At 40.4% G+C, this 288,358-nt stretch overlaps 7 protein-coding genes and 3 long non-coding RNA genes across 16 annotated transcripts; 5 read left to right on the forward strand and 5 right to left on the reverse strand.

The window, feature by feature from the left end:
* Positions 1-587: 587 nt before the first annotated feature.
* LOC311274812 (ubiquitin-conjugating enzyme E2 G1-like) lies at positions 588-5,300 on the forward strand. Its single transcript, XM_084382805.1, has 6 exons — positions 588-973; positions 2,134-2,236; positions 2,327-2,424; positions 2,520-2,698; positions 2,932-3,040; positions 3,726-5,300. Exons 1-5 carry the CDS (start codon positions 931-933, stop codon positions 3,016-3,018), a joined length of 510 nt encoding a protein of 169 aa, XP_084238931.1. The 5' UTR covers positions 588-930; the 3' UTR covers positions 3,019-3,040; positions 3,726-5,300.
* Positions 5,301-6,243: 943 nt separating this feature from the next.
* arpc3 (actin related protein 2/3 complex, subunit 3) lies at positions 6,244-9,797 on the reverse strand. Its single transcript, XM_084383155.1, has 7 exons — positions 9,682-9,797; positions 9,194-9,293; positions 8,631-8,707; positions 8,171-8,239; positions 7,756-7,882; positions 7,127-7,221; positions 6,244-6,512 (listed from the first exon to the last, which is right to left on the reverse strand). The coding sequence occupies exons 1-7, from the start codon at positions 9,685-9,687 to the stop codon at positions 6,450-6,452; spliced, it is 537 nt and encodes a 178-aa protein (XP_084239281.1). The 5' UTR covers positions 9,688-9,797; the 3' UTR covers positions 6,244-6,449.
* A 67-nt stretch (positions 9,798-9,864) lies between these two features.
* Positions 9,865-13,431, reverse strand: gpn3 (GPN-loop GTPase 3). The gene is made up of 8 exons (XM_084382398.1): positions 13,254-13,431; positions 12,977-13,085; positions 11,884-12,051; positions 11,486-11,610; positions 11,226-11,341; positions 10,610-10,706; positions 10,393-10,521; positions 9,865-10,271 (listed from the first exon to the last, which is right to left on the reverse strand). Exons 1-8 carry the CDS (start codon positions 13,299-13,301, stop codon positions 10,206-10,208), a joined length of 858 nt encoding a protein of 285 aa, XP_084238524.1. The 5' UTR covers positions 13,302-13,431; the 3' UTR covers positions 9,865-10,205.
* A 982-nt stretch (positions 13,432-14,413) lies between these two features.
* rnf170 (ring finger protein 170) lies at positions 14,414-19,954 on the forward strand. Of its 2 annotated transcripts, none has more exons than XM_084382547.1 (7): positions 14,414-14,651; positions 16,081-16,244; positions 16,758-16,833; positions 17,584-17,698; positions 17,902-17,975; positions 18,226-18,357; positions 18,596-19,954. In XM_084382547.1, the coding sequence occupies exons 2-7, from the start codon at positions 16,105-16,107 to the stop codon at positions 18,863-18,865; spliced, it is 807 nt and encodes a 268-aa protein (XP_084238673.1). In that variant the 5' UTR covers positions 14,414-14,651; positions 16,081-16,104; the 3' UTR covers positions 18,866-19,954. The 2 variants fall into 2 exon arrangements, with proteins under 2 accessions (XP_084238673.1, XP_084238672.1); XM_084382546.1 differs by having other exon boundaries at positions 14,414-14,647.
* Positions 19,955-22,583: 2,629 nt separating this feature from the next.
* On the forward strand, positions 22,584-49,248 carry hook3 (hook microtubule-tethering protein 3; the record flags this gene model as incomplete). 4 transcript variants are annotated; one of them, XM_084382753.1, is made up of 25 exons in its annotated part: positions 22,584-22,752; positions 29,820-29,905; positions 30,072-30,144; positions 30,406-30,456; positions 30,648-30,780; positions 30,876-30,943; positions 31,166-31,228; positions 31,856-31,939; positions 33,194-33,256; positions 35,486-35,649; positions 35,754-35,894; positions 36,186-36,273; positions 36,424-36,537; positions 36,988-37,098; positions 37,364-37,448; positions 37,564-37,633; positions 39,362-39,502; positions 39,884-39,971; positions 41,332-41,366; positions 41,520-41,602; positions 41,724-41,824; positions 41,950-42,054; positions 42,182-42,253; positions 43,288-43,424; positions 43,602-49,248. In XM_084382753.1, the coding sequence occupies exons 1-25, from the start codon at positions 22,696-22,698 to the stop codon at positions 43,612-43,614; spliced, it is 2,226 nt and encodes a 741-aa protein (XP_084238879.1). In that variant the 5' UTR covers positions 22,584-22,695. The 4 variants fall into 4 exon arrangements, with proteins under 4 accessions (XP_084238879.1, XP_084238878.1, XP_084238880.1 ...); XM_084382752.1 differs by having other exon boundaries at positions 45,353-49,248; XM_084382754.1 differs by lacking the exon at positions 33,194-33,256 and having other exon boundaries at positions 22,585-22,752; positions 45,353-49,248.
* A 15,869-nt stretch (positions 49,249-65,117) lies between these two features.
* On the forward strand, positions 65,118-128,879 carry trabd2a (TraB domain containing 2A). Its single transcript, XM_084383772.1, has 7 exons — positions 65,118-65,712; positions 67,472-68,032; positions 96,267-96,413; positions 96,981-97,155; positions 120,267-120,357; positions 124,359-124,631; positions 127,394-128,879. Exons 1-7 carry the CDS (start codon positions 65,608-65,610, stop codon positions 127,590-127,592), a joined length of 1,551 nt encoding a protein of 516 aa, XP_084239898.1. The 5' UTR covers positions 65,118-65,607; the 3' UTR covers positions 127,593-128,879.
* A 22,348-nt stretch (positions 128,880-151,227) lies between these two features.
* LOC311274855 (putative nuclease HARBI1) lies at positions 151,228-152,162 on the forward strand (the record flags this gene model as incomplete). The annotated part of the gene is made up of 4 exons (XM_084382854.1): positions 151,228-151,305; positions 151,397-151,509; positions 151,599-151,710; positions 151,789-152,162. The coding sequence occupies exons 1-4, from the start codon at positions 151,242-151,244 to the stop codon at positions 152,160-152,162; spliced, it is 663 nt and encodes a 220-aa protein (XP_084238980.1). The 5' UTR covers positions 151,228-151,241.
* Positions 152,163-152,426: 264 nt separating this feature from the next.
* LOC311274751 lies at positions 152,427-153,591 on the reverse strand. The gene is made up of 5 exons (XR_014624783.1): positions 153,521-153,591; positions 153,024-153,200; positions 152,858-152,919; positions 152,700-152,780; positions 152,427-152,552 (listed from the first exon to the last, which is right to left on the reverse strand). It is a non-coding gene; the product is annotated as an uncharacterized lncRNA (long non-coding RNA).
* Positions 153,592-223,610: 70,019 nt separating this feature from the next.
* LOC311275076 lies at positions 223,611-224,775 on the reverse strand. Its single transcript, XR_014624815.1, has 2 exons — positions 224,583-224,775; positions 223,611-224,185 (listed from the first exon to the last, which is right to left on the reverse strand). It is a non-coding gene; the product is annotated as an uncharacterized lncRNA (long non-coding RNA).
* Positions 224,776-230,201: 5,426 nt separating this feature from the next.
* On the reverse strand, positions 230,202-255,329 carry LOC311275184. Of its 3 annotated transcripts, XR_014624830.1 has the most exons (6): positions 255,056-255,329; positions 245,541-246,060; positions 243,598-243,830; positions 240,292-240,418; positions 237,906-238,032; positions 230,202-230,281 (listed from the first exon to the last, which is right to left on the reverse strand). It is a non-coding gene; the product is annotated as an uncharacterized lncRNA (long non-coding RNA). The 3 variants fall into 3 exon arrangements; XR_014624829.1 differs by lacking the exon at positions 245,541-246,060; XR_014624828.1 differs by lacking the exons at positions 243,598-243,830; positions 245,541-246,060.
* Between the last annotated feature and the right edge of the window lie 33,029 nt (positions 255,330-288,358).

Below are 288,358 nucleotides of genomic sequence, written 5' to 3' on the forward strand. Positions count from 1 at the left end.
CACTGAGAGATGTTATTGTAATTCTCAATTAATTTGGCTTTAAAATAGTCAAATTCAAATGTATCGTCTAAAAAGAGTCTAAAAATACTGGAATTAGCCTGTAAAATACTCACCATGGAAATTATTATTCTTTTTATTATGGAATGGAAACTCCTTCACAGTTGCTAAACCCCTGAAATTCCCATTAAAAACACTGAGGACCAGAGAACATAATCTCAGTTAGTCCTGTGTGCAGCCCAGTCAAGTTCTTCCACACCAAACTGGAGCCACCATTTCTTTGTGGACTCTGCTTTGTTACATTAAGATTTCCCTACAGGCCAAACAATGAATATAAGCCCAGACCCCAAAGTGGTGTCCACATACTTCTGGCCTTATGGTGCTGTATTTTCTTCACTTCACAGGTCTACAGGGAATACAAATATAGAAGGTGTAGTATTAATAACAAACTGTTGGCTGCAGTAATGCGCCAGTGGGGGGCGCATCCTGCTGCACAGCTACACGAAGAAGAAAAGTTGATGTCAGCAATAATTACGCCCTGGGTTGGGCCTTGCAGGCAGCACTTCCTTGGTTGTGTTAGCAATAAATTCCTTCTCTTTTGCTTACATTTACAGACCCGTTTCTCATCCACAGCCCTAGCTCTGACTTTAACCTTCATTCAAGTGTTGGTCCCTACACAACCTGGAAGAAAAGTTTGCCTGAGAAGTTTTGCGGAAGGAAAAAAAAAATCACACTAAATTTTTTTCCTTTTTTTGACTCGTGTTATTGGTGTTGTCAGACAGACGGGCAGAAGAGAAAACGTGGACGGTGTGCTTCACTTTCTCTACCTGATGTTTAACTTACCGTGCTGACAGCTTGAAAGTCGCCTCGCGTTAGTTAACATAAACAACACCAACAATTAAAAAGGTATACCGGTATAGCAGTGGCTGTAAAATGACGGAACGGTCCTCGTTGTTACTACGTAAACAATTAGCAGGTAAGTTGGCTAACTGTTGCTGCTACAGCTTATTTTACTGTGTGTTGAATCGCCACATGAGAGCAGCAGCTACGTTTCATTTGGCCGCTGTTCAGTGTGGTTAGCTCGCTGTTTTTGACCTACAGACAGAGCCCGGCACAACAAAGTTGAAATACACGTGTACGGGCAGTGTAACTTGTTCCCAGACAGCTGGTCACTGCGGAGAGGATGTGTGACTGAGGCTAGCTGTCGTTGCTCAATAACCACAGGACGTTTCAAAATCACCACACACGCACTAACAAACAACAGCTAATGTGATGCATTCACTCGACACGTTGTTATACTCCATGTTTGACAAATGAACGCTTACAAACAGGTTTTAAAGGAGCACTATGTCGTTCTGGAGGTGAAATCCAAACTCAGAATTTTAATATTTACAACATTATTAAGGTAACAACACAAACTTATTTCTTATTAACAAATTTATTTTTTTCATAACTGAATAAACAAGCTGTTCTCAGAGGAAAATAAGGTCCCCAGAACACTGTTTGAAGCTATAACGGTGGCAGGGTCCGCCACATATAAACATAGTAAATCAGTGTGAAATTGTGTTGTCCTTTAAGGTTTGTTTATTCAGTCATGAAAACAAACAGTTTGTTTATTTGGTTTGTTGAATGATCTTTTTCTTCTGATTAAAATTGCTTCACCAAAACTACACAGTGCACCTTTAAGGTTTGTTAAATATTATATTTTACAGTTACAACCATATATCAGTACTGCTACTGCAAATCATGTATATAACATTAGACTTGTGTACTTGTTCATATGTATATTTATATCCATTTAACATTTATTTCTTGGCAGTGTTTGTTAGAGCCCGACTAAACTGATATTATTGTCCAGTGTTAGCCTATCCAAGACATATCGGTATTCGAGTATGTTGTCCAATATGTGCTAATATTTTTAGAGATTATAATGCAGAAACAACTCTTGGGGTGATAAAAAGTTATTAAATTCCCAGTGAAGTAATTTTAGACAAAGTTTATTGTTAGTCTTTAAAATATCTTTGTCACACGAGTTTAATAACCACATTTGAGGGATTATTGTAAAAAAAACATTGGCAGATGGCTGCTTGTGTCTGTACATACTTGTGTACAAGCTGATTCTGACTTAAATTTCAGAGCTCACCAAGAACCCGGTGGATGGCTTTTCTGCGGGCCTTGTAGATGATGATGACATCTATCAGTGGGAAGTGGTCGTCATCGGGCCTCAAGACACATTATTGTGAGTGAAATTATTTACCAGTGAATTTACATTCACTCTTAATCCCTAGTGTACAGTACATGTGAACGCCATCTTCTCTGTCGTTTGTAGTGAAGGAGGTTTCTTCAAAGCGACCTTAAGCTTCCCCCGTGACTATCCTCTGAGGCCTCCCAAGATGAAGTTCATCACGGAAATCTGGCATCCAAATGGTAAGACTTCGCGAACTTCCCAGGCCGAGTAGTATCTAATCTAGCATCTGATTCTGCATTTTACAAACATATCTCTGTGTCTTGTTTTCTGCCAGTGGCAAAAAATGGCGATGTCTGCATCTCCATTCTGCACGAGCCTGGTGAGGACAAGTACGGCTACGAGAAGCCTGAGGAGCGCTGGCTGCCAATCCATACAGTAGAGACCATCATGCTCAGTGTTATCTCCATGTTGGCAGACCCCAATGGAGACTCTCCTGCCAATGTGGATGCAGCTGTAAGTGCCCACTGTCTCACATAATAACACTCATGCTGGGGTTAGTTTGCCACCCAGTGATGTATGTTGGACACTTAATTCGCAAGCCATGAGAGAAAATATTCCTAATCTCTGTATATCTACAGTATGTATACATTTGGATAAGGGGGGATGTGTCTACATGTATTAAAAGTCAGCACAGTTCAGTCTTGCTTTTCTAGTCTAATGGTTTTCTTGTGTGTAATACCCTGCAGAAAGAGTGGCGGGAGGATCCTAAAGGAGTTTTTAAGAAAAAGGTGGCACGCTGTGTGCGGAAGAGTCAAGAGATGGCTTATGACTAAGTTCACTCCAGTCGTCAATAAAGTAGGTACAACCTTACTACACCATGCTTTAATTCTACACAATCAGATGCACAAACCCTATTCCATTAAAGTGGGGATGCTGTGTAAAATGTAAATAAAAACAGAATGCAATTATTTCCCAACAAACTGTGTTTACCAGGCCGATGTAATAATATCCTTTTAAACAATCAGTTTTTCACAAAGTGGTGAACCTTGCCCCATCTTTGCGAAGATTATCCATCCACCTGACAGGTCTGGCTTATCAAGATGCTGATTAACACCATGATTAATGCACAGGTGTGCTCTGGATTGGTCACATAAAAGGCCACTCTAAATACACACACAACACAATGCCGCTGATGTCACAGATGTTTTGAGGGCTTCAGGAATGTCCATAGAGCTGTTGGTCAGACACCGAACACAGGTGCAGTTTGAATGCACAGAGGTACCTCGACGAGATCCTGAGGCCCGGTGTCGTGCCAATTTTATTTATATACAAGTCAAAGTCAAATAATTCTTTTGAGTGCATGAAAAAGTTTGTTTTACTCAGCATACCAACTTTTTCAGAATCAGGGTTGTGTTTTCGACCAACAAAGTTACAGTTGCTGCTCAGATAGATGATGTTTTTCCGTGTAAACACACATAAACACATATACTCAACAGTAACCAAAGATAATAACTAGACTGAGATGTTCATTTTGTTTCAGGTTGGAACTGCACAGGGGATTCGACAACTGGTTACTCTTAAGCGGCTAGACGACCACGGGGCACAACTTTATCAATATCTACTAGCCACCTAAAGAAGAAAAAACCCATATTTCTCTACTGATTTGTGTGTTGCAGTTAAAGAGTGGTTGTTATTTATGAATATTGCTGAATAGCAGTGGCATTCATCTTGCCAAAAGTTACAATTTACTTTCTGATTCTCCACCATCAGTTGCACAAGATTTGCACCTGATGGACTATGGGCAGACTATTCTGGTCAAGTGTCAGCTTTCCACCCACAGGAGGATGAATCAATACTTTCTCTGTCATGTACATTTTAGGAGAAATGATCTCCGCTGATAAATGCCCCATTTTCTGTTTACTTTATATTTACCTATTTATTTAGAGTGACATTATTTTAAGATGCATACCGTCTGTTATGGGGGGTTATAATTTTTATTTTCAACCTGCCACACTGAGCCAACAACTCTACAGCTATTTCATCAACTTATGCAATTTTGGAGTGTTTGCAGTCTTGAAAGAGATGGAAGTACAGACACTGGCTTTCCTTTCTCTGCACACCTTAAGTGTTCTGCAGAGGAACTGTTCCTTCTCTCCCTGAGGGGGAAACTTGCCACCCAGCGCTGCCTTAACTCTTGACTGCCAGTGAAGGAAACCTATCTTCAATAAAGACTGTGTCTGAAGGCTTGTTTTGAATCCAGAAGAACTGCTGTGCACAAACCAAAGACGACACACTGATAAATATATTTTTAATGAACATGCTACATTTTTTACCTATGTAAATATAAATTATATGTCCTTGCTTGGAAGAACTGTCAGACATTTTTACATGCTGAGCCTCAAAAGAGAAAATGCATGCAGCTCGCCTATCGGAGAGGCAGTGCGTCGATACTGTGCGGTAGAACTTTTTCACAGAAGACATTTTGACACGTCACAGGAGGAAATGCACAGCTGTACATAATAAAATGATGGCTGAGTTCCATTTAGCTGCCTCCGGCCGTCGTTAATGTTATCAGTAACACTTGTGCTTTTCCTGCTATGATCTGGGTTCCTACACCGTTCACATAGTCAAATTCAAGCACTTCAAGCTTTTCCAGCACCTGAAATCTGTGGCACATTACATATTTAAACACATATCTTTGCTTAAAATCATTATTTCACTCAATCACTTTGACTCAGATGTTACTGTGCCATAATGAACCAAAATTGTTACAGAACGGTGACATAAATGTAAAACTTTAGAAGGTTTCATGTTTTTCAAAGAAACCTGTGAAGCACTTTTCAAACCTTGAAAACACATTCGAAAAATTCAAGCAATTTCAAGAACCTGTAACGAACCCTGTGTAAGTTCAAAATGTCTGCCGTGATAAAAGCCTATACTACCCACAAAATGATCCTTTGATCAAGTGACTATGGAGCTAAACCACAATAATAGCATTTTTATGCTTAGTGAGGACATAATTTGTTAAATAATACGTAGGTATACAGTGGCGCACACACATCAATAAATGTTACACCGTGAAAACAGTTTAATAAACCTCATTGTGGACATTGTCGACTGACTGTTGAAATGTTTCTATTCACCCACAACACAACTTATTCCTTATCTTAAAGGACATTTCACCCCAAAATGAAGATTCAGTCATTTTACTCACCCTCCAGCTGATGGAAAGTTGGGGGAAGTTTTGTATTCCACAAAACATTTCTGGAGCTTTGCACCACTCTGTTAAATAACTGAGGTATTTGGGGACTTGTTTAAAAACAACAATGGTATGGGGGTGAATAATGACTGAATTTTCATTTTTTGGTGAACTTATCCTTTAAAAGATGCACTATGTAGTTCTGGGGTAGAAATTTGAATCACAAAAGAAAGATTTTCATTGGCAAAAACAAACTGATCTTAAAGGACTACACAATTTCATACTGTTTTACTCCGTTTATATGTGGCGGACCCTGCCACATTTCTAGCTTCAAACAGTGTTCTGGGGACCTTATTCTCTGAGAACAGCTTGTTTATTCGGTTAAGGAACAAATAAATATTTCTGAGTTGGTTTTATCACCTTGTAGATGTTGTTAATATAAAAATTATGAGTTTGAATTCCATCTCCAAAACTACATAGTGCACCTTTACATTAACACATTTCTATAGCACACTGTAATCTAACTTCATTCACAGGGTTCCTGAAGACCCTTGCAATTATGTAGATTTACGAGGAAAAATCAAGGTTTTGATATTTTTTTAATTTTCTTTATTTGCAAGAATAGAAATTTAAGTTTTGTTTATTTTTTACATAAAAATGTGTAATGTTGTACCAGTAATTTACCTTGATCTGTATCTTAAACTATGCCGCTTTGGGTCCCTAACTTTAAGGAAATTTGACCTAGAAAGCTCTTGACTTTGATGTTAAAGCGATTGTGGGAACCCTGTATTCACAGCTACTGTTAAGGCTATGTGCCTTTTTTTCTGTGTATAGTACCAAAAAACACACCGAGTACACATCATTTTCCAATCTCCATGACCGCTTTATTGAATTAAGCACCAGCTCAATATGGTCAACATCCAGACAAGAGAAGACATATCCTTAAACTGAAAGAGTATAAAATCATCTGAGCAACACAAAAGCACACCCCACCCACCCAAAGAAAAATTCCATTCATCCATCCATCTTGCAGGTGTAGAATAGAAACTGTGGGTCCTGAGATGTTCACTGTCCAGGAGCAGACAGACTTTTGTTCATGAACTGCTTCTTGACAAAGCACACCCACCACTGAAAGAAACAAACCTCTGTTAGGGAAAGTGTCTGAAGCTTTCAGACTACACACTACCTATGGCAAGATGAAAAAAAACAACTGGGCACCACAGAATCAATTTGTCACCAGACAACAGGGTACAGGTTGTTGTAGTGCGGAAGTCTGGATAGAAACTTTGTTTCACAGTACAATTTAAACTACCTTGGGGGCTGACTCAGCGATTATACGACTAAATTTGGGTAAAAACTGGTATGACAATGGCAAAGTGCTCGTCATGTGTCGAAATAAGTTCATAAGTGTCTTGTGTCAATTACCTGGTAGTGCTATGTGCATATTAGGGCATGTTTCAGACCAATTTTTCATCTTCAAATAGCTTTTTATGTCCAACCAACAGTCCAAAACCCAAAGACTCTTCATTTAATATCACACATGCTAAAGAATAGCAGCAAATCCTTATATTTAAGAAGCTGGAATCAGCAAATGTTTGACATTTTTCTTTTCCTTTTAAATGACTTAATTGTTTGTTCGATAATCAAAATAGTTGGCAATTAATTTACTTTTCATCAACTAATCGTTACAGCACTACTGCATTAAAGCTGTAGTGTTGTTATTTAGGAGCAGTCGGACTCACCTTGCTGGGTTTGTCTGTCTGGGAGTCAAACACACGGTCGCATAGCCTCAAGCCGGTCTCCTGGCGGATCTGCTGGAGGTACGCCCTCATAGTCTCTGGAAAAGGGCATGACAACCATCAACTTACTGTTTAACACTATAAGAAAAGTCAGACCACAGCATAAAATTTCATTTATTCTTACTACACCAAAACTGGTAGGCATCGCTTTAATCGTTGACCTACGACCTTTAAAATGTTCTTAACTTTGCAGAAAAAAAGAAGCCAGTTATTTCCTTAAGATTAGCATCTCAGACAATACTGTGGCATACTTCCAGTGGTTTTCATCAACAACAGTGTTGATACTGTAAAAGAACAAGGTTGAGGGACACCATGCAAGCATGAAACAGCACTTCAAGCTTCAGATCCTTCAAGCTGATGGGGCTCGGGTCAGCATTGCTATTTTTGGCTTGATATAACTTCACGGTGGGAATTTGATGAAACATAAGAAGGGGACAAGGAAACTGGCACTTATTCAGAGTGCAGTTTTAACAGGCCTCAATGCGTCACTGCCAGTGTTATGATGAAGTGTCCAACTGAGAAAGACTTTATTCTTTGTAACCCTCCTGAGGCAACTAAGCTCTGGTTCTCACCTTCCTCCTGCTTGTTGGCAGGTTTAATGTACATGGCGTTGAGCGGGAAGCCAGGCTCTCCAGGAATGGGGAAGTTAGTGATGCCCAGAGTGTACATCTCCTTCTCCCCCTGGCTCCTGGAGCTGCACTGTGAAGAGCACACACACATGCACCAATACAAAGTGTTAGTTAGCGCACCTGTTTTACTAGTGCCCACCTGGACTAAGCATTCAAGTAGCTAATTCCTTCTCACTGTGTGTGAAGCAAAACAATTGACATTCTAAAAACCATCTGGTAAGCCCCTGTGGCTCTTCAGCCATACTTTAACACACAACTTTTTAATTACTGCCACATGTATTAAGATTTGCATGAAGTCAGTGTAAAGTGCAGATGTCCACGACTGTAAATGCTGTACATTAACAAATGTGCAACTTACCTTCTGTAGCCTCTTTAGGCATTCAGAAATGTAGAGCGTGACATAGATCAGCGTCCTGTCTGCCTCGTTCTGCAAGAAACACAACACACACATTAGCGGCTGAAAGGCCTGCAATTCAACTGAAACAATGCACATTTTGTCTAGAGCACGAATATTACTGTAATTAGTACAGTTCCATTCTGGTATAAACAGTAAAAGGTTGCATCGTTGAAATCCTGAGCAACTATGCATAGCTGAGGGGAACGGGAGGAAGCAAGCTGGGGCATGTGGAGGAGCAAAATGAGCAGCTGCTTCAAGACAGAGCGAGAGAGATGGAGAAGGGAAAACACTAAGAGGAACAAGCACAGCAGTGAGGTTCATTTTTGTCCCTCACCCAAACAATAAAAATAGAAACTGCACGTCTTCATTTCTTGTTTTTGTTAAATATACAATACAAGTGACAATTCTGTACATTTCTTACCTTGATTTCGTAGTTCTTAAAGAAAACATTGGCCTTGAAGTAGTAGATAGCCTCATCAATGATGTCTGAATCAACACCTGAAATGGGAAAAGTACATCAATAAACACATCAATACAGTGCATGGTGAATTACAGTCCTCCCTCCAGTAAAGAGTCATTTCCTGCTTTGGTCATGCACGTCTTTTTTTATTCTGTAAGGTCCCATTTTTAAATTTGTTTCACCGGCTGCTGAAAAACTGCTCTGAGTGGCCAGACCCCATTGCTACTGTCGATTATATTATACAAATATAACCTCTAGCTTTTTAATAACTTAAAAAGAAGCATATTCTTGCATCTTTAAATGAGGGACACTCACTATCAAGCTTTTGCAATCACTGAAAAGTGTCCAGGCAAAGTAATGAAGAAGTTCAAGTGAAGGATGCAGTCTCAAGGCCATATATGGAAGTTAAGCTAATTCATGAATCAGGAACTGAGCAGTGTCAAAACAAGGTATGATGCCTGCAAAAATCTGACACAGGCTGGTGACTCCACTTTTTGTTCATTAAAACAACCGTCCAGCCTTACCGTCTCCTCTGGCTGGTCCCTTGAACTGGGTTTTGAGGGGAAGCAGAGCCATGTTCCCCACCAGCCTGGTTTCGGGGATCATCAGGCTTGAGTGATACGCCTTGGAAAAGACAGAAAAAGTTGCTGTCACATAGATTTTTCTCAGCTAGCTTAATTTCCTGTCAGATAGCATCAGTTAAATCTCCACTACTGTCACCTCTGCAGTGAGGACTACACCATCACCATACCAAACAATATACTTTATGAATACAAAGAAGAATTTGCAGAATGGTGCTGAAATCACGGCGAGTTTATGATTACACCGTCCAATATCACCAAATCGCGAGCAAATGCTAACATAGCTAGCCAACTATGCTAACGTCATCACAGCTAGCCGTTAAATCGGAGGCCCTTGTGTCAACAAGCGGCGTTTAATTGCAGGTTTATTTTGTTTCCAAAGCGCACATTAAAAGCCTCTGCTGGTCGATAATCACGTAGGATTCACTCACCGGCATGTTGAGTGATAAATATCAATCCAACTGCTCAGCGAAAAAAAATGTAGTAGCACCTCCGGACTCCTCTTCCGCCTGTTCCACCCTTCAGCTTTACAGGAAGTGGCAACATGCTATGCAGCGTAGCTGCCACATGGGGGCGCTGAAGCACCAGTTTCCTTCACAAAAGCACTCAAGATGTGTACTTTCTGTAATATTTTATTTAAAAAATATAGCAGTAATAAATGTATTTATTAACAACTCTTTAAATTCAACACTGCCCTGAAATAATAAAACATACATGAGTTGAAATGACAAATTTCCTAATTAATCCAAACAGCATAGAAAAACATAAACTCCTAAACACACACAACATGAGATCATTTATGCGTCAGTCTTTTCTCCCCCATGCTCCTTTCTCAGTGTCCTCGCAATCGCATGCCATTCTCCACCTGGGCTTGATAAAGTGAACCCTTTATCCACTTCAAAAAATACTTTCTAACTCTGACAAGTCTCTTTTTTTCCTGGAGTCGCATCACTCCTCAGCTGTCGCCTTTGTCTTGAAAAAGTTCATCATAATTTAGGTTCGCAGGCTCTTCTTCAACCTCCTGTAGAAAAGGAAACAATGGGAGTAACAACAAATTAGTACAATTACAATAATAGCCACATGCACTGAAAATACTTCTCAGCATATTTTACTGTGTTTTTTCTTTTTGTTTTTTTCTTCACCTTTGGCTCCTTGACCTCCAGGTCCTCTCCATACTGTATAGAGAAGTCAATGTGTTGCAGTACTATGTTAATACCTTCCTCATCTGTGCAGTCAAAAGGCAGGAATCTCACCATACTGTAGTCATCAATCTGGACACACAGACAGAGAGGCAGTCTCATTAACATTATTCTAAGTTCTGATCCAAAATGAAAGCATCAACTTCAGGGCTTTGCTTACCAGACCACAGATGGCCTGAGTCAGCTTCTTGAACTTTGTGCTTCTGATGGTATCCGAGTTGTCTTCCATCATCGAGTACATGTCTGGGTCCAGGTACCTGGTGACAAGAAAAGGCAAAACGTAATGATGAATCCTGCTGCTGGATGAATAAACAGTTTAATTTGACAGGTTTTTTTTTCCTATATTTTAAAACAAGTCCCCATCTACTTCGGGTGTTAAGGAGAATTAAGCAATGCTGTTTTGCTGTGATGCTCCAGTAATGTTTTGTGGACTACCAAATTTCACCAAACTTTCCAATCAGCATGGGAGCGAGTAGATAATGGCTGTATTTTTATTTTTGGGTGAATTTATCTTTCAAAGTACAAGCAGAGCTGACCACAAACCCATTGAACTTGTTTTTCTTAACATTCAAATGAATGTTAAATCTATTTTTCTCCACATTTTTAAAAGCTAAATCAACTTCATTTACCGATTAAGGCATTATAAATATGTGAAATCAAACATAAGTGTAGCCGCTTGTCTTAAAAAAATGGTGTTTCCACCTCTAACAGAAAAACCTCTGCAGGGCTTTTCCTTAACATGCTAAATACAGCTGCAAGTCATTAATGAAGCTTACTTTTCAATTTCCTTCTTGGCTTTGGGACTCAGCAGGTCCATTTTTGTCATGATGTTCACTTGGGGGATCTCTAACGACACCATGGCACTCAGAGCAGCCATGACTCCTGAGATGAACTGCAGTCAGAGAAGAGGGAAGATGTCTCACACGTCACTTCATTCTGGCTTTCATTTCTTTATTGTGACTTAAGAAATGAGGTGTGCTCGGACTCAAAGGGGAATCAAACAAATGGATAAAGAACTGGAGGGATCGACTGTTACCTTAAAAGACTCCACCATGAACTGGGAGTCTACCAGAAAGACCCCACACACCCGAAACTCCCACTGCTGGAGCTGCTCCACCAGCTGCCTCATTACAGGGAGGTGTGTGTAAAGTTCAATCTGACCTGTAGAAACAAGCCACTTGTCAAAAAGCTGGGATTTCACACACAGCTATAAAACTGGGACAGAGCTCATGTAAACACAACTAATCTTATCTAAGTATCTCCGGTTCACTGTTTTTCTTTCTTCAATGAATTCTTGTTCTTCAAAGGTTATAATGCCTGTTACTCAAGTAGCTTTAAAAGTTTTCATTTGTATTACCTTTCCCAGACTAACGACAGTGAATGTTGGCAGAACCCTGCACAGTAAATCAGTCATCCATCTGCCACGATGCTTACCTGGGCAGTCAAACAGTATGTAGTCATCCTCCACATGACCCAGGCATTCCTCCAGCCAGTCAAAGTTGTTGGCGAAGTACTCCATGCAGAAGACAAGGCCTCCGTTAGGGCCGAATCTGAGAGAATGGTCCTCCATCACGTCATCCACCTGGATGAGCTCACGGATGTCTGAGGACGCAGAAACAATGAGGTTGTCTCGCAGCAGAAAGTGACACTTAATTTAAGTGCAGCATGTGACTCGAACATTTATATGACTTCCTTTTTTATCCGTCTACCTTCTAACCACTGAAACGTGTAGAATTAAATATTTTTTTAATTGTCTTCATTAACACACCACAGTGAATACAGTTAAATAAGGACCAAGGTGTCTACAAGTGTCAGACAATTATATTTAATGCAATGTAACACGTTTGAAGATAGAAACCTTAAATGTGGTTAAAACTATTTTACAAGTGGTCCTGCACAGAGGAAAGTTTTATGTAAGAATCTGGTTATTAGAATGAGTTAATATAACCAACATTTTGACAGAATTAAGTAAAAAGACAGCAATCAGCTCAGTAGTGGGTATAAAGATTTCGTAACATCAGAAACGTGGATTTTAGTGCAGAGCTTGTCTCATTTTGACAAAAAAATAAATAACTAAAAGGTAAATAAAATACATTTAATACGTTTGTTGCAATTACGACATCACTCATTCAAATGCAAGACTATTTACAATTGAATGTAAGACTTTGTAAGGACTTGCAGAGGCCCTGATGTACACTGCCGACTCTCAACATTATGATTTTATTTCATGGTGTATTGTTTAGTAGGGTTTTTTTTTTTTGTATTGTTAAGATTAGTGTGAGCGTGTGCGGTCAGACTAAACTGTGTGTTCATCATTGTGAGCAATCCACACCTCAGAGCTGCAGTGTTTTAAAGTTAGACCTAAAAACAACATCTCAACCCAATATAAGCATGTAATAACATACATTTTCTTTAAATGTCTTCTCTTGCTCTGTCTTTTTGACGCCCTTTTGTCCTGGGTTAACATTAAATCTTTGTAATACGATCTAATCAATGTTTACATGAACTAATAAGATGCTGTACTCACCTGCCATGACAGGATAGTTGAAGTGCTCAGCTGCTGGGTCCAGGTTGACCACCTGGACTGACCGGTTTATGGACTCTGAGTGCTGGACCATGGTGGAGCAGTAGGTACTCTGAAAAAGAAAAGAAAAGCCCAACCGTAAACAAACAAGTCAGCTTAAAGGCAGCTGTAACTTCAACTTGGTCTATATGGCAGACAACCTCATGTGTTAGCTTAGCGCGTTAGCCGACTAGCATAACAAGGCATTTCAGCACGTATAACTGAAGGAGCGGTGACTTACCTTCCCGCTGCCCGCCGGGCCCATCACCAGCTGCGCATAACGAGGCATTTCGCCTCAATGAAAGGGTGTTGTGGTAAAGTTAGGCTCGCTGATACAGATACTGGTGTATATTTAATGCATAGATCTGGAGCTGATGCTCTACTACTTCTTCTTGTTTCCAGGGACACTCACACGCGTTGTCAGGCTCACTACTGCCACCTACCGATCACATGTAGAAATAACAGTGTCGTATAACAGTAGCAAAAACTCAAACTTGAGTAAAAGTAAAGATATCATGTTAAATATTACTTTGGTAAAAATGAAAGACACCCATACAAACAGTATTTATTGCCAGCACAACATATTAATTTAAAACACACTACTTTGGCTCTGCTGCAGCATGCAATCTACAAAGCAACGTGTAAATGTAGAGAGTAAAAAGTACAATATTTACGTCCTAAATGTTACGGAGTATACAGTTGCAGAAAATGGAAATTCTAATAATAAATACTATAATAAGTCAAGTGCAAGTACCTCAAGATTGTACACTAAATGTACAGTGAGAAATGCTTTGTTGCAAGAAAAAGCCATGTGTTTAAGTTTTTTCTTACATTAGCAACAATATACTGAAAGTACCCAAAGTAAAAAAATGAAACTCATTATGCAGACTGGCATATTTCAAAATCATTAATACCATTCATATTATATTTTTGATAATAAATATTAATGCATTAATGTGTGCATCACTTTAAGATAAACCTGCCAAAGGTGGTTTATTTTATACTTTAGGCTATATGGTTTATCTGCTGGGCAGTTTCTAAATTTACCCTCGGTGATCAATAAATATCTTAATACATAATAATACATTTCAATGTATTTGTTGATTGTATTTTGTGTTATTAGACTAAATCTGCAAAAATAAATAGTAAAAGTTGTCCAGTAAATGTGGTGGAGTAAAAAGGGAAATATTGATTATTGTGGAGAAGGAGTATAAACTAGCAGAAAATGGAAATACTCAAGTCAAGTTACACTACCTCAAAATGATACTTAAGTGTAATAACTGAGTAAATGTAGTAGCTACTGTACAACAGACTGTTTCAGAAATCATCTGATCAGATTTTAGTAGTAAAACCTAGTGACCTGTAGAGGGCGGTAGTGCGCCTGGAAGCGTTTGAATCGTCGACCCCAGATAAAAGAGAAGATGAAGAGAAGGAAGGAGCAATGCAACAAACTGAAAGCGCAAGACTAGCATTCAAAACTAATGCAAAAACATGTCGTGGTTAAGCAACGATGCTGCTGCTCGCCCCTGACGTGGTGACCAGACCGAGCCTCTAAAACCTCCCGCTGCTGGAAAGTAAAATGGAGTGAATGGAGTTGACAAGTGAAGCCTTAAGAGAGAGGTGGACTTCTTATTGGTAGGTGAGGTCATGCCCTGTCTTTCTGCGATGTATTGAAATGTAGTTGTCTGGCAGACTTCACCGAGTGGTCGTGCTCTTTTTCTCATATCGTGACTTTTCGGTCGCTGAGCAGCCAGACCTAAGACGTTACCAGGCTAAAGGGTAGCTATGAATTAGCTCAGATAATAGCCCCAGTTGAGCCCGGATTTAGAAGACCAACTGTTCGTCTTACATCGACGTTTCCTGTCAGGAGGCGGAGGACTTTCCCCAGCGCAGTGTTGGCTGTCAACGTCAGACATGTCCAGAAATGTAGCGCATTACTGGCAACGCCAACGCTAACTTAGCTAGCAGTGGTAGCAGGTTAACTGTAAGCTTAAGACAGTGCTAGCTCGTAATGTCAAGAAAAGTAACCATAAACAACATGTCCCTGGATTTATTTGTGAAGTATTATGCTAATGTTTTTACATTTCTTCATCATTCAAATCACTCATTGTGTGACGACATGTAACTGAGAGGACTGCGGGCGAGTCCAAGTTATGAACTTCCTGTTTGGCACCATTGTTTTGGGACATCCTGGGGCTTTTCCATGTTCAGATCAGGTCGCAGCAAGCCTCTGATTGTGGCTAACTTCAGTGAAAAATCAAAATGGTTAACTATAAAGTGTTTTTTGATATATTCTATTCAATAGTGGTAGCAGGAGCATGGTGATTTAGGTTATTATTTTATTAAAAACATGCTATTTAAGGCTATCAATCTGGGGTCTGTTACCTTGAAGCATGTGCCAATATCAAGATAATTTATAGTCTTTGTATAGCAGTTGATCCATAGATCCACAGAATAAGAAATTATAATAAACTACGACTAATAATAAACATGGTAATAATTCAGAATCATACTCCTGGACAAAGTTTTCCTTTTCTTGAACTTTCTCTATAGAGGAGTTAAAGATATAATATGTAACATTTGTAATATTTACTTCAGACCCTGACCGATATATTATCGGCTACTATTTGCCGATCACAGATATATTGGTATCAGCATATATGTCATCAATATCAGCTGATATCCCAATTGTTTCAATCAGTGTTCAAACTCAGAGAAATCCGTTATTTTTACTCAAGGCGTTTCATTTGGACGCATGTTGCTTTAACTTCCAGGGAAAAATGTGGTGATGTGTCAGAGAGTGAGGAAGGACGGAAGTGACCGTGACTACACATGACATAAAAATTGAAAACATTACCTAGTCTGTGAACCTGGCTTCTGATAGATTTAATGAGAAATATTGGTTGTTTAACAATGAAGACAACAACTCCCATGATCCCACGCTACATCACACGTCATCAAACTACATCTCTTGTTTTCATTGTTGTGATTAAGACACCCCAAGCAGCAGAAATGACAGAACAGTGCCCAGTTAGATGCTAACCACCTTGTTGCCTCTTGTTTTCCAGTGCTGTAGGCTATGAGTGTGGGTGATGGAGGACAATCAATGTGGGGACTTGGACTACCTGATCCAAGATGAGGACACCCTCATTGAGGGTGTCAGCAACCAGGTCTTATTTGTTGTGGTGCTCAGTATCGCCTTCCTCGCAGGCCTCCTCACTCTGCTCTGCAGGTAAGCTGTAAATTCAGGATGATATTTATGTATAGTGGTGTCACAAACTCTGGTTTATCGAGACAGAATTGGTAAAGCTCTTTCCTAAAAGAAGTCGTTTTTTCAGTGAAAGGTGATCAGTACAACTCTGGTTACCTAATCTGGTACAGTTTGTGCTATACATTTATCAAGCACCAATGCTTTGCTGCTAGCTCATTTTCACATAGGAGAACTTGTCTCCACAGTTAGTTTGCCTGTAGGCACTGCTCAGAAATCATTCAAATGATAGAAGCCTGTTCTGCAAGCTTAGCTTTGCATTTCTTCTGTTTGTTGCTATCAGGAATTGTATTTCAATCATTGCTTTTTGTTATAATTTGTATCTTCCAAAGTGGCCCAATAATGATACTGTTATCAAAACTGTTTGGTGATTTCCATTTGCTTTCCAAATCACTTGCCAAATGAAGTTCTTGGACATAAAAATCATCTCACCTGTTGAATATTATGACGCCAAATATCTGTCTTACGACCTTGCAGACAAGAGGAGCAGAACATTCATCCTGAGAATCAGGAGCACGTTCGAGCCGTCCGACAGCAGCTCCAAACAGAGCAGGTACACAGGCAAATAGAGCTTGATATGTTTGACAAAGATAACATACACACAAATAGCATGCATAAAACCTTTTTATTATGAATTTGCAATTAGACATTGGTCAGAATTGCAACTTGAGCACCTTTGTGTTTTATGTAACGGGTACCTTGCACCTGACATAAATATACATAGACAATGGACATGACGATACATGGCATAGGTCAAACTATTGTACACAATTGTTTTCAAATGCCCACAAAAGTATTAAAACAGTTCAGTGAAAAAGTGAAGTTACAGAATCAAATTTTAACTTGGAGGCTGTAATTTCATTCATACTTTAGCTAAGCCAAAAGCGATATTAAGCTAGTAATTTGTCTTTATCTTATAACAAGGAAAAAAGTTGTTAAATGATACATATTTTGTGTGACTGTATAAATTGTATCAAGTTTTGGAACAACTTTTATTTTTTACTCAAGTATTTTGGTCTAGAAAGTAGTAAAAAAAAAAAACCTGGGAAGTACAAGTCAAATAAACACAAGAAGTTGCAAATGGGCTATGTTTCTTAAAATGAACCATGAACATGTTCTGTAGATTTGAAAAACAAGTTTGGTGTTTTTTGTTTTTTTTATTAATCACTTAAGATATTTTGTGGATTGGAAATAACTCAGATGGGGCAGAATGGATGCTCTTTCATACTGTATTCATAAGTCAGTGTCATATTTGTATTCGTGTGTGGTTTTGATTTGTATGTGTTTCATTTCTTTCTGTCAGGATGAAAATTCTCAGGCGGAGGCCAGGCAGCAGTATTACACAGACATGTCTTGTCCTGTGTGTTTACAGCAGGCTGTTCTGCCTGTGGAAACCAACTGTGGACACCTTTTCTGTGGTAAGACTGGTGAATAGATTCTCGTAACATGACCTATGCACAACTGTTGAGTAACTGAGAGAAAACTAATTGTAACTTCTCAAGCATGTTTTCCTCGATCAAATCCAGTCATAATTGAGGAGCTGTTCCACTGAAGCTATTTGGTTGTACTGTTTATTTGTGCCGTGTTCATGTTTTAAAGTGCTGTTTTTTCTCCTCCATAGGCTCCTGCATTATAGCCTACTGGAGGTATGGCACCTGGCTGGGTGCTATTAACTGCCCCATTTGCAGACAAATGGTGAGACTTCTAATAAATATTTGAGGTAGAACACTTCAACTGAGCTTCTATTAAAACTTTGTTTTCAATGCCAGATTTACTGGTAGCCATTAGTAATACTTACTTAATTACCGTATCTACCGATTTATTGATTATCAAAATTGTTGGGGATGGAATTAATAGTTGACAACTTATAGATCAATCAATTCATCATTGCAGCTCTAGTCTTGTCTAGTTGTGTGTTGTGTTAATTTTTTTCCCCCTTGAACAGGTAACGTTGCTCTTCCCACTGTTTCACGAGCACGCCGCTCCTCAGAGGGTCCAGGATGGCGAGGCAGAACCTCTGCTGATATTAAGAGACATTAACGATTACAACCGCAGGTTCTCAGGCCAGCCACGCTCTGTGAGTATACTACAGCCAAATAAATAGACTGCAGGAGTTGCACATTAGACCAGTATCGGTTATTAAAACATGCATTATATTTTCTTTTTAATGTTTCTCCAAACTGTGTAGAATCCTGAGCACTGCTGGTAAAAGATAAAAGCACGCAAATATGATACTGACTTACGAAGTGCATCATAAGCACGTCCATATTCAGAACAGACTTTCGCCTAATATTTTCCCTCGTCTGTCCTCCCAGCTTATGGACCGGCTGCGAGATGTGCCCACCCTGCTGCGTCACGCCTTTAGGGAGATGTTTTCCGTGGGTGGCCTCTTCTGGATGTTCAGGATCCGAATTCTCCTCTGCCTCGTCGGCGCACTCACCTACCTAGCCTCGCCGCTCGACATCATCCCAGAGGCACTCTTCGGTCTCCTGGGATTCATGGACGATTTCTTCGTCATCCTGCTCCTCTTTGTGTACATCTCTATCATGTACAGAGAGGTGGTCACACAGAGACTGAACGGCTAAGTGCTCGATTGTAGAGGAGGCCTTAGTTTGCTCATATCAGGCTCGGGAAGAGGTGAACGGAACATCTGAGGTGGACCTGCAGAAGCTGAATGCATGCCCGAAGGACGCCCGATCAATATATCTGGTTCTCATGGAAGGGTTTACTCTGAAGCCCGGGATGTTACTTCTTTACAGGAGCAGGGTTAACAGGAGATTGAGCTCTGAATGTTGACTCTGTATATTAAATACATCATTAATGACTCACAGGTCAAAGCAACAGTACAGCATAAAGATGGCAGTGAAGGAATGTGATGTTGTAAATATCTACTTTGAACCAGATAGGGCGATCCTTTGAGTCCATTCAGGCACTTGAGGGACGTCCCTGACTGAATGACAAACATTACTACCAGCCACAAATTCTATCTGTGACAACAAAGCCAAAACAGTCGTTTGGTTAACGTGCATATCATCATAATGGAGACAATTGTGTAATATAACGTGAACTCGAATGTACCGTATTGATAGCAGTGTCTTGATAATGTGCATTTAAAGTTGGCCACCTGCATCCGGATCGTCGATTGTCAGACAAATTTGTGTTACTATTTTACTGTGGCTATCACAGTCTGCTTGTAAGTAACCCGTGACTATGCATATTCATAATGACTTGAAAAAACACGGCTTTCAATGCTCATGTCAAAACCACTGAATCGTTTTACCTCTGACAGTTAAAATCTGACGGAGTCTGAACCTTTCTGCATGTATCCAAGGGAACCGACGGTGCACAGGACAACTCAGCCGTTGCAATGTTAATATTCTTTTCAATTGGTGGATTTTAATTCATGAAGTAAAACAGGCAATCCCTTGATCATAAAAGGAAGCCAAACGGAAGGCGTTAAATACTTTCTGAAGATATAAATGTGAACATATCGCTCTAAAGTTTACCTTGCCCCTCGAAGGGTAATTGTTTGTCTCCTGTGCAGTTCCAGTCAGGCTCAGAGTCAGTGGGTTCAAATTCTACAATTCATTTTTGAAACAGTATCCTACTTTTTCTGTGAGTACATTTTTAAAAATGAATCAATATTAAAATGGATGGAAACTTGTTGCACAGTATTTGATTCAGGTCGTTTTTTGTAGATACTTTTGCAAAGGCTATAAACTCATTTGGAGAAGTTGTGTTTTCATACAGACAAGATGGATGCAAAATGAATAAGTGGGATCTCAGACTTCTTACTGGATCAGTTGTAGAGCTCTGCTGTGAACGTGTGCACAGTGAAGATGCAGTTATCACTCAAAACCTGTTTGACTTGCGGCCCCTTAAATGAACCAACCTGTGTTGACCAGTCGAGCCACAGAGAGACGCTCCATTTTCTGGTTACTTTAAGACTTTACCTTTTTACTTTTTTCCGTTCATTGTAAGTATTGTTTTCCCAAGTAATTTCATATAAGGGTATATATTTTATGACTAAATCTTGTAAGGCTTCATGGTCAACTTAAAGCAGATGTGCTACTGTCCATTAGAAAGAATTCTCATTGGAATCCAGGAACTGGAAAACAAAACTACCCACCTTAGTGGGTCTTTAAGTGGTATAATACAGTACACGTATAAATAAGTAAGACTTAATAACAGTCTGATGCATTGATGAAAAGTCTGTATTCTATGATCTGACATTTTCTGTTAAATCAGTTGCTACAGTTGTCAAGATGCCCTCTGAGCATGCTGGCGTGGCACTCCTGATCTCTGATAAAAACCTAAGTAATAAAAGGGAACCTTTTGCTTTCTCTTGATAACAGGTTAATTATCTTGTTAGCTCAAGAGAACAGCTTGTTTTCTCAATAATGACACAATTAACTTGAGATATTGTGATCTTGAGATAACGGCATTAGAAAAAGAAAAGAAAAAAGTTGCAAGCATGACTGTTGTCAGCTACCGTATATTTGTTTATCAGACAACAGGCCAAAAATATTTTAAAAAATAGATTAATAGACAATCATCACGATCATGTATCCTAAATGAGTCGTATCAGAACTTTTTTTTCTGTTCCTGTTAATCTCTTCTCCGCACCCTAAAGTGGGTGCGAGTCCACACGGGGTCTTGACCCTCAGGCTGAAAATGGCCACTTCAGGGTGGTAACTGAAACTGTATCCAGGCCATTTGCTTTCTTGGTGCTCTATTTATTGAGCCAGCGTTGGCCTTCGTGTTCTTGAAGAGTAGACGGAGGGGGTTGAGACTCGTGGCAGATCAGCAGTCGACTGTAAAATTCATGCATTTTGTTTGACAGCTTCAGGTCGCTGTCAGCTCCCACTTGGAATGTCTCATTTTAAGGTGTGACACATGCCGGGCTGCGTCATACCTTTTTCGCTGTCTTTACTGATTAGTGTCTCCTCCAGTTTGTCTCTGGGGTGTTTGAGCAACCTCCACCCTTTTTTTTTTGATAGTCAAACAGCTTTGTAAATGCCTTTGCTGTTCTGCAGCCGAGAACTGGTTGGGTGAGAGTCTTACCCCGGTGGGGACAGTGCTGTAGCTGCTCCGGGCTTTGGTGCGATCCACATCAGAATTTCCAAAATGTCATGTCAACCCAGATACACATCAAAAATACCAATTTGTAAATGTGTAATATGATGCCAGGATTATACTTCTCTCTGCTCATACAAGCCCGCACACAACATTTACATTGTATTCCCTACGTCACAGACGCTCTCCACCTTTTTTTCCAAAACAAGGGTTGTCCACTGAAACATGCCCTGAAGTGACTGTCAGCCAGTTAGTCTCTGCTCCTGTGATGGTCCAGACAAATCTGTCCAAGCATGACACAGACTTCCCTCCGAGCACTCCCTCGCCCCCGTCATTTAGTAAAAATTAGTCAGCTGTGTACTTTTCCAAATTTGGTTTGAAACTCTGTTCAATGCAGGAGGGTGGAGGAGACACCCTTTCATAATAGTCTGCTTCCATTTTGGCTGCAAGTCAACGAGAGTGTTAATTTTTTGAACATGACCAGAAATCAATTAATTAGATACTATTCAAGAGGCCTGAAGAGGTATAATTATCCAGCAATTAACAGTAGGTTTTCTGCCTTCCTGTGCTGGTAATCATCTCATGAAACCTCTGATATAACTTACCTCCCCCCGACTGGGAACCACTTTCCTTAATTACTACGTCGGGAATATGTAACGAATGACTATTTATGCTCTTTGCGCCCATGTTGCTCATGATAATTGCCCTTTCTTCCTCTGCTCTCATGACATGCAAACAAGGCTCGATTACCCACAAGGCAGTGAGATCAGCTGGACCCTGAAAGTCTCGAGTTGTCTGCCTCGCAGTTGTTTTGTTGTTATTTGATAAAGTACAAATTGTTTGTCTGTGTGCACCAGTCAAGCACAATGAAACTAAAATGGAAATGGTAACTGAAATGGCCTCAGAGATAACAGCTAAGGATGGCTGTCGTGTAATGGGTCAAGAGGGGACCAGCAGCCCAGCATTTTTGCTTTAGGCCCCCTGAGCAGGTCAGTCCACAGTTGTCCTTGAATGTCCCTGAATGCACCACTTAAAAGGGCAGCTTCCTATTTACCTCACCTAGCCTCAAAATGTACTCAAAACATTTGATGTGAGATTCAAGTCCCACAGGATGTTTCTTTTTCTGTATTCGTGGGAGTTTTCCTTCAATATGCACTGCAGACTCCGCCCACCTAGCTCTCATATGGCAGACGCCGGAGTGGCTAGGCAGCGAACCCGGCTATTGGCCGACGGTTTGTGAGAGAGACACCCAGAGAGCGAGAGACCTCGGGAGTACATGAAGCCGACTGTTAACTTCAGGCTCTGTTCACCACACAAAGTCGGTCTACGTTAGGTAACGATGAGTACATCAGAGTCCTTGGATCGAATGGAACTCTGTGAAAGCCTCTTGACATGGGTAGGTGATCAAATATTAAGTTTTGGGGTTTTTTTCCCCCACTGACAGCCAGTTCTCCGGCGCCGGCGATGCTAGCTGGCATACGAGGCTAATGCTAGCTGGATGAGCTAGCTCGCTAGCTGAGGTAACGTTAGCAGGCTAGAGAAAAATGACACGGGCTCACGCGGGTTACGTATGCAGGCCAGCTGTTTTAGCTGCTGATGTGTTGCTTGCTAGCCGCCAGCAAACACTACACCCAGTCTAGACTATAATTTTGATTCTAGCTCCATGCTATCGTGTATTTTAGCTAGCTCAACTTTCCTAATGCTCTGCCGTATGTTGTAAGGGGATCAAAAGGCAGACGCTGGCCTTGTTATGGTTCAACGAAGGCTTTTTTCCTCTGGATTGAGGATATACCGTTACAGCTATGTGTCTGCTTTGAGTCTGAATTCCTGTCATTGTTGTCCGGTGTATCACTATGTCCGCTTTTCCTTCCCCATCCCTCCTCCTGATCATACATGCCACATAGACGGCAGCTAAGCTAGCTTCCCGATCTTATATTTATAACGTCGGTGACACCCTAAATCATTCCAGTGAGCGCCTGAAACAGATATTTAAGCTACCAAACGGCATAAGGATTGTAGGATCGCATGTTACCGATCGGTCCATGTTTACATTGTTGAAATCGCTGCAGCTATGTGGCAGGGGCTGGGATGATATCCAGTATTTTTAGCTTAGCTACTACATGTAGCTTCATTTAAAGCAGAGACATTTGATGTCTGAGGGAGAAAATGCTGATGTGGTTATGAAAACCGAGCTGTAACCAAGCGGTGTCACGCTTCTGTTATGAATCTCTGAATTGTAATGTAAACATTCAGAGGGGGCAAAGGCAATAATTAAAGTGACTGAATACACGTTTATGTTCTTCAGCTTGCATCACAAAACCTTAATCAGAACTGGCTGAGGTGACATGTGATGAAAACTGCATAGGTGCTTATGTTCTCATGAGAAACTCCTGTCATAAATGTCAGTAGTGTGTAGTGAAAACATGGAAGTGGTGCTGGTGACAGGAGAGCTGAGCACAAGAAGGCATGTGGTCATGTGCTTCCTTACATGCCATGTAATCCTGTTTCAAATCAATTTGTGGATTCCCGTTTGTGAAATGCTGAAGTCGGCCTTCCTGAGCTTGTGTGTTACATGTGAAAATGTGAAAACAAAAACGTCCAGTTCTTGTATAGTGAAGTGAAAGCCTTTAAAGGAAAAGATTATTTGGTACAACATGGAATTCACACACAGTTGTTGTGGCCAATCTGCATTCTGTATCTGTCGCCTCCGCCTTTTGTTGTCATAGCTTTGCTTATGCAAGACAACCTAGGACTGCCTTTTGTCTTGTTCCTAGTAATGATGTGTCTGGCAAACATTCCTCACACACCTGTTAACTGTGAAGTCATCACACCGAGTTTGACTGATTGTCTCCAAAACACGTGAGACTGTGTAGACGACCGTTTCTGCTTGAGGCCAGTGCAATGGGAAGGCCACGTGGCTTTGATGTAAGAATACTGAGAAACCTGAAGCTCCTAATTAGTAGTTGGTTATTTAATAGATGTTATATTATATTGACTAATAAGTAAATTAATAAGAGACTTACATGAAGCCTTACTAAGTGAATATGAAGTCTGTTGGGTTACTAACGGCCGCTTATGACGAACACTGTTCCTGCGTCCACATACACGATGTGGTACTCCCCCAAATAATAGGCTTTACTGTTCAAATGATACAATGGCAAACTCTCACTTTTGAATGCAGTGTTCATTATCTTCCCTTTCACAATGAAGACAGTATGTAAAGTATGAAGTACTCCATGGTACTAGTGCGGAAAATCTAACCAACTGGCAACTCATTTTTGATGTGCCTTCGATTGTATCTGCATTTATCTGGTGATTGTCGCTTGTTGTGCAAAACCAGTTTGTCTAACAAGATAATGAGATGCAAACGATCAAATGAAATCTCATCGCATTGTAGTCAGTCACTGCACAATACTTAGTCTTTCCGATTTTTAACCCACATAAATAGGTTTGTGCCTATATTATTAGATTTGGTGTAGAAGAAGGTTATTGATTTCAGCTGAGCACAGTTATTGCTGTGGCCTAAGCTGCATGAGCTGTGTTGTTATATAAGTTATCAATACACGTGTATTAATATCTGTTATTTAGGTTGTTTTTTTCTTTTACAAATGTGCTCTGCAGCTCAGTCATATAAAGTATGCCTAGAAATGATTGGATATATATAAGGAGCAGAACCACTAAAGAGAATAATGTGTGACATGGATGGCTCCCACATGTTACATGGAAACGCTGCACTGGGCTTAACATTGCAAAGACAACTAGGTGCATTGCCTGCATTGTGCCGTGGTTATTTTTGAAGCACTTGTTTTTGCGGCTGAAACCACCTCACCAGGCACAACATGCACATTCAGTGTTACTGTCAAAGTTGTACAAGGTCGGTATGTGTTGTGTATTCTTCCTTTTGGGGAAACAGTTACAATCAAACCAAAGAGCTGATGATGTACATGTTGACATTTGGATGCCCATGATGGTGATAGTTTACAGGGGAAACTATCCTCTTTTGACTGATCACTATAAGTTGAATAAGTTGTGATTACTTTTGCAGCCCATTTCTGCAGACCTAGTCATGTGACGCAAGCTTTTTCCACAGCTCCACTGCCTCCTTTAGCAACTGTTTCCGCAAACCCGTAGGTGTGGATTTCCTTTTTTGACCTCAGTGCACCCTGGGAAACTTTGTATGTCCATGCTCATTTGGTTTTAAATGAACCTAAACTGACTTCTGATAGATTAGAGATTCTGCAGTTTACATCACAGATTTCTTGTGTTTATTTTCCATTTTGGTGCCCTTTGCGTGCTGCAGGAAAATGTTGTCATTACATCAGATTTTGTGCCTGTGACTCACATGGCTGAGGGTATCAGGAAATCCATTTTGGCAAAGCATTTCTTGCATCTATTGTACATTCTTTAAGGTCTTAATACAGTGTTTGACATTCTCATTTTTCAATGCAGGTGCAAGTTATACAGTAGTGGACAATTACCATTGTAAACCAGACAGTCTCCATTGAACTCTCTTATCTGCCCTTTTAGCAGATTTCTATGGTTGATGTGATCAAAGCAGACTGACTGTAATCTGGCAAGACAGTGGAGCATTAGTAAATCTTGTTTAGATTCTTCAGTTCACATGATGTTTGTTGTCAGATTAATTGATCATCACATAGCAGGTCACACACACGGATAGACTAACAGGACCTAAGATACTGTGCAGAGATATACTGGTAGTACAAGGTCTGGCTCTGTGGTGGACATCCAGTGCTCTGAGAAAGCATGTATAAGCTACTTATCCAGCATTGTGCGGTTTCAGTGGAAGTTAAACACGTACTCAGCTGAAAAACAATATGAAACTAAAGCAAAAATAGGCTGATTTACGAAAGCTGAAATATAAGAAAGGTAGAATGAAGACATAAAACTTAATATTCCAAGCACCAAAATGTAAACGTATGGGTTCAGGTGGATATTGCTGTTGAATTTTAGAGGATTTTTTATGTTGAGTAGCTGTTTAAGCAGTTTTGTGCACTAATGAGAGAGAATACAGAAACTATTATCTCAACAGATGCAGAAGTATTAGTTGACCTCTGTATACTCTGCAGTCAGTGCTTCCAGGTTTAATGATTATGAATATAATCATAACAAGCTAATTTGGACCTGATGTCACAGGGGCGATGGCTTACCACAGAGCTATCATTAAAGAGATCTGATGCTACAAGCAAAATCAATACCGTTTGGAAAGCTTATTAATCCTTCAACTCTGTGGGCGAAAAGCCATTGACATTTAGCCCAGGAACAACAGCTTAGTTTAGAACAAGGCCTGAACTCTCTCCACGGAGAGAAATTGATTTCAGTCTTGATGTATTTACCAAATCATTGTAATGGGCAGCTTGATTCAGCCAGCAAATTGTAAATAGACAAGCAGACGATAGACTGTCACGGGCCATTTAATAATATTAAAATACGGTAAGTTTCTTTATATATCTGACACCTGATCAGCACCCAAGGTATCGCAAGTAATTTACCTCGAACGCACAATTTATGTGCCGTCAGTTATTCAAAGCAAATCTGGCAAAATCTGGCTTCACTGGCTGACGGCTCGTACCTGCACAAATACCCACACAGCATAAAGCAACTCAACGGCTCTGCTCAGTGGCTTTTCAAAAGACATCACATGAGCATACGTTCTGTGTAAAGGCTTTGTAATCCAGTCGTATGTACACTGAAGTTTTTGCAGACCTCACATGCATGTGGAGCGCGTGTGGCCATGACAACCTATTGCTGCTTGGGAAGAATAATGTAGGATGTTCACATGGCTACATAGTGTCAAGAAGGGGATAAATACTATTAGATTACAAATTGCAACAGCATACTGTAGTTGCTCAAGTATCTGGTAGAGTGACGGCGACAGATCTAATACTTTATCTCAGCTCTGACCAAAATAGGTGTCAGTTTTCTAACCTGACTTCAACCACCAGGCATGTTACATGCCAAGGGCTCTGTCTGATAAGCCAATTCAACGCACCATGTTTCACAACAACCTTTTTCATTACTACTCAATCCATTCTAACATGTACTGAAAAAAAGTGCCATCTTGGTATAGACCATTATTGAAAAATGTGCTTCGTTTGCTCTGATGCAACATGTTTTCTGTATCTGTCACCACGAAACTGAAGTACCTTAAACTTGTACTCAAAGTGGTTGAATAAGTTGTACAAAGTTGCATTCCGTCACTGATTATTCTAAATTTTGACGCTTGGATTTTTATTTTTAACTCCAAATTCATCTGTATCGGTAGATAAAACACATCTGTCGATACTTTTTCTATGTTGTTGTTGTAATAGTATCTAAACACAGGAAGTGAGCATGTAACCCACTCTGCCATCACAGGAAAGGGTGTCATCTCGCTTGTGCTGTAGTATAAATTTGGTGGTACTGTTCAGCTGAACTGGTGGATAATGATGTGAACTCTGTGTGGGTAATTGAAGCGGGTAAACTTTTCTTTCCACTGCGAGTTGGTGTTATGCAATCAGGGGCATTGTTTTGGCTTTGTGTTGGCTCCAGGCCAGTGGTTGGCTTCAATTACTCGCTGCCCGACTGATACACAGTCTTGTGGGTGCTTGGCCCTGGAGGCAAGTTAGTAGAAATCGGAGTGATAATAAAGACATTTTGAGATCAGGTGTGGGCGAGTGTCATCTGTCATACATACATACAGTCATTCAGCAAGTGTAAAGGAAGCTTTGAGTGGGAGTCAGTGGTTAGTAGGTTAGGAGTTAAATTTAGCTCAACATTTGGATAGTTTTAACTGCCTTCCAAATGTTGAATGGGTATTAAACAAGATATAAAGGTGAGGTTAAGGAAAGTTTTGGAAATATTTCGGAACAGACTGTAACTGGTGTTGCGAAGGTCATTTTACAAAGCAAAAGGTTTGAGGCTCAAATTAAAGCAGAGGTGTTGCACTTCACCCCAGACTGTGAATATAAAGTAAAACAACAGTTTAAAAGCCTTTAGAAACATTTAAAAAACATTTAGGTCATCTGAATTTCTTATCAGGTGATGGTGTGGATGCTTTTTTGAGTGTCATGTTGCCCTCGTGTCATGTAGGAGTTTGTCCTTTGCTGTGTACAGTGTCGAATGTCTTCCTGTCCACTGATCTCGGACTCTGCTGATAAATAATAACACAGGGCTCCTAGATATTGTCATGCAGCTTATTGAAATGCTGCTCCATGTCATAGGTCAAAGGAATTGCTTCTGACTAATCAAAAAAGAAATGATTCAAGCACAGCTCAAATAAATTCAGCCTTTTTTTTTAAACAATTTAAACTGGCTGAAAACAGATTTTGGCAACTCAGTACTGGGAGATGGTGTGGGTCTTGCATCATGTTTATTTTAGGAAAATGCAGCCAGTAGTTTCATAGCAGTGGATTAAGACAGCACTAAGTGAAATGGTATTTATGCCAACCCGGCACTTGTAGCTTCTTTTCACAGTAAAATTGTTCTGATTATATGTTGGAAACTATGAACATACAGTTTATGTAAATATATGAAAGTCCAGCTACTGTCTGACTTGAAGCTCTCCACTCAGTTCATTTTAACCCCCGTTACTTCATGTGGATCCAGGGTAAATGCTTCATCTGGTATTCAACCCTTGTCCCTTGTTGATTGGCGATCTTTCAAAGTTTTCGTCCAATCTATTGAATGTCATACTTGTTGCCTTCTGCTCTTGGCAAATCTGTGAAAGAAGGCTTGAGAGCTGCCTCGAAAAGAAAATTGAGAGCGACGGAAACTGTGCAGGCTAAATTTCAACCTCGTCATTTTCTTCCTGTCAGAATTCCAACATTCCGGCTCTCAATTTCCCCTCTCCCTTTGGCACGTGGACTGTTGGCATGTAGACTGAAAACTATTCACTTCTGTCTGGGCAGCAGACTTCCACTTTGGGGGAAAAAGCAGTAGAGAAGGATATGAAGGATAGAAATAGAATAAAGACATGCCCAGAGAGGTCGGAAGAGAAAAAGATCTGACGAATGTGATAGCGGTGATGTAAGAGGAACTGAGCCTTGACGACGAGCAAAGTTGAGACAAAGTGAGTGCGACTGTGTTTGCGCTGATATTCAGAGAGCTACTGTAGAAAGATACCATCAAAATTACAGTCTACAGAGGCTTTTGAATCCTTGTATCTAAACAGAGTAATTTAATGATAAGCTTGAAATACAAAAAGCATAAACTGATGCTGAAAAACAAGAATGCATTACATTAGTATAACAAAGTAAAGAGACTAATCCAATTACCGGTTTTGATGTTGTTTACCCTCTCTGACTTCTGATTCACCCAGGACCTGTTAAAACCTTGTGGAAGGGGGTGTAGGAGCTTGTTATGTAATATGTTTGTTAAATGTTGAAAATGCTGATGCAATAAATAAACTGGCAACTTTTATCCTACACCGAGTGCTCAACGTCTGTGTCTTTGTTTGTCGTTTAGATCCAGACGTTTGGCGTGGAGGCTCCATGCAAGACAGTAGAAGACCTGACGAGTGGTATTGTCATGGCCCAAGCTCTGCAGAAAATGTACGTTTTCATTCTTAAGGTCGTTGGGTTAGAAAATGCATTATTTGTTTTATTGTTTATTAGAAAAAATAAACAAAACTTGTCCAAATTGTTTGTGCCTCGTGTATCCACAAAAACACATTTCAGACACTTTTTAATCCCCATTCTCTTCCGTCTGAATTTTCAGAGATATAGTGTATTTCAATGACGCTTGGATTAGTAGAATCAAGCCAGAGGTTGGGGACAACTGGAGGTTAAAGGTAAGAATCAGATTTTTTTTTTTTACATTCCCCCCCAATTGCTGCATGCTATAGCAAACCTTTCCAAATGTAAATGAACACCGTTTTTATTGAGAAATGATAATTATGTGTTGGCACTGCATGTTACTTATGACTCAGGTGATCCAGCTCTGTTACAGTTTAAAATATAGATGTATTTGATGTTGGCTTATCATCTCAACTTATCTTAACCCTTTTGTAACCTGTAGCACTTTCTTTACCTTATTTATTTTTTTGTTTCAGATCAGCAATCTAAAGAAAATTCTTAAAGGCATCCTGGACTATAACCAGGAGGTAAGAAGAATCAACTGTATTCATTTAGCAATGAGGCCTGATCAGTACACAGCATCCACATTACATAAGTAGTTGTTGTGTTGCTGGTACAGAGAACTTGTGACTTAATTCCTTCCCACAGACCACGATAATCCAATTTTCATAGAATTAAATAATTGGATTAATTTTGGAGACCTTTTGTCCCCGTCTAGATCCTCGGTCAGCACATCAATGACTTCACATTACCAGACGTTAACCTCATCGGAGAGCACTCTGACGCGGCAGAACTTGGGAGGATGCTGCAGCTTATACTGGGCTGTGCTGTCAACTGTGAACAGAAACAAGGTGCATATCCCATACTGTGTGTGTGTTTATCAATGTGTGTGTGTGACGCTTGATTTTAGCCCATAATGTTGCCTTTCTCCATGTGCGCTCTCTAGAATACATCCAGACCATAATGATGATGGAGGAGTCGGTGCAGCATGTTGTCATGACAGCCATCCAAGAGGTGAACTATCATGCTATTTAGACCTCTCAAATTAACTGCAGGTAATAATTGATTGATAAGCAGAATACGGTGAGATTGGTCAGGTAGAGATTTTTAACAGTATCGGGGTTGTGGGGAGGATCACCTGTAATCCTGTGGGAGTCCAGAGGTGCAGGAGTGACATAAACCAAGGTGCAACTTAACTTCTTCCAACCACTAACCTTTTTATGTCTGTTTCTCCAGCTGATGAGTAAAGAGACGCCAGTGACGGGAGGAAATGACTCATACGTGGATCTAGACAGACAGGTACGGAGGCTTTATAGGCGCTCACTGTGGAGCCCTTTAATGCATTTCTCTTGTCTGACAGTGCTGTCAACCGAATCGAATTCAAGAAGGAACATGCTCTGTGGATTTTACTGATAGCTAACTTGTACATTGTTACTGTGTGAAACTAAAGCCTTTCCATGTTTTTCATACTATCAGGAAGTATTTAAGTTTAAATGTAGCTTGAATTTTTAGGTACGATGTTGAACATTCCCATGGCAAACTCACCCTCCAGTATCCGTACTTTCTTTTCCAAATCTCAACACCAATGTCATTTCACTCGAAGCAGTCACCATAAAACATGCCACAGATCTCCCCCTCATCTGTCACCCTCCTTCTTCCTGGCCACAGACTGTAAAACAGCTGGATCTGTGGAACAGCTAGAATCAGCTGAACCGCTATGAAACTGTGCCATAAATACTTTGTACAAACTGCCTTAAAAACATCTTACACTATTTTTTGGATAATTGTATTTGTATATGCCTTGATCCAACATATTCTTGAGCTGTAAATGAGTGTTTCTTTAGTATCATCCAAGTACACAGGAAGTCATGTGAAACTGAAATGAAATCTGCAGGGTTTTTATTTGTTGTTTGCTTGTGTTCTCAGCTTAAGAAGACAGCAGAGGAGCTGAATGATGCTTTGGCCACAAAGGAAGAGATCTCCCAGAGGTGTCGTGAGCTTGACATGCAGGTTGGTTTAAGGCAGTTGTAATCCTTCATGTTCAGGCTACTTAACTGCTGGATTTGTACATCATACAGTGGTGTGCTATTCTTATTTTGTGTCTCAAGAACCTAACCGGAAAGACGTAACACTACCATTGGGTCTGGTGAGGTTGTAGAGGTCAGTTAGTTGAAGACTCAGGATTTATCTTTATTGTCATTAGACCCAGCTACAGCGAAACTTTGTTTGGCATTGTCTCTGTAGTAAAATAAAAGACATGTAACTGGAAACAGAATGTAGAAAAAAGACAAATAAATAAAAGCTAAAAATTGAACAGTCAAACAATAGTGGGGAGGTACAGACTGTGTCTTGAGGCTAATTATGACAGTGACTCATTTTGTAGTGGGTGGGTATGAGAATAATTGACATTTAGTTGGAAAATATTATTATTTGTGGCCGATTAATTATTCATGGACCAGTTGATCTGTGTACTGAAAGTGCTGAAATTGAAATTGTAGAAGTTCCAAAGCGTCAGAAATATTAATAAAATATCAGTGTTGTTAGGTTAGAGCTGCTCTGTTGAGTGTCAGGCATTATAAGTCAGTCGTGAGCAGAGATAATTGTGTTAAGATAAAGCAATTAGAAAGTGAGAAAACTAACCAGAAATATCTGAATAGAATTTAGTGGTTCCATATCTAAAAGCCTGAGCATATTGTAGATAAATAAATACTTTTTTACAGTAACTGTATAGTTTGCATTAATGTAGTTATAGTTAATAAGGTTGAATATATTCAGAGTATAAAGAAGAATCACATGGTATGAACGCGCAGTATTCCCACGATCCACCCGATTACAAGCTGTATTCTTACTTTTTCTTCCACATTCTGTAACTCCTTTACTACCTAACTGATTTTTGTCACTCTTCATACTTTTACAGCTATTTTTTGGTTACACTTTTTAAAACGGCTCCCTTTTTGTTGCATAATTACATTGTATCAAACCAGATACTACTCATAGACCTTTACTGCACTTATTTATTTGCTTTCATATTGTTGAATTCAGTTTCACTTCACAGTAATAAACCGTTGCAAAAAGGAGAACAATACACTCGCTATATCCATCTTTATAGAAGTTGTTAATAATGCACATTCATTTTACATTAACATAAATGCTAATTTCAGTTATTGCACAAAAACTGAGCTGCAATTTACAGTGTGACCTGCTCTTCTCTTCTGTGTCCTCTTATTTCCTGACTTTTTCAACACTGTGTGCCTTGCTTTAAAGGCCCTCCATGTCCAAGAGGAGCGTGATAGACTGAGGTTAGAGTTTAATGAGCTAGAAGAGAGGGTAAATCCAAACTTTCTTTTCTTTCTGTCTTTTTTTCCATCCATGGTTTGTGGTGTGTCTGAAAGTCCTGGATTTTTTCTCAGTCTGCTTGCTCCAGCATCCCCCTTGGAATCCAGATTCCCCCTATCCTGACTATGTGTGCATGTGTGTGTACACGTTTGTGCACAAGTGTTTGTGCACACGTATACACGTGGTCCTCTTGGGGCACAACTGCAGTTTTGTGTGGGCGTCAGTTGTCACCCCTTCACTAATAACCCTCTGCCTTTAGAGTTGGTGTGTTTCGTGCTTCCTCACAGCAACAGTAGACGGAGGGGTTAACAACTTGGCTTTTGGACCCAGGATTGAAGTGTTGAAGATATATTTACACATGCTGTTTATTATTCACATATGATTTTACTAGTTTTGAGAAGTTTTGAGGAGCAATCAGCAGCACCACTGCATCTATTAAGTATGTTTTTAGGAAACAGTCTTCTGATTTTGAAAGCGAAACAGCTGAGTTTCACTAATTTTGGCATTCCTGATCCGGTCTTTTATGCAACACAGGCTTGTTGCAGTGAGAGAATTTTCACACTGGTGCAAGATCTCCCAGAACGCTCTAACATAACAGTGTTACTGACATTTAAATTGCATACTGTTCATTTTACACATAAGAGTGTTAGAATATTAGTACCGACATTGCATTATGCAGCGCTGTAGTGGCTTACAAACAACACACAATAAATGATGCAAAGAACTTTCTAAAGGTGTTACAATAGTTCATTGTATTGAGTCTAGATCCCTCAGGCTTACCAAATTAAAACACAAGTGATTCAAAAACATGAACTTCCTTTGACATTGAACTCAACACAAGTCTGTACAGAGAAGCAGACAGAATATTAAACCCAAAATCAGCATGTTGTTTATTTATATTACTGTGTATAGTTGTCGGTTGAAAATATAAGCTCTCAGCATACCGTACTATGACCTCCAGACTGTACTCAGCTGAAGTACTTCAGTACATTTATTGACTGTAAACCTGTCGTGTTGTCACATTAAACTGCGATTCACTGTATTACATTTCATGTTCCTCTGAACAGAACCCTGCTGTGTGTTTATCTCTGTCAGCTTGTTAAGCCAAACACACTGCAGAAACACTGGCCGCTAACAGCTAACTAGCTAACTAGCTCTTCTACTGTCGAATTCAACACAGTTGTTGTTCACGATGTAGTGAGAGGTGGAAAAAATGATCTGCGCCCCGCTTTGACAAGGAGTTGACAGCATCCTTTCAGATTTGAATTTGTTATATAGTTGATGCTTAGTATGGTTTGTCATTTGCTAATTGATAGTTATACATAAATTCATAATGGATACATGCAAGAATTCCTTTTCGTCCTGGAGGGAATAAATCTCTTTTCTTCCCAAACACATTTTCTATCGTCCCTGGCACAACGGGATGCTGTTAGTCTCAAGCCCTGCCTTCGTAATTACTATTTTTATTTAGTTTATATGGATGTCCCGTTTGCCAGTGTCAGCTCATGTTAAGATAGTTTTCTGAAAAACTCAGAAAAGGCTCGAGGCTTTTTCTTTTAAATCAAGAAGTAAGAAGAGTTTTTGACTTGATCCTGGCAAACTCATAAACAACCAGCGTTGAGAAATTGTGGTCTGTCGTTATGCCTGGCAAATGGTAAGGGCTTAATTATCGTAGTAAGTAGTAATTATTATGGCAGCCCAATAAAAAAGCAGCTTATGCTTTGCTTCGTGTGGAGTTTGAAACCCTGTCTATCACATTAAGAAGGCGACATCAAACCATATGTAGCCCTCTTTGGTCTGTTGGAGTTTGTTGGTTTGCCTTGTTGAAGTGTGTTTGATGTGTGCCTGCTTTCTACCAAAATTGATGCTGCAGTGATTGTGAATAACTAAACGGATTTAATGCATTTTTGTAGCTTGAGAGATAAAATTTGAAGGTTTTCAGTGTAATTTCTTCTAACTTGTTTCCCTTCTCTGTCTCTCTTCTTTCTATCTTGACATCCTTTACATCCCTCTCCACACCTGCTCTCTTTTATCCTTCTGTCCTCCATGTCATCCCCATTTTTCCCTTTGTTTATCACATTGTTTTGTCATCCAAATCCCTATCTTCTCCCTCCTCACCCAATTCCACGTATCTCACTGCTCGACCATTTCTTTCTGCTCCTTTTTCTTTTTGCATTTCCGTTCTTTGCCCCCCCCTTTTCGTCATCTTCCCTCCCACAGGTGGCAGCGCTGCAAGAGGAGAAGAGCAGTTTGCTAGCAGAAAACCAAGTCCTGATGGAGCGACTCAACCAGTCTGACTCCATAGAGGATATAAACAGCCCCGCAGGACGAAGACACCTCCAGCTGCAGACACAACTGGAGCAACTACAGGAGGAAACCTTCAGGTACGGACCTGCTAAAGGGAGAGCGATATTGTCATGTAAAAAGCTAGAGTTGAATTGACTGATGCTGATGTCAAAGATGATTAATGTTGCCAATTCTTCCTTAGGTTGGAGGCAGCAAAAGATGACTACCGGATCCGTTGTGAAGAGCTTGAAAAAGAGCTCTTGGATGTGAAGTCACAGAATGAAGAGCTCACGTCACTTGCTGATGAAGCCCAGTCTCTCAAAGATGAGATGGATGTCCTCAGGTAAGATGGGGACACAAAATCCTGGCTCTCGACATTATGTGATTAGCTGAGTCAAGCAAATTTAAATTAAACGGTAAACAAGAAAAGAGATTCAAATCATTTTTTGTAAAAAATCTCATCAAGCCTCAGAGAATCACAAGTTTTAATGTTAGACATGTTAAAGATGACAAAAGACAAATACATGTATTATTGAACCACTATCCTGTGATAACCAGAGCACAGTAAAGCTTCCCCTCTTTGTTTCCTTCCTGGTTGCAACATCACAAAACAAAACTGTTGTTTCCGTCCCAGGCATTCTTCAGACAAAGTGTCAAAGCTGGAGGGCACAGTGGAACACTACAAGAAGAAACTGGAGGACATGGGACTCCTCAGGAGACAGGTACACAGTCGCACACAGACAACAGCAACAACTTACAGTACACAGTATCCAGTGGTTTGTAAGAAACAACACATACTTTCCGATTAATCACTCCTGTTTTAGGAGTTAGAGGGCACAAATGAAGCTTACATGTCTGCCACTATATCCCAGAATAAGCTCATGGAGGAGAAGAACACAGTGTTGGTGCAGACCAACGTCGGCTTGGAAGAAGAGCTACGAAAGGCGAATGCTGCCAAGGCCCAACTGGAGACATACAAGAGACAGGTACCCAACCAACAGCTTTGTTGAGGTTCACATAGAGCTGCAACAAATTATCAAGTATTTGATTAGTTGTCAACTGATCTAATTGATTAAATCGATTGACTTTTTCGATAACCAGTCGGTTTTAGTACCTTTTTTTTAAGAAAAAGAATTCAACATTCTAAGAAGATTTTCTGGTCTATTTGCTCCTCTATGACAGTAAACCGACTATCTTTGGGTTGTAGACAAAGCCAGATATTCATGGAAGTCATATTTGGCTTTAGGAAACACCGATCAACATTTGTCACTGTTTTCTGACATTTTATAGATCTAACAACCGTTCAGTTAATTGAGAAAATAGTCCGGAGAATAATTGAAAATTAAAATAATCATTGGTTGCAGCCATGCACATGCAATAATATGTGAATGTACAGTGTATTTATATTTTTCATTAACTTCTCTTTGTCTGTACAGGTGGTTGAACTTCAGAACAGACTGTCAGAGGAGTCTAAAAAGGCCGACAAGATGGAGTTTGAGTACAAGCGTGTCAAAGAGAAAGTGGACTCCCTACAAAAAGAAAAAGATGTATGTACAGTTTACTTTTATTAATATAAGTACTGGTACACTGTAGTAGTTTCCTCTTTAACTGTACAAAAAGATAAATATCCCCACATACAGTACATGTTCTCAGTTCTATTTTAGCTGAAATCAGATGCATCAAAACCAGAGCAGTAACTTTAATTTAGCATTTTGTACAACAAGTAAGAAGAAAGTAAGACCAAAGGCTGTAAATAACTCCTAGAGCCATATTATTCAAAGTCAATCACACATGTTTTCTCTTCCTCTGTAGCGTATGCGGACAGAGAGAGACTCTCTGAAGGAGACTATTGAGGAGCTACATTGCGTCCAAGCCCAGGAGGGACAGCTTACATCAGGTAAAACTGTCAAAATATGAGCAGCTCAACTTGGCTTTTCTTTTTAGCCACAGTGTTATTCAGTCAAGCCTAGATTGTGGGTTTACCCTGTGGATACGGTACTGTCTTGTTTCAGGTTTGTTCCCGTTGACCAGCAACGATGGCTCTGATTCACTGGCTGCTGAGATCACCACCCCGGAGATTAGGTATGACTTTCGAACTGCGCGTTTTGTTTCACTTTGATGATCTTTAGAAAAAGAAAGAGAAGGTAGACCTGAAATAGACCTGATGGAGTCAGGTCTGCTGTTCGCTTGTCAGAAGCGCAGTATTTCATTTTTATGCATTTCAAACACGTCAGTCAAGAAGAAGACTAGAATTGGACAAATGCTTTACAATGACAGGGGCAGACAGTTTGATCCTTTGCTCAGTTTGTGTGTCTGCGTTGGCTGCTGTGCACTTTGTAGCCAGATGGTGTTTCTAGCTGCTTCCTCTTGCTCAGTCTGCTGTTTAAAGGTAGATGAGTTTGGCCTAAATAGAGCCGTCTCTGTAGCGAGTTATGTAATAGTTGTGCGTGAGTTACATCAGCCAGACCGCTGCTTTCCAAGAGGGCTGGGTTTTCTGCTGCCAGCGTAGCGTGCCTTGTGGACCAAGAAAAATGTGGATTTACCTTAAAATCCTAATCCTCTAAAAGCTTCTAATTGGAAAAAAACCACATGGTTTAACCCACTCCAGACTATCCTTTACCCTCTAGAGGTAGAGTAATGAGAAAGCTGTTGTGCCCTGAGGTGATGTCATATCCTGCAAGCTTTGAAAATGGAAGTAAGATGTTGCAATAGTGACTTTTCCTGTGAGACCTCTATAAAAAAGAGCTGTGTGTGAAATACAGAATGCTAACTGGGTGTCTTGGGGATTCATTCTCATCGATTTATGTCTGTTGGCCGTCAGTTTATCTTTCAACAGTGAGTGTGGAAACCTGAAATTCTTTTTGCTAAATTCAACCTGTTGCCTTAGAAGCTGCATCTGGGATTCATTTGTGCCCGTCACTTTTCTCTAAACTATAAAACAGCCAGAACAACAGCTGTAAATGTAGTTTTTCTCTCTCAGCCTGCAGCAGAGTAGGAATCAGAACTCCATTAGAAGAAATCTGGTCATGTTGGTGTCATATTTTATCCAGTAAGCTGTATTGGAACCGCTTCTCAGGTCTTCCTTTGCCTTCTCTGGCCTAACGTCTGCCGGCGAGCAGCTGAGAGTTTGTCTGGGAACATTTAGTGAGTTCCTCAGTTGGAGAGGAGTCAGCAGCCACACCCTGAAAAAACAAACAGACAGACTGTGCTCAACGCTATCATACAGCAGATCCAAGCTTATCTGTTTTAGAGTTGAAGTATCAGATACATCCTGCCCTGTCCCACTGTACCGCTCTGCCTTTTTTACCTTTTCTCCTCTGTACTGTGCATAGTGCTCTATTTTTCTTATTTTATGATGCAGAGAAAATGTGTAAATGGGAAACTGAAAGTGGGTGGTAATTCAGTTCGAGTAGAGAAGTAGAGAAGAGAACCACACTGTTCAGTGAAAGCTATATGTCCTCAAACTTGCTTGTACTGTGTGTATTTAACCTGCAACCACTACAAATATAAACCTATAAAGCTTTCACAACACAAGAGAAAACATAGGTACTGAAATAATGTAATCATGCAGTCCTTACAGAGCATGTAGAGCGGGTCCTGAGACAGATATACTGTTTTACACTGGTGGTTTATTTCATTTTTATCCATGACGATATGATGAATAAATCTCATAATTAGGTGAATAATGTATGGGGCCGGCGAGTACAGGTGAATAACAATCAATAGTGGGGTTTTTTTTCAGATGCATGCGATTCAGTTATTAGTTATTATAAATTAACACTTGCTTGTGTCCTATGTGTGTTTTTACAGAGAACATTTGATCCGTCTTCAGCATGAGAACAAGATGTTGAAGCTGGCCCAGGAGGGATCGGACAACGAGAAGATCGCGCTGTTGCAGAGTCTACTGGAGGATGCCAACAGAAGAAAGAATGAACTGGAGACGGAGAACAGGTCAGCAAAGAGCACAGAAACGTTTAGCTTAGCAGCAAATAACATTTGGAAAGACGCTTCTCCATTTTTCTAACTTGTGTTCAATATCTCATTAAAGTTTAATGAGAATGGAGCAAAGAGAATACTTTACTTCCTAGAATCTTTTGGTCTATTCATGCAGTTTTAAAAGTTCAATGTGGGCAGATTGTGTTTCCCTTTGTTGGAACATTGGTCAGTCTCCCTTTCATTTCCCCACGAAGAATTTCTTGATTTATCCTGAAATTTCAGTCAATGACCTTTATGCCAGAAGCTTTCCTCTCTGATGTTTTATCCACCTGTGTGGTTTGCAGTTTGCTCATTGCTCTGATCTCGTCAAACTGGTCTTCTGTGCTTTTGATCTAGGCTAATCAACCAGCGCCTGATGGAGGAACAGAGTCAGGTGGAGGAGCTTCAGAAGTCTCTTGAAGAACAGGACTCCAAGGCAGATGATGTAAGTAATGAATGTAATTAAGAAGGTTTATGTGTGCGAGAGAGCTTGCATGCATATTTAGCGCCATATTTCATGAGCTTATATGTGTCTTTATCAAATAATTAATCATGATTTAAAATGCTACTCTGGTTCTGTTCATGACAGCCTGTGTAGATTTTGCATCCCATCACCAACATTATACGTCTTACTTTAATGATCTGTCTTTTTCACTCAAAATAAATTGAACGTAATCTTATTTACAGTGTTTTATAGACACAGTAGCAGTTTACAAAAACAAGTACACAATGCTTAAATGAATGGCAACACTGTAACAATTATTGAGGAACTGCTTAGGAAGACATTTAATCCCGGTAGAATTATCAGTGCAATTTGAGTCATGTGGTCATAGAGCTGGTGTGTCAAACATCAGGTTCAAAGCTGGGAAAGACACCTTGACAGATCAAAACCATCCACACGTGGCAGGTCTGTGTTTCTTGCCAATCAGTAAAATACTTGTGCATTTTCTTTTCAAATAACGCTCCCACTGTCAGACTATAGTAAGTATAACTTTGTGATTCTTGACTTTAGAGGTGTTTGCTTAGTTTCTTGACTTCCTGAATCAAATGTGTGGCAACTCAGAATGTAATGGATTTAAAAATGGTGCATGAACACCATGCACACAAAAACATAAAATAAGACTTTCAAAAAACTAAACAGTTTCTTTGCAAATTAAATTTACTTCTTGGCCAGAATCACCTCAGTAATCACTGGATTTTAACCTGGTATTGAGCCTTTGAAACACTGAGTTGTTACACACAAGTAAGAGGTAGTTTTTCCTTTTGGGATTCTGAATTTTCCTGCTAGAAGTAGAGAGGCTTTAATTAGCCCTTAGCCATCCTCTACATGGAGATTTGTTCCTACCTGATGAAACCCAACCGTTCTGGCTCTTTGATGCCATCTGATTTGTAGTCGAGAAATGCTCTTTAGATGATTTTGCTGCACACCAACTTAGACACCACATGGACTGGTACTGCCTATGCATACAGGCTCAAAAAACACTTACTTTAAATTAAAGAAGTGTTGTGTAAATAATTCTTTGTGACTATCCAACCTGGAAAATCCTGATAGCACTCTAATAATAACCTTTTCCAAACTGCCTGCATCTGTTCTACACCTCCCTCTGTTGGATGAGAAGGGAAATACAAAGTGGCAGCTGGTATAGAAATGAAGAAGACAAGTCCTGCATTTATCCAACAGATTGTCTCTTTAATGTTTCTAGTTTGTTTGACGATTTTGAAGTTGCATCTGTGGTATATGTTGTAATTATAATGTTGTAATGTTATGTTATAAAACATATTCTTTCCATATGCTCTTTTTTCAGTCTTCGATTCTGAAGAAGAAGTATGAGGAGCACATGTAAGTTATCGTCTTAGAAACCCAGAAATATGTTTTTCTGGGTCAGGATAACATAAAACTTCTGTTTTGTTTTCTTATGTCAGGTGAAATATTAGGAAAAACTAGGCCTAAAAAAACCCATTTGTGATGATGGTGCTTTGTACTCTTCATCAGGGAGAAACTACGAGAGTTGAACAACGAGTTACTGAAGAAAAACTCCTTCATCGACGAAATGGAGCCTAAATACAACGCCAGCTGTGAGTTTGAACCCATTCTTAATGTGTGAAGTGCAGCTGAAGCCTGTTGACCTCCATCCTCTCCAGCCATCTGTTCTTATCATTTTTAACAAAAACAAACTTTTATGTTGCTCCCTCTCAGCTCAACGAGTGGACGAGCTGGAAGAGGCATTGAAGAAGAAAGATGAAGACATGAAGCAGATGGAGGAGAGATACAAGAAATATCTGGAAAAGGCCAAGAGCGTGAGTATAGTTATATTAGCAACAACAGGTGACCTACCGTTTGCAGAGTGTACTCTAACTATGATGCTTGCTGTAGGTTTGAGTCAGCAAGATGTACATAACGTAATTGAATGTATCCTCTCCAGGTGATCCGGACCCTGGACCCCAAGCAGAACCAGGGCTCAGGTCCGGAGGTCCAGGCCCTGAAGAACCAGCTGCAGGAGAAAGAGAGGATGTTACACTCACTGGAGGTAATCAAGTGTTCAAATGTATTAGCAAGGAAATGCAGTGGACTCGCAGCTTGTAGCTCAATAGGATTAGCTTAAAAAGTACTTGAATTGCTTAATTTATTTTTACTTTGTGTTTCCCTATAAACAGAAAGAGATGGACAAGACAAAAGGCCAGAGAGATTACGAGGAGAAACTGATCGTGTCAGCCTGGTACAATATGGTAAGAAGGACCTGCACAGCCTTGTCACCACTTTGACTGGTGTGCCATGTTGATTGTGGCACATGCTAATGTGCAGCTGAGATTTTAGATGAAGGAGAGTAAAATTACACTTGTCTTAGATAGTAGTATAAGTATAAGAGACAACATGACTAATTGGTAACTATTTTGGAAGCAGTTAATCATTTAAAAATACGATGCAAAAATGTGATTGTTCCAGCCCTGAAAGGTCAGATATTCCCACTTTTCATGGTCTAACATTATAGTGAACTGAATATTTTCTGCTTTTGGACTGCTGGTCAAACAAAAAAAGACATTTTTTGTTCAGAAAAGGCAAGGGTAGGTGCACTTCCTGGACTCAAATTGAATTTGTTAGAGGTGTTCTTTGGATAGGGATACATGTAGACATAAGATATTCAAGAAAACTCCAAGGCACTCCTGTTTAAACTATTCAAATGAATTTATTGTCATGGTTTGGTCATGTCAGACCTTAAAAACAAATTCACGCATAATGTCTTCATCAGGGAGTTTGACTCCCTGACAAAGGCTAATGTAAATAACCATGAGTTAGAGTCTTAAGAGGTCAGAAACATTTTGTTTTTTTAAGGGAATTCTTTGCTTTTGTGTGTAAACTTTAAAACTTTTGATGTTTTTGTAATACCCCTTTCTTGCACAGACACAATATTGTGAGTCCTGATCACTCACGAATCATGCATAAAGGTGTTTTAACCACTAGAGGGCAGCATATGCTTTTCTATAAGCTTAAACAGTGTTTGCTCTATTAAACATTTGATCAATAGCTGGTATTAATAATGTTCATGAGTTGTTAAATCGGCACTAATATTGTGTTTGACTGAATTTGCTTTCTCATGCATCAAGTTTAGTGGAGTGTTGGCAGCTAATTCTCTTCTTGCTCTTCTTGCAGCTTAGTGCGCCTGTATAAGCTCATGTTGCTCTGAGTCGCCATCTTACTTAGTTGTTATACTGATAGTGACCATTAAGAACAATAATAAGACTTCCTCTGTATCTTTTCCCAGGGTATGTCTCTGCAGAAGAAGGCGGCTGAAGACAGACTTGCCAACACCGGCTCTGGTCAGTCGTTCCTGGCCCGGCAGAGACAAGCCACCAGCACACGCCGCTCCTTCCCAGGCCACGTCCAGCCAGCTACCGCAAGGTAGATGGAAGCAGGGCAGAAACATATTGCGACAAACTACCTTACAAACCCCCCTGAACTTGCATACAGTAGATGTGCCTTTTTGAGGCGCTCTATTTCCATTCATTTCTAATGGACGTTCTTGTTTCCCTGCATTCTGCCTATTGATTTTCTTTGTTTTTTTTCCTTCTTGATCAGATCCATGAGGTAGAGATGCCAGACAAGGCTGCCCAAATCTTGCACCACTTTTTTTGTCCCGACTAAGCATATTTTCCCCTGACTTCCTGTGATGCCAGACTTCTACCCCTTTTTCACACCCCAGCATATTTGATAGGGCCTGTCTAATCACTCCAAACACCCTCTCTTCCTCCCTCTCAACCACTGACTTCCTCAACCTGCACTCTGTGGCAGACATTTGGCAGGCAGGTAACCCCGAGGCAGAGAAGAATGGGATCCTCCGTATAAGTTACTGTCATTTTGTTTAGAAGAACTACTCTTCCTGTTCATGCAGTATTTATGCACATCTCTACCTGTGATAGCGTTTGCGGTTCATCTTGTTTTTTGACTGGAGTTGTCAGATTTTCTTATGATGTAGCTTTCAGCAGGCGACCGCAGGTTTCACTTTAACGTGTCAATGTTTAACATGGTGATAAGTTGCTCTTCTGCCATGTCATTATGTTTAAATCGGTGAATTTACATCAACAATGAGCAACAAAACACTGAGACATAGGAAGATGTATAGTCACCACATGTAAATGTTCCATTTGCTTGCTAATTTGTCTAAATGATCCTCTCATAGGGCGATTTGGGAATAAACAGCAATAACTATGAGTGAAAAATAAGTTCCCCTGAGAATAGAAGGCTTCAGCTGCTGAAGCTGTTTCAGAAGTTGCGGTTTCAAACTAGATAGATTGTGGCGAAGATCAATGTGCTCAACAAACGTATAGACTGCTTTTAGTTATCTGTCTTAAAGAGCCATTGTCGAACAAACTGGGAAAGACTTCAGTTCACATGGTTTTAGCATTCACCAGCATTCACCAGGTTGTCTAAGACAACAGCGTATGTGCCATAGTATTAAATTAAAATGTTTTTACCACAGTATTTGGTCAATATTATCGTTGCAATACTGCAGGCTTCCCTCCTCACACTACACAGAAAGAAATGCGATTAGGGAAAATCTGGTCATGAGATAGTTGTTGAGTAATGTAGCTGGGTCTGGGATTAGGTTTGTTGATCCACTTTTATTCAGTGTAGCTCATTGAAGTGGATTTACTTCCCCTATCATTTTCTTGCAGTAAAAATGTTTTTCAGTGTGTTTAAACGGGCATTATGTAGTTTTGGAGCAGAAATTCAAAACTTTGAATATGTTCAATATTAATGAGGAAATTATACAAACTCAGAAATATTTCTTTTTTTCCATAACTGAATAAACAAGCTGTTCTCAGAGGAAAATAAGGTCCCCAGACTGTTGTGAGCTAGAAAGGTGGCAGGGTCCGCCAAATATGTCCAAACAAAGTAAAACAGAATTGAACTGTTTGTCTATTCAGCATGAAAACGAAGAGAATTTGTGTATTTAGTTTGTTTGGGCATATAACAAATCAGTCTATGAAGATCTTACTCTTCTGATTAAAATTTCTCTCCCAAAAACTACATAGTGCACCTTTAAAGGTGTTTTAAAAAACCACTACACAGGAGTGCCCGTGTCACTTTAAATAGAAATCTTGAATGCTTGTTGCAGGTGTTCCTATCCTCTCTTTAACCCATTTTCCTCCATTCTGTTTACGTCGTCCTTGTTTTTATGGCACATCATGACCGATCTCCTAATAACATGACGGACTGTTATAATCCTGCAGATTAACCCTGTTCACTTGCTGTCTATGTGTTCAGAACTCCAGGCAAACAGGCCCCGCCGTCTCACCATTATCTCTCTCTCTCTCCTCCCCCAACAGCAATGTCACTGCATGACTGGCACACCAATGAACCAATGAAACAATGGCCTGTCTTTGGCCAGGCTGAGGCACACGATGCATGAACTACCTGCCTGTCTACTGTTTTGCATGACTTTGCATTGACTCGAGCCTGCGAATAACCAGCACAGCAGCAGCAGCAGCAGCGGCAGCATGAGCACTAACAACCCTCTGCGATGTCATGCATTGTTACCTCCAGACAAGCCGGAGGAGGGATGGGGTCAGAAACAAAGCAAACCCTCACCCTCCTGCTCCCAATTAATCTCCTCTCCACCCTTCCAGCTCCTTACTACTCATGTTCTCCTGCTCTTTGTTATCCTCGCCCTTTCCCTGTTCTCCTCTCCTCCATCTCCCCTCCTCACTCTTCATGGACATGCCTGCTTGTGCTTCCACACTCAGTCTGTTACAATTCAATCTGTGCTACAAACACCTCGGACAGGGACACAATATCGCAGTTGATCTATTAACAAGCCTTTTCTGTAGTACTTCTGTGTGACTTGGCGTGGGCTGGCTGCTACAGGATACCTCAATGACATATTTTTTCACATATCTGTTTGTATTTACATAGTAGGAGGAGAGCTGGCATCAGTGTGAGAGAATAATTTGAGAGGTGTAGTCTGCATAATGAGGAGTCAGCTCCCCTTTAAACTTGAAAGTGTGTGTGTCTCCTGCAGTGGTTCTTTCCAGCCTCTCCTCAACATGTTGCTAGATGGCATCAGTAGAAGTGGTTTTACCTCAAGTATTAGCGAGTACAACAAGTTTAGGACTAAAGGAGAGCTTACGGGGCATTACTGTGTTGGCCTGTAGGCTTTTGGAGAGTTTGCATTTGGAGCATAGGATGGCAAAATAACTTTTTTTAATGAATAGCATTGTTACGGATATGATTTATACAGGATAAAAGCCCCCTTTAAGCCTACTTGCAATTTTTCTTTAGATGGAATTTAATGACAGCGTATATATATTCCTCCATAAAATGCTCATTTGATACTAATCTATATTCTGTCTCTAGTGTCGGCTGTAGTGTTATTTGTCTAAGTAGCAAATAACGTGATTTTAATTGAGCCGCAATAAATTTGATTAAATCATTGCCCAAAAAGGTATTAAAAAATTAAAGGTGAAATATGTAACATTGAAAAATGTACCTAACTATCAACAGAATGTGAAGAAACAACAGATTTGATGTAAAAGTATTTATTGTGTTGCAGAAATGTTTACTGATCTTAACATGCTAACCAGCTAGCCCCAGCCTGTCCTGTCTCATATTAACACCCCCGGATTGCTCTGCATCACTAGCTGCGTGGCTAACTGAGCATTTAGCAGCTGCTCTGCTGATACGCTGCTCACTATTTGTTTGGAGTGACCTTCGACAGGTGGCCAATTCTTACATATAGCAACTTTTAAAGATATGAAACTGTACATTAGCTCACGTAGGCTAACGTACTGTACATTCATATGAATTGAAAAGGCTAATCGTTTAAAAATGAAGAAAGGGAAACAGTGCAACAATCTCAAAAGGTCCTGCTGATCCCAGATCAAACCCTCATTCAATACATTTTAAAAGTGTTCACACCCGCCTCCATAATAATCCTGTATTTGTTTTACAGTATTTTATTAGTTTGTGAAAACAATCTTTTGGCCCTCATGGAGGAAGTTGACTGCTTAAACATGCAGCGTTAACCGCAGTACATGAGTCATACAAGACGGGGAGACTTGCCCTGGTGTTGCTTTGAGTCATTCTGTACATTATGTGTAGCTTTTTAAATAAATGTCTTATTTAAGTTTTATTTCCAGAGCTTATTGAAGATATCTGGACAGAAAAGAGCGCGAGAAAGACTAAAAAGAAACAACCTGGACCTAATGATATATGCATATTACAGGCATAAGTGCATACATTTGTTCAAATGAGAGAGATGGTTGAATCCTCTAATTTAGTGCCTTTGTTAAGACATATTAACAAAAAAGAAGACTGGCAGCAGTGCATGCCGCCTTTTAAGACCAGTTTTTTTATTGTGTTATTTAAAAAGAGAGAAAAAATGATAGATTTCTCGACAAAACCCTTGTGTTGTTTAAAGTAGGCTTAATGAGGGCTTTTCTTCTGTTTTTAACCTATTTTACTCATAAATGTTATATTGTGTAACCTTGGTATAATTCATGCCGTGCATTTTTATCTTAATGGCTTATTTATTCTTTTGCCGCTTGTACAGCAGTGTTGTTACATTTTTTTTTTTATATTAGTAGTATTATTATATCACCACTTATACTGTTACAATGGATGTGAAGTTTCCATACGACGTCAAAATACTGTTAAATACTTGTCTTATGCAACAAAAGGAGACGATGGGTTGAAATAGTGTTGTGTCTTTTCTCTGTCTGATGAAAATGACACGAAGGTTATTAGCCTGTATAAACAGTGTCAAGTCAGATCAGTGTAACATGGAGAAAACACAGCAAGGTTACGTTTACCTCCAGTCCTTTCAGAAGAGTTTTAGAGTTCCTTAGAGAATGACTAGTGCTAAGGAACATGTCATATTTTCTCATGAACAAAAAAAAAGCACATTTTACACTTTAATTCACTGACTTGTCGGTGAATTTACTGTGACCCTACAGATCATCATATTTTTTAGTTTTGTAGTCACAGCAGCAAAGACTCGGCTCATGTTTGTGGGAAAAGGCTCATTAGCTATTGTGTGATGACATTGGAATGTTGTTAGCTCTGGTGATTTTATCTCGATTTAAATAAGGACAACTGTACATTCAACATCAAATAAATGTGTTTTCCAGAAATGAGTGACGAGAAAACATTATAGAAATGGTATAAATTCAGTCGCAAAGTTAAGAGATGACACATTTTGTCCAGTTCTGTGCTTGTTCTGTCCAAATCTGTTTTTTTTGTAAACCACTTGCCATTAACATCCACAGTTTGAGCTGTAAGTTATATTACACACAACTCTCTTAACCGTCCATCCCCATTAGTCATCAGTTTAGTAAGAAATCTGTATATAATGGAAAACATCCATGTTGAGGTTGACCTGTTAAAATTTATATCAGGGATGTGGGGGAAACGTTTTCAGTTATTTAATATCTCCCTAAGAGAAATAAAGAGAATTATGTTTTCCCCTTATGTCCCCCATTAAGTCAGCCACTGTATTTTGTTGCTTATGTAGGTCTGTGTGTTTACTCTATATTATGGGCAAATAATTAGATATTGGAGGAAAGATGATCACCGTCATCTAACCAGAGAAGCCAGATAGTATGGGCCATTTTCAGACCCCTTTAGAGCTAATTACTAGTTAGAAAAGAAGGAGAGTTGACACCTTGATGTTGTTGAAGGTATAACTCAAAATCTTTCCTTAGTTTTAATGTCCGAGAACAATTTACTGAATGAGTATTACGGTAATCTTCACAGAACTCTGTCATATCGTGGTGTATTACTTACACGCCTAAGATAAAAATGAATACCCAGTGTTCCCTAAAGTGTTACTTGACTGCTAATTGCACTGTGGGCCGGTCATAAAAGTGTATTCAAGAGATGAAACAAACAACATGCGGCTGTTAACAGGTCACGATCTCTCACTATGCGTGCAGTGTTTGCTGTATTTTTTTAATCATTGGCAAACTTTTCTTTACGTATCGAAGTAGCAAATAACCTTCCATTTGCCAAGTTTTATAATGCTTGTATACAAACACACTATGTACATACTGTATGTGACAGTGGTAGAGGAGGTGTCTGGCCATTTGAGAATGAGAAAAGAAAACTCATGTCTAGTTAGATGGATTTCATAGAGCATCTGTCCGACGAGGACCTATCGATGAAAATGTGCTTCCTACACTGCGAAACTTGGAAATGACATTGTAAATAAAGCTTGTATAAAACAGGGCGCCTGTCTGTTTTCTCATTTTGACATTTCATGATGACCAACGTACACAGATTTGATTTTACTGTCAGAGTTGTTGCATGTGTGTGGTATCACTATTTAAAGACCCTTTTCAGTCCAAAAATGTATTTTCCTTCTGGTTCATACAGCTGAATGTTTGAGCGTCGCTGTGTAGAATGATGTACGTGCAGTTTCACACCACATTCTTTGGGTTAACAACAAAAAATTCCCCCTTTAAACAAATGATGAGAAGGGCACAGAGACCTTAAATAATATAGCCTACATCACAGTTTAGCAGGAGAGGACAAAAACCCTGGGCAGTTAAAGGTAATCCCCAAAGGTATGCAATACACACAATCATTTTCTAGCAATTCACAACAAAAAAAACAACTCTCACGTTTAGGCCTGTAGCGAATTTGAACCGTTGCGCAGCTGCTTTATTAAACGCCTTCCAGCAGTGCTTCTTTTCTTTCATTAGATTGTGAGACAGAAGGCAGATGATGGGAGAGCTGATTCATTGCCTTTATCTCCTGAAAATACCCGACAAACCAAGATTCTTCACACTTTATTTATGGTCGTCTTATCCACAATGCAGAATGAGGCTCTGCCTTTAAGGTACATTATATGGTAAATTGTGTTTAACCACAGGTAATCCAACCCACCATCCTATCTTTGGTCTTAGTGTCAGAATTACCATTGTTAATCCAGTACTACTCTGTTATAGTTCTCCTGGTGGATTCAGATTTTCAGTATCTGCTTCTCTTATGAGCTGAATCTGTGCACACACCAACGCAGCCCTGCCTGGGAAATGCAGCCTGGATGCCCCTCGAGGCTGCGGACACAGGAACTTCCCTGTATCAGTGTCCCATCCTTCATTCCTGAAAGCTTCTTTTTTCTCTCTCTATCCTCAGCCTCTGGGTGCTTCCTCCTGACATTTCACGGCAGAGGTCCAGAGTCAATAAGAATACACTTCTCTGGTTTCTCACTCACTGCCATCATGACGGGCTGACTGAGGAGGGGAGATGATGGTTACAGTCCAGTGTCTTGATATCACTTTCTATACCAGTCAAGGAAGTCATATATTCAGATGGTTCATTTTATCATATATGTCCCAAAGAACAAATTACTTAAAGTGTAGTAACAGTAACTTAAATGAATATTGTACACTGTTTACAATGGCTGTTGGTTGCACGTTTCAACCTCAGCTCAATATATTATAAAGGATCTCAGAATCAGTCACTATGCAGACATTGGATTGACAAAAGATGATTTGCAGTTGGCTAGAGTGTTCAATATGTCATTATTGGCAAATCATCCACAGTGTCCATATACTGTAGCCTCAAACTTTGACTGACAGTTACTTTACGCCCTGGTTCCAGTTTGCTCCATTTTGTCACTAACTACATCCCACTATAAAGAACCAGTGGAGAAAAAATGGGTCAGGGAAAGTCAATGAGTAAGATAAAATAACACCGCAGGCAGACAGTGATTCATGAAGGATATGAATAGGGTTGACAACCAGCAGCACCGACACGATACCGCCCGCGTGGTTCTAGACAAAAGCCACTAATTCTTCTGCTGTTGTTTGAAACATGACCACACGGCGTCTCATTTATTGTCGTACCATTATAGTTAGGCACTCTCGTGAATATAACAGAGAGATTAATTCGTTTTTAACAACCTCTGTATAAATAAAACTAATGAACAGACATTTAACTTAACTTAAAGAGTTGTAGAGCAGTACAATTTATAAGAATTTAACTTGATGGATGTAGAGCAGCTTTGGGGGCTGTGTCAGCTAAACGGCAATACGTTAGGTTCAAAGATTGAACAGTTCACCCATTTCACAGAACATCGTCGCTCCTACCAAAACATGCCGCCAGAGTAAGAACATTGTTTTTTCATATCCAAAGAAAATGTTGTCATTGATCCCAGATGTGTTTCTTTCTTCCTTTTTTCAGCTCTCTGTTTCCCAATATTGAAGTAATTACGGGACCATTCCACCGGGAGGAAAATCAGAGCAAACGAGAGCTGTCACTTCCCTAATGAAAGAGCCTGCTATTATTTCTTCATAACTTAGCGTTTGGCTGACAATATGGGCTTTATGACACTTTCAATTTACATTTCAATCACACTGGCGTGGGGGGTGGTGGCAGTGGCCTGATAACACAAGGCCCTCATTGATACACGCGCTCCAACACACACAATCACACACGCACAGATCAGGTGGTGTTTTTTAGCGCTTTGGACCGGAGCCTGCTGGATACCTGACCTGAGATTTTGACACGCACATGCAAAAAGCATGGACACACGCGCCTTCTGACTCATACAACAAGAGGACTTTCACCGTCGGCCAACGCTCGAGCGACCTCTCCACTTTTACATGATCATTTTTGGCACGACTTCAATGGGACGCAGGTGAGAAGTGCACCAGGGAAACTAAAACCTCATGCTCAGGCTGTTGACACAGCCAGAGAGCAGAAGGAAGGCAGAGTGGCTCTTCAGATTGGATTGACCCCTGTGAGCCAGCAGATCGGAGCAGAGTTCGAGGGGAGCTGCTTGACTGACGGCCGCTGTAAAAAAAGGCCGGCGTGCATGCCGTGCAGGGACGTGATGTTTTGAGACACAAATCTCTTTCATTTGACAGGGCGATTTATTGATTCTTGCCAGCCTCCTCGCAGGCTCGTTACGCTGTTAAGACTCCTCTCGCTGAGCGCTAGGTTACCGAGGTCGCCACAAAGAACGGATCTGATTTTCTTTCCGACGTGATGCCTGACATTTTTAGACAGATTCTCAGGCTTGCCGCCACGTTAAATCCCCTCTGATATACTGTTACGTACGCCATGGGAATCGTTGACCTGAAAATGATAACATAAATCAAGAAAGGGATTTATTTTTTCTACAAATTATGGGTTCGTGATTTAGCTGTTCAGCCTCACGTCCAACCTTTTCAAAGCAGGTTTTCTTATTCCCGTCAGACTTGGGAAAAGAAGATCCAGCACACTGCTCTTGTTTAGCATCGCCAAACTGATTAATGCTACTTAATGCTACTTAATTATAACATAAGACTTGTTCACTTTTTGACTTTGATTAGGACTTTTAAAGCAACACTATGCAACTTTCATGCAGCATCATCAGAATTACTTTAAACGTTACATAGTGTCGCTTTAACTTGATGTCATTTCAATGGGCGGTATGAAACTCTTAACATAGTAGCCGCAAGCCAACATAGACGGTACGTTTTTGTCAAATTCGGGTTGAAGGATATTGCTCGTCATCGTGCGTGGAGGAAAATGCGTTCAGTAACTGCATGGAGGGTTTTCAAAGCTTAAATCCAATTTTGACTGTTTTCACCATCAAGACAGTTTTTCCATGACTTGGGGCAGCTGCACAACGGCATCACAAATGCCCATATTGTGCTGATCCACCATGTGGTGTTGAGACAATAGACTAACATGCACTGAAACTGCATAAACATATTCCTTTTTCAGACATAGGGATGGAAATATGAGCTTGATGATGTGAAACATTCTGACAATGGGGTTCGGGAAAAACCTACTCGGGTGGTTCAAACTCCACACGAAGACGCAGCTGTGTATAGATACAGTACAAAACAGTAACAACGCAATCATATTGTCAAAATAACAAGCAGAATCGTCAAAACATATGTACTGCTGGCTCAGGAGCGGACTCAACTATGAAATATAGCCGTGAGATTTATGCACGCACTTTGATCAAACTGTCCTAACAGCATGTGCTCACCATCATATTGAAGCCAGAACAACTACCGACTGCAGTGACCTCTCAAATAAATCAAGATAACTTCACTTTTTGAGTGATCCATCAGCGTTTTTGATGTGTGCCCTCTGATGGAGCATTGAGTTGGAGGCTAACAGACGACAACATGCAGGAGGTCTGGTGTTTACATTGGCTTGAAAGTGAAAAATGCAAACCGTGGTTGAAATGAGGACCAAATCCTTGTGCTTTTGAGCCCTGTAAAAGGTAAGCCATAGTAGGACATTTTCAATTAATATTACATTATAAAGTTTTTTTAAGCTCACTGGCTCCCAACTAGAAAGGTTGAGAACCACTGGGCTGAATGATGATTTTCAGGAGGAATTCAGGGTGATAGTATCAGGTAGTACTAGTACTGTATGTCAATTATGGCACATCCAGAAACTGAAAATATAGCAAATGTAGACCAACAGTGAGCAAACCAATCTGTGGCTAACTGAGCTGGCAAAGCTGTAAACTGCGGTTACATGTCGATGCTGTAGAAATCACAATGGCTGCTGCTGTTAATTGGAGTGATGCGTCAAAGCGACCGCCATATTGGTCAACAAACCATTTTTAATTGTAGATCTATGTCTATGAGGCACCAAGTCTGTCCACAAATAAAATCATCATAACTTGCTGGATTTTCAAGTGTTTTGAATTATTACAAATACCAGACATGTATTTACGATACAGGATACTTTGTTAAAAGCTTGAAATTGCACCTTAGTAATGTTTCAAAGTGCTTGAATTTGACTATGGAGTAGGTGTAGGACCCCGCACCAGCGGGTAGCCTCAACATGGATGTAAGCAGTTTCAGAACTTTCAGTTTTCATAAGGAACAAAATGCATTCAACATGTTTGTCAAGCCTCAAAGATACACACAGTGCATTTTTATGAGAAATACAGACTGTTAATAAACTCCAATAAAATCCAAGGGGCACCTTCAATCCACAGCTTTAACTCGGTATGGTGCCTTGATTTCTATTGTTTTCTAATTGCCTGAAAAAACAGGCACAGTACATGATTTTCCCCACTGAAGCCTGCATTTTTTACAGTTAGTAACACATTCCAGTCAGTCTGTCTCAGGATCACGGGTATCTCTGCATGTGGGTGACATGGTGAGCTGGAGGCCACGGCAAAAACAGAGAAGTTAGGAAACCAACATGTCCCTCCATAGTCACAATTTTATCCTTCTGTCTCTCTGGGCATTCAGATATCCTATCAGAGAAATGTGCAGTATATGAAATATAAACTTGTAGATACCAATTAACACCACATGTTTTCTTGTTAACGTCTGCCATTTCATACATTTCCAGATGGCTCGTCTGTATTTTAACAAGTTTCAGAAATAGAGTGCATGTGCACATTTAACTTACCGCATGTACATGTCACCAAGTTCAGGTGCAGCTGACACTGTACAAATTTCACACACACACACACACACACACAGGCCGGAGAGCAGAAAACCACCGGACCAGAGGGATGAACGTCTGAGTGATCTCCACGCTGTTTGAGCCAGAGTGAGTCACACTGGGCGCCGTGACCACTAAATCAAAGAGCTGTTTGAACAGCTGCATTCCTTCACACCCCTTCATCCTCTCTCCCTCTCTCTCTTGCTGTGCAGTAATACTAATTCTGGTTTTGCTGCTCGCCCCCCCCGGCTCCCCCTCCCCTGTAATGTTCTGGTGTGATGGAGATTAAGCTTAATGGAAAAAGAGTGCAGAAGTGAGGTAAGTCATCCTTTTGACTGCCGACAGGTGTCTGTTAGAAGTTGGGTGCAGAGATGAGACAGAGAAAGTCTGTGAGGCTTCACAGCTGATTTATGGAGCCGTGACAGCCTGAGTGAGTCATTATGTAGCCGTCACTTCTTTTCACACATACAGTTGTTCCTCTCAAGGGTCATATATTGTCGGGCCATACGTTTTTAAGTGACAGGCACAATAATTGCAATTGTGTGGACGAACCCAGCACCGATACATTTCATTTGATTTAATCCTAACATGTCCAAAGTTTTGTTGGTTCTCTGGATTTGAACTGACAGTCGGCTGACAGTAGGAAGTGAGGCCGCCGACTGAACTGATAGCAATAGACTTATATAATAGACTTAATAGATTATATATTGCTTTGTATTTAAAATACTGTGTATCTTAGCATAGTGATGTTACAGTCAAGCATCCTAAAGGAATGCTCAGACATTATGGGAATATACTTATGTGCAAAGGATATTTCATTGGATTTCTGTGCATGCAGTGCAGCGCTAGCTCCGGGAAGCAGCTAGCCTAGCTTAGCACCAACACTGGAAGCAGGTAACATGGTTAAAGCCCCATAGGTCATGCTTCTCATTTGTTATCTCTGTTTTGAAGGTATTTCCAGAATTCTCAAAACAGCACTAAGTCTGCTGCATTATAAAAGGAATCTTAGCCCGTTTCCTACAGACGTGACTCAGTTTCCTGGTCCAAACAAATATGGCAGCCAGAAATCATGTGCAGTGGGGTCCAACAGTCTGAGACAACTAGTCAGTAAACTTCTTCTTTGCATTTGTGTTGAATCTAAGACAATTTTCTTTAAAAACATGCAATAATATGTTAGAATGTGGTATGTCCTTCTTTGGGTTAATGACAGCATGCGCTCGAGCTGGCACGGCCTCCACAAGTTTGTGTAAAACCTCAAAAGCCAGAGGCAATCCAGGCGCTCCAAACACAAGAAAATGTATCAAACAAGGAAGTAAATATTATGAATGCTTTATTATTGTGGCTGAATCATTAAAAAGCCAACATGTTTCAGCTGTACAAGGAGATACTGCATCTACATCATAAAATATGAAGCCAAACTAGCTAAAGCTAAAAATAATGAAAAATAACAACAACTGCTAATAAAACGTATTTTTGTTCGACATAGTTTCATCTAACAGCTCCAAAGTGATTCTTTACAGTAGTATATTTTGGCTGGATATATTTCTGCAGTGTTTTTACCTGTTACCTGTAATAGGGGCCTACAAGGCACCAAAAAGACCTTTTCTATAATCTTCTCCAAGCTTTCTTCCATCATTCAACACTGCTGACTTTTTGTTTGTTTGTTTGTTTGTTGGTTGGTTTGTCAGCAGAATTACACAAAAACTACTGAAAGGATTTCTATGAGACTTGAATGGAGGAGTCTCAGCCCAGAATAAACCCCTTTCATGAATATCTCAGGGAATAATGCATGGATTGTTATGAAAAAAAACAAAAAACAAAAATACAGGCGTATTTAGGTGGCCGGTGTCTATTGAGGGCAATTTGATGTGAGTCCAAATAAAAATCCAGATCTAGTTGACTATTTATTTGATATTGGATTTGGCTTGATTGAATCAAAGGAGAACTGTTTGGCCTTGTGTAGTTATTTGCATTCTTTATGGGAGTGTAATCATTTTACTGTCTTTTTGTGAAGCACTTTTTAAGAGAAGTGCTAAAACCCTGAATTGACGTGATAAAGGATTTATGCACGGAGGCTGGAATTCAAATGCCTTCACATTTCTGTCTGATAATGCAGCCAAAGATCAGACTTCACATTAAATCCAAAACTTCTATATTTCCTTTGGCACATTTGGCCATTATGATTATATCCTTTAAAGAAATGAAGCATGATAGTGTCCCAATTAAAAAGTCATCTTTTAAGTCATCCTTTATTGTGAGACTAACAACTACAGCAACTGTGGCCTCCAACAGACTGATGTTGACAAAGTGGCTGATGAGTTCCATTTCCCTTTCAAAGACAGATTTACATGCTTTATTGGATGAAGATGTTTCCATGGCTGGAATTACAGAGAAGGTGTACAGAGCCAAGAAAACCTCTATGGATATATCTGTATCCCACAATTCTGACTGGATCATTAAAGAAAATCTGCTGCAGAGAAATTATTTGGAAAATTCAAAAGTAGCTCTGTATCTGGTAATAGTCATATTGTGCATATTGTTATTTTCTTTCATTATTTTTGTTCTATATTTATATACATTATGTTGTTGTCCATTTTCTATTCATGCTTCTTGCTTTGCAGTACTTACTTTTACCTTCATTCAATATTTTCTTGTAAGGTCAGAGTCAAGATCAATATCAGAACAGTCCACTTTGACTTTTGTTGGTTTCAAACACTTTGAACTTGAAAACTAATGATCTGAATACATCCAGTATGAACAGTGCTCATCAGACAGACAGCGAGCGAGAGAGAGAATTTCCTCGGAATGGGCTGGAAGTGGAGGGTGGAGTCGGAATGATAATAGTAGGAAAGATAATTATTATTTTTCTTTACCTAACACTGGCTGTGAGCAATAAACAACTCACAATCAACTTTTGACCTTAACTGTAGACAGTGTTTGGAAAAGCAACAGGCCAGGTTTCACATTTTAAAGTGGATTTTGAACGAAACTGAACATGTTTCATTGTAATTGTTTTGGTCTGTTTGTGATTTGAGTCCTAACATACAGATAAACAGAGAAATCCAACCCACTGGAACGGATTGTCAAGCTGCGCAGGTAACTTGGCTCAGATGAATGTCAAGTCATGGCACGTGAAGTCTTTAACTCATTACTGTTTCATGTGATGAAAGGTTACTGAGAAGACACAAGTGTATTAGTGTTTACAGCTTCCTGTAACCTTTTGACTTTTGGTATTTTCACCTTTTGTACGACAAAATAAGTCTATGGATGAAAAAAACACATCACAGTGAAACTCTTTTCAAAAACCTTACTTTTTCTCTTTGTCGAGGACATCAGGGCATTCTTCATCAGAAAAACAAACATGCAGGTCCACTGTTAAAGTACCTCACAATGACCCATATTTAGATTTGTTGTTAGGCGGCGACCTCTAGTGGATGTAGCAATTAATACAGCATCCAAGGAGGAAGTCAGGCGAAGTAGCCGAGTATAAAGAGCAACAAACCTGCAGAGGGAGGAGGTCAGGGATAAATGGTTAGGTCAAAGACAGGATTTTCATCCAGTTTCACTTTCGTGTCCAGTGTGAAAGCGAAAGCGAGTAAATGTTATATTATTAACTTACTAACATAGTTAAGTCACCTTCATCACGTAACTGAAGTCACGTATGTAGCCTTGGTATGTAGACAAGTTAAACCACAATGTTTTCCTGAACCTAAAGAAGTAGTTTTCTTGCCTAAACCTGACAATTTTGGAATTTATGAAACAACAACAGCAAAAAAACAAGCAAACAAAATGTAAATGGCATTCTCATTAATTGGATAATTCAAACTTAAATTACTTCAGCTGGGTGTTGAATATTGTTAGCTTAGCATTTAGCTTTCAGTCCTGTAATGTTCATTCAATCATAAAGATTGATCCATAAAGTCCTTTCAGAATGGTCTAAATGTTGAGTCTTTTAATGTAGAAGATGAGAAATAATTTTATTCTCCTTTCATTCCTTGAAATGAAAGTAGTTGGAATACGTCAGCCTGGAGAAATCGACCTTTCTCTGCCATTCGACATGTAAGAAAATTTACCATAACAACTAATATGGGCAAGATAAATGTGAGTTTGTGATCATTTAACTCAATAATTGAGGAGGAGATATGACGTATATAAGTTGTATTAGTACCAATAATTTAATTGGGATTTAAACAAAACTAAAAACTAAATTAATGAATGAGTTTAAATCAGCTCGGTCATGTATGTGATGTTTGAAAGGAGAACAGCATTTTCCTCTCATTTATCATCCTTAATCTTTTTTGTCATTTTATTTTTGACTTTGACAAAATTACTTTTAAAAAGTGTTATATGATCTCTTCTTTGCGGGCAACCAAATGGATTACAACACGAGTCCTTGACAAAACAAAATTACACCTAGTATAAAAATATATTTTTATTATTATCTGGAATGTCCTTGGGTACGAATCAATGAAATCTGGAAAGCATGCTTTCTAATAGAGACAGCAGAAACAGGAGATTGGTGGTTGGGGGCTGGTAATTAAGGACATTTTAGACCTTTGGATCTCGTATACGTGGTATGTGTGTCTGCCCACAGGGCCGCCAGGACACCCCGGCTTCCAGTAAATGCTTTTTACCATGAACACCATTTCTGCTTTGATGCTGTGACTAACAGCTCAGTCACACAACCACTTCCATCACAACTAACCGTGAAGTCATGCCTCTGCTGGTCTGCTTGTCGCTTGCTGTTAATGTCATGTTTGTTTTTGAAATCCGAAACTGTCCATGTTTATAAAAAACAGATAATTGAATGTGTTGCGGATATCAAAAACAGCAATCATGTGGTTTTGTATCGCTAAAACCAGACGGTCAGTGTCTAACGCTCACTGAGGTTGAGTTATCTGGAGGGTTTGTTTGTTTGTGTTGGGAAGTGACAGATTAGAATAGATAGGATTACTGTAAACGACATAAAAACATAATGTAGATCATTAGTGCAGTCAGGTCAGATTATGTTTTTACACGAAGAAAATCTTTGTGGTTTACTTTTTTTAAAAATCTAAAACCAGAAAGACATCATTACAAAGGTTGCTTTCAACAAAGCATTTGTTTTTTTTCCCTTCCCGAACAAACACAGGAAACAGTTTTTGTCAGTAAATGTCTCAAGTAGTTGTTAAAATTAAATCTGGATATGCAGGTCAGCATTTTATAACCACCATGATGTCTCCGACTCCTCAGCACACTCTGAAACTACAAGTTCCATTACCTTAGAATGAGGCTTTTATATTAATGGAGGGAGCGAATCCTCCTCCACAGAGTCGGCCATGTTACACCACCACGTTTCTTTTTTAGAGGCCACCACAGGAGAATTATGTGGTGAGGGGTACTCAGTTGGTTGTAATCTACAACCTCACTGCTGGATGCCACTAAATCCTACATACTGGTCCTTTAAGGAAGTCACTGTTTTTTTGCAATAATGGACATTACAAGTGAGCTCGCTTCAATTTTGCGGCCTGCCGAGGGAAAGTCAGACAGACAGTCGTGGAAACTGAAATGAAATGATCAGCAGAATTTAAGCAGAAACTAGTTCCCTGGAAATGAAATAAAGAATTTACCTATTTATTAACTGTTCATGTGAAAGTAGCAGAATACTATTATCAAATAATATTGGAGTCGTTTTCAATGATTCAGTATTTTTTAATAATTACCACCTACTTACCATGAAATTTGCAGACCTGTAAAACAAAGTGTTATCCAACTTTCAACTGCATTTCACAATAGCGGTTCTCTTGGCTTGACTTGTGAAGGAGACATCTCACCTCTCAACATTCTACACAGACATCATCACCACTGCTGCATGCAGTGAGACATACAGCACATACTGCTGCCAGGTCTTTTCAATCAGAGTTAAATGTGCTGTGAAAGAAGTGGACCATGGTCAATATGACTGACCATCGTTAAATGGACTGAGTCATGTGAACTGAAACTGTTACTGGAAGGCTGACACTTCTTCTCTTCTCTTCTCTTCTCTTCTCTTCTCTTCCTTGACCATCAATGGATACATCTGTCCTTCTGTGGTCTGTTTTCTGGATTATAAAAACACCAGGAATGTAGAAACCGTGTGTGCACGCAGACATATAAATACTGTAAACTATAGATAGCAGTCTGGAAGCACTTACAAGCTTGGATACATACACATAGGCTCTTTTTTGTTTATTGCTATTCCCCAGCTTTCCTTTAGGTTTAATCAATCACAAATCAGCCTTGTGTTAAGACTTAAATCTGGACGTTTAACTGTTTAACCCAGAAGCGTTTGTCGCTATTTTCTCGTTTTACTGTTCCAAAGAGACGGCGTTGAATGGGTCACCTGACAGGATCAAATACATCCACCTCCCAGTCTTTATAAAATGAAACATATGGGGTCATTTCCATATTGTGAATTCCTTTTTGAAGATTCCTCTAAAGAGGCAGAATCGGATATTTGCTCGGGAACCCTCAGAAGACCCCAGTCCTGTTTGATCTTCACAAACAGAGCCACTTTAAAGTGGAAATGTACAGATGTGCGGGAGTATCAGTATTGACAGGGGTCACTGAAACACCGTAACTGGCTTCAAACAGATTTGTGAAATGAAAGAAGGGTATTAAAACATGTCTCAGGGAAATGGGTTATGGATCAGCCTCAAATTTTAAATGTCTTGTTTTTTGAATGAGGATTTGAATGACTTTCACAGGTATGTGTAAGAAATCAATAAAAATAAAACACAGTCGAATAAGAAAATAAACAATAAAACATCAAAGGAAGGAAGTTGAATATTTATGGGAGCCTGGTTTATCTATTTGAAAAGAATCCTCCATCATTTGCACACTATGCTGTAAAACCCCGGACCTTAAAGGTGCACTATGTAGGGGAAGACATTTAATCAGAAGAGAAAGCTCTTCATTGACCGGTTTATTTTATGCCCAAACAAACTGAATAAACTAACTCTTTGTTTTCACGACTGAATAAACTGAATAAACAAACTGACCTTTAAGGACAACACAATTTCATACTGTTTTACTTTGTTTATATGTGGCGGACCCTGCCACCTTTCTAGCTTCAGACAGTTTTCTGGGACCTTATTTTCCTCTGAGAACAGCTTGTTTATTCAGTTATGGAAAATATAAATATCTCTGAGTTTGTATTATTACCTCATTGGTACTGTAGGGTTTGAATTTCTTCTCCAAAGCTATATAGTGCCCCTTTAATTGTAACTTGAATTAAATAAGTATCAATCGAAAAAACCTTGACAAAAGCTTCAACGTAAAAGACAGACCTGTCAAAATGTGAAAGTTGTGACTTAATAACAAAAAACACCTTTCAACTTATATTAAAGGACCATTTGTTTTACTTATCATCCCCTCATGCTGGTGTGTCATATGGTTTTCAGCTATGGAAACGTTTTGCTCTGCTGTGTGACGGGGTGATGTGCTGGTTAGTGGATTCCTGACTATCCGAGGAGTCATGACCCCCCCCCCCCAGTCTTGATCCCTCATTTAGTTTGAGTGAAGAGCAGAAATATGTGATCTCAGTTTTCTGCCGTGAATCACAGTAAATGATGAAAAACGAGCAGCAGTTAACACAGTCACCTCTGACATGTGTGATGCTACACAGCGCTACAGAGGATGATGTATGTTGGGTGAGTATTTATATAAAGCAGCCTCTGTGGGCTAAGTGTGGAGATAATGGAAATAAAGAACAGGTGTGTGTGTGTGTGTTTGTGTGTGTGTGTGCCTCTCGACAAATCGCACGCCTCTCAACCTTTTCAGACATTAAAGAGGAAGCAGCTGCAGGTGTTCTTTCTACCTTTATACAGATGCACAAACAAAGATTAGCATCCAAACACACACATCCTCCTTCATCCTTTTCTAACAAAGCAATCACACTTCCTCTGCCTCTTTCAATGGGATCTGGCAGCAGCTTGGATGGATTAGCTTGCACCAGAAATCATTTCAACAAGGTTGTTTGCAGATGATTGACAGTTTCTTCATTAAATCCCTCTGTTTCCACGCAGTGTCCTTTCTGTCAGTCAACAGACACAATGTTTTATTGTTACATAGAGTGTGAAAGACGTCAGGGGCCTTTTGAGGCTGGTGTCTCACACCGTAATGAGAAATAGACTGGAACTGTTTTTGTCTTTGCCACAGGGTACAAGAGGAAAGATGCAGAAAAGCAGCACTTTATTCATTTCGTTTAGTAGGACAAGCTAAACTAGCAGTTTATAAAAGTAGCGGAAATCAAATTAAAAATGTTTCAAGGGTGGATTTACTTTCTTTATGAGTTCATTTCACAGGTGGTGTCTCACCACAGCGCGATGATGGCAGGGGAATTGTTTTTTAATTCTGTATTTGCATAACTTCTAGAGCCTCTGATTTCTCCTTTGGTTATTTGTGTTTGATTAATGTGTCCTGTTTTATTTGTAATAAAGGTCTTTTTAAAAATCAAATCGACATTATGCAGACAATAATATGGTTGTACAATTTCACTTTTTCCAGGGCTGCCAAAAGTCTTTGTTTCAGATTTTCACACATTTCTTTTTAAACTATCCATCAAAATAAGTGGAATCTAAACCAGTTAACACAGGTGATGCATTTACACCATCGTCATCCATATTATGGAGGACTGAAACAGTCAGAATCAAAAATAGATAAAGACATGCACTCTGATGTCAATCAACCAATAGCAAAAAAGTTGTCCCTGTGACACACTTTGAATGACAGCCCACTCGTTTGCATAATGAAGTAGAAATGCATAAAGTAAAAAAGAAAACACAGAAATAAATACGTTTTTGAAAAAAATGGACTGAAAAAGCAAATAAATAATACAAAAATAGACACAAACATAAACATATAAATTAATAAATGCATAAAAAAGTGAATTAAATGGGAAAGTAAATAAAAAGGTAAATCAATACAAAGGTAACTACAGAGCCAAATTAAAACAGAACTATACATTTATAGTGAAAAAATAATACATGAAAAAAAACAAACACATTTTTTGGTCCATTTAATTTTTAGTTTATTCAAATTTAAATACATTAAATACATTTGTTTGGCCATTTCATTATGTAATTTTGATTTTGGCTGTTTTAGTCCTCCGTATCATTTGATATGTACAAGCCAAACTTTGACAATTTTTTACATTTAAGAGCTGAAAGAGAAGAAACGCCTTAACTCTCATTGATCAGTACGATACATATTCCGACTTGTGGTGAGATCTACTGAGAACAGCAGTGACAGCAGAGCCTGGTACTACACTGTATGTTTCTGTATTTTAGGTTGTTTTCCCTCCAGGTATCTCACTGTAACAGTGGCTTAAAAACCCCCACACATGATCACATTTCAGATGTTGTCCCCAGGTGTTCTTGACCCTTTTGGAGAACAGCACATGTGGCAAAACATATTGTCTCCACTAGGGGGAGCTCTAACAGGCCTTGGGCAAAGTTAGCTTATCATAATCATGGGTCCATCCTTATTAGACAGCATCACTTGAGAATGTATCTCTAAAGTAGGACAGCCAGTATACATATATTCTAACACAACTGTGAGTCACACAAATATAGGCTACCTTCATTTATTCAACCTTTCTTATATTTAATTCAATTCTAAACTGGGCAAATACAATGATTTTCCCAGCCTGTTCTCTGACTGTTAACTACAACCCATAAGAATGACGCCCCGAAGTTGTTTTTCGCGTCAACAACCCGGTTTGTATTTACTCAGACAACATCAACATGTGTTCTCCCACTGCCCCACTGGGAACCACAGCATAGAGCTGCAGCGCATAGATCTGCCTCCAGCTACAACGATTCCAGCGGAAGAGTGCGCGTTTAATCCAAAATGTGAAATAAAAAATTAGATTATTTTTTTATCTTTCATTGCACGGCTTCACACTCTAAACCTGCTTCTTTTGCCCACTTTTTATAGACTACAGACACATTTTTCCACGTTAGCCACGAGTTATGTTTGCTGTTCTCATTGCTCCGCAAACTAATGAGGTGTGCTTACCAATGAGGGTAAAATCACTCCATGAGTTCAGTTTGCTTAACATTATGCTGACTGCATGGAGTCTGCCTCGCCCCATAATAAAGGTGCGGCTCTATGTTCCCCACGTCTGTGCCCAGAGGTGGCGCAGACTGAGCGCTGTTATTGCGGGTTTTCTCATGTTAATGCGCCCAGTTTGTAAGGCATTAATTAGCAGGGCACGATAATCTGTCCACGGGATCTACTCCTGAGGGCCGGGGGGGGGGGGGGGGGGGGGGGGGACGACAACCAGAGACGTCATCCACCTTAATCTGAAAATATGAATGATCCTGTGAGCTCGAGTCAGTCGTTCAATCAGGCGTTCAGTCAAAACATTGGCATCAGTCACGGTTTTTAAATCTTTAATGGATGATGTTAATGGAGGGGCGGGGTGATGTTTAATCAGATTACAGCTGTGCGTGCGTGTGTGTGCGTGCGTGTGTGTGTGAGAGGGGTGCGATGGAGGGAGGGAGGGGTATGTAGGCAATTTAGGGGGTAGGTAGAGTGGAGGAGTCGCCCGACAGAGATGCTCACACACACACACACGCAGCGACAGAGAGAGAGAGAGAGAGAGAGAGAGAGAGAGACGCGCGTGTGTGTGTGTGTGTGTGTGCAGAGAAGTTTGGGTTTACTTAAAAAAAGTGCAACTCGTCGCTCATTCGCACCAGCTTCCCAACTCGGAGACTTTCGCTGCCCCTTGGCTCCAGGTGCGTTGACGCGCCGCGGACCTGTTGGCTCGTCCCGACTCCAAACTTTTAGGAGAAACTTTCGCAGAGAGGCGATGCAGAGAAGGAGGTGAAGGAGAAGAGAGGATGATGATGTGACCCTGCGTAAAAACAAAACAAAACAAAAGAACCCCAATGACCACCTCTCTGTCTCCCAAGCACACGTGAAACGGCAGCAGCGGCGCAGCGGCGCGTCCATGTCCAGGCTCCAGCCAGCATGACTCTGTCCGGCGGCTTGTCGGATACTTGTCAGCTCGTTTTACGCGGCCACATGGAGCCGGAGCCGTGGAAATAGGACTTCATCCATGCGCTGTTCAGGGGAATAGTTGGTGCAACACGTTGTGAGGCGAACACGAGCACACTTCGGAGAGGGAGAGAGAGGAGAGAGAGCTACGATGCGGGGCACTTTGGGCGCATTCATTCAGTCCTGTTTGATTCTCCTGGTCCGGGCAGACCAGTGGAGGCTGAAGGACTCCGCCAACTGCGAGCTCCACAGGAAAGTAAGTGATTTAAGAAGCGGAATGAATGAGTTATGACGCTGCTCAAGTGTTGCAGCAGTTGCTATGATGTTCATGTCCACTATAATGTCTTTAAACCGCTACATTACCTTTGATTTTGTTGTATAAAGAGTCAGTAAAGTGCCATTTCACCCTCTTTCTGCTGTTAGACACACCTTTAGTTCACCTTTTCTTCTCAGTGTTAAGTTGCAGCTCTTTGCAGGCTGCTTCTTTTAACCTTTGAACCCTTTAACTAATGACTAATCTGTTTATTTTTCACTTAGTCCATTAACTCTTTAGCCCATAAACTGTGTAATCCGGTTTAAAGGGGCACTATGTCGTTCTGGAGAAGAAATTCAAACTCAAAATGTTAATATTTACATTATTAATAAGATACTAATACACACTCAGGAATATTTATTTTTTCCATAACTGAGTAAACAAGCTGCCTTCAGAGGAAAATAAGGTTCCCAGAACACTGTTTGAAGCTAGAAAGGTGGCAGGGTCCGCCACATATAAACAAAGTAAAACAGTATGAAATTGTCATTAAAAAGAAGAGTTTGTTTATTTATTTAGTTTCTTTAAGCATAAAACACAAGTCAATAAAGAGCTTTCTCTTCTGATTAAAATGACTCCCCCAAATCTACATACTGCTCCTTTAAAGTCCCCCAGCCCAGGAAAGTTTCTGTTCTTCTCATACGTGCAGGTCTTTACACACTGTCCATACAGGTGTGTGTGTGTGTGTGTGTGTGTGTGTGAAAATACCATCAATTCAAGTCTTATTCCGTCTTTGTGTAAATGATTTCCTACTGATTGTTTTCAACTTGTCAGTCGAGTTCTTTTGAACTCACACGGACCATTTCAGGTCCGATCCGGCAGAGACAGGAAGGCAAAACATCCAGCTCACAGTCTGACAATCACATGACATGTGTATTGTTTGTTTGGCACTTGCATCCTAAGTGGCCTGTTAATAAGTCATTATCAGTCTGTTAGCAGTCTGTGTAATGAACAGCCTCTCGCAGACGAAGTGCCGGTGTTGCTGTTTGGTGTCAGACAGTAAAAAGCAACTTTTAAGTGAAAACATGTCGTCTCGTTTTTGCGAATTCACCCCTCTTCTCTCTGTCCGTTTCTTGATTTCCCTTTTACGCCTGCCATTTGAGAAATAAGCAACCGCAGTTTAGTTAAACAAGCGGCATTAACATTCCCAGTTAATGCCGCTCAAATGTGAGGATATTCTGCTTTTCATTGTTTTATATTACTGTAAATCAAAGGACTTTGGGTCGAGAATCTTTCGTCTCGAAAAATGCTTTCTGTGAAGCCATCAGAAAATAATAATCAAAATACTTATGGATTCACTATACTGGGAAATGACTATTTATCAGCTATAATTACGAAGCCAAATTGCTTTAATTGACTTAACAACGGCATCCACACACTCTGATAAACTATGTGGAGCACCTTTGGTTTAAAGTTTTGAAAGGTAGTTAGCAATCTGCCGATAAACAGAGATTCTGTGTTTAATGGCAGGCCAACTAGGGAAAGCCCAAGTAAACTGTATGTGTGGGAAACACTGGAGCAGAAATAGATGTAGAAGAAAAAAGAGAAAAAGAAGAAGAAGGTTAAGAACATCCTTTAAGATACAAAAATGTGAAATTATCAGTTTTGAGAACCAGATAATTATCAGTGTCTGCTGATAAAAATCCATATCGTGCATCCCCAGAAAATATTCTCATCTTAACCTTCATATCTTCTTTCCTTCCAGCAAACTGACCTAAACTCCTTCCTGTGGACGATCAAACGGGACCCTCCCTCGTATTTCTATGGTACGATCCACGTTCCCTACACGCGTGTTTGGGACTTCATCCCTGAAAACTCCAAGCAGGCCTTCCAGGAGAGCAACATCGTCTACTTTGAGCTGGACCTGACGGACCCTTACACCATCTCAGCCCTGACCAGCTGCCAGCTGCTTCCTCAGGGCGAGAACCTGCAGGACGTCCTGCCCAGGGACATCTATCGGAGACTTAAGAGACACCTCGAGTATGTAAAGCTCATGATGCCCTCGTGGATGACCCCGGATCAGAGGGGGAAGGGACTCTACGCGGACTACCTCTTCAACGCCATCGCCGGGAACTGGGAGAGGAAGAGGCCCGTTTGGGTGATGCTGATGGTGAATTCGTTAACGGAGGCAGATATTAAGACGCGAGGGGTGCCGGTGCTGGACTTGTACCTGGCCCAGGAGGCGGAGAGGATGAGGAAGAGGACGGGGGCTGTTGAGAAGGTGGAGGAGCAGTGCCATCCGCTCAACGGGCTCAACTTCTCCCAGGTGAGTTAATCTGCTCTGATTGGTGGAGTGCTTGGAATCATCTCCGTGTTTCTGTGTGACCTTCAACAACAATTCACAAGTCTGTCTGATACTCGGCTCTCTTAAAACTTGTCGTGAATACGGTGCACATATTCTCATTCGCTGGTTCGAATCATATCGTTCAGTTCACTTCAAGAACTTATAGTTGTCAGCTTTCAAATGGCCTTCAAAATGTAAGTCAGTCAGTGAAAGCGGTCAGTAGTGCGCTCAGTCTGCAAACCACTGCACGTAAAGTGAAGTGCTCGACTAGCATTTCAGCATTGCCATTGTGATGTGTGCATGCGCAATAGTCATATCGCAGTATGTGCACTGTCAAGTAAGGCCAATTAACTCAAACACAATCCTTTTTTGCTGCTTGATACAAAAGGAAAGCTCACACGGTTGTTATTTTCCGTGAGTAATTACATGATGACTGACACTATATAACATATATTACGTTGGTTGATGGATTCAGGGGGTTGTTGCTAGTGACACGCAGGCTCTGATGCACAGCCGGTGTGTGTTTGACGGAGAGAGATGAGCCAGGTTTACCCTTTGCATCAGATCGGGTTGTAAAAATCCACGTCAGTGTAGCCAGCTCCTTGCGAAACTTAAGTTTTGTCTGTGGAGTCTGTGTCAGGAGTCAAGTTTGAGGTTCTCCAGGAGTTGCAGGTGAATCCTGTGGGGTTGCATATTTTTGGGGTTGTAGTTTTGGGTTGTGGGGAAAACAATGGACCCTTTACAGTGGAATGAATTCTGTTCTTTCGCACAATCGGGCCTACACCAATATTGCGTTGCTTGCTTCATTTAATACATCAACTGAAAACTGTCAGCAGAGCTGAGTTTTCATCTGTTTGTCTTCGCAGAGCTGCTTTTTGTTGATGTCGATAGTTACTTGTCAGACATGACCTCACGACTGTCACTCCGCTTCATTTAGAAGTGTCAAACCTGCTACCAGAAAAAATCAGAATGATTAATTACTTTCAGATAGACGTCACCTGGTGAACATTTTCATAACGCAATACATATTGAAGGCCTTTCCCTGTCTTTAATTAGGCTTTTAACAATCTTCTTTTGTTTTGAAAAGACATTCACAGTTACTTAAGATTAGCTAATATTTACTTTGCATAGTTTTTATTACTTTTACTAGATTCAGACTCTTTCTTTGCACTCTTGACTGAAGATTGTTTTATTTTATAATGTGTTATAATAAAGCTTGATGAGAAGAATAGCTCAGAGAGTTAAACACTTTCAGGGGATATGTTTTGGTTTGGTTTGAGAAAATTAAGTGGTTTGGTTTGAGACGAGCATTTTCACCAGCATTTTCTTAACCCTAGGCTATAATTAAAATCTACTCAAGCCTAAAACGGATTTTGGCATATGAACATCTCCATAGTTAAGAATGTAGGCATATGTCTAGCTGCAGCTTTACGTTAGGTTACTCATACCCTCATCAGTTCCACGCTGAGGGATGAGCAGATTTCATCTTTTCGTAAAAAGGGCACTGGTATCAGATTTGTACTCTGTATTGTCTGAGTTTGATAAACAGAATCGGTATCGGGGGAGAAAAAGATGGGCTGGTGCATCCATAATTTGTTCCAGAGTTTGGCACATGTTGCTTCTGAACAGTACATTGATTCGTGCTACGTGACACAGCTGGTGGCTTTAGCCTCCAGACTTTTTAACTATGTTTCAATAAACTCAATGTCAAATCTGCTCCTCTGAAAACAAACCATTTCAAGAGGCTACGATGTGTAATTCAAATGACAAAAGCCAGATGTGTAGATTAGGATACATTTTTTCTTACAACAGACGCCTGTAGTTTTATCTTTTCCTCTGTTTCCCATAGCTTAGTCGAGCGGAGAAAGGTGTGCTGTTAATAATCAGCTGTACAAACATTCAGCCGTGCTCCACCACGCTCTTTGTTATTAAAGAAAAATGGATCCTAATGACTCGAGTCTGAAATCGCCAGAAAAAAAGGAACCTTGTTCCTCAAACCGGCACACTTAAGTCTCCCTGTCTGCCTGTCTGTCTGTCTGTCTGAGGCCCCCACTGACCCTTTCACTACTACAAACATCTCTCAAAGGCTGCAGTTACTATGAAATCATGTTGCGTATTATTGAGGAATTTCTGCTAATGCTGGTCAGGAGCTAAGGGGATTACACTTGACCATTTACCCTAACACCCAGAAGCTTAAAGTGTTGTTATTTTAAAGCAGAGCTTGTTGGCCCCTCAGACTACACGTCTGAGCCCGAACCAACTAGCAGCTCTTTATAAGCCATCTCTCGAGTCGGGAAGGAGGAATCGGGGACAGCAATTATCATACAACTTATATAATTGATAAAACTTATGGTGATTTCTGTCTTTAAATGGAGATTTATTTCCCATACTAATGTTTATGTCTTGATAAACACACAGAGTATGAGTAAGAGTAAGCAGTAGCTTTTCTTTTACGACTTCTCGTGTTATTGTAAATCTGTATGTGAGTTTTAGATGAGACTGTCGCCACCAGAAATACTACAGCTTCAGCGAGCTGGTTGAACCTCCCTAACACTGTATTCCTATTTTAGCTTCTGTCTATTTGACCCCCCCGCCCACCGAATACCCAGCCTGCTCTGATTGGTCAGCTCACACACGCCTGAGCCGCCACTGCTCACGGTGTCTCCGGTCGGCTCTGTCGTGTTTTCATCCTCCAGTTAGCTTCACGTCTACCGTATGTGTGATATGGTGACAAAGTGTGATGTCACAAAGTCACAGAATTAAAGGCGGGACTACCGACGAGGCGTTTCAGGAGCAGTGTTTTCTGTGGGATAGAGGCGCTCCCGTTGGCGTGACCTTTTAACTTTCAAGACTTGTACATATACATGAAACTACATAACTGACTGAACGAAAGAAAAACATAATAGGTCTCCTTTAATATGCTTTATTATGCACTGATTGGCATTTTTATTTAAGCTGTAAAATGTATTTAAAGTCACATTTTAGATGTGCTGTAGTTTATTAATATATAGGAGGTGCCAGATCATCATGAATCATGTTTCTAATGGTCGTATCAGGCTTCGACAAACAATTTATTAAGTCATCTAGACATGGGGATATCAGAGAAAGACAGTGGGTGGCTGAAATGGGGTTTGTCGACAGGGCTATAAAGGAAAAACCTCCCATCATCACAGCTTTCACTGGTCCACAAAGCCTCCAGAAGGCTCAACAATGAACTCTAGTGTCCCAGAAACAACCCCTACCCTGACACCGCACCAACACAACCCACAGCTTGGCACTCCATAATTTCCACACTCAGTTTCAATCTAATCAACAGCAGCTTGACGGACGCCTCGATGCTGCTGGCTTGAAGCAACTCGCTTAATATTTCAGTAAACATTTTTTCTCAGTTTTGCAGGGTAGTTGAAAAGGGCAACTCCATTTAAAGCCTTTGAGCTCAACTCAACTGTAAGATGTCAGGATAGAGCGCGATGAGTGAGACACACTCTTTGTGAGACGATTCTGCCGCCTCAGCAGCCATTCTTGACTGAAAGTACTAATCAAGCCACGACTGGAGAACCATATTTACGGTCTTTAATAGTCTCTGTAATGTTTTCACTGGCCATTCACACCTGGCATGAAAGAGACGTCAAAGGAAAGGGAGGGCCAAATGGAAAGTGAAATATTTCATGTATTGAAGGAGTGAACATTTTCTCTCCTGCACTCTAAGATTGATTTTCAGTGGATATCTCACTGGAGGTGATGCAGACATTCTCTTCTCTAAACAAACTTCAGCTCCATTCAGACCTCTACGAAGACCCAACTTCAAAGAGATGCACCGATCGATCGGCCAGGGACCGGAATCAAGAGACAGGGATTTTACTCGAGCCGACGGCAGGATGTGTTCTGATCTGTTGCACCTGTTTTCTTTTGGGAAAGTCAAACGTTGTACCTGATGATTATGAATCACTTTGAGTGTAGTCTTTGTTACCTGAGCCAGAGCAGCAAACATTTTATCCCACTCACATATCAATTACCTTTCACGACAAGAGTCACGGATATAATAGTATACACTGAGTAAATGCTCATAAGACAGAACTAAAAGTCACTTTGACATTTCAGTAACACCTCATTCAAACAGCTAACAGAGTTATTTTTATTAGTTATTTCATTGTTATTGTTTTGTTCTTAACATACAATTGAATTTTCCATTAAACAAGGTTAACAAATGTTTGTGTATGCTGTTAATTATAGCTATAGCTAAAAGAGATTAGATTTGTTCCCCACATGAGCACATAATATACATAATCACAACACTGTGACATGCCGGTCTGATTGATTACTGTAAAGCAAACACACGATGTGATTGATGAGTTACTGCTGAGCTGAATCAGACAGATCACATCTTTTCAAGATGGCTGTTTGACAGATGCAGTGATCGCTCGCTCATTTAATATGTAGCCCTTGCTCTGTAATGTAGCCCCTATTTCCTCTGAAGCCTAATAAGCCCTTTTTTGTTAAATAAATATGGAACAATTTAGTCCTACTCATTCCTGCCAAGTCCCTCTTAATGGGAAAATTCCTTAAAATTAAAAAAAATCATTTAAGATGTTGATTAGCTTCATCTTAAAAGTGATTCTTCAGATGCAGATAAAGAAAGACGAGCAGAACTGATTCCTTCTGAAGATCTGCCTTCGTGCAGCTGTGTTTAAGTGCTTAACATCTGTTAGACTCGTGCTGTTAGATAACTTTATGCATTTATAAAGTAGAGAGATGTTTTTTATGTCATCTTTCAAGTGATGTGTCCATTTTTAAGTTTGCCTGCCACAATTAATAAAGCCCATTGAGCCCAGTATTTCCAAACCACAATGAATTGTACTTTCTTCACTCAGATCTCTAATCTGGCTAAGCATGACTGCTCTTATTCTTGCGCGGTGCCCCTCGTCTTTTGAAGAGCGGGCTCAGCCTTGCCCATTACACTAAGTGAGCTTGTTGAGGACAACAATGGCCGTATGAAGGCCGGCTTTCTCTGTCACTGTTGTTGGAAACCCGCGGGACATTCCACACCTCAGTGGAGCAGACCTGCTAATGAAAGTGTTGTTTCTTTCCTCCCATCACTGGGAGTAATGGTGCATGGAGAGGTGATGAATGCAGGTCTCAGTGTACGTCTATGAGAACAGGGAAGGAATGTTTGAAGCCCATTTGGTTCATTCATGACGAGGAGAGACTGGAACAAGCGGAGTTGAGATGCAGACTCAGATCAGTAGAGGGGCCATTAAGGAAGGAAGGCGTGACTTCGTCTCCATTAAAGGTATCCTGACGTTACCTCTGCTTGACAAGCTTGTAGCTTCAGTCGTGGTGTTTTCTCTTCACTTGAACTGACGGGCGAAAGGTTCTCTGGATCTGCTGTGTTTCATGAGGCAGGTCTCAAAACCAAACAAAACCCACTGTAAACCTGAGAGAAATGCCTGGTCGTCAGCCTGAAAATATAGAGTTCAGGATACTTTTTCAATTCTCATCCTGTTTCTTCGCCCGAGGAGAATCTGAGATACACAGAAGGTATTTCCCAAACCAAAACCAAACATACCTTCTGCTCGATTTAAGGCTCACAGGAGGCTCAATAGCACTGGTAATTTTGACCCGATTATCATATTTTCCTTCCTGTCTGTAATTTAGACATTTCCATACACAATTTATGACAAAAGCTGCTCCTAAAATGTGGCTATAACAAACATACCAGGCCTGTACCAAACCTTCCTTTTCCTTGTGTAACACATTTCAAGATTTGGGATTAAAAGGTTTAGTCACAGTTTCTTAAACAGATCACCTTGACCCCTTGGTCAAGAAATATTATCTGCACACAGGGAGTGAAGTCTGTTCTGAATTACTGTGAAAAAGCCAAAGCTCACTTGGTTAGAGGATTATATCTTTAACATTAAATAAATCAAAGTACAGTTTGTTCTTGAATCAGCACGTGTGGGAAAATGTCGAGTGCCATAGTTCAGATCTGTGATCACACGGCACGACTCTCCAAAACCCATTAGATGAGACAGATGCCGTCACAAAGTGTGAACATCTCAAAACTCCCACAACATTTTGATGACTGCTAAGTGTGTCTGTAAGTGAAGCTCAACATCCTGGACAGTACAGCGGCTGTCCTTGTTTTCCAGCCTGCATGGGCGATGCTTTGGGCAAGCTGCTACTGATTTCCAGAGTTTGCCCACAGAGGAAAATCCATCTGAATCCCAGCGGTAATGGGATTAGATGGCAAAATGAGAGTGATGATGATAATGATGATGAGGAGGAATCTTTGGGATTCCTACGATTTGAATTGATTGTGCCTATGGAGTTGTTTTCTTCTTTGGCCGAGGGTTTTGAAAAGAGTTTGTTGCTTCACTCCACTCACTTTAGATATTCTCTGGTTTTTAAAGGAACAGTTCAACATTTTGGGATTGTCTGTTTGTATGGGAAACACTGCGTGGAGCTTCTGCATGGGGGCTTCTGTATAGCTCACTAACTGATGCATTATCACATTTGTTTAATCTGGCTCAATAACTTTGCATCGGAAAACAATTATATGAAATCCGTTTTAAGAAAAGATTACATCTCTGAGCATAACTCAGGGTTTTCCTGTATGCCTCGAGAGACCCAATCACCAGCACTTATTGGCTCACTGATGCCTATGAGAATTGACTCCTTTGGTAATGAAATTTGGTATCGAATGACAAGACATTTTTCGATAATCGACAGTACAGAGGCAATTTGGTCGATGCCACAAAAGCATTGAAGAACAATACCCAGCCCTGCCTGTCGCGACAGGTGCAGTTGCTTCAAAAACGCAGTGCAAAAGCATGTTGGGCAACGCGGCGTGGTGAGCCTGTAGAGCCGGGCTGCCTGTGCAACTGGGTGATCAAATGTAATCAGTGAAAAAAAGCAGTGCGGCTCCATGCCTGGCACAAGAAAGAAGCACACTCCAGGTATTTTATTATATTTTCATGTCGAATTACTTCTACTTTTATCTACATTTTGCACCACGCAGCCTAGTGAGATGCTTTGCTGTTTTGCTGTTTCTGCACAATGGCAATAAAGACGTGAATCTTTCTCTGAGAGATGGATTTCTACTGACAAGATGTGGGTTTGGCCGCTAAGAGTGGTATCTCTTTTCTTATTCTTGGCCATAAATCAAATATGCACATTTCCCAAAAATCACTATTCCTTCAAAAAAACACCCTCTGATTGGTGAAATAGTTTTGGTTGCTGCACATGTTGGGTGTGTAATGAGTATGTACAGTATGTGTGTGTTTGTGTGTGTAAGGCAGAGAGAGAGAACATATGCTGGCACGATGACAGCAAATCTGATTAAATCTCATTTGTCCCGCTGGAAAAGAACCACAACTATCCGGTCAGTTGATTCAGTGATCATCAGAGGAGAATGGCCCGCAGTGATGAAAAGTATACGTGAACTCACATGGCTAGACAGAGCCAAAAAAAAATGACAAGAACAGCAATAAATCTTAACCTGTACTCGAATTTACTAAGCTCATTACGGTTCTTCAAGTTGGACTTTAATGCTCCGCCAGATGATTGTCTCGGCTTAAAGAATATTCATTTGTTATTTAGACAGATGAGGAATCATGTGGGCACATTTTAAACAACTGATGAAAGAGTTATTCCAAAGAAAATGTCATCATGTGAGATATTAACAGGAAACATGCAGTGTAATTTCTTAAAAAGCAGAAAAAGTAGATGTCGGAAAGTGAAATATGATAAACAGTTTTCCTATATGATGGATACACCTGCTGAGCTGCTTGCATTTTGCAGTAAAGCTGCAAATGTATTCTCAATCTTACTCCGGGAAGTTATTTGTATTATTCTTGCACAATTACAGCGTATAATGTTCCTTAACTTAAAAGCTATGTTTGTTTTTTGGTCCTCAGATGGTTTATAATTTATCTTCAGTAAACTTTCCATGTTTGGTTGCAGGTTTTGTGTATTTTTCCATATAATTGCGTGTATCTGTTTATTATTGTTCGTGTCTGTGTGAGCAGGAATGTTTGTGTGCACATGTGCATTTCTGTACATGTTGGCAAGAGTTCACGTGGATGTATATGTGGATGCGTATGTGTGTATACAGTTCTATGCTTGAATTTCAATCATGTCCTCACGGCTTCCTTTGAGTCCCTGGTTTCATGTGGCACCGCGGTGCTTGATTTCCTCCCCACTGTTGACCAAACAGTTCCATATTAGATGTCTGACATTCCCTCAGACATTATCTGTCCATCTGTCTGGTTACGCGACACCGGAGATGCGGAGCTCCTCTCGCTTCCAAAACCCCTTTCCTTTCAAAAGCTTGTAAAGTCTGTCAACAAGTCATCGCGAGGAAGAGCTACTGAACAAAGAAGCCCAGAGGGTCATCAATGTGATTTGTTTGCCGTATAACAAGATTAATGTAATGCAAGTGAGTTTGTGTTGATTATAAGATGAGAGGAAGCAGCCTTTATTTGATTTTTAGAGCAACATGAGAAGGTTTATTCATGTCCAAACCAAACAATGTGACAGGATGGAGAGATTTAGCTTTTAAAGCAACGGATGAGGAGGTCAACGTGGGCTTCCAGACAGACAAAACCACGTCTAAGATTCAAACCCATTACCCCTAAGGGTTTGACGCAACACTTTAAACCACTGAGCTTCCTGAAAATTCACAGTCGCCACTTTGATTATCAAGTTAACAGTGGGGGAATGATCAAATCAGGCTCTGCTGCACTGATATCTTTCTAAACATATTGGCTTGTAGTGTTTTTGAGCTTGTTGCTCCTGCATATCTGTATTTTTTGCATATTTGTTTCACTCGATGATCAGAAGCCCGTCTTTGCTGCCGCCATATCAGGGTAGAATAATTTTACAAAAGTCCACCCATTTGCGACCTTTTGTTTTCCAAGCACAGTCGATGGAAAGCGGATCTGATGCAGCTGGATGGTGCCAACCGTGTGCCAAGAAAAAGAGCTTAGATCCTTGAAAGTATATCCAGTAATACACTCCAGCGGAGGAGAGTCTGACTTCTGCAGACTGCTGCAGGCTTTTCCTGGTTGTGTAACTCAGGCTTCTGCAGCTCAAGTACGGATTTAATAGCTTGTCTCTATCATTTAAGGCCAGGTCATGAAAACCTGTGCAGACTGAGGAGCCTCGAGCACAATCATTGCTCTGCTCCCCTGCTAATGTTTGATACCCTCAAATAATCTGTAGTGCCTGTTACTTAATGGTTATTACCACAAGTGCCCTTTAGAAAGGGCATAAAAACCTGCAAGTTGAGGCCTTTGGCATCTTCACAGTTCGTTAAGGCATCCATACGATTTAGTCGTAATCCTGTTTCACTCATGTTTATCATTACTTTAAAGGGTCAGTTCACCACAAAACAAAATTACATATATTTCTTCTCTCAACTTACATTTTGGTGTGAGCTGTTTGGTTTCTGAGATATCAGCCATAGAGATGTCAGCCTTCTCTCAAACATAATGGAACTAGATGGCACTTGGCTTGTGGTGCTCATAGTGGCAAAAAATACATTTGAAAAACTCAACAGCAATGTCTCTTTTCATTAATCATGACCCGGTTACTCAGGATAATCCACAGATTTTGTTCGGCATAAAGAAAAGAGCTCCTCCCTGAAACTGCTCTGAGACATTGCTGTTGAGTTTTTCATGTTTTTTGTGGCATTTTGAGCATCACAAGCTGAGTGCCATGTAGTTCCATTATGTCCGAGATAATGCAGACACCCCTACGGCTGATATCTCTTAAACTTGGCAACTCACAGTGAAACATTTTAGATGGATAAATAGCACTACAGGTCAGAGAAAAACGAGGATCCCACACAGCAAATAACTTTATCTACATTTTTGCTTCAAGACCAGTGCTGACTCCCCTTAAAAACACCTCGGCCATGGCACGTCCGGCCGTTGTTGTTATAAAAAATAATATTACTGTGAATGCACAGTGTGCTAAAATAGATCGACTCTGATTACACAAAACACAACTCACGGTCATGCTTAAGTTGGCCAGATGGGTCCAAGTTAAACAAGGTTCAATACAATTAATTAATCAATGGCTTGATCCGCTCTAAAGATTAATGTCTAATAACTGAAATGAAACAAGTAAAAATAACTCTGAATGTAATTATAGATGAAATAACAGATATTTCTGCCACTGCTGTGTTTTAGAGGGCAGTTTTCCATCCACTGTTCCAGCATGTGATTGTGAAACCCTACAGAGGGCAAACAGCCCGTGGAGAAACACATTTGTGATTGTGCTATCACGCAGTGTGCCTCCACCTTCATTTGAGTAAGAAAGGCACAGCAGCTACAAATGTACTTAACACTCACTAACAGCGGCCTTCCCATGCTAAAAGCTAATGTAAGTTATACGTAAGAGCCATTAGATTAATTGCAATGCAAATTTAAATTTGTTTGGTGCCCATCATTCCCTCCTATTGTCGTGTAAGTTAAGATTTTTGCAGCCGAGACCCCAGGGTCATTGTTATTACTAAGTGTTGACCAATCAGCACTCAATTAGCATGTGACTGCTAAAAAATAAGTAATGCCTGACATGCTCTTGACTTGACTCAACTTGAACTTACAGAAATAATAATGGTTTGCGAGACAAAAACAATAGTTGGGAGAAGCAGGAGTAGTTCAGTTCAACCCACGGCTCCTGCTTCAGGTTAGCAGATGTCTCCTGTTACATCAAAACACTGCGGATTTCATTTAAAACCTCCACAAACACCTTGTGTGAGGTCTCCATTGTTTTAACATGTCTTAACCCAGAGGGCACAGCTTGCAATGACTGATCTGATGTGAGATTCAGACTGTGATAAATGTCATCCTATAATTATTTTTCCCCATAAATGATACAGAATCTATACATTTTTCATCTCTTGTTAATTAAACTAGTTAAGTAGCTGTATTTACTTGTATAATAGCTGTAAGTTGTTTCACACACGCAGCTTTTACTGTTGGCACTTATGGCTTTTATTTTACTTTTGGCATTTATCTGACTCTTCAACACGTACTGGCATTACCAGTAAATGTCCATGCTGCCATATTATGTGAATCTGACACCTTTATTTCCCTGTAACAATGTATTTGGCTGTTATGTTGATGCTTTGGGATAGGTTGCATTAACACAATGTTGCCCATGTGTGAAAAAAGACACTCGTTGGCTGTTTGCTAACAGAAAAGTGTGGTTGAGGACATGATTGCTAAGATAAAATCAGATGGGTGTAATGATCTTCCTCACAAGCGGATACACGTCAGTAGTGAAAAGCTTAATGCCTCTGTTGACAGTCTAATGTTAAACGAATCAGACGACTGTGATCTTATCATCTCGGCAGAGGTGAAATGGCCTCTGGAGCAGGAATGCAATAGACCACCTACACTTACCTGCAAATAGTCAACTTTTAATTCCAAAAGTAGGAAATTACACACATGAAGCTAACAGCTGGTTCTAGGTTAACATTCATATTCTGATTAGAATCAAACTGAAGTTAGACTTAAAAACAAAAACCTGTTTGTTTTGATGTTAATTGAAATGAAAAGAAATGAATGACAAAAAATGCATTTTAAAGCAACATTATGTAGAAATTGGCATTTTGTGCAGTTTGGCGCCCCCCACAGTTTGTGAGTGCAACACCACTGTGGTAAATACAAATCCAAGGTCTGTAACAATTTGTCATACATAATGTAGGCGCTAACTACACATCATGACAATGTAATGTGTTGAAAACATGTATGTAACGCTGTGATCCTACCCTCTCACTGAAGTTACATAGTGCAGAAACAAGTGATGGGGGGGCGGAGTGGCTCAGACAGAGACACCATTCACTCTATTACAAGACACGGTCCCATCAACATGATTCTGAGGCTGTTATTTTAAGGTAAAGAAGTTACATAATGCTGCTTTTAGTAGGGGTTTTGTGTTTGAATGAGCATTAACCTGTCACAGTGTGACTCAAGTATTATAAATTGCCAGTGGTTTGCTTATTCTCTGTACTGGTCAGGTTTGTGGTCAGTCTGGATTAAATCAAGTTTCTCCACTGCTGGTAGTATGAGCCAAACCTAGCTGGACTTCGGCCGAGCAATATGACGCCAAAGCTGTCCACAAGCTCTTACACAGGATTAATAGTTAAGGCTTCCTCACAGATTGTCACCTGGAACTTGTGATTTGTGATTTAATTGGCTTCTTATTTTTGAGTGCAAAAGGCAACATTACATGTTGATTTAAGGTGGCTATTGCTATTTTTTCAATCAATATAAAAAATCTCATATTTCTATAAAAGTAGCATCCGCATTAAGAATTAGTTTGGTTTCACATGAACATACAGATGCTTATAAAGCTTGTTTAAGGCTTTAAAGAGTTGAACTGGAGTGTGAAGGACCACATAGTTGTTGAGTTGACCTGACCATAAATCCACTTGTGTCTCTCTGGCTCCAGTCCACATATTTGGTGGCTTTAGTGGAATTTCACAGGTGAGCACCACACAGGAGCCGTTTGTGAGACTTTGCTGTTCTCCACAGATGTTTTGACCAGACTTAGACCCAGACAAGCAAATATCTCGACGCTGTTGCATGCGTTCACACGTACCGGGAGTAAAATGAAGAGCTGCCTTAAAAACCAACAGGAATTTATTTTAGCGGGTTGAAATTTTTCCACCAATACTGCAAAGTTGCTCTCTGACATGGAAAAAAAGCTGTATTTCTTCCTTTTTTGATAACTTTTTATTGGATTCGATGGTGTGCAATGGTTAACAAAATGCCAGGGGCAGAACACTAGAGCATCTCCTCGTGCTACTGTGACTGAGAAGTGCAAGCCATGGACCTATTAAGGGGAAATCTGGATACAGTGTTCGGGGTGCCAAAACCCTGACTTTAACATTCAGAATCACCTCTCATTATAAGACCAGCAACCAGCAAGTACTACGGTGCTGAAGCTAGTGGGCTGTGCTATGCCTTCAGTCTGTAAGCCTATGTATTTGAAAAAGGCTATGAAGAAATAAATGCAAATAATGCAATGATCTTATGGAAAAATTCTGCAGGATTGTCTAAATGGGCCTAAAGTCACATTTCTTTTTCACATTCATTCATGTAAATATTACAACAAAAAAATATATTTTTATATATAATAATAATAATAATAATAATAATAATAATACATTGTGGTTCTACATTAAATGTTGTATGTTGTAGGTCTATTTTGTGTACTTCAGTAGCCCATATCATGCTATCATTAATTAATTTGTATCCTGTGAACTGTTTTTTCTTTAAAAAAACAAACAAAAAAACAAACAACTTTGCTCTTTGACGGAGATAGTTCACATTTTTGGCACTTTAACTGTCAATTAGTATATTTTTATTTTATTTAAAGAACCACTGGAATAAAACATACTTACTGAAAGGACACATTTTGCCATCTTTTTGAGTTGTTATTAACCTAACTGAGCCTAAAGAATCTGAAATTGTGGTTGATTGCTACAAATAAAAAATGACCAATCAAAAAACATTAATCGCTGCCTTGGCCCGCCCAAGTAAGGTGACAGTCTGGTGCCAGGAAAAACCCTGATCTACCAAGTAGCTATGTGTGGCCTATGGCATGTTTGCTATAGAGTTCAGCAGCTGAGCAGCTAACCTCAAGTTTAGCCCTCTGCTAACTTAAAAGTGGATAGAAATTATTTAATTGTTAATCACTTTCTAGAGTTTCCACATGTTATTGGAGCGATTGCATAACATTTTGATAGTTATTATAAGTATTTTTTGGGGGGTTGTGATGCTCAAAAAATGAATTCACCATTTTACATTTTTACATTTTTACATTTCACTTCCTCCGAATGTAAGCTTATGGAAAAATGTCGAAATGGCTTCTGGTTTCCGTCCAGCATGTGAAAAACAGTGCTGCCAGCTCCAACAGCCTGTAGTTTCTAGATAAGATCTTTTCAGTGGAAGACATTTTGATTAATAGCTGTGGCTTCTTGGATGACGGACAGATATTGGTCTGAGCACAACTTGAAATGTGATGGTCCGCTGCTTGGACTGGTTTTGCATTTGTAAAGGAGAGAGAGAGAGAGAGAGATGTTGTATAAACCTGCGGGTTGTGGCTGTGTTTTGGTGTGTGCTGCATTTCTGTGCATCTTTTCTGGTAATATATGTGTTTTATCAGTGAAGTTTCTTATGAGGCAAGTAGCAAATAATGTTTCTGACTTCTGATTAGAGACACTTCCGTATCTCTTCTTTATTGTCTTTCTCCCCCCCCTCCACTCAAACTATGTCGTTTTAATTATTACATACATTAGGTTTAAAAAGTGGTTAAAAAACCCAAAGAAAGGGAAGGTGAACCGGTATCAAAAGGGATGCTCATATCTGTTCAGATATCAGATTCAAGCTGAGATAGACATGCGTGCACACACAAAATCACAGGTACACAATCACGAGCACACAGATGTGTATGTAAGCCATTACATGCACACATGCTTTCAAGCATTCAGGCAATCGTCCACACACGTCAGACCAACACATACATAAACATGTGTATCAGATTCCTCCCCTCCACCACCCAGAGTCAGTGTCATGCTATGGATGAAGGTTTTTCAGGGTTGTTTCTACCAGAACACTGTTTGTGTTTTGGGGGTTTTGTCTGCCTGCGGTAGCTGAGATCATAAAACCTGCGTGAGCTCAACAGCAACGCCACTGTTTGGCCTCTCAGCTCATTTCAGCACTCTGCTTCACTGTGTGTGTGTGTGTGTGTGTGTGTGTGTCTGTCTTCTCTGTGTTTTGGTCCCTTTACAGAAGTTTTTACAACCTTGGTGTTATTTTCACAGCTTTGGACACCATCCTGGATATGATAACTTTTAAGCCCATCCAGCCGCATGGCTCAAGGGATGTCGGACTGCCGGCCGTTTGGTCCAACACTTTGGTCCAGACTCAAATAGCTTAAAAACTTTTCAGTGGATCGCCATGAAATTTGGCACAGCCATGTATGGTCCTCAGAGGATCAACCCTAATGGTTTTGGTGATCCTCTGACTTTTTATGCAGTGCTACCAGCATGTCAAAGTTTACACTCATATCTCAGTTTTGGCATGATGGATTGGCACATAATTCATGTTCCTCAGAGGATGCACCCTAATGACTTTGTTGACTTTTCCTGTAGTGCCATTACAATGTTCAGAGTGTTTCAGAGAGAAAAGTCTTCACAACTATACAATGTATTGCCATCACATTTTCTTCAGGCATTCACGTTCCCCTCAGGATCAATCAGAATACATTTGATAATTCTTTAACGTCCAATACTTTAGTTTTTGACTAAATACTGCCAAATTATTGACATTCCCATCAGTCAGGTGATGACCATTGTAAGCATTATACCTACTTAGCATCCATGTGTTAGCATGGTCATCGTGACTAAGTTAGCATGCTGACATTAGCATTTAGCTCAAAGCACTGCTGTACCTACAATGTAAGTACACAGTAGTGTTTCTGTTGACTCTTGATCTTGCTTTTCAGCTGAGTCAAGGTCACACTTTAATTCACTCAGTTTTACCATGGACTGCGTAGGACATTGTAAACATAAGTGATCTTACATGTTTTTATAAAGTCCAGTGTCACTTTTGATGCGCTACAACTTAGGTTTTCCTAAAAATATCATTACATTTACCACCATAAAAAATTAATTATATCTTGTGCAATGCTCTTAAAAGAGATCAAGACAATCAGCACTTTAATGTGTGAGTCTCCAATGCAACTTGAGACAACTAACAAAGCTCTGAAAAATAATCTGAGGGTGTAAACTGCAGCTGCACTGGTAAAAGCTGCTCTTAAAAGAAGGTCCAATGTGTAGGATTTAGTGTGATCTACTGACAGAGATTGAATATAGTTTTCATAACTCTCACTCCAGAGACATTACAGATGGGAGATATGAAACCAGATTTGATTCCGAAGAATACTTTGCAGCTGAATCCCCAGAGTCGTAATCTAAAATCAGATGCAAACCACTATCTCTGTATCCGTCTCGTGTGTGTCTTTCACTTCCTGCCTCTCTTCCCACAGCTCTTCTTCCCCTCATCCAAATTTAGGCAAAGTCTTTTTTTAGTGAATCGTTTGTGTACTCCCGACAGTTGTTATTTCGGTCGTTGCCTCACATGACAGGAGCGTGTTTACATGTGTGCCATCCTCAGTGAATCTAAAGGGACAACTGTATGAAAACTGAACTGCCAACACATTTAGGATGTTTGGGTGTTTTTCATATTTTGTTGGCTGTTTATAAGTCTGTGGTTGTGAGGCTGTGGGTCGAGGCAGACGACTGCACAACAATAACAACCATCTCTGTTTTCGGTCTCTCTGTCTTCGCATCTCTCCAACTCTTTATCACTTCCTCCCTTTTGGCTTGTCTGTCTCTGTTCTCCCACCGTCTGTCTCTCAGTATTGTTTATCGCCTCCTGTTTATCTCTCTCGATCCCTTTTGTCTCCTTTATTGATCATTCTTTCACCACAACAAGCAGAAGCGTCTCTCAGATGGTTTGGACCGAAGTCCTATTTTCCATGACATAGACTCATTGTGTATATCTGCGTGTGAGGTTCAGGGTTTGTCCTGGACGACGTTAAAGGTCGAGGTCGAGCACACTGTGCTTTGAGCCGGTGTTTTTGTTTAGAGCAGGGGAATTGATGCAAGCTGGCGGAAAATGTTGACATCCATATTAATGTGAACATGCCCTGTGTGTGTGTGCTGGTGTGTGTGCGTGGTCTGTACAGTTTGGTTCGCCAGCGGTGCTTTGGTTCTGAGTCTGGGCCAGTGGTTTAGGGGAATTGCAGATACTCGTAAATAGCGCTGTGTGGGTTTTTTTTATTCCTGCTGTCTCTCTCTATCTGACTTCTGCAGAGTCAAAAGTTGGAAATGTATTTCTGGCGCTGCTGTCTGCTGGTTTTGTCGTCCAGTCCTGATAACATGTCGTCTGAACAAAAATGTACCCATCATCATGTGCAGTAGGAGATTTGGTGTGTCTAAGGTCACAGGCAGCGTTTTGTTTAGGAGCTGTATCAGTTCAAAAAGGTTCAGATTGCTTCTTTTGTCCAACCAGCCATCAAAAACCCCAAAGACTCTTCATTTACTATCATAGATGACAGAGAAAAGCAGCAAATCCTTACATTTAAGAATTTGGAACAAGCAAATGTTTCAGATTTTTGCTTAGAAAATGACTGAAACGGTAAAACGATTTTCAAAACAGCTCTGGATTTCTTTTAATCAAATAACTAATCGTCGCAGCCTTCTGAACAGCAGCTATACAATTTAAACAAACTTAATTTTGTTAATCTAACAATATTATGTAATAATAAGCCACCAATGTAAGTGCATTCAATTGGGATTTGATGGAATATGATTTTTCTAAACTTCCAAACTGTCCATGTCCTGTTGAAATCACGTCTCTTGCAAGCTTCAGCTCGTTATGAGCTCGGTGAAACAGGCCTGTTTTCAGCTTTTGGCATCGCATTATCAGCTAATCCAATGGGATTGAACTAGTTTAGGAAGTAAAATCATTTTTTTAACCTACAAAGGACCACTTTATCCTTCAGTTTATCTGAAAACATCAAAATCACCACTGGACAGCAAGAAAATATCTTTTTCTGTTCATCATCATCTTTCTTTTCTGTTTATCTGATCATCAGAATTCAGGAATTCTGAAAACCTTTGAAAAAATGAATGTTTGAAGTTGCTGCAAGTTTGTTTTCTGTCTTGAACTCATCACTGTCCAGCTACCTGTCAACCCTAGACAATATAATTACACGCCTAACGGTCGCATTGATTGCTGGAGCAGTTCCAAAGTTCGACAATATGCTGTAATACTGACAGAACATCTACAGTTTGCAGACTCTTAATTTTACGAGACAGTCCTTATATCCTATGTGTTGTATGTCCAAACTGAACTGCAAAAGCAAATATTTTTCTCCAAATAAATAAAATGAAAGTTCATAACAGGACATGTTTTAAACGTACACATGAAATCCAGTCAGCCTTACCTAATACTCTGTCATAGATACTAATAACTAAATACAGTAAAAAAAATGTGTAAAATAATTAAGTTGTTCTTACCACAGTGAGTTAATGTTGCTAGTTCCTATTGAGCACAACAGATCACAACATGTTTCTGCCCAAGAAAGAATAACTGAAGTATGAATGTAGTATTTTCTTCCATTATGAGTGATCTCAGTAATGTTATTTACGTGACCTCAGTAATGGAGCGGTCAGTGTAGGAAGTCCATTAGTGACCTTCAGAGGCTTGAGGAGGTGGAGAGGTCAAACTGTCCGACCTCACCAGAAGCGATGTGTCTATATGTGTGTGTGTATTTGTGCTGTCCTGAATTATGAAGCACGCCAGAAGCGTTTGAGTAATGAATACCTGATTTAGTTTTATTGCCTCAGATTGACAGCTGGGGGATTGAAACAGAAACTCAAACTGTGTGTTTTTGTGTGACTTCGGAAGAAACAAATAGAAACCGACTTGTTGACTTGTTGAAACAATAGTTTAACATACAGTTAGATAATACTGGTGCAGATGTTTATGCGCTTGTACTGCTTCTTTTTGACCGCACGCATGCAGAAAACCTTGATCTTATTTGGTCTTCGTCCCCTGTTTGCACGGTAACACATAATGTGAAAACTTTGACTGCGAATCCATACTAAGCGCTCGCAGCTGTATTGTTTCGAATCCCAGCGTGAAGCGGCTCGGCCGTGTTGTTCTTGACTCGCGCTGTCCTGAAGATTAACAGCGTTCCTTCAGTCAGCAGACAAGACGCAGAGATTGATGGCTGTTTTCCTTGTGGCTCGCTGTGTTTTCAAGACCCTCGTGTTGTTTCTTAGTAGACTCATGGACTGAGCGGCTGGACGGCTGCTCTGTGGGCTTTTGTGTGTGTATGTGTGTGTGTGTGTGTGTGTGTGTGTGTGTGTGTGTGTGTGTTCAAGAGAGAGAGAATGGAAGAGTGACAGACAGAAAGAGAGAGGTAGGGAAGGTCTGTGAACAGTGGATGTATGTTCAGTGTTTGGCAAGTTGCTCAGGAAGTGTAATGAGTTACTCTTTACTTATTATTCTGTTAAAAAGTAATAACATTACTTTACTTATTACTTGGTATCAAAAGCAATTAGTTACTCGTTATATGACTATATTACTTTAACATAGGTAACATCTCCTCCATAATATAACTTTATCAGCATCAAGCTTTTTTTAGATCTTGTCCACTTAACATCTCTCCACATTGTAATCCTTTTACACTACTCCTTACCGGGAAAAGTAATAATATTACAATAATATATCACTGGGTAATGTGTTACTGCCCAACAATGACCATAGTCTATCATTCTATGAAGAGCTGGGGCTACAAACAATGTTTTTTTCATCTGTCATTAATGTCTCTCTGATCAATCACGTGGTCTACAAAATGTCAGGAGACCGAAGTGACCCCTTAAATCTTCCTGTTTTGTCCAAGACATTCAATTGACAATCTTTTAAAGCAGCCAATCGTCACTTTTGAAAAGCTGGAACCACCAAGTATTTGGCAATTTTGCGTGACGATTTATTGCTTATCAGAATTGTCGGCGATTCATTTTCTGTCAGTGGATTTCTTGGCTAATCGCTGACCGTGACTGACCCTTTATTATTTATCTGAATTCACGTTCGCTTGTCTTCCAGTGTTGTATCATGACAGATGTGTAGTGTTGTCATGTGTGTGTTGGTTGGGGACTCATGTACAGCTTGTTCAGGGTGTGGTGAAGCAGGACAGAAGTGGGGGGGCGGCTGACATTTCAATCACCACAATCCCCAATACACACACACACACACACACACACACACACACACACACAAGCCATTTGGTTTGAGGCTGATTCTTTGTGACAGCCTAAATATTTGGCTGCGTCCGGGCACCAAGGTAAATGCACCCCACAAGAATGTTTTTACAGGGCGAGAGAGAGCGAGAGAGAGAGACAGAGGACACACAGAAAGAGAGAGAGAGAGAGAGAGTAGAGAGGGAGAACTTTCTCCACAGCTCCTGGCCATCAGTGTGATCTCTGTAGATCAAATGTTCATTGTAAGAGACACGACACACTACAGTATCTGGAAGCACATATAAACATTTATTAATGTATTTTGGCAATATTCATGCTGCTGTATATACAGATACTGACCGTGTAGAAATTAATAAAGTAATTATTGCAGTTGTGATTATATTAAAATGTGTTTTTGTAGGAGACGTTTTTGACAGATACTGTTCAAGAAAAAACACTTAAAATGTCCTAACATGTGCTTGCAATCACATTAAATCTTATCATATGTAATACATGATCATTTTTTATTAAATGTTATAAATGACTCTTAAATGCTAAATAGGGGAGACTGACACAAAATTGATCAGAAACACATCTGATAATCTATTACCATTTTAACCTAAACTTACTTACTGTAAACTTTATCTTTGGGAAATTTGTGCTGCAGAAATTAGAGCCAATACTCGATTTTTTTGGGCCGATGCCAATACTGATTTAAGGGAGTAAATAGTTCAGATATCAATATGTTGGCGGATATATACACATTTCTTCCAGTGATTCTTCAAATGTGGTTATTATCATTTCTTACAAAGATATAGAATGGAGGCAGGATGTCTGAATCTAAAATGACACCAGTGCGCTGACACAGACTAAACCTCACTGGAAATGTAATGATTAAAAATAAGCCCAAGCATTTTTTGTCTGTATTATAATCTTGCAAAAAAGCTGTTTATATATCGGCACATATCAGACAACATACACGCAGATATATCTGTAATAGGCCAATATCAGCGTGTATCTTATCTTAAACACTGTTTTCTGGAAGGTTAATTGAAGTTAGGGGGAAATAATGGACTAAGAAATCAATGAAAACAATCATTAATTGCAGCTAGGGTTGCAATAGTATTTATAGTTGCAAAGGTATTTTAAGATTGTCACACAGTTTACAATAGTTTCACAGTTTCACAGTTTCACGGTAGACAGCGGGCCTGTTCAACACCTTTTTTTCCTGAAAGAAAACAAATCAAATTGTTTTTCTGGGTTGAACAAATTGTTTATTATAATTTCACAAAATATTCTGTCCTTGCTTGATTTTTTTGTAAAATAACACAAATACGGTACAATACTGTAGATAGCGAATGTACATGATATGATAACCGCCAATTTTCATACTCCGGTATACTGTGAAGCCGATATACCGCTGCTCACCCTAATTGCAGCTCTGTGTCAGTGCCATTGTAGAACTGAATATATGTTGTCCATTGAAGACTGAACCCTGTTTAAATATACCCTGTCCAGTGAAATCCCCTTTTCTTCATGCACATTTTGAAGAGAAAGAAACTGTCTGTGTTCACACAGACCTCGGCTGCCTGACTCTGAGCGAGTTGTTCATGTCAACATGCATTGATCAAACTGTTCCAGATCAAAAGGAATAGGATATATCAATTATACCAGAGGATGGATTTTCCTTTCAAAAAGATGGGGGAAAACAGTTTTTGGTCATCGTTATTGTCAAACATGCAGGCGTGGGGATTTTTCTCTGAGTGGTTTGGCAAAGAAACCCTCGTCTTCCTTTCCTTGTTTTTTTTAACTCTCTCCTTTCCTCTCCTCTCCTTCTGAAACATGTCCCCACGTTTCCTGTCCTTTGTCCCGGTCTGGAAAATTAATAAAGCTGTCTTCAAAGGTCTGCTTTGAGGCTGCAGTAATCCATGATGATGAAGCATTTATACACACATGCTCATGTATTCATGTTCACACAAACACACAGAGGAAAACCTAATCTTGTACAGGTGTATACACACTTACATGCGTGGAAACACACACACACACACACACGCACGCACACACACATGCAACGAGGAGGTCACGAGTGACCCAAGGAATGCAGGGGTCAAATCTTTAAAGACCTGGCTGATAGAGGGGATGTATAGGATCAAAGGGGAGAGAGGGAGAGAGGGAGAAAGAAAGGGAGGGAGAGATGGATGGAAGGAGGAGAGGGAAGAAGGGAGGGAGGGAATGTACAGGATCAAAGTGATGGGAGGATGAATGGAGGAGCGAGAGTAGAGGTGTAGGCCGGGAGGGGGAGAGGAGGAAGAGAAAATGTGCTCAGGGGGAGTTGGAAGGAGAGAAAAGGGGGAGACGGGGGAGGAAAAAGAGGAGGTAGAGGTAGGGAGGAGGGACAAAAACAATATAGATAACTCAAACTGACAGGTGTGTGTGTGTCTGTGTTTAAATGGTGGGGTTTCTGTCAGAAAGTGAAAGCTCACTTGTGCAGTGGTGAAAGATTTATGTATGTGTACATGTGTGTGTGTGTGTGTGTGTGTGTGTGTGTGTGTGTGTGTGAGTGAGAATGGGGAGTGTCAGTGAATACCTGCTGAATGAAGCTGCAGTAGCCTTAAATGTGGATAAATTTAATCCATTTTTAAGCTTTTTTCAGCACCAAACATACATTTTTAAAAAATATGCGGATATGTTACATTGTAGCATGGGAAATGATGACACGTGATTGTTGATTTAAAGAAAAATCAACAAAAAAACTAATTTTATGAAGCGTAACCACTTATGATAGGATCTCACTTCCACACTCTTTTTCTACACAAAGAGAGAAAGAACTGTAATGTATAACATTTGCCGAATTCACAAGAATCCCCAAATAACTACAACTTTTTAATGGACAACTTTTTAAACAAAAAGTTTATAAAGTGTCTCTCAACTCAACATCTTAGAAAATTGTGCAGTTTTTCAAGGGAGCCTGGGGCAACAAGGAAGTAGCCGTGTATTGGTGATGGTTGACTGTTTTGTAAAACTCGATAATGTGCACCGGCAATAAAATGTTATCTTCTTTCATAAATTTTGTGAAATCAGTGGAAAACACTGTGTTCAAACAGTTGCTAAATGTTGGCTGGTAAGACACACTTTAGTCCTGGAAGCAGACAGCCTGCCTCAGCTAATTGACACGTTTACAAGGAAAGAAACAAATTAATGTATTGCATTTCATGCCAAATTTTCAGGAAGGCAGGACTGATTTCGAATGTGCTGCAGCCGTTTCTTGAAGTCTTTTAAGTTTTTTTCCTCATGCATTGACTTTCAAAATCACACAATTTGTAAGGGAGTCTGGTGACATTGTGGCAAATTAGTTAAAAGTTATGCAGAAAACACTAGTGCAGGATGATGTCATCTTCGGCTAAAAACACTTCCTGTTGTAAATCAAAGCTGACCACAGCTGCTGTCCACCGATCTTCAGTGGAATAGACATTTAAGAAATAGTTAAACAGCAATTACATTGAAGGACCCAATGCAGCCTCGTCATAGCAGGTATTATTTAAGAAGAAGAAAACATGTCCGCAGCACAGAGTAATGAAAACTGTCAAGTTGTCAAAGTTGCAATGAATGGCAGATTGGTCATCTTAGTCTTTGATCAGATTGATGATGATGATTAAATCAGAATTTTGACGATTTCAGACAACAGATAACTTCTATCTATCTTAGACCTTTTACATTTAATATGTACAGTTGACCTCAGACCTCATCATCTGCGCGTTCCCATGTAGTTTGTCACAATCAGCCCTAAAAAAATCAGCCCATATGAAAACCTGCCTGGAAGATGACTAAAGGACAGGTCACTTCCCGCAGTTCAAAGTAAACAATGTATCAAATACCCAGGTTGGTGTTAAAATGCTGCTGCTCTGCCGGTGCTGCCGTGCTCCTGATCCATCTTGTTTTAGGGCTGACTACTCTGGCTAACATTTCACTGATAACATCACTCAGAAGTAACTCAGAATCCCTATCTCTGTCTATTCCTGTCTGCCTTCATCTCCGTCTGAGCTCTCCTCCTCTGAGATTTCACTGATAACATCAGCAGAGAGGCAGTTTCTCTCTCTTTCTTATTGGTTTGGCTGTTGTGTTTCTTTCTCCGCTGATTTCTAAAATGATAGACTGCTCCCTCCTCTCTCTCTCTCAAATCTCTGTGTGTGTGTGTGCGACGGAAAGAGTGAGAGGGAGAGAGTTGTGTTACTCTGATAACATCAGGGAGTCAGGAGGAAACAGAGGAGCTGTCTTCATTTGTAGTTGGGAGATGGCCAAGGCTCATTGAATTGGCTGCAAGCGTTTGTGTGTGCGTGTCTATCACCGTTTGTCAACAGTGTGGACAGGCTACACTTGCTTATTTCAGCCGAGAAGCACACACCGAGAGTAGCAGGGCCACACATGCTCCTCTTAAGCTTCTTATCAAAATTCAGTTGGAAAAAATGAAGTTACTGAAACACTCCCCAACTCCGCTGCCAGCGCTTACAATCAGAATAACATCAATTAACCAGAGGCTTTTCCATACAAGGAGCTGATCCCAGTGTTTACAAGCTGCTCGCAACGCAGCGGATTCATACTATGACAGGACCTCACATGCAGTTTACATACGCCATACATTTATATACAGACAAATGTGTTGCTGACACATTGTTGCTGAGATTAAATACCGCAAGTTTTCTTTTCTTGTTATGTTATGGTGAATAAGACGGCAGCGTTAAGCTCAGAATATACTTGAGACAAAACTGACACGTAGCGTGATTTTGACCTGCGTTTGAAAAGTTGCAGACTGTCGTGCCGTCATCCCGTATATGTATTGGCCAATACAAACACAACCTCCTACCGAGATAGGGATTTTGGGATATGGGTGTGTATATTTTACTCAACAGTACATTTTTTTGCTGCAAAGGTTTTACTCGTGGAGAGTCACGTGTACCTGAGTTTTGAAATAATGGTATTATTTGTTTGTGGAACCGCTTCAGCTCAGTTATGGGTCGATAAAAACTATATCCCTAACTAATTTTGAGTAGTGTATATCACCACTCACAAAACAACATGACCGTTTCATCGCAACAGCAGTGCGTGCGTCGGATCTTTGTCCTATGGCCACAGTTTGGTTAGATTTAGGTGGAGGTTTGACGGGTTCAGACAAGAAAAGTTTGGGCACTAAAAATACTTGGTTAGGTTTAGGAAAAGATTGTGGTTTGGGTTAAAATCACCACGTTACCTCTGTAACTTCTGCTACAAACGTACCAACATTCCCTAAGTATATTACACCACCTTATGTACTTGACGTTGGTTCAAAACGTCCCCTGAATGCCTCTTTAACGAGTCTACCCATCCCCGACCTCCTCCATATACAGACTTTTCACACTTTATACTACTTCTCTTCACTTCCTCCTTTGCATCTGCGTTAGTTAATCGATCGTTACAAAATTGATCATTCACTTTTCTTCCACGACCAAGTGGAACTGGCTGCATCCCTGCTGTGCTTGCGCTCAGTGCAAAGTTGCATTTGTGAAACTGTGTGAAACATGTTCAAGTGTCTCACTCTGTAATGATGCGAACAGGTTTTCTACTCAATTTCAAACAAAATTGCAGCCATCTTTTTTTTCTTTTTTTTTTTTAAACAGTTCTCAACCTCAGCCGAAGTGATCCACCATTTCATAAATGCAATTAATGTAACCTCTCCTCAAAGATACTCCGCTAAGCATGCTTGCCACTCTCTTTCTTGCAAATCCTAAGCTGAGCCAACACACTTCAGAGCGAGAGCAGCGAGGGTTTTTTCAGCCGAGCGGCCCAAAACACTCCAGATCTCCACATGTGGGAATCTGACTGTGATGATGTTTGCTCTGGATGCACACACCCGCCCCACTCCATCTCAACAAGAGGGGACATTTCCATGACAAAGGACAATTATTGACTTTCATTGGCTCCGCTTGCTTTGATATCAGCAAGGGGTGTGTCTGTGTGTCTGTGTGTGTGCGTGCTGGAGGGGGGCGGGATGGAGTGGAGGGGGAGGCAGCAGTGAAGGAGAAGAAGAAACAGGGGGACCTGATGAAAGGAGCCGAGTGGGAAAATGCACCCACTGACCCACAGTGCACTAACAGAAGAGGAGGATCACAGCGGAAAGAAAGAAATCATTCATTAAGGTTTTCCTTTCTTTCTCTCCTCCTCTCTGCTCCTGCTTTCTGTATCCTTCCTCACTCTCTCGCCTGCGTTTTCTTCCTGTCTATCTCTTCCCTTCCCCAAACCTTTTTACTCCCTTTCTTTTTATCTGGCTATGACCGATCCTCCCCCTCTCTCCCCCTCCTCCTCCTCCCTCTCCTCCTCCTCCCTTCACAGCAATAATTTAAGGGGCTGAAAGGCACGGCGAGCGGAGAAAGAGGAGAAGAGGGAGCTGAGAAAAAGGGGAGACCCTGCAGATGAGGGCCTTCCTTCACGGACGTGGCACAGATGTGAGGGTGTTTTTGTGAAATGAGTCGGGGAGGGGCGGCGATAGGCTAATTTGCGTGGCATAAAGACGGGGCCCTTTTCATATGCAGAGCGCCACTTTGATGCGCGGCCGATGAAAGCTGGAGGGAGCGCCGAGGAGAGGAGAAGAGAGGGTGACGGAGGGGTTCTTTGTCCCCTGACAAGAAGGCATCTGCTCCACGCTGCCCTCCTCTCCTCCTCTCCTCTGCTATACCGAGGCTCCCACAATGGGCCGGCCGAGAGAGAAAAGTGTCATCAGAGCACCTTAGAGAACAGAACGTGGAAAAAAAAAGAAGGGAGAAACAGCCGCTTGGGTCGGCCTGGTTGCCGTACGGGTATGCATACCAAAACAGACAGTACACGTGCACATGCACACACACAGACACACATTGTAAAACCACGTGGACTTACTGCAGACACATTTACATAGTTCCACAGCTGACAAAACACATCTTCACTTTGACTGATTGTTCCCATTGAGAAACAAATAAACCATACAAACTCTCCTCCTTTATGGGAATCAACATCAATGGCTTGCAGGGTGAAAGGTGTGCGTGCGTGTGTGTGTGTGTGTGTGTGTGTGTGTGTGTGTTCCTATGTGTGTGTCTGTGAGAGATCAGAGGAACATGTGCTGAGGTGAGTGGCGGTGGTTTCTGTGTGTGTCTCACTCAGTCTTGCTGGTCCTGTAGGACCTTCAGTGTGTGTGTGTGTGTGTGTGTGTGCATGTGTGTGTTTATGTGTATTTGTGTGCATGTATGCATATGTGTGTCCTCGCGGCACTGATCATAGGCGGCAGGCTCACCAGGGCCCTCTCACCAAACACTGGCTGATTTCACACTCTCACAATGGCTGAATCTCTGTGGCAGAGCGGAGAGTGTGTGAGCTGGAGAATCTCAAACGGTCTCCTTTGCTGTAATAGTTCAGTAAATCTACATCTTTTACTTGGTTAATTACCTCACCAGTCTTATTCTAATATATCCATTTGTGTGATGTCGCAATAACATGACTGTTTTTCTTGCATTAAGTGTGATATGTGTGAATTGTAGCCATGCTAGCAGCGTGCTTCTAGGTCTGTTTTTTGGTTGTTGGTTGGGCCACCACTTTTGTCCAGGGCCAAATATCTCAGAAAATCCCTCTGACTTTGGCGAGCATCAGAAGTTTCCTCCTGTGCTGCCAGCAGGTCAAACTTATCACTTGCCTTGTGAAATATCTCAACATCTACAATACAGATTGGCACGAAATTACATACAGACATTCATTGTCCCCAGACGATGTATCCTAATGACTTTGGTGATCCCTGGAATTTTCCTCTAGCACTACCACGTTCAAATTTGTGGTTTAAAGTGAAAAGTCTCAACAAATATTGAATGAATTTTCATGTAATTTCATACACACATTCATGTTCCCCGCTGGATGTATCCACTGACTTTCTAGTCAGATTCAGTTGTATGGTAGCTTATGAGAACACGGCGTGACCTCGGCTTCTTAGTCAGATACAGGAATTCCAGCTCCACCCTCTTGTCCAAATATGGTCACTTCTGGCTCCAAAAAACCAAGATGGTGACAGCCACAATGCCAAAACTGACTAACCAATAGGTGATGTAACAGTGGGTTTGTCCAATACTATCTATAATTCCCCTGTAAGTGCTGGAAACATGAGCAATGCTACTTCCTAGAGTAATTTGTGAACACATTTTTGTGTTTTATGGTTCTAAGAGGTAACACATGTCGATCGAACATGTAACATGAGCAAAGTCTGTGCATTACAAACTTACTGTAACATTTTTGCATCAGTTGTATAAAGTCAGATTCTTCTACATCTACCTGAGGTTTTCAATGAGGGTAGAAAGTAAACCGATCAATAATAAGTTTGTCATTGTCTCATTCTAGGTGATCTTTGCCCTGAACCAGACGTTATTACAGCAGGAGTCTTTAAGGGCAGGAAGCCTACAGGTCCCCTACACCACTGAAGACCTCATCAGGCACTACAACTGTGGAGATCTCAACTCCATCATCTTCAATCATGACACCTCACAGGTCAGTCTTATCTTATCTTATCTTATCTTATCTTATCTTATCTTATCTTATCTTATTTTATCTTATCTTATCTTATCTTATGTAGCTGTGGACTTAAACTACTTTCACTCTAGTTAATAAGCTAAGAGTCATTTTGACCCCTTGACCTTTTGGACTGTCCCGGTGACACAACCCTTGACCTTTTACCTTCACCCATAACCCTCTGACTGACCTTTGATCTCCCACACCTACTCCTACACCCACCCTTCAACCAGCTTCTTTATACTATTGCCAATATAGTTAGTATTGTTACAATATAGTTCTTTGCTCTGTCCTTCTCTCCATCATCCTTCCATGTGCACAGAGGTCAGTCCAAATACTTGCCTTAAATTTATTCTTTTGACGTTTTTTGCCGTCTTTATTGTCAGTATTTCGCAAAAAAGTGGAGCCAATTTTGATAAATGTGTTTTTCTTGTGTGAAATCTGAATGAAAGCTCCCGAAAAGACAAAACAAAAGAAATCTTCCTCACCCTCCTCTCCTTTTCACCTCCATGGCTCGACTGAACTATCACCCCTTCAACCCCCCAGGTGCCTAACTTCAATAACGTGACGCTGCCACCCAGCGAGCAGGTGACCGCCCAGGAAATAGACAGCTACTTTCGACAGGAGCTCATCTACAAGCGGAATGAGAGGATGGGGAAGAGGGTCAAGGCGCTGCTGGAGGAGCACCCTGACAAGAGCTTCTTCTTCGCCTTTGGAGCAGGTTGGTGTTAAACACTATTTCTGTGATATTAAAGCATCGGTTCCACAGGCCGAAATGTCAGACAGAAAGGCTTTAGGTCTTTATCAGTCTCATGTGTCCACTCAACAAAGCACTCAATAAGATTACTTTTATCCTGCCAACAAAATGATTTAAATTCCTCCTTTTGTTACAAAGGCAAGACAGAAAGCGTCTTAGTCTGAGCAGCTTAACAAACTTGCGTAGAGAGAGAACACTAAGACAGCATAAGAAAGTGCGGACAGAAATCCCAGCTGATCGTAGAGGTGGAACTTGCTAATCTCGAAGGAGATACAGCTCCTTTTAGGCACAGAAATGTAACATATAGTATAGATATACATATAAAACGATAGATTTCAGGACTCATTTGGTTGTTCACTCTGTTGGGGTGACTGGTGTTGATAAGCAGCCATGCAGCTGATCAGTGACTTAGCTGACTAAACTAAACCAGACTAGGCCAAAGCACTGGTCTACACTTTTATCAGCTCAGGGACCAAATAAAAAACAGAGTCATGTTGGATCTTTCTCTGAAGCAGAGGCTCAATAAAACAGCCTTTTATCAGTTTGGGACTGACCAGAAACAGACATGTGGAGCCCTTCCACATAGTTTTAGACATGTCAGTTCAATACTTGAAATTCCTCTATGACCATGCAGCAACCTCATAAGCAGCAGCAGCAGCCGCCTGATAAGAGACTTGACTTAAAACGGGGAGGATAAAGAGACCAGATAACAGCGGAGGAGATTCCACAAAGTTGTTAAGGATGCCCCGACGTGTGTGTGTGTGTGTGTGTGTGTGTGTGTCTGTTTATTCATGTTTCTTGGCTGGACGATGTGTATCTAAGGCAGACAGTCTCTGTCCCGTGGGCGTTGTATTTGTTTGTTTGGCTTCTGATTGTTTAATCAAAGCATTGTTCACCTCTAATAAGGAGACAGGGCTGTTTTGTAATCACTGACTCAGGTGGGTTTTCAGTCTAGATTAGGTTAGTTAGTAGTTTTAATGTTATGCCATAGCATTTAACCCTTCACACACAAGGCAGTGCTATTTTTGAACACACATACAAAACCACAATCCTACATCCACATACTTTAAAGAAACATTCATCAAGGAGCACCATTTCAAATAAATTATGTTTAGAAAATGAATAAGTGTAAATGACATTTGCAGGCTTATTACCACTTTTAGTTACTATGGCTCGAAGTCTCCAAACTTTACTTAATTTTGTTTCTAGAAGGGTTCCTGAAATAGGCTTAGGAATTAGGAATTATAGTTTATTTTTCACGTAAGAACATGGTCAGGAAACATTTTAGGGCTGCAACTACCATTTTCATTACTGATTAACCTTACAGTGATTTTCACGATTCATTATTCTGTCAATAAAATGTCAGAAAATTGTGAAAGATACCTGTGATTATGTCCCACAGCTGAAGCTGATGTATCCAATATACAGCACTTGTTTTATTCAACACACAAAATGGAAAAATTCCCCTAAATATTTGGTTTTAGGTCAAATATAACACAGAAAAACATCAAATACTCACAACTGAGTAGCTGTTTTTGCTTGCTAAAAATAGTTGTTAATGAATTTATTGTCTTTGTTTTCTAATTTAATTTTTTCAAATTTATCGATTTATTTGTATAAATTCTTGTTTTTTAAACAATTTAATCAAATGACTTCCTCTCAAGATAATTACCACAAATTAAGTGTTTATAAATCAATTTAAAACCAACTTTATTTGTCACTTTTGATGTCAAATTTAAGTACTAATTTCTTCACTTTATACAAATAAATAAAGAAAGGGACAAGACTCAAGGGGCAAGGAAACCAAAAATTCAACAGGTCTGGGGCAAATGTCACCATGAGTCATAAATCTATCATCAGAAGTTAAACATAATGGTGCCAACAGTATTTTTTAATAGAAATGTACTACAGTTAAATGGTTGAATTAAAATGTTATTTTGAATGTCATGAAATGGCAGTTCATTAAACCCTTAACTGGCACAATATGGACTTTTAAGTTAACTATGTTGATTTATCTTCACTGAAACCATGAAAGTCATACCAAAGTTTATGATATTTTTACAGTGAAGGCCACATACACTTTGGAAAGAGTCTGCTCCCCCATAATTTGATTTAGTTCATTATGGGATATGCACGGAGGGAAGAGGATCAAATTTTTGTGCCATCAATTTCACAGTCATATTTTCCTCGTGATGACATCCTCAGAAATGTTCTCCTCCTCCTCCAAAGATTTTTTTGGTCATTTGGAAACAGAAAAGCTGCAAACTTTGAGCAAAAAAATGAGAGAGGCCTTCACAGTCTGTTGGTCTCCGAGCTGGCAGGAAACAGCTGAGGAAAAGCAGACACACACACGCACAAACACACACACACACACACACACACACACTTGAGCCCTAACAAGGAGTACATTTCACAGCGCGTCCCAAAGGAGGTGCCTTTACAAGGGCTTGGTCTAAAAAGGTGTGTGCTTCTGTGTGTGTATATGTGTGTGTGTGTGTGTGTGTGTGTGTGTGAGAGAGAGCTGGTGAGTGAAAGTGATACGGGCAATCAGCCCAGAAGCACTAGTCTCGGACATACGGAGGGCAGGTTGGGTCGGCGCGTACAAGAAGCGGGATGGGGAGCATTAGGGTGCATGCCCAAACACACACACTCAAAAATGTATGCACTCACATACACACACACACTCCCCAGCCCCCACGCCAAGACAGACCTGGGTAAATGTGTCCTTAATTATCCCTGGAGGGGTCAGAGGACACAGACACACACACGCATACACACTACAATGGAGCCCATTATGTCGGCGTACTCATTTTCCTGTGACAATCACATGTGAGTACGGTCTTATCAGTGACCATCTCATGTCTCGCTGATTCGTACAAAACGACGTCTCGACACACTCAGGACGGGATTTTTGTCTTTTCATCATTTTGTCAGTGCGACGTGTTGCAGCGACCAGCAACTTGAAAAGAACCGAGCCCTCAAATTGTAACGCTGCAAGCTTCAGATACATTATGATCGCTTGACTTCAAATCCTATTCCGAGGAATCAGCTTTGCTCTTTTTTGAAAGAGCATCCACATATTTATCATTTTTCTCTTCCCAAGTAATGATCCCATTAGCCTGCAGGAGTTGGCCTGCAGATTCCTGACTGACCCATGTGGAAAATTGTTGAGGGTTTTCATTTTTCCCTGGTATAAGCTTTATTGCCACAACAAGTTAACAAAACACTTTATACGTAATTTATTCCCTGTAAAATTGCCTGGTTGGATGCAGATTGTGCTTTGCCAAAGGAAACTTCACATATCACAGAAAAGTGTTTGTTTACCCCGGTGATTTAGTGTTGACGAAGCCGCGTTAATGTTTGTTTGTCAGGATTGATGACTGCGAGCGGCTCAAGTACCTCCTTGCAAAACCATCATATAAACATGATGATGATCTTGCATCATTAACATATTTTTAGATAAAATATATGTTTCTATTTGTCGCTCATTACAACAAAATTCTCCCAGAAGATCATCAATTTTGATCCGGTTCTGTGTTTTGTTTTGTTTTTATTGTAAAGCAGGTGTATATTATGACTCAGTTTATGGATAAATGCACACAGCCCGTATTCACAAACCGTGCCTTTAAAGGAGCCGTCAGAAGTTCTGTATAGTTGTAATGTCAATTCAATTCAATTCAAATAACTTTATTTGTTCCCGGGGGGCAATTAAAGAGCTCTATACGGCTCTATCACAACTATACAGTCACCACCCTCGGCCACTTCCCCAGCATCAATGTATTTGTGAAAACACAGACAGAGCTGATGCAGAGGCACGGGTGGTTGTGCTGGCTCAGGCCTGTGAGATCTGACCAATCAGAGCAGACCCGGAGGTTGGCCTTAAAGAAACAGGCAATAACACAGAGCGTTCAGACAGAGGGTGAATAGAGGTGGACAGTACGAGAAATATAATGTGTTTTTTGAACGTTAAAGCGTGTAAACATCTTCTTGTAGACACCAAAAACAAAAATGTGATCCAGAAAATGAGCATTTAATGGGACCTTTAATGTCGCATGGAGCATAAATGTTATAAATGAAACAATAAGGTCACATAGTAATAAAAGTGAAACAGTAGTAAAGAAAAATGAAAGAAATGTGCTGCTTTTCATTGTTATCTGTGTTTATGGGGAAGAAACATCCCGTGATTCTTTTGGGGTTTTGGAAATTGTTTATGGAGAGAGCATTAAAGGTCGACCGTCACACGCTGCCAAACCAGACCGTTTTCTAACCCTAAACGATTTCTCATGTGCTTACAGCAACACACACACACACACACACACACACACACACACATACAAGGCCATGCAGTCATTCTCTCTATGTGTGTCTGCACCAATTTTTCAGCCACCAACTTAAAAACAACCATAAGAATCTACGTTTTTACATCTATCCAGTTTTATGACTCCGCACCAGCAATAGCCGTGGCCGGAGATCTTATGTCGACCCATCGTTTCACATTCTTGTGAACGCGACATCTCAGGAATGCCTTGAGGAAATTTCCTCATATTTGGCACAAACATCCAGTTCAACTCGAGGATGAATTTGGTGGTCAAAGGTCAATGTGACCTCAAGCACATATTTTTGGCCATATTACAAGAATTTATACAATAATTTCACACAAGTGTCTAACAGGATAAAATGATGAAGTGATGACATCTTATATCCAGAAGGTCAAAGGTCAAATTCCCTGTAACACCAGTGTTTTGCAGGAAAACATATCTGGCCATTATTCAGCGCCATAACTCAGAAACAGAAGGGGAGATTGTGACCAGCATGTCTCCCACTGGAAGTTATTCACTGGAGTCCCACATCAGTATAGTGATGACCTCCATTTCACCAAGTACTACATGTAATAGCTTTAATTAGATTCAAATGGATGTAAACTGCAACCTGACTGGTGCTCAGAGGTGTCTAACTAGGCCTGTTTGAAACCGTGTGCCATTTACACATCGATGCCAAGTCAGTAAACACACTGGTGGAGGAATAACACATTACAAGATGCAGTTTGCTTCTGCTGAAGCATTTAATAGGGTTTCCAATGAAATCAAGTATTCGGTTAGTTGACAAAATCTACAAGTCAAGAGTTGCACATCTCCTATAGAAAACTACCATTTTAAAAAACTCTTAGAAACTGATTCTTCGGGGGAGTCCAGACTCGCCAGACTGAGGCCTGCTTCTGCATGTTAGCCCTCACTGTTGGTTTTCCAGCGGTCTGGTCGGAGTAGTGGTCAAGAAGGCAACAGTCAAACAAACAGAAGTGGTCACTGGTCAACCCAGAGGAACACACACATCTTCATGTGTCTCTCATCTGCACACCACACACTCTGTTTAATTCTTTGGTGCGTCTGTCTAAGATCTGTCTTCGTCTCACCCAGTTGTCCTGTCCAGAGACCTCTGCAGGTTTAGTTTCATCACACAAAAGTGGAGAGGATCCAAACATTAGCAAAGAGAAACTGAGAGACGATAAGCGCTGCTTACAACAACGTCTCATTTATGTGGCGAGCAGCCACGACGACCACCCAGTAGCTTGTTTGATGTAACGGCGGGTGTTGTGAGGTGATTTATGGAATAAGAAAAAACACAAAGTTGCCTATTATGTCAGTTGTTTCATGATTTTTTTCTGAACAGCTTCTAGCTTATATCTGCTAAATTGAACAAAAAAGGGATCAGCTCCGAAAAGTTTCAAATTAAAAGGCTCTCAGCTTTTGTTTTTTTTTTATTTGGGCATGGTTTGAGTGACCTGCTAATTGTTGTTAAGCTTGCTTGCTTACTGGATTTGGCGGATAAAACTTTCCCTTTCTTACACTCTGTCAGGAAGTGTTTGACTCTCTCCTGCAGTGAGCAACTTAGATAGTGAAGAAAGTTTTTCAACACATCACTGCGCTGACTCACCCTGAGTTTTGGGTATTGTCATGCCTCGCTATACGTTACTGCCCTGTAAGTAAATACCTCCTGGAAATTTGTCTTTTCCCCCCATCTGTTTGTCTGAAATACCACGGCCATCACTCAACGTAAATGATGATGTTGAAAAAGAGCCATATGTTCAGACAGGCATATGGAAGCGGTTATTGCTGCGCTCTATAGGTACAGTAACCCAATCCATGTATACAATCTGAACCCGTGTTCCCTTTATAATCTCCGCCATAGCCTGGCACTCTCGACTTTAATAAAATGATGTGTTTACGTATCGTTGAAGACTGAGGGCTCCGTTTCGGCCGGCTCTGACTAATTCTTGTCTTTTTTTTTTTCCACGCTGAGCTTGAATGCAACCATGTTTCAGTGTCGGCCTCCAAGCTGCTTAGCACATCATGATTCCCCTCAAACTCCGCTCCAAAGCCACAAATTTAAATATTTGCGGTGGTGTAATTGCCAGTGTGGTTGACAGGCTCTAACGGTTACTGTACTTTGAAATGTTTGACTCTTTTCACAGACAATTAAGGTTTGACTTTTGGATCTTTTGCTATTTAGGTTGGTATGGCCACGTTGAAGTGAATACCCCTCGGTCAGTGAGCAGTTTAGTGCAGCGGGCAGGCTGTAATAAATGGATGGCTTGGCCCATGAGCTGTGGCTCATGACAGAGGTTGACATGAACTCATAACTCATACAGAGCACCTTGACTTGTCAGTATGTGGTATAGCTCTCGGTACTGGAGCGGGGAAATGGTCATTTGATACACTGTAGTTGAGTGAGCCCAGCACCGTGTGCTGACAAAACACATTTAATAGAAATGAAAGACTTATCAAGTGTTAAAGGTTGTGTAATTTATCTTTAGCATTTGATCCTGTGTGTTAGCTGCACATATGAATGTATAAATGGAACAAAACGTGAAGCACTGCCTCATATAAGCTACAGTAAAATTCTACTGGAGTTCTCAAATTTTCTAAACTTTGTTGGGAAGTCAGACATTTTACAAATGTGTCTAAAAATACAGCTAGAACACTTCCATTGGATTATATGCTGCTGCCATTAAAAAACATGACATATTTCCCTCAGATCAAACATCATATAGCTTCAATAAAGCGATAGTCCTGCAAAGCCAGACCTACTGTATCTCCACAGTGCTGTGCAAGCCAGGAAAGGTCTGACTCCACTCATTATCATTCTGGTATAGCGGAAAAAACCCTCTGGTTTTTTCACAATTGTCACGGTGGGGCCAAGGATGCAGCAATGGTGGTTGTAGTGGAGCATTTGTGCGTAGGCAGGAGAGCCATGCAGATTTTGAAAAGACTTGCAGACAGCAAAAAGGGAGTCGCATTGCGACTGCAATAGTCAGTCATTGGCAGCCAGTGAGTCAGACTAAGGGAAAACATTGGGAGGTGAATATTCTCCTTCCGTTCACTTCCTTTCTATGCAAGCGAAGCAGATTTGCAACTTTCAACGTTGGTGAACTCTGACCGGCGATGTCGCAGCCACAACCAATAACTGAGATGTGTGTTACTGACCCCTCAAACGGACTACAAACCAGCAAACTGAGTTGCGTTTGTCTCAAATCCTGTACTTCCCACATATAGGCAATGGTAGGCCACGGTCATTCGCCTGCATTCGCATATGACACTGTCAGACAATGTGTAAGATCATTTTAACCTTAACTAGCAAGAAGTCTTCAGAGAATTCCTGAAAAATGTAAAGTATAATAACTGTCCTTCTTCTTACTTTTGTATCTAAACTGTGCCTTAACTACTGTACCTCTGTGTGTGTGTAATATTTTATACTGAGTTGTAGCTGAGTGACTGGACATTCCTATTGAAATTCGGTTCTAAATCCCCAGGCCATCCTTACACATACCTGGCCCAAATCCCTGCAGGGTGTTTTCACACTGAGCACTACATCACTGCGGTCGCTGCCCTCCTTTGACTGTTTTTTTTTTTTTTCGCCAGACGGTGTGAAAGTCAAAAAACGTGGTGCTTTTTCACAGCACCTCGCCCTCATAAACAGCCAGTTTACAACTGTTTGGGGCAGTCGCTGACATGAGTACACACATGTCACGCAGCACCATTAAAACCCAGACCAGACCTACCACACACTTGGTAGGGAAGCGGGCAGGCAGGGGCGAAACGTCTGCCAAACCTGGATTAAGTCCCGGATTTAAGTTTGAATGACACCTTTATGCTGCAACTTTTTTTTGAGGTATTCAGTTTTACAAGTTACATATTGTAGGATTAGTTTCTACTGGAACGGAGAATAGAGATGGAAGCAGCACAGCATTGCTGCAAAATCCTCACTGAGCTCCTACTTTGTGTGAAATACAACAGATGTTTACAGTGCAGCCAAACAAACCTGTGCTGTTTATTTAATCGATCAAATGCATTAATACAAACTCAAATGGATGAATCAATCGGGTCTCCTGTGACTGCTTCACAATAAAAGCCATGATTTTCACCAGTTGAATGCTTTTAGTGTGAATGAGCAGAAGCAGAGAACGTTTGGTTTGCATTAGCAGTAACTAAACTTGATACAGATTTTCGAGCGTTAAAGTAAGTAGTGATATCAGAAGCCATGTTTCCATTAATGTATTTTTATGTGTTTAAGCATCACATTGGAAAAGTTAAATAGAAACGAAGAAGGAGAAGAAGAAGAAGTAGTTGTGTCCACTCTCTCTGTCTTACCCAGTGTTCCCTAAGACTCCCATTCAAAGATTAATTTACACATCCCCTCTGAGATTGAAAAACCGACTGTTTTGTTTCTTCTTCTTCCTTTTACGAGGCCCGATGGCAGTTGGCAAACTGGTTTTGTTTCTGGTTTGCGACTTCTACTTTCTCTACTCTGCAGCCAGGCATAACGTAGCCTACTGCCAACTTCTGAGAAACTATGCTTTGCGTAGCCTCGTTTATTTGCATTACTTTTACTTCATACTACTTTTCGCTTGAAACTCTCTCGACAATTAGACGGAAACGCTGCTAGTTAGATTCAATTACAATAGTCGTTGGATTAAATGCATGCTGTTTGCTTTGATTCCCCTCGTGCATGTAAAAGTCATTAGAAAATCCAGGAAGGGAATGGCGGACCCCGCCACTTAAAATCAAAATAATTGTTTTCAGAAAGATTGTGATTTAAAAACGTAAACAATGAGGTTTCACATGGTATAATGTGTCCAAAAGAGTTGAATTTAACACAAGCCTGGTCATTAGGGACTTTGCCACATCATGATAAATGAATATTGATATCCAACAAATATTCCCATCAATACCTCGTATTCAATTAATTCACATTTCCTAGTTAATTAAACTGAATTGCTGTCTTATCAGAGACATCACAACTCTCATTTTTTACTTACTTGCCTTAAAATTACATCCATTCATAACAAATGGAAAGTCGTGAAGACACTGTTGATCTCCTCTTTTATGGGATGTGACACGCTGACTTACTGACCCCCTGTCACTATGTCTAGCTTGGAGCTTCCTCTTGAAGTGTAATGTTAGCTTACATATTTACAGTCCTAAATACAAGCCAGATAAACATGAAAAACCTTTAACCGGCGGGATGTTGACATGTCAGGAGCGTCTGTAATGCATCATCTGCTACGTCTCTGTGTCTTCTTAAATGGGAGGATAAACCTGTCAGCCCCTCCGAATAACTAACGTGCTTTTAAGCTGCCGAGTGAATAGCAGCTAAACATATACATTTTGTTGCACTCATCGGGTCAAAGGCCTCAGTCTCTGCACTTGAAAGACATATTTCATGTAGCCCACACTTCTCTCTCAGACATAGCGGTGAACGCTTGTCACAACAGCTTGCTGTGATTTATTGAAAGAGTTGAACTCCTCACCCCTGACCCCATTCAAACCCAGCAGTGTTTCCTTGTGCACCTGGAACGGGCTGTTAACGTGCCTGCCCGGGGGCTTAACTTTCATTTGGGCCAGAAATACCTCACTTCTATATGAAAGGGAAAGGGAAAGGAAAATTATATATGTAGCTAGCGAGCAGCCGTGCATCTATTGATGATTTTGGGTGGGAATTGTTACGAAGGAGCTGTCCCTTTTCATTTCGGGGTGAATACATAAAGGAGGGCAACACTGGGCCCGGAGGGGATGAGGATATGAAGAGACAGAGGAAAACATGACTTGTGTGATTTGTGGCTTCCACTCTCTCCTTCTCTCTCTCACTGTGGAATTATTGAATACTTTCTTGTTGAACTGGAGCGGAGACTTTTCTGGTTCACTGTATGAATGAGCCTGTGTTGCTGGCCATGCAAAGCGCATGTACATCGTCAAACGCTGTGTGGGTACACGCAGGATTCTGGGACGCCATAGAGCACGGCGGTAGGTTTATTATATTTAAGTATACAAACCTTACTTTTGGTGAAAGTGCAAGAATGATTCCTTAAGATTTAGGGTTTGTGCGTCGATGGATATTTTTGAAAATGCAACTTTTCAACCAACTAATTGACGTATGTGTGATGTATCTGTACTCTGAATGGGCGGGGCTTAAACCAGAAGGGAGCTGGACTAACTGGAAGTTGTTTATTTAATTTAAGTTAAGAGTTTAATATTGGCTGATCAGTAGTTGCAATGTTTTCTATTTAGTAAGAATGTAATGATTCTCCAAACCTGGACCTGGGAGTGTTAGAGTTGATGTTTGAACAATTACAACTGAATGTTTTACACAATTCATTCCTTTAAGGTCACAATTCAATTTTATTTTTATTTTTATTTTTATTTATTTTTTTAGCAAAGACTGCTTTACAACTGTTAGACTTGCATCTGGACTTCTGGAGAGATAATTGGTTTCATGGTTGTCAAATTCTTCTTTAAAAAGACAGGTGAAAATGAATAAAACCTGCTGGGATCCAACAATAAATAACAAAAGAAATTCAGTTTGTTCCAATGTTCTGGTTCTCATATCTCTCCAGAGTTGACCATCTTCCAAAACAAATCAATAAAGCATCTCTGGCAGTGTTATTGTTCTGCTCAATCTTCTTCTTCCCGTCAGTAAACCCTCTTCTCAGAGAAATCAAATGCTGATACTGACTTTGAATTTGATTATTGAATTTAAAACCCTTTTTAGTGTCAAAATCTTGACTTCTTCATTGATCTTCAGATCAATGTTTTTGGCAAGAGTCAAGAGTCAGAAGAGTAAGAGAATTATTTACAGAACAAAGTTTTTTATTAACTTGAATGAATGAACAAACCCAACGAGGATTTTCCTGCTTGCATTGACACATTTTACTGGAATGACACAGATTTATTGAAATATTTTTTATCCATAAATCTCTGCCTTTATCCTCATACCGCACAGTATGGTTATTTTATTTCATTAAGCAAGCAAATGAAAGAAAAATAAAAGCTTGGTGAAATGTTCTTACCCCTGCTGCAACAATAACAGAATAATCCCAAGGATTCAACACAAACTCTTGTTGGAATGACTGTAGTAGGTTTTGTAACTTCTGTTTTACGTCACTGCAGGTCTGGAGCAAATGAGAGATTGCAATCATAAAAACACCATATTCTGTTTTTGTTGAGGCTGTTTCAGATGCTTTAGTAGGTGCAGATGTAAAAATTGGCCATGTTTCGTCGTGACGCTGAAGTATTTGCAGGGAGTCAGGAGACCTTGTGAGACTCAGCCCACGGCTCTCTCAACATGCTCTGGTTAACTAGTCGGTGAGGGATCTCGGCAAGAACTATTAGGGATGAAATGGGATGATGTTTGACAATTGACAGAGAGAAACAAACATGGTGTTACAGGAAAATAAATGGCAAGATAAAAAGAAAAAAAAAGACTGACAGTGATTTAAGGAGAGAGAGAGTGAGATAAGACAGCCAAAAACAGAGCCTGTGTGAGTTTACGGGCCTCCATCCTGTGGATCTGCTCTTAGTTATAACCTAGACCTAAATCACAGATGATATGCAGGCCTCATTTGACATCTACAAGATCTCTTGCAGATTACTCAAACTAAATAGGCACAAAATTGCACTCTCAGGCCACATGTTTTAGATGGAAGCTCTGTGAGAAAACATCTGAGAAAAACTACGACGTGGAATGCTTTTTTCCAAAAAAGCGAGCGGGCATCCGACTCCCCTCCGAATCCTTTTTTCTGGACCGAGACAGTTGAAAGGCTGAGCAGAGACTCGCAGCAGGATGCGAGGCTGGCAGGGGTACGCATGTTTTTTAGAGGAAGCAGCCTCGAGGCCGCAGTATGCAAACTGCAGGAATACATTATTGCAGGTTTGGACGAGCGAAAGCACACGTTTGTAGAAAGAAAAAAAAAAAGAAAACCCACAAGAAGAAACACTGTCGTAGCTTCAGAACTCCTGCTGGTTGAATGAGCGGAATGATTGTGATCAAACCGCCGCTGCGAGAGTCTGCAATTCATCTTAAGTATAAAATGGATGGTTCTGTTGTACAAAACAATCTCATTTTCCTACTTCACTTCACTTTCGATGAATTTGATTTTAAACAATTTAAAGCTTTTTGGTGCTGGTTTAAAAATAATGGCTGAACATGACTGCTGTTCTAATTCTTGCCTCTACCCACTTTTTCCACATTACTGACGATTATCAAAAATCTCACTGATTGTGTTATTGTTTTGCAAAAGTGCCAATAGTCATCCCCACAATTGGGTTATGGTAGGAGTCTCGTTTCCCAGCAGACACCATTATCTCAGGAGATCCTGAGATGGCAGCCATTTGATTGACAGCTCAGTTGTTCAGATAGGAGCTTCTAAGTCCGCCCTAGAGCTTACAACAGCCAATGAGTTATTGTGTAGACACGTGACCCACTCTCTTTTGTTTCTCCTCTCCCCTGAGCTACTTACACACCATCCTCCAGGTAATTGATGATTGATAATGTTAGTGTAATTAAGGAAACAAATAACTATAATGAGCTTGCCCCCGCTACTCTCAAGCAGGGGCATTTTGAGGTCACAACATGGCATCGCTTAAATATTTCCTTAGAAAATCATGTGTTTAGTGTTGATTTTCATGTCAGAAGCACTTACAGAGCTGAACAAATCAACAACATCTGAGTGAGTCAACAAAACCAGCAGGCAAAACGCAGCACTTCTGAAAAGCCTGGTGGGCCATGAAGAACAAAACCTGAACAAAACCTGAACAAAACTATGTTGCAGACCTGACGTCGTAGAGTTGTGCCCATTGGAATCCAGGCATTGATGCTACCAATGCTTATGTGTGTTATCATTACATCACATAACTCACAACAATACAACTCATAATCTAATCATAGATTTTAATGCGGTAACAGCAGATTGCAGGAGGAAAAGTACTGTATTTAAGGTACTTCCACTTTTTACTCATTTATTTGACAGCTGCAGTCACGACGCACATTAAGTCTTTACAAACCAACGGTGTGCTGTTTTTATGTGGTTCTTTTGGCCAGCACGGACAACTCTTCTCAGTCAGCCTGAGGTCAGGTGGGCAGGTACCCCCCCGCTCCTCCCAACCCTCTTAAACTGGCTTATAAAATCTCTTTTCACTTGCCTCCACAGTAAGAATATTCTCTGAGACAGTACTTGGAGGTCAAACGAGACACTCGATGGCGGGGACATTCGGAGCTGGCAGCGCTCCGGTTTACTTTGTCAGAACTGCTCACTTTTACAGAATTTTGTATTTTTATTTCTTTTACGAAAAACTTTGATCACGCTCTCGCACGACCACAGCGAATGAGCCGGTGTGTGTGTTCGAGCGCCATCATTTCTTGGCAGAGGGGGCAAAGAACCTGAGGAGCGCACTGAGAGCGAGTGTAGAGACTGTTGCAGCCTGACAGATGTAATCCCTAACACGGCTCCAAAGTGCTTTGTGCCACCGCAAATTTTGAGTGAGGGTTTATTTAAAAAACAACCTCACACCACAGGCCTCTTATGTGCTCTGTTTCTCATTTATTCTCAGCATAAATTCAAAGCTGAAGTTGCTCTGCACGATCTCCAGGAAACTTGTGCGGACAATTTCGCCGTTTATGCTCCTAATGACAAACACGGCGAAACATCGCTCATGTGAGAAGAAAGGGGCCGAGAGCAAGACAAAGCAGTTAAATGTGGGATCCATCTTTTTGATTCCCACAGTCGAACATAACGCCGAAGAAAATGACACATTTTGCATGCGTCAAGCTTTCTCTGTAAGCTAAACAAACCGCCGCTCCTATCATTCCTGTCACATTCCCCCAAATACTACCCACAATAAATTTCTCTTAGATGCTTTCTAACAGATCGTTCGTCTTAAACGTTGTCTGGGGCAGTGGCATTAGTCCCAGAAACCTTGAGATGTGTCTACTGTTGGATAATAAATTAGCTCAGATAAGCGGCAGGTTGTCCTGATATGTGAAAGTTACAGATGAGGTGGAAGTGAAGAAAGCCACGACTCGCATTTCCTACTGTATGTTTAACGTTTTCTGACACAGGATTTTTAGTTGCTCGCAACTTTTTGCTGACATCTCTCACCCAGTTGCCTCTGTTTAACTTTGGATAAAGAGATTCAGGAATACCACCTCGAGCAGCCCCGGCTCCACTCCCGTTTTGTACGGCAGACTTTACATGGGCACCATGTCAAGCTAGTCGACATAGTTTTAGACCTAAACTGAAGGCCTTGCAGGATGCTCTTATCCTCAGCTATCATCGTCTGGCATCTGACGACTCAACATTCCTCTGTTGTTTTGCCTGCCTTTTCCCTTTGTCTCTATTCCTGTTTTTCTTTCCGTGTTAAATTCGGCAAATCGAAATCAGCGCTCCCTCTGCCCCCTCGTCTCTGCTCCTGTCTGTCATGAATTGTCTTGTTTTTCGTCTGCGTCTGTTGTTTTTGCGTCTCACCTTCCCTCAACGGCCCGATTGTGAAACCCGCGATCGATATCAATTCTTCAATAAAGGAGCGATCTGCTGAATTCAGCCTTTTTCTGACCCGTGCGCCTTCACTACGGCTGAGGGAAATAGAAAGAGAAATGTTTTGGTGGTGGCTGAGATGTTAGCATTCTTTGGCTCGACTTAAGAAAGGCTTATTCTGCGGAACAGAGGTGGATCTGTGTCTTTCAAATTCACACAGCCGTATCACAGCTGTCTTTTATCACAGCTTTCTCACGTCACTGGCATCATACGTTCAAAAGCATATCCTGGAGGACTTTGAATGGAAACGCTGTCTGATTCTGGGGGTGATTTGCCAAGAATATCGAACTTTTTCAGGAGGTGCCATTGACTATAATGTTGGTTTTAACACTTTGTGGCCTTGGGGAAGTCATAACAGGAAGTGAAATGCATTTTAATGCTTTCAGATCAGATCAAACACGACTATTCATCACCAGTCACATTGATTTCTAAGGCAATAGTCATATCTCTAAATATAAGCTTCACTATAGAAGGATGTTTTTACTTGTAGGAACTTTATTTAAAAATCAAGCAGGGGTGTCACTGTATTGCTATATTCACAATAATCATATAAAAAAAATGAAATATCAGAGATGTTAGGCCTTGTGCATCTTTTATATATGAGTTCATCCAGTTGCTTTTTAACAAGTAATTGAATTGAATTGTTCTTTTTACAGTTATGGTTACAGACTCTCTCCATCTCCCTACACTCTATTTTGAGGGTTATTTATTTGCAAGACACACAGTAAACAACAGTAAAGACAGATTTGATTGCGATCATTTTTCTCTTCTGGGATTGTAAAGTCGGCCTCAGTTAATCACCTCGGTTCATTATGAAATATCTCAACAATTGCTACGAAGGACTGTGCAGGCGTTCGTGGTTGAGTCCTGCTCCCGCAGCTTACAGATACTGTAAGTGCTTTTCATTCGGGATCAAGCGTGAAAGCAGGTTTAAAGTTCTCGTTAATTTCGACGTCGTTTTGAGGGAAATTATGACATCATCTTAAGAAACGAGGCCCATACAGTAGGTCATTAATGACTGAGCTGCAGAAGCACTAAAACAACATGTGGAGGTTTGGTTTGGCTCAGTCCCTGGTTTTACCCTGAAACTGGACTTCTCTGCTGCTTTGTCAGTCTGTGTTTTTATATCCTTGTACACATAGGTGGGCTAAATCATATGTAGTTTGGGTTTTAAAGTGGGACGTTTACTTTAGTACAGAGGAGAGGGAATTGAGAGATGCAACAGTTTGGAGCTAAGATGAAATATGTTATAGATTTTGGACTGGTTTGAACGTATGACAGTACAAGATTGTTTTTTTTTTCTTGTGACTCAAGTCGAATTTGTGGACACAGACACATTTAACCAAACATGTCTTGGTTTTGGCTACTGGCTTTCTCTCCTATGCTATTAAAACAACAGTATACTTATCCTGCAGGGAGTCTGGATCACAGTGACAACATATAGCTGCATGTAACATCACACTAAATTGATTCCAGGCGAAAACAGTCATTTCGAAATTATGTTTCCATGGCCCATGCAGTGGTAAAGAATCTCGGTGCCTGCTCGGATGAAGATTATATTAACATTAAGAGGCTCTTCTCAACACCACAAGCTGGCTACGGTTCATAAATTATGAACGCTTCACTTAAGAAAACAACATTAAGTGCTGCTGTCTAGTAATTGAATTGTGGTTAAGATCTCTTCACATAAAACACTTCTCAGTGCTTCTCAGCTGCATTCCTGTCCTGTCGCCTCCTAACCATTTGTGCCCCTCAGGATGTTAGTGTCGATATCTCAACAAATACTTGATGGATTGCCTTGAAATGTAGCACCGTCGTTCATTAACCTGAGAGGATGAATCCTATTGACTTTGGCAAACTTATCAATAGAGATTGCCGTGAGGTTAACATCTTTGTTTTTAAACAGCTCCACAGCGACTGGATGAGCTGCAACCAAATGTAGACCCCAGAGGATGAATCCTAATAATTGTAGTGATACCGTGACTTGTTGTTTAGCGCCACCGCTTAGCTAAAATTCATTCTTGCGATTGCATCCGGTCCCCTGATGATGTTTGATACTTTGGTGATTCCGCTGAACATGTCATCGAGCACCATCATCAGGTCAAATTTGTCCGGTTCTTTGGTTTATGACCAAATGCCTGAAAAAACTTAAGACATTCCCATCAGCTTTAGCTCTACTCGACTGTACTGTTTGGTAAATTCCTCCGCTGAACTAAGATGATGAGTGTGAAACATTTCACCGTCTGCTGCTATACAGCATCGTTATGTTAGCATGCTGATGTTAGCATTCTGCTCACGCCACCTCTGGACATTAAGATGGCTCCACAGAGCTGCCAATGTGGCTGCAGACTCTTAATCACGTTTTGTTTCCATCAGAGAAAAGCTGCTGGTCACCTGCTTAAAATGAATTAAAAACCTCAAACTACAATAGCAGTGCTCAGCTGCATGCAATGGAAATTTTTATCTCACCAGAATTTTTTTTTTTAAAAATGACAAAGTAAAGACTGATGCTACCACATGTAATTATTCTCAGCTAGCTTGACGGTCTTTAATCATATTTGTCTCTGTTTTGAGGCTTTTGCCAACAGTGTCCTGTTCTTTTCAAACAAATTGCACTTGACAGAAGGCTGGTTCTAAATTTAATACCAGGAACTGACTGTCCATCAAAGACATAAAAAAAGTACAATTTAACCAAGGATAATAAGAAGTGCCATGTAAGCAGAGTCTGTATTTCCAGACACTTGATATGTGTGTTAATATGGAGCTGGCATTGTTAGCAAACCACCAGGACGACTGTGTGATCTTTCTGCCAGTGGATAACCAATAATTTTCCTGTTATTTGTCTCTGACACGACTGTCACTTTTATGGATGGCTGCTTCTCCTTGACTAATGAAGAAACTGAGGTGGTTTTGTCTGTTCGCAGCTCGCAGAGCCAAAACAGTGTTTTTCCAGTAGAATCTTTGGCTGGTTAGTACTTCCGATGTCCCAGAAATGTCAAGTCCTAAAATTCAGCCTATTATTTTGTTTTGACAATAGCTTTTAATAGCTCTCCTTCTCTCTGTGTGCACGCTGAAATTTATGCACAATTGAACCACTTGCGTGTCAAATATCCACACAAGAATAGAAAGCCTAAAAAAACTGGCCGGTTGCGAGGTGTATTCAAGCCAAGAGCCTGTGGCTTTATGTCACTGGCAATAAAAGTTACTTCCAGGAAGTAACACACTAAAACACAGCACAGGACAACCTAAAGAAAGTACCAGACACCTCACTGTCATCTTCTCCAATAAAAGGCTTCATTCAGTTCTTAGTGTAGTGATTATGGGCTGCTGAGCCCAGCTGACTAGCATGGGTCCATAAACAGCTAGCACAGGCTATGTGGGACAGAATGGCCTCAGCGCTGCCTGTGGCGTTTGTTTATCCAACATGCTGTAATGTTATGAGAACTGCTGCTCGGGCCCTGGTTACAAGTCGTAATGTAAATATTAATGTGTATGGAAAAGGGACGCTATTTAAGGCTTACCATATGTTCTAATAATTTGAGCCGCTGATTGCGGAGGCTGGATGTCTTTTTAAGGACGGGCGCCGCCGTGGTTCTCATCTGGTGTTCCTCTGAGTGCAGGTGTGCAGAAAGGTGTCAATCAAATCTGTTTTCGGAAAGATAGATGTATTTAAAGAGAAATACAATAGGGATGAGTGGCAGCTAGGTAAGGAAATGATCTCACTATAATAAAAGACATTTTTATGAACAAACAATATCGATTGCATGCTGGGATATAGAAATATTTGAGATTTTTAAAGCCGCCTCATTTGAGCCGTGTGTTCTAGGTCCTGTTTTTGTCTCGATACACTCCAAATATAAAAACTGAAAAAGCTTCTATCTTATGTTAATGGGGCCGTTTTCGTGCTTTTGCTTCTTCTGCTGAACCTGTCCCCATGTTTATTGTTAACAACATTAAAATAAGTTCTACATGGTATGAGTTCTCTTGTGTGCCCTCTAGTGGTAGGCCTATCTTCCAGTTACGTGCTTAGTACTAGTAAGTGAACAATATTGTTCGCAACGCAGGCGGTTGTCTACATGATCGTGTGTTTAAAAAGTAAGAATATCTCCGGCTTAAGAAGGGCTCGCTTCCTGGATCAACTGTGTATCCTCCAAAATGCCTTTGAACAGGCCAATTAGCAGTTAACAAAACTATTTTATATGAGACAGAAGTCAACTTGGAGCTACAAGAAGACTGACTTTTTTTTTTTAACACTGTTCCCATTCAAACTTCTTACTCGTTTAGCATGGGCAACAAAACTATGCCACCTGATCGTCAGACACTCTTACAGACTCTTAGAAAAGCTGCCGCTTCACAGAAATGTCCAGTACAACATGTAAAAACTCTATAACCATGACACGAGCGAATCTGTGACCCTCCAACTCAGCCGTGCCATGTATGAATGTCGCTGCATGTAGGCAGTTAGCTGTGAATGAGCGCTTTCAGGTCTGTCCCTGGTCTTTATCTCTACCATCTCCCCTCTCTCAGTGCTGCTGGAACAACATACAGTCAACTTATTGTGCATTGATGTACATGTTTTTGGCCCATTTCATAGATTTAAAATGTATGAAATTGGCCTAAATAAATAATGTGTGGAAATATATGTCAGATGTCACAGATGTCACTCCAGAAGTGTGCGTCCTAAACTGTGGCTCAGCCCTAACGTGTGCTGCAGGTTTCTCGAAGGAGCCTAAATGAATAATTCCTCATGTGGAGGAGCAGAAGCGATACTGAAGAGTCACATTTTGTGCCTTAAGGTACATTAGCTGTAACGTCAAATTATCAAAGAACAAAAATTACAGCTATTTTAAACTGGTGTATGAAGAGATGTTTTCATTTTGATTTGCCGTGAGACAACCAATGAGCAGAAAAACCGATGGTGAGTCAACACGCGATGAAAACATCTGTGTAACCAGTGTGGCAAAACCAAACTTAATACTTCACAGATGAACGCTATAATATTATGTGTGTCAGCTCCACGGCATCAGCATTTTTACAATTATCCCGTGCTTTGTTTTGAGGGCAAATAATGTAGTATTGAAGTAGAAAAGTAAATGTGGAAGCAGTTTTGCCGTGTGCAGTGAGTCACTGTGTGAGCTCCAAAGCTTTAAAAATGTCCTCTCTGACCCAGATGTTGATGCTCATAGGGTTGAGTATTGGTATTCAATACAATCGATGAGTAACTAACTTTAAGAATGAACTATTTCTCTCGTTCTTTCTGATAGAAACCAAAGAAAAATGTATAGCGTGGTACCAGTTATTAGCAGTACGAGAGTGAAAGAGAAAGAGGCAGTTGTCACAAATCACCTGGCATATTTAGGCCTCAAAGTACATGTCAGTTGCCAAAGGCTACATCATACATGTGGAAAATGGAGGCCTTTCTAAAACATAATTTTCTTTTCCTACGTCCTGCCTCTTTCTGGTGCATCAATCATTTTTAATCAAAGATGTCTGAATTTAAGTTTTGTTTGTCATTCCATGACTTTGGTGCACCAGCAGCCTGCAGGCTATTTTGTTTGAAAAAAAAGTATGAAACACCTTTCTGTTTCAGGTGGACTGGTTATTCATAAAAAATGGTCTTTATGCGAAAATGCCCGCAGCTAGAAATTCATCCTTCATCATTTTTCAATCATTAAATTTCAATTAAAAAAAATGTGTGACTAGTGTAAAGAGTAGTTCGCCGAAAAACTAAAGTTCAGTCATTTTCCACTGGCCCCATGTCGATGTGAAGGCGGATGAAGTTTCGTAGTCCGCAAAACATTTCTGGAGCTTCACAGCAAAACAGCGTTGCAGCATTTTCCTAAACAACTGAAGTAGATAGGGACTTGTTTTAAAATGTATAAAAACAGCCAGAAAAAAATCCTTTTGCAAAATAGCTCCGTACAGCCTGTCTGGCATAATCAAAGTCTCCGCAAACTGATTTGAAAGCTGTTACTTAAACTTTTTTAAGCAGTTTTTTTTTTTGCTTTTGCTTGCATAGCTGCTTAGATAAAAGTGTAAGCATGCAGCCAAACCACATCGAGGGTGTAAATAATGTCTTTTCACATGAATTTGGGATCTTGGGGCTTCCGGAGTGTTACGTCAGATTAACTTCCCCATCTACTTCAGTTGTTTAGGAGAATGCTGCAACACTGTTTTGCTGTGAAGCTACAAAACTTCCCCCAGCTTTAATCGGCATTTGATGAGTAGACGACTGAATTTTCATTTTCAGGTGAACTTATCCTTTAAGGACACGCTGGCTGCTCAAAAATGGAAAAGCCTATCTGGACAAAATTCATCATGAAGAAGAATTTGTGTGTTTATTGTGTGTGCTCTCACCGAAGAAGCTTCCGCTCAGAAGCAGAAATGTCACTGTTTAAAAGTTTTTGGTTTTTTGCACCCCAGGCTCTTCTTTGAATGTCTTCTTTATGCTCAAACATTAAACAGCGCTTTATTTTTTATTTTTTCAACTCTTCAAACACACACTTGGTCGCCCAAAAAACACATTGAAGCCTTTGGGGACAAGTCAGAATTGATGGTTTACCTCCTATTAGAATTTGCGTCTTTGTGTGTGTCTGTGTGTGTGTGTGTGCGTGCGTGCGTGCGCGTCCCTTTTGAAGTTTTCAGGTCCGCCCACCCTTCTGTGGCTCTACATTGTGCCGAACAGCTCCATTTGTCCCACCTTAATCCCCTGACGTAAACTCACATAAATCACACTGAGTTGTTTCTAAACGTGGGCAGGCTGGAAAACTCGCTCTCTGTCTCGCTCCGGTTTCCAACTCCCATGGAGAGTTTAAGAGCTGCTGGGAATTCATTTAACTGACCACCTGTACTGATGATGATTTCAGTATAAAGTAAAAATAAACGAACGTCTCTTTTGCACGGTAACATGGGAGGTACATAAGTTTATATTTTTCACCAGAAACAGATCAAAACCAAAGGTAAGAGCTTGCACAGAGTGGCGAAGCAGATACAACTCCATCGTATTTACCAAGAAGATTTAAAAAAAAAGAAAAAAGAGGCTGACCAAAACAAAAATTGACAAGGCGCTTTCCAGTATTACCCCACCATGGCTACTACATCCCTCTAGAGATGGTGCATGCAGGCCAACCTCTCTCTATCGGTGGCTCTGGGCCAGATTAAAGTGCCGGGGCTCATTGTTTACACAGCTCTGTGGTGCCACGACTGAGCGGGCCCAAACAATGGGCCCCTGCTCCCCCCTTGTCAGAGCGAGGGGAAGAATAGAGACCTCTTGACATGGCAACCTGAAGCCTCAATGCCCCCACTTCACTCAGCTGAGAGGGTCAGAGTGAGAAAGGGAGGAAGAGGGAGAAGTTAGAGATAAGGAAGATGGAGAAGGGAGAAAGAAAATGGAACCAGAAGAAAGAGCAGGATATGACTGAGGATGGAGGAATAGAGGTAAAGAGGGGAAGAGAGATGGTGCAAACAGTAGTACATGAAGAGACAAGAGAAAAGAAATGAGGAGAGTTAATGGTGGGGGAAACATTTGGTGTAAAGGAAATGGGGTGCAGAGAAAAGTCTTAAGTAAAGCGTTTACGAGGCGGCAGAAGTATGAAAGCGTGTGAAAAGAAGAGCAAGAGGGCGTGAATGAGAATTGTGCTTGTTGCTGTTGATTGTTTTTTCATTTTCACCTCCCTGGTAATAGGAAGCCTTTTAGAAGAGGTGTCACAAATTATTTGTAATTATTATTACTTTATTGACAGAAGATCGATGCCACTCTCACATGTGTGTGTTAACCATGGAGCAGATGCCTTGAGGCCATTAGCGTAGCTTAGCATAAAGACTGAACCATCCCAAACCAGATCCCAAATTGATATAATTTCGATCAGCATGGGGACGAGCTGATAATCACTTAAATTTTTTGTGTAGGTGAATTTATCCTTTAATGTATACACACCAATACATACCATTGAGAGTGGTATCAATCTTCTCGTCTACAGCAAGTAAGCACATTTCCCAAAATCTAAAACTACACATTGAACATTGGAAAATGACGCCGACCGCTCCTCTTTCTGTCATGCCTAGGACTTCATTGTACCTTCCCTATGATCTTCTTAAACAGTGCAGTTAGAATGATGCTAAATGTCTGTTTCAATCTGCGTGCAGTATCTCAGCATTAGTAGCATTCAGAGGTGGAGGTCATCACTTTTCCTTTTTTTGTTTTTGGTCGCAGGTCACTTCCTCGGCAACAATACAGTCATTGATGTGCTGCGTCGCCAGGGATATGAGGTGGAGCACACCCCTGCTGGGCAGCCCGTAAACAGGTAAATTTACAGCTGAAACGCCTTAAAACACACACATACATCAACTGGTGACACATTTAGCCTGGCTGGTTTTTGGGATTTATCTTGGCGATACACCGTGCAAATTTAATAAATCCCCAAATATTATATGAGCTTTTAATTTGACAAAATTACTGCAATTTTTCTTCTGAAATAAAAATGTTTTCCTATAATTTTACTTTCGTGTAACACTGAACTTTTTCTCTGTCGATGAGTTTAACTGCCAAAGATCCTTCACATGCCTCAGAGTAAAGGAGTCGCTTTAGTTAAATCTGCCTCAATCTACCAATGACAGGAAATGGTAAATTGCTGGTGAGACTGATTTAAGTATGATTTGTTTTCCTTGAAATGATTTATAATGAAAGACATATTGGGTTAGGTAAAGTTATTGATGGAGAAAAAGATAAAGGAGAAAAATTCTCAGGAACGCTGTGTAAGACACTGGCTTTTTATTTTTAAGGAATTAATTTTCCATAAAAAGCAGGAGAATAGTTTGACAGACGTGAGTCGAGACTGACAAAGAAAATAGCAGAAAAAGTGAGAAGCACCGAGATGACGGATAGAGACCGGAGCAGAAAATATTATGTTTCGCCATAGATTTTGCACGTTATGATTTCTTCCGAAAACACAAGCCTGTGAAACTCGTAGGCCCATATTTTATCACTTAAACGGGTGTAAGGTTTCATGTCCCGGCCGCATGATACCGGGCAACCGCTGCCTCATGGCCCTGACAGGAATATATATTTCTCTCAACTTTTTCACTGACTGGATTTCAAATGGGAAATCATTTTCCAAGTAAGCACAGCTCCATAGTTGGTCTGTGTTCATTCACAGACCCAAAACAGATGTTCAAGTTCTGCTACAGCCCTTGCGAGAAATGTGTTGTCTGCAAATAATCAAAAACTGCACTCCCTAGTTTTATGTTGAGTGATTCTCGCTCTTTGGGTACACACTTGCTCCAAATGTCCCTGAACATGACTGTTTGTTTGATCGCCTCATTTTGAAGTTTGTCATAGTTTTATTCATTTACTTGCACTGTTGACACTGCAGAGCTATGTTTATTCACTGATTATGAAACACTGTAGGAAGTTGTTAATCACAGAAAAGGAAAATAAATAGCCACATTCAGCACCCTCTTGTTATTACAGCGGATAAAAGGACCTTCATTGGCGTTAAATTTTCAGCTCTAGAATTATAAAATGAACTTTAAACTGTCTCATGGAGTCACTTAGTTTGAAAGCGTGAAGCTGTTAACTTTATCCGTTAGCAATGAGCTTTAAAGTTATAATCCTTTAGATTTTCATGTGATCGAACCCTGTTTTTGACACTGTTCATCAGCAACATTTGATCAACAATAACCAACCAGTGTATTTACATGCCTATATATTAGCTTTCATTTTTAGTGGCGGGGTCCGCCATTCTTGCCCTCGATTTAGATTGCCCTCACATGCACAAGGGATCCACAAGAAACAATGCACTACGTAATCCATAACTGTATCTCATTGATGTCAACCTTACTCTTCCACTGCTCACTGTCCTAACCCTGTTATCAGAGCTGTCTTCAAGAATACATGTTGTGTGCATTTTCAGGTTCATAATTTTATTTTGGGTTACCACTGGAATACGTTTACATGCTTTAGTGCTCAAAGGAACTTCTTCAGTACCACTAACATTGACATAGCAGCTGTGCTTAATCAAATCTTAGGTGCCAAATTAGGATGCAGGCATAAAAGATGCAAACGTGTGACATGGTGATGTAGTGTGATGTCAGAAAGTCACGGAATTAAAGGCGGGACTACTTACGAGGCGGTTCAGGAGCAGTGTTTACTGTGGAAGAGAGGAGCTTCTGTTGGTGTGGACTTTGGCCTTTTTAACTTTTAAGATTATTTTACATGCACAAGAGCCTATAACACACTGAAGGAAAGGACAAAAACATGAAAAAGCACAATAGGTCTCCTTTAAGTTATTGTTAATGCAGAACAGGCGTGTCATAGTGCTGCCTCTTCACATTAAAAGCATTTGAGTGGCTTTTAATGTGAAGCAGTCACGGGAAACACAATTTCGTGGCTGCAGCAATTAGCGCTGACTGCAGTCATTCATCAAAACTGTGTCTGACAAGATGCACACCTACAACATCTCTGGAAAGCAACCACCTGTACTGTCCTCTGCTGCTGTAGTGTAAACACTGTAAACAGCCGGTTGCTTTTCTGTTGTATTTCCGACAAAGTAGCAGCTCAACAAGTGTTTACAGTATTCAACCATACTAAAATGTTGTAATAACAATGAACATTTTCAAATCTTTTCAGCGCTAACAGATATTGTCAAAACATTTAGGAATAGGATTCGTGACTATGAGGCAGCAGAACTCAAACATGTATCGTGAACCAAGTGACTGTGGTGTGGTGGAAGGATAGCTTTAGGGATCTCACGTTTAAAGGGCTTTTGGTTTTAGGAAAAAAATACGCTCACTGATGTCTCTCATTCACGGGGGGCTTGATTTTCTTCCGCTGTTTCCTCTATGTAGATTGCACAACAGATAAATCTGACAAAATCCCCAGCAGCCACCAGTGAAGTGTTGTTGAAAAGGCCGACCCCAGCAGAGCTCATACCTCCTGCTGTGAAGCATGTAGTGCAGCCTACCGTGGCACGCTGTGCGGGTGGCTATCGCACTGCAGATCTGTGTTTTTGTGTGAGTGAGTGAATGAAGGAGAGAATCTACTTTCACACGCACAACACTCTGCGATTGATGCAGGATTATGAGCCTGTCATGAACCTGCATTTGACCCAACTTGAATGTGTGTGTGTGTGTGTGTGTGTGTGTGACACGCATGGTGACTGTTAAGAGTTGACCAGCAACTCTCTCGGAACAAGAGTGTCTTTAATCAAAAAGATGAGTTTCGGTTTTGCTCCTCATACTTCCCATTCCGATACTTTAATTTGTTTTTTCCACAAAGTCCTGCAAAGATATGTTCTCTATTAGACTGCAGATTGGTTCTAGGAAGGTCCACAGCATCCTGTTCGTACATAGCGGGAATACCTCCTTTCCTTTCCTTTCCTTTCCTTTCCTTTCCTTCGGCAGTGTTTTCACCTGTCCTCTCCAGGCTCAATGTGACACACATGGCATTTTCAATGGCGCACCCATTTTCACCAGTTACATAAAAGAAATACAGCAAAGAAAATCTTTTACACTTATGGTAGTTTACTCATTATTATTAGACTTTCAAGATACTGTAGTTTTGGAAGCTCTTTCATAGAGAAGTTAGGGGATCCAAGGGAGGGTAACAGCAAGAAAGAGGGAGAAAATGTGCCACAATGTATCCCAGCGTCCATAGAAACCACTCCTGCAGCATAATCAATTTCTCCGCCATTAATCAATTTGTTCAGGGTCTAACACTCACAGGCCGCTGACATCTAAAAGATAGATTTTGCTTGAGGATCCCTTTCTTACAGTCTCCCTACAGTCCTAAAACCTGCAACTCTCTCTTTCCAAACAAAACTTCATTTTGTATCTGCATACATTTTGCCAACCTTCCCTCTCCATACAGCCCACTGACAGGGACACTCAGTACAAAAACTAGGATGATTATATTCATTGCCTGTTAATCTGTTGATTATATATTCAATGAATCAATTTGTTGTTTGGTATACAACATGTCAGAAAATGGTGAAAAATATCAATCAGTGTTTCCCTGTCTTGTCTTGTTTTGTCCACAATCCAAAGATATTCAGTTTACTGTCACAGAGGAGTAAAGAAACCAGAAAATATTCACATTAAAGGAACTAGAATCAGACCATTTTTACCTTTTTTCTTTATAAAATGTATCAAACCAAGTCATCAATTTTCAAAATAGTTGGCAATTAATGCAATAATTGGTAACTTATTGCTGCTCTAGTGCATTCAATGTGACATTTAAAGGCACATGCTTTGACAAAATTCTGTTTCTAAAAGTATCTTATGTTCCTGTGATGTTCACCCTCTACAGGAGGTCATCATCCAGGCCCGCCTCACCAGAGTCAGAGGGTCACCATGATGAGTCTCCCATCCTGGAGCCTTTCCTCCACGAGCTCCCCCACAAAGAGGAAGACCAGGGGCGTCCCCTGGAGGATGATCTGTTACCCCACATGCTCCTGCCGCCGGACAGCCTGGAGCTGCTGGAGAAGGCAGAGAGGAAAATGCTGAAGAAAAAGAGGAGGAACAAGCAGAAGAAACAGCGGCACCGGCATTTCAACGACCTCTGGGTTCGAATCGAGGAGAGGTAAGAGTGAAGAGAAAACACGAGGGTACACGGGGTCTGTTCCTGCGAAAAGGGGATGAGTGGGTGATACGTAAGGTCACAGGTGGGAGGAAAGAGAAGAGCATGAGAGAGGAAAGGCAGAGAGGATGTGAGAGGGGAAATTGGAAATGTGTAATGCAGTCTCTCTCACTTGTGTATAGAATCAAACTGACACTTCCCGGTGTGGTGCCGCAGGCTCAAACAGCCACCATATCACATCACCATACTCTTCATGCAGTCTGCACACACCTCAGCGCATATATACACACCCTGCAGTGAGGTATGAGTCCAGACTAGTTCGCAGCTGGTATAAGTGTCTTGGATGTGAAAATAGCAGCCTGGGAATTCCTACTTAGTATCCGGTTTTGGTCTCACAGTAGCTCCAGGCAGGGACTAACCGGACAACAAAACAAGCTCACCTTTCAGCCAAAAAGGAGACCTCTGCACCAGGTGTGGTCTGCCGTGTTCAAGCTTCAGCTCAGTTTGTCACGAGGGCAACATTTTTTTGTTTTCATAAACGATGACATTTGATTTTGCACGTGGGCAGGAAACAAAAGGGTTAATTTGACCCTTCATCCTTTTTCTACACCCAGTTATCGTGTTCACAGGAGCAACATCACGCATCGGCGATAGGATTCAGACTATAACAAGGCCAACACAGTCATTCACACCTTACATGCAGTTTTAGAGTTCCTGGTTCAACTGACTTGCACTTCCAAATCGGAGCACCTGACGGAAACACACGCATACACGAACATGCAGACGTTACACAAAAATACCTCAGGACCTTCTTCCTGTGAGGAGACAGGGCAAGACAACCTCTCAAATTTAAATTTTACAGCTTTGTGTTAAAACAACCTCAGCCCCGGATTTTCACCTGGCTAGTCCACAATTTAGTTCAATCTGTGCTTTTGCATTTAGAAACAACTGTGGCTAACTGGCGGATGAGAGTGTGCGAAGCTGGACCCGTGCAGGACTCTGCCCTTAAGCCTGTCGAGCTTTGAACATGCATTTTCCGATGTACAGTAAGCACGGTTCCAAATTAGCGACAGGAAGAAAAGTCTGACCATGTAGCATCTGTTCTTCACGGGAACAGACGGGGGTCTGTGAATGTTTGTGTACATTATGTCTGCAGAAATGTTTTCTCTCTTTCTGAGGGACCCAGTGTTTTGGACGGAAAGGAAACAGACTGTTTGTGTACGCATGTTACAAAGTGTACATGGTGCGCGCCTTTGTATATTTTAACGTCTTAAAAGGTGGCCGAGGGAGAAAGGGAGAGGGAGTCGGAGAAACAGAGGCGACTACAGCGCCACAGTTCTCTGTTGTGTCTGACGCAGGGTCACAGAGCAACGTGTCACACCTGGTTTCCTAACACCTCTCCCGGCCCTCAAACCTAAATAAACCTCACTCATAACAACTTCATTCTCCGAACATTTAAATATCCGTTTCAGTCATTTCCAGAAACTTTGAAGAAATAAGTCTTGCTAAAAAGGTAGCAGTTAAATTATCTTCTCCCTGCTCGGTCTGAAATTACGTCAAAATTGCTGTTCCAGCCCTCTGGTATGAGGAGATCTAGACTTCAAGAACTTGTGTATTTGTTTTGCCTGGCCTCGTCCCAGTCCAAACCACACGAGCACTGCAGTCCATGCATCAAACAGGAGGGCAGAAATGATTTAATTACCGGGCTTGTTTAGAAAAGGACAGATAAGCAGAGAAATAGAGACAGCCAACAAGGCAGACAGAATCTAAAATATTGGGAGAGGAAGAGAGGGGGAAAAAAAGAGTAGAGGTGGGCTCTGCTGATTGGTTAGTGCTGTAGCGATGGATTCCTTTGTCGAGGAATTTTCCTGTGTAGGCTTCAACATCATTAATATTTCCATTGTTGTCCAGCAGTCTGCATATTTTCTCTGGCAGTCGTGGAGGATATGGGGATGTAGACAGCGACTCCTGTTCTCCTGCAGATTAAACCCTGATTTTTCCTTTCAGTTCCAAAGTATAGAGGCTAAGCAGGGACGACAGAACAGAATCCCGCATGTTTAAAAATAAAAAATATGGAAACTGGTCTGGAAATAATTAGGTCTTTTTACCTAAACTCCTGTAACTCCGACAGCTTGTTTCAGCCCATGTTTTGAACCATATTCATGCAAAATGAACATCAAAAATCACAATCAATCAATTATAAACTTCACAACTTCAAACTTCAAATTAAAGCCTCTTAAAACTTGATTACATAAGTATTTTTCTATAGGATTACATATTTGTGTAAGTTGTCAAAAGTCAAACTAAAGCTAGTGGGGGAAAAAAGCATCCGTGTGTATTATTAATGAAGAGTTTAAAAGTGCACTGTGTATGAATTTTAGTTAAAAACAAAAATTAACCACAGAATATCAGCCATTTCTAATCCTTCTTCGAATGTACAGTACACACCATCACTCCCCTGGTGCTCTCATCTCACAGTCTGGACCGCTAGTTGCACTGCTAACTGAGCTAAATAGCTAATAGCAGTCACAGTCAGCAGCGGAGTTACAACTCTGGTGATATGCTGCCCTCTATTTGTTTGAATATGAATTGGACAGGTGGCCAACAGAGCTGCAGTAATTAGTCAACTGGTTGATCAAAAAGAAAATCAGTCAGCAGATGTTTTTGTTTCTGTCGATTGTTGATTTGTCATTTTAGGCTTTATAAATAAAATTGAGGTAGATTTTTTTAAGCTCATCTCTCTACTCTCTTATTCCTCTCCGCAGCACTATGGTCCAGTCTCCTCCTCCACCACTCGTGCGCATCATCAATGGTTACATCACAGTGCAACCACCCGACAGAGTCCACAGCCAATACAACTACCATCACGTATCTTCAGCATCAACGACATCATCGCCTTCGCCATCTTTACTCGTCTTCCTCTGCACTTTGCTTGCAGTGCAAACGTGGACTGCGCTCCTCTAGTCGGGACTCTTTAAAAAACAACCAGCCTCTTTGAGTATAAACTCTCACATATGGTGGTTTCATGCATCAGCGCATATAAAGTGAGGTCTGATCATGCACCATAATACCTAGAGGATGGTGACTGTAAGAGAAAAAAAGAGCATGGAGAAAGGACGTGAAATCAGCCCGAGCTGTCAGGTAATGGTACACTCCACGGATGTTAGGTCAGATAAAGTTTGTGTCGTTGGGACTAAATGTTAAATCATGTCAATAGAGCATGTCTCTTTCAAAATGAGGCCTTTATGAGCATGTAAGTTCATATAACGTCAGGTTTCCTGGATCATTTCATAAGGTTCCCATAACAGCAGGAGGGAGTACACAGAGTGCAGCAGGGAAGAAAACAGAAAGTATTATGGGATGTCTCAATGGCATTACACAACATGTCTGTTCCCTCATGGATTACAGTGTTACTCATCATTCAACAGTCAAACCTCTGGAGAGGGACATGTTACCAAATGAGGAGAACATCATCAAAACTAATGCTGAATATTAGAGTCAACTGGAACTATATGTTCGTGTGTGTGTGTGTGTGTGTGTGTGTGTGTGTGTGTGTGTGAGAGAGAGACAAACAAAGTCTATCAGCTCTTAAACCCCCCCGGCCGTGCAAACAGAGGTGTTCTTCTTCATACCTTAATTTATTCTTCCATTTTAGAAGAATTTGTTTAATGTTGCATAAAAGCCGACTGTGAGGGGGGGAATTGTACATATTGTTTCTAAATATTATAGATGTATTTTAGAATTATAAAAAAATGAAAATTATCAAAAGGTTTTGTTGTTGTTTATATAAATATATAAATAGATATGCAGTATATTTTTGGAAAGAAAATCAGGAACTAACCACCATAGCCCGTGTCATGTGTCTCACTGAAAGGACTTTTTTTTGGGAGGGACATGTGATTGTATTGTACTATATGTATCAGTGTTATCACTTGCTTTGCTGTATGTGTCTGCTGAAAGGACTCATGTTATGTGTGTGTTTATTTCACATAGAAATCATGTGTTTAATTTATTTAACTGCTATAGTTTTGCTGTAGGCCGTATGAAACATTCCCAGTGTTTGTTTTTGTATTTTTTACAGTCGCTATGACGTCCAACTGTGTTATTTTCAAAATGTTTTCAAGTATAATTTTAAAATGCATATGATGGTAATAATAAGTCAGTCTTACTTACGGGAAGCTGTCTACACAGATAGACCACGTACAGCATAGTGCTTTAGGTCTTTCACATTTCACTTATGGCATGAGATGATTGTAATAGTATTACCATGACAACAATAAAATATTTATCTAGATTAAAATGGGATTGTATTGCTCATTGTTGACTGCAAAGAAGATCACTGGGAAGTCAAAAAGCCTGCCCTATACACATGCTCAAGTACACGTTCACCTCATACAGTGGGAGATCAAATGCACACATCCCAAATAAATGTATTATGTGTCAAGGCACTTTAAATTAGATTACTAACTACTGATACAAGCCATTACTCTGGTATCACAACAGCGCTACACTGATCGTGTGTTCTGGCTGTCCTGAACATACACATACGGGCTGCTCTCCCGGCCTGACCCAGGGTTCACAGCATGTTTATGTGAGGTTAATGTGCTGTGATAAGGCCGCTATTAGAGGCTGTTTGATGTGTACATGTGGTCTGCCACAAACAAGGCAGCTGCTCGGCCAGCCCAGGTCCGCTCCTGCAGGAAACAAACAGGAAACCAGAGCCAAGGGGTTCTCTAGATGTACAGGAAATGAGAGTTAATTGATTTGTTCCATCAACAGGAAAAGAAAGCTAATTGACTTGTTAGTTTGCGCTTTGATTTAGGAGTGTGTGCTACAGGAGGTCACAGAGGTCTGCGTATGACTGATGTGCACGAGCGATGTTGAGACAGGAAACGCAAGATATATTGGTACAAATGAGGTGTGAGGTTTAAGAGGTAAGTGGTTCAATCCACTGAGTACTTATTCTCTGTCTGCTTTGATTTCTTGCATAACAACACTGGTGATGCACCTTGAAATCCTTTTTCAAAACTCTAACATATGATGCATTATTATTCATTGAAACGGTTCAGAGTTGCATTAGAATTAAAGCTCCATCTGGAACAGACATTTGCCTGGGGTCCACACTTCAATAACCTGACGTGAACATTACCAACAACATCAAAGGAAGTTACAAAGCAGCCAAAGCGGCCGTCCAGTCATAAAGATTCTGTTTTTACGACTACAAAGTACATCAAAATATGCTTTAAAAACATATGAAGCGAGAAATGCAGTAACACAATCTTCATACACATTCGATCATATTTGCCTAATTTAACAGTGTGATCTGTTTGGTGAGCAGCTTGTGTTCAAGTGCTGCTTTCCTTGCAGTAGTGGCAATGAATGAATGTAATATATAATATCTATTAAGTTTAAAATATTCAGAAATGTAACTAAAATATCCAATAGAATGTATAGAAATATACATTTTGACATGTCAAAGGTGGAGGCTGCGGAGCCTGGCTACGTTACTGGCGGTGTAACACCAACAATCCCTTATTGTTCCAAGCTCCCGGGCTGTGGAGACTCGAGTCAGCTAGCTAACAGCAGCTAGTAGCCTAAAGCCATAGATAGCGATAGTGAGCAGCAGTTAACGGTTCCTCTGGTGATGTGCTGCTCCCTTATTTGGAGTGACCTCGTACAGGTGGTCAATTCTTATTGCACCTTTAACCTTTAATAAACATCTGTAACCTTGCTGCAGTGAAGCGCATTCAATTAGGGTGATAATAATTTAATTAGCAGAGGATGAACTCAAATTCATCTCCCTCAGCAGCAAACCTGCCAAGAGTGAAGCAGATGGACCAAACGATTCTTGAGATATGCAAATAACATAGAGACAGACAGGTAGACAGAGATTCCTCGCTTTACAGTTAAATTAATTAATACATCTGCCACTAAGTGAGCAGCACTGTAAAACAAATGGATGCATGCGTAGTCCTGGCACATCCTTTAGTGTAAGGAATTGTGAGAAATGAAGTACGATAACTATTTTCAAACTGAGTTTGATGAAAGTTGATGCGAAAAAAATGCAAATTACTTCACTTGATCTCTTAATAACATCTGGAATGCAAAGGTCATCACACACTGATGTGTATTTAACACAAACAGCATTTGGATTTTTTCTATGCAAATTATTAAGGCTAATACTTAATCAGGTAGCATTTGTAATCTGTCTCTATAAAAAATGTACACCTGTGACTTTTTTGTCACTGAGCCTATGTGTAAATGCGCAGCTGAGCATGTGGCACATCTGTAACCTGGACTCTGTGATTGTGTTAGGAAGAAAATGTGCAGACTTCATAACTAAAGTCATAACTGTAGCCAACGCAAACTGCACAGAAACATTAAACCCACGCAGGCGACTCTAAACGAGATCTTTCCTCTGCGCCGTGTAACGCGAAACGTTAAAACAACAGACCGTGTAAGTCACTCAGTCATTCCATAAGAGAATAAACAAACAAAAGTGCAGGTCGCTCCTCTAATTGCCTCCCGTTGAGTGCTTTTACTGACAGACGTTACAGCTCATTTACTATCAGAAACACTGCTTTAGGAATGGTGTGAATTCCATAAGTCAGGACCCAGGACCGGGACACGAGGTTAAACCCTGATCAGTCGACAATTACCGTGACTCCAGTTTGAGTGATGTTTTTCTGTTGCTTGTATACGTTTCTGCTCCCTTACTGTGTTCGACATGTAATATAAACTTGTAAAGCCTTTACGTTGATAACAGGTGATTCTAATTCCAGGCTCCAACCCAGGAGGTCAGTGAACATGATAGACATGAATGAGCTGGAGGGCAGTGTTTCAACCAGAATCACTTGGATCACCTTTGCATTGCATGCACATGACAACATGCTCACACACAAAATTGTAATTAAAGTATTATCTATGTATAAACAGGTGACTCATTAACAATTTGACGTTGAAATCTTTCCATCACTTCACGCACAACTTGTTTTAGGATCTGTTGCTACACTACCTTATTGGATATTTGCCCTCGTTATCCCCTCATTCATCGTAATATGGAATAAATGTGCTCTTGACAGACATCTACTCCTTAAAACACAATCAAATAAGAAAATGGGTCTTATAAAAACACACCGCACTGCAATGGAGGTGGGGTTGCCAGATTGGACAAAGTAAACCTGCAGGAATTGAAAGCAGATGTCCATGCAGACGTCTGTTTCCTGTGCAGCACGAAGCTAGGTAAAAATGGTATTACATACTTACAATATGTAGTTTATGTCCTCTTCTTAAAACTGGAAAAATGGGACTCCGCTGTTATTTATTGGCACTTGCTGACTTAGCTTAAATCCTCATTAAATATATAAGGTCATTTGTGAAAAATCAGAAAATCACACCTTATGATGGTTAACTGGATCTCATGAAAGACAGAAGTGGTGGACTGTAGAGTGACTGATTTTATTTTACTTGATCATTTTTCGACATCAACAGAATAGCATGCTAGCCAGCTAGCCCTGTTCCGTCCCGTTCCAAAGCTCCTGTGCTAGCATTGTAAACACCAGCACTTCCCCGGTGGCCCAAGCTCTCAGTCTTGACCGCTAACTGCATGGCTAAGAGAGCTAACAAGCTAATGGCAGCTACAGTTAGTGGCAGTAGCAGATACTCCAGTGATATTCTGCACCCTATTTGTTTTGTGTATGACTTAGACCGCCGGCCAATTCTTATATATTGCACCTTTAAGTATTTCAAGGAGAGAAACACCTTCTATCGATCTGTTGACGACATAATTCTGACTTCTTGGATTCAATCTGGATTGAACAGTAATTCTACCTAAATTCCACCAGTTACCAATCCATTGAAACTTTAATCCACACACGTATGCTTTCGTCCTGTATGTAGGCAGTCCCTCTCTAAATTTTCAGCCACAAGGTCAAATCACTTTCCCATTGTTAAAACAAGCTCAGCATGTTATTGTTTATCTGATGGAGCACTGGTCAGTCCCTCACAGTCTTGCACAAATAAGCCCGTGTGTAAAGTAGAGCTCACTGTGGCTATTATTACTGCATCAGTCTCGGAGTCACAGCAGTGTGTTAACTGAGACCCATGGTAATAAGTGCTCTGTTGACGGAGTCCTCTGTATATTTGTAGAGTAAATCTCCCTGGGGTTATATATAATATGTTATCACTGCAGGTTAAAGCCTTGACCAATGGGAACTCAAAGTGTAAACAGGATTTTGCTATTAGAGAACTCTCTTCTTAGATTGTCTATCAACATGTGAACACAGGGGACAGCAAACGGAGGAATTATGTATGTTTTAACACCGCTCCCTCTTTCTGTTTTTCTTCCCTTCTCCATCGAGGCCATCTTTTATTCTGCCTGCCTCCCCAACTCTGCCTCATCTTTCTCCCTACTTACACTTCCTTCAGTCCATTCTCTGTGAAGTATGTCTCAACAGACAACTTGTTTTGTAGTGAATGATTATTTTCCTAACATATCTTAGCAATTCATCTTTTGTGTTCAAGTTCAACGATGTCGGATGTTAAGTCCAACACACTGGAAAGTCGTCATTTTCACTATTTTTTGTCAGCCCTAAGCTGCCTAAAAATAGCTGTTGCTCTACAACGTATGTAACTTTTGAACTGCTTATCTTATCCACACATGAACACATGAAAAGTAGGGTTCCTCAGCTTTTCAGTGGTATCACATACATCTGGTTTGGGTATTCAGGTGGTCTGCGGTGAACGCAATCTGCCATCACGCTCTGCAGCATTGATTCGCCAAGGAAACACATGTAGTTTCTTCTTCTGGGCCGATGGGGCAATGGTGGTAGCCCAGCTACTTTTTGATCATGTTTAATGGATAATATATTTCTCTGAGAAAGTCACGTTTGCTTCAATGTCCTCTGTTATGATTTAATAACCTTTTTGTTTGCTGTATGATTTTTGGACACATCTACATTGTCACTGGCTGAAATATAGGATTACACCTGTTTTTCACAGAAAAATGTTAAAGATAATATAATAATAAATGGCTTTAATTGTTGCTGGCTACATGTTGATATTATTTAAGTATAATTAAGTTGATATGATATAAGTAATCTGGCATTAGCTGCAGAGCAGAGAGAGTTGCGACAAGTTCAGAATGCAGATTGTCACGTGATTCACAGAAACTTCAGATAGTTCCAGGATGTTCTAAGCAGGCAGATTAAATGCATGAATACAGAGGCACAAGTATGTTTGCCAGTTCGTAGTTAATACATGATTTACTGATTGGTTGATTCATAGTACTGCGCTGCTAGTATTTGCAGCGACTCTGTACTCAATTCAGTACAGAACAAGATAATCTACATGTCATATGAGAAAAAGCTCAGGCGCAGATAATGAAATTAGTGATGGGTGAACACCATTTGGCGGCTTCAGTTTCGAGTTATTGTTCTGCTTGCTGCCACACTGTCCCACAGTAATGGCTTATTTGGAACCTTGAATAGAACAAAGCCAACGTTAACGGTGTTGACAACACCTGTGCTTTTCTTACAAAGACAAGACAAAATATCTGCTGTGAAAAACGGTCTATATCTACAAAGAAGTGAGGTTCCAAGGACCCTTCATTACGTTTTTTACTGATAAAAGTGCTGGGTGAGCAGATAAAGTCTAGTAAAGTCTGTACCATGTAAAAGTCAAGCTTCTGTGATGACAAGCAACCTCAAAAAATACATACCAAGTACTGTATATTGAGCCTTCAGGTATGAACAGTGTTCATCATGCTGTGGTTAGTTGTGTTTTGACTCTGTTCATAGTCGAAAGGCGTAATGTTGGTGCAATGAGAGCAGGCATTGTTTCTTCAAAGAGTAGCTACAACCCGACTTCAAACTGTCTGAGCTATTTATGTTTTGGGGTTCAGTTCCTTTTTCCCTTTTTGATGCCACCACAGAAGAGACTGTGTTGGTATCCCCACTAATCAGGATAATTCTGTAGGTATATGATGAGACTATAAGGGCTGAACAGAAATCGGTCTCTTCTTAAAGCTCAAAGGAAGGATCAAAGCTGCTGTGTAATCCATGTACGCTTCAATTCACAATTTCAGTTTCAGAAGGAGTTTCAGAGCAAAACATTATTTACGTCTCTCTGTGGTTCTCAGGGTTGATCTGCCTGTGATTGTTAGCTTATAAACAAATGAACCATTTGTGTGCTGGTGCGACACCACAGGGTGTCACTCAGTTACAGCCCGGGTCAATGGATCCCATTCACGGGAATGATTTTTTGGGGGCGTTTTTATTGACAGAAGGAAGCCCACACTAGGAGCTTGAACTTGGAGTCACACACGCACACACACACACACACACACACACACACACACACACACACACACACACACACACACACACAGACACACAGCATATCACCCTTTTACATGTGTAATGGGGTCACACACTCCATAGTCTCTTCCTGTCAGTCCATTTCAAATCCAAACGTTGAGGAGGCTGCATATTTCTCTATCTCCTACTGAGCTCATCCTCTGTTACCAGAACCTTTAACAAGGTCTACATCAAGCAGATAAAGCACCTTTCATGATCCATATGTGATCCTGCTTTGTAAAACCACAGGGGGTTGACCTGCTGCAAGTTAGTAACACGAAGAGTTACGAACTACTGACCCTTAGTGGTGATAGCAGGTCAGTGCACCAACTACATGCAGCTTTGATTATGGCCTCCACCTTCTTCTCAGAGAGGGGAGCAACCTGTGAATTGAGAAATTATTATTGGCTTGAATAATACATATGAACTGAACAGCCTAGATTCATTTATGTCACATTTTTTTCTAAACAGAATTACGTATCACTCAAAAACAAAGAATTAAAGGCTAAGGCTGGTGTCATCCTATGTTTTTCTTATTACCAGCAAATCTCAATAAAAGACCAAAACTACCAATGTGTCAGTCCATCTCTCAACACTCTCACCTCCTTGTCCTGTGGCACAGAATAAGTCCATTGGCTTCTACAAATCATTTTGTGAAGCGTTTGTCATTATCAATGCTGATTTGTTACGAGAGGAAATGGTGTGTTTGTTGAGGACTATTTTCAGTGGCGGATTAATGTGTTTTTGTATCAGCTCTATGGCACAGACAATAATAATACACACACAAAACTTGTTACATGTTGTTATGGTATTTTAATGGGTTGTGTTCACAATGGATAACTGGTATCGACAATAACCATGATATTTAAAAAATGAATTACTGACATTGTGTTAATAATTGACATAATAATATTGTCATTGTTAGTAATCCAGTGCCTCATCAATCATGAGCCATGTAAACCTTTGCCATTGCCTATTTTCCTAATATATTTCAGACAGTTGTTTTCTGCTGCTGCAGAACCACTACATTTCCATTTTTTCTTTTAAAAAGGGCATTGAAGACACTTTACATTAGGTAACATAAATTCTAGTTTGCAGCGTCGGTCTAACTGCGGCCCTTTAGAGGGTGAAGACTTGGTACAAATTTCGAGGTAATGAGTGTAACCTTGGGGGAGTAGAATTATTCTAATACATGGAGGCCTTCTGCAGATAGCCCTAATTTTTGTTCCAATGAGGAATCATTAGACCTCATAAGACCAAAGGGAGGATGTTTATATTAAAACCAAACCATACTGACTGTATGTGCTGGTATATAGTACCCACTCCCCATTCTTGACATTCTGCACAGTGCTTTCTTTAAGGCCATGAATGGAATCAATATGGAAAAGTAAGCACAACTGCATGCGTAAAGACTTCCATATTGTATTGTTGAACATGCATCATTCATCAATAATTGAAATACATTGAAGTTTATTAGTGATAATTTAAATTTAGTTTGCACAAACTCAAGGCGGTGAATTATTCCGTTTGTTTTCCCCACTGTGATTGAGCATTTGTATTCTTCCACCTACCCCGCATTCATTTGCCTGATACACGATTCAAATATACCGTTATTGATGTAAACACAGCAAAATGTAATTTATTCATTCATGATTACATTCATTTCAATCACTTGAAGAACTCAAGATGCAGACAGCCACCACATACAAATACAAAAACACACAACTAAAGACTGGGATTGGTGCCTGACATGTACCAACATCCTGATTTACCTCCTGGGAGTGACACATCAATGTACCTGTCTCCTGTGTCCTCTCTCTTTCTGTCATTTCCCTCCTTGCCCCTCCCTCCATTAGCTACTTGGCTGGCGCACACACTCATGCCCGACTCCCTCTCCTATCCCCCGCACCTGATGCCGTCCCTTGCACCGATGCTGCAGCGCCGTTTTTTAAATGAGTATCTATTAAAATGCCATTATAAGAAATGGGGAGTGATGTTGTCCCTGGCAGGAGTTTATTGGAGGGTAAATGTTAAGCTCCTACACATGGAACACCTCATTAACCTGGTGGATATTTACAGCCCTGCAGTAGGGACGCACGCGCAAGGATCAAGGCCTTGCTCATCTTAATAATGTCTCAGCTGATAGGACTGACTCTTCTTCTTTACATACCTCACTTTTACTCAGCCAGTAATGACCTTTATTGATCCCTGCAGGGTGGCTTCCTTTTGCTCAAAAAACTCAAAATTGGAACATTAATATAGAGAAGCTGCTGGAGCTGTTATGGGTTGACTGCCTTGCTCAAGGGCACATCAGACTCTGGCTTCTAGTCAAAAGAGAATAGACTATTACCCAGAGAATCTCAGTTTTTCCCTGGCTTTTAATTAGACATGAGAAAATTACTACCTGGGGCCTCGTTACAGAAACATTTCTCAACTTCTGGTCCTATCGTAACTTTAGGTTCAAAGATAGGAAAAATCCTATCTTCCTCTCACAGAAGCAATTTCTAAACGCGTGGTTGTGTCCAATCCTATCTCAGACCTTGTATCTTGACTTAAGATATCCTAACGATAACTCTAAACTCAATTCTTTGATCGAGACCTGACTGTCATGTAGGCATCCGTGTTAAGAATGTATACACGACAACGGCCGCCTCTCTTGACTTGTCATTGGCTAGCTAGCTTGATATCATTAAGGTTGTTAAAAGCAAGTCACGCCACTCAGCAGCCATCTTGTCAACACACCTGCACAGTTATTTCAGGCTGAGAAGCTAAGAAGCTCCTATCTAAATAAATGGGGAGAGAGCCATGACTTACCCTTTAATGATCAATGGAACATAAACTGTATGGATAGAATCACCAGTCAAAGTAAAAAGTTCTCCGACTTTGCCTCCAAATAATGTTTGAAAACTTTTTTTCTTACAGATTATACTACTACTGTACATGCACACAATTTCACAACACCAGCTTCTTTTACGGGTCAATACAGACTCATTAAATGTCAGACCTTTCCATGCTAAATTCATATCCTTGGATAACATCAGACTTTTAAATAAATGCATTTAAGATATATGTGTCTGTAAGACCAGAAATCCTAAATGTCATCCTAAATTGAGATTTAGGGAGTCTGTGTAATGAGCCCCCCTGGTCTTTTCACCTGCAATACTATGAAAGGGTTTCACAACATCAAGGAAGGATGTGTGTTGGTTTACCTGGTGGTGTGGTTGATCTTTAGGAAAGTGAGTCGAACAAAACTGCCTTCCTTGCATCAAATGAAACAGGAAAATCAGCACAAGTAATGCAGAAGTGCAGCTAAATAATAAGGTAAACCTGAACAAGCGAAACAAAAATGGTGCCACAAATTCAATTTGCTCACACTGAAATCAACATAACGATTGAGCTACAACAATACAAAGAGTACCTTCACTCTTGAGTCACAGCTCCCTTCACTATAGGTAATTTTCTTGACCGACTGCACAGAGACACAGGACTAATATTAGAACAGGTGAAATACAGTATGTAATCCCCCCCAGCCGATCATTGTATCCACTTTGAAATATGTGGGCACTGAAAGAGTTGATAAAGTGCCTCGAGCGGGAGAAGCTCTCGCAGCGGGAGACTTATTGGATTTACTCCCTCAGCACCTTCTCCCCTCATGGTTTAAATGAGGGCTTTAATATTGAGCTCTTCTTGTAGACACATTCTTTTATTATAGCCTATATTTGTTTCTAGTGCCTGACTGATATAATCCTCGCCTGGGTATACTTTTGTCCTTTATTGTTTTTTCTGACCCCCCTCTAGGATATTTATGTAGCCCCCTCAAGGCATGAAAATACTGCATAAAAAACAAATACTTGTGATATTACCCGCCTATTTATATAAACAGTTTTTTATAGTTTTTTTTTTCTTTTTTTACATTATTCATACATTATTTATGCTTTATTTATGGCAATATATCACCAGAGTAACCACTAACTGTAGCTGCCTTAGCTAGTTAGCTCAGTTAGCCGTGTAGCTAGTGGTTCGGACTGGGAGCTCAGGGACCAATGTTGGTGTTAACACACGTAGCACAGGAGCTTTAGACTGGGGCGAGCCAGCGATAGCTGTTTAGCATGCTAACTTCTGCAGACAGCTCTGCACCATAATACTATGTGTTCACTTTTTTTGGTGCTAATTTAAGTTAATTCTTTTATGTTATCTAACTAAACTAAAATTCTTACATATTGCCCCTTTAAATTATAACAACGTCACTGGTCAATCTGCTTTATCCCTCTTTTCCTTCCTTTGGGAACATCTGCTTGTACATTTAGAGGGAGTTGTTATTTCAATGTGCAAATACTTCTTGTATTAAAGTTTCATTGACTGTTTTGTGTCCATCACATATCCCACTGACGTTTTGTGGAATTGCACAGGACAACTCAAGCTTATAGAGTTCGTCTACAGTAAACATCATTCTGCAGCAGCCTTCTTTTGGAGTAAATGTTGTGTGACAGGCAAAGAAAAACAATTCTGTGATCCCCAAGTTGCTAAGCAGACAGGCAGTCTTACTTTTTTAAAGATCCTCTGTCTATCTAATACAGATACAGATCTAATATGTGATGGTAGAACAGCAGCTCGACACTTTATTTGTGTATAACTGAAGACTTGAAGAAAAGACCCAAACTTTCTGATGACGGTTATGTGGTAATTTTTGCAAATAAATAAAAATGTATTAACTGGGAAATCTTTTTTTCTGATTAACAATTCGCAGAGATGAGTTCTGGTCAAAACCCGCCAGCTCTCGACGCTAGAATCAAAGAGAAATGTATCCAATACCATACGAATAATCATTTGGATATGGTGCATTCATTTGAACTCCAATCACACTTTTGGACACGTCGGACAAATAATCATTAACCATGCTACATTTCACCAAATATTAAGATTCGATGAGATACATTAAACAAAGCGCCTTGCCTAAGTTAATGTCTCTGAGATTACCCTCTGCAGTCCTTCATCTGAACACAACACTGCTCATTAAAGCGTCCATCACTCCAGCTAACTGCAGATTGTGTATTCGGAAGCACAAAATGTCACACAAAGATCGCATATTAAAACCTTTGCCTTCCTTCAGACATTTCAGCTCTTCCCTTTAGGCTGAATCCATCACCTTTATGATAGACGGATGGCGGTGCAACCAGCCCCTCTTAAATTCTGAACCATTCTTTCCACCTCTCAAATGTTAGCGTGAAGTCTCTCCGAGTTCCCACCGTCTCTTCTCCTCGGGTTCCTTCTGAGCAACTGGAGATAACGTTATTGAATATAAAGCACTTAAGACCGACTCACCGCCCTGTCAACATCGATGTCAAGTCAGAGGCTGTGAAATAGTAAAGTGAAAATGGAAAATGAGACCGTAAAATAACCCTCTTTCCTAAAAACGCCTACAAATGTAGAAGTTCCTCCTGAAAAGTCTTACAGCATAGGATTCATTTGCATCTAATGGAGGTGAAGGCATGCATCTGTAAATGAGTTTTCTTCACTGCAAGGTGCAGGTCAGATCATCACCTACCTCTACCTTCCTGAGTCAATCAAACTGATGATGTATCAACAATGATACCTCTGCAAAATGCTGTGTTGACCCAAGCTTCCTAAACAGTGGACGAAGGCAAATTAATAGTCTCGATGTTTAGCTGCCTATCAGACATCGGCCTGTTGAGACGGCATTAAAATAAGGCCTGCTATTGACTCTTTTCCTTTAAATCCTGCCTCAATCTTGTCATTTTAATGTGGCATCACTGAGATAGACGGACAGGAAAATAAAAAGCTACTGCTTTTGTCTTTTAGCACTAACATAACACCATATGACCATAACAAAGAATGAAAGAATGCCAAAGTGTTCCTGCTGTTATTTGTGATTTGTGATGGGTTACGCTCATCTTAATAATAAGTACATCCGGCAGTGTTATGTCATGCATCAACTCCCCATAAAAAAAAAGACATTTTCTCCTGCGATGTCGACTTTGTTTCAGCAGGACAGGAACGCCTTCCAAGTGCGGTTCTTTTGTCCGTCCGGGCTCACCGTGAACAGATGCCATCATGTTTTCATGGAAATCCAAATATCACGTCGAGAGGAATTTCATTTAACGGTCCGGACGGACAGAAAGCTGCCAAAACAGACCCAGAGGAGGAGCGCAAGTAGTGAAACGGAGAGATGTGACCTGTCCTGGTTTGCATGAAAAACTATGAAAACTATTATTTACAAGAAGATGTGGCACAAATACAGCCAAATTATACTGACTCCAAATATTTACTTTTCTGGCAACTGCAGGCGAATTATGCTTTTTTTCTACTTGACCAGACTCACAAGGTTATTGCTCAATATGAGAAACTAACCCCATAAGCAGTAGATAATTAAAAAAGTTGAATTGTCATGTATTAAGCCTCATCTCCATTCACTTGACAATGGATGGAGAATTGAGCCCTCACCTTGACACTCTGTCTCTGTCTGGAGACCCAAACATGCTTGACGATAATTTTCCGAGGATGGGGAATAAAACCTCTGAGGTTGTCCTGACCTGAAAATCTAATTAAAACAGCAACTCTTTATTAACTATGAAATATTCAGCTCATGCTGGACAGCTTATAGCCTCAAAGAACAAAAAAAAGGGAGCCAAGGATAATCCAATCAATCAAACAGAATCATTTTTAATAGCTTAATCATTTGCTGCATATCCACGTAGGCTTAACCTTGCACGCATTAGAGCTGCTTTCCTTTTTCAGGGCGAGGCAAATGATTGAGACCTGTGTCTGCTCCAGCTCAAGGCTCCTCAGGTATTCAAGAGTGAAGCTCGATAACTGACACCGACAAGGCAAAAGCTGGAGCAGATGAACCTCATCGACACCTGGAAGCATCACTGAACACAGCCGTGACAGCGCCGGAGAGAAGCAGGACAGGAGATATGGAGGGTGCACGTCAGAGATGATACATAAAGCGCCCCGGAAACAGGTATGTGTTACCTCTGTCCAGGACCGACATGACCTTAGAGGCCCACAGTGATCCATGACAGAGTCGACGGTACAAGAAAAAAATGAGGCTCTCGACAAAGCTGCCTTGGAGACTTTCTTCCAGTTGATGTGTCCGAACACTAGATGGCACTTTGACACAGAGAAGTGTTTTCTGCAACCAGAGGCTGATATTCATTTAGTAACAATAGCTGTAATTGCTGTTGTTTGGCGATGCTGATTGAAGCCGTGTTTACCTCCCTCTAGATTCTTATCAGGTTTCATCCTGAGCCTCAGTTGATTTCCAGACCTCTGTTTGGAATATTAAACTCAGTCCACTTAGTGTGTGTGTGTGTGTGTGTGTTTATTTGTAAGGAGGAATCTGGGCAACAAGAGAGTCTGTGTTTTAAAATTCAAAAGTTGTGAGAGGGTTTTAGGTCAGAAATGCTCTCCAACAGCTCTCCTCTGTTCCTTTATTGCTTTTCTTGGAGATTGGAGAAAATATTTTAAGATTATTTTTTTCATTTTCACAGCTCTCACAATCTCGCTGTCGGGAACATGTCAGTCCACTTACGGTGTAGCTCACTATTCACTTCATATATTACCTTTAAGAGTGACTTATGCTGCGTTGCAGGCAAATAGAACTCAAAGATTTCAGACCTTTTCAGAAGTCACATCGAATCAAAGCAGAAGAGTTATTCCACCTCTGTTTTTGTCATATGTGCGAGGAGGCTGCACTGCTTCGTCTCTGCTGAGTGTCAGTTGCGTGTGCCCTTGCCCAAAAAAGCGCCAGTTTGCTACTCTCAGCCATGCTTTTTGTTTAAGTTAGTCGTTGTGCACCTGGAATGCTTCGAAGTCAGACGGGTCGCCAGGTCTGTGTGACAAAACCAGCCCAAAACCAGCACAACGGCCAATGAATCGAGGCCAAAAACCAATCCAATAGCATATACTGCTTTACTTCAACAGTACTGCTATTGAACTAGTTTCCCCGAGGCCATTCTTTCACGTTGGTCCTAAAACGGCCTTGTGTAAGGAGATAGAGTTTATTATCATAGATCAAATACAGCTTTGTGAACATATAGACATTATACTGATGCATTAACTAACCTTGTGTGTTTCTTTTCCCCTTTCTCTTCAATTGTCCCTCTTCTTCCCTGCCTGGAAACATGAATGTAATATTATCACCATGTTACTGCAGTTATTGCCGTACCTTATTTCAACTGAAACAACTTATAATGTTGCGTCATCACTACATTTTAAACATATCCTTAAGGTGAATACATGTGTAAATATGCTATGTATTTATAGTTAGTTTTATTTTTATATTCAACCGCCTTACAGACTATTTCTCCCTGGAAATTATGGCAACCAAATGCAACACACCATTACCTGCAGTAAAACTTCGATAATGGAAGTAATGATCTCAGCAATATATAATAAAAGACTAGGTCGAATAAAGGTTGTTTTTAGACATTTTAATGAGGAAATGTTACATATTGTGTTTTTAAGTCCATCTGTTCTTGGCATATAAGAATAGAGAGACCATGCATATCTCTGTCACAGGCCTTTTTTTGTGTGAAGCACATGTCAGGAGAGAGAAGTGAAGTAAAAATAAATAGAAGTCATTAATGCCGGTTGAAGCGTTCAGTTTTACTTGGAAACAATGGTTAGGAGCAGGCAGAGGTGTCAGAGAACAACAGCTAATAAATAACAGGTGTGCAAGCTGGTTCCTCATCAGGCTGATAACATCATCACTCATTGACATCATCAGAATAATTGACAGGTTGCTCACTCAGCTGGCAGACCTGGTATTTATTAACTGTTAATTACAAACACTGCACCAGTTTAGGAATACGTTGGTTTTTATCTGATGCCTCGTTTCAGTCTCATATATGACTGTGGTCAGCAGGCTGGGTTAACTGGCTAAAGAGTGGAAAAAGCACACTTCTGGGATGCTACTGACCCACCAACCTCCTGCCCTCTGTGCTTGAGGTATGTTTATATCATGTTGCATCCAAGTTTTTCTTGAAGGACACCTATTATGCTTGTTACAAAAACTCCTCTCTCCCAACAGAAAACACTGAAAATGCCTCGTCAGTAGTCCTGTTGTTAATTCCGTGACTTTGTGACATCACACCATGTCACCATGTCACACATTTGCCTAATTTACTAGTTTGGCACACAGCTGCTCTGTTGTTAGTGGTGCTGAGTCAGGCGTGTGTGAGCTGACCAATCAGAACAGACTGGGTATTCAGGAGTGGGGGGCCTTAAAGAGACAGGAGCTAAAACGGAGCGTTTCAGACAGAGAGGGAGTACAGAGCTGCAGCTAGGGACAAAATGAGAAAACTGATGTGTTTTTTGTGCATTAAAGCATATAAACCATTATATAATATGTCTCCTTTAAAACATGACTTCACAAAAATGAGCACAATAAGTCTCCTTTAAATTCAGTGCACACAGCAGACTAAAAGTAACGGCTTCATTATATTGTTGTTGGAACTCAGGAAACAAATGAGCGCCCTCATGCCAGAATGCTACCTGGCCTTTTCTCAGACCGTTTATTTAACAGTATTGATTCAGGAAAATGAAGATCCTAAAACTAGATTTGGACCCGCAGGACCACCAGACGAGATAGAATTGTCAAAAAGACAGTGGATAATCTACTTTAGTGGAACAAATTTCTGAGCAAAACTGCAATTAGTCAAATAACAACAACCCGAATGACTCGGTGAACCTGAAGCGCCTCGGTGCAGCTCAGTAACCCAGCCTTGGCAGAGACATTATTAGGACACAATGTGTCGCAAACACATTTGGTACAAAAGGGGAAGAAACCTGCGATTTGTTTTTTAACCTGCGGACATAATGAGAATCTGTCACAGTAGTCATCACATGCACCTGCACATGCAATCCACTCTGAAGCACTGGTGCAATTATCAAACAGACCCTTTAGAATAATGGTAACAAGCTACAGTAAGAGGTCTCTGGGCTAAGCCAAAACCTGAAAATTAAAAACACTTTGAGAGCTGCATAACTTTTAATATACTCTCATTGTAAACTCTGAGAGCTTTGATAATGGAAACTGTAATGGCACATTGGGAAGAGAACCCTGGAGGGACAGTGGCGCCGAAGAATATAACAAAGAATTGATTTGCCTTTTTTCTATTAGCACTCATGTGGATGTATTTCATTAAAAGGGAAATTGCTAACAATTCAAAATATTATGAGTTTTAGGCCTTGGCAGAAATGACAGCACTCACAGAAAATTTTTTCTTGTTCCAGTCAACAAGTCCAGATATGAGTTTTCATTCGAGCCTATTCAAAAATCAGCATGAGCGCAAATGAAAAGGTAAATGGTTTGTTTACGAAAATAGATTATTGTGAAGAGATACAATTATTATGCAGACTTGAACCCTCCAACATGACAGAATATTATGGTCTCATTTTTACTGGAGAATGCTTTAAACATTGTTCCGGGCCCGATGCAGACTGAGTTTAGGTTCCTTAACTCATCATCTCGTGCATATAGCATCTGAATCCTTTTCATTTTTCCCCATTGTTGTTTTGTTAACAGATTCTTCCCTGTCCTCCTCTTGTCCTTTGCATTTCTTCTCAGTCTCGCAGATATTTAGATGTAATTTCTTTACAAACAGATGCTGCGTAGGTGTAACTCTTTTCAATACCTTCTCGTCCTTAATTCTACTCCAGCAGCTTTTTTGCTTTTATAAAAGTCGAAGGCAACCACTTTGTTTTTCAAAGAAAAAATAAATTCCGACGCTCAATGACACTTGAAGGCTGAGAGATGATGTGTTGCCTGGGTCATGTGTATACCTACCATGCAGTTTCCTCTCCCTTAGGTCTCCGAGTGATCATAGCCTACTGATAATGTTCATTTTGTGTGATTCCTGCCACCCTTATCATCCCTTTTGTCTCTTTGTCTCTTATTTTCATCTCTGCTTTCTGATCTTGTATTCCTTTTGCTCTCAGCTGTTTCCTGCTGCCACGCTGATTGTACACAGCAAGACCAAAACATCCTGATTTTTGCCTTTTCCCCCTTTGTATAGAAAAAAGAGACCATCAGTGAGAAAACACAACAAAAAGGAGAAAAAGCACTTCATATGTGAGCTTAAAACAGATCCCTAGCAGGAATGGAGGATCGATTTGGTGGATACAGAAGGCAGGAAATGTTTCTGCTTTTGTAAGACCTGTTGGTGGCAGTGTTGATGCTTACAAGTCTGTGAGGAGTTGTACTTTCGTGATCCACACTTGTGTCCCCTCAGTTAAATGGTAAGGACAACAGAGCAGCCTGGAGGCTTTATGCCGAATTTGATTTGGAGGTTTGGAAACCTTTTTGTTTTCATGGTGGCGTATTCACAATTCACAAAGCTGATTTGTCACAATGAAATATACAGTGAGTAATGTAATGTTCTGTTTTAGGGGAATAAAAACATCTAATGCAGGATTTGCAGATCAAATCAAAACTGAAAGCTGAAATCCACGGTACATTTCACCTGCAGTTAAAGTCATCATTACTGTCTTCAAATATTCAAAACAAAATCTAAACGCTCGTTCCAGTCACTTCCCATGCACACACTCTCCATACAATCCTACAATATCCGCTCCTCCATATTTCACACTGTGTGGTGAACTGACCATCTGGACTGACGGCAGTTTTCCCGGTGGGCCAGTCACCCCGTGGGTCTGCAGCGAGTCTAGCAACACTGATAAGAACAGATTAAATGAAAAAAAAAAAAGTCTGTCTGTGGACTGTCTGGTCGGCTCCAGAAGAGCTCTACGAACATCACATCTAATGAGTCTGGCTCGCTCTCTGCCAGCTTCACTCCAGTCAGACGTACAAATTAACTTTATGCTGCCTTTCTGTAAGTCTCTGAAAATACCTGATTTACCAAATGCACGAGGAAAACAAGTCAGTCTGTTGCAGTTATCCACTTCATGTCCATCAAATGCATAGGAACGTTTTGTTTTTTTAAATTAAACACACAAATGGTGCTCTTATGTCTTCCTTTAATCTCTCTCTGTTGTTATTGTCCAATGATGTCCCAATTCAAAGATTTACTTCAGCCCTTGTTCACCGACCCTTTTCATTATCACAATATGTAAAACATATTACACTGATATGAAGAGTTGACACAGGCTTATGTTTGAAATTAGTGTCATCTTCATAAGTATTTACAAATATATTTGATAAAGTGCCTGTAATATATTATTGAATATGTCAAATGGTGTATTCTCTATAAACTGGTAAATATGCCAATTATTGCCATTTTTCAAATGGTGTGTTAGCATATAGTATCCCGAAATTTATCTCGTAATACAGTATATGCAAAATATATTTTAGGTAATATATTTTTAAATACATATCAGTACATATTAATAATGTCTTATCAAAATGTACATTCATTTAATTTTGTCATATATTCTGGAGCTTCTGTGGCACAGGAATCAGGGGATCAGAGCCATTAACATAGAAAGTTTCATTGCAGCAGTTGTCAGGACATTTCAGCCTGGACCAGAGTGCTGGACACACCAACACCTTCGTTGTTGTTGTTGGTCTTACAGGTATGTGGTTTCACTTGTTGACCATCAGATTATAATAATGCGTGCGAGTCATAATTGGTCATAAGCCACCCCACCCCAAGGACAACCCCTAAAGGAAGAAAACCGGCACAAAGCCTAAAACATATTCAGAAGACAAGTAAAGCTAAAGCAAATATTAAATGAGTCAAACCTAACCAGGAGTCTATTGGCAAGAATGTTTAGTCTATGAATATATTTTATACCCATTCAATTTTATTCTGCATTCACAAAAATATCAAACATTTCACAGGACTCCAAATTTGTGAGAACATTCAGAGAGAAAATATGACACGCCCGAGGAGCTCGTCTTTGGTATTCACAGAGGAGATCACAGGGTTTTTACTTCGGTGATTGACAGGGTGTATATTAAAAGTCATTAGAAGAAGCAACAGTTGAGGGCAACATAAAACAAACCACCATTACCGTCTCGCTTAGTGGCCTGGAGCTGTTTACTGAATGAAGAGCGAAATGTAATTAATAAAGCATCTTGTACGTTGTCCAAGATTAAACTGGTAAGTAAACACAATTTGAATGCAAATTCCTTGGCTGGTGACCGCCTACTAATCAACAATAATTCCTCCATCCTATTAACTTTGGTACACAGATGAAAAAAAAGGCTCGACTTTGCATTTATCGGTGCTCCCATTCATTATGCAACTTTTGTTTTTTCCTTCCTTTTTTCCCCAGCTTAGCTCTTGTGCTGTATGTATTGAACAGGTGCCTAAAGGCGAGGTTTAAACATCAGTACGACAGGAAATCAGACTTCAAAGCGAGCCGGCTCTTCCCTTTCAATACCGTGTCTGGATGCGAGTGCTCAACTCAGACATTTAAATGAGCTGGCATGAAAGGAAGCCCATATGCAAACACACACACTATTGTGCCTCCTGTATTTATATTATCAGTGCGCACACACATACACACAGAAACACACATATACACTCAAACAAACAGCCACACACATCTTGTTTATTATATCTTCTGTGGTGAGTGTCATTAGTGACCAAAGCAAGAGCTGATTCACAATAGCAAACGGATGCTCATACAGTAGTCGAGCCAATTAGCTGTCTGTCTTGATTAGATTCTTCTAATGAAAACTCAGAATGATGTTGTCAAGCTCTGTCTGGCCGAGCTGTTTATGTAACTATTATGCTAGCTTTAATGAGATATGAATAGACTCCACGCGTTGGTCTTTATTTCACTAGAGAGTCTCTCAGGCTGAATGGCGTGAAATTCATTCATTATGAAACCAAAGTCTGCAGAGGATTGTCTGGAAGAGAGACTCAAAACAATGCTCCACGAACCACATACGTATACGCAGAGCATCTGACTGTGGCGGGAAAACGACAAAATAAATCACACCACGGAGTCGGCTGGGGGATTCAACTCATCATCGGGAGAGTGTTGCCAATGCAATGTTATGCAGTTGTAAGGGTTTGACAAGTTTAATTGATCCGCTGATAGACACCGTTCCACCTGTCGCGCCCACAGAGGCTTTCAGGCTTAATGACACGAAACATTATTACAGGAGGGGTGTGTGCAGACGACTGCATCACAGAGAGCGGAGAACCACGAGGCAGGCAGGTGAGTCAGATGCCTTCAAGAACTCCTTGTAAGATACGATGAGCAACACCGTGTTGAAGGAAGGTAAAATGAACCCTGCAGAGGAGGTTTTCAGGCATTAAATGAGAAGTTCACCCAAACTGGAAAATTCAAAGCCAAAAAAAAACACTTTTCAAAGCTCTTCAAAGTCTTCACTGTAGTTTCTGTTACATTTTGGTAAAATAAAGTTGTTAGGACCCAATTACAGAAACACTCTCAGGAGGTAGGTAACACTGGAACAGGCTTAGGTGAAGCACACTGGATATATATATATATATTGTATATATAACTCGTGACAGCCCCTATATACTGTTTTGAGCGACAATTACCATGGCAACGATTGATGTGTACATGTCTATATACAGTATGTACTGCTTGCAGGATTTTTAAGTGGATACGTACTTGTTACAGTACAGCGTGTATTTTACTGTGAATAATGTGCAGATGAGTGGGTGATTGGCCTCTCTTGGGAAGGTTAAACACATTCAGGACATGTTCACTTAGTTTTGTTCTTTCAGTGTGTAAGTGCTGTCCGTTGTAGGATTCTTTAAGGGTCTATTTCTGTTATTTATTATTATTTTTGTTTTGTTTGCATTACTGTTCCTGTCACCATGTTGATGGGATGGGTAAGAGAGCTAGGCCTTGCTCAGTCTCATGTTTCCCCTATGGTATGTGTTGTTGTCTCTTCTCTTCTCTTCTCTTCTCTTCTCCTCAGTGTCTTCACGTCTACATGCATTCCTCGATGAGGTTTGGGATGTGTGGCTCCAACTTGCATTTTTAGACAATCTCCACTTCAAAATCAGTAGCCCAGTTCCAAACCCTTAGAAAACTGCTCTTGCAACAAACAGGGCCTTTACACCCAATTGCATATATTCATTTTTTTAGTAGCAAATCAGCAAGACAGGGTCTGTTTCTATGAGAGACGCCTCGTGGTGACAGACAAGAAAATAACAAGTTTTCTTGTCAAAGAAACAAGAAACACAACTTCAGGACAACACTCCTCACAAATGGCAAAGTAATTTTTTCTTGTTTTCTTGTCTCTACTTTTCTTGGTGTTGATTGCTGTGATATTATACTACTGATTATATGTACTTTTGGGTCTAAGCTTTCAAATGAAGCTATACTACCTGAGAGTTATTTAAGGACAGTGATGTGGAGGAAGTGAAACAGCCCCACTCGTCTTTTTAAAAGCCCTACATCTCTTTAAATTTTTTATTATCCAATTTACAGCACAGTACTGTTGGGTCCATTGAGGTTAGAGTTGAAATGGTGGAGCACAGATAAATTGCAAAGAAATCCTGGCAGGAAATTATTTGCAGCCCTGAAAAGTAAAATAGGGGAAACTTTCTTTGTCTGTGGGGAGGTAAAATAAATATAGAGAGCCGTGTGATATAAATTTACTAAACTACAGCTTTTTAGTGTGTGCATTACATCATTACTGCATAACAGTGGTGGTCAGAGATTTCATCATGCAAACAGGAGGTTTGAAGCAGACCTGGGGGGTGTTCCTGAAAGCGGGTTATGTGAAAACTCAGAGTTAGTTAACCCTGAGATGAGGGAAACTCTGGGTTTTCCGTTCCAGAAAGAGAGGTAACTGAAACTCTGGGTCAGTCACCATGGTCACATACTCTGTGAACATAACCTGCTCGCTGGCAGGTTTACTTAAGAAACCCTGAGTTTCTACCCGTCTCCTCCCACACAAAGAATTTTGTTTGACATGGATTGTCCGTTCATTCCGAATCCAATTGACATCGAAGCTCAAATAATTCGTAACGCTTTACGTCGCGAGAGAATCTTCCGACCCAGATTGGATGTCCTGTCATTTCCAGAGGAATATTTCTTTGAACGTTACCGCTTTTCATCACAAAGTATCATCTATCTTGAGAACGTTCTCCGGCCACACATATCCAACCTCACACACCGCGAACGTGCACTCACATCGCTGCAAATTGTATGCATAGCGCTACGTTTTTTTGCAAACGGTAGTTTTCTGTACAATATCGGGGATGCAGAGCACATCGGAAAGGCAACAGTATGCAGAGCGGTGAGGAAAGTTACCCTCGCACTGAAACGCCTGTTACCAGTCATGGTGGTGTTCCCCGGACACAAACCTGTCAGAAACATCAAAGAGGAATTTCACAGGATTGCAGGTGACTGATATTTTTTAAAATGATGATATAGCCTACATCCTGCTGCGACCTTAGAGTGGGGTCAGTAGCTTAATCAGCTGTCATTTTGCAGGGCTTCCAAATGTGATAGGATGCATAGATGGGACGCAAATTCCTATTGCTGCGCCAAAAGAGAATGAAGGGGACTATGTGAATAGAAAATCCTTTCACAGCATCAATGTCCAGGTATATGACCTACCATCTTAAAAAAATATTTACTTGAAAATGTATACAGTACAATACAACTAACTCATGTCATCCTCTGCACTGTGAAGATCATATGTGATGCAGCCTACATAATAACAAATGTAGATGCCAAGTGGCCCGGCTCTGTGCATGATTCCCGGATCTACCGGGAGTGTAGCCTGAGCAACAGATTTGCACGTGGTAAGGAAGCTAAAGCTTTGTACAAATGTTCTTTGTCTCCCCTTTTAATGCACTCAAATGTGTCCTCTATAATTTCAGGAGAGTTTGATGGCTACCTATTGGGGGATCGAGGCTATCCATGCCAGCCCTCTCTGTTGACTCCTTACCCTGACCCTGAGCCGGGGCCCCAACAACGTTTTAATGTGGCCCACTGCAGGACTAGAGCCCGGGTTGAGATGACCATTGGCATACTCAAATCCCGGTTCCAGTGCCTGTGTAAGCTCAGGGTCACCCCAGAGAGGGCATGCAACATCATTGTGGCCTGTGTTGTTCTCCATAATATTGCAACTATTAGAGGAGAGCAACACCCTGCCCTACAAATAAATGACCTTGAGGATGACCACCCCATCCACCCTGCAGATGTCCGGGATGGAAGGGCTGTAAGAGACCTAATATGCAGGAATTTTCAATAAAACAGTCAAATGAAGACAAATTTACATGTGACTTGGTTCCTCTTTATTCCCTATAAGTACAAAAGCAACAGTTAGGATTTGTAATATAGTTCCAACATATTCACCTATTTCACCAATGCACCCACCTCAACTGGCGTTCCAGTAATAGAATTTCAAGGTCTGTTTTTCTTATCTTTCGATCCAGATAGACCATTTCCTTTTCAGTTTTCTGAATAGTCCTCAAGAGGTGCACTTTATACAACTGCTTCACTGGTAACTGGGAAACATATGGACAACATTTAATTGCTCGAGTTCTACATACAGATTTAACATGGTATTGACCGAAAATCTCACTGTATCAAGCTGTGCTGTGGAAGTTGATGGACCCTCCTCGTGATGCCCAGCCATGTTCTGTTGAAGGACAAGAATGTGCTAGTTGTTCGTCCATTATCTATGCTCATCACTGCAGTGTAGGCTACATGTCAAACTACTCGACAATGTAAAGGAATGTGAATGGGTAGACCACTGCCAGTAGCTATACATAATATTAAGACACACTTCAGTAGGCCTCTCTGGATCTCTCCCTGTGGCAGCAGACAGTGTTTCGTCATCATCGTCACCACCATCATCCTCCTCCTCCTGTGATGCAGGAAAAGAAACTGTTTCAGATTACTTTTAACTACCATCTCAGCAAGATCTGAGTATGGAATACTTACAGCTGCATGGTGTTCAACTGTTTCAGTCGGAGGCTGAACAAGGCAGATGACACCGTCCACAACTGTTGGGTAGGGGGAGTATATATATATATATATATATATATATATAACAAATATATAACATAAAAATACAAATAAAATATGAATGAGTAATATAAATACTTGCATTTGATGTAAGCACTTGTGTCCTGGTGGGTAACAGGCTCAGATGAGCTTCCCCCGGGGATGCCTTCAGCCACCGGTCGGCCATAGTTTTGGCTGAGGGCCATCTCCTCAGCCTCCGTCAGAGGTGGTGGAGGTGGCCCTCCACCCGTTTTTCGGGCCTCTGCCTTCTTTCTGTTGGCTGAGCAGAACTCAAATGCTGATTTATTTATTTTAAGTTAGTTTTTTATTGAGTGTTCCTGTACACATCGTCACATTTTAAATGTAGCCTACTTATAAAATAAAAATGTGTAAACATTGTATCACGTTTTAATCTACTAAGTGGTGTATTAAGTGGGAGGACGTGTTAAAACATAATTTGGTTAGGGGTTTACATTGCTAGGCTATTTGAAGTGGTCATTGAATTAATATTTACTTTAACAGCCTTAGTCAATTAAAAAATAGTAATAATAATAATTAAAATCAAAGTGAGGTGCAATCGCCAAGCAAAACATGCCTTACCTTTTTGAATAATGTTTTTATATTTTAGTTTTAGCTGCTTCCAAGTTCTTTTTTCCCCCGTTGGATTGCACCTAAATGGAAATCAGATTTTATTCCTATTTACATTCATCACTAGGCCTATATGCTACGATCTTACAGTTAAATGTTAAGTCAATGGAATAATTCTAACTTACGCGTTGACTCGGGCAGCAATTTCCTCCCATGCCCTTTCTCTCTCCTTCGCCGCTGCAGCTGTATTTGATTTCCGCCGAAATATGTGCTCATATTCTCCGTATGCCTGCATTAGGACCTCAAGCTCCATGGGTGTAAAATAACTAGATCTCTTTTTGTATGATGTCATGGTGACGATCGTGGTATCAGGGCTCCATTGACGATGGCTTTTTATAGTGGTTGTGCACGCGCGTAACTCGAGGTGAACATACTCAGAGTTGATTGAACTAATTCAGATCAGCCGTTCTGGAACCGGATACTCAGAGTTTCCCATCTCAGAGTAAGTCAACTCAGAGTTCAGGGATAGACTCAGAGTTTGTTGAACCTCCTTTCTGGAACACCCCCCTGATGAAGTTTTTCCGATCAAGCCCTCCTCTGTGGCCGCTGATATTGACTGACACAAATTCCTGATCACACTGCATGTACAGCCAAGGTGGTCTGAAATTCATTTACATATTTGACACACAGATAGCAAGTTAAAGACGCTTTGTAATGTCTTTGATATTCTTGGTTGGGTCTCCGCTGGGTGCTGAATGCCCACATTCATCAGCTCTGCATGAAACTCTCGGCTTGAAGTAGTGACAACAGTGATCCAATCAAAGCGTCTGAACTCTGAGGTTGTTCACATTTGGTTTTACGATCACAAGTGTACAGCTTCAAGCCTGTCAATTCAAACCTTGCATTATATGCATCTTGACATGCGTCCTGAGTGACCTCTTGTGATGGGATCTCACTTCCCCCCTCTATATGCAAATACACACCTACATCACTGGAACAAAAGTATACAACATTTTTTTACACAAAGAAAGAAATATCTTCATGTATAGTATTTGCCAAATTACAAGTATAGGCCAAAATAGTGTAAGTGACAGCATTTCATAAAGATAATAAAGTTTCTTCTAATGCAACAAGTCTCAAAATTGAGTGTTTTTTTAAGGGGGTCTGGTAACTTTCTCCACAGGCAACAAAGAAGTAGCCTATATTGGTTACTGTTTACTGTATTTGTAAAATTTGACATGTGAACAGTACCTTCAATATGTTATAATATTTAATAAATATGGTGTAAATGTTGAAGTCAATTTGAACTGTGTGTTCAAACAGCTTAAACAGGAAGTTCTTCAGTCTTCAGACGCAAACAACAGACAAGCTTTTACAGCGATGCTGCATCGTTTTAAAATGAACGAAACATCTTAATGTGTTGTATTTAATGCCAAATTTACAGGAAGGTTCAAATTATAATTTGCTGTAGCTGTTTCACATAGTTTAAGTTTGTCCTTGCGCAACTCCTAAAATCACTCGATTTCTAAGGGAGTCTGGGATGTTGCCACTACGTTTCATACTAAGCGTTTCATCCAATTTGATTGTTGTTTTGGCTTCTTCTTGTTGCTTCTCGGAGGACGTCAGTTGAATAGGTGTTCCTTCAATGTGACCCATGACACGTCACACATGTCCACCTACGAATGTTGTCTGAGTGCTTGGACCTCAAATGAGTTCTCAGTGTGCCTTGGGGGAGTTCAGACCTGTACTTGTGATGGGATCACTCAGGATGCATGTTGATGCATGTCATTGAAGATGCTTTCTCACTGACTTTTCCATTCTGTCTGCCTTTCTCCCTATTAAACACACATACATACATGATAGCTGCCGCGTTTCACTGCGTCCATCCAGTAATCATAATGGATTGTCCATCCATGTGCAGAATGCTCACTGAGTCCGAAAAACTATCTCCTTCTGTACAGCATAACGAGGGTGTGTACGAGTCAGGGAGCATTTCAAGTTTACCAGGGCAGGCGGTCTGCTACAATATAAAGAGTGCCAGGCCGTATTAAGATACAATTTAGTTTCAGCGCTGCTTCAAAGAGCCATTAAGCATTTTCTAAAGGGAGAGACAAGAATAGATCTATTTAAAAAATGAATATTTGATTATTAATAGTCTTACATAATTTATATCCACAGTAGACCACTTTTTTTTAAATACTGTATGTTAAGGGTTTTTATCCCACACAGCCAGTAAAAAGCAAGTGTGCTTAAGACACAAATAACAGACAAAAGAAAATAATAAAAAAGGAACAACTGAGATCATTTTTGACATAAACAAGGGTAAGTGCCAGTGTAGCTTTTTTCCTAAACAAGGCCAGATTAAATGGATAGATTACATTAGGCAGACTATACTTTTCAGGGTGTCCCCTGGACACATCTTTGATATTTTGGTAGACAAACAAAATTACCATGCTCATGTATTTATTTGGGTCTATTTTAGCTTCCGCATTTATATTTGGACAATGGAGGGGCCATTGTAGTTGTATTAAGAGCAAAAGTAGAGGGCTGGGTTGGTTGGATGGGTCAGTGCAGGGCTTTCACCCAGGAAACCCAAGTTTGTGTTCCTTTTCCAACCAAAAATCAAAGTTGACTTTTTTTTTTTAACTGAAGTTATTTAATGTAAATTATGTATGTAACATAACTGAACTTGTGTTCTTGTTTCAATCCAGACAATGCTGTTTTCCTGAACCTAAACTGGCAGTTTAGTTGCCTGAACCTAACAAAACAGCAACCATATTACAAGGTTAATATTCACAAACATGTGAAATGTATGTTTGCAAGCTTTATTTTGAAAGTCTAGCCCGACGTTGCATATTAATATTGCTAACTTGACTGCGGAAAAAGTGAATGTCGAGGTGTACCTACGGCCTCGTAGTTTAAAGCTTAGATCTATAGACCAAAGTTGCCGTAGTTCATGAGTTGGTAGCGAGCACAAGCACATTTTCTTCTTTTTTTTTCTTTTTTTCATGACTTTTTTTCATGTACATCTGAAGAGTGACAGTAAACACGACAAGAGAGACGGGCATGACACGCAGCAAAGGGCCACAGGCTGGATCCGAACCCTGGGCTACAGCAGCAAGAACACAGTCTCCACACACGGGGCCAACACCATACCGAATTTATTTATTTATTTTTTTAAATACACCACTCCTGCACCCACTGCTGAAAACATGTTTCCAGGCTATAATGGTTTGACCACCCAGCACCTTTTGGAGCAAACAGATGAGCTCTTCAGAACAAGTGGAGGATGTAGAGAAGTTCTTCAGAACCTACTCCAACTCTGCCTGTGCCAGGTGTCAGTCGGGTTATATTTATGTTTTTGGAGAGAACGCTTTCAGGAAAATCACTTAGAACTCCTTGAAATACACTCCAGCCCATCCACTAAGCTCGGCTTCCGCCAATCGGCTTGCTACTCCCTCACTATGATCAATTTTGATTCCTTTTTTTTTTTTTAGCTATACTAGCGGCTTGGCTCTATGAAGGTTGGTAGGGCCCCTAGTTTGATGCAGAATTGGTAGTGACATTCATGGTTCCCAGATGATGAATCCTAATGACTTTGTCGACCTTCCTCCTCTCCTAGCAACACCTTGATGTTGACATTTGTGGTTTAAAGTGAAATGTCCCAGAAAATAGTGAATGTATTGCCACGAGATTTACTACTCACATTCATGTTCCTCTCAGGATGAATTGCAATAACCTTGGTGACCCCATTATTAGATCAAAATTTCAGTTTGTCCAGTAATTTAGTACTTGATTAAATACTTTTAAACCTAATAGCAAAACCAGCCTCAAGTGTACTTTTCTGTGTTTAGTGCTCATTAGCATATATCAGCATGCTAACATGCTAATGTCATAAAAATGGCAGATATTATCATAATAATAATATCAGCATATTACCATTGAAAGCATGTTAACATGTTGATGTCAGCAGTGTAGCTTCACAGAGCCAAGTGCCTGTAGACTGTTAGTCTTGTTAATTAAAATTCCTGAATTACCAAGTTTAGCATTGCATACTAATTATTCAAAATAGATAATTAATGCAATAATCTTTCATGGGTTCCCCGGTGGAACAGTTGGTGAAACATGCAGCCCGTGTGCAGAGGCTGTGTCCTCGCCACACCGGCCCGTGATTCAAAACTGACCCCGTGGCCCTTTGCTGCATGTCATCCACTCTCTCCCCCTCTCTCTCTCTCTCCCCCCTTTCTTCTTCCTGTCACTAGCCTGTCAAATAAAGGCACTAAAAAGGCCCGAAAAATTTATTTTTTTAAAAGACTGTTCCTCACTGACATCTCATTATGCCCCAAACTAGCAGCAACCACCCACTGCTGAGAATGTAAAATCCAAAATGTGAAAATGCATAGCGTCTGCACGCTGCAGCAAATCAAATTAGTGTTTTGAGTGATGATGGGTGTGAGAAATCCAAACGAGCTTATCTCTCCACTGATGTCCTTTCCAAAGGAACAGATGCTGGATGACTGTGCACTTTCCTCTCCACTTTGAAAAACACAAATGACTGAGCAGAGGAGCAACGAGTAGGGAGCAGAGTCCAGGCAGACTGCATCGCTCCTCGCAGATGGTCGTCTGATTCTGCTACATTGATGGAAGACAGGCTGTCATTTTGTGTTTGGTGTTTATCATCATTAGGTGAATTGACAAGGCCCAAGCATTGTTTGTGTTTCCCCCCGCTCTGTCCCGAACGCAAACAGAATTTGCTGGATTTTGGCAGACATGCCTCGCTGCTGTCCCCTCAATTTGCTTGTCATGTGGGTAGATTCAGAGGAGATTCATGAGTAGCTGCACCGCTTAAATGTCACCGGATTCACACGGGGCAGTAGCCTTGTGGGTAAAAAATAAATAAATCAAGGGCTTCTCACTGTGAAAATTTGACAGAGGAAAATGCAAAAGGAGAACTTTGACACAAATTTTAAGTTAAACTCAGCAGCCTCCACTTCCTACACCCCTCCTGAGGATTCTTTATCTCTGCCATGAAGAGGAGGAACTCTTTACCATTACCATTTTATCACAGACTCTCATAGCTCTCTTTTACTTACCCGTGGCTCAAAACTCTGCTGCCACTGTCACGATTTGCACTTTTAACGGATTCCACAATGTTTTCAGGTATTTTTCGAATTGTATTTACAAGTCTTATGTCCATGTTCACCCTGAGGGGGATAATGGGGACTTTCACACAATACTGTACAGCAGAATGTCTGAATGTCAGGTACAAAAATGATGAGAAAAAGTTTAACCACATTAAACTATTTGAAAAGCTTTTTAAATCTATTTTTTCTTTAACTGACCCTTACAGTATAGGTGATGTTTTTAACATTATAGTGAAAAGTGGTTTTCAATGCCTTTATTCTTTGTGAATTTCCAATACACTTCCACACAATGCCTTTCAGACTATGTATCAGAATTCACTATAAAATGTCTTAGTATTTACTGTAAACTCATTTTGAATGTGAAAACCATCAGTATGTTACCAATGAAAAGGTAACTATAGGTTAATTATTGTGAAACTCTAAGTAGTTATATTGAAACTACTAGATCATAATAGCTGTAGCATCATTCTTCTGTTGGACAGCTTGATTTCATATGAAGCCAGACAAGTTATTACCTCACACGGACATGTACAAAATAACCGTCAGCAACCATGTTGCGTCGCCTATATAAATCTTACCCCTTTACTCACTAGTGAAACCGTTCTGCTTTCATTTTACTCTAATTCTGACTTATTGCACAGAAAATGCTGACTAATTGCCCTTCTATCTTTTCCTATTGCATCTATATGACTTGGTTACTCTTTTGTGACGATCCCTCCACCCAGACACTAGGGGTCCCTGTTTCTTTTTGGTTGTGTTTTGCAGGTGCTGAATGGAGGGTCGTCAGCTGCATGAGCAACACCTGGGCCAGTGTGCTCTGCCTATAAAGACTGTCCTCATTCTGCGAGCGCTCTCTCTGGGGGACTGATCCCTGCTCACTGGCAGGCCTGATGGCAGCACGTTTTCTTGTTTCTTTTGATCTGCACATACACTGTCACACACCCATACATGCTTTCATTACTGATACTGATCCTTACACATTTTCTTTGGTTGATTTATACTTGTGGGACCAATAAATACTGCTTGCTAGTAGCCAACTCGTGTTTGTCTCCCTACTTTGGCACAGCCTTTGAGCCAGGTTGTGACAAATGGGGGCTCGTCCAATTGTTGATTGACCCGGTTGTGAAGCACAGTTGTTCAGCTGGTTGAAAATGGGCGGAGACTGTGATTTCTTGGTGTAATGCTGGCGTGATGTCGGGGGTCAGGTGTAGTAAGTTGTGCATCTTGTTTTTGTGAATGGGTGGCAGCTAATCATTTGGGAGACGAGTGACGAGTGGTGAGTAGTCTGTTGTGCTGTTTTTGGTGAAATGTAAGCAATTGTGGCCTACTGGGTAACATGTTTTGTTTTGAGGGATGTGTTGTCGTTAAGCTAACAACTTTATTGGTGAGGTTGTGGCACTGAGTTCTGGTGGTTCTGTGCAAGCCATAGTTTTGCTGCTGTTCTGTCCCTGGTTAGGCTTAAGAGTGAATTCCCTTTGGGGTTCGTCTGGGGGGAGCTTTGATAGTGTGGTGACGAAAGTGGCTAAAGCAGTTGTCTTGGGAGCACGTCCGGGGCTGCAGGTGGAGTCGCCATATTATGGTTGCTTCACCGGGTTTGCGGGTTACAGTGCATAAATACCCACCACAAGTAGCGCCTGAAGACTAGGGGGGAGAGTTAAGTAGTTTCTGGTTGGGCAGTTAGAGGGACGGGGCTGTGGCTGTTTTTTTGGGCTGTGTATGGGCCAGTTGAGCTCTGTTGCTTGTGTGTTATCAGTTTTTATGTGTTCGGACAGGTAAAGTTGGTCCTTTTGATCCCTCAGTTATGACTACTCTGGAGGAGTTTTTGAGAGCTCCGTCGGAGGAGTTATTGGAGCGTTGTTCGCGGGAGCAATTAGTAAAAATCGCCGAACATTTTAGGATGGATGTTGGTGATAGGCGGTTAAAGGAGAATGTGAAGAACATTCTAAAGGAGAATTTGTTGGAAGCGGGTGTTCTCCAGCCTAAATTGTATGCTGGTGGTTCTGGATTAGACACAGCTGATGTGTCTGTCCCTGAAGTTGGGGTGAGTACTGGGTTGACTTTTGAGCAGCGCAAAGAATTGCTATTGTTGCAAATGGAAATTAAAAAACTTGAACTTGAAGAGCGCAGATTAAGTTTGGTCAATGTTGGTAACGTAGGGCAGGTCTCTGTTTCTTCTGGGCCCTCACATGCTTTTGATGTTGCCAGTAACCTGCGTTTGGTTCCTCAATTTTGTGAGCGAGATCCAGACACATTTTTCTTACTTTTTGAGCGAGTGGCCGAGAGTAGAGATTGGTCTGATGTTGAGCGCACGTTACTGTTACAGTGCGTTTTGACAGGCAAGGCGCAGGAGGCCTATTCTGCGCTTAGTGCAGTTGAAAGCAAGGTTTATGTGTCCGTCAAAGCTGCTGTGTTAAAGGCTTATTAGTTGGTGCCTGAGGCATATCGCCAGAGATTTAGGTCTTGGGAGAAGTCAGGTAAGCAGACACATATGGAGTTTTCCAGGGAGTTAATCACTCAGTTTAATCGTTGGTGTACTTCACTGGGGGTTCATACTTATGAGGCTTTGTGTGACTTGATCATTCTGGAGCAATTTAAGAACTCTGTTCCCAGTCACATTGCTACTTATATAAATGAACGGAAAGTGAAGACGGCTATCGAGGCCGCTACTCTGGCTGATGAGTATGTGTTGACGCATCGTGGTGACCGCGAGTGCAGGACTCGGGATGATGCTCGGTACAGGGGGGATGGTAGCAACTTTCGCCCAGCAAGTAAACGGTGGGAGGGAGGAGCTAGCCCCAGCCTGGGTAGGTCAGAACGGGGTCGGATGCAGTTTGACCCGGCTGAATTATGTCACTACCGCAAGGGCAGGGGACATTGGAAAGCTGAATGCCCGGTTAAGTCCAGTGCTAAAGGTGGGTTTGGTAGTGCGCATGTCAAGCCTGTCGCACTTGCTTCTTCGGTTGGAAAGATCAGTTCTCCCGGTGTCATTTCCCCATATGAAAAGATGGAGCCTGGAGCGGATTGCAGCCTGGAGCAATCGGATTTCTCAGCTTTTGTGTCGGACGGCCATGTGTCGCTGGTAGGGAGTGGTATCAAGGTACCGGTGAAAATTTTGAGAGATACTGGGGCCTTTGATTCATTCATTGTGAGTTCTGCACTGTCTTTTTCTCAGGGAACTGATACTGGGGATTACATTCTGATGCGGGGAATGGGTTTAACTGTGTTACCTGTTCCATTGCATAAATTGGAGCTGGACTGTGGGTTGGTTCAGGGTGAGGTGGTTATGGGTGTGCGTCCCGCTCTACCAATCCGAGGCATTCATGTCATCCTAGGGAATGATCTGGCTGGTAGCCGTGTATGGGCTGACGTTCCACCAGCTCCGATAGTGACCTCTTCTCCCTTTGTTACGGTACCTGATGAGAGTGCGCGGTGTTTTCCTAGTGTTTTCACAGCTTGCGCAGTTACACGGGCTATGTGCCGTGGGGAGGCAGAACCTGAAGTTGAGCAGAGTAGCATAGAGGACAGGGGGGCTTTCTTTTTGTCTATACCTGACTCTCTCCTGTCTATTTCCCGCAGCGACCTGTCGGCAGAGCAACGGGCTGATTCTACGCTTAGTGGGCTGTTTGACAGGGTGCTTTCGAATGTTGATGGGCAGAGTGCTGCAAAAGGTTATCTGCTGCAAGACAAGTTGCTGGTCAGAAAATGGGTGCCACAAGGGGAAACTTTTGTGGGTAATCCTGTTTTTCAGGTTGTTGTCCCGTCCAAATTCCGGGAAGAGGTTCTGAGAGCGTCGCACAACCAGTCAGGCCATTTGGGGGTCCGTAAGACGTACGACTATATCCTCAGGTATTTTTTTTGGCCACGTGTGAAGAGGGATGTGTCTCAGTATATTAAAACATGTCATACTTGTCAGATGACAGGAAAACCTAACCAGAACATTAAGCCGGCTCCTCTGTCTCCCATTCCAGCGATTGCGCAACCATTTGAGCATCTGATCATTGATTGTGTTGGTCCCTTGCCACGTTCAAAATCTGGAAGTAATTATTTGCTTACAGTGATGTGTCAAAGCACCAGATATCCGGCTGTTTATCCGTTGCGTACCATTACTGCTAAATCTGTGGTGAAAGCACTGACAGTTTATTTCTATCTTTGGAATTCCAAAAGTGGTTCAAAGTGATCAGGGTTCCAACTTTTCCTCTCACTTGTTTGCCCAAGTTTTGAAGCAGCTCCGAGTAAAACATAATCAAGCTTCTGCATATCACGCTCAGAGCCAAGGCGCATTGGAAAGGTTTCATCAAACCTTGAAGTCTCTGTTGCGGGGATATTGTGTTGAGTTAAATCAGGATTGGGAGGAGGGGCTACCATGGTTGTTGCTAGCTGCCAGAGAAGTTGTGCAGGAGAGCACTGGGTTTAGCCCAAATGAGCTTGTGTTTGGGCATACAGTGCGTGGGCCATTAGCTCTGCTGCATGATCCGGTCACACAACCCGAACCACCTCAGAATCTGATTGATTATGTTAATGGTTTCCGGCATTGTACATGGCTGGGGAAAGGGCTAAAGAAAGTTTAGCCTCAGCGCAGACAAAAATGAAGCATCTTTACGACCGTAAAGCTGAAATTCACCAGTTCAGCCCAGGTGACCAGGTTCTGGCTTTGTTACCACTTGTCAGTTCTCCATTTCAGGCTAAATTTCACGGTCCGTTCACAGTTTTGCGTCAGGTTTCTGAGCAGAACTATCTGTTATCAACACCAAAGCGTAGAAGAGACACTCAGCTTTGCCATGTTAACTTGTTAAAACCCTACTACACCCGAGCGTCGCAGTCTTGTGCAACGGGGGGGAGTGGGCAACAGCAGAAAGTGAAACCAGTGTTAATGGCAGAAACTGTGGACAGGCATTCAGCTGTTAACTTGTCAGTATATGAAGATGATGGGGTGGTTTCACCTGACGAGAGCTTGTTGCGGGGCCGGTTAAAGAACTCAGAAACGCTGTGTAATTTGGAGTCATTGCTTGGACATTTGTCCAAGGAGCGGCGCGTCCAACTGTCAGCTCTGATTAACAGCTATCTGTGCTTGTTTGATGATGTTCCAACTTGTACACGCTTGATAGAGCATGACATTGATGTGGGTGATGCCCAGCCAATTTGCCAGCGTTTTTACAGGGTGTCCCAGCAGAAACGCCAGGTAATGGAGAAAGAAATCAAGTATATGCTTGACAATCATATTGCTGAACCTTCATCTTCCAGCTGGGCGTCTCCCTGTTTGCTTGTGGAAAAGGCTGATAAAAGTTTTAGGTTTTGTACGGATTATCGTAAGGTAAACGGGGTAACTAAACCTGACGCTTTTCCACTTCCACGCATAGAGGATTGCGTGGATCAGGTGGGCTCAGCTCAATTTGTCAGCAAGTTTGATTTACTCAAAGGTTATTGGCAGGTTCCACTATCTCAAAGAGCTAGAGAGATTTCCGCTTTTATAACTCCTTTTGGTCTCTTCTCCTACTCTGTGATGAGCTTTGGGTTGCGGAATGCACCAGCGACCTTTCAGCGTCTCATGAATATGGTTGTGTCTGGGCTGGATGGCTGTGCGGTGTATCTTGATGATGTCGTGATCTACAGCGATACTTGGGAAGATCATGTTGACTGCGTTAGGAGGCTGTTCAGCCGACTGCGTGATGCACACCTGACAGTCAATTTGGCTAAGTGTGAGTTCGCCAAGGCTACAGTTACCTACCTCGGGAAGGTAGTGGGGCAAGGGCAGGTGCGGCCAGTGCAAGCAAAGGTGACTGCAATTGAGCAATATCCAGTGCCCACCACCAAGAAGGAGCTCATGCGTTTTTTGGGCTTGGTGGGTTACTATCGTAGTTTTTGCAGGAACTTTTCAACTGTGGTAGCTCCTTTGACTGATTTGTTGAAAGCTAAAGCAAAATACATTTGGTCAGTTTCATGTCAACAGGCTTTTGAAAATGTTAAAACTGTCTTGTGTTCACCTCCTGTCCTTGTGGCACCCTGTATGGACCGTTTGTTCGAGCTGCAGGTGGATGCAAGTGATGTAGGTGCTGGTGCGGTGTTGCTTCAGTCTGACAGAAATGGTGTTGAACGTCCTGTGTGTTTTTTCTCTCGGAAATTTAACTCGTACCAGTTAAATTATTCTGTCATAGAGAAAGAGACTCTGGCCCTCGTGTGGGCGTTGCAACATTTTGAAGTTTATGTCGAGTCCAGCGCTCCTCTGGTGGTCTATACAGATCATAACCCGATAACTTTTCTTCATTCTTTGTGCTGTCCGAACCGCAGATTGATGCGATGGTTTTTGTTTTTGCAAGCATACTGTTTGGATATCCGCCACATTAAGGGCTCAGAAAATATTGTGGCTGATGCTCTGTCAAGAGCACCTTGTTCTTGAGCTATTTACTGTTTGTGATATTCCTGGTCTCCCCTTCCTTTTTCCACGGCTACTCTTAAGATTGCTTCGCCAGGCGCTCCAGGGGTACCGGGTTGCAGGGTGGAGATTGGCTGGCTGATACAGGGGAGGGTCATTGCAGAAGTCGTGAGTATGGGTTGCAGTATATAAAAGGGTTATGAGACCAAAAGAAGAAATTGAGTAAAAAGTAAATTGTATGTTTGAACAGAGCAATTTCTGAATGATAAAGTATAATCTTGAATCATTGGTAAAGATTGATTGGTCAATTGTAATATTGTCACGGTGTCTGTCTGGGCTTCCAGATGTGAACCCCAGTTTTTTTTCAAGAGGGGGGGTGTGACGATCCCTCCACCCAGACACTAGGGGTCCCTGTTTCTTTTTGGTTGTGTTTTGCAGGTGCTGAATGGAGGGTCGTCAGCTGCATGAGCAACACCTGGGCCAGTGTGCTCTGCCTATAAAGACTGTCCTCATTCTGCGAGCGCTCTCTCTGGGGGACTGATCCCTGCTCACTGGCAGGCCTGATGGCAGCACGTTTTCTTGTTTCTTTTGATCTGCACATACACTGTCACACACCCATACATGCTTTCATTACTGATACTGATCCTTACACATTTTCTTTGGTTGATTTATACTTGTGGGACCAATAAATACTGCTTGCTAGTAGCCAACTCGTGTTTGTCTCCCTACTTTGGCACAGCCTTTGAGCCAGGTTGTGACACTTTAAATATGTCTTGTAATGACTATGAAATAGTCAGCCTGGAAATTAGAAAGGTTACTGCTGTCAGATACATTTATTAAAAACCGAGCACACTACTTTTGCAGTAGCTGGAGCATAAAACTGTCTTTCTGCATTTAATCAAAGCACAACTTTGCAAACTTTACAACAAGGTTACAAAAAAAAAATGGAGTGCTGTTACCAAGGAACAGGTTGGAAAAAAATGACGATCAATTCACAGCAACAAATCACACTGTGAAGCTCACACTGTCTGTACAGAAAGTTGCTCGACTGTATTATACTTTATCATTTCTTTTTACCCAAACTTATGACACATCAGACTGACATTGAAGAACTAGCTGCGAGGAAGAATGGCTTTTGTGTTGCTTCACCTTACCTATGTCTGCATCAAAAAGTTGACAAGACTACAGCACTTACGTTTTGCACCTGCACGATAGGAAATAACTCTCCTTACCAGCAGGGGGCAGTGTTCTGTGTTCATCGGTCAAAAAAGGAAACCAGAGAAGAAGATATACAGAACACACTGTTATTATGATAATGCTGCATACCTACTGCCTGGACAGTTTTGTAATATAGCTTCTTCTGATCGAGAATACATCTGACAAAAAGTGGCCTTCTGTGTGCCCTCATGACCTATGTTGTTTGCTTGCTTTCCTCTCTTCCATTTTTCTTTCCGTGCACTGATTTGCTAAGCTGAACAGCCAATCAGAGTGATTTCTCTCCCCGACTGCCTCTGCCACAAATTCAACATGTTGTAACACATTTAAAATATTCACAGCTACAAGTGTGCCTTAAATGCACATTTATTGTTCATAATTAATGTGCCGACCAAGGGACAGAACACATTTTGCATTGTTAAAGTAGGGTTGGGTGAGTAACAGAGACAGTAAGAAGAAAATAAATAAAGAAACGTCTGTGCTGTTCTGTAATCTCTCCTCAGAGAGACAGCTGAGTTATTCTGCTATACTTAGTCTGTTTCATTTTATCTCTCCCTCTGCTTTGCTGCCTCACTTGGATATTTCCTGTACTTATTGTTCAACCCTCTCGCCTTTTTATTTTTGCACATATTTGGCTGTATTTCATAAACAGTATTGGCTCTACTCTTTACTTACATTCTTTTTGGTTACACTCGGTTTTAAGCCTCCTCTTCACTTCTTCATTTGCCTCTAGTCTGACAGATGAAAAAGTTATTAGTTGTTGTTTTGCTTATTTCCTACACAGACTTTTACCAGACTGAGAATTGTGTTAATTACCATGCTGCATTTGACGCTAATGACTCTAAGCAATAAAATACATTTTCTTGTACACACACAAATACAAAAATGAAATGCCACTACAGCAGCAACAAATATAAATACATTTTAAAGGAGACCTTTTGTGCTTTTTCATGTTTTTCTTTTTAACTTCAGTGTTTTATAAAGGTTCATGTGCATGTAAAAGATCCTGAAAGTTAAAAAAGGTCACAAAAAGTTCCTCTCTCCCACAGAAAACACTGCTCCTGAAACGCCTCGTCAGTAGTCCTGCCTTTAATTCCGTGACTTTGTGACATCACACTATGTCACACATTTATATAATTAACGCCTCGTGGCTAGTTTGGAACGTAATAATTGATTTGGCACAGCTGCTCTGTTGTTGTTTGCAGCGCTGGGTCAGGCATGTGTGAGGTGACCAATCAGAGCAGACTGGGTATTCGGGAGGAGGGGGCTTAAAGAGACAGGAGCTAAAACAGAGCGTTTCAGACAGAGGGGGAATAAAGTCCCGCACCACTGGACAAAATGGGAAAACTAATGTGTTTTAAAACACATCAGAAAACAGAATAAGTATAGGTTTAGCGAACCGAAAATAGAAATACTGAGAGTGGATAGGTGACCTGGCAGAAGTTGGAGTATTTGCTGAAAGTTGTGTTTACTGCTGGCTGTGTGTGTGTCTCATGGGGTCACTAATGCAACTGTTGGTGCTGCTCTGCACTTTCCATTTCACACCAGGCAATTGTTTACCCAGTGTTTACAACAACCCTGTCTCACCTCTATCTGCTCACTCCTTCTCTCATCCCCCATCTCTCTCTTTCCTCTTCATTTTTTCTTTCTTCCCTCTGTCACTCTGTCAGCCGTCTCACCAGTAATGGAGTGGTTGTCATCCGCGGTTCACTGTGCGCGACAGGTGTGTGTGTGCGGTGAGTGTTTAGTGTTGCCTATCATTGTCCCTGTCACCGCTGTCTCCTCTGCTCTCACAGTGCTCCACATCCAGGCGGACAAATTCATATCAACACACTCAGATCGCTTTGTGATCGGCTGCTTGTACCCCCACTGCTCGGCAATACACACAGGCACACAGGAAGTAAATGATCCAGGATTTAGATAAATAAAAAGCGGTTACACACCGAATCATCCCATGACTTTCTACTTCATAAACCTATCAACTAGAAGATTGAAAAGGACTCAGTCTCCTGGGGACTCGTTTATATCGTCATCATCCTCTCAGGCACCCGGAGGGGGTTGACTTTATTTCACTAAATCCGCAGCTGCCATGTAAATGTTTTGGAACAGAGGCCACTGACAACCAATGGGAGCTTGCGATGAAACCAAGAATAATAAGAACCCTCTAAAACCATTATCACAGTTTAATTATTTCCAGCCCTCTCTAACAAATTATGCTGCTTTCTTCTCCTCAACTATTCTCCTTCAAATTTTATTTTCATTCTGTTTGATTGGGCCCACTGGGTGGTGGGTGCCGTTCTTCCTCCTCAAGCTCTGTTTTTACTTCAGGTGCAAGTCATGCTTCTGAACTTGTTTTCATGACAGGGTAAATTTGGAGATCTCTCACAGCCACATCCAGGTGAATCCTCTCTTAATGGGTAGCCCGCCACCTGTGCATCAATTATTTAAGGTGCACAACCCCCCATCAGCAACACAAACAAAAGCAAAGGCAGCTGTATGTGAGTGGAACAGAGATAATGTGTTTTTGTGTAGCTCGCAGTCAGCAGAAGTGCAAACACTGTCGTATCTGTGCAAATGTTTGCAGGGAGACAGGGATGCCGCGTGTTCACCATAGCTTGATCTATTCTCATTCCCAGACAGATGGATGTGTCTATTTAAACTGCTTGCGTGGTAAGATGTGAGGGGTAATATTTTCTTGCCAGGCAAAACACAGAACACGCAGACACAGAACATAAAACATGAATATATCAAGTAACAATAACAATATGTTTAGCCATTGCAGGAAATATAATCAGCCTTATCGTCAGAGTCGATATTCAAGTAAAGGTAAGAAAGTACAGTCGCTGAAATGTTCGCAGAATATAAAGTAAAAAGTATCCCTCTGAAGGACATTTCTACTGGCCATGTCTGTGCAGAGCTCACATCATATTAATATAATTCAAAGACTATTAAACTTAAAGGTGGGATCGGTAGGAGTTTCCCAAGCTGTTTGTAAATGCACCAGAAAGATAGTTCATTGTTGAGTCTCATTCCCAGAACGTCGAATACTTCCTTTTTGGGTTGGTAAAGTGTAAATATACTAATTGATAATTCACCTCAAGTGTGTTAAAACTAAAGTAACAAGCCTGTTTTGAAAATGTAAGGAGTAGAAGGTACACATATTTGTGTTAAGTGAAAAGTTGTCCGAAAAAAATACTACTACTACTTTACTAAGTACAGTACTGTTACTAAGTATTTGTACTTTGTTACTTCCCACCTCCCTTACTTTTATGTAAGGAGATAGAGAGGATGGTGGTGACGTTACCGCCGGGTCAGAAGGCTGCCACTGGATATTTGTAATGAGACATGTTCTTGTGCCTAAACCCACACTGTAAATTGTACAAAGTTGACTTAAAGTTGCAACTTTAAAAAAGGTACATTTCAGCATATCTGTGATTTGCAGAAATGCACACTGCAACCATTTATTGGGTTGATCGGGTTGAGAATTATTTACCTTGTTTGACCTGATTTTTGTGAGTTGAAATCTCTGGCTGGGGGGAAAAAGCTCAAACTCTTCATGCAGAGGATGAAGACGACACTCTGAAATGTCAGATCAGGCAGTTCAACTCCAATTATCTAACTGCAGTAAAAAAACTTTATAGATTATCCTCAACAGTCCAAAACTGTCTTACCTAAGAATTTAAGGCGATTGAGTTCATCATATGTTAAATGCACAGTATTTAATTTCTGCCACTTCTCTCAGTCAAAACAATGAAATCAAAAGATGTTGTCTGATGACATTGTAAATTACTGTGATATCATGGGAGTTGTTGTCTTCATTGTTTAACAAACATTGCTGCAGATGAACATCTATGATGTGTGCATGAATGTTAACAGACGAGGGAAAGTTTTATTTAGGAACGCTCATTGATTCAGTTCCTCACTCATATGTTGTTTCCTGTGTTGTCATTGGCAGGCGACCAAATGAAAGGCAATGAAAAGTTACCTTGAATAAAATTATGGATTAGTCTTGGTTTGATCATTTAAAATGAATGTACGCAACTCAACAAAATATCGAGCAAAGGTCTAATCGTTAAAGACATTTTAATGTCTTTAAAAGGGAACAAAATAGTTCTTGACATGAGACTCAAGTCTTTATTTTTAGTTTTGCTGCAGTTCTTTTCTGTTTAATTAACATTTAGAAGGCGGCTGCTTCACGCAACTATGACACAGACATTTAAATGTGATTTTTGCCATGTGATGGATGCATAAGCACAAGCAGACACAAATGTCTTTTCAATAATGCCACTTAATTTGTTACCCTCTGAATGATAAATGTTTTATAATGGCTTTCACACTTTTAGAAACTGCTTTTTGTGCATCTTGTCATCATTATTTTGTTCTGCTCCTAGTGCCTTTTGTTTTTTTTCTAATGGTGGTGCTTTCCATTCAGGTTCATTTGAGACTCACCCAAAAGCTCCTCAGCCTTGTAGCATTTACTCCACAAACTCGAATTAAAACGAAGTCAGTTTCATTGAAAAGACCTGCTACTGCTGCCTGTTTTACATTCACATGTGGTGATAAAGGTGCTCCATGTGTTTTACAAAAAACAAGTGTTATTTGAATTGTTTTGAGCTTTTTGAGCGTATATGTGTTGAGTGTGATGTTCGGTGAAAATCTGTGACAGCCCTAGACTGACTGCAACTGATCATTGGTGTAATTCCTCCAGAAGCGATAATCATTGCAATCCCAATGGCGACATGCAAGGTACTGTAAAGATACTGTATCCTTCCAACCTACTCGCCAAAACATCATTATGTTCAATTTGCGTCAACTTTATTTTCAAATTAGGTTTAGACACACTAAATACTTGGTTAGGGTAGAAAAAGATCGTGTTTTGTCTTACCTGGTTCTGTCAGTACATGGCTAAAAAATTGTCCTTACGTCTCGTCAAAAACATCTGGTTTTGTAACCATGAAAAAAATATAGGGTGGTTACAAATATCGAAACTGCTCGAATAGTGGTCTGTCGCTTGGCAGCCATCTGGGCTAGCTGTGACATCCCCACCATGCCCTCATCCTTCTCACGTGAAAGACAGCTTATACATACAGAATAAATGTTGTCTGAGCATGATATGACACACATTATAGGAATGTTGATAGGAAACATGTGAAACGCACAAAATTGTACGATGCCGACATTTTATCCTGGCGAATGGGTTGATCTCTCTTTTGACTGAAGTGTCAGACAGACTGACAGCAACTGAGGATGGTGACACAGTTCATTCCAGCTGTCTGTCAGCACAGTAGCAGGGTGAAAAGTGCACTAAGATAGAGGAGTTCTGTAACCATTTCCAAGGATGCAGGATACAGGAAATGTTGTACAATAATGTAGTGTTCTTTGTGAATACAGTACAATACTGTAAATGGTGAACACAATATTAGAGCAAGCTACTGTAAAATGTTATAATACAGTTTTATTTGCTTGTGCAGTTACTTCATTTATTATTTTACAGTAATAAACTGTTTATGGAGATTACGATAGGAACACTAAAATAACAGTTTTATGCTGGCAATAGCTGCCAGCATTTTACTGTAATTTCTTTAACAGGGAAATGTGTTAGTGTCTGTAAATGAAGGGAAAAAAACTGTTGCAATATGACAGAAAGATAGATAGAAGTTTGCAGTTAAAGACCTTAATATGGGATTTTGCTGTCAATCTGTCCACATAGTCATTGACACTAGGCACACAGTGATTATTTGAACCCACTGTTTGCCCTTCTTACCGAGCATAACTGATGCTGAGCCATTATGGTTACATCATTTGATTTGCCATACGTTGGCAAACATTTCTAAAACCGTGTTATCAGTTTGTATAGATGGATCATTTGGTGTTCAATTCAGAGAAAAAAAGAATTTAATCAGCTCTGAATACAAGCTGTGAAGCCACAGAGTGCCGAAAAAAACGCATATTTCTCTGCAGGGTTTGAAATGCAGAGGTAGTGGGGTGTAAAATTGTCAGGTATGTGGGAGTTTTGATCAAATGGGATCTCCTGTAAGATGAGGCATTGAGGCTTGCCACTCCACTTAATCTAAAATGACAGCGCCGCCTTTCATCAATCTGTCACACATGTACACTCATCGGCACAGTAAAGACACACTGCACACAAACACAGCCGTATACACCCTCGTGCAGAAGGTTATTGCAGATGCCATTTCACATTATTCTTAATTACTGGGCCTTGATCCGTCACCTTCACCTGAAAAACACAATGTTTTTCCTCCTCTTTAAAATAATTCTGTACGATAAAATACAAAACCTGATACAGCAGAATAACCTGCTGTTCGTGTTGCAACAGGCTGCTGATGTTTAATAAACAAAACACAGTAAATTTAGACTTTAAACCATTTTAATCCCTCAAGCTAATCCAGAACTGGACCTTGTAATGAGCATTCAGCCCAGTCCCACTCAGAATTTACCCAGAGTCCATTGCTCCTCACTGCGCCGGTAAACAGCTGACTGCAAGCAGAGTTACAAAGTTCAGTAGCCTGCTCAACTGTGAAATAGACTTCAAATTGCACGTAATTACTGCATAATGAGCTCAATGTGTTCTATGCAAGGCTCCTACAATCACATTGAATTAATTAAAGTTTTAATTACCAAATCACCGTGGGGTATTTGTATGCTAAAAAGGATTGAGAAGTTTTGATCACAGACTGTTTTAAGGTCCCATCAAAAAGTTTTTTTTTTCATTTCCAAGTCAGTCACATATTTATGTTTAAGGCTCACACAAATACAATCTTGAAGCTTATATCAGCACGCTCCATGCCTGAATCACTCTGTATTGATCTTTATGAGTTTACCTTGCCCATTTTAATCCAAGAATTTAATCAAGATTATACTTTCATATTGATTTATAAAGTTCTAGTTTTTGATAGTGTTGCATATAGTCTTAAGTTTGGAAACCTCAAAGTTAATGATAAAGATGTCAACTAAGATGAAAGTTGCTTTTTTTTTAATCTAGTTTGAAGACTCTTCAACCCTTAAATGTTGGTTAACTAGCACAGTAGCTACTGTAGTTAACCAACATTTGTAATTCGACCCTAGCTCTGCCACACTTCTATGTTGGTTTGCTTCAGTTTATAATGTGTACATAAGCAGACACAGAAATTATGACAATACACTACAACTATCCATCAATCCATCCATCCATACATCCAACCAACCATCCGTCCAACCAAAACCAAAACTTCTGGTCAGGTAACAACCCATGTCATGTAACATGTCGTCAGTAGTAAGGTAACTCATTTACTGACGTAACACAACTTCTAAGTAAATCACTCTTGGTCACAAAGCGGATGCAGATCCTGGTCTCTGGAGGTAAAGTACATTGTATGATCCACCACCAACTCAGACTTTTCTTGCTCTTTATACTACTGCACTTGAGAGGCATCTCAAGAATTGAGTCTAGAGGGGTACCTACAGCCTCAAACTTAGAAGCCTAAGGCCACTTATCAGGCTGCAGTATTTGATGCGCTGGAAATGTGAGAAAAGGCTGATTATTTCTTACAGGCCCTAATCAGGACATAAACCTGCTCTCGAAGCTAAAACATACAACAGTACACAGAGGTAGGGTGAAAACCATCCATCCAGAGATTTCCCTTTTTCCAGTCTGCTTAGACGCTAACAAATTTGAATCTGCTTCAATATGCCGCTTTAAAGAATCGCTTCATCACTGTCACAGAGTGACAGGTCCATTTTACATTGAGGACGTCTCTGGAGATCCACCCCAGACCACAACCCCTCAGCACATCCCTCCCACCTCATCACATACTAACTCCCCTGAACACAGAGATGTCAATTATTCAACACCTTCAAACAATGACATGGCCTCCCTAAAGTTTTGGTAATGAAATCTAACACTGAAGAGGATCTCTTGCTCTGGTCCTCTTTTCTCTTCTTATTGTTCCTGGGTATCCGAGCGCTCCACTTGCAGCGTCTGCTTGTAGTAACCTTGTATAAGGACACTGTGTTTGCTAAGGGTGTGAAATTGCCTTTTCTTGTTGCAGGTTATTTGCCACCCCCTCGGTCCCTGGTAGATTTTTGATTTACTGATGGTGTTGCCATGGAGGTGTAATATGCAGCATGAAGCACAAGGCAATAAAAAGGAGGAAAGTAAAATAAGGAATATATATTTATTTGTTGTTGTAAAGTGATATCGAGCTGTGAAAGCTCCTTTGTATGTAATTAAATTGTTTCTCGTTTTTTTCAATGGTATTTGCGCAGAGAGTGTTCAACAGTGTTGTTGAAATAACATTAAGAATCAGAGCAAAAGTTTTATTTATCAGTTAAATAAAGGACCAAGAATTAGTTTTTTCTTCTCAATATGACTCACAAAGAAGCTAATCTGTGTCTTAAGGAGTGGAACAAGAACAGGCAGGCCACAGGGAGATGGCTCAGTTGACTCAATGCTCTGTTTATCTGTGGGAGATAGTAACCCTTGTCTCTGTTCAAAGATGGTCTCTGCTCAGATTCAAATGGTCTCCTTGCTTAAGGTGCTTCAAGTGTTAAATTGTTTGCTGTAGGTGCCGACTCCTTGTGAGTCACTCCTTATCAGCACTTACCACAAACCATTTAACGCCTCAGGATTTGTGATTGTACACCCTTGAGACAGGACCTCCCTGGAGAGGAGAGAGGAGATGAGTGTGCGACATCACATACGGCTAAGGAACATCACAGAATGAACCAGAAACTTAGCAGCTTAAAGGGTTACTCCACCTATTTTATACATTCAAGTGTCAGTGTACAGGTCTTGAGGAGTACGACTGCATATGTACATGAACAAAGTAGTGTAAAGTCTTATGCGGCTCCAGAGGAAGTTGTACATAACGCTAAAGTTAGCATGCGAACATGGTCACAATGACAGTTCTACCGCACTGATGTTCTTCAGGCGCGATGTCTACAGTGTTTGCTATCTTATGTTATCATGAGAACAATGGCTGATATTTTTGCAGGCATGTTTTTTAGAATCCAAAGTATTGGAGGAATTCAAACTGTGATCTGATGATGGCATTTGGGCATTACAAAATGTACTCTGAAGTTACCTGACAGGGACATGAATATCAGATTTCACTCAACAGATTGACAGACATTAGCAATCAGATTATTTAGACAACAACGCTTGCCTGTCCGCAGCCTTAAAATGTGTGCATGTTGCTTGTGTTGTGCGCTTCGACATGATACAACACTCCCTTACAGGCTGATTAAAGATAGGTAATCTCCTACTCTTTTGATAGATTACTTTAATGTTAGGGAGTTCTGTATTGATTTTGCCAGACACTATCGGATGAGATACTTCAAATACTGTAGGCTCACCTCGAATGTGGTAGAACATAACTTTGCCAGCAAAAAAATGTTAAGTCTATGTATATTTCATTTTTATCATCATATGCAGTCACTGTATGATCTGTGTGATATGAACATTTTGTTGTGATGGGGGTTTTCATTAAGAAAGCTACTGATTGGTCACTTGTCTCACTACTGCTGGTGACTAATGAGCCCCTCGCTGATCAATAATTAATTGAAGAAGAATAACGGCTTTTCTTCTTCCTCATGGGACCATGAGCTTAATAATTACCGCAATGACAGCTCATGGTTCCAGTTTAACCCTAGATTCTATCCCCTATGGGAGCAGCCTTCATTAGGTGAAGACGGTTCATGTATCTCCTCTAATGTTGTAGATGCTTTTGTTTAAGAGCAAGACTATCAGGGAAATTATGGTCAATTGCCACCACTGCATTTAAGTATTACTGAATGAACAAAAATACATTATAGTGAAAAACGTTATATTTCCAGTTTAAGTTTATGTTTTGTTGATAACTGTAAACTTCCAGCCTATGCGATTGCTACATGGCACTTCCTTTGTATATATATTGCAAGTCTGTGGTTTTCAAAATGTAAACATGATGCAAGTGAAGTCCACAGGTTCACATTCTTTGTTGTGCTCTGCAGTCTGAAGACTGTTCTATCACTGCTGCGCTGAGGCATTAGCAAAATGAAAGGTACTGCTGTGATGATTTGCTTCTCTGTGTGTACTTGAAAGGCCCCTTGTGAACGCTGAAGATGAAGTAAGTTTTTAGACAGAACATCCATAAGAGAGAGTCATGCCTTTACTGTACAAAATCAATTACTTATGCTTCAGGCAAAATATAATGTATCACTGGGAGATGTTGTAAGTCTTTCCGCGTACACTCTGAGGTGATTAATTATAGCGGTTCGGCTGCTAGGGGGCTGATTGGTGAGTGGTTTAACTGTCAACAAACCTGCACACACAGTTGTTTTTGATATACGCGAGCACATTTGGGTGTAGTCTCTATTTCTGAGTACTGAATTGAACTTCGGAATCAGAAGGAACTCTTTTTTTCTTGTGTTAAAACAACCTGCAATTCGTCCTCTCCGAGGCGCTGTACATCAGGCACCATAAAGCTGATCAATCAGTTCTCCATGACTACGACTGCATTCCTCGAGGTGTCGTTTGGGAGGTGCAGGGGTGCCATTGCTGCTGCTGCAAGCCATATGGGCCCTCTACGCTCGTAATGAGTACAGCTCACATTCTTGGCAAAGAGTCAAATTCAAAGTGAGCGCTGGATTCCAAAAAGAGTCCCCAATAACATGGAGAGTGCATTGCACAATGACATTATGCCAGGGACATACAGGAGGTGCGGAGGCACCGTGAAGCGCCATGATAACTCTTGTGCGAGCAGTGGCCTGGCTGTTTATGCCAGAAGCTACTGTGCTCTTTTTCTAATCACACATATACGGTAGCTGATCTTTATAATAACCTCATGAATTTATAATGTATAGTGTTTCATGTGGTCCTGAATAAGAAGTTAAAAGGAGCAGGGCTTTGAGTGATGATCTGTGCAGACGGGGGTAGGTATGTGGAAAAAGCACAACCACAAACAGCAGCGATGTTATTTATTATAGACCATCAGTTTGTTTTCGTGGCACACGAAGAAATTTGAACAGACAGGGAAACTATCGATGCAGATTGTGAGCCTTTTACCTGGTTATAAACTCTGATCACCCTATATGAGTCATACAATTAAAACAACTATTATGGCGGAGTGCTGAGGATGAACTGAGTCTCTCACAGTCTGAGGAAAGAAGCTGCTCTGTAGTCTGGCAGTACGGCACTACAATAAAGTTTACTTTGTTTTACCATCCGCGTTTCAGGATTACATAAGTTTGTTGCAGGGTTTTGCCGAGTACGGCAGGGCAGCGGGGAGGGACAGCAGTGTCTGCACTGCCCAGAGACAGCCAGCTTTAGAGAAGAGGCACGGTTGCAGAGCCCGGCTGTCTGGAGGGTTTTACATTTTACATTGCTCCGATCTGGATCAGTTTACCAAGCTCAGACATTACTTTTTATTATCTTTTGGGATAAAATAAGTGGATTTATTCTCCTGCTTATCAATCTGACTGCAGCAGCGCTCCGTGGTGGTGACCGGTGGCTGTCGGTTGTGCAACTAACTGGAGCTGGAGGGGAAATGTACTTTGTTTTATGAAAAGTAGAGGGAAAACAGAAGAAAATTTGCTTCGCATTTGGTCTGAACACACCACATGGGCCACCATACAAGCTTTAACATGGGCACTAAAAAGAAGAGGGCAGCACTTCAGCGTCCTGTGTCTCCCTGGTGTTAAGGTACGGTCACACATCCCCAAATTCCGGCTTATGACAGCTCACCTACACCTACAGAGACAAAACTCCCATCAAAGTTCGCCAAAATTGAACTCCACACGAAACAAAGCTGCCAATTTGCTCAGGTGCTCCTCTAATTTCACGCAGTTGGGATAAGACGAGCTCTGTACCCTTCAGGTGAGGTGTGACACTTGTGCCAAGTGGAGGAGTTGAAGTATTCAATGTTCTCACTCACGGGTGATTAAATGTATCATGAGATTAAGTGCTATTTAGGTGCAAATGTTGTAACGCTTTGAATCCAGCATTGAATGAGGCCATTTTGGTAAACAAAAATCCGAGTCACGAAGTCTTGATTTACTGATGATTATTTCTTCTCTGCTTCACCTGTAGCAGCAGGATTTGGAGGGAGATCAACAGAATGAAAGAAGTTTTTATGTGAGCGATGATGAAAGAGAATAAAAAGTAGATTGAGGCTACTCTGCCTGCCATGAACTGTGCAATCATTATAATTATGCTCAAAGTAATGTTGTTTGCTTGATCACAAAATTTACTGATGTTTTTTCCACCAGTGTAAAAAAAAAGAAAACTGAGCCTTTCTTCAACTTTTGCTAAGTTGTTTTCACCATCAACAATATCCAGCAGTGGAAACGTGACGGGGAAAACAAAAGCCTCCTGTGGAGCAGTGGAGCCTTTGCACATTGGCTCTGCAACACCCTGATGCACAGGCAGAAATCCATCTTCAATCATAACAATCTTTTATGCTTTTACTGCAATGGCAAATGCAGCTGTTACCCAGAGCCTGTCATTACAGAAACGTGACCATCTGCAGACTGAAACAACGAACTGCATCGCTCAAGTTTCAGGGACACTTATTAAAGCTGACTTTGTGTTATCCAGCAAAGTTTAAAGAGAGCTTTGCCCTGCAGCGGGGGGAAAGCTATCCTCTGCTTTCTCTTAAATTACATTGCACTTCTGCCAACTGCCCACTTGTTTATTTGCGTTCACCGTAGCCTTCAGTGCTGGGGCTGATGCCAGCAACAGTAAACAGAACAGTCGTTGAGAAGGATATCTGTTAATGAGCATGCTACTTATCCAGATCTGTTTCAGGCATCAGCGTTTTGTCCCATTCTGTTACACAAAGAGGGACATTTATGTTTAATGCACTGTACGCCCACTTAACTCAGTTTTAGATTAGACGATGCTTATTTTTACTCAGCCCTCGCATCTGTTAGGATTACCTTCTTGGTGGGTCAATCTCAGCCTCAATTAATCTCTTAAACCTGCACTACAGTACAGTACTTCTGGTCCATGTTTGTCCCGCAGACGAGAATACAACAAACAAACTGTTAACTTTCTGTTAGACACTGAACTTCTCTAGCTTCTGTTGTTTTTGGTTTCTGTTGGCCTCAAGCTGCAAGCTGTGCACTGCCTTCTCTCTCCTCTTCTCTCTCTTTTCTCCTCTATTTTCTCTCAGGCTCCTCTCTGCCGGACCATCGGCCATTTGGGAACCTCTCTCTCTCCTGGCTCTCGTTTGCATCACACAGATAATGGGTCTGGATCGTCGCCCACCTGCGGCCCCCTTATGGATCATTCATAAGTTATGTTTAACAAAACCTACATGCATCTGTATTTCTGCATTCAAAACTTTTAGAATTTTTCTTTTGCTAATTTTCTTTGAGTGGCCTGTCCTCTTCCAGGTCATCCCGGTGAAGAGGAGGGTTTTTTTTCCCTGTTAAAATGTTTTTTTAAGGGTTTTTCCCAAGTTTCTCCTTACTTATATTAAGGGTTTAAGGACAGATGGTGTTGTACACTGTACAGATTGTAAAGCCCCCCGAGCACTGGTTCGTCTGCCCTGGTGTCCCCTTGTTTCGAAAGGCAAGTAAAACCAAAAGTGCCCTCTTCGGTGTCCTTCCAGTGGACAAAATGTAATAAAGTGCCTCCTAGGGTGTCCTTCCAGTGGACAAAATGTACTGAAATGCACTTTCAGGTGCCCTTCCGGTGGAGGAACTGCCCTCTAGCGTGCCCTTTCGGTAGACAAAACATGACAAGGTGCCCCCTTAGGTGCCCTTGCAGTGGAGAAAACATGATAAAGTGCCCTCTAAGGTGAAATATAAGCGCAAAGCTGCCCCTTGAAGAACCTCAGTCCACCACTGCCCCTGAGGCAGTATGATTTGTGATTTTGGGCTATTCAAATAAAATTGACTTGACACGCTCTCTGTTTGGACGAGTTACCAACTTCTGTGGGTAATCAGGGAGTGTAAGGAGAGGAAAAATGTGTGTGTTTGGGTTGGTACAAGCGCATTTTTTTTTCCATCTGTCACCTGTCCTGGGGCTGGATCTATTACAGTTTATGTCCCGGGATAGATGGAAGCTCAGGTGCAATTTCTCATCTCCTCTCCCAGAAACAACATAATGTGTCTCAGATGGAGCTATTTGATGTGTTTGTATGTTTCTGTCGCCAGTAAAAGCAACAATAGAGCTGCATATTGCACTGAAAACAAATCAAAGGAGACCGATGGATGCATGACATAATTACACATAGGTTGAAGGAGGCTGAGCTGGAATTATAGTCTGCGATATACATGTGCATAATGTAAAGTAACAGCCTGAGTTCAGACTCTTTTTAAGCACTGTTGACAGTAAGGATGTGTGTCTGACCACAAAGCTCTTGTTTTCAAATGGCATTTAAAACTCCACACCAATTTGTACCTGTCCATTCTCGTTCTATTGACCCTGCAGTGTTTTAATCCAGCTATTAAGTGCTCAGTGGCTTTAATGGGCAGTTGTTTCATTAGCTGCTGCACATTTGTAATCTCAGACCGAGTGCCTGCCATCCATTTAAGCTGCCACAAAGTGCCACAGTAAGACACAACTGCAAACAGTATAAGCCGGTGAGGATTCCTGCAGAATATTGCACAATTTATGAAGCCAGGAATCATAACATCCACAGAAAGTAATAGAGCTGGTGTGGTGCTGGCTGAAAAACCCAATGTAACTGCTCCTCTTGCTCCTGAGCTGGTAGTCATTGAGTGCAATTTTATGCTGTGTATTAACAGATATTTCTTCTTCATCTTTTTTTTTTCCTTCTGTGACATCCCGTGACCATGAAATGAAGAGCTAAGCTTTTCATTTGCTTATTCTTCAAAAAAAAAATGTATCAATCAATCAGAGATTGTCGCTCTCAAACCAAAAAGTGTCATTTCAGTAAAATCACTATGTAATGCAGAGCGCCCATCCAAGCGTCAGCCACCGATAGTGCTGTCAGCTGGAGTGCATCGGCCAGATGATACATTTTCCATTGAACGGTTCGATTTGTTTGGCTGACCTCAGCACTACAGCTGAGGGTGGTAGGAATGAAAGCAGTGAGAAGGAAAAGTTTGCATGGAGGAGGAAAAACGACGGAGTGAAAACATCTAGGTTAGATTTTTCTAACAAAGCTGCGACATGAGATCTGATTTCCTACCAAGATGGAAATGGGGTTATTTCCACTGTTCTAGTGAGTCATGTGTACTTGTTCTCTTGCGCAGATAGCCATACGATTGTGATTCCTTTAGCATACTGTATCGAAAGACTGAAGGTGCACTTTAAAGCAACAAAATGTAACTTTGTGGTGAAAGATAGCTGATTGTTGAGTTTCATCCCCATATCTTCAAATACTGGCACTTTGGGTTGGCAGCTCAGGCCATACACCAACCCAAAGAGTCAGTATTTGATGACCTAGATTGGATTTTATTGACTTTATTCAATACAGCTCACCTTTTGTGTGGTTACCTGCCTGCTTGTGTGTCTTGAGTTTGGGTCCCCTGTGTTTAACGGTGACAAAAAGAGATCCAAATCAGTCAAATTATATGAAAACAAAACAACATTTTCGACTATTTCACCAACTTTTTCTCGCATGCTTCTCTCAATCTGCCGGTACTCTTTTCTGCTTTCTCCATATCCAACTGGGGACACACAAAAAGGCAGAAGCGCTGCCCACTTTCTTTCGGTGCCCATGTTAACCAGTCGGGCTGATCAGCAGAGCGCACCTGCTCATGATCTGTAGCAATTGGTTTGGCATCTGTTCTATTTTCTCTGTGTGCCACGAGCGGAACTGGTAAGAAAGCACACTGATATTGTGTTTTTACAAATGTTTTATTCCCCACATTTGTTCGTTGATTCAGCAGACATAAAAAGAGCTAAAAAATGCACACACACACACACACACACACACACACACACACACACACACACACACACACACACACACACACAGGCAGGCAGAAGTCAGCAGAAGTCTGTTGTTCTTTTAACTTCATTGTTTCAAAAGAGCCAAAGTCTACTTAGCCAGGAACCCATGAAATACAATAGTAAATTCTCAAGGTTAATAGAAAGATCAGCCCATGTGTGATAAGAAAATTGCAGAGGAGCAGATGTGACAAGCGCTCACCTTCCTCAAGCCAACATATGTGAGTACAAGCACTTGCACACACACAAGCACACTTTTTTTCCCACTTTAAGCACTGGTCTGGATTCAGAGTAAAGATGGTACAAATTAAACAAAATTGATTATTTTCTCTGAGCAGCTCATTCAGCTATTAGCATTCTAGTCCTACCTTTAATTATACTGCTTTCTTTGACATGTTTTTCTTCAACCTTTCGAACCTGTGAGAGGGTCAGTTTTGAGCTCCAACACTCATTATTTCACATAATATGTTTCCCATTGCTTACGCCTTCACACTACAGTTCCTGATTTCCTCAAAGAACTAAGTTATTTTATTTTGTATTGCTGTTTTACATAATACAGGGGTTTAAAAAAGTTTTTTTTCTTCAATAACAGGCAAGAAATTACTGTCCATTTGGCAGGTAACATTTATGACCCTCAATCAAACCACTGTTTTATATGCTAAGTGTGGACTGAAAGCTTTTGACACACAAAAGGCACTTTCAATTTTCAGATTTATCACAGAGTGGACATGGCCTTAGCCACTGCTTGACTAACATCTCATTTAAATAAATCTTAAAAATACTGACTGAAAGGAAGAAAAGAGAGACTTTTCTGTCATCTCTGGGGATTGTGATGATGTGTTCAAAAACAGGTTGCAATTTGGAGGCGGAAATAATCGTTTGTCTCATCAAACACAACTTTTATGATGCAAAGAAAATGAGTTGGGAGTATCAGATGTGCTGGCGCGGGAAGTGCTGGCGTAATCCACTTTAGACCTCCTCGATAGCTGGAACTAGTGGGAGTGTTGTTAAATATTTTTAATGAGGATATAACCACATGTAATTACTTTAGGTTGCACTGATTCTATTTTACTTTAAACAACTTGGGAAACCAATTACCTCAGAATTACCAACTAAAGTAAAGTAGTCCATTAAATTTGAGTTGTATGAGCTAAAAAGTTTTAACAACTTGAAAATTGATCATTTTTAAGGTAATCATTTTCCTCGATTTAGTTTTTTGTTTTTTTGAGAGGATAACCTTTTGCCTTGTCATGACTTCACAACATTTTTAATTTATAAAATGCTTGCTCTGATTGTTATTCTATGGTTTGATTAAAGTCCTAAGGCAAGACTAAAATAATACCTAAATGACTGTTGACTCACGTGATGAACATGACCCAAGTTAACTAAGTTAGTAAGTTGAAAAAAGTCGCTGGTGACTTTTGGTTTCACAGTAGGACTCAAACGCCAGTCTTCTGTGTGACACTGCTATTGTTTTTTTACTCATCCACGCACCCTGACCTTCCTGTGTGAACTCCATCGCTCTTTATGCTATCTCTTTCACCTGACTTCCTCTTTTGAGGTCGTAGTATTTACTACGGCCACTAGAGGTCACCTCCCACCAAGACACATCGTAATATGCTGCTTTCAGTTGACCTATATGGTTGTTTTTCTGATGAGGACGGCCTGCTTTGTCCACTTGATGATTGGCTGTAGACTCTGCAGCAGAATCATAGATAGAGCATCAAATGTTAAGCTCTGATTTTGTCCTTGAATCAAAATTATTCACAAAGGAGGGCCTTCATACCGAAACCACCATTGTTGGAGAATAGTTTTTGGCAAATGGAGGAACATTTTTATTTAAGTTCGATCTTGGCTAAAGCCTCATCTGGTAAAAAGTTGGACAATTGTATTCACATTAATATACAGGCTGTGTGAAAAGTTACAGCTTCTCTTGCAATTCGTCTCAGAGTAGCCAGTATGTTTGCTGAGTTTAGTTAAAAAAAGGCTTTGCTAATATTAGTGGGAAACTTGAAGATGAACGTTGGCCAGCACCTTTCCACAGCAGAGTTTTTAACCCGTTGAGACCTCTGCAAGTGAAAGTGGCATGCATGTGACTCTGAGTTAAAGATCACTAACAAACTTTCCCTCACTTACCTCCTACCTTTTAATTTATGCAGTACATAAGAAACCCAAGGTTGGGTATCACAAGAGACAACTAAACATAATATCACATGCAAACACATGCATGCATCGGTGAATGCTTGCTCATGTAGACACAGCAACACACACTCACTCACACACACACGACACAAACTTAGCTGCATGCTGCGCAGACAGACATAACCTATGTAAACACAAACAAAGATAAACACAAGGTAGTGCAGTGCTTTTTGACAAATGGGAGAAAATAGAAATAATATCAGGACTTTAAAAAGAAGAGTTTTCAGTGGAAGAAGAATTGAAGACGAACAGGCAAAGTAGAAATCGAAACGAGTGTGTTATTGTTGTGTTGATTGAGCTCAGAGTTTCCTGCCATCTACTCCCTGAGCCCTGTTAATCAAGGGATTAGAAAACTGCTCAGCCTCTATTAGTGGCTTAATGGGTTGACTGATCCTTCTCATGATATAGTTCCTCTCAAAGTGCGTTACCAAGACAAACGCGTGCTCTGAATATCAAAGACACTGGTTTACTGGAGCATTTAAGAAATCCACAAAGGCATAGGTCTATGTACTTGCTTATGGCCAATGCTCCCCAGTTCTTCGGTCGAGCATGGATGCTCAATCCATTCTGGACAAACCCAAGACTTTTAGAGCATCCATCAGCTGTCGATTGTTGCGGCATCAACTAAGATGCTTGTGATATTATCTGGCTTCCTAAGCTGCAAATTTGGCCAGGAATACTGCATGCTCCATTTCTGCTTCTGTAAATGGCACAAAAACAAATTCCTCATCATCATTGTCCTCAGGTATATCATCATTTCCAGAGCTGCTGTCATCAAAAACCTTCCAATATCAAATAAAATGCTGCTCTGCACTTTATTTGTCAAACAGGCGCTGGATCATCATGTGGGTGTGACAGGTAAGATAACATAAACAAACTTTTTTTTTCATTTTTGTGTCTGTATTTATTCATAGTAACAGGTTGAACAGGAAAGCGCATTACACATTACCGTTTAACATGGTGTCAAAATGTCTCATTTTTGACATTTTTAAACCAGAACATCGCTAAAAACAAACAGATGACAAATACCAGGAAGTTGAGGGGTTAATTGAATGAAATTATCAAATTAGACATGGTATAATAGAGATGTGGGTCACTAAGGCCACACGGTATAGTCAACCAATATGTCTGCAGATTTAAAAATGTGCTGTTAACTTTACTTCACCTCTGACTTAGCTTCTGTTTCACTAGCAATTACTTTTTGCATAGATTACAGGATTTATTTTATATTATAGCACATGTTTCATATTTTTTCTATATAATAGCGTAGTTATTTTGTTTGGTGTAAAGGTGAGGACCCAAATGCAGTCACAGTGGTAGGCAGGTTAAGAAACAAAAGTTGAGCTTTATTTACAAAGCTGAAATCCAAGAAATCAAAATGTAGGCAATGAAAAAGGAGGCACCAAAAAGGCAGGTAACGAGAATCCAAGAAAAAAAGGAAGAATACAAAACTAAGAACAAACCAGAAAGTGGCATGGGACATAAGCTGGAATACAGAGGAAGGGAAAAGACACATTTAACACACAAGGGCTAATGAACAAATGAACAGGCGTACACAGAAAAAGGGCGGGAAAAGGACAAAGACAGAAAGTGGAAAATCACAACAAGTCACATGATGAATTCTACAAAATAAAACAGGAAATATCTTAATTGAAAACCAAAACCATGACATATATAATATTGTAGAAAACGGAACATTATTTAAGTTCTCATTTAAACAAAAATATTTTTTTTGGCATTTAGATACCACTAGCTTAAGCTTCAAAATGCTATCTAGGACGTGAAGCACAATTTTGAGAATATTCAATCTTCTACTAAGCAAATGATGCATGATAGGTTGCGTAACCTGCTCTAACTGAAAAGAAGGTGTTAGAATATTTGTAAAGGTTAAAAAAGGAAACTTCATTCTTTACTATAGAACATTTCCTGTCACAGGATCGTCCCTTTTGAGTAACAACCATCCTTCAGGCCACCATTAATCACAATGGCTTGGCTAACAAAAATACTGTACATGACTGTGTCCTACTTCGATATGCTTTGGGGTTTCGTACTCATTACCGATGAATAGGTAATTGCTTCATGTTACATAATTAATAAGGTGTTACTGTGACCTTGCCTAAGGAGTTATTTATCTTATGTACACTGCTGTTATGTTTCACCCAGTGTTCAATGAAATACATGGTGCTTTATTACTGTGGTGCTCTAGGATAAAACGTAGAACTCCAATGTGAAATAAAAAATGAAAAAAGTTTTGATTGGACATTTCAAAATGAAGCCTCTATGAGAGCATGGGGAGTTTTAATTTTTAAAAATACATCATGCACTGAACAATGTGGAGGAAAGCAATTACAATTGTAAACACATGAGAGGGAACTCAAGAACAATTAATACACTGATAATGTAGTGCTCCTATAGGAATTAATGATTATTTGGAACAGTAGTAAAAAATAAATGAAAGTACCATTGTATTCAGCATAAACTATGTCCCAAACACTTGAAATTTCTCTGTCTAACAAAGCATTTATCACTCCTGCGGTCTTGTATTTTCAGTTTTATTCGTGTTAGAATAGTGACAATGAAAAAACTCTATTATTGTGTATGAGATACAGAAAACTAATCAGTGTACAGCCTGCTGTCAGAAAATAAGTGTTTTTAAAATGAAAACGCACCAGTGCTCAGTTGCTCTTAGCTATATTTTAGTGGTATTGTTTTATTGAACTGACATAATTCACAATGTATCAGTGCACTTACATCCTCCTAATCCAGACACACTCCTTAATGTACAGCAGGTTACAATGAAATATGTTCAGGTTACAGCGAATCAATGTCCTGCTAGACAGAACACATTCCGTATACTGCCAGTGTTCCATAACTCATAAAAATAAATAAATGAGTCCAATAAATGTAATTTTCAAGTTTACACAGCATCTCAGCACTGTTTTGTCTCTTTCTTATTCCTTCCTGAACATTTCTGAATTATTATTACATATTTTGTCAGTAAGTACACATTTTTATGTACTCAGATGTGGTGTCGAGAAGTTATGTTGAATTGAAACCGCTCTTAGTATACTTAAATTTAACAAATGTGAAATATTTATTGTAAAAATGTATATTATCTTGACTAGTCTCTCTTTTTCTTCTATTATTCTCAAGAAAACTTGAAGTGCTCACGTTCACTTTTGTAAAAGTTTGGTGGTGTCCAAGGTTAACTATGTTCAACCCAATCGGCAGAAGAAATTTTGGTACACTTCTGCAAAACGTGGATCTACTGAAACTTAACATTTTGACTTCATTTTTCCTTACTCTTCAATTTACAGTTTTATGTTGTGGCAACATCGTGCTTAATGTCTGGTTAGGTTTACGCACAAAGACCACTTTGTCAGGGTTAGAAGAAGATCATGTTCTGGCTCATGATACCCAGTTCTGTCACAACAAACATGCCTGGAAAACGTCACTACATCTCATTAAGAATAGCCGCCTTTGTCGCTAGAAAGGGGACGGGGACAGTGGTCTCTTGCTTGGCAGCCATTTTGCCCTTGCTGGGACAGGACAGCAAGGGCAAAATGGCTGCCAAGCTCCCAATGAAAAAGTCAACTCATATAGTGTGATACTGTACATATTGCAGGAATGTTGATATGAAACAAACAAAATGCACCAATTTAATTTGTTTATGATTTGCAGAAACTTACAATGCCAACATTTTATTTTAGCGACTTGGCTGCTATTCATTGATGATGACCTGCCCATGTTGAAAGACCCAGTGGTCCCCTCAGTTACTGTTAAGCTTGCTAGTCTCCCAAGGGAACTACAATTGAGCTGAAAATCAATGTTTTGCTATAGAGCTAGTATTGAGATTATAAAAATGCTGACATCTCATGTAGAAAATGTCTGTTTGGTTCATTTAGAGTTCACAAACCCAGCAGCGTCTGTGATTTAAGAGAGCTGAGTATGCTCTGCAGCTTCTTTCCTCTCTCAGGAAAGTGGCAGTGGCACTGACAGTGTTTGGACGTGCTGGAAAAGCTTGAGAGCTTGTTGTTACCCTCAGTGTTTCTGGCTCAGCTTTAATAGTAAGGTTTGAGGGAATTGAAACCAGCATGAGCCACTTGCCATCCTTGGCAACAAAACACTCTCCCCAGACTTGGACCTTGTTGTATTTCTCCCCTTTGAATAATATTGGGAATAAATTAGCTATTGAATTAGCTGATCAGCAAGTAGACACACAATGATTGGCCCTTCAAATTATATCTTTTAATTTATTTTAAAACTTATTTTCACTTTCTAGATTTACATTCTATTAATGACCAATTTAATGAATTGTATGAGTTTTCAAGTGGATAGAATATACAGTCAGTAAGCATGTCAGCCAGCAAGTACCTACCATAACTGCTATGCTATTTCTATTTATTCTATTATCGCATTAAGAGGGTATCTGAGGTACTGAAATAAGCGTGTCTAAGCACTCAGAGTGTCCCAGAGTGACAGCGTCCTCAATTACTTCATGTCCTTGTGTTTTTCCCTACAGGTGTCATGCATTAAATTCAGCAGATAATCAGTTATGTCAGCCATGAGAGGGGTTTTGAAGGTAGATTATGTGCTGCTCTGGTGGAAACCATATTAGATGTTGTGTTCAACTTTTAGTGAGTAGACACTTTGCCTCAGCATTCAAAATGTTGCTGTTCCACTTAATGCCAAGAGGTTCATATACTGTTTTCTTTGACTTAATACCTTGTTATCTCATTAACCTTCCCTGTTATTACGTTAAACACATTTTGTCACACTCCTCGGTGAGTCATACACTTGCACAAGGTACCCTGGAGGGTCTGTATGAGATGAACAGGGCTTTCCAATGTGAACCCTTCCCCTGCAATATGACACGGGTCAACGATGCTACACCTGATGCATACAGAGCAACAAGGTCCCGCAAAGCGAAGTGGTTGGGATATAAATGTAAGCAATTTTCCTCAACCTCACCAAGGAGATAATGTGCCTAAAGCTAGCCAAACTTGCTTACTGACAGGAAGGCTTTGCATATCACACAGCTGTTTAAGGGCACCTTGTGTATGACGCTGGGGGCATGGCAAAGGGGCATCAGTATTTGACTACCTGGGAACGTATTGGGCCATCTATGGATGTTAAACTTTTTTTTTTTTCTTTAACACAAGTGTATTATGAGCTGATGGCTGATCACATTGTATGCACAACTAAAAGGTTTGCTTTGGGCAGTAAAACATGGGAAACAAAAGTTAACAGTATGCAGTCACACTAGCAGCTTTGAATAAAATCCAGTACTAACGTGCTGGATTTTTACAATGCTCATCATCTTAGGTCAGCTTGTGTTTAATCACCAAAATTATCACAGTTCATCTCAAATGAAATTGACATTTCAATCTAAATGAGAAATGTTAACTTCCTGGTGGCGCTAGAAGAGAAGTCTGGGGATCATGAGGCAACATCATCTGGGAACCATGAATGTCTGTCCAAAATGTTCATGTGCCAATAATGTGCCAATCCATCAGAATCATTTGTTTTACACATTAAGGGAAAACTTTGCCCTCCTGGTGGTGCAAGCATTAAAGTCAGTGCATCTCAAAAGTCAGAGTGATCCATCCTCTGGGGAACAAGAATGTCTGTACAATATTTCATGGCAATCCATCCAGTAGTTTTTGCGATATTTCAGTTTGCTTTGAAATGGTGTATAGACAAGCCAACAGGCCAACAGTGCCATCCCTAAAGCCATGCAGCTAGTGTGGCTAAAAATACACCTTAGTGATGAGCGAACCTTTAAACGTCAAACAGAGCAGGTGAAATATAATTTTCCCACCATCAAAGTGATGTTTAAGATCTAGGTTGACCTTTACAACTCAAATTAAGGACCCACCTGCTGCGGCGTGCAACATCACCTCCCCAGCCTCGACACATGGAGGAAGTGATGTCATATCAATTAAAGCTGCTCTTATCACTATTATTAATCTTTCAGTGCTACTGGACAGCCAATGTATTATTAATGTGGCCTGACTCAGGTGCTGCACAGGATTTAATTCCCATCTGACTGGCAAAAAGGAGTCTGCTCAGAGTTTCTTACACATGCACATCTCACATACTCACGTCAAATTAAATCACACTTTTCATTCCCAGCTTGAATCAGGTCCACCCAGCTTAAGGCCCTGCTGGACCACAGCATTTAATTACAGTCAATTACTGAGTAGTCAAGCGTGTAAGAATATGCTGTCGCCTATCTATCACTGACCTTGACTCTCTCACTCTGACTCGTGGCCTATCTGTCTGTCTCTGTCATTGTTAGAATGCAGGTTTTGACTAAAGTTGTGCATCTGATTCTGTCTCTTATTGTAATATTTATTTAAAGGAGACATTTTGTGCTCATTTCCCAGTTCATAATTTTATTTTGGGTTACTACAGGAGTAAGTTTACATGCCTTAATGCTTAAACAACACATCCATTCTCTCATACTGTCTAATGCCACAGCACTGTATCCCCCCTTTGTCTGAAATGCTCTGTTTTAGCTGCTGTCTCTTTAAGAACAACCCTCTGAATACCCAGTCTGCTCTAACTGGTCAGCTCACACATGCCTGAGCCAGCAACACGGACACCACACCAGAGCAGCTATGCTTAATTTATTCTTACGTGCCAAATTGTCCACTAGACATAAATTTTGCAAATGTGTCACATGCTGGTGTAGTGTGTGATCTCACAAAGTCACAGAACTTAAGGCGGTACTACTGACGAGGCGTTTCAGGAGCAGTGTTTTCTGTGGGAGAGAGGAGCTCACGTTGGTGCAAACTTTGACCTTTTTAACTTTCATGACCTTTCACATGCACAAGAACATATAAAACACTGATGGAAAGGAAGAACACCAAAAGGCTTAATAGGTTGCTTTAAAAAAATATACCTGCTTTAAATAGTGTTTAATCTGATCTGGTGTGCACCTAAGCATCAGCTGTACTGTGTTTTAAGGCTAACTGATAAGCAAAATGTTGAGATGGCGATCATGGTAAACATTACACCTGGCTCGCATTAGTATGTTAGCATTGTCATGAGGAGCATGTCAGCATGCTATGCCATACAGTGGGTATAGCCTCACAGAGCTGCTAGCATAACTCGAAGTTTGGGGTACTGACTAATCCCTGGTTTTAAAAAAATATATTTTATTATTTTCACTCAAACTATGATCTTTTTCTTAACCTAACCAAGTAGTTTTGGTGCCTAATCCTTACCACACTGCGACCATTTTACAATGTTAACCACATGACGACAGAGATTCATTATGACCAATGCTCAGGACAACTAAGGTCAAGTCTTATATGACATTTTGAGAGTCATCTACATTTGACCTATCCAAGAATATGTTGTTGTTTGCTGTTGGACACGTGCGCTTCCATTTCCCCGCATTCTTTATTTTTCTATTGTGCATCCACAGCGACATTCCCCCGGGCTTTGCCGCTATTACTTCTGTGCTCAACGTGCCATTTGTCCACGCATCCCACACGCTGAATTATTCACAGTGCCTATATGGATGCACAGCTGCTCTGCTCCACTTTTATTGTTTTAACTTTGTTTCCAAAGACAAGAGATACCAGAGGCAAGCTGTAATGCGGAGTTCATCCGTCACTTACCAGAGGTGACCTGCTCTGAAGTCAGTCAACCCTCTTTCTAGCTGCAGTTCTAGCCTGCTTTTCCCTCATATACCCTGAATATCTCCAGTTTGAAGTGCGGAAATAATACAAAAAAATGGGGTTTCTTTCCCTTTTTGAACTCAGGATGTTTGCTCCCATATGGTCCCATATGCCAGGAAAATATGAACAAAGCCACATTTGCATGAATGCAACCAAAATGAACCTGAAACTCATTTTCATTTCATCTTTACTCTCCCTTTGCCAATGAAATATAACTGTAATTCTGTCCATTGTGGGATTTTGTGATTGGTTAAGAGACCACTATGTTACATATTGGTTGGTAAATCGAGGAAGCAGTGACAAAGAGAGTAAAAGAAATAAAGACAGAGTCTGGAAACAGACAGTTGAAGACAGAGAGAGAGAGCAAAAGTCCGGAGAGAATGGGAGACAGTTTGAAGAGGCAAATACCCACAGTTGGTAGCAGGAGGTGGGAGGATAAACAACAAGGAGAGTCTTTCCTTGGCAGCTATGGGAGAGAGCAAAAGTGAAAAATGCAGAGAAACAGGCGAGGATCCAGCTGAGTGTTTAAGCAGGGAAGAGAGGGAGGATGCCGAGTGAGAATAAACATGCTATTCCCCGTGTCACTCCTTCTTGCTATACCATCTTTTCCCTGTTGTGTGGGTGTGAGCAGCAGCAGGCGGAGAAGGAGGTGGTCGCCTGTGGTGTGCAGTCGGGGGTCGGTCAGGGGAAATTTGTGTCGCTGTGTGATAATGTGATGTGCCTGTACAGCATCATTTTAACAGATTATACTGAGTGTCATTTGGATTACGGCTACAACAAAGTATTATTTTCATTGTCGATTAATTTGTCGATTATTTTCTCATTTAATTGATTTGCTGTTTGGTCTATAAAATGTCAGAAAATGGTGAAAAATGTTGATCATTAGCGCAAGATGATGTCTCATCCACAACCCAAATATATTAAGTTTACTGTCAGAGGAGTGAAGAAACTAGAGGATCAAATTTAAGAAGCTGAAATCTGAGAATTTTGGATGTTTTTTCTTGTCTCAAACAGCTTTGAGGATTATCAAAATAGTTTATTAATTTAAAAGTCATATTGATAACATTTTCATATCGACAAATCCTTTCCTTTTTGAATAATACATCGACGGAGCTTGTAGAAAGGTGCAGAGTAAAAGGAAAAGGAGGGGGGGCAGAGGAGTTACTGACTCTAAGCAGTTTACTTTGATGCAAATTTCAACATACAAATGAGCTCTTATTCTCATAAAATATTCCCGTCTTATCAAAAGTACACACATGCACAAAATTATTCATATATTCAGGCTTTCATATCTCTCACCCACTTGAGCACCGACCGCTGCACACACCACCACCACCCCTTGCAATTATGTGCTCTATCATGTGTTACTACCCGGCTCTCCAGAGGCAAAGGATGAGACATAAAACCAGATGGATTTGGGGACGTTATTCATCGCATGGATTGGTCGTACGTAACTTTAATTTACAACTAACAAAATAAAATTAGGCGAACTATCCAGGAGAGAGGGCCTGAGGGTGCTGTTTGACTCAAATAAATACAACCAAGAAAGGACTCCTAATTCAGAGTTTGAACAACATCTACCTGACAGGGAAAAATAAACTAAGCCTTGGACATTTTGGTTACTCAGCATGCAGCCATCTTGTTAACATCCCTGGGCAGTTATTTAGAACCTGTCCTCCTCTGAGAAAAACGACCATATAGGTAAAAAGAAAGATTAAGCAGCTCGTTACGACCCATATTTATGTTTGCTGTTAGGTGTTGACCTCAGGTGGCTGTTGCAGTTGTTAAAGCTGTTGGGGAGGAAGTGAGGGGAAACAAGGACAGGACTACAGGAGGCCGCTGTTTGTGTCCAGTGTGAGACCAGAAGTCAAAGGTGAGTTCTTTCAACTTACTAACAATGTGAAGACATATCATGTAAGTAATGTGACTGAAGTCACGTAGGTATGTAACATAAATTACTCAGGAAATGTAGGTATGTTTGTAACGGAAGTAACAGTGATTTGAACCCAAGCCATGATTTTTCCTGAACCTAACAAAGTATTTTTCATGCCAAAACCTAACCAAACTGTGACCGTAAGATGAAGGCCCAGTTTTTTGCCATTTTGTTACACTGCAACAGCAATGTGTTTTGGGGAATGGCGATATATATTGCTTTGGGAGATGTTGACAAATGACCTATTCAGTCATTAAGGTGAGGATGTGTTGGTTATTTCAGACAATAAGACTTGGCCCCTATCAAAATGAATTGAGAGAGAGCCATAAGAGATAGATGCACAAGTCAGATCTGCTAAAAAAATTTAAAAAACAGCTTAAAAAGTTTGCCTCAATATAAGGTTTATAATTAGTTTTTTTCATGTATTACATCTAAAACTCACATGCAAGGTTTCACGACATGGACCTCCTTAACGGCTCGATCCAGAGTGCCCTTTTCCATGTGTATTTGAAGTCCATCTGCAGCTGCACCAAATCGGATGGAACTGTCATGAATCTCAACTGTGCGCTCGCGTCAGTGCAACAACACGATTGGCGGACAATTGGCTTTTGCTGGGAAGGGGCAGGGTATATGTCATAAAACCATCATCATAGGCATTATGACCTTTACTATTCAAAATGCTTTAAGTGGTTTAACATCTCTGGTGGTGTCTTGGCATTGAAACCCAATCTCCATCTCAGATTGGTCTTAACATATGCTAAAGAGGATTAGTCGCATGTGGCAGCCGCCAGCCAAGACCTTAACCCATGAAAAATCAGCTGTAATTGAGCTAACAGACTTTGTTTCTGCATCATTGCACATCACCATGACTCAGAGACTGAGACCGGCATTCATACCGTAAGAAAACAGTTACAAGATGGATATCATGCATTCACGTCACAACTTCAGGGTAGCCTATTCCCTGAGAGAAACCCAAGAACGCATGTGATGCACATTCCTCAAAGTTAAACATGGGAGACCGTCAGCTATCACGGCTGAACAAAGGAGGAGGCAAGTATCGACAACCTTATGCCAAGCAACACAAATGCTACATTAGCATACCGACAACCCAATCAAAACATTTTTGGATTAATTGCTCACAGGTGGTGAACATACAAAAAAAAAAAAGGGGGAACAAATGCCTCCGGGTCTGAAGTAGAAAGAAATTGAAGTCGACTTTCCGAAAATGAAAAGCAGTGAGAAGGAGCTGAGCGAAGCATGCAAATGTGCTTCTTATTTCTTTTGGGCTGGTAGCTCTCATTACCACCCATTAGCCTACAGTCTACATTAAACAACCTCCCTCATTATTTTAGGCCACAGCCTTAATTAAGTTGTAGCTTGTGAGATCTATTGCCAAATGCTAACATAACTTTACTGAAAGCAGTCTCTGTTTGAAGATATTTCATTATGATGGGGGATTGTTTTTAAGCAGCTCTACCACAGGCTTTGTTCTGAAAGTTAAGACTGTATAATGTGCCCTATCAATTTACTCTGTGATGGATCTATTTCTTTGCTGATGTTATGGAAGCTGAAAGTATGGGGAAGAGTTTCAGTAAGAGCAGGTCATGTTTTTAAATTCTTTTAAATTAGGTGTTCATGCTGATATTTACTGGGTGTGTAGGTGGATCCCTCACCTACAACAGACCGCCGTGTGCCGTTGTGTCGCTGTCTTTCTATCAGGGTTTAATAGGTGATCTCAGGCTTTCTCACTGTCTCTCATTCTCACCACATGTGTGGGTGGGTGTAAAAATGTTTAAGTCTGTGTTAATATTTGGGTGAAAAAAACAGGACATGCAGCCCCGCCAAGGTGTTTGAGTGTGTCTGCGGGTGCATCTGTGTCAGCTTTGCTTCTCAGCTTCACCCCCGTTTGTGTCTGAGGATTAATGAGGTGTGTTTATCTGTCTGCACCCTGCATACGAAAGCCTCAGGTCCCCCCCTAATCAGGTGTGTTTCCTCTGCAGTCCGGCCGCAGAATGCTGAGGAGGTTTGGTCACTGTGCCACAATATCTATAAATGCAGTCTCCCATTGATCAAGTGTTGTTTCACCAGGGGTAGTGCTAAAAGTCATCAGCAGGGGGAAATGGTTGTCGACGCAAATAATTAGCTTTGTAGAATGTCCATGTCCCAGACAAAAAGGTTACTGATATTATAAAACTTTATTCCAACTTGACAATAAAGTTGCCTGAACATGCTGCACAGCTCATTGACAGTGATCTGAGGGCACAAACACTTGATCAAGAATAGTTTTGGACTAATAACATTAATGAGAATTCCACTCCATGTATATTTCTATCTATATTCTCTTCCCTAAATGATGGTAGGTCATTTGCCAATGGTAGAAAGTAAATGGAGCACATTTATATAACACTCGCTAGTCTACTGGCTACTCAAAGCGCTTTACGTGATATGCTACATTCAGGCATTCATTCATATAGTGATGGCAAAGGCTGCCATACAATGTGCCGACCTGCTCATCAGGAGCAATACAGCACTTTCTATCCAAAATGCCAGACAACATTTCCATGCTCATACACTCACACACACTGGCACAGCCATCTGGAGCAATTCGGAGTTCAGTATCTTATCCCAATGACATTTTGACATGCTGACCTTCCAATTAGCGAACTACCAGCTGTACCTCCTTAGCCACAGCCGCTCCAATGACTCCCGAGCCGACGTACTATATATGACCAGCAACAGGTATACCGTACCTTCTTAATAACTTCATTATTGATGTCAAACTGTCGCAGTTTGGTTAGGTTTAGGCACCGAAACGACTTGTTTTTTTATTGTACTTGTCCTTAACGTAGACCCAACTTTAGTTAAATTGAGGCAAAGTTGACTTTGGGTCTCACATGGAACGTCCTAAGTCTGACCCTTCCATCCACTCTGACTTTGTCAAGTTGAACAGATAACCTCTTTTGCTCCCGTCATAATTACTATGGCCACAAGAGGTCCCTGCCCAAAAATAAACAGAAATATGGGTCTTACATAGCTGCATACATAGCTTACATAGTTCAAGGTTACATGTATTTACTATTTAACAATGCAAGGGTTGCAAAACGAAATTGTGTTTGAAAGAAACAAGCAAAAAAAAAATATTATATGATGAGTGTGGAGTTCAGGAGTCTCACAGCCTGAGGAATAAAGCTGCTCTGTAGTCTGGTGGTATGGCAGCGGATACTTCTGTATCTTTTGCCAGATCACAGCAAGGTGAACAGATTGCCGCTGTACACTGACCTAGTGACCATCTTAACAGAAAAAAGAGACCTACTGTAGTAGGCCATCACACTGAGCCACGAGCCTGGAGCTGGGACACCTGAATGTAACGGAGCAATGACGAGTCAAAATGTGCTGTGCGGAAATGATAGCATCTCATTAATAAACAGATTAGTAGGTAATGAAAAGAAAATTGCTCTTCAAACAACAAAGTGTAATGTGTTGTGTACTGGAGAAGCAGATATCAAGCACAAACAGAGAGAGGGAACCGTGACAAGCTTTTCCATGTACTGCCATTAAAGAATGATTAAGTGGTTGTAAAACATAAACATCAGCAGAGGTGCAGTTAGATACAAACCAGGCAAGTGTGCAGTATTCATTCTGATGTCCTGGCGTATTCACAGACAGCACTTTACAACACTTAACTTGGATGACCCAGAGCTTGGTCCTTTTACCTCTCTACTACTCTTTTTCTTCAGATCTGATATCTTTAAATAAAGGAAAATGAACTGACCAATGCACAGTTAAAGTACTATCATTTAACTATTTTACTGACTTATAATAGGGTCAATGCTGCCTCTGTCAGTCCCACTCTGCATCCCAATCGCTTGTATTTGCACTTTGTAGTTTGGGTGGGCAGGTAGAAGCTTCCGGGACAGCTGTGTTACACTTTTTGGAGAAAATGTTATCTGGATTTCCCTCTGATGTACTCTGAATGCTCAGTCTCAAGTCTCGGAGTTACAGAGTTTCCTGATGGACAGATAGCTTTAATTATTCGTAAAGTAACCGCTAAGTGCTGCTAACTTCTCTGCAATTATATAGTTAGCTCTTCTGACATACTTATCTGATCTACAGTCTAACAGAAACCTGGGATTTGTACATAAAACAGCGGTGTGTCATTCAGAAAACTGTGCAGGCGACAAATTGCACAACATACCAGTTCCTACATAATGTTGCTTTAATGTCTGATATAAAAGTTTAGAGGGGACATCTTAAAATGTAGTTAAGATGGATTGTGGATATATTTTTTTGAATGTAATCCCACCAACATTGTTTCTTGTTACATAGTCAGAGTTCTCTTCTATACGTCCAACTGACTAAAGAATGAAAACTTTATGGAAAAAGAAAAGTAAATGTCTAAACTTAGTTAAACTATTTTCTAGGGCTGTCCAAATAACTAAAATAACTACAGAAAAAATAATCTGTTAAAAAAACAGATGAAGATTAATCGCGCTCGGCTGGTTTTTTATACCGCTTAAGTACTTCAAACCTGAAATACAGTATCACCTCCTTCTAAAGTAGAATGTTCATTCATCATTGATTCACTCATCTATCAAAATCTGACTAAACTTGCAGGATTTCTTTGCTGAAACACCATGACTTGATTTTTAAAGAAAATCAACAGTGGATTAACACCATTAAAAAAAGTAGAATGAAGAATGCTTTTTTTTTAGTCAGCCTGCGTTTGATTATCATCTACAACGGTGTTATCTAAATCTGGATCGGAAACCAAGAGGCAGAATAAATCTTCGTGTATGCCCCATAGTCTTGTCTGCTATCACGAGGGAGAGAAAGGAAGTTAGTCGTGATTATGGTCAGATCTGAAAATAACAGGCGCATGCCAAGAGAGGCACTGCATTAAAGAGCAGTATACTGAAAACTCCTTTTAATTATGTCCAGCAGTCCTTGTGAGTCTAAATATAATCTTCCATATACCATCGGCCAGTGTTAATGGGCGAGGTGTCATTTTTTTTGTACCTGTTCCTGCATGTCTCCAGACATGACTCACCACGCGTGGGATTAAAACAGTTCACAGATACTGAATATGTCCCCGATATGAGTAAAATATCAGTGGCCTTGAAGGGAAACGACGCAAAATTAAATCCAAACTTTAAATGTCATTTAACACAATATTCTTTGATTATAATATAACTGTTTTATCTAGGCTCGCCTGAGTGGAAGCACATGGAGATTCTGAGTGTCTCCAGCGTGATGCTGTAAGGAGGATGCTGAGTCACCGTTAATTAACACAGAATGAAATAACAAATGAAAAATATACATGGCTGGAAGGCTTAATGAGGGATAAAATTAAAAGGAAGGAGTTGCTAAATTAATAATTTGTTATATAATTGGAAGATCATGTGTGGTTTGCAAAGATAGAAATTCAGGTCGTGTGGAAGTTTAGAAGACACATTCATTATTCATATATTTGGGTATGTTTTTTTAACAGTTTGCTCGACTATTATGCTCTTTTATTTTGTAGTTATTACCACATATTCTTTCCTTTTTTCATCTATTACACCTGACATACCAGTCATGCAGTTTGAGAGTGAATAAGAGAGAGAGAGAGGCAATCTCTGGCAGGGAGACTGCAGTTGTGAATTATAATAATAATACAATATATGATATGAGCACAATACAGACCCTAGATCTGTGTCAAATAACCATATCCTCTTCTGAAGTTACATACTGGAGGTTGGATCAGATTTTTATTATCATTTTGATAAACATACCTATAAAAATGTATGTATAAATGTGTTGGATGTTCTGTACTACGGGATCATCACTTGTGCCCAGAGGACTTTTAGCCCACTGGCATTATGCTGGGAGCGATAAAGGACACTCCAGTGATAGACTTCAGCAGGAGGAAAGAGGTAGGTGGGACTAAAGAGTTTGGTTTTAAGGAAGAGCTTAAGTCTCTGCCGGTGTGTTTGTATAAGTGTGAACAAAGGCTCAGGGGAGCACAAATATTATGAGCACCAGGAGGAAATGAGAATGCAATAAAAACTGCTCATGGGAGGAGAAAGTAAAAGCTGCTCTATACCAACTCACTTCAAGTATTGGCAATAAATTAATGCTTTTTTTATTATATTTTTTTCAAACCTACTAACAGAATACAGTAAAATTTGTCTCACACACCCTGTCTCCTATCTCAATTTCTTTTGCCAAATGCATTTTGAGGGGACCCTTATTGCTGCCTGTGTCGGGCTTTGAAGTATCACTGTGAGATTAACTTTCATAGTTGTGTGGTTGCAGACTGCAACAAAACCCTCCTCTCACCTTCCCAAACAGTGGCCACTAAAACGGCATCAGGCCCTCTCCAGGGTCACTGTTTGGTTTGTCCATGGCAGTGCAACGTGGCAGACTCAGTGAAAGAAGACCTGCTCCTTCTTTAGATACAAAAGGCTCATCAACAAAAACACAACGATTCTTAGTTTCAGGCAGTTATATACTAATGAAAACACAATTCTGAATATTAAACTACATTTCTGCTTACAGAGCCCCCTAAATCCTACACACAATCCCGCCTTAATCAAGCGCTTTAACCATATCAGCAACCATAACAAGATGTTAATTGTGTTTACACTGTAAAATAGTGCAAAGTATACTAATAATAATATATTAGCATATAATTCAAGTTGTTCATTTTAGCTCACACAACTTTAATTTAATAGTCTACCTGACTTGGTTATTCTGAGGAAATCAGTTTCCTGACTTGATGAGCATGGCATTATTATGCCTGCAGAATGAATACTTTTACTTTTGCTGTTTAAAGTATATTTTGACGTTGACACTTTTACTCAGTTAATATTAAAAGTCATGCATGTAAATTTTTACTATTTGTGCTTTAGTTGCTATCAGCAGATGTTGTAGGGAAAATACTGCTATTGGCCTTCTGTATGGACAGTTTGTCACTTGCCTGATTCATAAAAAAAGCCAGGGGTGCCCAAACATTTTGCCTTGGATGGCCAAAAGGAAACACAATCTTCTATAGAAAACAAAAAATAAAATAGAAAAACATTTTTGGTTTTCTTGTTTGTTTTTCCACTACAATAATCTCAAATTAAATCTCATAGCGGGCCAACTTTGGCCCATGGGCCCAACTTTGGGCATCTTTTATTAAAAGCACTACAGCATTAGATCGATATCAAACATCTCTCGTGTAGCATTACAGTGCCTTTCTCTCAAAACATATTTAAATTAGAAGCGTATAAATGTGTTATGTAGGAGTTGAGCTTGTTCCCTATGGGGGAAGCAAAAACAGGACGCACATACATTCAAAAGCAACCATTGCAACACACGGTGTGGATATCAGACTGTTCACTATCAGAAAAAAATGTAAATCGTTTTCAGCCCTGTGAGGATGATTTTTTTTGTTATCAGTGAGATTGTGAAAGTTGGAAATATGTTTCAAATCAGATAAAAAGCACTTAACATCATAGATGGAGCTATTATGAGATTGCATATTCATCTGAGTCACTCGGCTCTGTAACCTCTCAGCTTTACTGTATCTTTCAAATAATCCCAACAGAGCGAACAGTTTGAATATCTGTTCATCTCCAGCTTTGTTAAATCACAACTGTATCACTTTAATGTGCTAAAGGCCTTTTTCGGTAGAAATGGGGCAATTAAGATACAATTCTAACGATAAGTCCACTCACACTAAACCCACCCTCGCAACATTAATACTGACACTGCAGAAATGGTGCATTGTTAAACATATTCAAATGATGTTCCCCGAGGCGAGTGGCACTGCACAAACTGTTTAGGTTAGAGACTGGGATGAGATGATTCCTGAACTCCTGGCGCCTTGTTCTGAGCTCTCTACCCGCTCCACCGAGAGGAGTGTAAAAAAAGGGGAGGGAGCTGTTTAGCTGTCCCACATCAACTGGCCTACTTGATGGAGATACAAAGGAGGAGAAAAAGAAGGAAGAGGAGGGATGGAAATCACACCGGGATTGAAACTGAATAGAGGGAGGATTGTTGCACACTCCTAAGAAATCTCTCCCTACTCTTTTCTCATGCTGAATTGAGGGATTCACACAACATCAAGCCACAGATGTGCAAGAATAGATAATAAACTGCTATTTAATGTTTATACACAATGTCCATTCGTCCAACGGAAACATATCTTAGACTCAAGCCAGGTTGACATCTTGCCAAACCCCCAAAAATGAAAAGAAATGCAGATGGCGATGGAGCATTGTGTGCTCTAGAATTCAACTAGCTAATGCCTGTGAATTGATATTAACTGTGTATAAATACATTTTATAAGGTCTGAAATAAGGCTGGTTCCGACTGGTTAGAACCAGATTGTTTCTTGTTAGGGATCGCTTTCTACCTCGTGCGTCACTGACCTCAAAGCCACAAATTCAGTGGAGAATATGAAAAAATAAAACCCAATTAGACAGCTATAGAGCCAGTAAAAAGGTAAAGTTAAAAAATAAAAAATAAAACGCAAACCACAAGCAGTGAATCATGACAGTGGCTGTGTGAACATGTTTGTAGTAAAAGATATAAAGAAGAAAGAAGAGAACTGCATCAGGGTGTCTCTTTTCTTCACGATCATATCCAAGGTGCGCGAGTTGCATAAGGCAGGTGTTACACATCCAGCCTTTGTTGCTCCAACTTCATTAAAGCAATTTGTTGAATGACCAGAAAAACAGAAAAACCTGTATGATGTAAAGCAACGCAATGACCTGCAATCAACTCAAATGACTAGCTTTTGTTGGAGCTTTGTCTTGAATAAATGCTTTGACATACTTTCAGGCCGTCTTTTGTAGTCTGTGCTGTACTGGACTGTGTTGAAAGTCCTGTCCACATCATTTATATCCTCAGAGAGCAAAAATATTCACCTTACACTGGTGGCTGAGAGCAACAAGGAACAATTACTCAAGTACTGTACTTCAGTACAATTTTGAGGTACTTGAACTGTTCTTGAGTATTTTCCTTTTCTGTACTTTTGTACTCTGATACATTTGCTTGTCAACAGATGCAATATTCTAAAAATAGAATTCTTCATTCTGCATATTTAGTACTTTTACTTTTGGTATTTAAAGTATATTTAATGCTAATACTTTTATACTTTTACTTGAGTAAAAAATAAAATGCATGACTTTTAATTTTAAGTATTTCTTCTTTTATTGTTATTTTTAATTAAAGTGGAAATAGACAACTTTTCAACTTCCTCCCCTCCTAGTGTTTCCCTGTGGTATTACAGTTGGCGCTGCTGTCGCAAAGATAGCATTAGCAAGATGGCTACTGCTGGCAACAACCGTAAGAAACCCTGGTCTCAGTGCTATGAAAGGCAGACTAAAACACCCAGTTGTGTTAATAAGTAGACAGGCTTTGTTACTTACTGATCTAGTAGAAAGAGTGCCAGTTTGAACCGTCTCAAGTCCTGCTGGTAAGGGGGAACACATCAACATGGGAACAGACTTTGACACAGCACCAGCGCTCTCCATTGAGTGAATACTTGCGTCCAGTTGTTCCACAGTTGATTTGGGATAGCGGCCCTGGAAACAATTTGAGAAATTCCAGCCTGTCTTCATCAGAAAAATTAGGTAATTTGCACAAGCGGCTTATTATTGTAGTTTATTTTAGGTGGCCATAGTATTAATTATGATCGCAACAGAGGAAGTCAGGTGAAGGAACATAAAAATTGGTAGATAGAGATGGGATGGCCGGGTCAAACAAACACAAGACTTTCACCCAGCTTATTCCAACCCATGTTTTAGTTTATTTTAGGTGATGACCTCTAGTGGCTATAGTAAAAATTATGACAGCAAAGGAGGAAGTCGGGTGAAGGAGTACCCTGTACCGATCAAGTCGTTTTGGGAACATTGATATATGCCGTTTTGGGAGTCAGTGGCAATCGACCTCTTCAGCCGTTTGGCTATGAGAACGTGCTTCTTACTCCCATTTTGGTTCCGACAACCAAATAAAAAGTTATCACACTCATCTCTCTCTTTGTAAGAAGGCATATTTCCCAGAATGTCAAACAATTTATTTCAGACAAGTCAAAGAATTCTTCAGAGGTCAGAACATTATCAAAAATATATTTTGCAACCTAAAACTAAAAATACAACCGCTGTCACAGTACTTTGACTCTAATTAAGACCCACAAGTTTTAAAGTTCAAGGCATGTATTAATAATTCATGTGCATGAGGTAAAAACATAAATGACTCATGACACCTACAGGGCTCTGTACGACTGCTTTACAGCCGGCAAGGGTTTTTATTTTTCTAGCCAGCTTCTAACAAGATACATAGAAAATTGGAGAAAACAAGCTGCAGTCTGATTGTGGACATACGGTATACCTGGTTAAATATCATAATTGCACATGTGTAAAGTTGGTCGTCTGTGTGTGCGGGATAAATGTCAGTCCCTTCTGCTTTCCTCTTCACTCTTGTTTTGTGCATTTCATTTCAGGAGGCAGCTGACAGCCAATTACCCGCTCTGTGGTGCAGACAACACATTGGACTTCAGCCTGAGAGTGGCATAAATGAGAAAACTTCTGGTCACAACCCGCTTCTCTCTAATCTCATGGTAGGGATGTTTAACACCAAAATCAGATTTCAATACCCAGTCTAGGTTTGCAAACTCCGTGTGGGTGCAAAGTGTCCCGTAAAAATAGGTTCTTGCGGTGCTGTGTCAGGAACATGCATTGTTGTTGTTGGCGTTTGTGTTTGAACAGATGGTCTTTGCCTCATTTAAAGTTGCTGGACTCCACAGGAAACCAAAAGGCCTCTCTGGAAGTCAATGCCACAGTTTTTTTTTTTTTTTGCATGGTAAGCTCCAAGCTGTTGGCGGCACAACATGAATGTAGTTGGTCCTCCTCTCTCCGGGGCATGGGGACTTTGTTATTGGAGGCCAACCACAGTAATGTCCGACAGTGAAAAGTTTGACAGCCATGTGTCAGTCGGTACGCTTATTGGCAACCGGGGTAGAGTGGAAGAGCGCACATCAGTGCTTAGAGTAAAGTGGTGAACCAGGGAGAGACTGGGCATAAAGAAAAAGCCTTCAATCTTTCATGGCATCAGCCACCCCCTGCAGACGGAAGGGCGATATTCAACTGGGACAGCTTTTTTGTAGAGCGCTGAGCCAGAGGCTTGTCGGAAAAAAAAAATGAGCCGCAGCACAGAGGGCAGGCAAAAATATTTCAAGCCAGTATAATTCTGGCCACTTCCAGCACTGCCTGTTTGCTATCCATTCCTTCTTTGTCCTGTGGAGGGACATGAAGAGATTTTTCAGGCTGCAAGTGCTCAAGCGACAAAAAGGGATAATTTGTGTTTGTGTTGAGCTGAGCACAGCAGGCGAGAGGGCAAGAAAGGGAGGCAAAGCAATGCACCCAAATGTTTTCTGTGGCACTGAAATGTTTTTCCGCCTAGACTCTAAGCCAGAATTAACCAGAAGCAGTTTTGGGGGGGTTTTCTTTCCAGAGAAGCCACTTGGGCAAGTGATCAGGCATCAGTCACGATCTTATAGTCATACCTGACCCCATGCAGTGGGTCTTGTACCTATAGGTGACTGTTATATTGTCATGCCAAACCTTTGTCTGCATTTAGCTCACTAACAGTTATTAACAGTTACCATTTATTGAATAGCCGAGTCTGTCTGTGATTATTTGCAATAGTTCACTGGTAATTATAAGAAAAAGTATATATATACATAAATAAAAATATATATGATTACATTTAAATTCAGAACTATTGTAGGTTCATGTTGGTAAGGTGAGAACACTTCATAATCATCAATCATTAACAAATGGTAAATCTAACGTCCAATTTTTTGGAAAGTTGATTTGTGAGACTCATCACCAAACAGTCAAATACTGATGCTTTGGGCTGGTCAGTAGGGTCGGCCACCACTCCCAAGCGTCAGTATTTGACGAATTTGCTATGTCACAATGGAGTCTAACTAAAGACTCCCTACATTCTCTATCCTGCACATGGCAATAGGTCTTTATCGTTCGCTGAAAAAATTAAGTCTCCTTATTCAAATAAAATTATGTGAAATGTGCTTCATTTCGTGAGCTTGCCTGTCTCACAATTGGTTATCTTTTTTTTATTATTATTACACAAATGAATGAACATTTCTGCAAAACTGACATATTCACATGTGAATTACATACATTTATCTGCGACTGGCTTTATTTCCACTTGTGGATAAGAATTCACACACGTGACACATATTGGATGAGCAGTGTTTCAAATGAAATAGGAACAAACTGGCATTGCACCAGAATCAGAATCAAGTTGGTAAAATCTACTCTTGATATTCTGACATTTAGGGCTCATGCTGCAAAATTTAAAAATCAAAATTGTAACTGGCCTTGAATTACAAAGGCAGTTGTTCAAGGTTTGTCAAGTAACACGGTCATAATAATAATCACTGAAATTCAAGCAGTGCTTGCTTTCAGATTTGTCTGTCCTAGTAAACCTATCGTGCTCTGCCACTCCAGTGTTCCCTACCCTCTTCATCATTCCTCATCTTTTATCTCTGTGGCTGCGGGGCTTACAGCAACACATGTGAGACGAGTCTTACCACATGAGCCTAATATGCTCCAAACACGAGCCCTGTGAATATCACATTTTCCGTTTGAATAGTCACCATTGGCACACGATATTGCCACTGTCTAAACTCTGATTATAAATTAATTCTGAACTCGCTCTGTATTTTCCCCCCAGGTGAAAAGTTTCCTCTCATCTGGCTGCATTGTTCTAGTCTGATACATCTCGCCGCACTTCCTCAGCTCTGTTTCAGTAAATGGGTGCTAACAGCCTCGGCTTGGAGACTCCCACATTTATCCGTGGCAATTCCACAGGCTAGATTATGAATTAGTCAGGGGGGCTCAGAGGGAAAACAACAACATAATTAGGGAACTCTATCACCACATTGTGCACACTGTAATAAGGAATTTGTTTCTTTCTGTATCCCTCTGAGACTCATAATCTGTGCACACAGAGGAGCCAAAGAGCAGCAGGGAGAGTTCTTCAGAGTCCTGGTACTGCGTCTGACAGTGAATATTTAAGATATGTAGACTGAGCTGAATATTCTTGGCAAACAAAATAAATTAGGGGGGTTGAGTTGAACAATAGTAGAAAACAAGCATTTTACTTTACTTTAGTTTCTGCTGTATGGAAGAAAGTTCAGGCTTCTTCTTTCTTTTATTTTGTAAAGCTCTGCATTTCTTTGAACAGTTACATAACAGAGTAGGGGCAGCTGGCACAACTTCACCTAGCTCCAAGGTACATGGAGAGGGGAACACCTGCAACACCTTGAGTATGAAGAACAACATTATTGTTATTGTTATTATTGTAACCCTAAAGCTCTTGAGTCCGCTTTGCATATGGTGCAAAACACAAAATTGAACTGCCCGGTTAGGATTGTGAGAAGTAAAACTTTAAAGCATGTTTAAGGCTGCCAAGCTAGTGACCACAGTTCAAGACTGCATTTCAACATTAGTATAGTTTTGACTCAGAAGTCAGGACATCTCAAGCTGTGTTTGTGGCAACAAAACCGGTATTTTAAGCCAAGACATGAGCTTCCTAAACCTAATCAGGTCATAGGCATTGTCGCAAAATAAAATGTGTCAACATATCTGTGGTTTGCAGAAACATACATGCCAACATTTATTCTGGTGATTGGGTTTGATAAACATTTCCTTTTTAATTCGTCTGTAAAAGTCACATTTTCACTTTTTAACTGTGCCTTTGCCTTCTTTTGAGAACAATACCTTTTATCAGGCATTGAGGCTTTGGCTTTAATGTTTGCACTGCTTTACAGCTGGCACACTGGTAATGAATTGATCAAACAGATCATTTCCAAGCCATCTGTATCTGTTTATCGTTTTATAACTTGAGCACTAGGTGTATTAGTGGATTTAATTTTCTAAAGCCTACTGTGAATGTGATGCTTTATGCTGAAGTGCAACCCTCTGTCAATACAAAGATTAACACAGCTGTTTTAAGGTCCAATTTCACACATCAGAGTCTGTTTATAGGTGAGTTGCATGTAGCCCTCTGTTGCTTGAAAAGCTGCACGATAATGATATATGATAAATTGTAGTTGGACCTGAAGACTCTTGGGGGTGTGGAGTTAAAAGGATGTGAGCTAAGAGACCCCTGCAGCCTTCTCCTCATCTCTGCTTGAGGTTACACACAGCCCATTCTCACTCCCATCCTGTCAATACAGTAGCCTGGTCAGTGGCTGTACACTTTTAAGTTTGATGCAACACTCACTTCTTTAAGCATGTTGTTAGTGCAGTCACATAAAGAGTGAGAAAAGTACAAGTCAGGAGGAGGTAGAGGTGGGTGGATGGGCCTTGGACTGGACTTTTCGACCAAGTTTGCGAGAGTCAAGACTGATTTTTTTTCTAAATGATGTGACCTAACTAACTTGCTAATTTTGTCAGCAAGCTTTATTTTGAAAGTCAGATGTTTTTCGACAGGAGGTGTAGGCATCTCCAGTCATGTTTCTGCTGACCAAACCAGGTATTTTAAGCCAAAACCTGATATTTTCCTAACCCTAAGCCAGTGGGTTTTGTGCCTAAACCTAACCGGACCATATACAGAGTTGTCACATGATGACTTTGAAAATTTAACCTAAAGAAAAGCAAAGTTTCAACATATCCGTGCTTTTCAGAAATGCACATTGCCATCATTTAATGATCTCAAATTGGCATAATAGACAAACATACATCCCCATTCCAATGTGCTAAAGAAACCAAACCTCTGCCCTCTACTGACTATTTCTGGAAAGTACTTCTCCTCATTCCTCTTACTGCCCCCCCACCAACACCCTCAAGAAGTGCACATAATTACACACTGTCTGAATACTGGTCATTATAACCACCTCCATTGCTGAATACATTAATTTGCATTAGTCATGAGAAAACACATGTCTTTCTCTCAGGCCCAGAGTTTCTGTCCAGACACCTCCTCCTCACTCGGGCTGATGGATTGGTGATGTAGACCCTATAAGACCTCGTAGCAGGTCAGACTTATCCATCGCCATCTCTGAGGCCCCGTGTAGCCCAGAGCAGCCTGGCAACAACCATCATTCATGAGTGGAGCAGGCAGAGGGGATACTAGGGTCTAGTCTACAGTGTTCAGACACACTCGGTAATCACTCATGTCACCCCATAATGCAGTGGGAGTACCTACAGTGATGGATAGTCATCATCTCCTTTACTCCCTCATTTTTTTTCGCTCTCTCTTTCATCCTGATACTCTCATTCTCTCAGTCTTACACTTTCTCATTTACTCTGCATTGCTTCATTTGTCATCGCTTTGTTACTTTCTCTGTTTCTTCTCACCCTCTCTCACTCAGGCTTGACTTCAATATCTTGACCCGCCAGGTGCTGAATGTCTGTCTGCAGGCGGCACAGTAAAGGTACTGAAAGCTCTTCACTACAGTGAAAGCCCGTGCTGACAGCTTCCAAACAGCGCTACCTGATGAAAATTTCAATTTTACAAACCATTTCCCACAAGGAACTGTAGTGTTGTACAAAAGGTTTCACTTCATAGGGAGCAGTTATATGTATACAACGCTGCTTTCAGTTACATGGTAGAATTTCAATATGTTTTAAGAAACAGGGCAGATAATCAGGAACATGAATTAGTCCACCCTTAATTGGAGATGACCTCTTTATTTTGTATTTAGTATCTCATGTGTCAAGAAAGGCTTTCTACAACCCTGAGCACAGGGAATTCAATCCATATAATGGGCGGATTGAGAGAAGTACAATCAGGGAAGTAAACTAATAAAAAAGGAATAAAAAGTTACATCAATAAACCTTGAACCTTGACCTTAATATAAAGTGCTGCCCATATTTTACCAAAATGCTGGAATATTCCTTTAATTAAGCCCCAACAACAAACTGCAGCAGTAAATAAGTCCCAAAGAAAACCTCAGCCTCTGTGGAAGAGGGATGTTCGTCAGTATCAGGATGCTTGTTTGTTTCAATTTAAGGGATGTATCAGCCACTCTCCAGAAGGGATATTGATGCACTGACCTTCGCTGTGGCAGTCCCACTAGTCAGTAGCTTGTTAGACAAGAATGAATGGCAGCACACAGACTCAGTAATTCAAAGCATTTTAAGATACAACACCAGCTACCTATAGCTTCAGACCTACTTTGTTTGATGCAGTGCATGTATGATTTTGCCTGAGGTAATGATTTGCCTCTAATCAAGTTTGATAGAAACTGGGGTAAAATATAAAACTTAACACACAGCAGATGACTTACCTGCATATTTTACATGGTAACAGTAGCAGAAAGTTTACCTGCTCTCTTTAGCGAACTTGACTTTTTCACCCTTAATTTCTGAGTTATTTCAAGATCAAAATGTTGTGTTTAGTCACATCAGCTTGTGAGCAGCCCACTCACCAGGTTAAGGTTTGGCAATGTTTGGCAAACAAAGGTAACAAACCGAAATGCAGTTGAGAAGAGAAGCTAAAGTCCATAAATCCAAAATGCAAGAAACAAAAGGCAGGCAAAAAAGACTGGCGACAAAACAGGACTAATCCGAGAGCAAAAAGCTAAACTGAGTACAAACCGGGATAACATGAGGACACAGGCAGCAAACGCAGACAAAACACGACGAGAAACACAGTAGATGAAGGCACAAAACAGACGAACTGACAAAGAGAGAGGGAAAAACACAGACTTAAATACACAAGGGCTAATAAAGAAATGAAACAAAGGTGTACACAGAAAAAAGGCAGGAAAAGGACAAAGACAGGAAGTGGAAAGTCACAAGACACATGAGGATACCCACATAAAACAGGAAACAACCCAAACCATGCCCAGATAGAAAAATTGTACCAGACATCCTCTTCCAGCCCACCACATGGAAGGATGGCGCTTGGGCAGAATCCAGCACACCACAATCGAATGAACTGTGGCACAAATTAGGGCCAGTTGTGGTTTATTCGGTTCACTCTCGGCCGACCATTGCCCAAGTGCCATCATTCCGTTGACAAATGAGATATTTTTGCAGAGGAGTTGGGACATCTCCTGCCTTGCTGGTGGCGACCAAGTATTTTAAGCCAAAACATGATGTTTTCCTAACCCAAACCAAGGGGTTTTTGTGCCTAAACCTAACCGAGTGTAATCACAGTGTTGTCACAGATAAATTGGAAAGCTGTATGTACACAGCAAACTTTTGTTCTGGCGATCAGGTTGGTGCCAGGGATTATATCAAAACAGGAAGGCACAAGTATCGTTTCAAAAACAATAAAAATGTCAAATGTATTACCGCTAGCATTTTTTTAAAGCCTATTCTTTCGCTCTTTATTTCTCTGCCTGTGTGTACCATCAGAGAGAGAGATGGAGAGGGTGGGAGAAATTAAGGAACTGGGCCACAGACAAAGGGGACAACCACTGAGCATGAACTGATGTTAGACACAGCAGAATGAGTTCGACATGACACAAATGCCTCGTAAGAGTAGAAAAACTTAGGGGAAAAAAAAAGCTGAGAGGGCTAGTGGCCTTTCATACATATTTTTATGACTCATACAAGATAAAAAACCCCTCTGGGCTGGAAAGGCTCTGTTAAATAGATCTAAAGCTCTATCTGTCTGCCTCTTCCCCGCCATTTTGTGAGGCGCGGCTCTATTTCTAATGTGAGAGCCTAAGAGCCGCTTAAACAGATTATTACATTTTGCATTTTGCAAGCAGCACTGATCAGATTGGTCATGGATCAGGGGGCAGACGGGTTTAGGCAGGAATAGATATTGCATAGCTTCTGGCTTCCCAGCCTTATTACAAACCATTAAAAGGCATTTTGCTCTCTTCTTCTTAATGTCATTTCATTCCCCCAGAGAGGAGACTTGTTTTGCTAAATGGAGCTCCAATCACAGGCCTGATGCTCCCTTAATGAAAAGAAAATTGAAGGTAAACAAATGAGAAAGAATTGACATTGACAACACAAGAAAAACTACTGATCTATATCAGCACTATGACTTCATCAAGTTCTTAAGGCAGCTGGGAATAATGGCACACGTAGTAGCTGGTGTATTGTTGAAATGAATTTAATTATTATGACTGGACGAAGTGTTTCTTTATGAGATTAGAACGATCCATTCTTGTAGCAGTGAAGCTGCATAAAGATGGCACTGCACTCGTAATTGGCACCCTCACCTAAACTTAACAACGTGGCAAGGACGTTGTTTATTATAGGAAGATGTTTTCAGAACAAGGATGTAAAACATTACGAGATGATGAACCAGGATTGCTTTTCTTTCCAACGAAGAAGATACAAATTCATCGTCTGCCGAGAAGATTGGTGTCTTTGTGTATCGTGCAGCAACAACCTTGAGCTAAACACTCAAGATGGCGGAGACAAATATGATTTAAAAGCCCCTATATGTGGTCTATCAACTACCTGCAACATTTCTCTGGCATCATGTGAACATGTCTTTCAGCACAGGAGGAAGAAAACTAAGTAAAAAAGCTGAAGAAAACTGCCCAAAACATCAACTGAGGTCTCAGATAATCACAAAATAATTCATTTTGTTCTGAACAAGAAAGAACAAGGAAATCCATTAAAATTCCCCTGAAGGACAGACTCCTAAGTGAAAACATCCGCTCAATAATGTAACTACCAAAAATCATTTGAGACCGGTAAAATACCTTGGTAAAGATATTGGCTTTTTAATCTCCAGGGCTGCACTGGCCCCGTTAGGGTAGATCTGTGACTGATGAGAGTGCTGGCTTGCTCAGATTTACACAACCTGTATTGATATAGGATGCTTGATTAAGATGGTTTTCAAGCTCGGGGCTAGGTGGAATGATCCGTGGGAGACGTGCCACGAGCAAGTGGAGTCCAGTGGATGCACTTGAAGAAATTAAAAAGAGGAGTATAGGCCGTAGCAATTATAGAAATGATTTCCGGCAAGTGAAGAAAAGGGGAGCATGGTGAGATGAATTTTAAGAGCCTTTACTGAGCCACATCTGTGAAGGAACAATGATTTAAAGAGGGCTTGTTTTTCTTACTTCCAGTCAATCAGCTAAAAGCAGGAACGGCTGTGGAAAGCTTTCAGTGTTGTCCATGCTGCGTTCGCTGTTGTTCATTATCGCAGGATTGTGTGTAATCCTATTTAGTCTTTGTCTTGACTGTAAAGTTTTGCTGAGCATTCCAGTTTCTCTTTCACTTACAGTAATGTCAAACACAGTAAATATCTTGAAATGCACTTTACAAAATTTCAGGGTTGGGTAGTAACACATACAGCACATCCAGGCCCTAAATGACTGATACATATGTCTAAATCTGTATTATTACCTTATTGATATTGTAAAAAGTACCTTTTATAAGTTTGAATTTCCTTCCAAAAACTACATAGTGCCCCTTTAAACTTCGTAAAAACTAACGACTAATAACGAAGAACACGGGAAGGGTCATTTGATTTGACCAGTTCTAAATGCTGAATATGTTCCACTGTATATTAAAGTGAGTTACTCCCCTGACTACGTTTCTTAGTGGTTATAATATAATATTATGTATATAATTACAATAATTTATAAAGTCTTTGAATGCTGACAGCTCTGTTTGAAAAACTAGTGATAAAGTTCTTTCGGAACAAACTCAGCAGTAGGCCTGTCTATTGTGGCAAAAGATTTTTTCTTTACACAGTTTTTCAAGTGTTACATGGGAACACGTCAAGAATCAAATTAAATGCCGTGTTTGACATGAAGAACATGGCTGTTATGTGAACACAGTGATGATGTTGCATTGGCTTTGATCTGCCCAGTATGTGCAGGCTCATTGGCTGTTTAGTCAAATACCATACAATACAACACAATTCAATACAATACAACAGAGTGAGAGCGCATACCCCAATTGTCATACTTCAGTCATGACACCACAGACCCCCGTTCAATACTTTTGTAAGTACAGACTTTGAAATTTAAACTTCTTTGACGTTGTTACTTTGAAAAAACATTAAACCTAACACAATTCCTACTCTGTCATGGTGTGGTTAAACACCTAGAGAAATACCCACGCCTATATACATATTTAAACATCATACATTAATGGTAGGTATTCCACCACTATTGACATTTCCAAGATTACTGTTCTTACTGAGCCACTTAAGTGCTTTTTGTTTGTTTAAATGAGCCTTGAGCAAAAAAAAACACTTAATAGTAATAGCAGATGATTAGAGGGTATCTGCATGACTCACCACAATTATCATTCAGCCATTAAGGCAATCCCAGTGTGAATGTGTGTTTGTGTGCTCCCTTATTTCTGTCTTACACTGTCAGAGTGAAGGCTGAAAACATTTAGACAAGTACCTATTTTTTTCGAGGACTGTTTGAGGTTGTGTTAAGGTTAGAATTATGATGGTAAGCATATAAAGATAGAAATACAAGGCTCTGTGTGTGTGTGTGTGTGTGTGTGTGTGTGTGTGTGTGTGTGTGTGAAGGCCTTTTTCTAGCTACAATAAGCGCTGTATAATTGAAATATGTCAAGTTCATGACAGCTGAGGCAGTTGCTGCTGTTCAATGGCAGAAAGTGAAATCATGTTTAATATGTGACCTCATTACTACTACACGATCCATAAGGACATATGATATTGTGTGACTCCATTTTCAAAATGTACTTGTGACTGTTCTCGTACTTAAATACCTTGAATGTCAGAGGAAAGAGGGTTGAGATGTTGTAAGTCAGTGAACTGTAAATCTAAAAGTTTATCTTTCGCCTGAGGGAGAACGTTAAAATTAAGACATAACATGAGCTTCTGTATCTACTCATGGCATACTGAGGGGAAGGCAGCTGAATTCATTTATTTGTAATCTCTTGCTCTTGCTCCACAATAATATTAAGGTCTATATTGTGTAACATTCAATCAAAGAGGAATTCTGCCCCTGTAAAGGTACTGTGATCACAGGAAAATCTTCAACTCGGCTTCAGTGCCAGAATTTGTGCAGCCTGGTCTGGTCACACACCTCGGGTTTTTCTAATTTGGCTGCCTCCCCGTGTCAGGCCAATGCAACATAAGTGGCAATTGGCATCGAAGAATCTGGCAACCGACGGCGTATTTGAGCATCTCTCTCCATCCCAATTAACCAAACTGTTGATCAGGTTTTGTGAAGTTTAAGGCAGAAGGAGCTGATTACAGATTTTTAGTACGTTATTTTTTACCCACCCAAGAAAACTTCAGTCTTACCTACAGTACAGTATCTGCTCTTTATAAAACTTTAAATAATCATTTTAAGTATGACAAAGAATCTAATATGTTTATTGAGATTCAGTAAAATAAAAGAACCTTTTTTAATTTCTTCAATCAAAAAATATTCCCCCCCTATCAAGAGTTAAGAGTGAAGTGTGACATAAAATTAACACACAAGTCAGTCAAGTCATCATGCCCAAAGTCAAGTCAGAAGTAATTTATTATGAAAAGATGTTTGAACTTACTTGCTTTTGTCCTCACAAACACTGCTGGAGATCATTGGTCATTTTTAAAGCCCAAACTGGTCTGGCCGCCAGTTATATTACAGAGCTACTGACTCCCTATAATCCTAATCGCAACCTAAGATCATCTAACCTACCCTTGCTAGATGTACCGAGGTCAAGGCTGGTGACCAAGGGCAACCAGGCTATGCCATCAGAACCCATAAAGATTAGACTGGCAGACAAATGACCTGTTTTTAAGTCATTGCTTTAAACATATTTTTATAGGGAGGCCTTTTTTGATGGCTGATCTATAAATTCCATGCCTGTGTGTTTTATTTGTTCTTATTTCTCACTGTGGTTTGCTTATATTCATTCTTATGTATTCTGTGAAGTACTTTTAACCTGCCAGTGTTCCTAATTTTGTTTTATTCTCATGTTTTCTGTGAAGCTTGTTTTCAGCTGTATTTTATGTGAAGCACTTTGTGACCTTGTTTATATAAGTGCTATGTAAATCAAGTAACTATTAATGTTATTATAAATTGAGCTGACATGTTGCCAAAAAATACCAGTATTATTACCACTAACGCTGCTCAATTTTTCCACAGTTTATAGTGGTTACGTGCTTACAAGTATTTCAACGCCGTCTCGAACGATGGTCTCTGGCTAAGCAGCCGTCTCCTCTAGCTGCCACGCCACCACCAGCCCCATCTGCCTCTGCCATGAAAATCAGGTCATATACACAGGGAGTAAGCTGAACCTGATATGACACGTATTGCTGAAATGTTGATATGATACATATGAAATGACAAATTAATGCCAAAATGTTATTCAGGCAACTGGGGAAAAAAACAACCACTGTTTGATTTATGAATTTATTATTTGTCGTATCAAGATGAAAACGCAAATGTAATTATTCTATATTGCGACCAAGTTCACATCGTAGATATTAAATTCTGCTGGTATGGCAATGTTTTGTTTTGTTTTGTTTTGCTTTGATTTGTTTTTTTAAAGGGTGTATTAAATTACCCTAAAAAATAATTGAACTGCTTATTCAAGATTCAATTTAATTCTCATTATACAACCATGATTGTACAACAAAATGATGGCTGTAGTCCCTTTATGCTACTCAAACAAACACCAAAATTATATACAAGCGAATGGCCTGAACAAATTGGCCTCAGTGGCGATGAAGTAAAAGCATTAATACACTTCAGCAACGATTGCACTAAACAGAAAAAAACTTATTATGGAAATCTTGTCGCTGGCTCTGCCCTTTTAATTGCTCTGCAGGCGTCCCTTATTTAGTGTGATGATTGCGCCTTCCACTTCAGCAATCACCTATCCTACACTTTTATGCTACACAATGAAAGGACTTTGTGGAAATCATGTAAATTATTCCAACTGTATTACACTTGAAGCTCCATACCAAAACCCACCCTCATTATTCTCTTTCTAACTGCCTAATTATTTCCCATGCAATAATATGCAGGAAAGAAGTTGGACACCAATACAGCATAACTAAGCGTCTACAAACTTCAGTTCTCTCCTTACCTTACGCAAGCCAAGGTTTTGCATTGTTCTCCGTCTGCTTTCTTACTCAAAGTGTCTTTCTTCATCCCACTTAGTCTGACTTAATATGTCAGGGACACTGAATTAATTCACACTGCTGTCATTGAGATTCTGTAGAATCCAAATTAATAAAACTTTTCTTCTCCACTATAGCTTTCCTTTGACTGCACCTGTGCATAACTTCTCATTCAGGTAGAGAAATTTCTAGGCTTGTTCTTTTATGTATTCTGAAGACTGTACAATCAGTCTGATGTGCTGTACCTGGCTGTGTATGAGTAGGGTACAAACAGTTTGTTAACTGTGGCCATATGTATGCAAATAGGGACCATGCGACTAAAACGATGAAGTTGCCTTGAACATATTGATAAATGTTTTTATTTTCTTTCTGAATAACTATCAAAATCCAGGGTTTTGCCAAGGATGCCTGTAGTGCTAAGAACTTGAGTAGAATTTTAAAATAAACTAAGACACAAGGTTGAGGATTCTTTTTTTTTTTTTGAGAATATGAAAAATGTCTGGCATTTTAAATGGATGGAGTCCACAGATGACACGCTATAACATATTGAAAGCCTTTGGGAAAAAACAGCATCTTCTCCTTGCAGCCCCAGCAGCATATCCACTTCTCATTCAGTCACTCTGTGGGTGGAGTGTGGGCACACAGAGACATCCTGATTACAGCAGCAGTTCAGAGGTCAATCTGCAGGTTGAGTCAGTCCATCATATGTGGCCATTAACGCGGCTTAAAAGCGTCGAAGCTTTGCCGTGTGATGAACATCATCAGCACTTCCTGTCTTGGAGTGCTCCTCATCTAAATGCAGTGCCACCCTTTGAAGCGCCTGGGCCAGGCTTTTTCATTATGTGTCCTTTTTAAGAATGTGTTAAGTCTGAATTTAAAAATTCCAGCCACTGATTGAAAACTGATGAGGTGCAAAATACTAAAATATGGTACTTGGTATGTCACTTAAGAAACCAAACTACTTGGTGTTAATGGAAAAATTCCTACACAAACAAAAATGTTACAATAAGATCATTTAAGTTCACATATTCTTCATATGCCAAACATTTATCTAACGTGTATTTCCATTTGATGATACTAAAATGCTGTCATAATTTTATGTTAAGGTAGACACATCTCATCCATGTGGAAACAGTAAAGACAGAAAAAAATACCTTAGTAATTAAATTAATTTAAATTTAAATTAGTTTTGGAATCGGTCCAGCAGATCTCCTCGGCTGGCAGCCGCGACAAGGCTGCAATAGCTCCAAAGAAATCCTTGAGGCAACTGCGACTGTCAAAGTTACATCAACTGAAAGTTTTTGCTATTGACTGGCTGAGGTTGTTATTCTAAGTGTCTGACAGCAACACAAAAGCAATTCCTGAAGATATATACTGTTTTGTTAAATATTAAGATCCATTTTGTTACCAGAAACACAAGATTTGTTCAAGGAGAAGTCGCCAGTTGCCAGCTGAGGTGATCTGCTGGACTGATGGCAAAACTTCTGGTAAGTACCCCCTTAATTCCCCCTTAAAGATATAATATGTAAGATTTCTGCATTAAAATGTCTTAAAACAACTAGACCCATGTCAAGTTACGTAACGATTTATACCATATGTTTTCAAAAATATTCAAACAGGGACAAATCCAAAAGTTTACTCAAGGTCATGTGGTAGTCTGTCGCTGTATCTTCTGGGAGAGCATCACAGAGTGAGGAAAAAAGTTGGTGAATAGGACAATATGTAGGGTGAATGAAACTAAAACATCACCTCATCCATGAGCATTTGTTAGTGTCGCATGTCAGATTTTCATCAGCAATAGAGGTTGTCTCACCCCCCAGATTCCACTCGGCCCATCTCGCTGCATTATGGCCTGGACAACCTAGACAATGCTTGTGTTTCCACCGGCTGCACCACAGCACGTTTCAGCAGTATCCTAGAAGCGTCTCTCTGCTCTGCTCTGCGGACAATTAGCACCGAGTCTGTTATTGATGGAAGCGGTCCACAGATTGTCGATTTTAGAAAAAAGTTCACAAGGACGGGAAAGTTAAAAAGTTGTCTATTCCTCCAAAAGGTCTGGCTCTGCATCCGATTTTGGCGAGCTTTGAGCTTTTTCAGCTTTGTTTAATCAGTTCTCTCAAGTGTTTCACATATTGTTAGTCATCTTTTACTTACTAGCCTTGTGTGAGGTGGTGGAAAAGTGCAGTCTGTGTTTTACCATGGATTCTGACAATCTACCTTTGTTACATGTTTAGTGCCACGCCATCCTTAATCACAACAACATGTCAGTTTTCCTTCCTACATCTTTTCCACTGCGTGAGCCGTCTTGCAGAGGAAAAAATTCACAGCTGACGTACAGACAATGGATTACAAAAGTTGCAGGCAGCAAAGTTCAAATCTGTATATCCTGTGCTGCCAGAGCGGTTTCATGCTCTTTCCAAAAATCAATTTGAAACCAGCAAACAATACATCAACATGCTATGACTGTAACAGGACTTGGTGGTGCAAGTCGCGGGGGAGTTTTTTGAATTTTCAGTCATCCAGATTGTCCTTGGCATTTCGATTTTGCCTTCATCAAAACTCTGGCAGTTTCGCATGTCTCATAACATCTAATCAGCTGTTCCACAACCCACACCTCTCAGAGGCATATTTTACTTTAGTTAGAACAATTGAGCTTGTGGCTGCTTCATTTTGTGTTCTCTGCACAGGTAAGTATAATTTAAAATGGTTCGAAAAACAACAACAGAAATATCTTACCTTCAATCAAACGTATGGTATGGTTTGGGAAGTCAAACTATTTTCTGCTCATTTTACAACACAAACTTGGCCTTGGCTCTGTTACCATTTTGCACCTGGTAATGGTAAATCAGTCGCTGAGCTATTTGAGGCACACAGAGCATCCATTATACCAGAGTGCTGCTCCTATCGATTTGAGATGCGGGATGACCTGACTGGTCATTGGGCTCAGTCCCTGCTGAGGCCATTTGCAATTGTTTCCAGTCTGAATTGGGAACCGTGCTGTGGCCAGCCTATGTAGAGCCCCAGGGGAGGTGTTTATGGCGTGGAATTTGGCAAAAATAAGAATGCACCTGCAGGTCTAAAGTTTAATTTTCTGGATTTTTGATCCATTCACTATGACCACATGGCATCATGACAGGGACATAAATCACTGGGACAGAGAGAGCAGCAGCTTAAGCCCTAACAATTCCCAGATGTAGCCCTGTAGGTGACTATAATTTCTGACTCCCACAGATGCAGAATTGACCGGGAATGGATTGGTTTCAGCGACAGCAGCACCTTAGGGAGGGTTTATCAGAAACCGAACGCTGTTATGGGTCTACTTTATGTTCCACCAAATATGATGTGAGAGGTTAGACTGTACATGTGCATGCACCAACACATGCATGCACATTAATACAATCAAATAGTGCTGCTCACTGCCTGTTTAATTTTTTGTTAACATTTTTATTTATCTGCAAAGTCACACTAAAATAACAAATGTTTAAATGCAATTTTCATAGAAACTTAGCTTATAGGCCGACAGTAAACAGGCCTACTGTGTGAGTAAATGCTCAAAATGTTGTGAAGACATTCATGTAATCGCCATACCTGTGACAGCATTGTCATTTCTCTTATCATATTTTCTGAAAATCAGTATTTATAGCCTATTTATGGCCAAGCAAAAACTAAATGTTATATATAGACAGAATATCTCCATAAATACATCTTAGTTATTAATGTCATTATCACTGTTATTAACTTTTTAAGTCATCAGAAATTGCCCCGATGAATAAAAGATTAATCATTTATTCTTGAAATCTGACAAAACTAGGCAAAAACCAACATAAATTGTCAGATGGCTGATGCAGTTTTTGGATACAAGAAAAAGCATCTCAACACAAATCATCCAAAACATAATGCACAAATGGCAGCTTCAATAAAAGGGAAATGCATTTTGAACGATTGCATGCAGAGTTTTCTGTTGTTCACCAACAACTTATTTCCCTTGTCTGGGTCTATTACTCACTCAAACACCCACATCTTTCCTCAGCAGAACTCATAAATTCAGATATGACCTGTGGCATTGGCAATTTCTTCAGGAAGTTGGTTTGTTTACCTTTTTCCTTTGCAGCTTGGTGAGGTTGAGGAGATTTTAATTTGTTGAGCTCTTGATTATTACTGCCCATTGCTCAGCCTATTGGATATCAATAACAGTCACAGTCAACAAAACAGGAGAATAGGCTTGTTCTGTAGGGCAGTGCCATACTGTGCTCTTTGCTTGGTGCTTCATTATCATGTGAAAATAGACAGTTCTGTCAAACTGAGTGAGATATTGTAAAACTTTACTTTAAAGTTCCTATATTTAACATTCATAATCTGTTACAAACATTTAATAAATATTTAAAAACACTAGAATGTTGTAAGTGGAGGACATTTTAGTGCTTATTAATGTATAGTAATTGTCAACATGTGTAACTTCTTCTGTGAAGACATATTTTGTCATTACATTGGTTTACTATAATGTCATTCATTATCTTCAGTGCTCAACAACAGAGCCCCAGAGGGTTGTGAGCTCAGCCCCTCCTGTTCACTCTGTACACCCATGACTACAATCCCACACATCAAGAGAACTCTGTTGTGAAGTATGCAGACAAGGATGCCATATCTACTGCCCTTCGCTCAGTCTTAATGCACTTGCGGAAAACAGCTACATCAGAATGCTGTTTGTTGACTTCAGCTCAGCATTCAACACGATGTCACCGATGCTCATCATTAGAAAGCTTGGGCACTCTGGGCTTGGGTGCAACACTTTGCAACTGGATATTGAACTTCCTCACAATCAGTCCTCCGAGAGTGCTGATTGTCAGTCACACCTCCTTTATGTTAGTGCTCAACAACGGAGCCCCCCAGGGCTGTGAGCTCAACCCCCTCCTGTTCACATTGTACACCCATGATTGCACTCACAGACATCAAGAGAACTCTGCAGTGAAGTATGTGGACAACAACATCCTCATCAGCCACTGTACAAAAAACGTTAAGAGTTCAAATCTGGGTGAAAGTAACAATGTTGTATAGCGGTGCACAGAGAGCAGACTACTGCTCAACATCAGCGAAACCAAGGGGCAGATTGTCGATTTTAGAAAAAAGGAGAGTTCACAAGGACGGGAAAGTTATAAAAGTTGAATATTTCCACTTTAACTGAAATGCCTGATTCATTGTCAATTTAGAGCACTATTTATTATTTGCAGAATAACTTCTAGCAGTAGAATAGTATATTATGTTTGGAAAGAAGTGGAAAACGTAACATCCTTGCAGTGGCAGCAGCAGAGTAAATGTTTAATCACATCACCACACAATTTTAAGGAACACAGTCTTCTACGTCACACAGCAGCATTTAACTCTACATCACAAAGTGATATTTATGGAAAAAAAATCCTGTCACCTGAAGATTTGGCACGCAAACAGTGTCTGATGTCAACATTATAAACAAGATTAGCTGCTTATTTTGGGTTTTTTTATCCCACTCTGGGAACAACATACTGTAGTGTACAACAGGCTAACATAATATGCACGCTCCTTTTTCGATGCTGGAATCAATCCAGATGTAGATGTCTGCCAAGCTTGTAGATAATGCCTTTATGTGGCGCTGGTGCTTTGAAATAATGTTCAATCATAAACTCCCATCTGCCGGCTTTAGTCTTGACAAGGCCCTCAATGGTCTTCCACAGCCTCTTTGACTATGATCTACAGCTTAAATGTCTCATGGAGCATCCCAGCCATTAACAGCTTCAAAGTTCCATAGCTGGAATCAATAATGCATCATGTTTTGCTTTACCAACTCCTCCACAGCTCATTACAAAAAGACTTAAAGGGAAACAGGTCTGAGGGTAAACTGTAAGACAAGACAGATGGATGGACGAAAAGAAGCAGAACAAGGGTAGAGAATGACGGGAGTCTTGGCGAGCAGAACGACCAGCCCGAAGAGACTTGTAAAGTTAGAAATTACATGACATGCAGGTGCAGTCCTGATTTGTCTTGCTGCCAAGAGCTGCCTGTCAATAAAACCTGCAAAGTGGCTCCTTCCATTTCTTATGTGAGACGTATTTTCATTTAATGCCCAAGCAGAGTTGGTATTCTTTTTAAAGTATGACAAAAATGCTTTTGGCTAAAAGTTTTCATGCAGCAAAAATCACATGAAATCACAAACCTGCAAAAACTGGAGCTTTTAAATATTTCAAAAGCAAAGTTTTCATAGCATTTCTTCATATGTATTTCTTGAGAAAGTGCTACATCCATTAAAAAACAGTGATCACTGCACCACTGGACCTAGCTTGCCTTCACCTCAGGAAGACTTGGGTCCATCTCATTTTGCTTATTAGCCTGCTTCATCTTTTCATCCCTCCACTGAACAGCATTAGAACCTCCTTAACAATGGTGGATCTGATCAATTACTCAGACAAGCGAGGAAGGGAGAGAAATGAGATTTCCTGACAGACATTGCACTGTTGCCTGTGTAACCTTTTTCTCAGTCTTCTCGGGTTCGTTCTGATCAACTAGGTTCGGGTAAGGAGACTGGCAGTAGCACTGAAGCACGAGAGCAACTGATCTCCAGCCCACATAACACACAACACAGAATATGGTATAAATGTATATATTTAAATGTCAATTTCTCTCTCAACATAAAATAGTCAACCTTACACTCATTAAATGAAATGCAGTTCTTTCCACATAACTTAAATTCACAGAATGAAATAAAATTAGCTGACCCAGGTAAGTACCGGTATAGGAAAAAATAACAAAAATGTGTTCCTTTCCCCTCTAATGGGTTAAATTGTCTTTATTCTTCCCTGTTTCCGTTGTCTGTTTCAGTTTATTCATTGTCTTTCAGGGTCCTCCAAGGAGAAAAAAGTTCTTTAAGTTCCTTTGTCAGTTTGGTTTTTTTTGCAAAGGGGTGAAAAAAATAATTTAAAAAAATAAATAAAAAAATACTGAGATCTCAGAAAAAAAAGTGCAACTAAAATGTGTCACTCCTCCGGACTGAGCCTTGTCCTACCACACTGATGTCCACACTGTGGTCCGATGAACCAAGAGCCTCCAAGCAGCATGGCGGGTGATACAGGTTGCAGTTGAACCAAGGGCCTCCACGCGGAAATGGCGGGTGATGTGGATCACAGTTGGGCAGAAGAACTAGTCCCTCAAAAAAAACCAGCCTGCATAATATGCAGCGTAATTATTTATCAGCTTAAATGACTGTCTCTTTACTTCTTCCAGTGTACATTGAACAATACAGTTTCATCACTTAGAATACAAACAGCTCAAATACAGAAAATAAAAAACACATGAAATACTGCGTCATTGTGGTATCTGAGCTACAGCGACAGCTATGGCGCTACGCTCGGCCTCATTACCAGGCTGCAGCTGAGCTAACAGCTCGGAAAACTGCTAACCGTTCGTCACGGTAACACACAATAACAACATATCACCACAACATCACAAAAAACACGTCTCAATACCATTAAACATTTATTGACTATCCTGACTGGCTTTTTCTTTATGTACTGAACCAGAATGATACTGCTAATCAAGCTAACGGTGCAGCTAACTCACCAGAATAGTTCAGAAAAGTTCGAGGAAACACTGTCGGAGTTGCTCCCGGGATCGACTTCACTTCCCACCAGGTAAGTATCTCTTCACACTCACTTCCTAACGACAGTTTTATCACAATATTCGCAACTATGATCACGTTTGGTCGCCGAACGAGGACACTTTGCTCCACGGCTACATGAGGTTTCTCCTTTCTCTGTCGCTCACCTTCTCACACACCGAGAGCTGCGGGTGATGCATTCAGGTAAGCTCAGAAATGACACTACCGGACGAGAAACAACTATGATACATTCAAAGGGTTCTGTAAATTACACTACTATGAAACAAACCAGGGTTACACCTGCTTAGAAGACCTTCAGCTTTGGCTAAAATGAAACAGGAATGATGGCTGCATGTGCCTGTCTGACTATTTCAACAGTTTATTCATCACTTCAACCTCATTATTTATTATTTACTTTTAGTTAACTATTTAAAAAAATTCATTGTTAATAGCTAACTGTAACTGTGTATTCATTAGTCTGCTTTTAGCTAACTTTTTCTATCCATCTGTTACATTTAACTATTTCCTTTTCACGACCCGTAGCTATTTCAGTCACTTGTTTGCTAGGCCTATTTTGAGCTATTTCAATATTTGTTTATTCTTATTTTTCTTATTACTTTTACCTAATTATTTCAACTATTAATTCATTGCTTTTTCAGCTTAGTATTTCTGTTATTAAGTACAGTGTGTTATATTTAATTCACTCAAGAATTCCATTGAATGCATTGCGTTTTTCAAGGAGGGGTGGCCATGGATGGAGGCTTGAAGAGATTGCATGGTTTTATATATCTTCTTGTTGTTGTTGGATACTTCAAATAAAATTTCACCATAGGCTGGTTGCCCACTCCTCCTCCTCCTCAGGGACGGATTAAATGCAGAGAAAACGTTTTACTACATTGATAGTTGTATGATTCGATGTGATAAATAAAAAGTAAAACTCTGAGTGCACCACATTACCTTGCATGTTTTTGATGGACAGTTTAACTCTACTACTGACATCCAAAAGTCAGGCAACTGAGAACTCCACTGCAACAAATTATTGAGCATAGTTAAAGTCCAGCAGACAGGCTATCGCCTAATGTGGTGCATTGGTATTCATGCTAGCTCTTATTTATAATTGGTCCACAGCTTAATCTAGCAACTTAGATGCCAGAAGATGAATTGCCTTTGTAGACTGTAGATTAATTTATTTGAGGTTTGGGGAGAGATACAATAGAAACAGCTGTATGATGCATGAATCAGTGTTTAGCAGATGCATATTTGCAACACCTATCCTTATCAGTAAATATGTGTGAAAGCATCTCTGACTTAGTCAATGAGAAAAATATGACAAATCCAAACAAAACAGTTCAGCTAAGAACCCTTTCCCCTCTATTCTATTTCTAGACTGGCTTTCTAGTTTAATAAACTCTAGTTTGTTTGTGGACTCAATCCTGTGGGATCTGCTGTCTTCTAACAACCAAAGTTTTTCCCTTTCTTTTATTTTTCATACAGTGTTACTGTTTGTAGATCTACTTACAAGCCTCCAGATTCTCCTGAGAGTCCCATTTTTCAGTGCCCTCTTTCCCCCTGCTTTCCCAACTCCACATTTCAGCAACAAAATTACTCCAATAATTCACTACAATGAACGGAAAGAGTCTCGGAAATGAACAATTTCTACAAAACATTTCTGGGGGAAGATACTTTGGACTGTCCTGCCTATTCAGGCTGTGATGTTTGTCTGACAAGTACACTACACTCAACTATAATTATTCGTCATTGGCCATGAATATTGTCGTGCTTTTCCCTCTATATTTGTTTTAAAATTGTGAATTTGGCAGCTGAACTTTTGAACAAAGTTCCTGGGGGGGAGATAAGGAGTGATGATCATAAATGTTGCAGTGGGTAATGTCACAGACAGCCTACTCATAAAATACAACAGAAACTATTCCACTACCATTCAGTATTTCAACAGTTTATTCATCACTTTTAGTCGGGTATTCTTGTCTATTCATTATATTTAACTACTTCAACCATTCATCCTTTTGCTTTTAGCAATCTATTTCAATCATTGGTTGTTTACTATTTCAATTTCTTTGCCCATTTGCTATAGTTTTTACGCACAATTGCAACTGAATGAACTGAACGATTTTTTGTTAAAATAACTGCCTTCAGTTAAGTTAATTAATTGGTTTCCAAGTACCTCCTGGCAACTGTGGACGTGCCCAGCCTGGTCTCATCCCATATTGCATTTTTAAATTCCTGAAAACAATAAATTCAGTGAGTCTACAATTAAACATTCAATAAAAAACTGCAACCATGCACAGGACACAAACTCCAGTCATCAGTCTCAACGCATATAAGTCGAACCATTCGTCCAGTTACTTGTTGGGAAAACAGTCTCTGTCCATCTTTATACCATATCACCTGACTTCCTGAAGGCTTTCCAGCAGAAAACTCCTCATACTGTATATCTATCCGAACGGTCTTACAAGGAAGACTTTCACTTTTTATCGAATAGATTTGAGGTCAAATACACAAATTATTGAAAAACAACGTGCACTCAGACTCAGAGGTCACAGAGCTTGCAGAAGTGTGCGCTAACCCGATTTTTTTGTGAGGTTTAGTGCATGCTGGCCTACTGGCATGACCTGTTGTCATGCATAAATTGAAAATGAGCTGTCATTAAAGTCATTAGTTGCATCTGTGTCTTCTTGAATGACAAGTCACAATGCTGTGCTTAAGTCTACAGGGACACGCTTCCTTTAATTGCCATCATTACATTCACCTGCTGGGATTACCCCACCTGACCTTGTTAGGAATTTTATACGCTGATGAAGGTTGAATCAGAAATGCTTCTGCATTGCCTTTTGAGCTAATGAAGTCCAGTGTAAAGAGAGAACTGTTTTTCTTTCTTTTTTTTAAGGCGCCGTGCTGCCTTCCCCTTATAAGCTTGTTATTTTTGGTTGAGCCCTCATCAAAGACTTTTATTCAGTGGCGCACACTTCTATCTCTACCGAGAGAATGCAATATATTCATGCCTCATGTAAAATATTCAGAGTGCATCCGAAACCATATGGTATGCAACGAAGATCAATAGCTGTTTATCTATAGCATATAGAATGCTGATGGCAAATTACTTCTTCTTGGCGTCTTTTGTGCCACACACAGGTTTTTAAATGTGTAAGTCTGGGTCAAGGTCACATGACAAACCTGTAATGATGAAAGCGAAGTCCCTCGTCAAAATCCATTACCTTTTCATTTTTATTCTTGCCTAATAGGACATGAAATGGTTTTCCTCTCATGGCCTAACACAAATGACGCAGAGATAAAGAAACAATTCCATTTTGTTTCAAACTTCTGCATTTTATGAATTATTAAATGTGGAGCAGCAGTCACTGAGCAGTCAGGAATAAGAAATCAGTGCTCAGAGGAGAGCCACCTCAAAAAAAAAAAAGAAAAAAAAGAACTGGAGTTCTGCTCCTAATGAAATGCTTGCTCGGAGAGGGTATGAAGGATGGGAGGTGGAAGTGGTTGAACGAAATTGAGTGCGTGACTCAGTGTGAGGAGGTTGATGCATTGGATCCACTTTGTCATTGCCCTCCGCTCCGTTTTCTCTCCACGGGTGTAACATGCATGAAATTAACATACAGTAGTCTGCAGGGCAAAGGTCCAACACCAAATCCTCCGTGTGTGACAGATAAAGGACTGTTTGAGAATGAGTATGAGGGGGCATGAGAGGACACCATTCAAAGCTAACTCAAAAAGCTGCTTTAACTACACGCTGCACACAAGCTAAATCACAGACACATGAAACATCATTTTGTGTTTTTTTTATTGCTAGTCCATTATCCAAATTTAAACAAAATGGCAGCCCAGCCACCACATTTTAAAGTAAAGAAGAAACTCAAATTCAGTTAAAGGATATTATTGTGTACAGCTTTCAGATGCCAGTAAATACATCTTTGACTTATTTGGTAATTCATATTGACACAGGATTGTTCCTTAAGGTGCACAAACTAAACAAACAAACTTGCTTTGTTTTCATGACCGAATAAACTGAATAAACAACCTTGAAGAACAACACAGTTTCATACTGTTTTACTTTATTTATATTTGGCGGACCCTGCCACCTTTCTGGCCTCAAACAGTTCTGGGGACCCTATTTTCCTCTGAGAACAGCTTGTTTATTTAGTTATTCAGGAAAAAATAAATATTTCTGAGTTTGTATTATCAATATTATAAATATTAAAGTTCTGAGTTTGAATTTCTTCTGTAAAACTACATAGTGCCCCTTTAATTCAGAAGATTATCAAAACAACCAGTTCAAATGAATGTTATCATCAAATCCCTTTCTACTCTGAAGAAAAGCAATCGTTTTCATTATATAACAGAGATCTTCTGTGGCTAGAGTTTGCAGAGCATAAAAACAGCATGCCTTATCCCATTAAGTTCCCTGTAGTGGTGCGGCTGGGTCTGTTTGTACTTGTTTTTAGTCCTTTTTAAGTCTTTATCATGGATTGAAAAGTTGAATTTATAGGGCAGACCTGACCACGGCAGTGTGCTGTATATACATGTGGTCATAGACAGTAGAGGACACTGCAATGTACAGTATATAAAACTCAATATAAGTCAAATACGGTCAAGAATGTATCAATAACAATGAAATGAAAAAGGCTCTTTTACAATACAATCATACGTTTATATACTCATGAGCCATTTACACTGATAGATATTGTTTCCTTTATGTCGACATTCTTGGTGTGTTTTTGTTCAGCGACTTCAAATACAGTCTCTGAGAAAGGAACCGCTTCTTGATATGAATCTCAAAGTTATTGTAGAACTTCACTCATCAAAACTTTTTCTAAGGAGAAGTCAGAGAAAACAAAGCTGACTAGACACACCGAGTGGTTAATTTTCGGTGAAATAACAGAGGGCTACATTCAACAATGGAACTCATCCAATCAGAACTCAAACAAGTTGACAGATCAAATGTAATTTATGCAATGTATGCTCTGATGTCAAATACATTTTAAACGTGTCAGTTGTCATGTCTAAATGAGGAATTTCGTGCAATGTGTCAAAACTGGCAGTTGCGACAGAATAAAACAAGCTGCTTCACAAGCTGGACAGAAAAGAGTTTGCTCATTTCTCTTCTCTAACTCACAGTATGTATATTAGCTTGGCTTGGACAGCAATGTCTGTCCACAATGACAGTGAACATCTGGTTACATTTGTACTCAAGCTGTGAGTCGCATTCATACCAAACTGATGGTAGATGTTTCTGCCTGGAGCCCGAGAGTGTATTTGTCCTCATCTTTGCTCCGAGTTATGTCAGTCGTTTACAAAAACCTTGTACACTTGGCAAAGTTGAGCCTCGCAGACCTCACAGAGGTGTTTAAGCAGTCACTTTTATATCAGTCTCCAGCCGGACTTGGCTGACTGTACTCTTTCAGTTTTTTAAATGTGATTAAATTACTATGAATTACCTTGACATTCATTTTTTTCCATTTGATTTAGTTTCTGATGTGAAGGGGATAAAATTACAGCAGATAAACGTCAGGCACTTTGAGAAAAACCCAAACTGTTTGATTTAGTTTTAATGCTGACGTGCAGATATAAGAGAAGGCATTTTGGCTAGTTGTGTTTCTTGGCCAGTTGTCTTGCATCCTTAGTACCCCGTCTGTCATTTGGTCAGGCAGCCAGCAGGCAGCCCAAATGGGTTAGAAAGCAGATCAGAGTTAATATCCATATCCTTATAAAACCTTTCAATCATACAATGTCACATGCACATTACTAACAATACACAAATTCAACAAGTCATGCTATGTGAGGACATTCAACAGCCACACAGCAGAAAATAGATCTCCATGAAGGGCAATGACAAAGTACTTTCTTTTGGAACAAACTACTGTTTAATTCAGGAGCATGAGGGTTGTTTAATTAACAGAATAACAATTTTCTTCCTTGAATGGCTCAATTGTTGATTTTCAGTCCCAGGTAATGCATAATATTCAGGCTGCATGTAATGATTGGCTGTTATGCATTCAGATGACAGGCAGTGCTGCTCATCAACACAATCTAGATGCTTAGCTGTCTCAAATCCGCCCGTTCTCACTCCTAACACGTCAAACACAGCAGCCTAGTCGGTGTTCCTGGGCTTCTAGGTTTGACGCAGTAGGTACCCCTCTAGCATCACTTGTTGAACAGTCATAGGCTACGTACCATATTGACATGTCTACTTAACGCGTCGTATCAAGCTCACATTACATGTTTATGAACTGGCCACAGTCCAAGTCTAGGTTTCATATTAAGTAACCACTGGATATTTTTAAGGAGGCCTCGGGACAATTTTTCAGCCGTGTTTGTGCCAACCACACAAATATTTGATGATGTTTTCCTAGACCTGACCAAGTGGTTTATGTTCCTAAAGCTTTTACTAGAGCATACGCGCAGCATTCTGACAAGAGAAAAATTTAGAAATCAACCCAAAGAAAGTTGTGACATGAAGAAACGTTTTAACTTTAACTAATTTGTGTTTTGCAAATCTTACTTTGCCATCATCTTATGTGGTGTTTGGATTCTGTTAAAGCTTAAAGCTCAAGTGCCATTGTATAAAGATGTACCGTGCGTAACCGAAAGTCAAATCTGATTTGTTTTTTAGTTATTACATTAGTAAGTTAATGTACATAGATAACATAAGTTATGTTAGGGACATGACTGAATGTAGGTAATTTAACCCAAAGCATGATCTGTTCCTAAACCTAACCAAACCGCAACAGTTTCACAACTTTGATAAGTTGTCAGCAAGCTTTATTTATCATTTGTAACTGGACGTTGCATACGTATTATTGCCAACTTGACACAGAGCCATTCACATGCAGAACTGACGCAAAAGGGGTAAGTACAGTGTCAAAGTTTGAAGCTTAAAGGGGCTTTGTGAAACTTCTGTGTTCATGTTAGCGGACTCCATTTTTAAACTAATGTTAACTACAGTTGCTCTCTGATAGCAGAGTGGATGAGAGGCACTCGAGAAAATGCATAAAGTCACATCCTCTGGACTGTCCAGGAAAATCTGACCCGAGTCCTTCACAAAGAAATCCACAGTCTTTGAATAGGAAACCAAGAGAGAGACAGAGAAGTCACTGTAAGGATAAACAGCCAAATGTCTCTATTTTTAAGCATTCCTGTCAACTCACATTAGGTCTGGTTATATTTATGTATGTGACCTGACCCGGTCTGGAAGGTAGTGCTGACCGGATAATAAACACAAAGTTGGCTGAGCCTGATCTGGTACCATTTCTACAGATTCCTGAGTCATGGGTGAGGACAGCAGCGAAAAGGATCCCATATCAGTCTCAACAGCCATTTCACCCTAGAGCTAACAAGCACAGGGCACCAGAGACCAAGAGCTATATTCTGCCATACTTTTCACCTCCAGGGGCATGTTCTTGTGAACTTTTAATAACCTTTAAACTACTATTTGATTGGAGGTCATTGGCCCTTTGGCAGGTAGTCTCTAATGGGCTCATTTTCTCCCTTACTCTTGGTGACATTTTAGGCCTTCACATGTCTGTCACTCTGCCCCCCCCCCCTGACTGGAGCTGTCTCTTTCAGCCACAGTGGCACAGCCCCGCTGAGAAAAAGCATTTGGAGCTTCGGAAATTCAATTGCAATGTTAAGTGCTTGGATGTCATCCTCACATTGCATTAAATGAGTTTGTGCACGTCTTTTTTTAGATTAGGGAGCGCTGGATTCATTTATCCAGTTGAGGACGAGGACAGACTCCCACTCAAAAAGCCACGAACCATCTTAGGCGTTATATTACTGGAGGGAAAGGTGCCTTTGAGTGCAGACATGTACAAGGGTGGTAGGATTTTTAGAAAGGAAATAGACTGAGTGCTGAGTAAATAATAGGACAAATTAGATATTTCACCAACAGCTGATGAAGCAGCAGCCCACATGTCAGAGAAGACATGTGTTGTCCATGACTGTAATTAGCTGAAGAATAAATTGTGTGTCTGACAGGATATCCACCCACATTGGTCTGTTTAGAGTAGATTTCAAGTAAAATGGTTTCTGTCAGAGGCTTCCTGCTTGCAGCCTATTATTATTTTTCTGTCTTATTTTTAAAAGATTTCTAAAATACAGTCGAATTGTCCTAATGGAATAGGTGGTGAAATAGCTCAATAAAATGTCCAAAGACTAAAAGCCACCCATCCCACCTCGCATGTGTTAGAGACTATCATTTGTCAGTGGCCATTTGCCATCTCTTGTTGTCCAATTGTGTACCTGGCAGGCAGCGACAGGACTCGGCCGTGCCAAGGGGAGGCGTCCGGCCAGACACGTCCTTGACTGAGAGCAATAATGCAGCACATATGGTGATAGAAAGGATGAGCACCACTGATGGCTGGAGTAGCTGTCCCTTCTTTGGTTTGGATGTATCGCTTGGCTCTGATCAAACCGAATCTCTGTGTGTACGTTTGTGAAAAACCCCCAATCAGAGAGCGGACCAGAGCTAATTCATTGGCCTGAAGCAATCGACCAAGAAAGACAGAGGAGACATGAAAGAAGCTTTCTCACTTTGCACTCCACTTCTATTGGTAAATACTTTCTAAAATCACAGCCCGAATCTCATGCTGTCTTCTCTGTTTCTCATTTTTCATTTCAGTGCCATTGCTTAACTTTCATTTATATTTCTTTTTATGTGCAAATACAGTATTGGGCACAGACTGTCGACTTCTGACCAATTATCTGCTTGGACTACCACTAAATTTTTGGTATTTATCGCCTGTCCAATTAGTGTCCAGGAACAGAGTGAAATTCAAAAGGAGAAAAAGGTTCAAATATGAGTGGTAATGAGTGGTGGTTGGCAGAGAAAAAAAAAGTTTTCTAAAAAGGATCCTTACTTTATTAGATTTAGTTGTGGCTGATACGATCGGCCTGGTGCACAAATACCATGTTGGTTTATTGGTTTTAGCAAAACCGGATAAAATGCTGGCAATTAACACTTCTGCAAACCACGGACACTTTCAAAATTGTACGTGTCATATGTTGTCATATCAATCTTTCTACAATACGTGCCATAACAAGTTCACACTGCATGTATACTAACTGACTCTCAGGTCCTGGAGGAGATGGTGGTGGTGAGCAGGCTGCCAAGCCAGAGACCACTGTTCAAGACGGTGTTTCAACATTTGTAAACATGAAACCTTGGGATATTTTTCAGTGAGACATTGTAAACAAGACGTTGGGGCATTTTCCAGGCGTATTTGTGGCAACAGAACCAAGTTAGCCGGACATGATCTTTTCTAACCCTAACCAAGTGGTTAAAGGTGCAATATGTAAGTACTGGTACACCTGTCAAAATCATACTCAAAGCAAACAGGGGGCAGATCATATCACCAGAGTAGCCTCTAACAGTTAGATTCTAACTGCTGCTAACGCTAGTTAGCTCAGTTAGCCATGTAGCTAGTAGTTCAGACTGGGAGCTCAGGACCAGGCGAGTGTTGGTGTTTACATCACTTGCACAGGAGCTTTGTACCAGTATGGACCTGTGCTACTTGGTAAGCATGCTAACTTCAGTAGGTATCTCTGCAAAACAATACATCATAATGTAAAAACTGTTATTTATTCACCTGTTTTATGAATAAATGTAGAGATTTTTGAGTGTTTTCAGTGTGCCTAAACATAACCAGACTAGGTCTTGTCACAACCTGAAATTTAAAATTAAACCTCAATAAAAAGAAAGCTGTAACATTAGTTAATTTCGACAAATATGTGGTTTGCTAACATTTATTCTGACGATTTGGTAGCAAAATCACATTAACAACTCGACATCTCTATCAAACTAGTCAGTCCTAATGCATTAACAGGAACATCCGCTTAGACACAAAGCTGCACACACATGCAAGATGTTTGAACAGTGGCAAATCTTCTATTATGTGCTTTATAGTAAGGCAGCTGTCTTGCACAGCAGCATTGGCCAGGTTTTATCGCAACCATGGTCGGCAGCGACCCAGCATAGAAATTATCTCCAACAGGCTTGCCCAGCAGACACTCAGACAACACAAAGCCCCCTGGGAAAGCAGCCACTCACCGGCGAGCTCGGCATTGTACAAAATCCTTGCCAATTTCCTTTATATCTACGCCCCAAGCTGTGATCCTCTCAATGGATATGGTGGCCAGTCCACTCGTACTCCCCTGTGCCATGCAGCTACACTTTGAACATTTTGATCAGTTTTGATTTGGGAAAACATTGCTTTGTTGAAGCGACTCTGTAACAGGTGTTAATTTCCCCGGCGTCGGACCGCCGCCACAACTCTCAGGGGAAATTCTTCTGCAGACTTTTTGACATTTTTTTTTTTTTTTTTAATTGATGGGATTGATAAACAAGCCCAAAACAGAACAAAATACTGGCAGAGAAAAATTGGTCAGCACTGTACTTCCATCGTGCTTTTCCCTCACAGCTGTGTCCCACACGCCCAGAAAAAAGTTCAATTATTAAATCATTAAATCATGAAAAATAAGCTTGATTAAGAATGGACGTTGAAGACGTGCATAATGCAAGGCCACTTTAAGTATTTAAAGCAAACCGAATTAAAATATAAGGCATTATGCAGGTCATTACTAGAGATGTTCTTTGTATAGGGGCAGTTTTGAACAGCTATTAATCATTCCAGAAAACAATGATCGACTACAGAGGTACGAACATATGAAGTTGAGAAAAATGTAAGCAGTTGGTTCATAACAAATTCCTCTTAAATCTGAAAATGAATTATCAGAACTACCTGAGCAGGACTTGTGGGAGCTCAGTTTCCCCCTCATATAGTTCCCATGAGAACAGAGGAAATCTGTGGCACTAAAATCCGACACTAAAGAGTCTGCCTCAGCCGTATTTCTGTGCGAACAGCGTTAAAGACCTCTGCGCACCTCCCTTTCATACACTCTTGTCTGTCATCTCCACTTTCCTCGGCTCCTTTTATTTTCACTTTATGTCCTCTCTCTCTCGTGAATTCACCGGATTGCGTAGCTGATATCCTCCCAGCAGCCCCGTTATCAGGGCATTTTCAGTGGTGTGGTTGAAAATAAAAGGAAGAGGTTGGCAGGTTGCCCTGCTGTTCTCACCTTTGCGTTGCAGATAAAACGTACCTGCAGCAGCTCGTGCGACCATCAAAATGAAAGAGTAAGACTTAAAGCACTTTATTTCACTGACTTTATTTCTGACTAATGTTGAAGATAACTGTTTTCATTCTGAGTTGAGTCAACATCTGACCCAGGGATCAAGACTCTTACGATGGAGGGCTATTTCCACTTCTGCTGGAACGACTGAAAGGGACATAAAACTGCTCTCTCAAGCTGTCTGCATAGTCATTTTTCATTTCATTTTGTTTTTGTGTTCTGTTTTTTAAGTCCAAACCTGACTTGACCCCTGAATGAATGTTTGCCGCCTGGAAAGTAAAAGCCTCTGTGTTGTGTTCTCAGTGTTGTCACGTAAATGTCAAATCCCAGCTCTGAACAGAACACTCAAAGAAACTCAAAGAGGCCCACTTCGAGCCTCAAGCAAAGGTCCATCTTCAATATCTGTATGTAGAACAATTCTATATTATACTATGTTATATTATATTAAATTATATTATTATATTATTTTATATTTAATGTCAGTTTTCACATTGAAATAAGGGGATTATAAACAAGTACTAATAATAAATACATGTTATTTTCTCATTTCAAGTAAAATGAGTGCTTAATTTTAAAATTAAAATACATTAACATTACAGAGTGGGATATTTAGGCAAAAAAACAAAGAAAAAGTGCACCTTGAGGTTCCGTTTCTTCATTTTTTAAACTAACAGTGTCAACCGTCTAATAATAAAGTGTCAGCTATCTCAACTGAACAGCTTTAACACCTCCCCTTCTGTCTTTCACTCCTCTTTCCCACTCCCTTATTTTCTCTCGTTCGGTGAGAGAAGTCAGCTCTGACGTTTATTTTCTGTGCCCATAACTCAGATTTGAGTGGGCAGGCCTACAGTATGTTTGCTCAAAAGACTTGTGTTGTCTCATCGTGGTGCTTCAATTTGATGCTTTTAATAATCGCTGAGCTCTTGGAACATATGAGATATACTGGTTTTGAACTGCCCAGGGTAAGAATGAACAGGTAGCAGGCTGTCCATTCTTGATTAAAAGCATTATTGTCCACTACCTCCTCTCTGCCTCACTTTTATCTGATCTGTGTGAGTACCTCACTCACACCCAAATCATCCTATTTTTACACTATATTTACATTGAAAGAACTTGAAAGCACCGTGCCAGTTTAGCCTATTTTACACTATATTTGCACAGAAAGGACTTGAATGCATCATGTAAATTTAGCCTATTTTACACTATATTCACACGAAAGAACTTGAAAGCACCGTGTCAGTTTAGCCTGTTTCACACTGTATTTACACTGAAAGAACTTGAAAGTCATCTGGTGTGACCAAACCCAACCCGAACCGAGACATCATTTCTGAATTTTTGTCCAAACCCTGCCCAACCCATCGGGTCCGGAAGGGTTCAGGTCAGGTATCCGTGCTCTAATACTCATCCGTCTGCCCTATAGGGTTGTGATCACACACTCTTAGATGCTAAACTTCTTTTAGAGATATTAAATTGGAGCTCTACCTGTGTATTCATCACTGTATGACATGGGCCTTGAAATAGACAATCAGCTTTTGAGCAAAAAGATGCAGTAAAAGTTTCAGTGCCCTCAGCAAGGATGTCATCATCAATGTCATGGTAAGCTCCTTTTCTCAAAAAATGACGTATCTTGCACCTTGCGCTGCACAATCTGAGCAATTGTCCTCTGAGGTGCTGTCATTACTTCAGGACTTTGAATTCTATACAGATCCATTTCAGATGCTCAAAGCCAAAATTAATGGAATTTTTGGATCCTGTTTGCTCTCATCGTGTTCTTCAAACTGGTGAATTAATTTAGAGTACGCACCGCTGAATTTTAAGCACTGTGTTTAAGCAACACTCAAACATTCATACAGTTGTTCTGCTGCTCTCTCTCTCATTTCAGCTGAACTCAATGGGTGTGTTAATGGTCTGACACACAGATTATATACATTACCGATGCTGAGAAAATGAAATATATCCACGACAGAAGAGATTAGTTTTGTGAAACTTAATTCATTTAGTGTTTCTCCCATTTGAGTGAAAACTTTTAACTCATTATGCAGCTAAAATTGCTAATTAATTCTTCTCACTACATAAATAGGAAATTCAGAAGAGAGTAAAACTCACGGTTTATTTTCTTGACTTACTTTTTCAAAGTAACATCACAGTGTTGTGGGAAGCAAGCTTCACTCTTTCTCTCTCCGTGGTGGCAAAATTAACACAGCCTGGCAGATCTGCATCCGTCAGCAGATGTGAGTACTTAGCTGTGAAAACCTGTCAGAGGTAGAACGGGGAAAAAACACGGTTGTCAACAACAATAACACATTGTCGTCGACGAAAAAAGTCACACATTTGATTGCATGTTTGTGTCCCGCAGCGTAAGAACTGCAGCGGATTGTGTTGATGAAGAGGTAAAACAGAACTGGAGCTGTCCTGCATCTCATGCCTTCAAACTGCTGTAGAAGCTGGTGTTTTTGTTTCTGGTGTTTTGTTTCTTATTTTTAGATGTAAGACCATTCTGTGGAATATTTTTTAAAAAAAAGAATGTGACAATGAATGTTTGGCTAATCTTCAGAAGGTTAAAATGTTCTGGTTAATGGAGAGTTGAGAAAATGAGGATGATGGAGCTGCAGTATGTGAGGTATGTTGCCAATTTTAATTGTTAAGTTTATTATTATTAAATCAAAGGAGACTAAATTGAAAGAGCTCTAAGTCCGCACCAACAGAAGCTCCTCTCTCCCACAGAAAAAAACACTACTCCTGAGAAGCCTCGTCAGTAGTCCCGCCTTTAATTCTGTGACTTTGTGACAACACACTACATCAAGGAGCATAATTTATACACATAAGAATCGATTTGCAACAGCTGCTCTGTTGTTGTTAGCATAGCTGGGTCAGGCATGTGTGAGTTGACCAATCAGAGGAGACTGGGTGTTCGGGAGGGGTGACCTTAAGGAGACAGGAGCTAAAACAGAGTGTTTCAGACAGAGGGGGAACACAGTGCTGCAGCACTGGACAGTATGAGTAAACTGATGTGTTTTTTGAGCATTAAAGCATGTAAACCTATTCTAGTAATGACCCAAAACTAAAATCATAAACCTGAAAATAAGCATATGTTAACTTTAAATTAATTAAGTCACTAGGAGTGTTGTTTTTGGATTCCCTGTAAACACCACATTGTCTTTTTTTCCTGGCCCTAAATTTTAGAGCCATTGTAGCTTGATGAAAAAAATGGCATTACGTGAGAAAAGCTCATGAAATCATTACTGCGGCACTGAGAACTCACTTCTCACTTTGCTGCCTTTTTATTATTCATTGTGGCGACATCATCATCATCAACGACATCCTCGAAAACTGAGTGGACGGGAGGAACAGGACAGATGAGAGGAAAGGATGATCTGTCTTTCAGGCCAGCAGACAGCAGCCTGCCAAATCCTTATCACCATCTCTTTTCCTCTTGGGGGTCAATTCAAAGCTTTTCCCTTCAGATTCAGATTTTTTTTTTCTCTCTTTTTTGTTCAGATTCACCGCCCAACTGCCACATCAAGGGAGACTCGCCCTAGAGTGTATACTGACACTGTTCCCAGGTGTCCTGGCTGAGCAATACGCTTATTGGAGAGTAGAGTAACATTTCTTACTGCGAGCCAATCGTCTCCCACTCACAGGTTATGGAAAATGCTATGAGCCTTTTTCCAATCTGTCACAACATAGATTGAAATCTTTTTTGTTTTACTTCAGGTTCTCCAAGCAATTTATGAAGAATATCTATGTCACCACCTCAGAAAATATGTGCAAATTTAATCTCCCTGAATCAGATGGAATATTTATTTTGGTGTAAGGTTTTTTTTCCGGGTTATATTCATATTTAAGAGTGCTCACAAGCTATGCCCTGTAGGCTTTCTGAACGCATTAGTGATTATTATCAGATATTATTATCTTGCCAGCCTTTATCTCTGTGTTCTTAAGACAAAAAATAAAATAGAGCATCTTTAAATTTTGCTTTTCAAACATATTAAACACGGGATGGCGAGCCTCTGCCGACTTCCTTCCTGCTTCCCACTAAGAACATCTGACAGAGTACATTTGAGGACTGTGTTTAAATGAACAATCAGTAATATTTCACTGCCTCGTTGCTCCATAACATCAGCAGGGGGTCAGTGTTGTCAGACTATGCTAGACAGCAACTTTTCCACTTTGGCAGAGATGCTCCACAGTGTGATCGCTGAAAGAATAATTTAAAATTCCAGGAATTAAATCAATTCAACCACACAGCTTGAAAGAGAGCAGACGCACAGAAGCACAGTCTCTCTCCCTCGAAGGGATTCACAAGGAAATCAGTCTGTGTGCCCTTAATACATCCATAGCTGTGAAGAATTACTTTAATCAAGAGATCAAAAAATGTTTTTGACCTTGGCTTATTTTCTTGTGTACCAGACCAAGTTTCTATTCCTGAGTTTATTCACCATCTGACTGGGTCTGTAAATTTGTCCAGCTTACACTGTAGGAGCCAGAACTCTGAAATTTGCATGTACTCACTTGGATAGTCAGGACGAGTAAGGATGAGCGAGGGCACAGCGAGCTCAAGCCACTAGGATCCAGGATGTCCGTGGCTTTATGGACTGCAGGGTGCAAAGTCTGCAGGCAGCAGGGTTCTTGATTTTCCCTGCAAATTAGAGTGTAGAAATAGCAGAGAGATTCACGATCCCTAACCTACTGCAACGACCTCCAGCTCATTTGGCAGATTTTGCCGACAGCTACTGTTCGCCTCCAACTGACAGAGAAACCCCAAATACACATTTAGGAAATGAAATGTCTTAAAATGCTTATAAAATGTTAGCAGTTAGCATAATTTAAATAGAAAATCAAACACTAAACAGCACAGTAACCGGATTTTGTACAATTACATACAATCTGACTTGAATAAGGCATGAGCAGTGCCAGTCCCAGTCTCATTGTCAGTGATGAGTTGTTTTTAAATTCAATCATCCATTCTGTATTTTCAGGCTAATCATCCAGACTTTCTGTAGACTGCACCTGCAAAATTGATGCACCCTCAGCACACTCTGGATATGAATTACAAGAAGATGTCTTTGCATTCTGACACTGTGAGTGTGGTACTTACAGTGTAATGATAAGTGTAGCCAATATGTATTTAACCGTGACGCTTGATTGGCATTTGGTGCAAAAAAAAATGACGACACACTGAAGTGTAAGAATGGGACGTCCAATTCAGTGCACGGACTCAAGTTAGTTTCTGAAATATTTCCATGAATAAACAGAGTTTTGATTCCAATTAGAAAGAGACAGAGCCAGTGTAATGAAGCAAGGGCAAATTTACCTAACAGAAACTAATTTACATGGTATTTTACAATTAACGCTGGAACTCTTTGTGAATTCAATCAGTGCAGAGATGTCCCCTAATGATTGTCCAAAAAGAAAATCAAGTGATTTTTAATGGCAAAAGTAAGAATTCCCATCTCAGCTCCCAGTCACCAGGATATAATGTTGGTCCGATGGTTACATTTGTGCCATGTTGCATATTCCATTCACATCATATGCTTGTTAGCAGACTTTCACCGCTGGAGGTGTTGTTATCACGCGCCAACAAGGCTGCCAAACGGGCGACTCCGTGGGGACATTTCAAGCTGTTTAAGTGGCGACCGAAGCGGGTATTTTTCACAGGATGTTGGACCATCTCTAGACGTTTCATCGGCGAACAAAACTGGCCATTTCATGCAAAGTCGGACCATCTCCAGCCGCTTTTGTGGCGACTTTGGTATTTTGAAGCCGAATCGTGATATTTTCCTAACCCCAACCAAAGTGTTTTTTGTGCCAAAACCCTTAGCAGAGCATAAGCACTACATACTGCAGCAGAGACAGCTTTTAGCAGGAGCAAAAGATTAGATTTTATTTCTGCCGGGTGCAACATTTGACACCATTTATCATGCAGTGTTACTAAACTGCCTTCAGCAACGAGTTGGCATGGCTGGTTCGCAAGCAAGGTTAGTTCATTTATGTCAAAAAATAAATGTTTCGGGGAGAGTAGGTAATTTCTCACCTTTCTCAGCTCGGTTATAACTAAATTCATCTCTTCAGCATCTGTGTTGCTCCCTCTTTGCAACAGCATTCATAGAGGGCAATGTATTGCACTGCTCTCATAGGTTGTCTTCCACAGACATAAGATCTATTCAAAGTGCATGACCTAAACACCATTTGCCTCGCTGACCTTAAAGCAAGCAGAAGTGAAATGCACCTGCTCGGGCCTCCATGTTGGTAAACGACCAGGTGCCTTTCAGCAAAACTCAGAGGCTATTGCCCTGCGGGGATTTATGAGAGCAACTGCTGAAGAGCAGATAGAAAAAGCAGTCTTCATTTTGGCAAAACATCTAAGAGCAACTTTAATCCAAAGGTTAGATATATCTCAGTCAATTCGGATACATCTAAAAATACGACATTTTTATTTATCCTCCTCCTCATACCAAGAAAAGGTCATCCGTGCTGTTTGGGCTGCTGGTTAGATTAGAAATTCAACCATCTGACAGCAGCTACAGACTGTCGACTTCAGATTGTGGCAGCCATTTAAAAAAAAAAAGTCTTTTTACATGTTCTTGGTTATTTTCATCTTATCACGTTAAAAGCTTTGTTAGTTGAGCCCCTGTGTCTGCAGGACAAATTAAAAGTGACACAATGTGACGATGCTCCCCTCGTAAATGAAAGGTGATTCATTAGGTGATTCATCCCAGGCCAGGGATTTTGCTACTACACTTAGCCTTTCTTCGTCTGGCATGACCAATAGCTTACGGTTGCTAATGTTAGCAAATGTTAGATATATATTTTGGACTCACCTATACTTTGCGTCCTGCCCATCGCTGCCTCTTTTGGTCACAGAAGTCACTACAAACTAACATTAACAAAACCCTGCGTTGAACTCAGACAGATCTCTTTTTTAAAAATGTTTTTTTTCTCTCTTTAATAATGTACACTTTTTGGTTTTCTCGTGTCTGTGGACGACTGTCACTGTTCATTTACATTTTCAAGGTTTTTTTCCGAATGATGGAAACTAAATACGGCCGATCAAAAGATGCCGAAATCCATGGACTGTCTTCTCAGACATTTGTGCCCCAAGCCATGTTTTTGAACATATGACTACACTGTATGATTGAAGTAAAAAAAAAAAAAAAAAATGTGAAAAAAACTTTTCTGGTATCATGTGAACTTAACTTTGCTCCCAAACTTACCAACCCCAGTTTTGAATATATTCATACTGAGTCGTTGTAATTATGATTCTGATGATTGCGACTACAATATGATGCAATGCAAAAGGCTCAGACTTTCTGAGGGAAGTCAAACTTTCTCCGAGCAGACTCATTGCTATGCCCTGCCTGTGCACCTCATAGGAAATGCATAGCTGTGACGTCTGACGATTCATTGGAATATTCACTCGCACTAAAAATAAAGTTCAAAGTCTCCCTGATTTAAACCTCCTCCCAACTTCCCTGTTGCTGCACTACTTACTCGACAGTTGTTTTGTGTAAAGTATTGGATCCTTGAAGCCGATATCTCGTGCGTATCAAGGTTTTTAAAATATTGACACTGTGGATAAGCAGCATAGTCAATTATCCTCTCCAGGAATCTGTAAACAGGAGTCAAGTTTGCTCAAATTATCATTGCTTTTGCTCTTTTTGGGTGTGCTTAACAGCTTTGGGAGGGATTAATATTTTTCAAGAGGCTGCTGTCGTTGACATTTTCCATGAATATTATGGGGTTGTCTTGCAGGTCTTTCAGTCTTATTGCACGTCTGAAAATATGTTTATTTATTGTGGGGGGACTTGTTTTGTTTACTTGTAAATTCAACACGTCCTTCAAACGCCACGTCTGCCTCCTTTTCTTCCTCTTTCATCTTCATCACATCCTCCTCCCTCTTCCTGCGGAGGTGTCCTTGATGCTTTCCACAGCCCCTCCCCTCCTCTCGTGCGACTCCTGGAGTCTCCGCTGCCGACTAAACCAAGTAAATTACAGGCAAATTTGGGGGGCTGGTTGGCATGGGAGTCAGGATCTGGGCTCGCTCGAAGACCCTGTGCACATAATTCATTAAAATTAACATCAGTTATAGCTCTGCAGTACCCTAAGCACTCCTAAATTGTTTGCTCTCTCCCACTGTCACACACACGTGCGTGCGCACACACACAAACTATGTCCCCATTGCAATCCAGGAGCAAAGATGGCGTGATATGAGGGACTTTGTTGGAGTTACAAAGTAGTTTATAAGTTATAGTCTGGGACTGATGTTATGAGACTCTCTTATGCAAAATGTCAGGTCTGGCTGATGCCAGGCAGCCTCATACATCAATGTTCCAGTGTTTACTCTCAGCTAAAATTTGAGGCTTCGCGTACATTTTTACCTCAGATAAAAGCGACATGTCATTATATTCAATATTTATTCAAGCTATGAAGAATTGGCTTTGGTATAAATGTCATAAGGTTGCAGAAGTTTGTCAATGTTTGTTCTTTCACATTTCAACATCGCAACTTCCCCGGCTGTTGCCTGGCAATGTAGTGTTGATGTAACTTTCGATCAGCTCTGTCAATCTTGCTCCCTCCTCACACCATTAACATTTTTATTTGACACGCACACAGACTGGTGCATCTGTCATGTTGATGCAACCTCTTCGGAGTCAAGTTCCGCACACGCATCCATTTCAAGTACCTCCAAAGAAAACTGGCACTTCTCTCTCACTCAAAGCACGGCTGGAAAATCCAAGTGTCATCTCGTTTTATTCGTGGTGGTAATGGCATTTTCCAGTATATAGTTTCCACCAGGCTGTATTCTGGATCGATAGCAGTCAAAGGTCTGAAAATGTCAAATAAACTCTGTTCCTGCAGAATGTAGTCTTTGGAGCAGAGGGTAATTTAAAAGAGTGGTTAACTCTAACCCACGTAGCTTGGAGTATTGAAACTATTATTTGGTTTTTAGCTACGGTGGCATGGCTCTGGGGACTGCAGTGTCAGCCTGCTGGTGCACCGCTTTGGTGCAGACTAAAATATCTCAGCAACTATTGGATGGCTTTCCATGAAATCTTACTCAAACATCCACATCTCCCTCAGGATGAGTTTTAACATCTTTTCATCTGGTGCCATTATCATGACAAAATCTTAGCTTGTCCAATATGTTGGCTTATGACCTAAAACCTTTGAAAATAATGATATTACCATCAGCCCTTTGTGTACTGTGTACTTTGTGTTTAGTGGAGATTAGCAAAGGTTAGCATATGAGCAACTAAAAGCTAGTTTGGTGAACATGGTAGCAACAAGTGACACAATGTATTGACTTATTCAAGTGTAAGGTAACCTGTTGTGCCAGATGGCTTGTTAAAGGGGCTCTGTGTAACAATGTGTAGCAATTTACATGCATTATCACTTTTTTAAAAAGCCGCGTGTCGCTAAAAAAGTAGGAACCGTGCATTTCTTTGTTAAAGACTCTCCATTACGGCCTCTTTCCACTCCGCTAACAGAGAGCAACAGTAGCTAACATTAAACAGAAATGGAGTCCGCTAACATAAACGAACAACGGGCCAAGAATCCAGCTCAACACAGAAGTTCCACAGAGCCCCTTTAACACAGAAGCATTTTGGGAGGCGCCACTAGGAGCTGCCCTTGCTTGGAACTTTAAAAAAATACTTGGCAGGTGATTGGATGAACCATCTGTCTATCATCATCTATCATAGGCTAACTCAAATCAGATTAACAGTAGTAGAGCATCACCAGCAGCTAAATCACACTCTTACCAAAGCCATTCGGGAGAAGAGCGAAAATATCTTTCCCATCAAGAAAAACCTTCAGTGCCATTCTTTGATCTTCTTCAGCGTCAGCGCTAACCTCGTCCTCCTCTTCAAGAGGCCATTGTTCGCCTCTCTCGCTGTCACATATCCTGCCAGGCGACAGGCCTATTGAATTGGTTGAACCAATCAGTGTCCTGTGAGGAACTACTGGCAGCTACCAGCTCACGTAATCTCACAAACCCAGCTGCCTTGCAGGGTAATTCATCAGGTAAAAGGTGAGAAATGTATTCAAACAAACAGCATATTTTAATTCATTCCCATGCGTGCTATTCAGAGTCATCACAGTCCACAGCTCTTCTGTCAGCGCCACACTGGACTCTTCCTCTCCTCTTACGCCCTGCACTGGCTGTAGGTAGGTGTGGCATGTGGGGGAGGCAGGAGGACGCCGCTTGCCACGGGAGTGGAAGTTCAGTTGAAGGGTTTTTCTGCTGTTAAGTTGATGCCTTCGCTTTCTTTGGATTGGAACCTTTAAACACACGAGAAAGCGGTGCACAATAGTATAAGCACCGTAGCTCGAAAGCCATTCAAATACTCTAAAAATGACGTTGTAAAGTGCTTTCCTTTCTGTTTAGAGTAATACTAAAGAATATAACATCAATAAGTCAAGATTTATTTTTGAAGCGCTGTTTTTACAAAATTGCACTCACAGGACACTTTACAGATGACAGAGAAACCCACATTTCACCTTTCCCCTCCTCCTTTCACATTTACCACCCAAATAAGCTAATACTGTCTCTCACCGAGAGAGCTGCACAGTAGGGAGTCAGACACAGAGCCAGACCATCACTGTTCTTTTCCCTTTGTTTTGAACTTCAACCACTGTGACTTAAATTAAAACTTACATTTAAAGCCAATCATGCACCCAGTCTTTTCTACTGCATAGACTTTCTCAGCTTCTATTCCCCTGGGCCCCCTGGGCACTTCTGCACGCTTGCTATCATGTCCAATTCCAAAATATGCACTCACAAGTATAGAAAGGTATATGGGACTTGTACTGTGACTTCAAGGGTCGGTTGAAGCCTCTGTATGGACAGGGATTCAAGGGAATACTTTCTTTACTTCAAGGCAGACCTCAATGCCAACTTGAGTGACATCAAAAAGCTTATGTCCACTCAAAAACACATTGAGAGGTCCAAGTCTTACACTTCTGCAAAGCAATCCATATTGCCATTTTTGAGCAAGAACATTGATTCCTCCGAGCAGGCTGAGGCAATAATGGCCATGGCTATGGCTGAGCACTGCTCAATCCTGACGTGTGACACATCAGTGAGGCATGCAAAGCTGCCTTTGCAAATTCTGCGACACATTTCTGTATGCAGCGCGATAAGTGTATGGAAATGATGAGTGGTGTGCTGGCACCACCAAAAAATATCACCTCCAACTCCACTCATATGTGCTTGTCAAGGTACCTTGTTTTGGTGGTCTGGTATTTAAATACAGAGAAGGGAAAGCTCTCCACATTGTAGCGCTGATTGACTTTGAGGGTGGCGACGCCAGATCAGTAGCCAGGGTTGTTTTGTCCCCTGTTGGTCACTCTAGGTGTGTCACAATTTTATTTCTAAATGAGCTTTCAATTGATTTTGAAAATAAGGACTGGATGGATCCCTGTGCTTCCTGCCCAGGATGACCCCGGTAGGCCTGTGCACCTGGCTTCCTTCCTGGACTACAAGGCCTGCACGACACACATTGTCCGTGAGGTCGACGAACCTGGCTCCAAGGTGACAAGAAAGAAGTGGTTGAGGCTGTGAGCATTGTGGAGACTCCCCCCTATAATTCTGGTTGGAGTTGTGGGTTACACCAACACCCACGTGGTCTGCGTTCCTTCGAGACCATCTTCGCTGAGCACGTTGGTGACGAGTGCAAGAGTCAATTCGACAAGAACTGATACGGGTCCAAGAAGAAGATATTTCTTTCACCAAGGTCCTTTTTTTCCTCTCCACCCCGCCTCCTTGCACGTTTCTTTAGTGTGTACGAAGACGGTCAACTGACTGGTGCCGGAGGTAGCTCCGACAGCTTCAGAGATGTTGAGTTTATTTTCTTTTTCAGAGATCCTTCATTGATTTCTCTGGGAGGAGGGTTCACTCGAGACAGATTGAAAAACTTAACTTTGTAAGGAACTCTGTCTCTCTGAGTCTGTGTAATTTCTGTCTTTTTTCCCCTATATTTTATTGTTGATTTCGATTGAAGGGTGTTTTTGTTTTGTTTTTGTGTAGATTATTTGAAATTGCCCAATCTTAACCTGCAAAAGCCATCAGGTTTGAGGTGTTGTGAAAAAAATTTTTTTTGAAAAACATTTGCTCAAAAAAACAGTTTCAAAACAGAAAATGTTATTAGAATGTGACCTTAAACCAAAAGTAATAATTCAATTGTGGATTTCTTTACTTAACAAGGTTTTTGTTTTTTAAATTCTGTTCTCACTGAGGTACAGTCTGAGGGGGAGCAAACTGAGGTCAGTCTGTAACAGTTGGCTGAAATCGATGTTCTCAAGGAACACACTGAAGGGCACCACAGTCCCAAGCCATACATTGGCTACATATTTGAGGTCAAGGTAGCAGAACTAAGCCTCTCCTCTGAAAATGAGAGCAATGTGCACAAGTGTAAACTCCCCCATATCCTTAGTAAATGAGCCGAAGGCAGGGGTCCCCTATAACATGGAGACATTGCAGCATATGTCTCTCTCTTGAATGCTGGAGAGACACTGAGGCAAACAAGAGCTTGGCAGACATGTCCAAAATTACCAGCCTTTTGGGATACTGCCCTTCCACCATCGTCAAAGTCATCCAACAGTGGAGGAACATCCACCTGCTTAAGTGGGACGAAACAGCTAACACAATGGCATCCTGGAATGAGTTTAAGAGGTACAGGGATGCAGCTGGCCTCGACCCAGCTACTGCTGCAGTCTCTGTCCTCTCCCTCCCACACTCAAATGCTGTAGTAGAGAGGCTGTAAAGAGGCTGTGCTGGAAACCAAACTACAGAGCCGTGTGTCCTTGCGGACTCTCAGGTCAATTCTATTTATTAGATATGGCCTGAGGGGTGTTCTACAGTTTGTAAAATATGTAAATAATATATTTGATTTTATAAATATTCAAATAGTTTGCTATTCCCCTTCTTTTTGCATGATTCTTTCTTTCTTCAAATAAACAATGTCCCTAAACTAAGTTTAGGATTATTTGTTTTGTTTTTCTGCTCTATGGATTCAAGTGATCCCTCCCTCGCCGCAACTAACACCTGCACAATGATGTCTTGAATATGGAAAGTGGGAATACGTCATCTGGCAACTTTTAGGGACTTTTGGAGCGCAAGCTACTTTCATCAGAAAAGAGATGGCAACATGGCCCAGAGCGACCAGCATGTTGACTTCTGAGTCTTCTTATCTTCTCATCTTATCATCAAACGTGTACAGCATACATGTTCCGCCATCTTGTGAAATGTCGTTGTTTTCCTGAAATGTTGTCCTCCATAGTTAGGGCTATTTCCCAGGGTGAGAGTAGGTGGTTATGGTTACTACATAGAATTGTTGGTTAGTTTAAGTTTGTAGACACAAATCTAAATGCAAACTATTATTGTTAATTAATATGAAAACAGGAAATTTTGCCCTATAGGAAAATATGAGCGTACATAATGCAGCACTTTTTCATCCCTGTCTTTTGTGAATAAATGAATGGCAACAGGCAATAGCTGCAATAAAAGCGACATAAGATGGATAATGAAAAGGGAGGTGCTTGTGCACTTCCCTGGATAGAAAAATGAGAGAAACATTTGGTCATCATGGGAGGATTGTCTTCAGCAGATGACACAATTACAGTGGTGGTGACTGAGTGGCCGATCTATCACTGATTTATCATCACATAACCTGCCCTTGTCATGAACCTTGTCATGAACAATAGTAGCCTTTATGAGGAAATATTAACGTACGCCAAGTGATGAATTATTTCTTTTTGAAGCCACAAAAAATCCACTAGTTCATCCTGCTGCCCTGCTAGGCCAGTTGTCTAAAACAGACAACATGTAAACATGAGGGCCCTGTTTCATTTCGTGTTACTCTCTACTGTACAGTGGTGTTTTGAGCTAAATGCTAACAATAGCATGCTAACATGCTCACATTGACAACGGTAACGCATTAATGGTAGAGATGTTGTAAGAGAGGAGAACAACTACTTTATTAAGCATTTTGAATAGAGAAGTCCCAGGGGATTTACGGTTGTATGAAATGTGTCCTCAGCTAGCCAGCTAGGATGGCCTGGGGGCATGCCTCCCTAGGAGGAAAAATTCTGATCATAAAAGCCCACATTTAGTGGCCTCTGGCACCTTCTTGTCACTATTCCATCATATACATTGATTATGTCACATATTTTAATGAGTTTGAGATCAGTAAGAGATCAGTCTTTATTTTATATAAAACCCATTCATAAATCATTTTAATTACAGTCTATTTTCCAAATATAGGCCTAAACAAGGATATCAGGCAAACCAAAGCGAACGGGTCACAAACACAACAAGCATCAATAATCACTATATCTATAATCATATAAATGTTATGCCTGGTTACACTCTAAACTGCAAACACTTCTTTGGCCACAATAGCACTTGATTACTCAACAAATCTGAGTTTCACAAAGACCACAAAGACACAAATTACCACAGACATAAAGTTCTGTGTATTTTTTAACATCATGACAGAAACTTGGGAAAAACAAGCATCTTAGCATGTCTTGTAAATTACTTACTCTTCCCTTACAAGCTAGTGCTGTCGTTTCTTTGGTTTCATTGGTCATGCGTTGAGCTTCACTTAACTTCCACAAGCAGGCGGCCTCAATGTCCTGCCCTTCTAGTCCCGTTTTGGAGCTTTGCAATTCCCCATGCAGTTAAGGTGCTCCGCCAAAGCGTTGCCATCATAAAAAACCTTTTACTATGTAGCCCTTTGATAGCAAATGTGGTCTGCACAGGCTGAAATCCTCTGAAAGGAAAAAGCATCGCTTTCATACACTGTTCGATCTCTGTGAACCTGTGAAATGTGAACCACTTTCGTTCAAATGAAAGTGAACCACTTCAGGAAAGTTGTCTGAGCCAACTGTTAGGTTGTCTCGGACACCCTATAGTAACATCCTGAGGTAAAGATAGTGTGACATAATGGGTTTATCTTCAGTGTCACAGCCCTGTTTCTCTCTGTCGTCTAAGGCATGGGTGCCAAATTCTAACTTGTATTATTTACTCAAAAGGGACAGGTTGGGTACGTCTCTGAAACAAACTGATTCAGTCCTTTATAAGTTTTATAAGTGATCAACTATCAGAGGTACAGAATGCAGAGTTGAGGAGAGAAGTGTTGGTTCAGCAGGCTTCCTCAGCAAAGTGTATTAATCAGAGGTTCATACACACAGCAGCAGGCTACGCAGAGACATTTACTGTGCGAGCAAAGTTACGACCTAGCTTTATAAAAACATATAATCAGAAACTCAACCCTAATGCAGTCTTATTGGCCCAACAAACCTTCTTTCATAGCCACTGATCAGAGGTCTATGAGGACAATGATATTTATGTCCCTGTTAAGATGCCCTGGCTGAAGAGCAGAGCGTAGATATCCAATACATCTCTCTGCTCAGTATGTTGTACACGTCTGCTTTTTTATTCTTTCACTTGCTGTCTCCGTTTGGCTGTAATTCAATAAAAGACGTTTATTGGTTGAAAGGATGTCTTAAGAAAAGTATTTCAGAATTTTCTTACTTGATTCACATCATGATAGACTGCTTTTCAGGTTTCTTTCCTCTTCAATGTCCATGCAAACTGTGTTCGTAGTCTGGCATAGCCAGATCTCTCTCCACAGCACTCAGTCAGTGCATGAGAAAGGTCTGGCTGCACCAATTCTCATTCTGGTACGGGAGAGAAACCCTCTGGCCTGTTTGCATGTCTTTAAACCAATCACAATTATGTTGAACAACCCAGGAAGCAGCGATGGTGCCCCTGCAAAAAAGTTTACCGTAAACTTGGTTTGCACATGGGGAGTTGAGCGTTGGCATTAAAATGGGTAAATCCCAGGAAAAGAAGAAGCTTACAGATGCTAGCGTGTTTACGTCCATGCCGTTAGGGAAGAGGTTAGTGTTAGAGTAACCTACCAGTTTCAATTTGTAGGTTACTAGGTTGGAGGTTGTTGTTTCATGTAGCGATGGGGGTGTTGAAAACAGTACATGCAGACAGCGAAAGGAAGAGGTGGAATAGGTGCCCAATGACATACTTAATACCAACCGTCTACATCTGGTGTGTCAGATTTCTGTATGTGTGACTAGTGCGGGCTGAACAGGAACCTATTCTCATTCTGACCTCAAGTACACTGTTGTATGCTTAGCATACTGGCTATAGATCTGGCCAGTAATTGTCAAAATAAATTGCTAAAGTGTTGGACCATTAGCCATCAATATCCTCAAAACTGTCGCCAGCAAGACGAAAACAATGCTGAACTTTTCAATCCAGATATGGCCATATTTACAGTACATAGCAAGGCTATACAAGAGGGGAAAATAGCATGATAGTATCAAACAAAAATGCTGATGGGAAAAGATGTGTTTTAAGTTTACCTCTGAAAGAGTCAAAGAAGATTCCAAAGAAGAGGGGCTTGGTAAGAGAAGGCCCTATCATCTGCTGATGTTTTATTTATTTTTGAGAAACTTAGGAGACCAGAACTTTGAGATCGCACAGCGCTGGCAGGTATATGACGAGTAATAAGAGTTGATAAGTATGATGGTGCAAGTCTGTGTAATATTTTCTAAGTTGAAAGTAAAATATTGACGTCTGATCGAGCATGTACAGGGAGCCCGTGTAGTGAAATAAGGACAGGGGTGATATGATCAAATTCTCTAGTTTTGGTTAGTATTCTAGCAGCAGTGTTTTGTACAAGGTGCAGTCTGTAAGCAGTTGATCTCAGTCAGCCAGAGAAAAGTGTGTTGCAGAGAAGAAGTTGTTTTACAATTTTTTTAGTGTTGCGAACATGTTAATATAGGTAATCCTTTAAATTCAGTGATGTCATGTTCATTATCTAGAACTAACAGCAGACTCCATTTATGTGGTTGGAAATTCGGTGTTTGAGGAGCACCTTTGTTCACATTCGGTTTGATGTGAAGATTTATTTCCTCTTCAGTTCGATTGCTCCGTCTCTAAATCATTTAATCTCTCTTGAACCTTTCTGACCACCTTTGATTTCCTCCTTCTTCACCTTTTTTTCCCAGTCAACCAATCATTCTCTCTGCTTTGTATTCCCAACAGTGGTGGTGAAGAGCCCACAGGCAGACTGCTGGAGATGAGTACTTTCTTATGCAGTGACTATTACAGGTCATTTCTCACACACAGTGTCGCTGATCACTCTGTGAATGAAGCCGCGTAATCAACAGAAAATGGCCAATTCTACAGTCAGACACTGAGAAACCAGACATATGTAACACACAAAAACACACACACTTTCAAGCAAATTGCTGAGAGAGACCTCGGTAGCACTCGGTAACACCGCTCAATTCAGTGTTGGAGCCGATTTTCTGAAGGCTTCAGCACGACTAATGCTACAGAAGATGACTTGGATGCGGATTTGAACATATATATGGTGTGGACATAATGGTTAAAATATTTTTTAAGAATCCTACTGACTCTGGTCTGTTATTAAAGAACTAATTGTGAACTCCCAGGAAAATGAGTAACTAATGATTAAGTAACTAGTATTTAATGAGTCTATTAGGTAAGTACTCAGTATGATGTTTCACTTTGCTTGAGGGTGCACAAAAAGAGTCACTAATGATTAAGTAATTAGTATTTAACGAGTCACGACTAGTTGCTGAATATGTGAATTGGATTTTTAGGATTTTTCTTTCAAGCTATGGCAAATAATCCACTTTCAATGTATCAGCCTCACCAAGAGAACGGGGGGAAAAAAATATTATTATTTGTTAAATCGAAGCAGAACTGGTCCCTCTAGTTCCTCATAAAGGTTTGGGAGTCACGTAAGTTTCACACACCTGCTCAAAATGTAATATCTAAATAATGAGAGAATATGAATCGAAGGCCCCCTCACATTTAGATTCTTATTAATTATTCAGTTGTTTTCCCCCGTGTAATTGGCTCACACCAGTTTGTTTAATTTAATATTGAAACCTCATCTCAACTCTCTTTACTCCTGTTGCTCTCTCTGTCTTCCCATCCACTCAGTCTTACTCATAGTCATTTCCTTCGTATTTATTCTCTTTGTTTCCTCTCTCGCTGTGCGACTCCCCCTCCCCCCTCCCCCCTCCCCCCTCCCCCCTCCCCCCTCCTCCTCCTCCCCTACGCACTTTCGATGTAATTGAACTCTCATCAGCACTCACTTCAGTTCATTGTTATTAAATAATTCACATATTCATAATGGGTGACATCCTTCCCTCGTTTCCATTACGTCTCCACTGACTCTTTTCTCAAGGGGAGAAAGGAAAAACAAACAAAAGCAGCTATTTAAAATGTTTACGTTTAAACAAATCGAGCACACCGGACCCTTTATGTATTTGTTTAGCAGAGCCCTCGGGCCACCACATTATCACTCAGCTCTGTGAAGATTTACTGGTGATAATTGCTGTCATGCAGAGCAAGATCAAATAACGAATAGCTCCAATACCACAGCAGAATAGCGTCTCGAATCAACATCACAGAAAATTTCATCACCCGTTTCAGATTTACATTACAAAAAAACAAGATTGCCTAGCCTAACTGAACATCACAAAACCTATTATCAAAACAAATAGAGACTCAGCATCGTAGAATAAAATTTAACTCAGCAGAAGTCAACGCATCTGAATTTAATTTCCTTTTCAGTCCTGCCTGTATCCCTCTCGCTCCCTTTATTCTCATGACGCCTGTTATTTAACACATGCAAGTCTGTCATTACACAGTCACATCAGTGAGGATACATTGCGGGGCTTTATTAAATTTCCCTCCACACTCTCTGCCCAGGTGCATTTTCCATACAAATTTGAATCTGCTGTAATGGAATACCATTCAATTAGGATGAATAATTGCCTCCCGCTCTTCAGCAGGAAAATGGCTTTTAATGCCAAATGATCTGTATGAATTGTGCTCAAGGTATGGCTTTTACTTGCCACTCTTTCCCTACGCTCTGTAGCAAAACACATATGTCCATATGAGTTTCAAGGTGAAGTATGCTTAAAAACTGTAGCATCTAGCCAAAAACACTTCTTGTGTGAAGACGGAAGACTTATTTGTCAAAAATTGAGGCTTTTTGGAAAATGCATGTTTTCCCCTCTATTTTGACCATTCATCCATTTTCTATCCGCACAAAAATAGCTTATTTCCCACCCCAAAAGGCAGCAACAGGATGACTTTGAAAAGAAGGCATTTAGGTGTAGGTAGACAGTTTTTTGAAAATTACCTCCAAGTGCTGGTGTGGGTACACGTCATTGCACATACTGTAAAAGTATTTTCAGGTTTACCTACCTTGTGGACGTTGTCGGAAGGTGAAGTGAAACAAAGTGCATTTGTTTGTTTTTGTGGCACATGGTTGCCATTTGCCCAAAACACTCATCAATCAAAGATGGACCCTCAAAGCAGACTCGGAGTTCAGGGGTTATAATCAAGTTCAGGCCGGTGTACTGGAAATCAGTCCATTGGGTGAAGGTATCCAAATGGCAGGCAAAAAGGGAAATAATGAGGAGGAGCAAAGGAAAGAAGATCCGGAACAGAAGGAAGAAGGAAGACACAGACTAATTCTCACGAGAAGAGGGACGACAATGACACACAGGTGTAACACATTAGGGTGGGGCAGGCAATCACACTGGCTGGAAACTTGACAGGAAGTGGATCTGAAACTGAGGTAAGTGACCAAAATAAAAAAAGGAAGCACCAGAGAAGTGTGGGAGAGAGGAGCTTCTGTTGGTGCGGACTTTGACCTTTTTAACTTTCAAGACCTTTTACAAGCAAAAGAACATCTATAAAACACTGAAGGAAAGAAAAAAAAGCATAATAGGTCATAATAGGTCTGAAATATAGGTCGGCCAGACATTTTCAGCAGCCTATCTAATAACACGTTTTAGTTTTTGGTAATGACAACTTTTAAATGAACACAAATTGATGTATAAAAACAAAAGAGGTGTTTATTTTGTTTCACTTTTGAAATAATGAAAATCATATATATATTTGACCCAGGCACATCAGAAAGTGAAGAAATAGAATATAAAAGAGCTATGAATGCACAATATCAGTGACCAATACTACATTAAATCTCTCTCTAACAGTATAGTTTCACCTTTGACATAAAAAATAAATATATACATGTATCACAACGTGCAGACAACAGGATAAAAACAGCTATCAATTCACAGAACCATTACAACTCGTAGTACCAATAACCACATACACACAAAACACTAAATGTAGCTGACCTTTTTTGTCATATAGATTTGTGTGTGCTGTGCTACTTTGCTACGTAGCCTCTGGGCTGGATGTAGCCTGTGACCCACCTGTTAGAATAGGTCGTGCAGACGTTAGCTTTAGCGAGCAAGAAAAAATTCTACATGTAGTGGTTTTGAAGTTCACAGGCCATAGCAAGAGTCTACATTTGATATGAGCAAAAGCTTGCCAGTAGAAAGGCTGTGAAAGTGTTTTCTGCAAAACTTTGCCATGAGAGGTCACAAGCTCTGAATTATTTTCTCTGATTTACTGCGGACAGTTCTGCTCTGTTCTCTGTCTTTGAAGGGCAGAGTAGAACAGCAGATTAATTTTTTGATGAATGCTATTCATAAACTCAAATCCCATTCTGCTGCAGTATTTATTTGCCAGCATGTAAAATGTATTTCTTCATTATTAATACACCTGCTTGACATTTCTGTGTTGCCACTTTGCTGTCGTATGATTACGTTCAGCCACGCCGAAAAGGGCAGAAAGGTCACACTGACAGACTGAGAACGAAACTGCTATTGTCAAGTGCATCTTTTGTGTGAACAAGAGGGGGGAATGTTATGTTGACATTTGCTTGGCTCCTATAATTGGAAAAAACACTGTGTGCTAAATGGAAAAATTAATCATAATGTGTTGAAACGATTTATGGGAGGATTAGTGTTCTAGTGTAAGAATCTGCGATGTACTTTTACCGTCACTTGGTGTGAATTAGAGCTCTCTCTGCCTGTAATGTGTCCATTATTATGTTTTAAGAAGGCATTCGATTTAATTATAAAGCATAGTCTGCTTTACAATTTGGTTTGCATGTAGAATATTATATATCGAGTTTCCTGAAGACTTTATTTCGATCTCAAAATGAAATTTTTGCATGATTCGATAGCATTTGGGACTCCATATTGTTGCCACAAAAACCTTGCTTTCCCAAGCTAGCAGTATATCTTCACTGTGGATCTGTCTATGTGACACGTGATAGTAGACAATTTGTCACAGATTCCATCCCATTGTGCTCATAGCGAAATTGGTAAAGCCAAGGTTGACAGCAAATGGATTACTACCCTTATGAGACGAGTTTACCATGATTGACCCTATTGGTTGTGTGACGCCAGATAATGCAAAGATAAGACAAGCCCCACATGTTCTGACAGTTGACACAAACACAGAGAAACAGCAACAATGGCATAGAGTCACCAACACTATGTGTATCCTAAAAGTTCTGAAAGACTTGTATTAAAGGGTAACTCCACCAATTTTACACATTAAAGTGAGTTTACAAGTCTTGAGGAGTACTAATAGAAAAAGTAGTATAAAGCCTTTTGTGGCTCCAGAGAAAGCTGCGTGTAATCTGATAAATTGCCTCTAGTGATGTCATCCAGTGGCTAAGTTGCATTGTGGGTAATGTATACGCCAGGTTTAGAAAAGGAAGATGAATGCAATGTACCGTATCTCTCTCTATCTTTAGAGTACTCAGTATATATCTCTATAATAGATATAGAGATATAGATACATAGATCTCTCATATATCTCTATATATCTCTCTATATAGAGATATCTCTCTCTATATAGAAGTCTATCTCTCTCTATATATATCTCTCGATATATATCTCTCTATATTGAGATATCTCTATATAGAAATATATATATCTATATATATATTTATATATATATATAAATATATAAAGAGAGAGAGATCTGTATATCTTTATCTCTATATCTATTATAGAGATATATACTGAGTACTCTAAAGATAGAGAGAGATACGGTACATTGCATTCATCTTTCTTTTCTAAACCTGGCGTATACATTACCCACAATGCAGCTTAGCCACTGGATGACATCACTAGAGGCAAGTTATCAGATTACACACAGCTTTCTCTTTATATATGTATATATATATATAGAGAGAGAGAGATTTCTATATATAGAGTTATACTTCTATAGAGAGAGATATCTCTATATGGAGAGATACATGTAGAGAGAGACATATCTCTCTATATAGAGATATACCTCGCTCTATATATATATATCTCTATAGAGATATATCTCTCTATATATAGAAATCTCTATATATATATCTCACTCTATATATATATCTCTCTATATAGAGATATGTCTCTCTCTACATGTATCTCTCTGTATAGAGATATATATATCTCTGAGTGAGATATATAGAGATTTCTATATATAGAGATATACCTCTATAGAGAGATCTATATAGAGAGGGAGATATATCTCTATATAGAGATATATAGAGAGAGATATATATATCTCTATACAGAGAGATAAATGTAGAGAGAGACATATCTCTATATGTAGAGAGATATATATAGAGATATTTAGAGAGAGATATACCTCTATAGAGAGAGATATATATAGAGAGAGATATATCTATATAGAGATATATATATATAGATATATATCTCTAACGTTTCATGACGTAGTGTCTTTCACTCCCATTAAGTCTACCGCCCCGCCCTCTTCTGTATGCGTACACATGCTCTCTGTCTCACTCAAACACACATGCGCACACACACACTCCAGTGCAGATGATAGATAGATAGATAGATAGATAGATAGATAGATAGATAGATAGATAGATAGATAGATAGATAGATAGATTCCCTTTCTCAACCTGCCGTATATACATTACCCACAATGCAACATAGCGGCCTACAAACTGTTATAGGATGCTTGAACAGTGGGCTGCCTACATTACCCACAATGCACCTTAGCGACCTATTGACATCATTGGAGGCAGTGTATCAGATTACATGCTTCCTCTGTAGCCACAAAAGGCTTTATACTACTTTTTTCACATGTACAGTAATACTCTATAAGTCCTGACATAATTAAACACAATTTAATGTGAAAGATTGGTGGATCTGTCCTTTAATAACTACAACTCCTCCCATAATCCAAATGCCATCAGTCCTCTACAAGTAAAAGGGTATTTGGGAGAAAGAAAAACAAAAGGAGCAGACGGGATAACAAAGTGAGCACACAGATTGTTCAGTCTAGCTCACTAGCAATACTAATGTTGTTTATCAAGAATAAAACATAATTGATTCACTTCAGGGATCAAAGAGCCATGCTTAAAAAACTAACCAATGCTTCGAAAACAACACAACCGAGATCAACAGGTGTCATCAGGGGAGCATCTGCCTGAGATCACAGACACTTGCAGCTGACCGACCGGCTCTGACAAACATTTTCTCATTCACACTTCTCAGTCTTTCTGCATCTCCCCCTTTATCTCGTCGTCTATTCAGAGGTCTCTCTGTGAGTGCAACCTCTAATCTCTTCATCTCCTATTCTTCACCGATGGAACAATGCGTCCTGACAGTCGACACGACTCTGTCCTCCCAGGGGCATAAACAGCTGTGACTGGTAACCTGATTAAGAGGTCCAAGATAGCATCGCATGTGGAGATTGAAAGCGAGAGAGGGAGAGAGAGAGAGAGAAAGAAATTGGAACAATAGAAACAGATAACAACCAGAATGATAAATGACCAGCACCAGCGTCGGCTTTTGGTCCCTAAGTCCTTGGGCTCACATGATTGACATTGGTGCACATGCATGAAAGTACACATGTAAGTATTGACGAACATGACAAAGGATCTTGAACAGAATATTTTAAAATTGTACTCACATGAATGCTCATATTGAAAACTTTTTCAGCGCCCTTCTTCATTTGTGCCCTCCACCTTGACTGACACAATTATTATTCTCATTCAGCTGCAACAAAAATGCCCCCGCAATGGACATTTTACAAGATGAGTTGGCCTGAAATGCTGTCACACAAGGTTTCAGAGGAGTTATGCAACCAATTTAGGCTGATTGTAGTATAACTACAGTGTTTGACCTTTGAGCGTGTGTGTTTTCAACATCACTATTACGACAATGTGGTAAAGTACATAACTTTAAGGTCAAAACACTTTTTCCAGTCTTCCAGTGGTACTCATTGTTTCATCTCCTTTCTTCCTGCTTCGCTGTCTGTCTTTATAGCTCCCACAGAGATTTAGCACAACCCCCCTTGCCCTGCTTTTCATCCTTTTTCTGTTCCAGGCTTTATTAGGTTTTCGAGTGTTTATTAGTAAAAAGCGTCAGAGGATAGAGACCTTGAGAAAAGGCGGAGGTGGTAGACCAGTGAGAATGAAAAAAGATAAATCCTCTTCATTTCAGAGTTATGAGCTTCAGTGTAGTCGGTGTGATGTTTTAATTACTTAGAAGACAAATCATAACATTGTGTGAGCCAGCAACACATATCCATTAATATACATAACAAATTTCAAGGCAGTTTTTGGCCCTTGTTCGATGTTGTCAGAGACATTTGACTGCTGCCAAGCTTGTCATCAGACCCATGTAAGTATCAATGCAAGAGTCTATCACAGCTCCGGGGCTCCAGTGAGTTTTCTCCTACTCCTTGGTTTGGAGCCATTAGATTTTTAATTGAGGCAATTTTATATGAACGCTAAATGACACAAGGTCTATGTTGCCAAATGTTAAAAAATACTACACAAAGCAATAAGCTCAATTATTTACTTTTTAACCCAAACAAGGCTAGAATCAATATTTAGTTGGTCAATATACCTTACTGTAGCTCAGAACTCTAGGCATCAAAGAAACACTCCCTTGCCAGCACCCTACCCATACAAAGAGGAAAATACAAGAAAGATATTCCTCAAAGATCCAAAAACATAAAAAAAGAAGAAAAAAATGAAAGGACTACTACAGTAACAGTAGTTAAAGGAAAAGTGGATTTAAAAGGAGGTGCTTTTAAAGGAATTTTCTAAACTGACAGACTTCATGAAAAAGTCCTTACACAAAGAGTACGAGGTCATTCTCAGAACTCTTGCTGTCTGAGTCTCATCCAATATGGAGCTCTTAATGTCTCAGTTGCAGTGTTTGGCCTTTAACATTAGCTGACATGTCAACTGACATGTGAAAAGGGCTCATGTTGTTGAAAGTCTTGCAACCGTGGAATCGGCAAGAGAGTCTGGATTAGAGCCAGAATAAACGCCTAGAGTCACTTTGGATGGTGCTCTGGTTCAGAACCGTTAACAGACAGGAGGAGAGCTCAGAGATAATTTTCTAATATTTTGAGATTAAAACATGGATTTATCTTCACTCCTGTTTATTCACCTGACTGCAGCAGTAATCCACAGAGCTGACCTCCGTTTTTGGCTGTTTAATACAACTGTATTGATGACAGGGAGGTGGACAGGAGGGGAAACTTTTCTTCATGAACGTCACTTTGCAGAATGGAGAGGGGAAAATAACACAGAGTACAAGAGTATCCTATGAGTACTGAATTCAGAGAGTTGTACTGAACTAAACCACACAGACACACTCACCTTTGGTGTGTGCCCTTGCTTGCTAACGTTAGCTTACAGATAGTGTATAATAAAATAAGCTGGCTGTTTGGGACATGTAAACGCTGCATGAGTGACGTAGATACACACAGATGTTCCTGCTGTCAAACTTGCTTCACTGTTGATGTTAACACCATTACAAAACCACCACTGCTGATTAAAATCTCTGATGTGACTCAGGCACAAATGTTGATACATGACGTAATGTTTAAAGTTGTGTTTGTGTTAAGTCTCATTCGCCAACATGTTAATTTCTAAGTCTGGATAATGCAGAATTGCTACATATTATATCTTCAAACAGTTTTCAGATGAAATGGTGTGTGTTTAACATTCCTTAATTGTGGTAATCCCCAAAGACCCCCATCCTGGATCCTCTAATTATCTTTCTTTGCTCCTCCATGGACTTGATACAATCTCTGTCACACTTATGCTGATGACACACAGCTTTACTTTTAAATCCTACCAACTCTGATGTCTAGTAGACATTAAGTAGTGGATGTCACAAAACTTCCCAACTATTAAAGAACGTAAAAAGTCATAATTTTTAGACATCATCGTGTTTTGACCTCCACAAGCTGCACGCAATAGTATTCGGTCCCCGGGTAGTCTTGCAAGTAATCTAAAGCCCTCTACCTATCTTGCATATTATGTCCATCAGGATTATGAGATAGTCATTCATGGATAAGACCTCTCTAGATATCTGTACTTGTCAACAAAAAAACAGCTGCTTCAAAATTCCCAAACCTGACATCAGACGAACAAATGAAAAGACATCACACCAACAATTATTTGGGCTCAATGGTGTAGCCTCTTATGTTTCTGAACTTTACTCTGCTCAAAACTGCTCTCCATGCCAAGATCAACAGTCAACATCAATTGTTCTTGTTGTTCTGGAGTGGCCCTTGGTGCATAACTCACTTTTATTCAAAAGCCTTGGTGCCATCAAATGCTCTGTAAACTTCATTCACACAATATTGTATTCATTTGAGCTTACTTGTATTAGCAATGTTCTGGTAAGTTTTTGTTCATGTATATTTATTATTTTCCTGGTACAATTCTTTTCCTGGTGTTGCATATTTTAGTTTCTTTTATTAAAGAAATTTATCCTGAAGAACTAGGGCTACCATGATTAGAGCTAGCCTGTTTGTTAACTGCTATTGCTTGGTTTTTACAACCAAATAATACCTTGGGAATTAACTGTTGCTTCATGTCCTTCTATTCAGGAAAAAAAAACTGCAAAACCATGCCAGACTTTTGCTGGCACAGAATACCAACATGTACAACACATTCCAAAATCAGTCCTCTGAAGTGAATCATGATTTTTCACTTCAGTTGTGGAAGGGATTTTAACACTTTTATAGTTTGCTTGATGGTAAGCCCAATAGTTCCATGCCAGCCAAAGGTAATTTATAAATTAGCCTAAGCTAATTATTTTGTCGTGTTTGCAGGTGATCTCCCTGGGTGGTTTTGTCCAAACCCACGTTTTTGGCAATCGTTTGGCTTCATCTTTGTTTCCTGTTTGACAGTTAAGCTTTGGCTTCCCAGTCTTCTTGTAAGCCAACGGGATCCTGTGATGGGCAGAATGAGGCTATGGTGGTTGTCCTGTGTTGTGGTATACTGAGTCTGGAGACAGTAAAATCTACAGTGAGGGCTCGGGGTACAGGGGTTCTGCTTCTCTGCATGCCATCATGTTAGTTGGTCAATTACTGTTGTTACTCACAGTTGCAGTGTGGTGATTTGGCCACACTATAGCAAGAATCAGTTGTGGAGCAAGATCATGCCGGGCCCGGAGTCAGGCCGCCCCACTGGGCCCTTTGTCCAAAACCATGTAATTCCCCTTTTACAGACAGGCATTTTGTGGCCTGTGCCTATCAATTATAATAGGCAACCATCTTGCATAGGAAAGGTCTGCAGGAATTAATCCGAAAAAAAGATCCCAAAAGTAACAAAAGTTGCCAACTATAATTTTCCAACAAAGTTTAGACACTGCTGTGGGTGTGACATGCATAAATACATAAATAAATAAAAAAGCATTGCCAAGGCAAGAAAGTATTGATTTATAAACACCAAAATGGCTGCCGCCCACAAACACACTAAAGCAATGAGCTGGCACATTTGTTGCACTTGTTTTTTGACTTTGCCTTATGGGTTGTTACCATCAGTACTCACCGACTTGAGACCAATTTTATAACTTTTTTTGCTTTTTTATGACCAATCCACCCTGCCTCTCTCGGCCCATTGTGCTCTGATAATAGTTCTTAATTTGTTATGGAGAATGCTTGGAGAATAAACACTGAACCTAGAACTCAGCACTGGATGATCCTCCATGAGCATTTTATCCAGAACTCACATGTGTCTGTTGGCTGTGGAAATACTATTATTATCGAAGGGGCGATGCATTAGGGATTAATGAAGTACCCACAATGTAGTCATCCTCAATTTCATTGCATCGTTGAAGATTTCGCAAAGTGCTAATGAAGTAAAACATACCTGATCCCTGAGCCTGGATTTAGCCTTGCCCCCTGACACTTAATCATTGGCAGGAATTAAGTCCTTCTCTCATTTTCACCTGTTGGTGGTCACAGTTGTACACAGAGCTGTCAGAGCTTACTTACTACCTGGATGCCACTGCCACAAATTTGGATGTAACCTACCAAAAGTGTAGTCAAGTAACTGCATTTTTCCCCTGCTCTCTCCCTTCTTAAAATGGCCAGCTGCTTTCACTTTCACATGCCTTTTCCATCTTCTGCCTGGCCACCCAAAGGAGTACATTTCACAGTGTTGAGGCGAAGAGGTTTTGAAGTGTAAGCTGGAGCAATACCATCATAATAATTTTATATGTGAGTGGTAAAAGTCATGCTCAAGGCACTATAAAACAAGTAAGAGTCGTGACAATGACATGACCCCTCACCAGCGTCCCATCCTGTCAGCAGTGTCAGTGTTTGATGGCGTTGCCATAAGCCTTTAACTTGATGCCAAGTTTTATCTTTCCATAAATTCAATTGGCAATGTGAAGCATCACCTCTTCATTGTAGATAAGAATACTTGCCAGTGTCAACAATTGGAAGATAAAAATATAGACTATAGACTCTTTGGGTAAGATTGTAAGTTCATGGCAAGTTTTTTGTGAATACTGTCGCTCTGTCTTGCAGTTTTGGGAAATTTGCTGTTTTTATCTGAAAAGCAAATTGAAGATTGGATTCATAATATGTTCTTGTCTGAAAGTACTTTCAAGAGACATCTAATTAAACACTGAAAATAACAACTAGAAACATTAAAAAGAAAAGAACTGACCAGAAAGCAAAACAGCTTTAAAAAGATCCAGGCTGGTGCAACAAAGAAAGAAATGTGCCAAATGGGCTGTCAGAGGAAAAGAAAGTGACACATACAGCAACTCAAAAACAAAAACAAGTTAATTTACCAGCTGGAAAAGACTCATTATGAAAACAACAGCCACTAGTGTATTAGATTTTCCACTTGGATCCAAACACAAAGCACAAAGATTAAAAAAAAAATGTCCCACCAAGACACATAACTTCTTTGATAAGTGATAATATACTGTATATAATCTGTTAAATTCTGGAATGGGAAAGGTGTTTGGTGACATATCATTTAAGGTTAAAGAAGTGGTTGGCCACACAAGACCTTCTTTGTCCTTTCATTTATCCGTCCCATATACTTCAAGTACAAGAGACCCTACACACGCTCCAAGATGACTGACCTGTGCACATCACCATACACAGAGCAGCAGTTAAGTTCAGCAGGGACAATTAACACTTTTTACCTTCTTCCTTCTTATGTGTGTGTGTGTGTGTGTGTGTGTGTGTGTGTGTGTGTGTGTGTGTGTGTGTGTGTGTGTGTGTGTGTGTGTGTGTGACTCAGGTGAGAATCTGCTCATGTTTCTTTAACTGCTCAAGTTTATTTTCTATAAATCTTTGTGTATTTCTTCAGTTTGTTTTTGTAAAATTATTGCTGCGTCATGAGCTGCACTAGCTTAAACAGCAAATGAAAGCAAGTCTGAATACCAAATGATCTTCTCTGGTGAATGGAGAGTCGTTTCACCAGATTCGTTCAAATATTTCAATATATGATTGCAAATGTATGTATTTTTTAAGAATTAGGTTAAAATATATTTTTACTTTGTTCAGATTCAGGACCACTCACATTCACTGTTGTAACCACCCTGCATTGGAAATCAAAATAACATCTCAGAACCGGTTCCCTGGCTGTAATACTTTTCTCCATAGTTGTCCAACCAGTGTGTCCCCGATGTCCCCATCCTCACACTTACCTGCTAAGTACTATGACAGCTTCAGCTCATTTCACAAAATGAGGCTAGTCCCACATCCTGCATATAGCCTCTGAACAGCTCCGCTCTGGAAGGTGCTCTTTGCTGACTTGGATGGAGGATTGTTTTTGTGGACATTCAGGTTTGAATCTCAGGTTGTCAGTCCTCTGAACCTCAGCTATTTACTAACACTGACTGCAATAAAGGCAATATTAGAACTTTTAGTAAGAACTAGAGTAAAGGGTTATTACTCCATATTACCAAAGGATATCAGTAACTCACCATGCATCATTTGACATGACTTGACTGTAAAAATGTGGCATAGACACTGATGGTCCCCCAGCGAATGAAATCCACCCACATTATGTTCCAATTCCACATTAAATATTCATTCAAAGCGGCCATTGAGTAAAACTGACTAAATTAAACATAAACTGTCCTTATGCATACTTAATACATTTAATTTTATGAGTGTGCTGTTGATGTATAATAACACTGAGGGCAAAGACATAGCAAAATTGTCAGTATGCACTCATTCGGTCCAGTGCTTTTGTATTATGCGGTGTGATAAAAACTGAAACCTGCAGAAGATGATTGGTGTTTATTACAGAAGAGCTACATGAAGTCGATCCAGCTCTTCCAGCTCCAAATGTCTGTTGAACGGCTGTTGCAAGTTAAATTCCACAAACAAGATCTGAAATCAATTTTGCATGTAAAATCTCACAAACAAATGGCATCAGGTCAATGACTGTGCTGTAGATGTGTTAATCCAGACACATCCATTACAATCACTTTGATTTTCTATGTATTTTGTACTTCAACAATGCAAAAGATTATCTCGCACGAGCGAAACTGCCATTGTGAGGCTTTAATTCAATTGTTCGATGCCCCTATGGTAGAAAAAAAATGGTAAAGTGCCCTCTAGGTACGTTTTACTTCACTATAAATGTATTACAGCTTTTCTGCATGCTGGTGCCCCACCGCAGTCAGCTGGTGACCTTTTTTTGTGAGTCCTACTGATTGTAGCCTTATAAAACAGGGTTCATCGCTGAAGGTGAAGAGCCAAGCAAACACTCACAATGGCTCGCACATTTAAATTGAAGAGTCTTTGCTGTGTAAACCAAAGTTTGCAGTTGGCAGGCGATACACTGCTGTAACCCAAGATTTGTTTCCTTTCCTTGCTTGAGAAAGTTTGTGGTTGGTACTTATATTAAGACGCATGCTGAGTCATTTTGGGACTACAAAATTTGAACTGTTTGATCTCCTTCTGTACAAGTATTGGCTTTCACCGCCCCGAGTGGCCATCGGAAAAACCATGTTTGATTTATGTTTGATGCCGTTGCAGTTTTCAAGCTTACCCTGTGGGAGGGAAGAACCCGCCACTGTACTGCAGCTCATTGACAGATGACAGTTTGAAGTCTCTTTTGAAGTATACCGAACTATGCATGCACTGTTTTAGTGAGAATCAGAGAAATCAGGCCAACATGTTGACAATGTATGCAATAAGTATTCAAATTGTATCTATAATATGCATTTTCCAAACTGACAGAGAATAAAGGCTGTATCCATCCTTTTATGAACATCATTTCTTTTGATTACACAGCAGTAAAGTGAAGACTCAACCTATCATTGAAAAGTACGCGTGACACTGTAATTGGACCCCTTGCATAACAGTTTTTGACATGAACCTCTTCTTTCCCTGCTACTGCAGGTGCTGTTTGCAGGAAACCTACACGTAAAAGATTCAGCCAGCCATACATCTTGGTCTTTTTTCAAAAGCTCTTAATGTGCCAACAGACAACCTGTATACAAATATCCTGTATCATATGAAACAGCTTATGACAACGCAACAAAGGACCCGCAGTTTCAGCAATACTGAGCAGCACGTTCAGCACAACGCATTCAACGTGGATCGGAAAAAAACCTTACCCGCAGCTGCAACCAGACGCAGAGGGAGCTCTGCTTTAATACCAAGGACTGTTAAATAAGAATTTTATTTTGGGCTTCTGGCTTCCCAGGGAGGTGAGCACAGGGGGTGCTGCTCTCCAGCTGAGCCTATCACTTCTGCGTCTCCTCTTCCAATTACAATCATGGGGAGGGGCAGCTGTTTACATTTTACAATCAATTACAGATTGGCAGGGGTTATCAGATTTGGATGTTTTGCAGAGGGGCTAAGAGGTTTAGAGGTAGCGCAGAGTGGCGTCAAGTTAGCTTTCTGGGTTTATCTGGGGCAGCCAGTGACATGAATATTTAGAAATGTGTCTGTGAGCATCCATTTGAGAAAGGCACGGGTGGGTGCTTTTGTGTCCTAATGAAGGGGCTTCTTTGTGAAACAGAGCGCAGCGGTGGCCCCTTGAGGAAATTCTATGGAAATCAAGGACTCGGCTCCTCGGATGAGCTGCAATTTCAGTTATGATATAATAAGGGAGGTACATTTTTGAAAGGCTCGTGCTTTGTAAGACTACAAGACGGATTAGGAAATATCAAACTCCTCACCTACCTACCTCCTTTGAACTCATGTCATATGGTTTTTTTTTTTTTTCATATTGTTTTCTTTCAAACATCTAAGGTAACCCATCCATCCATCCATCCATCCATCCATCGTCTGTAACAGCTTATCCTTTTCAGGGTCGGGGGGGGGCTGGAGCCAATCACAGCTGACATTAAGCGAGTGGCGGGATACACCCTGGATAAGTCGGCAATTCATCACAGGGCTGACATATAGGGAAAAACAACCATTAACGCTGACATTCACACCTACAAACAATTTAGAGTAACCGATTAACCTAACTTCTTTTTTTTCTTTTGCATGTCTTTGGATTGTGGCAGGAAGCAGGAGGACCCGGAGAGAACCCACGCAAACATGGGGAGAACATGCAAACTCCACACAGAAAGGCCCTGCCCCTCTTGAATCCAGGACCTTCTTGCTGACGAGAACCCTGACAATCTGATCCTCGTTTAACAAGAACATTTCAACCTTTGTCTTTATGTTAAAGTCCAGTGTGAAGGATTTGAGAGGAAATAAGTGATAGAAATGGAATATAATCTAATAAAAAAGGAAGAATTCTGTCTGTCTGTTTGTTATTCTCATATCTCAAGAACCGTTCATCCCATCTACTTCACACTTGGCAGATTTGTTGCTGAGGACCCATGGAACTGCAGTGTCGAATTTGGCTCAATTTGGTGGTGGTGCACTCATGGGGAAGCAGACTTAAACAAAATGGAAGATTAGCATGGTTCAACAATGTGCAGTTGCAGTTAGACTAAAACAAAGGCAGAAGGTTGAATGAGTCTGGAGGAGAGGGGAAACACGGTCAACTCAGGTTTTCTGTTCTTCAGCGTGAACTGGAAGTGAGATTTTAAGTTTCTGTCCACACTATTTTGCTAGCTAACGTTAGCCTCAACAGCTACAATACAAAATGGAGATTGTGTGGCACAACAACTCACTGTATTAACACCTTTTAGTGAGAAAAAAATAAAAGCAGAAGGTTAAACGTGTCTGGAGGGGAGGGGAGACGTGGTCAACTCAGGTTTTCTGTTCTTCAGTGAGAACTGGCGATGAAATTTTACGTTATACTATGGTAGCATGCCACCTAACGTTAGCATCAAGGGTTAGAATGTTTGCCATGGCTTGTTAACACTGTCAACTGCTCTGGGATGCCTCTCTCATTTGTTGCTGTGGTCCGGCTTAGAAAGAAAAGATGTTATCATCCAGATTTTGAATTGCAAATACCAAACATGTTTGAGATGATTTGATGAGTGTGTAAACAGTTCTGCAAAGCCCTTACATTGCTAGATAATCTTTTCCAAACAGTATTTTTTAAATGGGCTCTGCAATAGTGTTCATAATTATGTTTTCATTAGTCTACAATCGCCTAAAACTGGAAAAAAATCAAATAATTGTATTTGTTACTTTAGAATGGGTTCCTTTTGTTTTTTAAATCCTACACCCAGGACCCTAAAAACTTTATTTACAGAGTTACCAGTTCATAAGGAACATCTACAGTACACAACCCAATGTGGTGTAGTGCAATATCTCTGCAATAAATCATATCTTTGTGAAGCCTGTAGTGTTCAGTTTTTGTTGACATTATATAATGGATCTGTTGATTCCACTCTGAAAGCTACAGTCTGGAGTGCTGTGGAGCTATCTTGCATTATATAGAGAGCTATTGGCAAAGTCAGTGTGGAACTTATAAAGGTATCATCCCAATATGGACTTTAGACTGACATCAATCACAATTAACTCACTGTGATATAACTGATAATACAGCATTGCTTCTGTTTTTCCTGAGAGACTGACCCAGTTTATTGAACCGTCTCAGGCATCCATTTATAAATGTTTGACTATGCCAGCAGAAAATTTGCATTGTTCTTGTACTGTCAGATATGTAAAGACATGTTCCGGCACTGACGAGCAGAAATAATCAGCCTGGACTGACGAGGAAGGCAGAGCAGCTAGAATCAACAACACAGCACATCATCACAGCTTCGTACTTCCCCAACTCTCCCTCCTGCAAAACAGACAACCCTGTGCTGCACACATTTCCCTGAGCCTCCATTTCTTTCTGTCTTTTTTTAGCACAGACGAGTGCACACAAATCAATAACTGCTTTCAGCTGCCGTTCATTCTCGCAGTTCGATTTCTTTGCACACACTAGAGTGAAAAACAAAGTCATCTTCCTGTTTTGTATTCATGAGGCGGTGAGCGATCCCTTAATTGCACAAATCAGGTAACACCACAGCACATATTCTGTTCTCGCACTTAAGTTTTACAGTGACCCAAAGCGTGTAATGTAGTGCAGAAATAAAGTGATGATGTATAAAAACATGTTTGTTGCTGTTGCTGTGGAGGAGTCGAGGGGGCTTCTTGACGAGCAGTTGGTTTCGATGGTTTTGACAGGGTTGGTATTTGATGCCCCGTCGATGCCTCGCGTGCCCCTCCATCAGCAAGGTGTCAGGCGAGTCATGCTCATTTGTTTGTGTGTGGAGACCACATGGAGCCCCCCCACTGTTCTGTGCTGTGTCTTGAAGTCAGACCTTTTTATCAGCTGACAACCAACATTTTTCTGGTACCGCCTCGAGCAAGCTTTCTGCTCCTTTGCGGGAACTAGTGAGTTACAGTATGGAGCCAGGTAAGCGGGCTGAGGGTGAGGCTGATGGATAAAGGTGGAGGTTTGATTTTGTTACTGGTGGAGTCCACAGAGGCCGCTGGAAGGAAGCAGAGGCTTTTTGGATTCATGATAGGTGAATGTCATTGAGAGTCTTTATGTATAGATATGGTGGAGAGTAGAGAGAGTTTTTTTCTGTCAATATGTTCCTGAGACAATAATGACACACTTTAGATTATGATTATGTACTTCATGGTGGAAGTCTAAACAAGCACATTTCTCATAAAATGTAAGGGTTGGAGCGCTTCCTGGACTCGAAGAAACTCCAAGGCCCTCTCTTTAAATCTGCCATGGTCAGGTTAGATCTAAAAAACAAAAATCCTGACGCGTTTCGTTATTTGTATAGTTTAAGATAAAGTACTTTTGAAAAACAACTCTATCCGAGGATTGTCATTGAGGTTTTTAGTCTGAATAGGAGAATATATTAAATTATTTACTTCATCTCACTGTGATTCATGATTCCTCTGATGATGATAAATGTAAACTGTAACAGCAAACGAGACCATCCGCGAAAAGACTGCTACTTTTATATGGTTATTATTAATGCCTGTGCTCGGGTTTGATCACATATATCATAATTCACATATAAATACATCAACTCATCGCGATACATCCTGCAGTCTCTCTGTCACTGACCTGAAATTATTGTTATTGCCTCAGATGTTGCTGCAGATGTTGACGAACAAACCAAATATTGCTAAGGAGCAAGGGATGTGTCTTTCTTTAAAAAAAAAAAAAAGTCAAGTTCAAATTCAACTTTATTTGTCCCAGAAGGGCACTCATAGAGTGCAACAGCAAAGGTAACAAACAATATGAAAATACATTTCAGCTCAGCAGCACTGCATCAATGAAAAAGCCTAGTCATCAGGACAGCAATGAAAACAATACGGTGATGACTAGCCTGCCAAACAAATTTGTCCAGCGACAGCAGCGCAATCAGAATCAGGGGAAACATGAGGCTAATTAACAATTTGCAAAGAAAAAAGCCACAGAGGGACCTTCTCTCTGCCTCTCTTTGAAAAAAATCTAAAAATTGGACAGAAGTCGAAGCCATAAACTCATCTCACTTTCTAACTGTGCTTAATGTGTGTGTGCGCGTGTGTGTGTGTTGCTGCTGCATAGAGCATGTCGCCCATCTTTGCCAGATAAGAAATGGCAGGATTGAAATGTCAGAAACTTCAAGCGAGGCTCTCGCCATGGAAACAGAAAAAATACTCAACATTGCAAACATACGCTGAAATGTGTGCACTCACACATGCGCAAGCTCACTTGTGCATTTGCATTTTATCAGAGCTGCTCATGCTGTGATTTCAGTGGGTCGCATCGAGTGACACCGGTATCAGGCAGTGATCACCCTGACAATGAATCATAACAGCGCAAAGTCTGAAATGCAGCCGCAAATTAAATTCCACTTTCACATCTCTGCGTATGATTTGGGTGAATGAACATTTATTCCATCAACATTTGTGGTTTGGAATTACCTGTTCATGACATTCAGGACCTGGCTCTCCAACTGTACTTACATGAACATCACCTTGTGCAGTTCTCTGTTAAACACTACCAAATAAGCTCCAGAAGCTTATTTCCGGAGAGGGTGCTAGTGATGGGTATTTGATTTACTGAAGGGAGCTGGAGTTTAAGGCTCCATTCCTCTCCAAGAACCGTTTAAAAGAACGGCTCATCTCTTTTTTTTTCAACAGGGGACAGGGCTTATTAGGTTTATCTGTGAGATAATCATTACTGCGGTGCCCCCTAAAACGAGGCATTATAAAAACCATAAATTGATTTTTTTTTTTTTTTAAACTTTGATGCAGTTACACAGGAGAGAGCAAGAGGGAGAGAGTGTGCGAATGTGAAGACATTGTCCACATGACAATGAAGCCTCATGTCACTTTACAATTCTAATCAGTCACGTGTATGAACTATACTGCAGACTGGATCCCTGTTAACAGTGACAAAGAGGAGGATCAACATCGTAGGTTATGCTTGTCTCCTCCTTGAAACATCTGTAGCCTCACCACAATGCATTATTATAAACTATAAGGCTGTTTATCCCCTGCCATTAACATGTGTCTTTGGTGATCCAGTCACAAGTGGACAGTTCACACCCATAACATGTCTTGACATTCGTCTCAAGTGACCACTTGATCCCCACTCTATATGCAAATTGACATGTACAGTACATCGCTGGGGACGAATGGACACACCATTTTAAACACAAAGAAAGAAAGATGTAATGTAAAACACTTGCAGAATTTACAAGAAGGCCCAAATAATGAAGTATTTCTCAGAGAAAGCATTTCAAAAAGTTTATAGAGTTTCCCCTTACTCAACAGCTCACAAAATTGAGCACTTTTATATGGGAGTCTGGGGAATTTCCATCCCTCTTCATCCCCTTGCTTTTGTTGACGGTACAGTCGCTGTGGCTGCTTTGAGCTATAGTGTGTTGGTGTTCACGTTTCCTGTCCGCTGTAGTGCAAAACATTTTCAAATTGTCGTCAAAAAAACAATCAGATATAAGTTATCCTGGCTTTTAAAATGAACAAAGAAAAAACATGAATTACACACCATTTACTTTGATGTCGTTATATAGACTGTCCACTCCAACGGTGACCAACTTCCAGCGTCCTTGTACCACCAGTATAATTTCATTTGGCATGTTTGGACTAGCTTCAGCAGCACTAAATTACCCACCTGCATCAATATTACATGGGGTGAAGGCCTTACAACAATGCAAACATCTTGGCCAGAGAAGACAGGTGGTTTGAAAGAGGAATAAAAGAATCCATCTATGTCAAACTGGAACATCCGTCTTTGAACAGAGGAGGTGGCCTACGACATGACTTATCACCCACCTGCAATGCAGTACTGAGTTCCCTCCCCAGACAGCTTAACAACCATTCACACCTGGGCTCACCTAGCCCTAGCAACCCACATGAAGGCTGGTTGGGTCAAAGACTCGCAAGTGGCCCTGACGACTCTGAAACTTAGAGCTCACGTGTCCTTAACGACTCTGTAAGGACACTCCCACACATAGTTTAAAGTGCATAAGTACATTTCATAGTTTTAAAAAAGAAACTGAAACAAGTCCAGTTGCTTACAATACAGCTCGTAGAATTACAATGGCCTGGATGACTGAGAACCTTCATCAACATGCTGCTCTGCTATGTCAGCGACTTCACTATGAATTCACTCGCTGTATGAAACACATTATGTAAATAAAGTCGTCCTGCCTTGAATGCAATTGATGCAACACTTAATACTCTCATTGTTTTCCTACCAAAGAGCTGTCGAAAGGCACTCAGGAATGTAACATTAATCGAGGATGCAATATGATCCCTCACCAGCTTCCCAACCACATAGACGACCTACTGTACACATGCCAAGCTGAAAACAGTATTTATTGGGATATTAACATTTTGGAAAGTATGAAAATATTGATAAATTATACAGAAGTTCTTAATTTTTGTGTATGCACAAGTAAAGCTGAAGTGCATGCTCAAGATGTTCAGCACCAGGGACAGTGACATGGGTCAGCCTGGGTATTAAAGGGGAAGTCCTGTCCAAATGTTCTACAACATCGTACCCCCTGGGATCATGCGCATGGACGTACGTGGGAGCAGTTCCCTAATTACCCACCTGGAGGCTTTAATGACCTCTCTGTGTCCGACCCAAATCTCTTGGCTCTTGTGAATTCAGCTCAGTGCTGTGGAGACCAGATATGCAGAGATAGGACGCTGCAGCAGTTGGTGAGTGAATGCTAATCAGACAAATGAGCGACGAGATGGGAGCTTTGTGTGGGGTCAGTATGCAACACCTCACTGCTCACGCTCTTTATTCTCTCTCATGTGTCTTAGAATAAAAGTGGAATACAGTTCAGTGGGAATTATTGTATATTTTTACTCTACTGCATTTATTTGAGAGCTGTGAAGAGGTTACTATTTTTTTTCTTGTGACCCCTTACAGGAAAGCAGCGTCTGCTTGGAGTTCATGGTCACGGTTTAGATGTCTCTGAGTTGTTATCAGTCCCGCATAAAAGGATTTCCACAAAAAGCGATTCATTTAAATTTGAGGGCCAAAGAGGTCAAATTAAACAATATTTCACAGCAATAACAGAATAGCAGAACTTTTTTTTCCTTCTTTTCTCTAACACACATCATCTTATGACCCCTTATATTTATCTTGAGGGTGACCGACTACACAGTTACAATAAAGTAGTTAAAACCTTGCTCCACTAGCTGCAACAGTACAATGCTGCATGTGTGAGCATCAGAATTAACAATCTAATGATGCCATGAATAATATAGCAGTCAAGGTCACATTTTACTGCAGAATGCTGTATGTAAAATGTGAATACAGCATTTAGCTGATATTTTGAAGCTTTTATTTTGAATTAAACAAATTGATTTTGAAAGTAGAATTGTACCTTTAATTAAGTATTTTTAGACAGTTCTTATTGTATTTTTACATAAGTACAGCAAAGGATCTGAATACTTTATCCACCACTGGTCATTGAACAAACACAGGCACAAAGAATGTCTGTATCCTTGTTGTTATAAACAAGCAGACAAGAAATATAGTGATGGAAAAACTTCTCTCGCCTAAGGTGCGAGTGAAGCACACGCAATTTTCTGAGAAAAACACGTCTTGCACGTCTGTTCTTACATGTCTCGCTCTCTTTTCTTCTATCTGTAAACATTTTGACAGCTTGTTATTTGTCTCGACTTAACTGCTCTTGCAGGCTCGCAGACTGTGCAGGCGTGTTCCCCAGGAAGTCTGCGAGTGCCGAGGCCCGTCAAAAGCCACAATTCATCCAATCTACCGGGAGCCTCAAGCGGAATTTCTGCAGAATTCCAGAGAGTCCACTTGGGTTGTAGACTTCTGATATATTTACCCACAATCCATTGCAACACAGATGTGACAGTTTTTCCACGTAGTTTTTCGCCGACTAAAGAAAACAAAAACAACTTCTCATGGTTGTGTAAAACAATTATGTTATCAAAATGTGGCTTGAATCATGTATGCCCAATTTTCACATTACATTTGTCTGTAATGCAGTATTGTCACTTTACTGTTCCTCAATAAAGTAATCACATTACAGTTACATTTGCGTTAAAGGAGTTCTTCAGTTGTTAATGGACTGATAGATAAAATCATGCCTTTTCATGCACGCTTGCCATCAATCGCCCGACCTCTCCTCTCCTGCCGTCTCGAGGGTCTTCGGCTTCGGCAGCCTTGTGCTGACTTTGCGGTGATTGTCTGACAAACCATTTGAGAGACAACTCCTCATTAGTGAGCGCCACTCCCTCAGTCAACACGTCAATAAGCTGGACTAGTCTGCTATAAAACAACACGCTGACACTCCAAACTCATCAAATACAGTGTTACAATCTTGTAACACAAATGTGATGTGACAAGTAGTGTAATTAATTACTTAAGTAGTGCATTCCCGTTTTTTTCAATTAATGCATTACAATACATTTTACAGCCCTAACACATGTAAGCCAGGATTAATATTCAATCACATCATGCCACAGAAATGCATGTAATTATTGTAGCCTTTTAAAGCCTTGTGGTCTTACGCCCCTCGGCTTGACGTTATGACGGTGAACACCTCACAGCATGTACTGTATGACTGAGGTTGACGAGAGCTGTGGACACACTGTCAATACGGCAAGATATGTCATGTCAGTGTGTGTGTGTGTGTGTGTGTGTGTGTGTGTGTGTGTGTGTCTGCTGAGGTGGAGGCAGGGTCCAAATATCTATCACTGAACTGTGCACATGAGGAAATAATAATAAGCAATAGTCTGTGTATACTGTAATAACCCTTTACAGATGATCCCGCTCACTTCTGTTCATGTTTCATGTTCACTTGTTTAGAAACACTTTAATGACTGTGTGGTTGTGCATGGTAAATCTTATGTCTTAAGGGCTTACAAAGCTTATTAAATATTAAACCAAAGCCTATGTGTTTTTTATCCGGAGCGTGGTCACAGGCTCTTTCTCAAGTTAATAACACATCGTTTCCAGCAAGTAACCAATATAGGCTCAACGTACAGTACAGTATATGTAATCAGATACAGTAATGTTTCACGTATTTTCTGATGTTTTTAGAGTACAACTTTGGTGCTTTATTGTTTTTTGAATCTTAAAAAAGGATAATGAGGAGTGGTTTGTTTTGCTTGGGCATATATGAACTTCATAAATGTTTCATGATAGCAGCAAAGCTGTAAGATGGAAAGTAATGAACACCCCTGCCCTCATTTATCAATAAAACAGTATGTCATTATACCGGGCTGTACCTTTTGTTTTTCCTCTAAACAAATAGAAAATAAGTAGCTGTATATTGCATTTCCATAATGCATGGCAAGATTGAGCTGTTTCGCGAGACTTAATTACACCATCAAAACAAATTAAAATTCTGCTAGACATCGCCAGTAATGAGAGGTGTGCCTTCCAAAAAAGGGATTATTGACAACAGCCAGAACAAATTGACTCATAAATCAGTGTCTGTGGGGGGGCTGCTGCCATGTCTAGCCTCGGGGCGGATAGTAAAAGTGCCACAATAAAGAACAACAGGTGCCACGAACACAGCATGAGAGGCCCAGGCAGCATGTGTCATCATGTTGTTACAGAATTTGATGGTGAAAAAGCAAGGGGTGTACTAGGAAAAGAAAAGGAGGAGGGTGACATGCTAACATAACCTCACCAGCCCAGTTGCCAGAATAAAATGTTGGCATTGTACATTTCTGCAAACCCTGTATATATTTAAATGTGTACATTTCATACTGATCATATCAACATTATGTACAATATGTGTCATATCACGTGCAGATTGCATGTGTCTTTGAGCTGACTCTCAGGTCAGAAGGTGGAGAGGATGGTGGTGACAGCTAGATGAGTGAGAGACCACTTGTTGAGAGGGCGTGTCAGTTTTTTAAAGCACAAAACCGCTGGATATTGTTACGGAGACATCAGACCACCTTCTAGTCGTGTCAGTGGAAACAAAATCGGCTATGACAACACAACTGGCTAAATGAGATGGTTGCCAAGTGAGAAACACTGTTCGACAGAAGCAGGTAAGCTAAAACATGATGTTTCCCTAACCCTAACCAAGTGGTTTTTGAAACCTAATTGCCAGAATAGACATTGGTAATGTACATTTATCTGAACCAAGGATTTGTTAAAACCTTATTTCTCTATATTGCAACTCTATCTTTCTTTAGGTCCAATTTTCTATTTTATGTGGTGACTATGCCGTGCTCATGATCTGGATTAGGTTAAGGCACAAAAACCTCTTGGTTATGGTCCAAAAATATCTTGTCTTGGCCTAAAATACCTGCCTCTTGGAGATGTCCCAAGTTCCATCAAAAATATCTTTTTTTGTCACCATAATCAGGGCTTGCCGCTGACTGATGATATCTTACTCTGGCAACTGGGCTGGGTTTTTATGCCTGAACCTAATGAGCACAATGTTGTCATGTCACAATATTAAATTAAAAATCGAAACATTACACTTGATATGTTGAAACCTTATGTTCCTCAATATTGCAAAGTGTCAACATATCCATTGTTTGCAGACATTGCCAGCATTTCTTCTGGCAATTGTGTTGTCCAACAGCACTAAGCGGTCTTAAGTGCCGTCTGGAGTTTGAGACAGAATAACTCTTATTTTAATCTCATAAACCCACCATTCTTTCTTGTGATCGCCCAGTGGAGCTGCAGGAGCACTTTGTTAGCGAGCCAAGAAACTTGGCTGGGAAGCATTCTCTTTCTCTGCCCTCTCCCTGGACCATCTATCAGATCTCAAACTTATTAGGTGTCAAATACTGTGTGCTTAATCATCACCAATGGTCTTGTTTTCTCTGTGTCATTTTGACAAATGAAAAACGGAAAACACAGACCATACTTTATTCCAGGTGATTAATTCCAACTATTGCTGCTTACACTAGGCTCAGGATTTGTTGACTGATTGACTACCTGTGGGCAGTAGTGACTACAGTATTTCCAATGTTTCATTATATGTGCATACTTCTCCTTCCCACAGTTTAACAGTGAAATTAAAACAAGCGTGTACATTAATGGTACGTTCATGTAGACAAGAGAGATATAAGATACTTTACTCAGTCATTGGAGTGTCAAAACGCCAATTCAGTGCTAATCGGTGAACAATTCAAGCATGCAGCAAATATGTCTCATAACCCCTACTGTAGGAAATGATGCAGGAAAATGTAGCTGCTTCTTCCATTTCATGTAGCCCTGAGCAGATGCTGCTTCTGTTGCCTGTGGGTCCAGACAGAGCCTGGGGACTCAGGAAGTAGGATGCTACAAACGCTCATCTCCTTCTTCCCTAGCCTAGCCTCTTTTTCCTCCAACACTTTCTCTCCTTGGTGGACTGTGGTGGAATCATATCCTCGTTACTGGCCTGTCTATGTGATCCCTCACTGCATCTTGCACCAATCAACACAAGTGATCATTTCCTCAGAGGCTGCCAGGGGAAGGAAAAAGAGAAGAAAAAGTTGGAGGAGGAGAAATGAGGGGAGATGGAGGCTTAAGCCTTTTCATATATGTAACATCTGTGCCAGCCAGAGCTGATGGAACAGAAGTGAAAAAGTATTATGCTAACCAGTTACACAAAGCAGCCACGCAAAGGAAAAGGCAAATGTATCGCCGCTACATGTCATGAAAAAAGTTTAACTTAAGTTTAACAGCAGCTAAGTGGGGTTTTTACCAGATTTTCAAATTGTGGAAATCTGTTCCTTATTTTCCTCTGAGGCACATTTAGAAGTGTTCAGTTAGGGTTATTTCATCCAGCAGCTCTAACCAAAACCCATTTTGTGTTTCCTCGAGGCTTAACAAACATGTTGAATCCATTTCCTACCTAATGAAACATTTGTAAAGCCTTTTGTTTTGTAACCTGCCTTGTTTACATCTGCTCACAGTCATATTTTCTCCTTTCATTGGCAAATTAAAACCTTTTACGAGCCATTACAATAAACTCCCACTAGCTGTTGACAAGCATTACTCCTGCTGCAGTCGATGGAAAATATGTATCAAATAACCCTTCATTACTAAAACAGTGTTTGCCATTGGTGGTCAAAAACTCAGCAGGATTCCTATAAAAGTATCCATTGTTTCTGAGCTCTAGTAGCACTATGGAGCAGTTTGGGGGTTTTCTTGTCTGACGCACATGCGCAAGGATGCACGTGCATACACAAGTGGTTGACACAATAAGTCCTTCCTTCTTGGGCAAGTCAAGTCACAGTTTATGTCAAGTCATATTATTGGCCACCTGTTCAAAAGGTATGATAATGAATTAAATTGTTATTGTAATTATTATAATCTTATTGTGATTGTTGATATTCAGCAATCAATCTCATCAAACAAAAATATAAATACGTTTATGAGAGGATATTTATTTCTTCAAAATCAAAAAATACTACATCGCTTTTAAACATTGAAATACTCTCAGCTAAACTAAAATACCTAAACTGAAAACTTTAAAATGATCACAGACAAGATGTTTTGTAAAAAAAAAAAAAAGTACCCAAAATACTTAGTAAGTAAGCAAAGATATCATGTGCAAGTATAACTTTGGTAAAAGTTTTAAAAAATCTGATATTAAATTATCAAAAGTAATTTTCTAGGAGTAAATGTGCTTATATAGCTTATATAACATATATAAGTACAACTAAAAGTAAATTATATACAGTATATACATGTATGTACATACTGTGTACTATGGGTTGACCTATTATCAGTCAATAAAGGTACTTTATGTAGTTTTGGGGGAGAATTTTTATTTTTTTCAGAATCTGTGCTGTTGGGTTTTTTAATTTTTTTCAACGTGATTGCCATTGAAATAGATGAATTCAAAATGTTGCTGTTTTGGCTCTGTAGCAGCATGCTAGTAACCAGTAACAACACTGGCTACTAGCACCTCAAAATTGTACTTCAGTGAGCAAAGGTACTTACTCAGTTACATTCCATCACTGCAGACAAGTTATCATGTCCGAAGTCACGTCGAGTCACAAGTCTTAAACCTCCAAGTCCATGTTGAGTCTCATGTCATTACTTCCTGTTAAGTCAAGTTGCAAGTCATCGAAACACTGACTCGTGTCAACTCGAGTCCACATCTCTGTCTACATGTTGCTGTAATAACTTGCCAAGAAATTAATGCACCAACAAAGGCAGGGAGCTACTAAAGCAGGTTTGAAACTTTTAAGAAAAATTGACTATACAAATGTTTTAATGAGAAAGAAGCCGCATTTCACACCTTTATTAGATCTCAAGGATACGCTGTGTGTTTAGGTGAGTACACTGAATGTTAACATAAGTTTAGTTTTTTTAGAAAACTCAAACAGTACCTTTAATTCCTGCAGCTGCTCATAAAGGTTGATTAAAGAAGAGATTTTCAGTATCTACATTTGTTGCTCTTTGATCAATCAGTATAATGGCGAAAGGGTCAGCCAAAGCCTCTACATTTATCAAAATCCAATCAGTGATATTTGTTTAACGCATGTGATTAATTGTTAAACAAATCAATGTGTGAAGACAGATCAATCTTGGGGAACAACACATTACCCCAACCAAATGAAGACATGATCATGTATAACAAAGCATACGTCCTGCACAGACTGAGGTTTGAAAGAGACACACTGTGTGATAAATTATCCGGAGACACCAAGCTCTGAATTGCTCCATAGGATGAACGCTAAAGAAAGTGGATGGGGAGATGGACACAGAACAATTGGCTCTGAACAGGGACCTCATTACTCTTTATATATGATCCATTTGCGCGAATACACTGCAGCCATTCAGGAGTTGCCTTCAAGATTATTTTACACTCAGGTACAAAACAAGCTCTCAGGCCTGTCACAGGGAGTCGAATGCAAGTGGTAAATTAATTCTTCGGCTAAATATTCCCTACAGCAGCAACTGTGCAGAGACACCATATGCTGGCTGCTTTATACAAACAGTGTAATAGAGTTTGAGTGCAAGACAGTAAATCATTTTCCATGACACATTCAACAGGTAGCTGTCTAGAGTTGTTTGTGGAGGAGGCTTTTTTCCAGTTTTTGTGTGTCCTCAGAGGAGGTATAGTGCTTGTTTTGTGAGGTCTAATTGCTGTTACCTTCAGTGGCTGCCAAGCCTTACTTGTTAATGGACATCTGAAACACATTTAGAAGTGTTTTTTGTTACCTGTGGTGGGTGTGACTTTGTCAGTATTCACTGTATTTTTCTGCAAAATAGTTGCTTTGGAAGAAACACCGAAATTCCAACTCTTTCAGACATGCAATAACTGCCTGACAAGTCTGGTCCCAGACATCTGAATTGTCCCTGTCATCTCAGATTTGTTCAGTTATTCAAATAGGTCTGGTGTTCTGCCCTTTGACAGCAAGGTCAACCCAGTGTTTGGGGGACAGGATTAAGATTAGGGACGACATCTTCTTACATAGCTTGTTAGCTACATGCCTACATTCACGAAAAATAGCGACAGACAAAAGGCAACACGCAGCTGTTCAAGTTGTTCTAGGTTCTGGTTGATTGTAGTCTGTTTCCTGTTTTATTATGAACGTTTACTCCGCCCATGTGTTTTGTTTTGTTTCCTGTCTTTGTCTTTTCCCCCCACCTGTTTTGTAGATTTAGTGGCATCTAGCCGTAAGGTTACAGATTGCAAAATACCGAACCCCCCTTGACTTACCTTCCCCTACCATGGCTGCTGAAAAAAGGGAAAGGCCCTCTCTAAGTAAGTTTTTAGTTTGTGCTGGGCTACCATAGAAATCAGTCTGTTGTCACTTACAATGTCAAAGCTGTAGTTATCTGAAACATCCCTTCTTGAAGCGCTTCTCTAGTGCAGTAGCAGTAGCAGTAGCAAGGAAAGTCTGAGTCAGGGCCAGCCTAAAAGTCATAATATGTGAATTGTTTGTCAGCAAGCTCTTATTTGAAAGTTTAATTGGACATAGTATATAATGTATTATTGCTAACATGACCACGGAGCCCTTCACATCCAGAACTGACGCTAGAGTGGTGAGCAGAGCGTCATATTTTTAAGCTAGCCAGTAACCAAGCTGCCATATGAGTACGCAGTGAGAACATGTTGTGGAAACATGGCAGTGCAACATGACGGACTCAGTGAAAGAGGACCTGCTCCCTCTGTAGATATAAAAGGCTCATTCTAAGGTAACAAAAACACACCGATTCAATGAAGTTTCACACACTGGACCTTTGTACTCATTACATTTGGCTCATTTCATCCACCGATAATGTACTGTGCAAGTCAAAACTAATAATGGAAATGCCTTTCGAAATCGTTGGGTACATGCTTTCCCACTCACCAGTTCCACTTTGTGACCAGTAAAGCAAGGGCGAGCTGAGCAAGTCAGCAGGCTGTGATGTCTAGCGTTCTAGCTTCTTATATATGTTGATTGAGACATCGACTGAATGATTGACTTATCCTCAGCGATGTCCAGTATATGAAATATGTCACCATTCTGCCCTCCACTGCTCTCTTTGTCAAAGACTATAAGGCTTCCATTTCATTAGATGAAGAATGAGCCCTTCGCAGTGCACTGACCACAGCCCGTTCAGTGCCACTGCATTGTCCTATTTGTCATTCGCTCGGGGAAAGGCTCACAGTTTTTAATGATTTCCCCCAAGAATTACTCACTCACATCTGAAAAGGAGCAAATTTCTCTGTCTCCCGTTGGTCCCAGTCTGGTGATCCCCTTTTTACTTCACTCTTCCTATCTCTGTCTGTCTCTCTCACTCTATTTATTTCTCTGACATTTTCTATTTACATTTAAGAAGCTGCAGAGGCAGAACATTTATCTTCCTTTTAGGCTATTTTCTGTATCTCTGTTTCTATCTCTGAAACATTTGTTACTGTAGGATGAAAACCAATTATGCCCCATGACTGATTAAATATTGAAGGGGTAACTATTCACAACAATCAGTGCCTCATGGTATAAAGAGATGGCACTCTAAGGCATAAATGAAGGCCAAACAGTTCTCAAAGCCATTCGTAACTTTCTGTTTGTGTGGTACTTATCTCCTGGGATTCATTGGAAAACACAATAAGCACTTAAATGAAGTGCTGTTGAGCAGCTGATTGGGAAGTTATGACTGTTGCTTTAAGACCTGAAGACATAAACACAGAAAAATATTTATTGCTACAAAAATGACTGCAAAACGAACTATAAAACTCCCACAACCTCTTTTAGCCATCTTTAGTTGTCTCTGTGTGATCCTTTCGATAGATAGATAGATAGATAGATAGATAGATAGATAGATAGATAGATTAAAATCTTGCTATCTGAGATAGAGGTTATGTCACAAAGACACAGTATGGGGAGCATTTCTAATTGGCAAGACATTGGGGAGATGTCGGCATTTTGGTTGACATCTCGTCTTCCAAATTAACTCCCCATACTACACCGATGTCTGCAAGATATTTAAGTCCGCCCTCAGAAGACATAAATATTTTGTGTAAATGCTATGGCTGTCCGCAGTAGAGAGGTCCTTGGTGTTGCTGTATCAAGGACAATGTGTCAGCTTGAGTTGTTCTGATTTAAAGCTGGCCTACTCCTTTGGTTACCTCAATCCCAGAAAGTGACGGGTTCTTTTCCAGAGAGAGGGAGTCTTTGTTGTTGTGTCTTTGAGATTCTCCTCAGAGACTTGAGTCACATTCAGAAGTTCAGGGGCCAGTGCAGCAGGGATGCATTCTCTCCTTGGGTACTTCAGCTTCTTTCAAGGCCTTAAGCTGTATGGAGAGCTCAAGGTTGAGTGAGATCTGAACATGAAGCTGAGTTTTCAGCACCACCAGCTGTCTCTCATAACATTCCTCCTTCTCCAAGGTGTTTTGCTGCAGATTTTCGATTTCTTCATCCTGTGACCGAGGGCATCGTGCTCAGCCATAATGTCAGCCTGCTGTCTCACAGTGATGACTACAGTTTTATACCTTGATATCATGAGAAACACAGGGATCACCAACGTCAGCGGGTTTCTTGTTTGCAAAAGATTCCATGGCAATCCAGTGAAAAGTTGTTCTCGATAGATCTAAAATCAAACCACTAGCATGACTAAAAATGACTTCACTCTAAGTGTGACTCAAAACGGAGCAAAGTTTTACTCTGGTGCCTGCTCTGTGATAAGTGGCAGCTGAGGTGTTCGGTCTCCTCTGTGGTCACAGATACTTTCTGTGATTAAATATCTTGGACCTGCAGAGTGAAATGCCAAGTCTGGGCTTCATGGAAGCATCTATATATTCTGAGACAGTGGTCTTGGATAAAATGGGCTTTACTTCACACTAATTGAATCCTGCCGAGAGCTGCTGTCACACAGCATTTTAGTTATTCATGTGAAAAGGCCACAGGAAAAGGCCAATTTACTGAGAGAAGGCCTCTATTGATTATTAAAATGTTACCTTGAAGGAGTTAATAAAATAATATGTTTCGATCAGTCCCTGATACAACTTTGAAGTTCACATTTAAAATCTGCTGTCAAGTGTGATTTAGGTAGAAGTTAATCTATTTATGTGGATTAAACTGATGTGTCTGTTTGGCTTTGACTGTGGAGACTGGATGTGGCCTGATAATTCTGAACTAAAGACGGGTAGCAAAGCACACACATCCTGAAGGAAACGATTGCTCTTTTGAGTTTAGTGTGTAATTCGCTCCATTAAGCAAATATGACATTGTGGGACAAAGATCTTTAGCTTTACTGAAGAGTCCTTGCCTAAACCAATGGCTATTGTTTTCCATGAGTTAATTGAAGTGCAAATATTGGTTGGTAAAAAAAAAAAAACAACTGTATGACAATGGTACTCTTGAGGATACTGAGCCTTAGGGCCTCAACAGTTACCTGATTCTGTACTGGGCAGGAGCAGGTCTCAGAATCCAATTAGGAGGCAGAGGCATAAATTATCAATTTATTCGGCAACCATTTTTCACAAAAAAGAACTGAATAAAAAGCTCTTTAAACTACTGTATGATAATGTTAGAGATGAAAGAGTGCAACTTGCAGGAAGGTGACAAAGAAAATTACTGGAAAAATAAAACATTGATCCAACGTAGGACTAGTTTGATTAGGAGACTGAAAAAAAAAAAGAAATGAGAAAGAAATGCACCAGCACCTACACCAACAGTTACATATTTTAGGTATGTTAACTTACTTAATTTATTCTTGGTCACAAACAGGAAGCAAACCCGGGTTTCTTTAGGGCCAGTCCTGTAAATGACCACCACCATCACCCCCTGACTCAGGAAGTGAGGCCTGAAGGGGAACCCAAAGCATCAAACTTAGGACCGAGGGCCACTGACCAGGCTGCAGTATTTAAGGCGTTTGTGAGAACAGACTGACAGAACACATTAAAGCAAGGCTCTTTGACTCAGCTTGGTGATGACCTAATTCACATCTATCCAACCATTACTCATCCCTGAAGACTCATGCCAGTTTCATGGCTGCAGCCAGACTGCTGAAAAGTATTTCTGGAGGTATGTGGATGTGGAGGATTGGATTTACTGTGTAAACACACAAAAACAGTACACACGGAGCTAAGTTGAAAGATATTGACTCATCCTCTCACCAATCTTCTCATCTTTCCATGTTTTTCATATCATGTGCTGGTGCACACTGACTCAAATTTCTGTGTCCCTGTTTGCCCCTTGAAAATGGATCATTAACGCCTTGATGACTGCACCTTAGTGGTTAATAAAAGCTAAAAATCTGTCTTCGGTAAGACTTAATCACAGTAATAATCACTTGGATATTGTGAGCAAAGCAGATAAACAGCCCTAACGGTGCTCAAAATATCTCATCTACGCCGTTCTCACAAAAAAAAAAAAATCCTGATGGATTAGCAAGGCCTCATTTGAGCGGGCCATAAATATTCATAAATTAATTTCATACTTTGTTTAACCCCACCTGGAAGGGTTGGCTCCGTGTGAAATAATGATAAGAGCCCAGGGGTCCCATTAAGCCTCTGACTAATCCCAATAAATCCACTTGCCTCCGCAATACAATCGAACCTGACTTTTCACGCTGCTAAATAAAAGCGACAGCTGCAGCGCCAAGACATTTGTCCTTGTTGGCTCATGTCTTGTCCATCCTGTCACACATGGAGGGGATCACCTGGATTGATTGCATGAACCTTGACGTGACCAGCACATCAGACATGTCCGCTCTCCTCTGGGTGAGTAATACTGCATGAAGCAGGGGATAAGGAGAGTCAAAGGGTCACTTCTAACAACGATGTCTGACATGACAAGATAAAGAAGGGCTGCCTGGGCTTTCACCGCTCATCGTATGAGTGAAACAATCCATGCTTAGTCATAAGAATTTGTTCAGCGCGCTGCTGGATGCACATTGCTGCAACAATGGTTTCAATTTATACGTATACAACCTTTTTATGCAAGGCTTTAGATTTTTTCCTGTCTTTTTACCCAAGTGAATTTTGACATGCCGTGCCAAGCATAACAAGCAAAAACAAAGTGTCTAAATGTGGAGAGATTTGCATTTTCATTCATGCTGCCATACAGTCGTCGCTCGGTACAAAAGGTTATGGATCTGACTGTTGGGAACTGGAAGATTTATATTGTTCTCCACAGAGGGGAATCTATCTAATATGACTCTGAATAGTTTCTTCTAGTTGTTGCTGTGGTCTAATGCTCTAATTCTAAGAGGCATCTTCCCTATTAGGTTGGAAAATGTTAGACACATTATTCAGAAGAATTAATGATTAAACATTTTTTTTCTTAATCCACTACTTAGATCATGCAGAAAGACCTCTTTTCAAACTCATATTACCTTGAGACAGATGGTGCTTAATAATAAAATCTACAAATGTAATAGTCTAAGAAATGGTTCTGTGTCCCACCCATGTTTTTTATCTTTTTGGTAAGAAATATACGATACAGATGGCAGATAATAAAAAATGTCCACTACAGTGATCCTTCAACTCGATCATTTAAGAAATATGAAGATCTGTAAAGAGAATTGTGAAAGGCTTTCTTTATTCCCAGTTCTCAGTGTGGATTGCACTGCAAAGCCTTGTTACTGAGGCTCTGTAGACTGACTATAAAAGAAGAGGCACTTGGCTGGATCCTCAAACCTCAGCATAATAGCTTCTTACTTTACCACAGGGTTTAACAAGAAAAGAATGGAGCGAATGACTTTTATTTACCAGTACGTAAGAGTAGGTGTTAGAATCTTAAGTGGTTTAAAACATTGTGTGGACCCCCACTTTATCTGAATAATGCATTAGCCTGCAAAAGTAAGCAAATATCAAGTTGTGCAAGATCCTTAGACAGGAAGCACCATACACCTGCAGCCTAGTGTAAATGTTGAGGCGGTGAGTTTGTGATTGGATATATAGGGCTATATATAGCTTTCTGCCATTGGTGTGTGTGTGTGAGTGTGAGTGTGTGTGTGTGTGTGTGTGTGTGTGTGTGTGTGTGTGTGTGTGTGTGTGTGTGTGTGTGTGTGTGTGTTTGAGAAGCAAATTGACAGAACAAATG

Source organism: Pagrus pagrus, assembly GCF_965226575.1.
Source record: "Pagrus pagrus genome assembly, chromosome: 19".
Classification (NCBI taxonomy): domain Eukaryota; kingdom Metazoa; phylum Chordata; class Actinopteri; order Spariformes; family Sparidae; genus Pagrus; species Pagrus pagrus.

Coding starts and splice junctions, on each gene's coding strand:
- LOC311274812 (XM_084382805.1), top strand. CDS start 931: ATGACGGAACGGTCCTCGTTGTTACTACGTAAACAATTAGCAG. Junction 974..2,133: donor ACTACGTAAACAATTAGCAG/GTAAGTTGGCTA, acceptor CTTAAATTTCAG/AGCTCACCAAGAACCCGGTG. Junction 2,425..2,519: donor GGAAATCTGGCATCCAAATG/GTAAGACTTCGC, acceptor GTTTTCTGCCAG/TGGCAAAAAATGGCGATGTC.
- arpc3 (XM_084383155.1), bottom strand. Junction 8,708..9,193: donor GGGACCAGCCAGAGGAGACG/GTAAGGCTGGAC, acceptor TTCCCATTTCAG/GTGTTGATTCAGACATCATT. Junction 8,240..8,630: donor TTAAGAACTACGAAATCAAG/GTAAGAAATGTA, acceptor TGTTTCTTGCAG/AACGAGGCAGACAGGACGCT.
- gpn3 (XM_084382398.1), bottom strand. CDS start 13,301: ATGCCTCGTTATGCGCAGCTGGTGATGGGCCCGGCGGGCAGCGGGAAG. Junction 12,052..12,976: donor CAACTATCCTGTCATGGCAG/GTGAGTACAGCA, acceptor CTGCGTCCTCAG/ACATCCGTGAGCTCATCCAG. Junction 10,522..10,609: donor CTCAGGCCATCTGTGGTCTG/GTAAGCAAAGCC, acceptor CTGTGTGTCCAG/ATTGATGACTACAGTATGGT.
- rnf170 (XM_084382547.1), top strand. CDS start 16,105: ATGGAGGACAATCAATGTGGGGACTTGGACTACCTGATCCAAGATGAG. Junction 16,245..16,757: donor CTCCTCACTCTGCTCTGCAG/GTAAGCTGTAAA, acceptor ACGACCTTGCAG/ACAAGAGGAGCAGAACATTC. Junction 16,834..17,583: donor AGCAGCTCCAAACAGAGCAG/GTACACAGGCAA, acceptor TCTTTCTGTCAG/GATGAAAATTCTCAGGCGGA.
- trabd2a (XM_084383772.1), top strand. CDS start 65,608: ATGCGGGGCACTTTGGGCGCATTCATTCAGTCCTGTTTGATTCTCCTG. Junction 96,414..96,980: donor TCAATCATGACACCTCACAG/GTCAGTCTTATC, acceptor TCAACCCCCCAG/GTGCCTAACTTCAATAACGT. Junction 124,632..127,393: donor TGGGTTCGAATCGAGGAGAG/GTAAGAGTGAAG, acceptor TCCTCTCCGCAG/CACTATGGTCCAGTCTCCTC.